The sequence below is a fragment of the Salvia splendens genome, chromosome 5 (assembly GCF_004379255.2).
Source record: "Salvia splendens isolate huo1 chromosome 5, SspV2, whole genome shotgun sequence".
Classification (NCBI taxonomy): Eukaryota; Viridiplantae; Streptophyta; class Magnoliopsida; order Lamiales; family Lamiaceae; genus Salvia; species Salvia splendens.
Genome location: NC_056036.1, coordinates 3,513,544 through 3,768,453, shown reverse-complemented (window position 1 = coordinate 3,768,453; position 254,910 = coordinate 3,513,544). Strand labels below are relative to the sequence as shown.

Below are 254,910 nucleotides of genomic sequence, written 5' to 3'. Positions count from 1 at the left end.
GTTTCCTTAGCCCGTTGATAGGTGCTATATCATGTGTTTTATGATTGTTGTTTGAAATTTTTTCTTTAGGTTGAAATTTTGTTACGAAACCACTACACATCTAAGGTGGATGAGTTTGGTTGATGTCACCAAGACTTTCCTCGTAATTTTGTTGCTTTTCTTATGTAGTAATTATAAATAGTTTTTATCTCTATGTTCAGTTTATTGCTTTTTATTTTTGTTTTTTATTTTAAATTATTTATATACTACTACTACTACTTCATGACTCGCTATTTTTTTTTACTTAGAACATTCCATAACAAAGAAAAGTTCATTATTCCTTCCCAAATAGTAGTTGATTTCATGATGGTTATAACTTATGATATATCGATTCAAATATACTACTATATGTTCCAACATTTTTAATGCCATTCGTATTTCCCTATTAAATTTAATAATATAGTAGTAGTAAATTATAATTCATAGTATATTATTACAAATACATTGAATTCAATTAACCCACACGTAGAGTGAGAATGCCCTACTTGATTGGTTTTCATTCTTCTCCGAGTTCATTGAATCACAATCTCAAGTCTCTTTCATACAAAAGAATACTATATCTATATCTATTTAGATTGTCCAGGGCGTCGACTTTTCAAATAAATGGCCTCTATTTCATTTACAGGGACCCAATTTTGACTTACAATTCATTTAATTGCCGAAAATGGAGTAAGTTCAAAATTATAGTACTTGTATCTAAAAAAATATTAGTACTACAAAAATTATATGGACCATTTACTACAATAGATATTCACATGGAAACCAATTATTAATACCCCCTAGCTACTTCAGTACTAAGATATGTTGACGGTGGACGACCTCCGTAAATAATTATAAATACACCAACGCGCATCTCATGGATATAGAACCTATTTATTGTTAATTATGTTAATCATAAATAAAAAAATTATTAAGCCATATAGTAGTACTCTATATCACTAATTGGAAATAGTGAAAATACTGTGTCAATTGGGCTTAACTGAGACATTGTGGTCACTTATAAAGGTGTTGTCATATCAAAGAAAGTGTTTCTAGACTTTGCATTTCATTTAGATTCACACTAAAAATATATGCATATATATGTGGCTTTGCAATGCACATTCCATATAATCCACGTGTACATAAATAAAATATGCATGTAATGAAACATTTGATGAGAGCTCACAGTCTACAAAAACACACCAAATACTCACTCAAAATTCTACATAATCTCATAGTTTATTAATGATAAGTATTATACACCATTCAATACTACTCCTTACTAACATATGTATAAACATAATATCCACAGCACTAATATTAAAAAAATATTAAGAATAGAGTAATTAAGGGGTTCTAGGTCCCAATTTGAGCATCTAATTTATATTATCTATAATCTCCCTGCCCTACCTTGCAACCTCTTTTTACATCCACAAAAACCCTACTAGGTCCCTCTTTCCCAACAACCTATACTACCATTTTCCATTTTCCAATTACCAATACTCTCTCGTAAAAGCACACTAACACTATCACATTTCATACCATGCTACTCCTACTACAGTTGCTCCCTCCATTTTAGGAAAGTAAATCCCCAACCCAATCCCTTCATTTTTCTTGCAGCCATAAAAGCTAAGTTTTCTAGGATTGAACAAAAACAGCCAAAAAAGGAGTCTTTAAGGTCAATGTTTTTTCCCCACTGTTCAAACAAATTAACAAGAGAAAAATCACCCTCCCCTCCCCTCCCCTTTTTCAGTCTACAACCTCAATTTCCCATACAATTTTCACCTATCCCTTATTTATGGTAAATACCCAAACCCTATTTCCTTCCCTTCATGCTCAATCATTGCCATTTCCACTGTTGGTTAATTTCTCCAACCCTAGCTCAGATCCTCTCTCTTTCTCTCTCTCTCTCTCTCTCTCTCACTAAATCATGGATCCGATCACTCAAGAAATGCTCTCATCAAGCGGAGAAATCAACACCTTCACCATCACCACCACCTCGTCCTCGTCCTCGTCCTCGTCCTCATCCATCGCGGGCGCCATGATGGGCCCCGCAGCCGGCTCCTCCCCCACGACCCTGAGCCGATACGAGAACCAGAAGCGCCGCGACTGGAACACTTTCGGGCAGTACCTCCGCAACCACCGGCCGCCGCTCTCCCTCGCCCTCTGCAGCGGCGCACACGTCCTCGAATTCCTCCGCTACCTCGACCAGTTCGGCAAGACCAAAGTCCACACGCAGCTCTGCCCCTTCTTCGGCCACCCCAACCCCCCCGCCCCCTGCCCCTGCCCCCTCCGCCAGGCCTGGGGCAGCCTCGACGCCCTCATAGGCCGCCTCCGCGCCGCCTATGAGGAAAACGGGGGCAAGCCCGAGGCCAATCCCTTCGCGGCCAGGGCTGTCCGCCTCTACCTCCGTGAGGTCAGAGACTCGCAGTCCAAGGCCAGGGGGATCAGCTACGAGAAGAAGAAGCGGAAGCGGCCCCCTCCCCAGCCCTCCTCGTTGCCTCCCCCTGAGCGAGGGATTTGATTAGCATATTATTGCATGGGATCATCGTATTTTTAAAATCTATCGTTTTAAGACAATGATGCTTCTTCATCTATTTAAGGTACCCTAACTTTTTTCCCCTATCTTTAATTCTTACAAGATTGTTGTTGTTTTTGTTGTATTGTGCTATTTTTAGTATGAACATTCGTTAGCTTTTATGGGGTTTAATTAGTTGGTGATGAAATGGAAGGTTTCTATTTATGGTTACAAAATATTGATTGGTAATTCATGTTGTAATGAAACCTCAAACATGGCAGGTACTAAAATCTATGTGAGAGAGAGAAAGCAATGTGTATGATATACTATGTGAATATTATATATTGTGAAAAAAAGGCAATTTATGACGAGCAAAAATTGGAGATTTTGCATATCATGTTTGGTGTTCCTTTTGAAAGATTTTGAGGGTTTTTTAATAGGTGTTGGCAAATCATCCAGATATGAAAGGGAAAAGGATGAGAATCATATGTCAGCATTGTCTAGCACTAAAACTTGTCATTTGCTCTAGGACGAGTCATTCATCATCCCTTTCTATATATACTTGTTTCCTTTTGCTAATTTGCAAAATATAAATGTCACTTGTTTTGTTCATGTCAAAATTATTTAGATCTACTATTCTTGCCCTTTTTACTCAAGTTGGTGTGTTTTTTTTGGGTCTGAGATATTCTTTTAGTATTTGTGTGTTTTTGTATCATCCATTCGATCATGGGCATGAGTATTACAAGAAAATTGATTAAATATAAGTTTGTGGTTTTGTCCATTTGTGCAAGTTTATCTATAACTCATAAATATGCGAGTGATCTTATCATTTTTTCAAGATTCAAATGTGTCATATCACTCTTACATGTTCCCCAAAGGGAAGATAGCATTTAATAAGCCGAGTAGACTCACATGAACTCTTTCAACGGTTAAATTTAGTTAGGTATTCATTAAATTGTATCTTCATCCATATATGGAAAAAGGAAAAATCAATTCATTTTGTTGGTATGTAGGTTCAATCTCGAAAGTTTAATGGCTTAATTAGAAGCCATCACATAACAAAACAATCACTTAGTACCAAATTACTAAGAACCGAGTTTTCGAACATTTGCTGGTGCTAGGTAAATAAACAAACATTTTCAAACGACAAAATGAAGACAACTTATCGAGTAATAACTTGTGCTTTTTCTAATATACTCCATAAATTATCGAGTACTGCCACGCTTGATAAAAATTTGTGTGTACCATGATTTCATCTGAAGAATAGTTGTAGTATTCATCAGTTGTGGTTTTCAGACAAAATGTTTAAGGTTCTTCGATTTCATTGTTTGCATGATTAAGTAATTGGCTGGACCTTAACTAATTTGGTCCGTTTTACTATGAAATGTGTAAAAATATAAACCTGAAATGCTTTCTGCAGGTTGATGACTTTCATAATGTTGTGGAACTATATATACACTATTTATTAGCAGTGGACTGACTGTATATATCAACAAGTTATGCATCTTTTTTCTGATAATGAAATTCTATTTTATTCAACTCGTGGCTGTTAATTCATCCATATATATGAAAAGCTGTCGGTTCAATTACAATATTAGAGACCAAGATAAATTATGTCCCCTATATAAGAGGTGAGAAAACCTGATTAACTATTTGCTAATTATCAAATTAAAAACAGTAATGATGCTTCAAATTAATGACATAAGGAGTTTTTATTTCAGTTTACCCAACTGTGCTTCGTATAAAAGTCTAAGTTCTACATGTGACAATCTATTATTATTACGTTTAATAGATAAGGTTGAGTATGTTACTTTCTATAATTGAAGTTATGGTATAGTCTAAAATTTTGCCCATGGTATTATTTTACGTCTATTTTAGCTAATTTCAAGGTTCCGTAATAATAATAACATTAATAATTTATATTAAGAAGGCCCTAATACTGTAATTAGCTCATTGTAGATGTTTAAACTGGTTAATAATATACTAACTATGATGATAGAATTATAACATTATGATGAGTATACTACGACGCTACGGTAATTAAGTACGCTTCAATCTTATGATAGTACATAGATTTTGCTGCTGACGTAACAAAACTTTAAACAGTATAATGAATATAATTCAACTCTATAACGAGTAATATGTTGGAATTTGATGATCAACTCAAAATAGTAGTAGTATGATGCTTGCATGCATAAACTCCGACGCGTTACATAAAGTAAACTAATGATAATCGTATTAAAACGATACTTACATTATCAAAGCGTAATATTATGACATTTTTTTATTGTGATTTGGTGGTGGCATGTTTGCTGCCTTAAATTTTGCATTTTATAATATACAATTTGGACAGTATTAATCTTTTGATTAGAATTTTACAGCAATTTTATCCATGCAAATTTTCATCTCATAGATAGAGTATTAAACATCCGCCTCGCTGGGACAGACGGCGTCCGTGCCGCTGGCGCGGCACTTCTGTCGCCGCTGCTGCACTCCCGCCGCTGGCACGGCGCTGCTCGATGCATCGAGCACGTCCGTGCCGCTGAGCAGGCTGACGTGGCGCGTTCTGATTGGCCAACGGCAAAGCCATTGGCATTTCGATTTTTCCTTTTTTTAAAAAATCGAATTTAATTTAAAAAATCAATTTTAAATAAAAAAAATATTTTCCCACTTCCCAATAAATTATATCCGTTTTCTCCCAACTTTTAATTTATTTTTCAATTTTTTCCCCAAAATTCACATTTTCATCTATAAATACCCCCACTTCCACACCACACTACACAATTCTCATCTAAATTCTCTCATCTTCTCTTATCAATTCTCAATCTTTCACTCATACAAAAAAAAATATCTGGCTCCGGCGATCACCCCTCCGACTCCCGCGGTTGGAACTACGAATGGTTCGGCTCACAACCATTCCCTAGTCCGGAAACGCAATTTTCGGCCCCTCCTCAAACGCAAGGTTCTCAAGTTCCGGGTGACTATCGGCCTTACCCGGTGGACGACCAAGATGCCCCCGATGGGCGATACGGGTGGGCACCCGAACCCAGATCGGGAGGGAGCGGTGGCTCTCAAACTCCTCCTCTTCCTACTCCTACTCTTACTCCTCGCGGTGTCCGCACCCAGTACACTCCGGCGGAGATGGATCAATTATTCAAAGCCTATTTGATTATCTCCGAAGATCCGGAGATAGGCATGAACCAAAGCGGGGATAGGTTTTGGTGGCGCATCTCTCGCCGGTACAATGAAAACCGCCCGGCTGGAACCATCAAGCGCAATGAGAGTATGGTGCGCAATGCCATATTCAGAGCCAACGAAGAAATCCAAAAGTTCCAGGGGTATTACCTCCAGGAAGAGCGATCGGCGGGGAGCGGCATGAGCGAGCTCGACATCATCAGTGCTGCCTTGGCTACCTACCAATCCCTAAATTACAAACCGTTCAAGTACCTCAGCACTTGGCAGGAGGTGCGTGTGCATCCGAAGTATAGGGGAGACGTATCATCCTCCTCCAGCTCCTCCAGCAAACGGTCGAGGTCGGTATCCCTATCCGACGCCGGCGAGGATGAGGTGGCTAGCCAGCTTGCCGGAGCTAACTTGGATAGCCCTGATTCCGGCCCGAATAGTTCCCAACGCCGGCCGCAAGGAAGTAAGAAGGCTACGGCCAACCGTCGTCGCACCGCGACTCCATCCACCCCCGCTCCCTTTGTGCCACCTCAACCCCCCACCAACTCGTCGTGGACCCTTTTGGCCCAACTCAATTTGGCTGATAGGTCAAATATGACCATCGAGCAACTTGATTCACATTTGGCAATTATACGGGGTCTCCGAAGAACATTGAGGATATGGCCAGAGGAATAGTCTTCCACGGGGATATTTTTTAACCTTTAATTATGTACTATTTTTTATTTTTTATGATTTTAATTATGTATTTTTATTTTTTAGGATTTTAATTATGTAATTTTTTATTTTTAGGATTTGAATTATGTAATTTTTAATTTTTTATAATTTGTAATAATATTCCGGGTATTTTTAATATATTTAATATTGTGAAAATGTTTTTATTTAAATTGAATAATAGAATGGTGAGACCCTTGAACATGTCCTTACGAAAGAGCATGGACGTAGGTGTTGTGCTCTTGAGGAAGAGCAGGAAGTAAAAAAGTAATAAAAGTTGGCCCGGGTTCACATCCGTACTCTTGGCAAGCACTGATGGAGATGCTGTTATACTCCATTATCTTTATTTTGCATTAGGAATCTAGCTTCATCCTAATATATCCTAATGTACCCTATAAACATTATGAATGTGCATTTGTTCAAGTTTATTTTATCCATGCATAACTAAAATTAGGGTAGCTAGGTAGCTAGCTATCCTAATTGTAAAACTACTACTATAGAAGCTAGCTGGTATTATCAATCTCTAAATACCAATTGGATTAGTTTATAAGTTTTATTCCAAATGATTGGTTCAGCTCAGCTTTAACAAAGTAAAAATGTGTGTATCGTCCGTGAGCCACATCCACCCTTTATTATTTAATTGGTGCCCACAATTTGGGTATAAACAATAAAATAAGATAAGTACTAATGATTTAATTTTGAAATGGAGATTTCATTTCAACTAGGTATGCAATGTGCGTACACAGAGTTGTATATGACACCATGAGTAGTGTCATAAACTTAGTTACATCTATGATAAAATTTAATACCGTTTGTATATTTTTGTTACATGTGAAAATAAAAGTAAAACTTTTTTATATACCACTATATTTTGTCGTATATACAAAAATAATTATCCATCACAAAATGCCATAATTATAAATGTTACGATTCTTCAAAAATTATACTCATTAATTATATCCATTATGTTTGAAATTAATTATATCCATTATGTTTGTGCCATCATAATATGAATTGCGTACTATGATTATATCACAAGTGCATGCATTATGCGAGTTTGAAATACATGATCATGTCACAAGATGAATATGGTTCAAACGGACTTTATTTTCGATTTCCAAAATTACGACTTTATCTCGTGATCACGCAAGCACAAATTTTGATGTGTTTAACTGCATAAAGATGAATTCGTAAATTGTAAAAGGAAAAATAATTAGGGTTTTTAATAAACCCTAATTGTACGAAGAGAAATAATACTTCAATTTCATGAAAGAACTCTCTCAAATCATTTATTTAAGTTCAGTTGCATATTATTGATAAGATAGAAAATAAATGGTTCTTATTATTTCGTTAAATATCTAGTGACTCAATTGAAAAACCTTTTTCCCTGTGATTTTTAAATTTTTATTATTAAGCCAACGAAAATATAATGTCAAATCATAATCTTTTTTTAACATTGTATTCTCTATATTTGTAATAGTAGCTGTCCCACACACTTAGTGTGATTTGATTTGCATTATCAAAAATTTTATTATATATTTGCCTGTTTGTTTGTGTCGTTAATGGTAACCCGATCTATATTCACTTCATGCTTGAATAATTGATTAACTGATTCCAACATCATGATCTTAGTGAAATATTTACATAGTACACATTAAGATTAGCTTATTTAGTCATAACAATGCGAACATGCACATAACACATTTTGATCAAATGGATAATCCAGCAATCTGCAGCATGCCTGATTTTCATTTGTGCTGCGATTTGGATGTAGTATTCCTACTATATACTAACAATGATAGCTAACAAAGCTGAAAAAATCAGTCTCGGAATGGATTGAGTTTCGAATGGGACTTGCGGAACAACTTGGGAATCAAATTCAGGACGTAATTTTGATGCATAAGAGCATCCACTACGCGTCCCGCGCGCGGCCTGTGTTCCGTCCCGGAGGGACGGTTCCGCCGCGGGACGCGTTGCAGCGTATCGCCCGTCCCCAGCCCGTCCCATATCCCGTCGCTACGCGACTCGGGACAAGTAATTTTGATGCATAATACATTTTCACCATCGCACATCATTTGAATGACAAAATTAACATTTTACTACTTTTCAAATTTCATTTCAATTATAGTAATTGTTTCTTTTTCATTAATTAGGCTTCTGGGGAAATACTATTTTTACCATTCGTTTTAATTTGGATAATAAATTAAGTTGTTAAGAAATTAAGATTTCTTTGATTTTAAATTCAACTTTCATAACGAAAAGGATCAGTTACATTTTGTCTATTGCAAGGGTACTTTAACATTTAAGTCATAATTAAAAACATTATTACCAAATTCCTTACAACTTATAGTCTAATCCTAAATAATTTAATCAAATCACTATTTTAGAACCCGAACCCTCGAAATGACTTCACCCCAACAAAAACAAGCTGGACCAAATCTTAAACCAACAACTCTCAATTCCAAATTTTTTTACTATAAAGTAAAGTAGCGTATACATATTTGCTAATCCATATAATGCTAGGTTGTCATTTTCATAAACTTTCCCACCCTCACAATAGTACTCATACCAAAAAAAAGTGAAACATAAAAATCACAAAATAGAGTATGATCAATATAAACGAAAGGGGTACGAGAATCCCTCTGAATTCACTCACCAGTCCAAAAACTCTCAGTTGTGAGCTGACTTGACATAAAGAGCTTTAGTGGGCCCCATGGGCCTGCTCATCGCACGTGGGCCACCGTCACTCTGTCGGCCCAGTTTCAACGTTAGTACCGCTGCCTCGTCAGATTATGCCACGTGGAGAGATCGGCGGTCACAATGCCGTGTTGTCTATGTTGACGTGGACCATACTCCCTCTTGTCCGGTCTTGTCCGCGCCAGAGATCCAAAATTTTCTTGCTTGCTTGGTTTTTCACCATAATTTGCCACGCATTTCAATTCACGCTTTTATGCTATCCACCGTCGTAATAGCCCAGTAATTGCCCAGCCATAGTCTAACCACTATCACATTATCAACACTAAAAATCCTCCTACCACATCATCAAAACAAGCAAATAGCCCAGCAATAGCCCAGCCATAGACTAGCCACATAATATCGAAATCACTATTAACAAAATGAAATAATTAACAATCACACAATATACGAAATTTAATTTACGAGACATATACGGAAAAAATTTAATAATACTATTAAAATTTTAAAAAGTACCATAATTTAAAACAAGTGGTGCGAATGAAAATGACGAGCAAAGCGCGTATATATAGTGTTTCGAAAAAAAAAATTTAAATTTCGCGCTAGGCGGTGCGCTGGGCGATCCGGGCGCTGCAATAGCGCCGAGCGGATCGCCCAGCGCCACGAAACCGCCCAGCGCTGCGCGGTTTCTCTCTCCATTCGTCCGCTGGGCGACTGCAATAGCCGCCCAGCGAACCGCCCAGCGTCGGCGCTCGGCTGGGCGGTCGACTGGGCGCTATTGTGGATGGTCTTATCTCTATTTAAATTATTTGAAAAAGCATGCGTTTTGCTCGTTTTATAACAGGCGGTTAACCCGGAATCGTAACAGGCGATTTCAGTTCTGAACCAGAACCGTGAGATTTAAATCGAACCGAAATCGTCACTTTTGGAATCGTAGTTCGGTTCAGGTTCCAAAATTTCGGAACCGAAACCATGCCGGAACCATTCAATTCCGAGTGATTCCAAACCAAAATCGCCAAAAACCGCCGATTCAGAACCATGAAAAACCTTAAAAGAACAGCCGAAAAACCGGCGGTTCCGGTTCGGAACCGTAACCGCGAAACACCCTCGCGGTTCAGTTCGGGTTCAACAATTTTTAAAACCGGAACCGTGGGCATATCTGTTTATACTTGTTCACGCCAAGATTGTAATTAAAAATTACTCCTACTATAACTTACTACAGTGTTGAATAATTATAAATTTGACAATACACATTAGGGTAACCAAATGAGGAGTTATTGCTTAGATGGTGATGGGAGGACATTTTATTCTTGGTTAAAATAAACAAGAGTATTAAATAAGTGTTTGCTTAGTAAGTCTCATTTCATTCTTTGTCAAAGCTACTCCCAATTCATTCGATGATTTTATTTATGTCTTAGTTGAACAATGACCTATGTTTCTTCATTTATCATTGTCGCTAATTTATCTCTGGTAGACTCGTAGTTTGTGTGGTTTTATACAATTCATTGGATGAGTTTATAGGATTTTGAACAAAAGAGGCCTAAAATAACAATAATTTTCAATCAGTTTTCAATCCTCCTAAGATATATATCTTGCACGTCTTAATGAAGTTCTGTTCTGTAGAAAAGTTATGTCAATTTTACAAAAAGTGAACACTGTTAGAAACAGAACTAAACATGAGGCTAGAGGACTTCATCACGCGAATCCCGCAGCGCATAGAGTTTTGTCGCAGTGGGTCCAAGGAGAAAATTAGTACTAATTTTTTAGAATTTACTTGCCTTCAGACACTCAATCTCCTACGACATAAAATATATGAGCTTATACTTATAGATAATCATCCAATCAACTATTATGTTTCTCTATGATTTATTATTATGATCCATAAGGATAAATTATTCCATCATATTTCATCTCTGATGGGGTACGAACTAAACCCTAATGGCAAGCCCAATAACAGTGACGGCCCATCAGCCCAGAGCCCAAGAAAGAGTATCTGTTCGGCACCAAAGAGTTCGGCACGACCAAAGAGTTCGGACTCAGCCTACAGCTCGGTAAAAGCCGACCAGTCAAGCTCTCCTCTCAGATCGGCAAGAGCTGATCGGTAAAGTCCAGCAGTTCGGTCTCAGCATTCGACCGAACTAGGAGTTAGTGGACTCATGAAAGGCCTCCACGACCTCCGCTATACCCACGATCTATTTAGTGGTACGAAGCAGTTATTGAGCAGTTATTGCTCACCCACGATCTTGTTAGTGGGGCTGCAAACCACGACCTTAGTTCAATGTATAAATAGAACTTAGATCAGATAGAAAAGGGTTAAGCTCTCTAGAGATAAAATACCATATAGCAAGTCTGTGTTGTAAGCTGTAATCCCAGATCAAGCAATACAATCTTGCCCTCCCTTCTTCCCGTGGACGTAGATTTACTTCAGTAAATCGAACCACGTAAATTCTTTGTGTCGTAGTTTTCATTCTCTACCAGCATTTACTAACATCAGAAATTCGCGGATCCATCACTGGCGCCGTCTGTGGGAAGCGAAGAACAAAATTTGTGATAAAGCGAATTTTTGATCCATTTTTTCCACCCAAAAAATGCATACCAGATCGCAGAGTACCCGTATTCCTGCCCGTGAGAACCAGGAGGGAGCCAATCCATCCCATAGGTCTGGAAAACAGCCTAGGGATAAATCCACCACCAGTTCTCATGGCGAAGGAACAAGCCGCTCCAAAAATCGTCCCACTGAGTCTTCCCAGCAGCCCGATTTGAATGAGGCTGTCAAGCAGTTTTTGGCGGCGAAGCAGGAGGAATTCTTAACCTTCCTGCAAAAAAACCAAAAGCGGCCGGAGACGAAAACGGCGGATTCTCCTTCTCCCTCCGCACAAGAAAGTCACTACCGCAGTAGTGTCGCATCTCCCAGGAGAAAGAATCCCCGTCCCCAACATGTTCCAGTTCCTCCTCGGTACCGGAATCACAGGAGAACTCAATCTCCTCCATACCGACGAGATATCGGATTCGCCGTGTACGGAGCACTGAAGACTCCGTTCTCGGACGACATCACCCGAACTCCCCTACCACAGAACTACCGAACTCCGTCGATGACTTACGACGGGCTCGTGGACCCTCACGATTTCTTGGGGCGCTATCAATATAACATGGCGAACCAGGGTCTCAACGAGGTCCACATGTGCAAGCTGTTTCCCGAGCTGCTCATCGGGAACGCGAGAAGGTGGTTCGATAGCCTCCCCCAGGGCAGCATCAGATCTTACCGAGATCTAATGGATGCCTTCCACAGGAGGTTCTTTCAGAAAGCGGAAGCCCGAATCACTTCGGCTCAGCTGCTTTCCATTCGTCAAGGTCGCGACGAAAAAATCAGCGACTTTATGACAAGATTCCACAAGGAATGCCTGCAAGTAGACGATCTCAACGATCTGCTTGTCATCTCGGCATTCCAAAATGGAATCCTGCCCGGAGCTCTCTACAGGAAGCTCGTTGAGTGCGGTCCGCAGACAGCTCAGGAAATGTGGGACATTGCGGACCAGTACTCCCGGGCCGATGAGGCAGACCGTCGCAAACGGTCGTTAGACAGCTCATCGACCCGAGGAGACAGAAGGAAGCCCGATCATAGCGATCAGGGGCATCCTCGCCGGACTCCATTTGAAAGAATTCAAAGGGCTCCGGTGCAAGACAGATTGGGACCTCGTCTCAATCCCGAGAAGCCGCCCGCTCAGTTCGTACCGCTGAACAAGCCGAGAGCGGAAATTTTCGAACTGCACTCTGACCTATTCGAAAAGCCAAAGCGGATGACGAAATCAGCCGCGCGCCGACCACAGGATAGCTACTGCTCCTACCATCAAGACCACGGTCACGATACTGAGGAGTGCAGAAACTTGGCTGCAGGTATCGATGTTCTTGTGAAGGCAGGGACATTGAAAAAATACCGAAGCAAGCAGCCAAAGAAGAATAAAAAGCAGAGTGGTGCGAACTGCGCTCCTCAGGATCCGAAAAGGCAGCCGGATCCCGAAGACGATGACGAGCCGCAATATGATGGAGTAATCCAGACTATTGACGCGCTCCCTGCCGGGAAGACCAAGTCGTCCCTAAAGTCAGAACGCAGAGGCTCCAATCGAGAGGAGCCAACGCATAAAAGGCTGAAGCAGGACGAAGTGATTACGTTCTCGGCTGCTGATCCCGTCCCGGCCATCTCTCCTCACCAAGACGCCATTGTCATCCAAGCCGGAGTGGCAAACAAACTGATCCACAGGGTGTTTGTGGATACAGGAGCGTCGGTTAGCATTCTTTTTAAAGAGTGCTTCGACAAACTAGAAGTGGACCCAGCTCGGCTCAGTCCGGCTCCGCTTCCCCTGAAGAGCTTCACCCAGGAGGACACCCGCCCTGAAGGTATTATCAGCCTTCCGATCACGGTGGGGAAAGCGCCTACTAGCTCCAGTACGATGATTGAGTTTTTCGTGGTGAAAGCTCGGTCCCCGTACAACGTCATCCTGGGAAGAGACTGGCTCAACACAGTTCGGGCCGTTTGCTCCACCTATCACCTCACCATCAAGATCCCTACTAAAGGAGGGATAGCGGTCATCCGAGGTGACCAAAAGAGAGCAAAGGAATGTCTGCAAATTGCGCTTAGAAGTGCCGAGCAGTCAGATCGGCACCACCAAGCATAGCAATCACAGCAGCCGGAGTCAGAGGCGATGACCGAAGTCATACCGGAGCCGAACTCGATGACAGTTCAGCTGTACGAAGACGATCCATCCAGAACGGTTAAGATCGGCTTCGCGGGAACGCCCCTACTTCGGGAAAAAACCATCCAGCTCCTCAAGGAGTATAAAGACGTCTTTGCATGGTCTCCGTTGGACATGACCGGAGTGCCCCCCGAGGTAATCACTCATCGGTTAAATATTGATCCTTCAGTCCGGCCGATAAAACAGAAGCAAAGACTCTTTGCGGCAGAACGAAGTCAAGTCATCCATGACGAAGTCCGTCAATTATTGAAGGCGGATGTGTTATTCGAAGTGAAGTATCCTTCGTGGGTGGCCAATCCTGTCATGATCAAGAAAAAGGAAGGAGGATGGCGGATGTGCATAGATTTCACCGATCTAAATAAGCACTGTCCCAAAGATTGCTATCCCCTTCCGAACATAGATAAAAAAGTAGAAGCTTTGATAGGCTTTGAAATTTTTTGTTTTCTTGATCTGTACAAAGGATACCATCAAGTTTTAATGGATGAGATTGACGCTTCAAAAACGGCCTTCATTACTGATTTCGGCATTTTCGCTTATAAAAAGATGCCATTCGGTTTAAAGAATGCCGGAGCCACTTATCAAAGGATGGTAGACAAGCTTTTTCGGCACCTGATTGGAAAGGAGGTCGAAGTGTATGTTGACGATATAGTCGTCAAAAGCAAAAGCACTTCGGAGTACGAGCACAACCTCAAGTCCACTCTCAACGTGCTCAAGAAAGCCAACCTCAAACTTAATCCCCAAAAGTGTACCTTTTTGGTAGATTCGGGAAAGTTTCTGGGTTGTTGGGTTTCAAAGGACGGACTCAAGGCAAACCCCTCAAAAGTTCAAATCGTTCAGAACATGGCAATGCCGAAGTCCATACATGACGTGCAAAGGCTAACCGGATGTCTAGCCGCACTGAATCGATTCCTTTCCCAAGCAGCCGAAAAGCAACTGCCGTTCTTCAAGGTGTTGAAAAAGGCACCAAAGTTCGAGTGGGGAGCCGAGCAGAAAAAGGCCTTTGACGAGCTCAAAAGTTATCTAGCCGAGCTTCCTATTCTCTCTGCTCCAACCGAAGCCGAAGTAATATTCTTATACTTAGCGGCATCGGATCAAACCATCAGCGCGGTGCTTGTACGAGAAGAAGGCCTAAAGCAGCTTCCCATCTATTTTACAAGCCGAGCATTAAGAGGTCCAGAAACCAGGTATCAACCTCTGGAAAAGATTGCTCTAGCATTAGTAAATGCAGCAAGGAGACTGCGGCCATACTTCTATGCTCACAAGGTATGCGTCTTAACTGATCTGCCACTTCGGCAAGTGTTGACCAAACCAGAAGCATCAGGCAGAATCGCCAAGTGGGCTATAGAGTTGGGAGAGCACACAATTGAATATCTACCTCGGAAAGCCATCAAGGGACAAGCCTTGGCAGATTTTCTTGCAGAAGCAAAGTTCGATCAAGCAATTCCTGTTATTGCCGAACAGAAGAATTCTGCCAATGCCGAACTAGCACAGCCCTTGGAATCCGAAGTAGAGCCGCCGGACTGCTGGAGCGGATTCGTAGATGGAGCTTCAAACAAGATGGGAAGTGGAGCTGGTATTCTACTTGTCGCTCCCGACGGACACGAGGTAACCTACTCACTTCGGTTCCTATTCCCCACTACTAATAATGAAGCCGAGTACGAAGCCCTCCTGGCCGGACTCCAGTTAGCGCAAAGTCTGCTCGTCAAATCTCTCAAAGTCCATTGTGATTCACAAGTCATAGTAAATCACATGTTGGGTACAAGTGAAGCTCGTGACGAGAGAATGAAGAAGTATTTGGACAAAGCGCAAAGCATCAGCCGAAGTTTCTCCTATTTTCGGATAATCCGCATTCCCAGAGCGGAAAATAGCCGAGCAGATACCTTAAGTAAGTTGGCCTCAGATCCGAGCTCAAAGGCGGAAGAATTAATGCATCGAAGCATTGATGAAGCCGAGGTACATTCAGTATCCAGCTCGCCGAACTGGATGACGCCGATCTTGCAGTATCTGGATCAAGGACAATTGCCCGAGGATAAGAGAGAAGCTCGGAAGATCACGTGCCGAGCACTTCGGTACGAACTTCGTGAAGGAGTCCTCTTTAGAAAGTCTTACCTCCAGCCGTTATTGCGGTGCGTAGGACCAGAAGAGACGGACTACATCCTCAGAGAAGTTCATGAAGGATCGTGCGGTAGCCACATCGGAGCCAGAGCTTTAGCTAAAAAAGTGCTGAGATGGGGATATTATTGGCCAACCATGGTACAAGAGGCAGTGCAGCTCGTCAAGAAGTGTACGAAGTGCCAAATTCATGCAAATGTCCCAAGGATGCCGCAGACCGATCTATACACTATGCAAAGCCCTTGGCCTTTCATGCAATGGGGCATAGACATAGTGGGACCACTTCCTCAAGCTCCTCGGCAAATGAAATTCCTTATCGTTGCCGTGGACTACTTCACGAAGTGGGTGGAGGCTGAACCATTAGCTACGATAACGAGCTCAAAGGCATTGGACTTCGTCTGGAAGAACATAGTGTGCCGATTTGGCATACCCCACATCCTCATCTCGGATAATGGGACTCAGTTCACCGACAAGACGTTCAAGAATTGGTGCCAAGAGCTGAACATTCAACAGCGGTTCACTTCGGTCTCCCATCCCCAAGCAAACGGACAAACGGAAGTAACGAACCGGATTCTGGTGAAAGGGTTAAAAGCTCGGTTAGAACAAGCCAAAGGACAATGGGTAGAAAATCTCCCTCAAGTCCTATGGTCCTACCGAACTACACCCAAAACCTCCAACGGTGAAACTCCGTATAGTCTGGTGTACGGCACTGAAGCCGTAATTCCGGTGGAGATCGGCGTACCCAGTCCCCGAACTCTAAATTTCTCCTCAGAAATGAATGACGACGGACTGAGAGCAGAACTAGATCTCGCCGAAGAAAGAAGAGAGTTGGCGTGCATAAAAGCAGCCAAGTATAAGGAGCAAGTAGCCCGGTATTATAACCAAAGGGCGAAAAAGCTTCAATTTCAAGTGGGAGATCTCGTCTTGAGAAACAACGAAGTAAGCCGAGCAGAAAAGCTGGGCAAACTCGAGCCCACATGGGAGGGTCCGTATCGGGTGTCAGAAGTCCTCGGCAAAGGGTCTTATAAATTGACTCACATGTCAGGAGAACAAGTACCCCGAACATGGCACGTCTCCAACCTCAAGAAGTTCCACTTGTAAGAGACAAAGTCCGGTCAGTCTGTCTTGTGTCTAGTTCGGTCATAGGGGTACATGTTTTTATTTGTTTGTTTTTTACTTGTACCTTTTACTTGTCGTTTTATAAAAAGTTTAAAGTTTTTTTCTTTCATCTTTTTCATTTTTTCTCTATGTGTTTTGTCTCTATGTGCTTGTCGTCTCTTACAAATGGTACCAAGGTATATCGTTCTTTAAAGACTGATCCCCTTTTTAGATCGATTATTAAAGACTATTGTGAGTCCAAGCTTCTAAGGAGGATATAAGACCACAATTCAGCTTAACAAGCAGTCCGTCTGAAACGAACTGCAATAAGCCAACGATTGTGAGTCCAAGCTTCCAAGGAGGATACAAGACCGCAATTCAGCTTAACAAGCACTTCGTCTGAAACGAACTGCAATAAGCCAACGATTGTGAGTCCAAGCTTCTCAGGAAGATACAAGACCACAATTCGGCTTAAGAAATAAGCACTTCGTCTGAAACGAACTGCAATAAGGGAAAGTCCGATCCACGCGATAAACCTCGCCGAATTAGGACGACCAAGTTCGGTCAAAGAAGTTTACCTCATAAGACCGGGGACGACCATGTCTAGTCAAAGAGGTTTACTGCATAAGACCACTTCGGTTAACTGGGAAAGTCCGATCCACGCGATAAAACTCGCCGAATTAGGACAAGGGAAAGTTCGATCCCGGCGACAAAAATCGCCAAATTAGAACACAAACCAAGTCCGGTCAAAGATGTTTATTTCATCAGACCAAAGACGAGTCCGGTCAAAGATGTTTATTTCATCAGACCAAAGACGAGTCCGGTCAAAGATGTTTATTTCATCAGACCAAAGACGAGTCCGGTCAAAGATGTTTATTTCATCAGACCAAAGACGAGTCCGGTCAAAGATGTTTATTTCATCAGACCAAAGACGAGTCCGGTCAAAGATGTTTATTTCATCAGACCAAAGACGAGTCCGGTCAAAGAAGTTTACTTCATAAGACCAAGGACCAAGTCCGGTCAAAGAAGTTTACTTCATAAGACCGAGGACAAGTACGATGAAATTTTTTCGCTAAGCTGTAAATACAGTGTTAGAAGCGAAAACAAAATTTCATTTTTCAAATCTTGTTCGGCATACAACTCCGCTACCCTACAAAATGGCGTTACGCTATTACAAAGGACTATTCTACTGTCCAGGGTTGCTGAAGTTAAGCCACCTATCTGCAAAATCCTCTGGAAGCCGAGTTCGGTTGTTCCGAGCAGATGAAGAATAAGCAGGTCGACGAGATGCTATCCTCGACCCAACGCCTCTTCCCCGAGCCCGAGAAGTCCTAACACCTCGGCGATGAAGAGTCTCTGCAATAAGCATCTGCTGATCTTGCTCGCTCATAGTCACAACTCCTCGGCGAATTTCAGTCCGTCCCTGTCTTGACGATTCCGGTTGCTCCTGAGCCCGTTCTCGTCTTGACGTTTCCGGCTGTTCCGGAGTTCGTTGTTGACTGGGAGTAGGATTTTGAACAAGGGAACCAGAGGTTTGATCTGGAGTGCGAGCATCTGTTGCCGCGATATGCCGAAGGAATCTTTCTATTGAGGGACGCCGGGAAAGAATGATGTCGTACCGAGAAGCCCAGCGCCGCAATGATTTCACAACTTGTTGGCAAGCCGAGCTCTCCAGCGCATTGTTCCTCCGGAGTACATGATATTCCTCCCACAGTTCGTCAACTCGACTCTGAACATCTGATATGGTCACTCCCCCGCGCACACGGATGTAATCCTCGTACGCAGTCCTCTCAGCAATGGTCGTATTCAGCTCGGCCTCCAGATCCTTCTTATCGGACTCTAAGTCCTTATTATCGGCCTCCAGCTTCACTAAACGAGCCAGAAGCTCGTCATTCTTCGTCTGATCGGCTATAGCTCTTTTCTCAGCTTCGTCTAAAGCCGAAGAGTACAGCCGTTTCCAGTGAAGTATCTCCATCTCCTTGAGTACAAAGCAGCTATATTAGTTCGGCAGCTGTACCGAGCAGATAGTAAAATACAACAGGAATAAAGGCGAGTACGAAAAGCTATACGAAGACAAGTGTAGAGAATTTTTCATTCACAAGGAAAATTTTTTACACTAGGAGGGCTTCAAGGCCATTTTACAAGGAAGAAACTAGACTAAGAGAAGGGAGACGAAATCATACTCCACCAGCTTCGTCTCCGGCTCCTTGGTCTGGTTCAGCTTCTTTCTCCTGAGCTACCTCAGCCTCGGCCTCGCATCCTGCCGGCCTCGCCTCCGCCTCCTGATCGGCTTCCTTCTCCGGATGCCCGGCCCGCTCGACTTCGGCCTCCAGCTCCAGCGGCTCGGCTTCACCCTCTCCGTTGTAAGTCGAAGCGGGTGAAACGGGTCCCACGGAGGCAAAGATAGCCTCCAGGTTCTCGTCCCGATCAGCTCGACAACTCCGGACTCGGTCTGCAGAAAGCAGGACCGAGGATGAAGCGAGCTCCTCAAGGAGCGGCAGATTCTGAAGCCGAGCTGCTATCTCTCGGCTGTACAGAGGCAGCACGACGTCGGCCCCCTGCTCGCCCTTATCGGTAATTAGCCTTACCAGACTACCGACAAAGGCCGAGAACTGGCTGCTCAAAAAGAGTTTCTCCGTGTAAACACGGAGAGCCTCCCCCTGGGCAGCCACGGCGGCAGCCTCCTTCTGGGCCTCCCGGTGCTTCGTCTGCTCTTGCAGGATGATGAGCTGGTTTTTGGCTGACCGGGCTTCATCCTGAGCCGAAATCCTAGCAGCTCGGGCCCTCTCAAATTTGGCCTCAGCCTGTTCGGCCAGACTACGAGCAAGATGCAACTTCTTCTGCATCTCCTCGTAGTCGTGGGATGCTTTGGAGAGCTCCACGGAGACGAACTTGGCTCTCTGAAGATGAACAAGGAAAAAACTCAACAGAATGGCCATCAAAAAATGTGGAAAAGAAGCCAAGTCAGAAAGCTTACCTCCACAAAATTCGTCGGCCATTGAAAAGGCTCAGGGACGTGTTCCGGGATGTCTGCAACCACCTCGGAGATGACCAGGTCTTTCCCCGGCACTCTTGGGGACTCATGAAATTTCCCCTTCCCTTTAGCCGAACACGACTCCGGCACTTTCGGATCCGAAGAAGAGGTTTTTTGCCTCTTCGGATTCTTCTCGGCTTCAGACGCCGCGCGAGGGGCCCTCTGCCTCTCCGGCTCCACAAGCTCGGGGGACTTTCGGATAGCCTTATTCAGCATGTACACTGCCAAAAAGCAAGAAAGCAAAGTCAGATTTTCTTCGTTAAAGCAGTAGAGCATAAAGATAAAGAGAAATCCTCACCCTCGGCCTCTGCGTCCGAAGACGAGATGTCGAACACGACGTCGCCCTTGACGAGCTCAGACTCCGTGTATTGTTTCCTAACTATGGGAATCTTGTTGAGCTCGCCATCGAGCTCGTCCAACGGTTCAGGCCGAGGATGACGGATAACGGACTTCGGCCCTCTCCAAGGAAAACTAGGAGCCGCGGTCCTATCATAATAGAAGAAGCGGTTTTGCCACTTCGGCCACTTCGTTTTACAAAAGGCCCTAAAGGGCTGTACAGGGATCAAGTAAAACCAAGACCCCTTCCTCTTAAATTGAAAGAATTTAAGGATCGCCTTCAAAGACAAATCCCTTCCTAACCTACGGAGTTCGGCAGCGAAGGCCGACAAGTGCCTCCAAGAGTTCGGAGTCACCTGGCCTAAAGGAAGCTGAAAAAAATCTAGTAAATCTATAAAGGCAGAAGGGAGGGGGAAACGAAGCCCGCATTCTAAGCAGGCCTCGTACACGGTGGCGTAACCCTCCGGCGGGGAGTCAGCCCTATGATCACCGTCAGGTACCACCGCCCTCCCCCCAGGAAAAAAATATTTTTCGGGTAGGGATACCACAGTATCCTTACTCAAAATACTATGGAAATACTCTACGGTCTTCTCCCCGGACTCTTTCCGGCCAGAAGACCCCTTACCGCCTCTCCTACCGCTACCCGACTCCGAAGAAGAAGAAGAAGACATTTTTCTTACTTTGTGAAGGTGAAGAAAGTCTGAAGAAGCTCTTGAAAGCGGAAGAAAATTTCTCGAGAAAGAGAGAGTATAGAAGACGCAACAGCAAAGGTGTTCAAATGAGGAAGAAAGAGCATATTTATCAGATTCGGGAAAGATTTCGAGATCGTTGCGCTGTTTCGAATCCCACCTTTTCAGGATTCAACGGCCGGATTTTACTGTCGCATTTAATGCAGGCACGCGCAAGGCACGTCCCCTGACGTCAGCCTCCCCCTTACCATTATCCAGAATGCCGAAGTGACTCACCTCGCCGAAGTGATTCACTTCGCTTTTCGGGGGGGGTAGTGATGGGGTACGAACTAAACCCTAATGGCAAGCCCAATAACAGTGACGGCCCATCAGCCCAGAGCCCAAGAAAGAGTATCTGTTCGGCACCAAAGAGTTCGGCACGACCAAAGAGTTCGGACTCAGCCTACAGCTCGGTAAAAGCCGACCAGTCAAGCTCTCCTCTCAGATCGGCAAGAGCTGATCAGTAAAGTCCAGCAGTTCGGTCTCAGCATTCGACCGAACTAGGAGTTAGTGGACTCATGAAAGGCCTCCACGACCTCCGCTATACCCACGATCTATTTAGTGGTACGAAGCAGTTATTGAGCAGTTATTGCTCACCCACGATCTTGTTAGTGGGGCTGCAAACCACGACCTTAGTTCAATGTATAAATAGAACTTAGATCAGATAGAAAAGGGTTAAGCTCTCTAGAGATAAAATACCATATAGCAAGTCTGTGTTGTAAGCTGTAATCCCAGATCAAGCAATACAATCTTGCCCTCCCTTCTTCCCGTGGACGTAGATTTACTTCAGTAAATCGAACCACGTAAATTCTTTGTGTCGTAGTTTTCATTCTCTACCAGCATTTACTAACATCAGAAATTCGCGGATCCATCAATCTCCGATCGAGGAGCATTCAAGTAAATGGTTTAAGATAGATTCTTCAAGCAACTATTCTTCTTTTACGGTTTTTATCATGTTATTTCTATTCTTGGTTTAGTTTAATTGTCTACGGATAGAATGAATCGATAACGATGTCTGTTTGATTTCTATATTTTATGTAACTCTATATGTTTTAATGCTTTCAGAGAGTAATAGGTTGTGTAGTAATATGAATAACTGAAATGATTACTTATTATATCGAAGAAACAATCCTATCAATTGGGCTAATACCTATCATCCCATTTAAATTTTGATACAGTAACTTAGAAGAATTTGCTGTCACTGAAGTGATATTGGGCTTAGGGAAGCTAGGTCCAATTAAGATATGAATAAGCCCAATAAGATGTGAATAGGCCCAATAGAAATGTCGGCATCAGTCCAGCTCAAGAGAAGCTACCGACAGCATGATTCTCTTTCTTTCTTTTGTCCAATATCACCGCGTGACGCCCATTATTTCATTTATTTAATTATTATTCATTATAACCAACTAATTAATACCCATTTACCTCATCAAATTTAATTTGTTCGTCTCAAAATAATGGCTTGGCCGATTCATTAGTCATAATTCATTTAATTCTAGTATACTACCACTCAATTTTTTTTTTGTAGGTCAAAGGTAAAAACGAAATTTCCACTTGGAGACTATTGATTTATTATTATGTCCTATTAATATGCACCTAATTAATTGCATATGTTGGCAGATTACAATCATTGTTGTTTGAGATGGATTTAGTTGAACATTTTATTTTCATTTATTTATTCCAGAAGCACATTAATTATGGCGATAGGGTTTTCATTAAATTTCCCTCAAATTGCAAATCGTGTTGAATAGACATGCTGTATTCAATTTACCATTGTGTTTGTCACGTAAAATTAATCTGATAAATTTATATTTGACTCCATATTATCACAAACAAATCAAATTAATGGCAAAAAAGTTTTGCAAATTAGTAATGTTGTTGAATACTCCGTATAGTTATTATGCCAAAAATTATATTGTGAATCTTATTTATATTTTAACGTATTATTAGACCAACAGTAAAAAAAAAAAAGAGACTTTTTTAGGGAAAAAATGACAATTTCACTTTCTATTTTAAGTTTCGACCTAGATATTTATGAAATGTCTAGTACAGTATCTATTAAGAATACTATAAATTGAATTAAGGCCACACAAAAATAAAAGTTTTACTTTTTTCCCCTCCAAATAAAGGAAAAACTCACACAGTAAAAAAATAAAAAAAAAATCACAGAATTTCAGAACAGATCTAACCTATTTCATTAACTCTCTCTCTTTCTATCTCCTGAGATTTACAATTGTTTCCAATCATCATAATATAAAGACGGCACCTTTAGCTCTATCTTCACTCACTCACTCACTCACTCACCTCTATTGAATGGATAAACAATTGATTTGTACTCTAATTATATCTCCAATCTAACTCAGATCCGCCGGCCTCAATATTTTCGATTCGGTAAGCAATTTGCTATCCTGATCCGTTTTCTACTTTTAGCGTATGTTTACAATTAATTGAAAGATTTGGATGATTGATGTATCTGTTCGTTCCAACGGAAAGTTGTTAATGTTTTTTAATTGCAATGTGACTTCTGTTAATGCATCATGTAATTGGATGGAGATTCGAGGTTTCGTTTTCGTAGATCTGTCTCGATTGAGCTGTTATTCTCGGTCATTTTGTAGAGAGAGATTCGATTTTGATGCGTGGATTTAAGAAAAAAGTATGGAAGCTTTGCTTTTTCTAAATGGATTGATTAAGTGTGGTGTCTTCAGAAATCATGTACTACTATCTTGCTTGGGATTATTCATCGAAATAGGCAATGATATGCTACATTTATGGATAACTGAATCTGAATATTTGTTTCTGCAATTTTTCATTCTGCAAGAAAAAGTTTCATTGTAACTGGGAATCTAGTTGCCAGAGAAACTTGGTTCCTGACTTCCTGTAATCGAGATTGGTTGTTCTATGATAATCTTATGATTTTTCATTTTCAAATACTTAGTATAATACTTATGCTGTAATCTCACTTTGTGATTTGAGTCGGTGTTAGTAGTACTTAACCTTCATATCATGTTTGCTTTTTTGGTTGTGGTTACTGTATATTATATAGATGTCTTGCTGTGGCTATAGGGCGGAAGAAGCATTACAATCGAACAGTTCTATCTCTAGACTAGCAACCTATTTTGCTAGATTTGTTATGTGAACTCTGTATTTTAAGACTTGTAGTACCTAATTGAGCTAACTCTATTCTGTTTAGTTAAGCATCCATGGGAGGAACAGTAATCAGTTTCTTCTCAAAAATTATTCTGGACAAACATTGTTATGGTTAAATTTCCTGGCTTATTTTAGATGAATTATTAAGATCCTCCTACTTGTCAGATTTATCTAACTGCGCATTGATGTTACAGGTTTCTTCACAGGCCATATTGTACTGAATAGTTGTGAGTGGTATTTCTTCACAGACTCAAAATCCTCTGTAACACGACTATTTTTGAGGTAGTAGTTTCACCCCAACAAGAAAAAAGGGAAAAAACTTTGGGTGGTTGGAGAGGCGGAGGCCTAAGTATTAGTGAATCAACATAAATGTCGAGGGGACGGCCAGATGGAGCACAAAAGAAGCGGTTGTTGACTATTATATTTGCTGTGGCTCTGTTTCTTGTTTTTCTATATGTCTACCATGGCTCTAAGAATACCGGGGAGTCTGCGTTAGAGTATGGGAGCCGGTCTTTGAGAAAGCTGGGGTCTTCTTACTTGGGTGGAGATGAAGATTCCGATCTTGGTAGTAAGCAAGATGAAGCCAAGTTTGGGCTAGATGACAGTGAGGATGGTATCACTCCCAGGAGCTTCCCTGTAAGTGTTTAGACAGCACATTTCAAGTTAGTCTATCATCATAAAAATGATACATGAATTGTATCTAATTGACTGTGTTTGGTTTCTAAGGTCTGTGATGATCGCCATTCGGAGTTGATTCCCTGTCTGGACAGAAATCTTATTTACCAAATGAGATTGAAACTGGACCTATCATTAATGGAGCACTATGAGAGGCACTGTCCGTTACCTGAGAGGCGGTTCAATTGTTTGATTCCTCCTCCTCCCGGGTACAAGGTGAGGTGTTCGAGCTCTAGGTTTATAGAACTGATTTTGAAGTTTGCTATTTATTAAAGTTGGTGAATTGATTGTTTCGCTTGTTTCTTTAATTCTTTTTACCCTTTCTTGGAGCTACAGGTCCCGATTAAGTGGCCGACTAGCAGAGATGAGGTTTGGAAAGCTAATATACCTCACACTCACCTTGCACACGAGAAGTCGGACCAGAACTGGATGGTTGTTAAAGGCGATAAGATTCGTTTTCCAGGAGGAGGCACCCACTTTCATTACGGAGCAGATAAATATATCGCGCACTTAGCAAATGTAAGTTTCTCGCCATCGCAGTGCCAAGAATTGCATAACTAACCCGATTGAGTAAAAATAATAGTACTGCATTTGCCGATTTATCACACATTTTTACTTGTAATTATGCTTTCATTTGGCAGATGCTCAACTTTTCAAACAATGTATTGAACAATGAAGGAAGATTGCGCACAGTTTTTGACGTTGGATGTGGTGTGGCAAGTTTTGGTGGTTACCTACTTGCATCCGATATCCTTACCATGTCGCTTGCTCCTAACGATGTGCACCAAAATCAAATCCAATTTGCTCTGGAGAGAGGGATACCTGCATATCTAGGTGTTCTTGGGACGAAGAGGCTTCCTTATCCAAGTAGGTCTTTCGAACTCGCTCACTGTTCTCGTTGTAGAATCGATTGGCTACAGAGGGATGGGATCCTTCTCCTTGAATTAGATCGGGTGCTTAGACCAGGAGGCTATTTCGCCTACTCGTCTCCTGAAGCTTATGCTCAGGACGAAGAGGATCTGAGAATATGGAAGGAGATGAGTGCCCTAGTCGAGCGCATGTGTTGGAGAATCGCGGTTAAGAAAAACCAAACTGTCATCTGGCAGAAGCCATTGAGTAATGATTGCTATTTGGAGAGAGAACCCGGTACTCAGCCACCTCTCTGCCGTTCTGATGACGACCCTGATGCTGTCGGGAGTGTGCTGATGGAGGCATGCATTACTCCTTATTCTGACCGTAAGCATCATACTAAGTAAATTCATTCTGCCTTTGGCAAAGTTTATCTTATACTCCCTCCGTCCCATGCTACTCGCACTTTTCATTTTAGGCCGTAAATTTGGGATTGATTTTTTTGTGTAATTAAAAAAGAATTTTAGGTGTAATGAGACATCACTTAATAAAAGAGCTCTTAACTTAAACTAACATATTAATTAAATGCATTAATTCTAACTTAAATTATAAATAGTGTAAGGACTTTGTGACGAGCCGAAAAGCAAACGTGCGAGTAGCACGGGACGGAGGGAGTATAACTTTATGACATTCTGTTTCCCATTATCAGATGATCACAAAACGAAAGGTAGCGGACTGGCACCATGGCCTGCTCGATTAACTACTCCCCCTCCACGCCTTGCTGATTTTGGCTATTCGAGTGATATGTTTGAGAAGGACATGGTAAACAGTCACATTCTTTCTCTATTTTTTGAATCCCTAGAACTCGTTATGCAGGCAAATATATTGATATTACCTTTCTGATTGAAAACAGGAACTATGGAGGCGGAGGGTTGACAACTACTGGAGTCTCTTGAGCCCGAAGATCTCATCTGACACTATCAGGAATGTGATGGACATGAAAGCGAATTTGGGGTCTTTTGCTGCTGCCTTGAAAGACAAGGATGTGTGGGTGATGAATGTGGTAGATGTTGATGGACCCAAAACGCTTAAGATTGTCTATGACAGAGGCTTGATCGGTTCAGTTCATAACTGGTACGCCCGAGGCTTGATCGGCTTGATCTTCTCCTTAGTGATCTAGTAACATTTGATGATTTGAGTACTTGTGTAATAAACTGCAGGTGTGAGGCCTTCTCTACATACCCGAGAACCTATGATTTGCTCCACGCGTGGAATGTACTCTCAGACATCAAGAAGAAGGGTTGCAGTGGCGAGGATCTACTGCTTGAGATGGACCGCATTCTAAGGCCCACCGGATTTGCCATTTTCCGGGACAGGCAGCCAGTCATCGACTTTGTGAAGAAATATCTGGGCGCGTTGCACTGGGAAGCAGTGGCGACTGGAGAGGCCAGTCAGGACGATGGAGACGAGGTCGTTTTTATCATCCAGAAGAAGCTGTGGCTGACAAGTGAGAGCTTCAGAGATGTAGAGTAAGCTGCTGTGGTTGGTTGATGTGCTATTGTTATACTTGTTCAACATATTCTTGGGATTAAAGAAGCATTTCCCCAAGAAGTAAAGGGAAATTCATTTTTCTCTTCCATTTCTTTTTCTTTTTGCCCCTTTTTGTGCTAATTTATGCTTTAGTGGACTATGCATTAAGTAATTTTATTTATAGGCAATATTTATTGTGTTTTTGTAAAATTAAGATTTTGGGGAACCATAGATGCTACTCAGAATAATTTACTAGCCAAATATTTATGTCATGATTTATATTTACGCGTTTCCTCATTTTTATTGTTTTATTTAATTTTCTTCATATTATAGAATCTCCATTTGAGATAATTACACAAACCCTTCATATGTGAAATTATAATTTCAAGTCATTAAGTATATGTAGATTAATTCGTACATAAATAGCATATTTCTGTGAGTTTTTAATTTCTAGCTTATTTTGCAAAATTAATTATTTGAGTCTGTTTTCACTAAGATAATAGTACTGTACTAGTACTATATACGAATAACATGTTTATATACTAATACAAGTGTTGGGATTTACGCACACAAGGCTTTCACACACTCAAGAAGATCACACACACACACTCACTGTTGTATGAGATCACACAATGCAGAAACACACACACTCACACTTTGAGTATTGAAGATGATAAACTTGGAGAGAAACTGGAAAACTCTTTATTGATTAAACTCTACTCTAAACTACATACACGGTGAGCTATTTAAAGCTCTATAATCAAGTAGCAACTGCTACTAACTAACTACAAGAAGAATCAAGAAAGCAAGAAGAATAACCGCTACATCTCAGCTAACTAACTGCTGCTCCAACGGCTAGTTCGGCTAGGTTGCTTCTTCCTTCTCGGTTCAAGACCGAACTCCTTCTCGGCTTACAACCGAACTCCTTCTCGGCTTACAACCGAACTCTTCCTTCTCGGCTCATTCCAGCTCAACGCCGAGCTTCCTTACCGAGCTTCCATACCGAGCTTCCATACCGCTGAGCTTACCGACTTCTGCCTTCTTCTTCTCGGCTAGTTCCAGGCTAGTTCCAGCTCGGTAAGCCGAGCTTACCGAACTCCTTTCTAGCCGAGCTTCTTCCAACTGAAATGAGCACTCCATTATTACAATTCTCCACCTGAGGGCTCATCTCAGTTCTTGCACAAACATTGATCAATTTCTTGCAATGATCAACCTTGTCTCTACCTAGAGACTTTGTTAGCATGTCAGCCGGATTGTGCAAGGTGTTAATCTTAATCACCTTCACTCTCCCCTTTTCAATCTCATTCAGCTTGGATTTGTCCACCAAAATCCATGTTTTGTTCTTGAGTAAAGACTCTATTTCCTCATTCATGGCTTCAATCCATCTTTCTCTATCTTTACTCTGCATAGCTTCTTTATATGTGAGTGGATCTGCACCATCAATACCTTCAGCTGCACACAGAGCATAATACACAACATCAGAGAACTTTGTTGGTGGCCTTGTTTCTCTTCTAACTCTGTCCCTTGCAAGCTGATAGTCTCTGATAGAGTCTGATATAGACTCACCAGCCTGGTTGCCCTGAGTTGGAGCCTCTTCTTTATCTGAATCAGACTCACTCCCTGAGTCAGTAACTCCACCTGCTCCTAGGCCAACCCCCACAGGCTCCACCTTGAAGAAATCACCCTCATCTTCACTGGAGTCCAGCTTATCTTTCAGGTATGGCATCTGATCCTCCAAGAACACCACATCCCTACTCACCAAGACCTTCTGCTTACCGGGCTCAATACACCAGAGCCTATACCCCTTAACACCCCTCTGATACCCCAACATAATACATTTCAGAGCCCTAGCTTCAAGCTTGCTTTGTCTAGCATGAGCATAGGCCACACACCCAAACACCTTGTACTTTGAGTAGTCACTATGAGCTCCATTCCACATGTAATCAGGAGTTTCAGATTTCAGGGCAGTAGATGGGCATTTATTGATGAGATAGGCTGCTGTATACACAGCCTCACCCCAGAATCTGCTGCTCAAACCAGAACCAAGAAGTAGGCACCTCACCCTCTCTAGGATTGTCCTATTCATCCTTTCCACAACACCATTTTGCTGAGGATTACCAGGAACAGTCCGGTGCCTCTTCATACCCTTCTCTTTACAAAACAGATCAAACTCAGCAGACAAGAACTCTAGGCCATTGTCTGTCCTTAAGCATTTAACACTTCTACCCTTCTCTAGCTCAACCTCCTTACACCATATCTTGAACTTTGTGAGTGTTTCAGATTTTTCTTTAAGAATATATACCCACAACTTTCTTGTATAGTCATCAATGATAGCTAGATAATACTTTCCTCCACCAATTGAACACACCGGTGAAGGCCCCCAAAGATCACTATGTATGTAGTCTAAAGGGGTTGTAGAAGAGTGAATACCTGTAGGATAGGGTGCCTTCTTAGCCTTTCCAAGTATACATTGCTCACAGGGGTCCATCTTGTTGAAATCTCCAGAGATCAGACCCTTCTTGATGAGTTCTTTCAAGCTTCCTTCGGCTGGGTGGCCCAATCTCTTGTGCCATAGCATTATGGAATCATCTGACACTGCATTGCTTTCTCCATCAACAGCCTTAGCCTTCAGATAATAGAGAATATGCTCTCTGTCAGCCTCCATCATCACTGCATCTCCAGATTTCACAAACAATTTTCCTTGACTCATCAATATGGTGAACCCTTTCTGTTCCAGCATTCCCAATGAGATGAGGTTCCTCTTTACTTCTGGAATATACCTCACCCCAGTTAGGATCTTTATAGAGCCATCTTGTAGGCTTAGCTTTACCTTCCCTATTCCTTTGATCTGACAAATGTGATTATTACCAAGAACAACCGTACCCGATGCTTCTTGAAGATCATGAAACCAGCTTCTATTTGGGCACATATGGAAGCTGCACCCCGAGTCCATTATCCACCTATGACTGACCCCACTATCACTGATATTCATGAGTTGAGCCGGGGGATCAGCACTCTCCACACAATCAGATTGATTGTGTCCCTCAGAGGCCATCTTTCTCTTCCATGCATGACAATCTTTCTTCAAATGTCCAGGTTTCTTGCACCAATAGCAAGCTCTGGTTTCCTTCTGAGCATCAGAACTTGAGGGTTTAGAGCCCTCAAACTTCTTCTTGAAGTTCTGCTTCTTGAACTTCTTCACATTCAAGGCCTCTGCAGCTTGAACATTGGAGCTTGCAGAGCCTCTGTTGGCTGTCTTCTGGAGTTCTTTGGCCATCAAGGCTGAATAGACTTCTGCATAGGTGATAGGTTTATCTCTTCCATAGATAATTGCATCACTTAGCTGGTCATACGAGCTAGGCAAGGCATTCAATGTGAGAATGGCCTTATCCTCATCTGAAATCTTGACATCAACAGATCCCAGGTCATCAATGATCTTGTTGAACTCCTCTAGCTGCTCAATGATGGACCTATCTCCAGAAAAACTATAGGCATACAGCCTCTTCTTGAGATACAGCCGGTTAGCCAAGGATTTGGCCAAGTAAACTTCATCTAACTTGTCCAAGATCTCCACCGCAGTCTTGGCTTCTTGAACTTCCCTCAAGACCTTATCTCCAAGGCACAGAATCACTGCAGAATGTGCCTTGAGCTGCATCTCCTCCATCTTTGCCTGAGCTTTTTCATCAAGCACTGGAGCCTTTCCTTTCTCCTCTGGTTTTGCAAGAACTGCCGCCAAGCCTTGTTGAATTAAAACCGCCTTCATCTTCATCTTCCACAGGCCATAATCATTCTTGCCTGTGAACTTTTCTGCATCAAGCCTTGCTGCCATCTCTGAAACCGTTTGATCCTCTGCAAATCAGCTTCAATATCCCTTCCCACAGACGGCGCCACTTGTTGGGATTTACGCACACAAGGCTTTCACACACTCAAGAAGATCACACACACACACTCACTGTTGTATGAGATCACACAATGCAGAAACACACACACTCACACTTTGAGTATTGAAGATGATAAACTTGGAGAGAAACTGGAAAACTCTTTATTGATTAAACTCTACTCTAAACTACATACACGGTGAGCTATTTAAAGCTCTATAATCAAGTAGCAACTGCTACTAACTAACTACAAGAAGAATCAAGAAAGCAAGAAGAATAACCGCTACATCTCAGCTAACTAACTGCTGCTCCAACGGCTAGTTCGGCTAGGTTGCTTCTTCCTTCTCGGTTCAAGACCGAACTCCTTCCTCGGTTCAAGACCGAACTCCTTCTCGGCTTACAACCGAACTCCTTCTCGGCTTACAACCGAACTCTTCCTTCTCGGCTCATTCCAGCTCAACGCCGAGCTTCCTTACCGAGCTTCCATACCGAGCTTCCATACCGCTGAGCTTACCGACTTCTGCCTTCTTCTTCTCGGCTAGTTCCAGGCTAGTTCCAGCTCGGTAAGCCGAGCTTACCAAACTCCTTTCTAGCCGAGCTTCTTCCAACTGAAATGAGCACTCCATTATTACAACAAGAACAACCTGTCTAAATGAAATCCAATGGAAGTGATAATGATTTTCTTTGAAGGCACTAATCGATCTAGTTCTAACTTATGATGAGAGAAAAAATAATTTTGTGTTTTGTGTTTAGTCAATTTCTGCAACTTTTTATTTTTACATAAAAATAGGGGACAAGAAAATTGAGAGTACATTATGTGTGGATTAATTATCCGACAATTTTTTCCCTAAAATATTCCAAACCAGACACATAAGGCCTTATAATGGATAGTACTTTGGGCTTCATCACATGTACATCTTCATTTTATTTTATTTTATTTTCTAGATCAAAAATCATTGCACGTTTGAACTATAGAACATTCCATATGAATAGGTTGCCCCATTCATGTTTGATTGATTGATGGGGGACCCATGAATCATTTCATTCATCATATCTATTTTCTCTTTAAATCTCCATGTTCCAAATATAAATTTGCTCTTGTTAAGATTCTAAAAATATACTCCACTATTATTTATCTCTTATAAAGTAGGGAAAATGTACCACCACGATTACTTTCTACAAATTCAAATTAAATTGAATTAGTAAAGTGTTATACCCACGTATAAAAATGAAACAAATATAACTTTTAAATACAAACGTGACGAATCGACTAAATGAAATATTATCGCTTGACGAAGCATTCTAAAAAGTGTGATTAGGACAATCATATTTATATATTATACAAATATTAAATAAAAATATGAAAGTGGGCTTTGATTCTAGTATTTCATTTGTGAATTGATTATATCGATAATTATAAATAGAGATATTAACAACATGTGGAAATGTTCGCGGAAAATGCTTACAAATAGTAAGTGGTATATTTATTTACATGAATGTATATTTGTTCACACGTGTTTTGACAACCTATAAATTCATAAAATTGGCCATATTCGTGTCACCACTTAGACTTATCACAGCTCACTAGCCTTCGTATAATTGTTTTATATTTTTAATTAAAAATTATATGTGTCAACTATATTGTACTAGTAAAGTATTTTAAGTTAGTAGAATTGATAAGGGAAAATAGGAAAGAGGAAGAGAGATTCATAAAATTTTGGGCACATGCGATGCCACTCGAATCCATATGCTAACACTCAATTGAGAATTTGTCCTTAAATATTGAATATTACTAGTAACTTCAAAAATATTGGAAAAATCTAAATTGAATTTATTTTTAAGGTCTCGATTAAATTAGCTAAACTTATGTTCCGTTTAAGAATTAAAAATTGTTGTCTGACCTCTTCCCCCAACAGATTCCACAAACCGTCGAAAGTTGAATTGATTTTAACATTGATGTTTTAGTTGAATCCTATTGTCTATTCTTTTGTAGCTACGTGTTAGTTCTTATACGGGATTTGTTTCATGCATTGTTTCTATTTTAGCTTAGATTTTAGTTTTGGTTTTTTAGTCTTATTGTCCCTTTGATTTTAGTAATAATTTTTCAACCATATAAAGGTTTTTTTTATTTTCAATTAAACTATATAAAAGTATTTGTATACTCTCTTTAACAAATAAAGCATGAATAATAATGCTACTAGCCTACTATTACCTTATATATAATCTGACCAATTAATTATGATGGAGTACGTACTAAACAAGCCCATCAGCCTAAAGCCCAAGAAAGAGTATCAGTTCGGCATGACTAAAGAGTATCAGTCCGGCATGACTAAAGAGTTCAGTTCGGCACAACCAAAGAGTTCGGCCCCAGCCTACAGCTCGGTAAAAGCCAACCAATCAAACTCTGCTCTCAGGTCGGCATCAAGCTCTACTCTCAGATCGGCAAAAGCTGCTCGGCAATAATTCAGCAGTTCGGTCTCAGTATTCGACCGAACTAGGAGATAGTGGACTCATGCAGGATTTCCACCTCCACTACACCCACGATCTATTTAGTGGTGTCAAGCAGTCATTAACTCATGCAGGATAGTGGACCCATGCAAAATCGCCACGATCTCCACGACATCCACTACCTAGTAAATGGTGCTGCATGCCACGATCTTGGTTCAATGTATAAATAGAACCTAGATCAGATAGATAAAGTTAAGCTCTGTTAAGCTCTCTAGAGATAAAAGATCAAATAGCAAGTCTGTATTGTAAGCTGTAGAAAACAGATCAAGCAATACAACTCTGCCCTCTTTTCTTCCCGTGGACGTAGATTTACCTCAGTAAATCGAACCACGTAAATTTCTGTGTCGTGATCTGTATTTTCCTGCATTCATCACCATCAAAAATTCGCGGAACCATCACTGGCGCCGTCTGTGGGAACCAGAGAACCAAATTTGTGATAAAGCGAATTTTTGACCCTTTTTCCACCCCAAAAAAATGCATACCAGATCACATAACACCCATAATACCGTTCGTGATAACCGTGAGGAAGCTAGTCCAGCTCGCAGGTCTGAAAAACGGCCTCGGGAGACATCTACCTCCGGTTCTCACGAAGAAGGAACAAGCCACTCCAGGAGAGATCGCACCGAGTCTTCCCAGCAGCCCGATTTAAATGAAGCTGTCAAGCTGTTCTTGGCCGAGAAGCAGGAGGAGTTCTTAACCTTCCTGCAGAAGAGCCAACAGCCGGAGAAGACAACGGCGGATTCTCCCTCCTCATCCAGACATGAAAGTCACTACCGCAGTAGTGACGTGTCTTCCAGGAGAAAGAATCCTCAACCCCGACATGTTCCTGTTCCTCCTCGGTACCGGAACCACAGGAGAACTCCATCTCCTCCGTACCGAAGAGATGTCGGGTTCGCCATGTACGGAGCATTAAAGACTCCGTTCTCGGACGATATCACCCGAACTCCTTTGCCGCGGAACTACCGGACACCGTCAATGACTTATGACGGGCTAGTGGATCCTCATGACTTCTTGGGATGCTATCAATATAATATGGCGAACCAGGGTCTCAATGAGGTCCATATGTGCAAGCTGTTCCCCGAGCTGCTCATCGGGAACGCCAGAAGGTGGTTCGACAGCCTTCCTCAAGGCAGCATTAGATCCTACCGAGATCTAATGGATGCTTTCCACAGGAGGTTCTTTCAGAAAGCGGAAGCCCGAATTACTTCGGCTCAGCTGCTTTCTATACGTCAAGGTCGCGACGAAAAGATCAGCGACTTCCTGACGAGATTCCATAAGGAATGCCTACAAGTAGATAATCTCAATGATCTACTTGTCATTTCGGCATTCCAAAATGGAATCCTGCCCGGAGCTCTCTACAGAAAGCTCGTGGAGTGCGGTCCGCAAACAGCTCAAGAAATGTGGGACATTGCGGACCAGTTTTCCCGTGCGGATGAGGCAGACCGTCGAAAACGATCTTTAGACAGCTCATCCCGAGAAGAGAAAAAGAAGCCCGATCAAAGCGGCCAGGTGCTTCCTCGCCGAACTCCTTTTGAAAGAATTCAAAGGGTACCGGTACAAGGCAGATTGGGGCCACGTCTCAATCCTGAGAAGCCGCCCGCTCAGTTCGTACCATTAAACAAGTCAAGAGCGGAAATTTTCGAACTACATTCCGATATGTTCGAAAAACCAAAGCGGATGACGAAATCAGCCGCGCGGCGACCTCAGGATCAATATTGCTCCTTCCATCAAGCCCACGGTCACGATACCGAGGAGTGCCGAAATTTGGCTGCAGGTATTGATGTTCTTGTGAAAACAGGAACGTTAAAAAAATACCAAAGCAAGCAGCCGAAAAAGAACAAAAGGCAGAGAGGTGCGAACTGCAATCCTCAGGATCCGAAAAGGCATGAGGATCCCGAAGATGACGACGAGCCGCAATATGATGGAGTAATCCAGACTATTGATGCTCTCCCTGCCGGGAAGACTAAGTCGTCCCTAAAAGCAGAACGCAGAGGTTCCAATCAAGAGGAGCCAACACATAAAAGGCTGAAGAAAGACGAAGTGATTACATTTTCAGATGCCGATCCCGTCCCAGCCATCTCTCCTCACCAAGACGCTATTGTCATTCAAGCCGGAGTGGCAAACAAACTGATCCACAGAGTATTTGTGGATACAGGAGCGTCAGTCAGCATTCTTTTTAAAGAATGTTTCGATAAAATGGAAGTGGATCCAGCTCGGCTTAGTCCGGCTCCACTTCCTCTGAAAAGTTTCGCCCAGGAGGACACCCGCCCTGAAGGTATTATCAGCCTTCCGATCACGGTGGGAAAAGCGCCTACAAGCTCCAATACGATGATCGAGTTCTTTGTGGTGAAAGCTCGGTCCCCGTACAACATCATCCTGGGGAGAGACTGGCTCAACACAGTTCGGGCCGTTTGCTCTACTTATCACCTCACCATCAAGATCCCCACTAAAGGTGGGATAGCGGTCATCCGAGGTGATCAAAAGAGAGCAAAAGAATGTCTGCAGATTGCGCTTAAAAGTGCCGAGCAATCAGTTCGGCACCATCAAGCATAGCAATCACAGCAACCGGAGTCAGAGGCAAGCGAGATGACCGAAGTCACTTCAGAGCCAAACTCAATGACCGTTCAGTTATACGAAGATGATCCATCCAGAACGGTCAAGATCGGCTTCGCAGGAACGCCTCTACTCCGGAAAAAGACCATTCAGCTCCTCAAGGAGTACAAAGATGTCTTTGCATGGTCTCCGTTGGACATGACCGGAGTGCCCCCCGAGGTAATCACTCATCGGTTAAATATTGATCCTTCAATCCGGCCAGTAAAACAGAAGCAAAGACTCTTTGCGGCAGAAAGAAGCCAAGTCATCCATGACGAAGTCCGCCAATTACTAAAAGCGGATGTACTATTCGAGGTGAAATATCCTTCTTGGGTGGCCAATCCTGTGATGATCAAGAAAAAAGAAGGCGGATGGCGGATGTGCATAGATTTTACCGATCTAAACAAGCACTGTCCTAAAGATTGCTATCCCCTTCCGAATATAGATAAAAAAGTAGAAGCTTTGATCGGCTTCGAAATTTTCTGTTTTCTTGATTTATACAAAGGATATCACCAAGTGTTGATGGATGAGAGTGACGCTCCGAAAACAGCTTTCATTACCGATTTCGGCATTTTCGCTTATAAAAAGATGCCATTCGGTTTAAAGAATGCCGGAGCCACTTATCAAAGGATGGTAGACAAGCTTTTTCGGCACCTAATCGGAAAACAGGTTGAAGTGTATGTCGACGACATAGTTGTCAAAAGCAAAAGCACTTCGGAGTACGAAGACAACCTCAAATCCACTCTCGACGTGCTCCGAAAAGCCAACCTCAAACTCAACCCCCAAAAATGTACCTTTTTGGTAGATTCGGGAAAATTTCTGGGTTGTTGGATTTCAAAGGACGGACTCAAGGCAAATCCCTCAAAAGTTCAAGTTATTCAGAACATGGCGATGCCGAAGTCCATACACGATGTGCAAAGACTAACTGGATGTCTAGCCGCATTGAATAGATTCCTTTCCCAAGCAGCCGAAAAGCAACTGCCGTTCTTCAAAGTGTTAAAAAAGGCACCAAAGTTTGAGTGGGGAGCCGAGCAGAAAAAGGCTTTTGACGAGCTCAAAAGTTATTTAGCCGAGCTTCCAATTCTCTCTGCTCCAACAGATGCCGAAGTGATTTTCTTATACTTAGCGGCATCCGATCAAACCATTAGCGCGGTGCTTGTACGAGAAGAAGGCCTAAAGCAGTTTCCCATCTACTTTACAAGCCGAGCATTAAGAGGTCCAGAAACAAGGTATCAACCTCTGGAAAAAATTGCTCTGGCGTTAGTAAATGCAGCAAGGAGACTGCGGCCATACTTCTATGCTCACAAGGTATGCGTCTTAACCGATCTGCCTCTTCGGCAAGTTTTGACCAAGCCAGAAGCATCAGGCAGAATCGCCAAATGGGCCATAGAGCTGGGAGAACACTCAATCGAGTACCTACCTCGGAAAGCCATCAAGGGACAAGCCTTGGCAGATTTTCTTGCAGAGGCCAAGTTCGATCAAGCAATCCCTGTCATTGCCGAACAGAAAAATTCTGCCAATGCCGAACTAGCACAGCCCTTGGAATCCGAAGAAGAGCCGCCGGACTGCTGGAGCGGATTCGTAGATGGAGCTTCGAATAAAACGGGAAGTGGAGCTGGTATTCTGCTTATCGCTCCCGATGGACACGAGGTAACCTATTCACTTCGGTTCTCATTCCCAACCACTAATAACGAAGCCGAATACGAAGCCCTCCTTGCCGGACTCCAGCTAGCGCAAAGTCTATGTATCAAGTCTCTCAAAATCCATTGTGATTCACAAGTCATAGTGAATCACATGTTGGGTACAAGTGAAGCCCGTGATGAGAGGATGAGGAAATATTTAGACAAAGCGCGAAGCATTAGCCGAAGTTTCTCTTATTTTCGGATAATCCGCATTCCCAGAGCAGAAAACAGCCGAGCAGATACTTTAAGTAAGTTAGCCGCATGTCCAAGCTCAAAGGTGGAGGAATTGATGCATCGAAGCATTGATGAAGCTGAGGTACATTCAGTAACCAGCTCGCCAAACTGGATGACGCCGATCTTACAGTATCTAGATCAAGGACAACTGCCCGAGGATAAGAGAGAAGCTCGGAAAATCACATGCCGAGCACTTCGGTACGAACTTCATGGAGGAGTCTTATACAGAAAGTCCTACCTTCAGCCGTTATTACGATGTATAGGGCCAGAAGAGACGGACTACATCCTCAGAGAAGTTCATGAAGGATCGTGCGGCAGCCACATCGGAGCTAGAGCTTTAGCTAAAAAAGTTCTAAGATGGGGATATTATTGGCCAACCTTGGTACAAGAAGCAGTGCAGCTCGTCAAGACATGCCCGAAGTGCCAAATCCATGCAAATATCCCAAGGATGCCGCAGACCGATCTATCCACTATGCAAAGCCCTTGGCCTTTTATGCAATGGGGTATAGGCATAGTAGGACCACTACCACAAGCTCCTCGGCAAATAAAATTCCTAATCGTTGCCGTGGACTACTTTACAAAGTGGGTGGAAGCTGAACCATTAGCTACGATAACGAGCTCGAAGGCATTGGATTTCGTCTGGAAGAACATAGTGTGCCGATTTGGCATACCCCACATCCTCATCTCGGATAACGGGACTCAGTTCACCGACAAGACGTTCAAGAATTGGTGCCAAGAGCTGAATATTCAACAGCGGTTCACTTCGGTCTCTCATCCACAAGCAAACGGACAAACGGAGGTAACAAATCGTATCCTGGTGAAAGGGTTAAAAGCTCGGTTAGAACAAGCCAAAGGACAATGGGTAGAAAATCTCCCTCAAGTCCTATGGTCCTACCGAACTACACCCACAACCTCCAACGGTGAAACTCCGTACAGTCTTGTGTACGGCACTGAAGCCGTGATTCCGGTGGAGATCGGCATACCCAGTCCCCGAACTCTAAATTTCTCAGCAGAAATGAATGACGACGGACTGAGAGCCGAGCTAGATCTTGCCGAAGAAAGAAGAGAATTGGCATGCATAAAAGCAGCCAAGTACAAGGAGCAAGTAGCCCGGTATTACAACCAAAGGGTGAAGAAGCTGCAATTTCAAGTGGGAGATCTCGTCTTGAGAAACAACGAAGTAAGCCGAGCAGAAAAGCTGGGCAAGCTCGAACCCACATGGGAAGGTCCGTATCGGGTGTCAGAAGTCCTCGGCAAAGGGTCTTACAAATTGGCTCACATGTCAGGAGAACAAGTACCCCGAACATGGCACATTTCCAACCTCAAGAAGTTCCATTTGTAAGAGACAGTCCGGTCAGTCAGTCTTGAGTCCTGTTCGGTCAATGTGCTTTCTTTGGTTTGCTTGGTCTTTGTTTGTCTCTGTGCGTTTTGTCTCTGTGCGTTTTGTCTGTGTGTTTTGTCTGTCTCTGTGCGTGTCGTCTCTTACAAATGTTACTGAGGTATCTTGTTCTTCGAAGGCTGATCCCCTTCTTAGAACATATACAAGCCAACGATTGTGAGTCAAAGCTTCTAAAGAGGATACAAGACCACAATTCAGCTTAAACAAGCACTTCGTCTGAAACGAACTGCAATAAGCCAACGATTGTGAAGTCCAAGCTTCTAAAGAGGATACAAGACCACAATTCAGCTTAAGAATCAAGCACTTCGTCTGAAACGAACTGCAACAAAAGTCCGATTCACGCGATAAAACTTGCCTGAATTAGGAGAAGGGAAAGTCCGATCCACGCGATAAAACTCGCCGAATTAGGACAAGGGAAAGTCCGATCCCCAAATTAGGACAACGGAAAGTCCGATCCGAACGATAAAACTCGCCAAATTAGGACACAAACCAAGTCCGGTCAAAGAAGAGTTCACTTCATAAGACCGAGGACAAACATCAACTTACCCCGTACCTTTATCCAGAATGCCGAAGTGATTCACTTCGCTTTTCGGTGGGGGTAGTGATGGAGTACGTACTAAACAAGCCCATCAGCCTAAAGCCCAAGAAAGAGTATCAGTTCGGCATGACTAAAGAGTATCAGTCCGGCATGACTAAAGAGTTCAGTTCGGCACAACCAAAGAGTTCGGCCCCAGCCTACAGCTCGGTAAAAGCCAACCAATCAAACTCTGCTCTCAGGTCGGCATCAAGCTCTACTCTCAGATCGGCAAAAGCTGCTCGGCAATAATTCAGCAGTTCGGTCTCAGTATTCGACCGAACTAGGAGATAGTGGACTCATGCAGGATTTCCACCTCCACTACACCCACGATCTATTTAGTGGTGTCAAGCAGTCATTAACTCATGCAGGATAGTGGACCCATGCAAAATCGCCACGATCTCCACGACATCCACTACCTAGTAAATGGTGCTGCATGCCACGATCTTGGTTCAATGTATAAATAGAACCTAGATCAGATAGATAAAGTTAAGCTCTGTTAAGCTCTCTAGAGATAAAAGATCAAATAGCAAGTCTGTATTGTAAGCTGTAGAAAACAGATCAAGCAATACAACTCTGCCCTCTTTTCTTCCCGTGGACGTAGATTTACCTCAGTAAATCGAACCACGTAAATTTCTGTGTCGTGATCTGTATTTTCCTGCATTCATCACCATCAAAAATTCGCGGAACCATCAAATTACATTTTCTATTGAGAAATTTATTTGACCAGTTGTAATCTCACAGTAATACTATTTCAAAATTGCATAATTTTGTGAATAAAATTTGAAACTCACATTAATATTTTATGAGATTTCACTAACTGAAATTGTAAAAGGTACAATTCGAAATTTCAAAACTCGCATTAATTTTTTTGTGAAACTTTATAAATTATAAACCCAGATAAAAGCTTGGTTGCGTTGATTAGCAATCATATAGTACTAATATATTGGTAAGTTCGTTATTCAGTAAAGTAGCAGTGAACTACATATGAGTGAAGAGCTTTAGCAATAAAGTCTTTTTGAATAACAAGAAATATAATAAATTACAACTTTATAATTAATTATTGAAAGGGTAATTAGAATCAATCGCAATTAGTGGCATGATTTCAAAAGCTAATCTCCGTGGAATGCCTTTTGTTCTTTAATCTGTCTGTTCAAATAAAGGTCAATTAATGGACCCCTCTTATATGCCTTAATTTTGGGTAACGTGCCCTATGTTGTGGGGCAATTTTCTACTACCAAATTTATAGCCACCTTTTTTTACCTTTCTCAATTTAAAAGTTTCATAGTTAAATGTTCTATTTTTTTGTTAGAGTACAATTTATGTTCTTTTAATACTTGTATTTTATTTGTACTAGTATCAACCCCGTGCGTACTTATAGAATTTTCTTCACACAAAATAAAAAATGTTAATTAAATAAATGAAATGATAAAATATAAATATACAGAGTTTATAAGTCACATGTAAAATTATATAGAGTTCATAATATTAATTATATAAAGTTATGATTATGATATGTGCATTTTATTCATAATAATGATGAGAATATGTATCAAATGAAAACGGTAATTTTAATATATTTATAGTACTAGTAATTATATTCACTACTGTATTATTTATTATTGTTACCAATATATTATCAATTAATAACTTATTGAAATTTTTTTGATACACTTACTAATTAAAATTATGAACCATAATAGTAATACAAATATTATATTATTATATTTTTCATTATTAACTTATTAAAAAAATGTTACCGTAGTTTAAAATTTATTGATTATATTATTATTAACATCATACTAATATTTTATTCAATTAAAAAGTTAATTAAAACATTTTATTTCAATTACTATGTCAATTAGATAATTTAGTTATTGTGTCAATTAGTTATTTAAATTTAATTGATTAATAAGTTCAAATTCTAATACTCTTATTTTTATTTGATAGTTTAAACACAAGATAAGTAATTTTAAAGAAACACATCCTCTGTAACATATCCTAAGAAATCATAGGAGTAGTAATTTCTAGAAATAATACTTTTTGATAAACAAATGGCCCAAGAGAAATTTTGGCTAAAAACAATTGAAAATGAATTACCATGATATTATGTCAATTATAAATTTAAAATATTATATCATGTGATGTAGTAATACTTTTGAGAAACACATTTATCTCTAGTTGGTTTATAGTTGTAGTAGTATGTATATAGATAGTGATATCGAATATAAATTAGGAAAATGTTTTGGAGACATAATGTCTAAGACATAATGAGGTTAAAGTAGTCATTTTAGCTTGTTTTATATTTTTATTTAAATAAATATTTTGTATATATACCATACTACCCTTATGCATATAAAAACATTTATTTATATATAACAATTACTTGATTAGGAAAGTTGTGTGTATTTATATGGATGGCTTGATTTAAGCAAATTATACTCAAATTGTATGAAGTGTATTAAATACTCCTATGATGCTAAGTCACGAATTTTATTTTAAAATATAATTTTAAATAATGAATTTAAACTTTATTTAAATAGTACATTATACAATTATATTTTTAAAATTCTAAACTTATATGTACTTAATAGATTTAATACTCAATCTTAATTTTATCATTACAAAACATTATTGAATCTAGAATTTATATGTATAAAATTAATAAATCAATTTAATTGCTTGAGTTCTTAGAGCATCAAAATTAAGATTTGAAATTTATACATGTTTTAATTTATTAATGGACAAAATGTTAGGGAACAACAATTTAAATATGTATACTAGAATTAAATTGTCAGATGGTGTCAAAATAATTTAATTAAGTAATAATTTCTAAAGCTAAAATAATTTAGCTATATAAATTTAATAGTCATATTTCACAATTAAATTTTTTCATTTTTTATACACAACCCTTTCTTTCATGAGATTATAACAAGTAAAAAATTAAGTATATATACATACATCTATTTACTAAAAGTATTTTAAATTTTGAATTTTAAACATTATTAATAACAAAAAAAATTGGACGTGAATAACTATTACTATTTCGTTGGATGATAACACTAAAAAACTAAGTATATATATGCATGTAGTCATTTTTATGATTCAGAATTTAAATAATTATTTAATACTAATAAAATAATTTGATAAGAATGACTAATACTATTTCGTTATACTAGTCTTTTACAATTTAGAACTTTAACGATTATTTAATAACAAAATACTTGGATGCGAATGAATATTCCTATTTCGCTGGGTAATAACACTAAGAATTTAAGTATATATACATGTAGTCATTTTATGACTTCAAATTTTAATAATTATTAATAAAACAATTTGATGCAAATGACTATTATCATTTCACTAGATGATAACAAGTAAAAATTAAGTCTATAACATATTTATACTACTACTATTTTACAATTTAGAATTTTACACATTATTTATAGAAAAAAAATTATTGTATGTGAATGACTATTATTATTTTGTTGGACGACAACACTAACAAATTAAGTATGTATATGCGTGTAATCATTTTTACGATTCATAATTTTAATAATTATTTAATACTAATAAAATAATTTGATGCAAATGACTTACTATTTAGTTGGACGATAATACTAAGAAATTGAGTATCTATATGCATGTAGTCATTTTTATGACTTTGAATTTTAATAATTATTTAATACTACTAATAACATTTGATGTGAATACGTTTACTATTTCGTTGGACGATAACACTTAGAAATTAAGTATATATATACATGTAGCCGTTTGTATGACTTATAATTTAAATAATTTTTTAATACTAATAAATAATTTGATGCTAACTATTACTATTTCGTTGGATGATAACAATTAAAAATTAAATATATATACTTATATGTATATTTTTTACAATCTAGAACCTTAATGATTATTTAATAATAAAATAATTGAATGCGAATGAATATTTTTATTTCGTTGGATGATAGTATTAAGAAATTAAGTACTCCTATATGACTATTAGATGTCAAATGTTTTTATATAATGCAAATTTGTAGAAAGTCAATTTATAATATGAGTTGACTTTTGATAATAATTTGATTGATGTATATTTAGATAAAAGATAGTAATTTGATATGAATTGCCTTTCCTTTTATGATTAATTGATATATATTTATTTATTCAATTATTATTTAATTCAAAATAAGGGTATGTTAGTCTATACAATAATTTGGTTTATGTCAAATTGACATAGGGGTATTATGTCTTGGAGACATTATGTCTCTAAATCATCACCCAACTATAAATTAGTAGCAGAAATTTATGGGACTGCGGTATTAGGTATAACTGTCTAAGTATATCTCATCCTTAAATGGGCAAATAGCGTTATTTTTTAAACAATATGAATAATTATATGACATGTCAAAATTGACATCTGGAAATCGATAGTCTCGGATTCGATATTTCGATAAAATATGGTCGGTTATATTTATTTCATTTTATTTCAAAACGAAATATAGACACTTAAGGAAATAAATTAAAAAAAAAAGAAGAAGTCAACACTCAAATCCCAAATGGAAACATCTGTGCTAATTATTAATAAATCACGTTAATTATTTAATGAACGTCCTGAACAGAAAAATAAGTATATGCACAGGAATCCATATATTGTTATTTGGAAATAAAAAAAAATTATCCAGTCATACTAATAATAATACAATAATAATTTCAATTATTATTACTTAAATATTTACTTACGCTTTCCCACTAATTTTGAATATGGATCATGACTATTAATTTATTTTCCATTTTTGTTCCAAGCAAAACATTTGAAAGGCAAAACCTAAACGACTATTTCATTTTTTATTAAAAAGCCTATCAATAGTTTAAAATCTAAAATTTTATTTTATGAAATTATTTTTTTAAAATAATGAATTATTCTCATTATTTTTTTAAAAGAAATGTGTGGGTAGTCATAATATGACTTGTTTGACACCACTCGGAAAAATAGCAAGATGCCCAGATTTATTATCATGTACTCCCAAAAATTAATTGCATAGTTAAAGATGCAAGATCTTCATCCTGAGTATTATATTTTTCAATTGTGTACCTAATATGTACGTCCCTTTGTACACGAACTTGGTAGTTGTTTTTTAAAAAATACTATAGTATACAGAATGGTCAGAATATTCCAAAATTAACTTCTGTTTTGGATTAATTTGTATATTAGTAATATATTTTGTGAGAACAACATCGATTTTATAATTTGGTGGATGATGATGCATCTATTTAACAATGAACATGGTTTTAATTTGACGAATAATTTGTGAACATGATGAATATTGGTTCATGCACTTAATATATTTGGGTTCAAAACGGGGCTCTGAAATTTGGACACCATATGAAAGTAGTACAAGAATACACACAAAATTAATAAATTGGTGTTCTCGTGTTCGTATCAAAAGGATAATTTCGTATCGGATTCTCTTAAAAGTTATCATTAATATTATTATTGTAACTTTTTGTTTGTAAGTTATCTTTATTTGGGAATTAGTTTTTAAACATTGAAAATTTAGGCCTTATATGACTATTGGGACTTTTGAAATCAAGTTTTTATCGTGTTGTGTTGTTATTGGGCTATGACATCACAAATTAAATTTGTATCATGTTCGCATTTGCCGTGTTGTATGGAGAGTTTTCTTACCGTACTGTGTTCAAATTTGGTTTTATCGTATCCTTTTATTATTATTATTATTATTATTATTATTATTATTATTATTATTATTATTATTATTATTATTATTATTATTATTATATGACATGATAACGACCGAACTCGCATGCCATGTAAGATCCATTTAGATCTATGAGTGTAAAAGATCGAGTCCTCTACTAAAACTCATGCTTGCTTATTAAGATGAATAATTATAACATGCAATGGTCTATGCTAATATGTCAACTAATAAATCCCATTCGTGAAAAAAATGTCTACTATTGTTCAAGGGGCCATTAATATTACCTACTCTTATCAATATTCCAGACATATATGTCAAACAATTCAAACAAAAGTTGTGACTTTGTGCCGTGGTGTTTTTTTCGGTAGTGATATATAGAAGGTATGATCTTCCTTTATTTGTGCATTTTTGTTGTCGTCATTGCTTGTTTCATATGTGTTTCTGTTGTTTTTGGCGAACTTAATGTTTGCATTGTTTTGTTTTTTTAAGAGTTGATTTATTGAATTTTGAGATTTGTCAATTTTGTCTGTGAATATTTCCTTTATAAAAAAAGACTAAATCAAATAAAAATAAAAAGATAAGCTAGAATGTGTGTGTAGGAGAGAGGAGAGTGAATATTGAGGGAGAAAGTTGGCAATAAGCATCTTTTAAAGACAACGCGTTTTTGCCGAAAAACGCGCGACAAATTCCAGTTAAACCCAACCACTGCAATTAGTGTTAAACAGAGGTTTCCACTTTCCCCTAAATAACAAAATTCTGATGAACAAAATAGTTTTATCACAAAATTAAAATTAAACAATGATTTCTCTTTCTCTCTCTCCTCTCTCCATCTTTTAATGGCGAAATGATGCCACCAAAGCATAAAGCTTCCATTATAGACCTCCTCTTCGATTAGCTTCTCTCTCTGCAGATAATTCTAGGGTTTGGAAATTCACTGCTTTTTTATTGGAGTCCGGAGCTTTTAAATTTTTTTGGTGGTATTTATAGCTCATTAATAGATAGCTGCTTTTATGGATTCTTGCTGCTGGTTGGACGGTTGACGCAGTTCCACTAGCTGTCTGATTCAATTTTTTGCAGGTGAGTGATTTTACTACTTCGTCGCTTTTGGTTACGAGATTTTGGGGATAATGCTGTTGATAGATCGCTTCGATACGGTCAATTGTGATGCGAGAGTTTGAATTTTTCTCAAGATTTTTTATTTTTTGTGATTTTCTAGAAGGGTTTACTTCATTTTGAGAATCTTGTTATTGGATGAGCAACAATGTGGCTCATCGAATAGAATACAAGATCATTTCCGTTTTGATTGTATATGGAAAAATGGAAAATTTGTTGTCTCATTTAGTGATTCTATTTTTTTAATGTTATGTAGATATGCGGAGTATTTGATTTTGTAGCTTTTGCTTTCTCTTTTTCTGTTTCTCCATTTGAGGGATGAGTTTATTTCTGGACTTATCATTGATCTCAAAAACAAAAATTCCTGGACTTGTCCTTGTGCGTGTGTGTTTGTTATAAAATTCTATTTTTGGCATTTGGGTTTATGTTTGGAGCAGTCTAAGTAGGAGGTTAGTGCAAAAGTTTGTTATACAATCAAGGAAAATTGTTGAGAATTCAACACGAGATCAGAAAGGATGTATTTTGAATAGTATAAAATTAATTAGTCATGATATGGAAGTTTTGGATTTGCTAACGACCAAAAAGGCGTTTCTTGGCATGAAAGAAGACTGACTACCTTTTTTGATTTATTACATATTATTTCTCTGCTTTACGCAGCATTCCCAATGTACTGGAAGCTTGATGTGGAAGGATGGATATTATTTAGGACACTAAATTTATAGCATCCGAAAATTCGCACCTCACCTGAGTTTTGGCAACAAAAGAGGAGTCGAAGTAGATGGAAGCAGTTAGGCGTTGGTGTTCTAAGCTCCATTCTAAGGAGAAGCACAAGACTTCGAGCAAGAAGACAGAGCCTAGGCCTAATGGAAAAGAAGGTATGAAGGCACATTTGAATGAGGAAACACCTTCAAATGCAACTAAACAGAAGGCAGCTGCAGCCAAGCAGTATATTGAAAAGCATTACAAGGAACAAATGAAGAGCTTGCAGGAAAGGAGAGAGCGGTATGTCATTGTTCTCTCTTTTATTGTAGATTTTACTTGACATATTTCGCCTGCATGCTATATTTACTCATCATGATCCATAGTGGTACAATATAATGGAGTTTAAAGTATTTGCTTCTTGTCCTTCCATTTGGCCAGATCCTTAATTCCACTTTACCATGGGTTCCTGTTTGCAGTTCCCCAAAAGAGCATTTTAATAAACTAATGCCAAAACGGGCATCTCATTTCTAGCAATTTCTCCCTTTCTCTCTTTTTTGGGGGTTGTTTTGAAACAAAGCCATTCCTGTTGATTTGTCTTACTTCAGGTGCAGATACTGAATTAAACTTTTCTGTTTTCTTTTAGACGTGATATGCTTGAGAAAAAACTAGCTGATGCTGATGTCTCCGCGGAAGAGCAAAACAACATTTTGAAGTACTTAGAGAAGAAGGAAACAGAATATATGCGCCTTCAGAGGCATAAAATGGGTGCTGATGATTTTGAGCCATTAACCATGATTGGAAAGGGTGCATTTGGGGAGGTCCTTTCTTTCTCTAGTGGATTTGATACAATTGTTTGTTTTTGGTCCCATTAGCTCCATGATACGATATTTGTTGATACGGCTACGTGTTTTTAGTCTTACCTCTCTTCATGTAAAGCTGAAAATGGCATTTGCAAATATCTCAATTGATTCTAGTACTGAAATTGATAGTTAATGATTGCGACATAGGCTATAAATCATCAATCAAAAGGAGGACTAGCCTCCAGGTTGTGGTTGAGGCCCATGCATTTCATTCATTGAGTGTAGAAGAAGATGTTGTTTAAGACAAGCCAACTTAGATTATATCTTGAATTGGTCAGTTACTAATTGCATTTTATTTTCTTGTTCTTGTACTGATGGAAATATGTAGAATAGAAGTTTGTCATAGCAGTTGATGCTGATTTCCTTTGTTGCATGTTAAGCTATTTCCTTGTATGTGTCAATAACTTTTTCTAAAACAATCATCCACTTCAGGTTAGAATCTGCAGGGAGAAGAAAACTGGCCATGTTTACGCCATGAAAAAGCTCAAGAAGTCAGAGATGCTTCGTAGAGGCCAGGTAAAAAATTAATTTCTCATTCAAAACAAATAACAACTGTGGGAATTTTCTCTATTGTGCTTATTCCTCTCAGTCTCCATCTCTAGGTTGAGCATGTAAAAGCAGAACGGAATTTACTGGCGGAAGTTGACAGCAATTGCATTGTCAAACTCTATTGTTCTTTCCAAGATGAAGAGTATCTATATCTAATAATGGAATACCTTCCTGGTGGAGATATGATGACTCTACTGATGCGTAAAGATACATTAACGGAAAATGAAGCCAGATTCTATGTAGGAGAAACAGTTCTTGCAATTGAATCTATCCACAAACACAATTATATTCATAGGTTTGTCTTACTTACTGCTTGTCCAAGGTGAATGATGTCCTCTACTATTTTAAATTGATATCAGATCTTTCTTCTTTCTTATGTTTTTCAGGGATATCAAGCCTGATAACTTGCTTCTTGATAAATATGGACACATGAAGCTGTCTGATTTTGGATTGTGCAAACCGCTGGATTGCAGTAATATTCAAGAAAAGGATTTTACTGTAGGCAAAAACTATAGTGGAGCTCTTCAAAGTGATGGGCGCCCTGCAGCACCTAAGCGCACTCAACAGGAGCAACTGCAACACTGGCAGCGGAACAGGAGGATGCTTGTATTTTTCCAACTCGTTCCAGTTCTTGATTTTGCACAGCTTCTAATTCTGATATGATGAGAGTTCTTGGACTTCATTTGTTCAGAGTTAATACCGACAACTTTATTATTAAAAAAGAAAAAGGAAGAAAAGATAGGACAATGGGAATCGGGAATCACATTTTGTTTGTTTGTGGCTGCTTTAAGCATACACATAACATTTTCTTACAAGGTGTTGGAACATAAACATGTGGACAAGGATGAATATAAAGACACATATGTGCATGTGTGTGTGTGGCTTAGAGGGACTTATATTCGCCTAGTGCATAATAATATCCTAGTGTATCAACTTGAAATTGTGCCTTGATGATATAGTCAGTACTTTTATATGAGATTACATTCTTTCTTAGAAGAATGTTGGCAGTCGTCAGGACAGCATGTGATGAGTTCAATCTTTTCCTTATTTTTGTTGTAGGCCTATTCAACTGTTGGTACACCTGATTACATTGCTCCAGAAGTTCTGCTGAAAAAAGGATATGCAATGGAGTGTGATTGGTATGTGTTTCTCGATGTTTTTGTTTTCATCTGAGAAGATATAGTGATATTTCAGATTTAGACTGACACACCACATCCCAATATTTTAGGTGGTCTTTGGGGGCAATCATGTATGAGATGCTTGTCGGGTATCCACCATTTTATTCTGATGAGCCCATGTCTACCTGTAGAAAGGTAATGAAGGATTCTTTTTCATTTGCTTTGCTGTTCAACATGCAGCTTCCTTATAGACCCTTTTACTTAATACTATACTTGGTTAAACATCATTACGATTACCAATTTTCATTTGTAAGGTAACAGATTAGCACAACTGAGATCAGCACTTTTATAGATTCTTGCCTTAATCTTTATGTATTGCTCTTTCTGCAGATAGTTAACTGGAGAACGCATTTGAAATTTCCAGAAGAGGCAAAACTGTCGCCAGAAGCTAAAGATCTTATCTGTAAACTCTTGTGTAATGTAGAGCAAAGGCTTGGTACAAGAGGTGCTGATGAAATCAAGGTGATCTTTGTGCTGCTCTAAATGTTCTGAAATGGTGTTAGTAACAAACCATCAATTTATCTGTTTCACCATCTTTTCAGACTCACCCGTGGTTCATAGGCACTGAGTGGGATAAATTATATCAAATGACTGCTGCATTCATTCCTGAAGTTAATGGTGAACTGGATACCCAAAACTTTGAAAAGTTTGAAGAGGTTTTCCCCCTTCCTAGATTAGACTTTGCCTGTTCCTTTCTGCTTTCCGATTATTCTTGCTTACGATTTTGGTTTTTTTGCAGGCTGACAGTCAAGTCCCTTCAGCAGCAAAATCAGGCCCCTGGAGGAAGGTGTGTACATGCTGCTATTAACCTTTTTTTACCACTGTTCTCGTTGAGATCTGCAATCATAAATTATCATTGAAAACCTGGTTTGGTACTCAATAGAGCATGGTATTTTGTTTGTTTGATGCTGTCTTATGATTGTGATATGGATCAAGATCCCTCATGTAGCAATGTGTTCTTGTAGCTATATGAACATATATGAGTGTTTGTTGCAATAAAGCATGTAACACTCACTACTGAAGATATGCCCTTGAATATAATGTGACAAGCTTAATGAAATTGAGCTAGCTTCGGTGAAGTTTCCAACAACAGATGCGAAGGTTGACCTCAGAATGGCTCACATTTTTTGTACCATGACTTGAAAATAACGCAATATCATGAAAAGAGAGAGAAGATATTGTCTGGGAAAGCGATCTAGTGAAGCTTGTCATTTTATTGCTGTACAAGTCTCTGATGCTGCAACAAGATCTGATACGTATTTCTTTATTACACAGATGCTTTCTTCTAAGGACGTGAACTTCATGGGATACACCTACAAGAACTTTGAAATCGTGAATGATCATGAAGTCCCAGGAATGGGTGTGTGTCATATTATCTGTTTCCATATGCTAGTCTATTGTTTGGGAATCCATATTTTCCCGTTTCTTGAACTAAACAATTATCGACTGATTTCAATGTGTCTTTGTGTTTCTACCAGTTGAACTGAAGAAGAACACTAAGCCTAAGAGACCTACAGTGAAGTCCCTTTTCAGTACGATCCTTTTCCATCTCAGCTAGTTTATAGATATTGTTGGTACTTGCCCTTATATTTTCTTGTTACTCGTACAGGCGAGGAGTCAGACTCAGAATCCACTCAGTCTTCATCAAATGGAAGTTTCCTAAACCTGATGCCTCCTAAATCAGATACCTCAAAACAACGCGATTTTTAGAGCTCGATAGCTACCAGAGTGAAGGAGTGGTGTAAAGCATTTTCTGCATAGCTTCATTTGGGTTGTCTTCCTTCTTCATGTGCTTGAACTGTAAGTGGCCATGATGATGGCAGTTTTCCAGCTATATTTAATTGATTCTGCAACAGCTTGTGTAAATCATACCCTCATTGTACATATTCCTCCTCACTGCTTCTCACAAAGGATGATGTAATTCTTTTTGAATTTTCAAGCTGTAGAAACTAATTCATTGTTCATAGGATCAATGTGAACAAACTACAATTTTGAAAAAAAAAATGAAGCTTTGTTTGCTGCTTTGTTGACTGTTGTTCATACTAGTACCTCATGAGTTCTAGAAATTATACTCATATGTGATTGTACTAAGTATAACAAAACTAGGAAATCATAGTGTTCATACTAATTTTGATTATTTGACTATCATATTCTGAAAATATAAAAAAGTTAACATGGACTAAATGTCAGTAGTGCTTTTTATTAGTAAGTGGCATATAGTATTTAATTAGACACATTAACCGATTGTATATCAATGCATGTTGTATTTGTGCAAATTGTGAATTATGTATTTGACATTAATAATAATGTAATAATAATTTAAGTACAAAAATATAATTAAAATACTATCTAGTAAAATAAATCACAACTAACAATTACTAGGGTAACTATTTTTGTAACAACTGTGAAATGACAAAATACCATGATAAAGCTAATAAGTTTTCACGAGTAATTTATCGATATATTGATGTATCTTTAAATTAATAAGTTTCACGATTCCAAAATTATTGATTTATAAGAAAAATTGTAATACTAAATTAATATGCACGAAAAAGAAAATATTAGTACTAATATTCATCTGTTTACATAAAACGCGCGTTTACAAGATTGCTATATCAGTTCTCTCTATAAAGCTATTAACACGGTTTACAATCAAAATCATACCGCTCATTTCTTCTTCAGCTCTCTCAATCTAAGAATCAATATGCAGGTAAACAGTTTAAACCCTTACTGAAAGCCTAGTTCTTTCCTTTATCTATCCTCAATCTTTTTCTTCGAAATTCACCATCTCTGGAGTTATTCAAACTTTGATGGATGCTAATTTGCGTGGCTTTGATCGGTGTAGGCGAGCGACAGGTTTAATATCAACTCGCAGCTCGAGCATTTGCAGGCTAAATATGTCGGCACAGGGCACGCCGACTTGACTCGATTGTAAGTGCCCTAGCCAAAACCTGAGGAAAGATTTTTATTTGACTCGATTGTTTTCGACTAATCAACTCTTATTTTTTTCTTAAATGTTGTGAATGAATTTTGGGGGAAATTGCTTCTCTTGTAGTGAATGGGCGGTGAATATCCACCGAGATAGCTACGCCTCGTACGTCGGGCATTATCCGGTTCTGGCCTACTTTGCGGTCGCTGAAAATGAATCCATTGGGAGAGAGCGCTACAATTTCATGCAGGTATACCTTCTGCTGGATCTTTTTATTTTATTTTGTGGTGTTTGATTTTGTCTTTGGTTGTTAATTTAGTCATCTGGTGAAAGTAAGGTAGTATTTCAATTTTTTGGGCTTGTTGAGTTTTTCAAGTTTTATTTTATAACCCCCTTTAGTTTCTTTATTTCTTGGACTTGGTGGTTGGCTTTTGTAGATTTTGCATGGTGAATGTTTAACTGATTGTCTATGAAAATTATTCAATGAGATGTGAGTCGGTTGGTGCAATCTTTTCTTTATTTGGCCCTTTCAGCTATGAGTTAGGTTTTCTGGTCAAAATTTGCAATGTTTTGTGAGTACTTCTGGGTAGTACTAGTACATATTTGGATTCAGTGTGGAAGGTTTTTTAAGAAGATGAGTGGCATGTGCCACATTTTGTATTGTTTTGGCCTCAATTGGTCATTGTACAATATGCATGAACAGAAATGAATGAATAATGTCATAGATGGTATGTTTGATTGGTTTTATTCTAACAATTAATCAACGGATAGATGAAAATACCACTTATACAAAGTATCTGGGTTACAAGTTGTTGATATGACATGTCTGAGAAATTGGTGTTATAGTAGTACTATGGAGTAGTATTTTTTTTATTTTAACAAAATTATCTATGCTAAATGGTTTCCTGCATCATTCTGGCTGAGTTTCTTTCTTATTCTGCCAGCATATATGAGAGTAGTTTCTTGTAAAGTTGATCATATTTGGCTCCAGCCACTCATCTGCCCAAACCAAAGTAAGTTCAAGTGACTGATTTTTGGTTTGGGTGAGGGTGAGGGTGAGGGGTCAGTGGTACCACCAAAACTATTGATTGGGTGGTTGAGAGAGGCACTCTAAGCCCGGTTGAGGATCTTATAATGCTTTAGATTTAAAGAATGTATATTTGCTCTATAACTGATTGAGGGATCACTTCTTTGAAGAAGTATCTTGCCTCCCTTGAACCCTCAGTTTCTCTTCCCCTCTCCCTTGAGTGCCACATTTCAACACCGAGCCTGCCAATATTGCATCCATCCACAGCCCAAGTGCACCGCATGCACAAACAGAGTTTTGGACTGCCAAAATAACCTCCCTTTGCCCCCCTCCCCCCAACCCACCTTTTTTTTCTCTCTATGCATGTATTGCTCCAAATCTTGATGTGAAGACAATCTAGTCTTAGTGCTTGAGGTGAAGTTTTGTTAGGAACTCTCTTAACTGAACAAGACAACCATAGTCAGTGCCCCATTAAACACCTGTTGCTTCTGGTGAAAATAGTAATCAGGAGGCGGTGCAGCTTTCAGAACATCTAGTACTTCATATGTTTGATATTTTGGAAATTGTTTGTGGCTTGGTTTTTGTATCAAAGCTAATATCTTTCGAATTCCCTACTTCCGTGCAGAAAATGCTTTTGCCATGTGGTCTTCCTCCTGATAGAGAAGATGATTGAAATGCCTCTGGAGAATGTTGTGGCTGGTGAAAGCTGAAAACTGCACTCGAAAGTTCTCAGAGACCCGGCCATGCCTTCCGCCACTATTATCCTATCTTAGCAGTTCTAGATCTGGCACTTAAGCTTAAATCATTCGCGCTGTAGTTGACTGCTATACTTACTATCTCTGAAGACAATGCCTGATTTTGCAAGAAAAGATTGCTACTTTTTCTAGTTGCAATCTCAAGAATTCAATCTTGTTCTCTTCCTTACAGAAATAGATAATCTTCGGTTCGAATTGTAGCACTAGATTTACACAATTCTTTGAATTTTTTTTACTTATGCAGGAGTATTGCAAATGCTATAAAAAAAATACATTACGGTTAATAAAATGACAACAATAATATTCATTTTTACGAAAGTTATATACAGATTTAAATTTGAAAGAAGGAAAAAAAGACATCTTTATTGAAAATCTGAACTCTGAAGCTGAAGTGAGGAATTGCTGCGACAAAAAAATCGATGAAAACCACCGTTGAGGCCATCGCAAACATTTTGGGCAATCCTTCCGTCATCAAAACTAGCTCGCAAGCCAAACAGCTCCACGCCCAAATCGTCAAACGCCAAGGAAATGCCATTCTTTTTGCTAAATCCGCTGCTATCGTTCTCTCAGTTTACGCCAACTTCAACCTCTTACGAGACTGCCTCTCTCTCTTCAACGCTTTCCGCTATCCACCTCCGGGCAAGGCGTGGAAATCAATCATCAGATGCTGCGCTTCCAACGGAAATTTCGAAGAATCCGTAGCTTTCTTCAAGAAAATGAGGGCCGCGGGGAAATTCCCGGATAGGAACGTGTTCCCTTCTTTGCTGAAAACGTGCGCCGATTTGGGCGATTTGAGGTTTGGTGAAGCGGTGCATTGCTGCGTGATCAGGGTCGGGTTGGATTCGGATCTTTTTACGGGTAATGCGCTCATGAATATGTATGTAAAGCTGGAGCCTTTGATCGCACACAACGTGTTTGATGGTTGTTCTGAACCAAAATGGGCGTTTCAATTTGACAATTGTTTGAATAGGACTGTGAGTTCCGCTAGTTATAAGCAGGAGTATAAGGAGAAGTTTGAAGTGGTTGACGAGAAACTCCACTCTTCTGATGAAAATGCTAGTGATGAGTTGATGATTGTTGATGATTATGTGAGTTTGAAAAATTATGTGGGAAGAAGTAATGTTGATTGCTGTGATGGGGAGATTGTAGTTGTTGGTAGTGTTTTAGAGAGGAGGAAGAATAGTGTGGAGAAAGTTTTCAAAACAATGCCGGTTAGAGATGTTGTGTCTTGGAACACGGTGATCGGAGGGCATGTGCAAAATGGGATGCATGAGGAAGCTTTGTTGACGTTGAAGGATATGGGGCAGGGGAACTTGAAGCCTGATTCTTACACTTTATCTACTATCCTTCCGGCCATTGCAAAGCATGTGGATGTGATGAAGGGAAAAGAGATTCATGGGTATGCAGTTAGGCATGGTTATGACAAAGATGTGTTTATTGGTAGTAGTTTGATTGATATGTATGCAAATTGTATGCAGTTGGAGTATTCATACAAGGTATTTGGTTTATCTCCTCGAAAGGACAGAGTTTCTTGGAATTCCATGATAGCAGTGTGTGTTCAGAATGGAAGTTTTGATGATGGATTGAGATATTTGAGGGAGATGTTGAAGGCTGGAGTTGAGCCCGTGGCGTTTTCATTTTCAAGTATCATGCCAGCCTGTGCCCATCTCACGAGGCTATGTTTGGGTAAAGAGCTGCATGGCTACATTATTAGACAGGGCTTTGATGATAACATCTTTGTTGCTAGCTCCCTGATGGACATGTATGCAAAATGTGGTAACATAGAGACTGCGAAGTGGATTTTCGACAAGATGGAGTTTCAGGACACAGTGTCATGGACAGCCATGATCATGGCGTATGCCTTGAACGGGCATGCCCGTGATGCCATTTCTTTCTTCAAGAAGATGGAGATGGAGGGGGTGAAACCAAACTCTGGTTCTTTCCTTGCTGTTTTGACGGCCTGTAGCCATGGCGGATTGGTGGATGAAGCTCGGATGTTTTTTGACAGGATGACTCAGGGTTATGCTATTCCACCAGGGATAGAGCACTATGCAGCAGTCTCGGATCTTCTTGGCCGTGCAGGGAGATTGGATGAAGCTTATGAGTTTATCTGTAAGATGCATATCAAACCAACAGATGCAATTTGGTTGACTTTGTTGTCTGCTTGTCGAGTCCACAAGAACGTGGAACTGGCTGAAAAGGTTGCCAAAGAAGTATTAGCAATTGATCCTGAATCGGTTAATGCTTATGTTCTGTTATCCAATGTGTATGTTGATGTTGGAAGGTGGAAAGAGGCTACAAAGTTGAGAACCACCATGAGAAGGAAAGGGGTGAAGAAGAACGAAGCTTGCAGCTGGATTGAAGTTGTATAATTACTGATTTGTAAGATATTGTGCGATGAATGCAGCTTGAATGGGACGTGCCAGGCACGAACATGGTGCTGCACGGCGTGGATGTGGAGCAGAAGATACATATATATGGTGTCCAAGATCTTACACAGATGGATCGTTGTTGGGATCTCGTTCAATTTCACCATTCAAGGAAGGTGAATAGCTCAGAAGGATTGTAGAGTCGTTTGAGCAAAGGAGTTGAGGTTAAGAAAGCTGTCACAATAGTAAATTTTGCTGCTGTTTATACTTGAAAAGTTTGATTGATGAGGATTATATCTATGTTGAACTAGTTTGAACTGTGAGAGATGTTTTAGAACTATACAAATGCAGCAATCATGTGACACAAATCAATTCTTGAATTCAAGTATTTCCTTTCAAAATGTCATAAATCCATTTGTTGCATATAGAGAATCTCCTCTGGATTAATTCGATGCAAAGCGAAGATCCTTTCGCTTGGCATGCCACGAATCCTCTTGAAAGATAGGGTGTTGGGTTAAATCTCGCAATGAGCATAATCCTCGTTTTTAGTTGCCACCGTTTAATTTGGACCCTTGAACGGACTGTCGGTGATAAGTCGGAGGAAGGTGATCAGGATGATGTCAAGTCATTGTGCAATGGGAGACACGTGTGCTACAATGACCGCGGCAAAGGGTGTCCGTGCCTCGTCATCATCAGTGCACGTCATGTGTATAAAATTCGTCGTAGAATGAAGGTTTTAATGGAATAAGCGCATAGGGAGTTTTTTTTTTCTTTAAATTTTTCTGCAACTTGATTTGTTTTATTTACTTTGTTTTTTTTTTTTTTAAATCTTGACATGATATGTATATAACTGGACAATATTTGGGTCCTGTTACTACTGTTTGTGGTCAGCGTGTACCTATTTTATATTGTTATGGATAATTTATTTATTTAAATTTATATCGTAAGATGGAATTGTCACAATCTTATTTGTTGTTTGCTAATTTTCTCGACCACTGTATCTCAATGGGACTAAAAAAATCTTATAATTCTTTTTTCTTTTATTGATTGACAACGAAATATTTGGTGTTACATTTACATATAAATTATTGTTAAAAGGTCATGCTTTTTTATGTAATCTCGGTAACGAATTGGAGATTAACATGGACTTAGTCATGAAGACTTTAATTTTATATAAAGGGAAAAAAATAGAATTCTCATATATCGACAAGTGCCCACAATTAAAAGAGAGAGATATTAGCAATTCACCAGAAAATTCCGTGCTCACGTTATCTTTACTTTCACATAGAAGTTTCTTCAAAATATTAATTTTAACTAATAATCTTTTTAGGAGTACTACTTTAGGCTACCAAAAACCCTAAAAGGGAAAATTATACCCAAAAACCTTGAAAAAAAAAAGAAAAATACAGTCTATCACAATTTTTTTAATAATAAAAAAAACTTGAATGTTAAATAAATATGTACTCATCTTTTTAAATAAGAATATTCAATGTAATTTGATTTTCATAATGTGATTTATAACTATCCAAAATAACATTATTAGTCAAAACTAGAATATGTTAGTGATAAACAGAGAATGTGAACAGACTGATCAACTGAAAGGCGTGAAGAACACTTTCAGATCAAATATATTTGACGGTTCTATCAAAAATTTGATCGGATGCAATTCAGGTGTAAAACAATTTCGTATGTCTTTTTCTTGTTCTACTTTTCGAACCAGAAATCGATCAATATGTAGAGGTTTAGGATGAAACGTTGCATCCCTTCATTTCACAACCGAAAATAACTGATTGTTGGCGGGTTATAAAATTGCAATTTGGTCCTTCAATTATCGAAAATTCCATTTCCGGATGATTCCATTGTTGGCGGGTTATAAAATTAAATTGCATTATCATAAAATTGCAATTTGGTCCTTCAATTATCGAAAATTCAATTATCGAAAATTCCAATTTGGTCCGCCAGGGGCTGCCGCCCCTTGGACCCCGCTCTCGGGGGCGCTGCCCCCGAACCCCGTCTAATCATAACAAATTCAAATAAGTGTGCACTCCGCACTTCCAACTTATTTGATGTCTCGTTATAATTATATTGATCAATCAAGTTAATCCAATTACACTAAAATATCCAACAGAATATTAAGTAGTACTATGGGAAAAAAATAATGGTGTTTTGGCGTAGAATCCTTGTGCCAAAAAATCATTTTTCTTATTTAAAATATATGATAATGCAATTTAATTTTTCGTCTGTCTACCTGTCATAAATTAAATTTTTAGTAGCAACACTTTATCCTCCCAAAAACCCTGAAATAAAATAAAATTATACACTAAAAAGGAAAACTACAGTCGATAAAAGAATTTATTTTTTGAAGATAAAAAAATTATAAAATGTTAAATATAAATGTACTATCTTTATTCAAAACAACATTAGAATATAGTATTTGTCAAAAGATAAATATAATTAAAGATGAAAAATAAGGGCTCATGACATTATAGTCGTTGTATAAAAAATCACTTTCCTTATATGATATAATCATGCTATTTTATTTAAATTTGTCTACTTGTCATAAACTTAATTAATTTTTAGTTCAATAACATGATTGTATTTTGACTTATATGTAAATGTAATTTATTTGGATAAGATATTTGCGTGATCACACAATTCTTTCTCATTTAGTAATTAGTAGGTGATGGAGTATGTACTAAACAAGCCCAACAGCAGTAAAGCCCATCAGCCTAAAGCCCAAGAAAGAGTATCAGTTCGGCACAACCAAAGAGTATCAGTCCGGCATGACTAAAGAGTTCAGTTCGGCACAACCAAAGAGTTCGGCCCCAGCCTACAGCTCGGTAAAAGCCAACCAATCAAACTCTGCTCTCAGGTCGGCATCAAGCTCTACTCTCAGATCGGCAAAAGCTGCTCGGCAATAATTCAGCAGTTCGGTCTCAGTATTCGACCGAACTAGGAGATAGTGGACTCATGCAGGATTTCCACCTCCACTACACCCACGATCTATTTAGTGGTGTCAAGCAGTCATTAACTCATGCAGGATAGTGGACCCATGCAAGATCGCCACGATCTCCACGACATCCACTACCTAGTAAATGGTGCTGCATGCCACGATCTTGGTCCTTTGTATAAATAGAACCTAGATCAGATAGATAGGGTTAGACTCTCTCGCTCTCTAGAGATCAAATATAAAATAGCAAGTCTGTATTGTAAGCTGTAGAAAACAGATCAAGCAATACAACTCTGCCCTCTTTTCTTCCCGTGGACGTAGATTTACCTCAGTAAATCGAACCACGTAAATTCATTGTGTCGTGATCTTTATTCTCTACCAGCATTCATCACCATCAAAAATTCGCGGATCCATCACTGGCGCCGTCTGTGGGAAACAGAGAACCAAATTTGTGATAAAGCGAATTTTTGACCCTTTTTCCATCCCAAAAAAATGCATACCAGATCACACACTACCCGTAATACCGTTCGTGATAACCGTGAGGAAGCTAGTCCAGCTCGCAGGTCTGAAAAACGGCCTCGGGAGACATCTACCTCCGGTTCTCACGAAGAAGGAACAAGCCACTCCAGGAGAGATCGCACCGAGTCTTCCCAGCAGCCCGATTTAAATGAAGCTGTCAAGCTGTTCTTGGCCGAGAAGCAGGAGGAGTTCTTAACCTTCCTGCAGAAGAGCCAACAGCCGGAGAAGACAACGGCGGATTCTCCCTCCTCATCCAGACATGAAAGTCACTACCGCAGTAGTGACGTGTCTTCCAGGAGAAAGAATCCTCAACCCCGACATGTTCCTGTTCCTCCTCGGTACCGGAACCACAGGAGAACTCCATCTCCTCCGTACCGAAGAGATGTCGGGTTCACCATGTACGGAGCATTAAAGACTCCGTTCTCGGACGATATCACCCGAACTCCTTTACCGCGGAACTACCGGACACCATCAATGACTTATGACGGGCTAGTGGATCCTCATGACTTCCTGGGACGCTATCAGTATAACATGGCGAACCAGGGTCTCAATGAGGTCCATATGTGCAAGCTGTTCCCCGAGCTGCTTATCGGGAACGCCAGAAGGTGGTTCGACAGCCTTCCTCAAGGCAGCATTAGATCCTACCGAGATCTAATGGATGCTTTCCACAGGAGGTTCTTTCAGAAAGCGGAAGCCCGAAGTACTTCGGCTCAGCTGCTTTCTATACGTCAAGGTTGCGACGAAAAGATCAGCGACTTCATGACGAGATTCCACAAGGAATGCCTACAAGTAGATGATCTCAACGATCTACTTGTCATTTCGGCATTCCAAAATGGAATCCTGCCCGGAGCTCTCTACAGAAAGCTCGTGGAATGCAGTCCGCAAACAGCTCAAGAGATGTGGGACATTGCGGACCAGTTCTCCCGTGCCGATGAGGCAGACCGTCGAAAACGGTCTTTAGACAGCTCATCTAGAGGAGACGAAAAGAAGCCCGATCATAGCGATCAGAGGTTTCCTCGCCGAACTCCTTTTGAAAGAATTCAAAGGGCACCGGTACAAGGCAGATTGGGACCACGTCTCAATCCTGAGAAGCCGCCCGCTCAGTTCGTACCATTGAACAAGTCAAGAGCGGAAATTTTCGAACTGCATTCCGATATGTTCGAAAAGCCAAGGCGGATGACGAAATCGGCCGCGCGCCGACCTCAGGATCAATATTGCTCCTTCCATCAAGACTACGGTCACGATACCGAGGAGTGCCGACATTTGGCTGCAGGTATTGATGCCCTTGTGAAAGCAGGGACGTTAAAAAAATACCAAAGCAAGCAGCCGAAAAAGAACAAAAAGCAGGGAGGTGCGAACTGCGCTCCTCAGGATCCGAAAAGTCAACAGGATCCCGAAGACGATAACGAGCCGCAATATGATGGAGTAATCCTAACTATTGACGCTCTCCCTGCCGGGAAGACTAAATCGTCTCTGAAGTCATAGAGCAGAAAAAGGCTTTTTGACGAGCTCAAAAGTTATTTAGCCGAGCTTCCAATTCTCTCTGCTCCAACAGATGCCGAAGTGATTTTCTTATACTTAGCGGCATCCGATCAAACCATTAGCGCGGTGCTTGTACGAGAAGAAGGCCTAAAGCAGTTTCCCATCTACTTTACAAGCCGAGCATTAAGAGGTCCAGAAACAAGGTATCAACCTCTGGAAAAAATTGCTCTGGCGTTAGTAAATGCAGCAAGGAGACTGCGGCCATACTTCTATGCTCACAAGGTATGCGTCTTAACCGATCTGCCTCTTCGGCAAGTTTTGACCAAGCCAGAAGCATCAGGCAGAATCGCCAAATGGGCCATAGAGCTGAGAGAACACTCAATCGAGTACCTACCTCGAAAAGCCATCAAGGGACAAGCCTTGGCAGATTTTCTTGCAGAAGCAAAGTTCGATCAAGCAATTCCTGTTATTGCCGAACAGAAGAATTCTGCCAATGCCGAACTAGCACAGCCCTTGGAATCCGAAGTAGAGCCGCCGGACTGCTGGAGCGGATTCGTAGATGGAGCTTCAAACAAGATGGGAAGCGGAGCTGGTATTTTACTTGTCGCTCCCGACGGACCCGAGGTAACCTACTCACTTCGGTTCCTATTCCCCACTACTAATAATGAAGCCGAGTACGAAGCCCTCCTGGCCGGACTCCAGTTAGCGCAAAGTCTGCTCGTCAAATCTCTCAAAGTCCATTATGATTCACAAGTCATAGTAAATCACATGTTGGGTACAAGTGAAGCTCGTGACGAGAGAATGAAGAAGTATTTGGACAAAGCGCAAAGCATCAGCCGAAGTTTCTCCTATTTTCGGATAATCCGCATTCCCAGAGCGGAAAATAGCCGAGCAGATACCTTAAGTAAGTTGGCCTCAGATCCGAGCTCAAAGGCGGAAGAATTAATGCATCGAAGCATTGATGAAGCCGAGGTACATTCAGTATCCAGCTCGCCGAACTGGATGACGCCGATCTTGCAGTATCTGGATCAAGGACAATTGCCCGAGGATAAGAGAGAAGCTCGGAAGATCACGTGCCGAGCACTTCGGTACGAACTTCATGAAGGAGTCCTCTTTAGAAAGTCTTACCTCCAGCCGTTATTGCGGTGCGTAAGACCAGAAGAGACGGACTACATCCTCAGAGAAGTTCATAAAGGATCGTGCGGTAGCCACATCGGAGCCAGAGCTTTAGCTAAAAAAGTTCTAAGATGGGGATATTATTGGCCAACCTTGGTACAAGAAGCAGTGCAGCTCGTCAAGACATGCCCGAAGTGCCAAATCCATGCAAATATCCCAAGGATGCCGCAGACCGATCTATCCACTATGCAAAGCCCTTGGCCTTTTATGCAATGGGGCATAGACATAGTGGGACCACTTCCTCAAGCTCCTCGGCAAATGAAATTCCTTATCGTTGCCGTGGACTACTTCACGAAGTGGGTGGAGGCTGAACCATTAGCTACGATAACGAGCTCAAAGGCATTGGACTTCGTCTGGAAGAACATAGTGTGCCGATTTGGCATACCCCACATCCTCATCTCGGATAACAGGACTCAGTTCACCGACAAGACGTTCAAGAATTGGTGCCAAGAGCTGAATATTCAACAGCGGTTCACTTCGGTCTCTCATCCACAAGCAAACGGACAAACGGAGGTAACAAATCGTATCTTGGTGAAAGGGTTAAAAGCTCGGTTAGAACAAGCCAAAGGACAATGGGTAGAAAATCTCCCTCAAGTCCTATGGTCCTACCGAACTACACCCACAACCTCCAACGGTGAAACTCCGTACAGTCTTGTGTACGGCACTGAAGCCGTGATTCCGGTGGAGATCGGCATACCCAGTCCCCGAACTCTAAATTTCTCAGCAGAAATGAATGACGACGGACTGAGAGCCGAGCTAGATCTTGCCGAAGAAAGAAGAGAATTGGCATGCATAAAAGCAGCCAAGTACAAGGAGCAAGTAGCCCGGTATTACAACCAAAGGGTGAAGAAGCTGCAATTTCAAGTGGGAGATCTCGTCTTGAGAAACAACGAAGTAAGCCGAGCAGAAAAGCTGGGCAAGCTCGAACCCACATGGGAAGGTCCGTATCGGGTGTCAGAAGTCCTCGGCAAAGGGTCTTACAAATTGGCTTACATGTCAGGAGAACAGGTACCCCGAACATGGCACATTTCCAACCTCAAGAAGTTCCATTTGTAAGAGACAGTCCGGTCAGTCAGTCTTGAGTCCTGTTCGGTCAATGTGCTTTCTTTGGTTTGCTTGGTCTTTGTTTGTCTATGTGCGTTTTGTCTATGTGCGTTTTGTCTATGTGTGTTTTGTCTGTCTCTGTGCGTGTCGTCTCTTACAAATGTTACTGAGGTATCTTGTTCTTCGAAGGCTGATCCCCTTCTTAGAACATATACAAGCCAACGATTGTGAGTCAAAGCTTCTAAAGAGGATACAAGACCACAATTCAGCTTAAACAAGCAGTTCGTCTGAAACGAGCTGCAATAAGCCAACGATTGTGAGTCAAAGCTTCTAAAGAGGATACAAGACCACAATTCAGCTTAAACAAGCAGTTCGTCTGAAACGAGCTGCAATAAGCCAACGATTGTAAAGTCAAAGCTTCTAAAGAAGATACAAGGCCACAATTCAGCTTAAACAAGCAGTTCGTCTGAAACGAACTGCAATAAGCCAACGATTGTGAAGTCCAAGCTTCTAAAGAGGATACAAGACCGCAATTCAGCTTAAGAATCAAGCACTTCGTCTGAAACGAACTGCAACGAAAGTCCGATTCTCGCGATAAAACTTGCCTGAATTAGGACAAGGGAAAGTCCGATCCACGCGATAAAACTCGCCGAATTAGGACAAGGGAAAGTCCGATCCCCAAATTAGGACAACGGAAAGTCCGATCCGAGCGATAAAACTCGCCAAATTAGGACACAAGACGAGTCCGGTCAAAGATGTTTATTTCATCAGACCAAAGACGAGTCCGGTCAAAGATGTTTATTTCATCAGACCAAAGACGAGTCCGGTCAAAGATGTTTATTTCATCAGACCAAAGACGAGTCCGGTCAAAGATGTTTATTTCATCAGACCAAAGACGAGTCCGGTCAAAGAAGAGTTCACTTCGTAAGACCGAGGACAAACATCAACTTACCCCGTACCTTTATCCAGAATGCCGAAGTAATTCACTTCGCTTTCCGGGGGGGTAGTGATGGAGTATGTACTAAACAAGCCCAACAGCAGTAAAGCCCATCAGCCTAAAGCCCAAGAAAGAGTATCAGTTCGGCACAACCAAAGAGTATCAGTCCGGCATGACTAAAGAGTTCAGTTCGGCACAACCAAAGAGTTCGGCCCCAGCCTACAGCTCGGTAAAAGCCAACCAATCAAACTCTGCTCTCAGGTCGGCATCAAGCTCTACTCTCAGATCGGCAAAAGCTGCTCGGCAATAATTCAGCAGTTCGGTCTCAGTATTCGACCGAACTAGGAGATAGTGGACTCATGCAGGATTTCCACCTCCACTACACCCACGATCTATTTAGTGGTGTCAAGCAGTCATTAACTCATGCAGGATAGTGGACCCATGCAAGATCGCCACGATCTCCACGACATCCACTACCTAGTAAATGGTGCTGCATGCCACGATCTTGGTCCTTTGTATAAATAGAACCTAGATCAGATAGATAGGGTTAGACTCTCTCGCTCTCTAGAGATCAAATATAAAATAGCAAGTCTGTATTGTAAGCTGTAGAAAACAGATCAAGCAATACAACTCTGCCCTCTTTTCTTCCCGTGGACGTAGATTTACCTCAGTAAATCGAACCACGTAAATTCATTGTGTCGTGATCTTTATTCTCTACCAGCATTCATCACCATCAAAAATTCGCGGATCCATCAGTAGGCAATGAGTCTAATACTAATGTGTTGCTATAAATGTCACGGTTTAACAAAATTAGATTTTAAATAAAGTCACACAAATTCTTTTTATAAGAATGAGTAAATCTCAATTTTTCACATTCCTCAACTAATAAAAATGGATTATCACATTTCTCGACTAAAAAGAAAAAAAAAAGTTCGCTTTACACGAGTTTATTCATAAGATAATTTATTCATGAGTTTAATTGTGTTATATAATACACTAATTAATAGTAATAAAATTATTTGATTACATAATTAGTAACAACCCTGTCTCAAACTTACACGTTTTATCTGCTTACCTTATAAGGGACAATATGAGAGTTTTTCAAAGACTTCTTTCCATGTGTGTTTACAACTTAATCTCAATTTCCACAATTCAATTGAATTTTTGAAAACACAAAGTATACAATAATAGCAGTGCTAATAGATGTTTCTCTCCTTTTTATCTTAATAATATAATATGTGTAATCCATAGGCACGCTTATTTGGTTGGTTTAGATCACAACCGGTCGAATAATTGACAATTTGGAACCGTCAATTATTGAAATGGAGCCGGAACTATTCAAGGTTCTATATATATGCATACACTAACCGATTGTTTAGTATAAGAATCGAATAACCGACTTTATCTGTGTATGAGTTGATTCTGAAAAAATGTGTTGTGGAGAGTCAAACTCAGCTCTACGGCTAGTGAGACAATACGCTATACCACTAGACAATTCTCATCCGTGTGATTATATTTATATATAAATATTCAAAATTAAAATTAAGTTATAAACATAAAAAATAAACTTAAAAATCAAAATTTGAATTTAATTTTGGTTTTCAGATAGGCAGATACTACCGAGTACCGATGAACCCAAAAATGCAAAACACGGACCAAACTTAAAATCGCTAAATCGATTATCGGTCCCGTGATACCAAGATCCGATTAACTGAATGATCAACTCCAAATCCATGATAACAACAGTAAAAAATCAACCCTTCAAATTAGGTTTTCAAATTCTTCTTTTTTAAATCCAGAAAGGAAAAAAATGGAAAAAAAAAAAGAAAATTACTCACACATAGATATACAACAAATACTATATCTATATGCGTGTATATATACACACACCAATGTATTGCAAAGATATTCAATAGATATCCACAAATGTTATCAATCAGAGCAGTCTGAATTTGCTATTCAATTCTTGTCTCTGTTCTCTCTCACTCGGATCTTTTCCAGAAACTAAACTGAAACTTTCACCGCTACTTTTGTATTCTTCTTTCTCTCTCGCCTTCCACATCCGGCATTTTGCTGTTGAAATACTTGTTCCCCCTAAATTGATTTTTATTTCCGGATAAAAAGAGAAGAAAGTATGGGGTTTTGGTTGCCAAGTCCCGGATGTTGACTTTGCGTCCACAAATTTGTGCAGTATCCCCTTTCCTAGCGGTGTCTTAGTTATTAATTCAGTCCCTGCTGTTCTCCTACTTCAAGTCACGAAGATTTGATTTTTTTTCGTGTATGTATATTTTGTGATGTATCGAATTTGAAGCAGCTCTTGTATTATCGATTAGCGTAATTTTTTTCCTGGGTGCCTTTTTGTATCGATACTTTGATAGGATCTGAAGGGTTCAGCAGGAATTTGGGATTTTTGTTTGTTGATTAGGGATTTATCGATTAGCGTAATTCTTGATACATTGAGCTGTGCGTCCTGAAATAAAAAAGAGATTCATTTTTTTGGATTGATTTTCTGGAGAATTTTGGATTGATTTTTGAAAACCAAGTATGGATAATGTCATCGGAGGGAAGTTTAAGCTGGGGAGAAAGATTGGCAGCGGATCTTTTGGAGAGCTTTACTTGGGTATTTTTTTTATGATATAATTACATGATAATTTTCTGGTGTTTTGGAGTAAATGAGTCAAAAGACTAAATGCATTGTTTTTCATTCATTCAGGAGTAAATATACAAACTGGAGAAGAAGTTGCTGTGAAGCTGGTGAGTTGGATTTCTGCCAGATTTTAAATTTCTTTTGGGCTGAGTTAGTTTTGAGGAAGAATCGATGAAGTTGTGTAGCCTGGCTTATCTTTTTAATCCTATTGATAGACTAGTCGATCTGCATTTTTGCGCCTTGTTTTCAATTGTGTAATGGTTTTAGAGTTCAGTTTTGAGCCAAAAATAGTACTCCATCTTACTATAAGTCATGGTGCACATCAAATTGCAACCTTTGCGTATTATTTAATATATGCAGTATTCTGATCTCGTGAAGGAACACATTTTTCTCATTTTCAGGAATCTGTTAAGACTAAGCATCCCCAGCTTCACTATGAATCAAAGTTGTACATGCTTCTTCAGGGGGGAAGTGAGTATTTGCATTTGCAAAGTCGAGTTTTTTTTTGGTCTCATGTAATGCGTAGATGTAACATGAATTAATGTTCATGTTTCTCTCCTGAAGCTGGGATTCCCCACCTTAAATGGTTTGGAGTTGAAGGAGAATACAATGCCATGGCTATTGACCTTCTTGGCCCAAGCTTGGAGGATTTGTTTAACTACTGCAACAGGAAGTTCTCATTGAAAACAGTTCTTATGCTAGCAGATCAATTAGTAAGTATGCTTTCATTTAAAAAATGAACTACATTGTTCATTTGTTTTCTTATTTTCTCTTTACTGACTGCCATTTGTCATATGTAGATAAATAGAGTTGAATACATGCACTCTAGAGGTTTTCTTCATCGCGATATAAAGCCTGACAACTTCTTAATGGGATTGGGACGCAAAGCCAACCAGGTAACTTTGCTTTTGCTCCCACGTCACATCGTTTATGTCAGAATAGTCTATACTTGCTTCCTTTTTGATGCTCATAGATATAAAATTTATGTAGCATTTGGTACCACTTGCCTGGTAAAAGCTGTTTATAAAATTTGTTGAATTGCTTCTCCTTACATCAGAATCTTAAATCGGCTTTGATAAAATATGCTGGGAAGGTGTGATTTATTGTTCGTTAGAAGTTCAAGTTGAATGCAAGCTTTTAGTTTCTGTCATATCATTATACATCCAATCTACCTATATGGACTCTTCAATTTATGTTGGATGTTTCCTCTGATTCCTGATAATTAGCCTTGGAAATTGGCATTTGGAGCTTTTGGATTGAATTTGTAATGTTGAAACCCTTATGTGAGCCATCATAACTTTGTGGGAAAGTTGGAATTGGTCACCAGTCCAGATTAAAGCACATTATGTGCAAAATAATCTACTTTCTGATAGGTGTTCTGTTTCCAAGCACATTATGAGTACAGGATGGTTGGCTTTCTCTAGTTAGTTGTTGTTCGGAATGATATATCGGTTCATGTAGCTATATAAATGCATTCAATGGATGATTGGAAACCTGAGTGCAATGGTCCTCAGCCAAAGTTGTTGGTTGAAAAACTTGAAATATTTTGTCCAGTAGCATTTCATGCCTGTACCTGAAGCAACTCAACTTTGTTTATCTTTGTGTCAGGTGTACATCATTGACTATGGACTTGCTAAGAAGTACCGAGATCTACAGACTCACAAGCATATACCTTACAGGTATTATCACTAGGTCAACAAAGTTTGCCAACTAACCTTTTTCATACTAGTCCTCTTTCATCCTCGCCACACCCCTGCCCCAAAACAATCATGAATACTATAAAGTAACTTTTACTTATATAATTGCTGATATTGAGTAACAAACTATGGGATTTTGATTTGATTGATTGGTATTTCTCTCCTGTGTGATTTATTTTACAATTTACCTCTAGATGACTCAGAGGTTCTGTTGCATACTATATGACCGAATAGTTATTTTGCACGAATATGTGAATCTTGAGTGTTGTCAAGTATACATACAGATGTATAGTATTTGTTTCACATGTTCAAACAATAAGTATTAAGTACTGATTCTTTTCACCTATAAAATTTCACTCATGTCTTTCTTATATACAGGGAAAACAAGAATCTCACTGGGACTGCTCGTTATGCTAGTGTTAACACTCATCTTGGAGTTGGTGAGTGACCATTGTGCTTGTTACAGTAGACTCAAGATAACTTTTGCTTTCTCATTCTTCTGTCTCAGAAGAATGGATAATTTTTGTCAGGCATCTTCTTTGTTTGGTTAAGTTATGTTTGTGATTTTTTTAATACAGAACAAAGCAGAAGGGATGATTTAGAATCTCTTGGCTATGTCCTTATGTACTTTCTAAGAGGAAGGTTGGGTTTAAAGCTTTTATCTTTATCTTTGTTCGTCAAACTTGTTAATGCTTAATTTGCTTCCCCTAACTGTTCTTTGTTTCAGCCTTCCTTGGCAGGGACTAAAAGCTGGCACAAAAAAGCAGAAATATGACAGGATCAGTGATAAAAAGATGATTACTCCAGTAGAAGTACTGTAACTTGCCCTTTATTAAATTTATTTATTTCATGTTACACTATGATGATCATGGCAACAAGCCAAGTGCAACATGTATATCTTGCATTGTTACAAGTGTAACATGGTGGAGGATATGAAATTATTTTTGCATCTTTACACAGGTGCTTTGTAAATCTTATCCATCAGAGTTCATTTCATATTTTCATTATTGTCGGTCATTGCGATTTGAAGACAAGCCTGATTATTCTTACTTGAAGAGACTCTTCCGAGACCTCTTTATTCGAGAAGGTACATTTGTATAAGGGTGTTCACGGCCATGTCTTTATAAATTTACTTTGCTGTTTTGATATTGTAAAATTAATTTTATATCATTATCGCCAGGTTATCAATTTGATTATGTATTTGATTGGACCATACTGAAGTATCCACAAGTCTGCTCTAGTTCTAAAACAAGGGTTTGTTTCACTTGATCTTTTTTTTAATACTACTATTACTTTAATTTAATGAGTTATATATCTTACCCTTTTCACTATTTTTTTATATTTTCTTTATCAGCAGCCAACAGGAAAAGTCCCTTTAAACCTAGGACAGCCTACAGAAAGAGTTGAGAAGACACCAGGTATTGAGAGATGTTTATGATTACAGATGCTAGAAAGAAAGCAAAACAAGAACGTATTTGAATTTTCTTTTTTGGGTTTGATAATTTGATACCCAAAGATGTGAAGTGATAGTCTTTATTTTCCCTGTGTAATCCTCCTCCCACCGACCTCCCTAAACAAGAATTTTTTTGGGTTAAACTTAGCTGCTGCGGGATAAAAAAAAAAGAACTTGGTACACATATTTGAATTCTCCTTGTGTTGTCAATGGCTAATGAAAGTTGAACCTGTGTGTCATGTAGTGAAGCACGAGATTCGGGACAGATTATCTGGTGCAATGGAGGCATTTGGCAGAAGGAATGGTTCTAGCACAGGCTTGCATGGAGAAAATTCTAGAAACAGATCTGATGATGTACCACCATCTAAAGACGTGGTGCGCTAAAATTGACCGAAGTCTTTTCTTAATCATGCTTTATTTGAGGAACTGACAGACTCTTGCTTGTTTATTTTCTAGAAAATTGATTCGGAAAGAGCTCGGCTTTCTCGGACCGGCAGCAGCTCAAAGAGAGCAGTCGTGTCAAGCAGCAGGCCCAGCTCCTCTGGAGAACCCAACGATAATCGTCATAGCCGGCTCGGCTCAGGCAGTGGTCGAATATCAACCACTCAAAGATTACAACCTGGATTTGAGTCCAAATCCTCTTCTTTCACTCGTGCTGCCGCGAGAGGCGTCCGAGATGAAACTCTCCGTAGCTTTGAGCTGCTGACTATTGGCAGTGGGAAGAAGAAGTAACAGTCTACCACATATAGCTCATTTCTGCTTTTTCTGAGGCCAAACTATGGCAACACTGCAGCTGCTCATCATCTTGTCTCTTATTACCCTTCACTTGCTACGCGTATATCATGGCAGTCTTGGTCAATATGGCGGATACACCAACATCACCGGTCACTGTCAGTTTCCGGTGGCAAAACCTAAATCTCTGTTTCTCGAGTTATCTTGACTTATTCTTGCTCGATACATCGCGCAAGTATAAATCCACGAAGATGAATGTATTGATTTGCTAAGTGGAACTACTACTACTACCTACTACTACTCCTAATGTTTGTGATTCTACTGTAATTCAAATAAATACTGTCTCCACAACTGCATCAAAAATGCTGCCATGTTAGTGCCTCAAGGTGCACGATGCTATATCCTTATGTGAAAAACTTTACATGTTTGTTTAAGCTCATTTTGCTTGAAATTATGGAAGTCACTCCCTGAATCTGGAAAACGGAGCACAGTAATTTGTTTTTATTTTTCGTTATTGATTCTTGAAAATTTTGTACATGTTTGAATGTTTGATCTCTTTCCGGAATATTTGTATTTTGGGCGTTTTAGTTCTCTCCAAATTGAAGAAATATGAAGTTCTACCAATAAAGTTTTGATAACTGGCACTTTTTCTAGTGCAAATTGTTAAAATTAAAAATAGCCGATTTATGTTATAGTAGTAGGAGTAATATTTACAAACCTCTCATTGTCCATGGCCATGAAATCCGATGTCCTATGAGTCTTCCTTTTTTTTAATGTATTTTACCAATTTTTATGTATTCTAATGCAAATTGTTGAAATTGCGTGATAGTAGCACTTAAAAAATGAAGGCATGGATTTGGATTTTTTGACTATGAAAATTGAAAACAAATATTAAACTTATAATATAATTATAGTAATAACTTATGAGATTGATCAGAAAATTAACTAAGATTTAGTGATTCATCCGACAATTTATCTTTTTTATACCGACCACCAATAATATAAATAATCTCTATAAAAGATGATTCGATTAATCCTATGTTGTGAATCCAAGACCAATAGTCTTACACATTCATATGATCTCTTTCATTTTAATCACAGACTTTATGACTTTGTCCAAAAATGTGAGAACTTATTTCCCAAAGCATTCTAAAATGAAAATCCGAATAGCCAAATTTTGCGCCTTTATCAGAACCCTAATATTAAACCCCTATGATTACTGCTTTCTAGTAAAATTCAATCCATTCCAAAGAGGTTTTTGGTGACGTGCGAGCTGCAATGGCGCATATTGCACCACAAGGTACATTCTCCAGCTCATCATGTATATTTTTTTCTATACATTTTGATGAATACAAGCAGATTCACTATGGAATGATATTAGCCTTCTCGTTGTTCGTTTGAATTCTTGAGCGTGCGAATTAGGGCTTGGTAATCTTGTTTTTTTATCTATCTTGATACCATGAACATTACTTTTGGCAATGAATTTCCTCGAAAGCACCATTTAAACAAAGTGATTATATTTGGAGGTTTTCTCCTATGTTTGAGCTAGAAATTCACGAGGATAATTGGAATCTCATTGGTATTGTATGCCCCCTCTTTTTGTCGATGATATGTTGTAAAGTTTCGTTATTTGGTAGCAAAGGGTTATTTCTAGTGAACTCGGGCAATATTTTATACTCCTACCACTTATGGTGGAGACTGTCATGTGCTCTATTTGAGCTCATTTTTTCTCAGTAAGCATTTAAGTTGAGTTTTGTTTCGCTGTTAGCAGCAGATTTTGAACCTTGTGCCAGCTCATATAGTCGTGTATAATAACGGTAGCAGCCATGAGAGTGGGTCGCTACCATAAGCTGATGCTGATTCAATAGTGAATGATATGCTAATCCGTTAAATGTTGACATGTAATTACATATGTAAACCTTCTTGATATAGAAACCACCTATATTAGTTGAATAATTGATCTTTCCAATCACATCTGCTCTGCTGGCTTTCTAAATCAGCTTGCAACATTTTCTATTGAAGTTACAGCAGCTCCTAGTACTCGTGGAAAGCCCTTTTAGCAGTTAAATAGTTCAACCTGAGATATGATTTTGTTGACCTTCATCTTTTTGTTTGATAATACCTACCTCTGGCTGGATCTCTCCTGAAAGGTTGTGTGCATTTCTCGAGTATCTATAGTCCTTCAGACTTTTCTTTTGCACTGCTAGTGTTGATTTTGTATGAAGCTGTGAGATTTTTTGATTTATTGTAGAAAGATATCTCTTGTACTCCAGGCCTGTCACTCTGATTGCTCTGTTGTTGGTGTAAAATACATTTTAATCTACTCCGACCTAGACTGAATTTAGTTGATGGGTAGTAATTGCGGCACTGGAAATATGACTGCTGTAAAAGAGCTGTTGACATATAACTCTTTATGTGGTATTGACCCTATATCTTATCCTCAGAAGTGGAGCGCATGCGTTGTTTGTTTTGACAAGAGAAGCCATGGTTTGTGTATCGTGAGAGGCCAGCAAATTGCGATCATAACCTATAAGTTGCTTTAGGTATGACCACAGACTCATAAATGTGAAGGCATATGTTATAAATTATAATTGTAACATATTGGTTTGTGTTATTATGAATTCGAACTCTTTATTGTCCACTTATCTTTAGTATTATTGTTGAATTTGTTGGATAATCGCCTAACCTAGAAGCTTAGAGGATTACCTTTATAGTTTTTTTAAAATTTGCAACCTCTGCAATTGAGACACCACTTTGTTTTTCAGCACTCCCAAGTTTATAATTTTTTCAGTCGATCAAGTCTGACATGTTGACAGTTTTTTTCTTACATAGACATAGTTTCCAGCAATAAAGTGACACTACTTTTCTAAAATATAATTGTTGGAAAAAATAACTACTTGTGAGAATAGATACAAATTTGAGACTAGTTTTAAGTTTTAAAATCAAAGACATCAATTTATGATTTTGTTGTTTTTCAACCCCCAAAATTTCAGCATAGATTTACATTTTTGGTTTCTTATATAATATAGATAACGTATGTCTTCCACAAGCCTCATTTATGGATATTCGAACATTCAAACTGTAAACTTGTGTTTTTTTTAAATTATTTGAAATACAAGGATCATATTGAATGTGCAACTATTCCCAGAAAATAATGTTTGTTTGTTTTTTTGCCATAATTCTTGTTGGAAATGGAAACTATGTCCAGTAAGGAAAAATCTGATTGATGTGTTAGAATTGAACAATTTGAAAAATTTTCGAATCTTCAAAAACAAACAACCGAAATGTGGTGTCCTAAATTTCTTTATTTTAAAATTAATGCCAAATTAGGAATTTTGTCAAAATATTACAATTTTTTAGCAATCAGCACTGTTGTTAATATCTACTCCAATATAACCCCCTCCCTCTTTTGAGTGTGCACAAGCAAGGAAGAAAATCACTATATAATGTACATTGAAGCAATGCACATGAGCACTCTGCGATAAACAACTGTGATGATATTCGAACTAGGACCTTTTGTTTGACATAACTTTATTACATGATGAATGACCATCATATAATAACCTGTAAGCTTTTGAATGAGCATCATGTAATATTTGAATATCTTGAAAAGCAAGAAATGTTCTTTTCTTTATTATGTTAATTGGCATTGCGATGTTGTGTTGCTTGAAGTTGTAGGTTTAAAGCACAATATAATTAAAGTTCATAATCTGTAGCTAGATATTCCATTTCCTTGTCTAGATTTTGTAATTATGAAATTCAACAAGTTAATGCTCCTTACTAGACATAACATACAAATTGAATATTTTCTTCTTCATATCCTAGTAGTTATGTGTTATATCTATTCTTAGAGAAATCATTTTTGTCTTTCTGTTGTTTAATTGCTCGTTTTCTAAGTTTAATGAGATAAAACTTGATATGTTTGACTAAGGCAGATGCCTTTTTATTCAAGAAGGCAACAATACTTATTATTTGAAGTATATACAATTCGTATTAGATGTGTAACCTACTGTTTGGTTGTGTGTACTAGTCTATGGAATTTCAATTTCCTAATATATCCTAATTTGCAAGAAAGTTTGAGGGTTATAATAATGTCAATGGGTAATTGGGTATTTTAATCGAATAATAGATTGCTATATTATGTAGTCGAGCATATGTCGGTAAGAGGCAATTGCGTAGGGCGGCTAACGGCGGTCGACCAAAAAACCGCCACAAGGTTATGGCGGTCGCCATGGCGGAATATGGTGGTCAGTAAATAAATAAATAAAATATTATTAATCTATTTATAAAAAACAAAATTAGAAAATGATGAAAACATATCATCTCAAAATCTTAGAACAACAATTAAAACATAAAGTCATAAACCATTGTATAATGTCTAATACTTGAAGTCTTAGCTCAGTAACTAAAATGTTAAATCATCATACATCAATACATATTATGTCCAAGTTCAAATCCTCCTCAACCTCAACATAAGCATCCTCTTCCTCGTTGTTATCTTCGACATCCAACGAAACAAATCATTCCCCCTCTTCACCTTCGGATACATCAATATTCCAAACATGTTATCGCTCAAAATTGTCATCTAAGCCCTCTCTAATGATGACATAGGAGATTCTTTTCTTTTCTTAGGCCTAGTACATGTCAAAGGCTCTCCAGCCCCCAAAATCTCACAGACAGCAATCCAATCAAGTGAATCTTCATTAAAAACCAAATAATTGCCAACACCATCAGCACGTCCAAATCTCCAACTAACCACTCGTTACACTCATCAATGTCATTAAGTGTACCTCTATGGTTGTACCTCTCATGCAATATTTTGGCTATATTTAACATAAACCAAATCATGCTTCTTCTTGTGCCCGAGCCTATTTCTCTTTTTTGAATGAATCTGGCACATAAATATAATTATAGGTTTCTTAATTATAATATTATATTAGAATTAAAAATATAAATATATATTGGGCGGCGCCATCAAAGCAGCCACAAATCGTCGTGGCGATGGTGTTTCTATAACATACTGCCACAGAAAAGTGCCATGGCAGATATTTAATGACGCTGGTAAGAAGTGTCACGTCATTTCTTTTTCAAGAGCTTTAATTTTCTAAATAAATTTGATACTATGCTATATCATCTGTATCATGCCACAACAGCTTTATAAACCATCACTATGTTGAGAAAATTTATAAGGTGGCAAGTTGGCAGCTAATTAAATGCAATGTGATAGAAGTGTTGCTTTATGCTAAAATAGCTAGTAGCTTATTAAAACGACCAAAATGAAAAAAAATGGGTTGCACCATTGTTGTGTCTTATGTTAATTGTTAAATAATCATAAAAACAAACAAGCAAACAAAAAACATAATGAAGAGTGGAGAGAAACGAACAAATTTGATTTTCAAAGTTCGAATACGAAACAAAATAAAAATGCTATATAGTATTGATTGGTGAGCTGAAACCAAACTCACTTGTTTAGAAATCAAAACTGACCACAACTTAGTTTCTTTTTTGCATTTTCTACCGAATTGAAAATCGAACCACACTATTGACCTAACTGGACAGACCAAAATCCTAAAACCTAAACCGACCCGACCAAAATCATTCAGTTGGTCCTGTTCTGTTACAGTTTAGGTGAACTAATTAGTAATTACCTAAGAACCACAATTTCCAATAGTAATTAGCTCAATTTAAATTTTGAAAAGATTCGTTGTTAGGCGAGTAACTAATTCGTTCAGCGCCTTCGTTCAACATTGGCTTTTGCAATAGTGACAGCAAATATGAGCATTTATTTCGTGTAATTACAGATATGCATTAGAAAGGCCTCCAGATTTTCTTCTATAAATCCGGTGTTCCTTAGAAAACCTATTGCAGCGCCTTCCTTCTTCCTACCAAATATCCCTTTTCTCTTTTTCCTTGTATTCCTTATCTATCTTCTATCTATTTTTTCTTCCTTCTACACACACAACATGTCTCTAAGTAAGCCAACAGCCAATTATCGATATTCAGAACAATTTGGAAATGGGAGCCACACTGGCCGGCGCAGAATTCCAATTGCATGTCGGGTGTGTGATAGGGTGTTCTTCGACAATGTTAGCCTTGTGCTACACTTTGAGTGCCATTTGACAGACACAGACTTAGAATCTTTGCAAAGTGAGCAGCGTTTATCTTCAGGCAGGTCACCGTGCTCTTATTCTTCTTTTGGTGAAGTGTTTCAGAGGATGGATGACTGCTCAAGGTCTCGTCCTTCAGCTATCCCAGTGTTGAATGTATCACAACCAATCACGTGTCCCCCTTACGCCGCAGCAGCAGTGACGCCGCCTTTGAGAGAGCAGAATGTAAGGCAGACTTGCTTTCCGGGCTATGAGAATCAAGAGATAATTGTCCTAAGTGATGATGACGACGAGGAGGAGGAGGAAAACAAGTGCTCCGTTGAGATAGACTTGACGTTGAAACTTTAAAAAACACATCCATATTGCTTATCTGGTCATGATATGTTGCCATTGTTTTTCCATTAGTAGATCTTGTTATTGTTGTAACTTTGTATCATGTTATGCCTTTAATGAATGAATGTGTTGGGAAAAAAACACAAAAAAAATCATGAAAAAACAATAAAGAACTTGAGAATCGGTTACCCAGATCGTATCTACAAGACTATGTCTAGAGTAGCCGCGAAGCTAGATTCACTTGAGAATTTCTGAAGTTGGGAAAAACTATAATGTCAGAATCCTAATCTGACTAGAATTCCTCCAAGCCTATTGGCTTTAATTCTAATTTTTATCGAACTCCACAACACAGCATAATGTTTTTGTTTCTCTTAAATTGATGTGCAATGAAACTGCATTAGGAAAAGGCAAGATATCTTATCAGTTATCACTGTTTTGGTAATAAGAATTATAGTAAATTTTATGTCATAATAGTACTTATGAAAGCCTTTTGATGATATTGTTTCTCTTTCTCTTCTATGTCAGTAAATCATAGACGGTTTTGGCTTCTTTGTCAAATTCATCATTTTGATAATATTTATCATAAAAAGTTACTAATAAACCCCAATTAAAATTTGAAACTAAAAACTGAAGCTTAAAAAAACTATAAACCTTAACTATTGAATAATCAAAGACTCTTAGAAATGGGAGATATTTCCAGCTTTAATTCTGTCTACCATCATCTCCTTCATCACTTCTGTATAATTTTTGCATTAAGTTACCCACATTCATCTTTTATGGAGTAACAGCTGAATGTATTTAAACCATTCATAGCAACATGTTTGCTGAAGTTGGGTGGCTCTCTGTTACAAGAAACTAGTATGAACATAAGTTTGTGGGACTGAATGGAATGATTTCATTTCATCAAATAATTTTGCTGATATATGAAATATACTCACAAGTCAACTTGTAATGTATTTGGTATTAGTCCATATTATTGTGTGATTCTCCTATTCTCTATGGCACATCAATGTGCATGAATTGAACTCCAATTTGCTCAGCTGGTCTCCTACATTTTCATAATGCATGTTTTTATTCATTTCCCCAACATAAGATGATTTATTTTGAATTTTCTACGATGATTGTAGGTTCTGGACCTAGTAATGTTGTCATGTAATCTTGAACACGAGCTGACTGGATGAGATTAACAGGTAAGTTAGTAGGTTTATGGCCCGGGTCTCTTATATTTTCACTCCTAAAAAGCAGGTGCTGTAAAAGTTTTTGCCCAATCATATGTGCACCTTGATTGTATCTAAGTGCAGAATTTTACATCTCATTTTTCTTCTTTTAGTTATTTTTGGGTTCTTTGTGGAAAGACGAGGAGGGAAAAAGGTTTTCTAAGGGCTCTTTTAGGATGAAGATATATTCTAAGAGGCAACTTTGTTAAAATTTTTAAAAAGGGTGGGTAGTAGGACATAGTTTTAGATAACTTGTATTAATATACACTTAAAAAAAGAATATTGTTTTCAGCATTTTTGGGCCAATTAGTATTTTACTAATAATTTTCAAGTATAACTGATTAAAGGTTGGTAAGAGCTAAACATTCCTAAAATTGGATCATAAAAAATGTAATTTGATGTAGAAATAGTAACATTTTGGATTTCAGAGGATCTCATCTGTATACTGTATTTTGGAACTACTGTGTTTATGTCTACAATTGCAGAATTTATCATCAGCAGGATAAAAGGAGTAGTTGGACTACATTCTATTTTTGGATGGTGTAATTGTTCGAGTTCTCATTTAATAAATACTATAGTGCTGTAAGTATTCATTCATTTTTACTTATCTGTTGAGGGTAATTGGAGTTTTGATTTGAGTTGATTAATCTTCTTATTTCCAAACTACGCTGTATTAATTACAATTAGGACTCAATTAGAGTGGATGGTAGGAGTATGCCTGGTCGTTTAATTTCGATTTTGTTTGCAAATTAAGGTGTGTGAAGTTGCAGTCCCACAACTTTAGAGTGGTAACTATCTACAGGTATTGAATGAATATTTTTGTTGAGGTGAAATTAATGTTCTTTAACTGGCAGAGGTAGAAGGCAATTGTGTTATTTATATGCCTGCCTAATGCAATAATGAAAAGGTGGAGCCTTGCTAACTGTGTTTGCTATACTGTGGTATTGGTAAATATGAGTAATTGTGAATTCCTAAATAAAATAAGGAATCTCAGACAATAGTTTTTTATTTGGGGACACTTGAAAAGGTGTGTGTAGATAAGTTACATGTTTTGTTTTTTATTTTTATAAAAATCCCTTTTTATTCATTGCGCAACAGATAAGTGCTCAGTGATCTTTTTCTACTTTACATTTTCGATACGTGACAACTCACTTGATTTTCTCAACGGATACTTTTGTTTTGGTGAGTTTAGTATGCTATGTTATTATTGTGAAAGTGTAAGATGTGTTATTCCCATTTCACAATGTTGTCACTTATTCTCAAATCTTTATATATTTTTCAATTATAGTCTTCGGTCGAATGGCAATAATTTTGGTAGTGGATGGAGACTAGTTTTGATGCAAAATTAGTAAAATATTAAAGATAAGGAAAAGAGAAAGTGGTTTGAATATTATGAGTGGATAATATTACCCATCTCTATAAATCATTATAGAGATAAAATTATGAAAACCGAAAGGTGATTAATTTTTGTGGACTAACTAAAAATGGAAAAGAGTGATTATTGATGGTGTACGGAAAATCATGATTTATTGATGACTTTAATTTGGAATGTAGGGCTGTCAATGACTCAATATGCCTTCTTTCTGGTAGAAATAACAAAAAAGGGGGCATGAAAAAAATGGTCAAAAAGTATTATGGCAAAATTAATCACGAAAATCATCACAGCCACTGTGATGAGAACGAAATGATTGCATAAGACCAAAAATTATATTTGTTTATACTCACATTCAAAAGAAAGCCTGCATATTAAATAAAACCAACCAAAGTTTAATTGATGACATATAAATTTATAAATGTGTAGTCACATTTAATGGGGATGGGTTCATGAATCCTATGCCACCACAGTGAGACTGGTCAAAATTGGAATTCAAATTCATATTTAATATAATTTGTTTTTAATTGAGATTCAGATTTTACCACATTAAATGCTCATGTATCTGTTAACAATTGGTGCATAGGATAATATTTGTATTCAAATATATTTTAGATGCTATAACTGGAGTATTTTGATAGATAACAGTACAAATATCAGAGTTTATTGAATTTGTTGTCAGGCACTACATAACATGTAGTACTAGTATATTTTTATATAACTGTAAATAATTTTATATTTTATCATCTCCTCACAAGTACTATACTATTTCAATCAGAAATTGACAGTAGTATATACAGAAATTACTATGCGATTTCCAAATAGGAAGAAAAAAAAAGTGCTCAGTTGAATTCTCCTCGAAACAAATACACTATGTTTTCATATTTATCATAATTCATAACACAAGTTTCAATCTTTTAACGAATCTATCCATATTAGATAGTGTAAGTATTAAAGAAAACTAATCAGAGTCCTTAAAATAAAAAAATAATTCAAACTGTTGTCACATTACATATACCCTAAGTTAGCGCACTCGCAACGCAAAGATTGGGCCGGGATGGGATCCGGGCAACGGACCATGGATTAGTCCACTGCAAAGCCCACAAAGAGAAATGGCCTCGGAATCTTGTCCAATTAGGCGGTAGCACTGCCACGTGATAGTGAGCATTGCCAAATTTGAATTCTTTTGTAACATAGTGCGAAACAAGCATTGATGTAGAGGTCTCCAAACCGAACCGAACCGGACGCACCGGCCCGAAATCGTCACCGGCAGTTTCGAACCGGAACAGTCGGCGGCGGTTCGAACCGGGATCGGAACCGCCGGTTCCGACGGGCCGGTTCAGGTTTGCGAATTTTGAAGAACCGGAACCGGCGGTTCCGACCCGGCGGTTCCGAACCGCCGGTCTCGCCGGAACCGGCAGTTCCCGACAACTCCCGACACCTTTTCAGGCCTACTTCCTAGCCTTTTCAGAAACCGCTCCCGCGGCCGCCGGTTTGGGCAGAAACCGTTGACGGAAACCGTCGGTTTCGACCGAAAAACTGGCGGTAAACCGGCGGTTCTGCCGTGGTTTTTAAAAATGTGAAATTGACGAAAAACCGCCGGACCTATACGGCTTCAGCAGCGGAGGAAGGACGGCAAATTCGACAAGTGAGTTAGACTTATATTTTGACTCACACTTTTCATTCAATGAGGAATAAGGAGGTCCCGTTCCCCAACAAATCGACGTCCTAGATTGGTGGGGATCACACGAGAAAGATTTTCCCATCCTTGCATCAATGGCCAAGGAGATCTTTTCGGTTCCGGCTTCCACTGTCGTCGTCGAGTTCGCCTTTAGTGTTGGAGGCAACGTCTTGGACGACAGAAGAAGTAGACTCACCGGGCAAAATATGGAAGCCACCATGTTACTTGATGATTGGTGCTCCGCCGAAATTAGAGACCAAGAACCGGATTGGAACAATCAAGTAGTACAACCCGACCAAGACTACTTCCCCGATGAAGAAGAGTAAGCGCGCCGCCAATTCCTACGATCAAGCCAAATATGTAAGCATGGTAAGAGAACTACGTGGACTTTGATTCCAAAATGCAATTGAGCATTGAGGATACGTAGGCATCTCAACTTAAATTTTAAATTTAAGTTGAGCTCAAGTCCTTTTCCTTTATTTTTCCCCCCTTTGTTTCGAATATGTAATTTGTAAATTGTAATCAAGACTTTAAGTCTTTGTAATTTATAATTTTTAAGTTGTAATTTGTAAATTTTAAGTTGTAATTTGTAGTTTTAAAGTTGTAATTTACAATTTTAAAGTTGTAATTTGTATCAATAAAATTGCATTTGTACATCGCTTTATTCTAATTTTATTTATATAAATATATTTACATTTTTTACTTGAATTACAAATTCACAATGTATAAAAAAAATAAAAAAAATTGAACCGCCGAACAGGACGAGCCGGCCCGGAACCGGACATGCAACGGCGGTTCACGGTTCAGGAACCGGAACCGCCGAACCTTGGCCGAGCCGGTTCAGGTTCACTTATTTTTTGAACCGGAACCGGCGGTTCCGAACCGTGAACCGCCGATTCCTGAACCGTGGTGACGTCTACATTGATGCAAAGCAAAAAAAAACTTCGAGGTAATCCATTACGAGTCTAGGTATTTGAAAGTCTTAAATGAGCGCTATTACACTAAAAATTACAAGATCAACATATAGTTCTATAAACAAAATTTATTTTGTCATTTCTTTAGAGCATCCGCAGCGGTGCTTGTTGGGAAGGACGGCGTTCGTGCCGCTGGCGCGGCAACGCGCTGCTCGATGCATCGAGCTCGTCCGTGCCGCTGAGCAGGCGACGTGGCACGTTTCTATTCGCCAACGGATTATCCGTTGGAATTATTTTTTTAAAAAAATTGAAAATAATATAAAAAATAATACCAAAAATTTTTAAAAATATATTTTCATATTCCCAAAAATTATAGCCGTTTTTTTGGAATTTTTTTATTTTTTATAATTTTTAAAAACCCCAAAATCATCTATAAATACACACATTCATCATCCATTTTTCACATTAAATTATCTCTCATTCATCATTTTTCATACAACTCATCTACATCTTCCTCTATCACTCAAACTCTCTCTAAAAATGGATTTCACCGATATCATGGCTGAAGCGGAGCGCGAAAAACAAGAATACTTTTAGTAAATATAATTATGTAATTTTTTAATTATGTAATTTTAATTCATCCTTTTAATTATGTAATTTTTTATTTTTTAGTAATTTGTAATGGTATCGGATATTTTTAATGCATTTTAATATTATGGAAATGTTTTTAGTAATTGAAGTATTTAAATTAAATAATGGAATGATGGGACCCTTGAGCATGTCCTTGCGGAAGAGCATAGATGTTGGTGTTGTGCTCTTGGGGAATAACACTGAGTAAAAAAGTAATAAAAGTGGGTCCGGGCCTATATCCATACTCTTTGGCAAGAGCACGGATGTGAATGCTATTAGTATGATAGCGTAAGAATGCATCCAAAGGTGTATTTATATAGTAGGAGTACTTAGTTATCAACATTGTGCCTAATTTCTGACATCCTAATGTTACTAGGATGTCAAATCATATTTGACCTGACCAAATTTGTAAAATGTGGTCAAATTACTAAAACCAATAAATTGTTTTTTTTTTGGCATTTTTAAGTTCGTGTTTTAATAAAATGATTTGTACCAAAATTTATTCAAATTTGGTGTGTTATTGCCAATGACCCTAATTATAAATTACTCCATATAGTATGGACACACAATTATGTGCGAGACATCATAATTTTTAGCAGACAGTTGCCATTAAATAATACTCCTAATAAACCAGACACAATGAATATAGCCTATAAACTTCAATACATTGAATAAAAAACTAAAATTCAACTGATAAATGGTTGTTGCAAATGTGTGCAGACCAATTACCATCGTGACTTATCTATCAAAAAAGAAATAATAAATTTAGATTCTAAAAAAAAAAAAAATAGATTGCCCCCTGAATTCATTCAAATAAGATATATATCAATTTATAAAATTCCTAAATTACTCCTAGCTGCATTATTGCTTAGGGAGTACTTAGGGAGGAAAAAGTGTGGTGCGAGTGTGATTGAGATTATTAAATTTCACTCTTTAATTATAAAAGTAATGTAAGAATTAGTATTAAACTGGTATTTAGCTTTCAAAAGGCAGAAGTGGGCATCATATGCTGTTTTCACAGATTCTTAATTGATCATTATAACCTGGCCCCAATTCGACACCCTTTTTAATTTAAGTCCAATTTATTGCTCTCAAATTTAGTTACGAACACGTGAACCTTTATTATTATTTTGATAAGTAATCATATATACATGCTAAATGCTTCTAACAAAATATAATTGCATATTTGTACAAAATATAATGCTCTATAATTATGATTGACTATTGTCATGACATATGGGAGTTAAATTATTCGTACACGTAAATTAATTACTTGGTCTATTGCCATAATAGAAATGCGAAGCTAGTTTTAATTATTCGGCCCATGATTAAATGAGAAACAGATTATGGTACAAACTATTGTTTAGTTGGATGGATTCGGCCCAAAACTGAAATAATGCCAAAACCGATGCATAAGAGTGTCCACAATGGTGGCATTTGAAAGACCACCAAAGTTGGCCCGGCCACCATTTGTGGCTCTCTTGTGGCCCTCTGCAATGGTAAATTAACAAAAATAACAAAAACAAAGAGGGGCACGGAATGTGGCTCTCTAAATAAAAAAATAATTTGATTGCCTTTTTAAATGATATTTTTAATTTAAGTTCAATAAATTTTATTAGACTACAATTTATTATATTTATAATTTTAATTAAAATAAGTTGAATTGAAATAGATTGGAAAGATGGAAAGAGTGGTGTTTGAATTGGGGATTGGAAGTGTAAAATGGAGTGGAAAAAAAATGGAAATGGAAGTAATATTTATAAAATAATTTTCGAAAAAAAAAAATAATTATATCGCGGCCCAGCCGCAAAACGTGGCCCGTTGCAGTGGAGGGCCGCGGCTTTATCTCGGCTCTCGGCCCTCAGCCGCGTCTCTCGGCTCTCTGCAGTAGGGGGCCACGGCTCCCCCACTGTGGACACTCTAATAAACTACCAAACGATGAATTTACTATAGTTGTACAGTATAGTCGTATACATATGATTATGTTATACAATCATTATATTATGAACAATGACCGTTATTGCTCTCATAGTAATATACAGTGTAGTTGTAGAAAATGAATAATATTAATGGGCCGATAAAAAGCACTAAAGTTTATGTGCAAAAATTAATTAGTGGTCCATACTAATTGTGTGATAAAATAAAATTTAACCCATATAAGATAGTAGAACCCAAGCAAGGACCCCTCTACCCAACCCACGCGTACATTAACATTAGTATAAAACTTAGGATTATTATAGAATAAATTTCATATGTCACATATAATTATATTTATATAGTCTAGCAAATATAAATGACACGATTGGATAAGAACATTCCTCGAAGCATCTTTTAGTTTCTGCGCAAATTAGCACCACCAACTCCCAAAGTACCAACTTGAATCCACTAATTGAAGTGCCATTTCGTACTTTCGCACCCTAATTTTGTCAATTTTTCTGTACCAGTATTTCAAAACATGTACTCCCTCCCCTCCGTCCGCAAATATGACTCCCGTTTTTTAATTTTAATCTGTCTGCCAATAGGAGTCCCGGTTCACTTTTACCATAAATAGTAATAGGGTCCTACCTTCCACTAACTCATTACACTCACATTTCATTTAAAACTAATATATACAAGTGGGTTTTACACCCACTTTTCTTAACATTTCTTAAAACTCGTGCCGCTCATAAATGAGACTCCCAATGGCAGATGGAGGGTGTACTCCATGAGCCAACAACAAGGAAGAGATGAATAATTTTTTTTATTTCATTATTTCTGTAATAATGGAGTGCTCATTTCAGTTGGAAGAAGCTCGGCTAGAAAGGAGTTCGGTAAGCTCGGCTTACCGAGCTGGAACTAGCCTGGAACTAGCCGAGAAGAAGAAGAAGAAGGCAGAAGTCGGTAAGCTCAGCGGTAAGGAAGCTCGGTATGGAAGCTCGGCGTTGAGCTGGAATGAGCCGAGAAGGAAGAGTTCGGTTGTAAGCCGAGAAGGAAGAGTTCGGTTGTAAGCCGAGAATGAGTTCGGTATTGAGCCGAGGAAGGAGCTCGGTCTTGAACCGAGAAGGTAGAAGCAACCTAGCCGAACTAGCCGTTGGAGCAGCAGTTAGTTAGCTGAGATGTAGCGGTTATTCTTCTTGCTTTCTTGATTCTTCTTGTAGTTAGTTAGTAGCAGTTGCTACGTGATTATAGAGCTTTAAATAGCTCACCATGTATGTAGTTTAGAATAGAGTTTTATCAATAAAGAGTTTTCCAGTTTTCTCTCCAAGATTATCATCTTCAATACTCAAAGTGTGAGTGTGTGTGTTTCCTGCATTGTGTGATCTCATACAACAGTGAGTGTGTGTGTGATCTTATTAAGGGTGTGAAAGCCTTGTGTGCGTAAATCCCAACAAGTGGCGCCGTCTGTGGGAAAGGGATATTGAAGCTGATTTGCAGAGGATCAAACGGTTTCAGAGATGGCAGCAAGGCTTGATGCAGAGAAGTTCACAGGCAAGAATGATTATGGCCTGTGGAAGATGAAGATGAAGGCGGTTTTAATTCAACAAGGCTTGGCGGCAGTTCTTGCAAAACCAGATGAGAAAGGAAAGGCTCCAGTGCTTGATGAAAAGGCTCAGGCAAAGATGGAGGAGATGCAGCTCAAGGCACATTCTGCAGTGATTCTGTGCCTTGGAGATAAGGTCTTGAGGGAAGTTCAAGAAGCCAAGACTGCGGTGGAGATCTTGGACAAGTTAGATGAAGTTTACTTGGCCAAATCCTTGGCAAACCGGCTGTATCTCAAGAAGAGGCTGTATGCCTATAGTTTTTCTGGAGATAGGTCCATCATTGAGCAGCTAGAGGAGTTCAACAAGATCATTGATGACCTGGGATCTGTTGATGTCAAGATCTCAGATGAGGATAAGGCCATTCTCACATTGAATGCCTTGCCTAGCTCGTATGACCAGCTAAGTGATGCAATTATCTATGGAAGAGATAAACCTATCACCTATGCAGAAGTCTATTCAGCCTTGATGGCCAAAGAACTCCAGAAGACAGCCAACAGAGGCTCTGCAAGCTCCAATGTTCAAGCTGCAGAGGCCTTGAATGTGAAGAAGTTCAAGAAGCAGAACTTCAAGAAGAAGTTTGAGGGCCCTAAACCCTCAAGTTCAGATGCTCAGAAGGAAACCAGAGCTTGCTATTGGTGCAAGAAACCTGGACATTTGAAGAAAGATTGTCATGCATGGAAGAGAAAGATGGCCTCAGAGGGACACAATCAATCTGATTGTGTGGAGAGTGCTGATCCCCCTGCTCAACTCATGAATATCAGTGACAGTGGGGTCAGTCATAGGTGGATAATGGACTCGGGGTGCAGCTTCCATATGTGCCCCAATAGAAGCTGGTTTCATGATCTTCAAGAAGCATCGGGTACGGTTGTTCTTGGTAATAACCACATTTGTCAGATCAAAGGAATAGGGAAGGTAAAGCTAAGCCTACAAGATGGCTCTATAAAGATCCTAACTGGGGTGAGGTATATTCCAGAAGTAAAGAGGAACCCCATCTCATTGGGAATGCTGGAACAGAAAGGGTTCACCATATTGATGAGTCAAGGAAAATTGTTTGTGAAATCTGGAGATGCAGTGATGATGGAGGCTGACAGAGAGCATATTCTCTATTATCTGAAGGCTAAGGCTGTTGATGGAGAAAGCAATGCAGTGTCAGATGATTCCATAATGCTATGGCACAAGAGATTGGGCCACCCAGCCGAAGGAAGCTTGAAAGAACTCATCAGGAAGGGTCTGATCTCTGGAGATTTCAACAAGATGGACCCCTGTGAGCAATGTATACTTGGAAAGGCTAAGAAGGCACCCTATCCTACAGGTATTCACTCTTCTACAGCCACTTTAGACTACATACATAGTGATCTTTGGGGGCCTTCACCGGTGTGTTCAATTGGTGGAGGAAAGTACTATCTAGCTATCATTGATGACTATACAAGAAAGTTGTGGATATATATTCTTAAAGAAAAATCTGAAACACTCACAAAGTTCAAGATATGGTGTAAGGAGGTTGAGCTAGAGAAGGGTAGAAGTGTTAAATGCTTAAGGACAGACAATGGCCTAGAGTTCTTGTCTGCTGAGTTTGATCTGTTCTGTAAAGAGAAGGGTATGAAGAGGCACCGGACTGTTCCTGGTAATCCTCAGCAAAATGGTGTTGTGGAAAGGATGAATAGGACAATCCTAGAGAGGGTGAGGTGCTTACTTCTTGGGTCTGGTTTGAGCAGCAGATTCTGGGGTGAGGCTGTGTATACAGCAGCCTATCTCATCAATAAATGCCCATCTACTGCCCTGAAATCTGAAACTCCTGATTACATGTGGTATGGAGCTCATAGTGACTACTCAAAATACAAGGTGTTTGGGTGTGCAGCCTATGCTCATGCTAGGCAAAGTAAGCTTGAAGCTAGGGCTCTGAAATGTATCTTGCTGGGGTATCAGAGAGGTGTTAAGGGGTATAGGCTCTGGTGCATTGAGCCCGGTAAGCAGAAGGTCTTGGTGAGTAGGGATGTGGTGTTCTTGGAGGATCAGATGCCATTCCTGAAAGATAAGCCGGACTCCAATGAAGATGAGGGTGATTTCTTCAAGGTGGAGCCTGTGGGGGTTGGCCTAGGAGCAGGTGGAGTTATTGACTCAGGGAGTGAGTCTGATTCAGATAAAGAAGAGGCTCCAACTCAGGGCAACCAGGCTGGTGAGTCTATATCAGACTCTATCAGAGACTATCAGCTTGCAAGGGACAGAGTTAGAAGAGAAACAAGGCCACCAACAAAGTTCTCTGATGTTGTGTATTATGCTCTGTGTGCTGCTGAAGGTATTGATGGTGCAGATCCACTCACATATAAAGAAGCTATGCAGAGTAAAGATAGAGAAAGATGGATTGAAGCCATGAATGAGGAAATAGAGTCTTTACTCAAGAACAAAACATGGATTTTGGTGGACAAATCCAAGCTGAATACAGATGGAAAGGAGATGAAGCTGATCAGTTGCAAGTGGTTGTTTAAAAAGAAGGTAGAAACCACTGATAAAGACAGAATCAGGTTCAAGGCAAGGCTGGTGGCTAGAGGCTTTACACAGCAGGAGGGAATCGATTTCAATGAAGTGTTTGCACCTGTTGTGAAGCACACTTCGATTAGGATTCTATTGGCTGTGGTGAATCAGCTTGACTGGGAGCTACAACAGCTTGATGTGAAGACAGCCTTCCTCAATGGAGATCTAGAGGAAACTATCTTCATGGAACAGCCAGAGGGCTATGTGAAGATTGGAGAAGAAGGCAAGGTGTGCCTGTTACAGAAAAGTCTTTATGGACTTAAGCAAAGTCCTAGACAGTGGAATAAGAAGTTTGATGCACAGATGAAGAAGATTGGCTTCTCCAAGTCAGAATATGATGATTGCATCTACATCAAGAAGGCAGGCAAGACTCCCATTGCCTACCTATTACTCTATGTGGATGATATGCTACTTGCAGGGCCTTCTATGACAGAAATTCAGAAAGTTAAACAAGATCTGAAGTCAAGCTTTGAAATGAAGGATCTAGGAGAGTCAAGGAAGATCCTAGGCATACATATTCAGAGAGATAGAGGCTGCAAGAAGCTGTGGATGCTGCAAACTGATTATATTGAGAAAGTGTTGCAGAGATTCAAAATGGAAAATGCAAAAGCTGCATCAACTCCTCTGTCCCAGAGTTTTAAGCTATCAAAGGAACAAGCCCCTAAAACTAAGCAAGAGGCTGATGAGATGGAGGCTATCCCTTATGCTAGTGTGGTTGGAAGTGTTATGTACACTATGATTTGTACAAGACCAGATTTGGCTCATGCTATCTCAGTGACTAGCAGATACATGGCAGACCCAGGAAAGGAGCATTGGAATGCCCTTAAGTGGATATTGAGGTACATGAAGTCAACTAAGGACTGGGGGATTGTGTTCAATGGCTGGGAAGGTGAATTTGAGGAGGTTGTGCAGGGCTATTGTAATGCAGACTATGCTGCAAACCTGGACAACAGAAAGTCCCAAACAGGTTATCTTTTCACCATGTTTGGAACTGTAGTCAGCTGGAAGTCAGGGTTGCAAAGTGTTGTTGCTCTCTCAACAACAGAATCAGAGTATATAGCTCTCACTGCAGCTGTACAGGAGAGTTTTTGGATTCAGGGAGTGATTTCTGACTTTGGTTTTGACCAAAAGACAATGGTGATTCATTGTGACAGCAGCTCAGCTATGTGCTTGGCTAAACATCCGGGTTTTCATGAAAGGAGCAAGCACATAGACATAAAGTTGCATTTCATTAGAGATGAGATTGAAAAGGGGAGAGTGAAGGTGATTAAGATTAACACCTTGCACAATCCGGCTGACATGCTAACAAAGTCTCTAGGTAGAGACAAGTTTGATCATTGCAAGAAATGGATCAATGTTTGTGCAAGAACTGAGATGAGCCCTCAGGTGGAGAACTGTAATAATGGAGTGCTCATTTCAGTTGGAAGAAGCTCGGCTAGAAAGGAGTTCGGTAAGCTCGGCTTACCGAGCTGGAACTAGCCTGGAACTAGCCGAGAAGAAGAAGAAGAAGGCAGAAGTCGGTAAGCTCAGCGGTAAGGAAGCTCGGTATGGAAGCTCGGTATGGAAGCTCGGCGTTGAGCTGGAATGAGCCGAGAAGGAAGAGTTCGGTTGTAAGCCGAGAAGGAAGAGTTCGGTTGTAAGCCGAGAATGAGTTCGGTATTGAGCCGAGGAAGGAGCTCGGTCTTGAACCGAGAAGGTAGAAGCAACCTAGCCGAACTAGCCGTTGGAGCAGCAGTTAGTTAGCTGAGATGTAGCGGTTATTCTTCTTGCTTTCTTGATTCTTCTTGTAGTTAGTTAGTAGCAGTTGCTACGTGATTATAGAGCTTTAAATAGCTCACCATGTATGTAGTTTAGAATAGAGTTTTATCAATAAAGAGTTTTCCAGTTTTCTCTCCAAGATTATCATCTTCAATACTCAAAGTGTGAGTGTGTGTGTTTCCTGCATTGTGTGATCTCATACAACAGTGAGTGTGTGTGTGATCTTATTAAGGGTGTGAAAGCCTTGTGTGCGTAAATCCCAACAATTTCAGTTTTTTAATTGGAAACGATAGACGTTTTATCACTCACTTCGTCACATTGATAAACACTTATATTCACACAACAAAAAACAGCAAAATTTTAAAGTATAACTTAATTTAGAAGGCGTGAAATTGACCAAAATCTGCCCCATTTAATTTTAATTAGATTGGTTCTTCAGCCTCATTCAATAAATTTGCTTTTTTTTGAAAGGAGCTTATTAAATATAAATGCAAAGGTTTAAATCTTAAATTTGAAGTAAATTATATGAATTATTTAATGAACTCCATCAATATTTCAATGACAAAATTTCCAACATGTAAATGCGATTATTTCACCTTTTGATTTTGATTTTTGCAGCATCCAAAGTTACTCTGACACACTTTTCAATATACATACACCTTATTGTCTCTATCGCCGCTCTCTCTCTCTCTCTCGATTTACACGAAATGGGAAAAGTGCGGTAGTGTGCGTCCACTTGTAAATGCAGGTCTGTTGGTGGGGAAAGCCTGTGAGCTCTCACTACGAAAAATTTCCTTTCCATGAGCTATTTTGTTTCGTTCCTTGATTTTTCGTTTGAATGAATGTTGTTTGTGATGTTATGCGTTCTGCTTGATTTTAGGCATTTATTTTGTGGCGAGATCTGAAGCACTAGCGTGGGAAGGTATGAAGCAGAGCACTCGCCTCAGCTCGGCTGTTTTTCAGCTCACTCCAACTCGGACTAGGTTTGCATTTCGCCCTAGCTCTATTTAGTTATCGATTTGTTCGTAGATTTGTGTGAGTGCGAGTGTGTGCACGCGTGTGTATCAGTGTGTGTGTGTGTGTAGGGGTTTTAGGTTGGAATTGTAATTATATGAACGAGCTGATGAAATGGAGCTATTCAAACTTCAGTCAGTTGTGCTTCATCATTGAAGGAAGGCTACTGAGACATTTTGCAAACAATTAAACCAAAGATGTCCTTAGTTTTGTTTAGATTTTATCCGGTCATTTCTCCAAAGTAATGTATTGATAATCCAGGAGGACGAGGCTTGAAGTAGTGCAACCATGATTGCGGTTGAACTATAAATAAAGAGGATCTGGAAACTGCATTTTTAATTGAATGTCGATCTTTTTGTGTTTGTTTGTGTTGGTTGTTTGTTGATTATGAGGTTTGTTTTCTGAAGATTAGATGATTTTTAGGCTTCCTCTACTCAACTTAAAGTAAAGCAGAGGTATTTGAGAAGTATGATGCTAGCATCATTTTCTGAGATCGACTCTTCTACCTGTTCTTAAAAAAACTGGATAGCATGCAGGAGTTTAGTAGCTGTGTGCGATCATCAGAAAAGAGTTGTCATATTAGTATTTTCACAGTTTCACTTCACTTTGCAAGTTGTCTGCCAGACTATCAGGATTCATTTTTTTGACAGCACATATTTCTTCCGTGATGGTGATGCAATTGAGTTGTGTTATGCAATCCTTGTTTTTTCTGCTGGTAGCGTGATGGTTTCCCACTCATCAGGTGTGATTTGATTATCATAGCAAACGACAGGAAAGAGAAAATTGCTTCTGGATTGCTAAATCCATTTCTTGCACACCTAAAGACTGCCCAAGATCAAATTGATAAAGGTGGTTATTCAATTTTGCTTGAACCAGAAACCGGAAGTGATGCATCATGGTTTACAAAGGCCACTCTGAAAAGGTTTGGGTGCCATAGATTCTAGCTAGAGTATAGAATTTACCTCTTTCCACGTGTCTAGTTTAATTGTTTGGGTCATAATCATATACTATTTCTTAGTAATTTGCATATATGTTTCTAAGATATCCAAATTCAGAGATTGCTTTTATAATGAAATGGCATAATGTTGAGTTATAGTGATCATACCAAATGCTGAATCATGAATTGTCAGATAGTATAAACCTGGCATTTATTTGTGTCTTTGGTTTTAACAGCTTCATACAATATCACTTTGTAAGCTCAAAGCTTTTATATTTCTGAGTTAATAGGATGGATGCATGTTGAACTGTTCTACTTTTCCTATTTGGTGCCCCTGTCTTATACATGTCCAAACCAATAGACATGGATGCCCAAAGGACTACCTTTGCAAATATGTCTTTTTTATATATAGATTCATCTCAGAGAAAAATGGAATGTTTTCCAATTCTTTGAATGTTAAAAAATCTATCATATAGTTGCTCTTTAAAATTTTACCTTAAGAAAACTAAATACTCTACTATATAATTTATGTTGCTAACATTTTTGGATTCCTTCTAAAAGATGTGAATGTAGTTTTTGCTTCAGTTCCTTTTATACTTCTATGCTAAAATTTGGTAAAGAAAAAACTATGTTTGCTGCCTTGAACAGGTTTGTTCGTTTTGTGAGCACCCCTGAGATCTTGGAACGTGTCTATACAATAGAAACTGAGATCGTACATATTGGGGAGGCAATTGCATTGCAGAGCTGCAATGATATCGGGCAAAGCAATGTAAACCACTGGCCCATGGAAAAACTCTTTACATACTTAAAATTTTAAATTTCTTTGTTCTTATTGTTTAATTGTACTCACAGGTGGAAAGCCAACGAGGGAAATCCCTGGGAGGCTATGAAGGTATCTGGAAACAAAATATATATTCAGTATTCCTAAATAGATGCTCATACATCTTTTGCTCTCTATCTCTAACAAGTTCTGGTGATATATATCTTAACAACAATGGCTATTATATTATGCCTCCTTTTTTTATCCTTTTCTTTTGTCCTATTATACAATTACAGTTGAGAGAGGAACTTTGACCCTGGATACTAGAGCTCTATATTGATACCTTCCATCCTTACCTATGCTATATTTTGTTTATTTTTTCACTCTTTTCCACATTAGACTGTCACTGATTTTTTTCAGCAAGCGATGCAACACTGATCACCCTAAAATTATTAACAGGTGGCAAATCTGTGGCAAGTGCTAATGATGAGAAAGCTATTGTCCTGTACACGGTGACTAGGCACTCAACTTTCCCTTTCCTCTTATTCATTGTATTACATATTTTCTTACTCTGCTATGTTTTGACAGCCTGGAGCGCTGCCACCTGTAGCTAATGGGCCATGCTCACAGGAGGAGAATCCAAAGTATGTTATGCATTGCCATCACAAATGCCCTGCTATTACAATGTTATAAGGATTTTATTTGGGTGGGGGGGGGGTCATTCAGAAACCATGCAAATAACTTCTCATAGAGTATCATTTTTTTTTCGAGATAAGGGATTCTAATTTTAGTTGTATGGTGTTCGAATGTCTACCAGAGTTCAGCTTCTGAAAGTCCTTGAGACCCGTAAAACAGCTCTTCAAAAAGAGCAAGGAATGGCCTTTGCACGTGCTGTAGCAGCAGGTTTTGATATTGATCATGTGGCAGCTCTTGTTTCCTTTGCTGAGTGTTTTGGAGCTTTACGATTAATGTAAGTTCCACTTCCACCCTGTCGTTGGCCAAAATATAGGTTTTCAAACCAATGCTCCGAATAGAAAGTTCCAATTGATATATGTAAGTTCAACAGGGAGGCATGCTCAAGGTTTATAGATCTCTGGAAGTGTAAGCATGAAACCGGACAGTGGCTTGATATTGAAGCATCAGAAGCATTGTCCCCACAACCAAACTTCTCCACAGTTAAAGCATCTGGCATTGTTCTCTCTAGCCCATGCAAAGATGACTCCAACCATGAGCTGGCCTCTGAGCATATCGGGAAATCAGGGTCACATAATGCTGGTAAGATTAAGCCTGTATAAATACCCTTCAATGATAATGGCCTGTGTTACAACCGTAAGATCAAGTTGTATATACCCTTTAATGATGATTGCATTTGTTATAACCAAAAATATATATTTTGATTCCACTTCCTTTTGTGTGGCATCCAGCAGATAACCTGGCTTCTAATGGTCAACAAGAACACTTTCAAGGACAAGTTCCTCATCTCGTATATCCTCCATGGCCTATGCATGCTTCACCTGGTGGTCAACCAGTATTTCAAGCATACCCTGTGCAAGGAATGCCTTACTATCACCCGTATACTGGTAATGGCCCTTTTGTGCAGCCACATCACTACTCTCTTGAACACTCCCCATCGAATTTAGGTTCTCATTTAGGACAGAACAGACAACGACCTGATGTTAGGGATAGTAATAATGAGTCAGAGATGAAAGAGACTGGTAGAACAAGTTCTTTGGATGACACTGAATCTGATGAAGAAACTTCACAGAGTAGGAGGTCACGGAAAATATCAGGAGGCTCTAGCAAAAAGAAATCTGGCAGGGTTGTAATACGAAATATTAACTTCATCAATTCTAAAGGGAAGAAATCTGGCAGTGACACAAATTCAGAATCACATTCGGACATGGATGCAGAAAGTGAAAATGTGGATGAAGATGTGATTAATAGATCTTCCAAAAGAGGAGGAAGCCAGCTGAGATCTGTTGATAGGTTGAATTTAAACCATGATGATGTCTCTGTTATGGGCAAAAATACTGATGATAGGCACTGGCAGGCATTTCAAGATTGTTTACTGAGAGGCAAAGATGAAGATGCTGATGCTGACAATGAAGGAATGTTTGCGATGGAAAAGGATGTGAAATTGAAGAGACATGCAAATGCTGCCAGTGATGACCCATTGGCTCTGGGTGCACACGATGGGGATGAAATGCAAGATAATAGGATGAAAGACATCCACGGAATCAATGGAAGTGCTTCTCGTAGGCTCAGGGGATGTGGTAACGAAGTTCAATTTGCAAGTGCTGATAGTGACTTCAGGGAAAGCGGTGGTCGAAGAGATATCCAGTGTTCTGAAAGTAATGGAAAAAAGATTCTATATAGTACAACACATGAAGATTATATGATTGGCAATAAATTGAGCCAGACTAATATTAGGAATCCATCAGATCCACTAGCTCTCAATAGGTATGAGAATACTAATAAGAATGATAGAGAATCATCACCTGGATTGGCTGATGAAACCTTGGTTGGACCACTTAGGTCAATGTCATTAGATCAAGATGGAGTAACAGATAGAAATGTTATTGACATGGATTCTGAGCTTCCATCAAAATATCAAAAGTCGGGCCCCAAGGGAAACAAAATCAAAGTAGAGTATGAGCCTAATGATTTGAGCATGATACCTGAAAGGGGAATTGATAAGAGGTCTATTGTATATGACCCTGCTCTAGACTACGAAATGCAGGTATGTGCTGAATTGTCAGGAAAGAAAGGGGGGAAAGATGTTACTAATGTGAAGGGCGGATTAAAGAAATCAGACAAGGATAGGAGGGCAAGGGTTGCATCAGAATCGTTGCAGAAGCAAAGAACTGGGGGCCCTTTGAGAAAGGCCAAACCGTCGAAGATGAACCCCTTGGAGGATGCACGAGCCCGTGCTGATAGTTTAAGAACTTACAAAGCTGATCTTCAAAAAATGAAGAAAGAGCAGGTAATGAAAATTGCCTTATAATAATTGGTAGACTCTTGCTGCATTAAATGTTGTGATAAGTTTTGACACAATAGCTTCTATATGCCTGAGAGCACACAATTCACAGTAACAGATATAGAAAAATTGAAGTGCACACACATACACATTATGTACCATAACATATTGTTGATTTCCGGATCCACAGTGTTAATCATTTTATTGATTCCAAACTCGCTACTTAATCGAAGATACCCATGGATCATAGATGACGCATCTAGTACTTCTTTCTCAATGAACTTTTCTTCTGTGTCTTTAATAATTACAAATTTACAGGAGGAGGCACAAAGAAAGCGACTTGAAACTTTAAAGCTAGAAAGGCAAAAAAGAATTGCTGCTAAGGGTGGTACCAGTGGGGTGAAAGCATTCACACCCTCACCTCAGGCTAAACAATTACACACTAAAACTTCTCCAGCAACTAATAGAGCATCAAAGTTCAGTGATTCAGAGCCTGGATCGTCGTCCCCATTGCAAAGATCCAAAGTCCGAACTTCAGTTGGGTCAGGTGTGTTGAATAAAACCTCTAAGGCTAGTGTATTAAGTGAGGGTAGCCAAAAGGCAGGGAATAGGTTAATCAGGTCTGCAACTTCGTTGTCTGAGACAAAAAGAGAAACCAATGGCATAACACCCGAGCCTAAGGCCTCCATGTCTCGGATTAGAAGGTTATCAGATCCCAAAACAGTCACCAACTCTCCTGTAATCGCAATGAAAGCCCGAAGTGCTGAAGCGGTATTAAAGCGAAAGTTGCCAGATGGCCCTGAGAGGAACAAAGTATCTGCTATTATCAACCTTGACCGAAGGAAGGCTGCAACTCTACCTGAATTGAAGATCAAAACAGGGAAGTTGCCTGTGAATGCTGATGAGACCATATCAAAAGTGAAGGAAGGACAGAAGGTAATTGGAGCAAGGCCTTCTGTAGCTCCAGAAAAGGCTGAACTAAATGCAAAGATCTGCAATCAAACACGTGAACTTGACATAGATGAGAACCCTATAGTTGAGAAGACTGTTGTTGTCCTTGAGTCTGAGAAGCCTTCTGCTCCAACACTAAAATCACTGGAAAGAAAGCTGGAGGTATGTACCCAGCAGCACAATGATCTTGATATAGGAGAGAAAAAGTATTGCAATACATGCTCCCCTTTCATCCATGGATGGAGTTGATAAAGAACTGATAACTTGTCAGCTAAATAAGCAATCTATAATGAGGTCCGATATTATTAACTGAAACTTAATGTGTATTATTAACTGAAAATAAGTTATTTTGAGGTGGTTCTTGACAGATTTTTATAGAGTATTGCTTGTGACATATCTAATACAATACTGCATTGATTCATACATGGTAAACAATGTGACTCACATCCCCACACTTAAATCAAAGTAGACCCTAATCCATAGGTTTCCATCCCCAAATTTTCATAATGGGCGATGAGTTTGCACATCATTCTGATAAAACATATTTTGTGTTGTTCTCAGGTAAAGAGTTCCTACTCGGAGAAGGATGCTCCAAACTTTGCCAGCAATAGTGCTTCTGAACCACCTTATAGGGCCACTCATGCTCGTGCCTCCTCTTTGGAAGACCCTTCCACTCACCGTACAGAGTATGGCAAGGCACCATTAGCAAGTTCAGCAATGCCTCCAAGAGCTGAAGAAACTCTTAAAGCACATGTACTTGATGTGAAAGCCCTCAAGATGGAGATAAATCAAGTACATTCAGAGAAGACGTCCACAAAAGAATCATCTAAAGGTTTGAGGAGGCTGTTGAAATTTGGAAAGAAGAATCACTCATCATCAGTAGATCGAAGTGTTGACTCAGAGTGTACTACTGCAGATGGTTCTGATCATGATAATGCAAAGAAGATGACTTCAACCGGTGAAGGTGATCTCTATTTCCTAACCTGAAAACCTGGTATACTTTGTCTAATCAGATATTGATGCCTTGCATGCATGATAATCTAATTTTATTAGGTATGTAATTTCAAATTCTGAAAGATTTAATATCACATTATCAGCCACTAATCATATCGTGCATAAGAACAATAAATTGGTAAAATTAGAATATGTTTTCTATTCTAGGGCAATTGTTCCTGTTCTTATCTTTTTACAATTTGCTACACTGAGGGCAGCATGAAAAACAATCGACAGCCATTCTGCTAAATAATTTGAAATGCCTGACCTGTTGATACATGTTCTTTTTGTTTTGAATTCAGTTCACACATTAAAGAACCTAATCTCACAAGACGAAAGTTCCCCTGATGGCAGTGCTCCCCAAAAGAGTAAGTTTTTGGTTCCCTAATCTGCATAAAGTTTATATGTTTTTCTGTACTTGTGACAATGATATTAATTCATAATTTATTTCCTACTTTGCCACAGCATCTCGCCATTTCTCTTTACTGTCATCCTTTCGGATCAAATCCAGTGAAAAGAAGCAAGCATCATAGTCTCAAGATGTTGAGGTGAAAGTCCCTGTTTCCCTTGCATCTATTTTTCTACAGGAAATGAGGATCCATCATTGTACAAAACTAAAGTCCATCATGTAGACTACATTTCTTCTACAGCTCCATCATTCCTGCATGACTTTGTTACTTTGGCTCGGTACTAATAGGCCGTGGTATGTTTACTATTAATCAGGTTGAAGTCTATATCTGTGCTGTTGGAACACTCTTCATCTCTTATTCCCGTGGCAAATGAGAGGAGAGTCTCGTTTGAAGAGCAGCCTCTGGTTACTGAAATCCCACTATTTGCAAAGTATCTGGGCTCAGGATAAATTCTGTGCGACAACGGATATGTTTTTTCCATTTATATATAAACTCAAGATCCTCTCCAAGCCTCAGAAAGGCTGACTATATATGTAGATTAGTATCCTAATCTTAAACTGTTTCATGCCCGATTCCTAGTTCTGTCAAATTTTGTCATGAAGAGATAAACAGTCATTATTAATTCAATATCCTACATGCATCCATGAATTTTAATGAATGAATAAATACGTACTCCCTCCGTTCCGCGATAGTTGAGTCATTTCATTTTCTGCACTCATTTTGAAAAAATGATAATAAATAGTTAAAGTGGAGAGAGAGTAAATTAAGTGACATAATAAGGTAGATAAGAGTCTTATCTACATTATTATCTCTCTTACTTTACTTTTTCCATACTTTAACTATTTATTATTATTTTTTTAAAACGAGTGCAGAAAACGAAATGACTCAACTACCGTGGAACGGAGGGAGTATAATATAAGGAAACAGTAATTATTGAGAATCCAACATGTTTTTAGTAAATAAATAAATAAATACGGAGTAATAGGTATTGACATCCCAAAATGGCGAAAACGAGACATTTAATAGATGGAGAATTGTATAAACTTTTGAGAGCTTTTGCGTTTTTGAGAAAATACACATGTCAAGTAAACATTCACAAAATCATTTGCAAATCTGCGTCAGCAGAGGGCCAAAAAAATTCCAACTCGTACCATGAAATGCTCTAAACGAATCATCAGAAAAGTATCAACTCTGAGCTCTTCAGCTAAGCTCCTACTGGCCAACACATGCTTCCTCGAGCTCGACACGGCCAAGCTCTTGCACACGACACGTGCTGCTTGTACGCACCAAAACTGCTCCCAAAGATCACAATACGACTCAACGGGTCCACTTCCCAATTCGCTTCCAAGAGATTGTCATACAATTCCGCCTCACAGTGTGGCATGAAGAATAGCGTAGGCTTCTGATACGAACCTCTATTATTATTATTTAGTTTAGATATTATAGGGATTTAGTATATCTTTTTCTATATCTTTGTTTTCTTGTTCATTAAGTCAGTAGCATTATAAATAGGATAAACTGTTATCTTTTTTATTCATTCAATCAATATATGAAATTATCATTCTTTTTGCTCAATTGAGTAGCAAACAAGAAACATCTCCTAAGGTTGCCGACGAGGCTGATCTCGCGCTCAACCGCCCCTTTTTGCTGTCCAAGTTACGACCCAACGTTGGGCGCTCGACAACGACGACATCTCGTTTCTTGATTTTGTGTGGAAATCGACGTTAAGGATTTAGGTCCTTAACAACTGGTGCTTTCATTGAGAGCTGACCCTCCCACCATCTCGAACCGAAGCTACACCGCTGCCCGACGGAAAACATTCCGCGCACAGCAACGACTTTGGTTGTCGAGTCCCGCCTGTCCGCCGAGCTCTAGCCGCAGGACAACACTACTTCTGCAACGCCGGAAGGGAAGGATTCCCGCGTGCCGCGTCGAAGTCAGACGATCATCATCCACCACAGCCACGCCTCAGTCCGTCAACATGTCATACGACTACGCCGGCTATTGCCGTCGTCAATACGACTTCCCCCAGGCCACACAGCCATTCCGTCCCTACCATCCGGCCCAACCTCGCCGTGTAACCAGTTAGGACCCTCCGAGCATCCGGGTGGAAGTACTCCGCCCGCCGTCGTGGCCTGATCCAGAATCACCCTACGTCTCACACCACTTGGATCCACCTGATCGTCGCCCACGGCCGAGATACCAGCCCATCGGGTACCGCGATCGGGCGCAAGACGCTTGGCCCCGACACCGCGGCGGCTACGTCGAGAGGGGTGGCCACCTATCTGATCGCGGAGAGCATCCGACCCAATTAGGGTTTGATTGCTACCCAACAACCGCAACGCAGCAGCACCGCCCAACGTGTTAGGACCCACCGGCGCAACAGCAGGACCGCGGTTACCCGACCATTGACCGGCCCCGACGCTCGGAGACGTGTTGGGGCCGACCTCGCCCTCGGGAGGAGGTGAGAGCGCGAGTCCAGCCCGCCTCCCACCAGCCCCGCTACTCCACCGAAAAGCCAACGCGGGACCTGTACAGTCAGCCCGCACGTGTGACCAGTCAAACTCCGGAGCAGCCACGCCTGCCGCTAATACGAGTCTCCCAGGCGGAGAAATCAGAACGGTCCAGGTTGGGTCTCTGCTGGCACTGTCCCGAGAAATGGGTGATGGGACATGTGTGTAAACAACGCATTCTCTGTTATGCGGATGATGGGGAGGAGTTTGAGGAGAACATTCAAGATGAGAATTTAGCCGAAGAGAAAACTGATAATACTCCCACGGTAGTATTCGGTGATGATGTTCCCCATGACATTACCGATGTTCACAATGATGACGCTCCTCTTGATGTTCAAAACAACGAGTCCCCTGGAGAGTTCCTCAAGAACAAAGGGATTGTCAAGAACGACAGTGAGCCACCGCAAGTGCTCGTTGGGGTATATGATGAGAAGATTGGTGAAAAGGAGGAGACATTGCTAGAAGATAAAGAGGAGGATGGTTCTATTGGTGAAGTGGAGAAGATAATCGCCTCACTCAATGTTGTTCAAGTGTCATCCAAAAATGTTGTTGGAAATTGTTGGGGCAAGAAAGGAGATGGTGCTTACACCGATTTGCCTGTAATTGCGTGTGTCTATGTGGATTTGAATGTCGGTGATGTTCCAAGTATGAATCATCGATCAACGTCGCTCGACAAAGATGCAAGGTTGATCCCTCCGAGTAATGACATGCCATGCTTGGGCATTCTGGGAGGCGTGGACAAGCTTTTCGATTTGACAAGGAATTTTTCCAACAAAGTTGGGTCTCCTTTGTTGATTTTTTATGGAAGTGAAGAATGGAGACGTTCATCTGTTCGGTATGTGTTTGATCCAGGAGGAGTTGCCTCGCCGAAGCTTCTGCTTTCAACTCTCCTTTTTGCTTCGTGGTTCCCACCTTGAGGACAAGGTGGATTTTAACCGGGGGGAGTTGATACGAACCTCTATTATTATTATTTAGTTTAGATGTTATAGGGATTTATCATATCTTTTTCTATATCTTTGTTTTCTTGTTCATTAAGTCAGTAGCATTATAAATAGGATAGACTGTTATCTTTTTTATTCATTCAATCAATATATGAAATTATCATTCTTTTGGCTCAATTGAGTAGCAAACAAGAAGCATCTCCTAAGGTTGCCGACGAGGCTGATCTCGCGCTCAACCGCCCATTTTTGCTGTCCAAGTCACGACCCAACGTTGGGCGCTCGACAACGACGACATCTCGTTTCTTGATTTTGTATGGAAATCGACGTTAAGGATTTAGGTCCTTAACAGCTTCACAGTTCGTCTCTGGCCTTGCTCGTTGATTGACAGAACAGTGCAACCTAGAGATGTCAGGACCTTTGATTCTGTCAGGGAGATTATCGGATCAAACAGTTCGATTCCTCTGATCCAATCGAAGCTCCTCTTCAACAAAATGGCGAGCCGGGGGGGCTCGACTGATTCAATGCTACCAATCCCATAAACTACCATCTCCATCTTGTCCTCTGATGTTATAAAAAATATCAGGATTACGGATTTCGCTCAGCTGATCTCTGTAAAATACGGAGTTTTCGAATTTCTGAATACAAGTATCCATTTTTTGGTTCAGCTTTGATTCTCTCTCCGGATCAGTTTCAAGATCTATCGGTGCACATAACCAGTGACGTATCTAGGATTTTTAGTTTTGGGGTACGATATTACAATGACACATAACTTTAAAATCGTACTAATTATTTTTCCTTCTTTTTATTCAGTTCTTTAACTAAAATGTCTATTTTAAAAAAATTATTATGCATAAAAAACTTATAAACTTCTTGTATTATTACAGGTTAGATGACTTATCTTAGATTTATACAGTATACTATGAAGAATTTATTTTAGCTTTTGTAAAATGTGCTATCTTTACCAAAAATAGGCTTTTAACTTGGTTGTGCAAAACTTCAATTATTAAAAAATGGACATAATGCATGCTTATATTTTCCAATGAAAAAAATTATTTTAATTCATAAAAGTCTAAAAACAAAGCCATAAAAGAACTAGGGAAGATGTAAAAAATAAAAAATAAGACTAGATAAATTTATCTAAATTATAAAAATGAAAAAACAAAGCCATAGAAGAGAGCGTAAAAAGTTAAAGGTAGGGGCCACTGCCATTAGACCATTAACAGTTCATGTAAGAAAGAGGATTTCAATATGTATTATACGAAGTTTTGGGGTACAATTGTACCTCCTCGTTCCTTACTGGATACGCCAGTGCACATAACTGCTTTTCCATTTGGCGCTTAGGGATCAAAAACTTGTTGGCAGCTGTTCTTCTTTCCACGCCTCGGCAACACAATATTCCAATCTTCCGAGGGAACAGATTTCTCGGGAGGAAGCATCATCCATTGTTGTAGGCACTAGTTTCTTCTGAAGATAAGGTAAGGCACCAGACAGGAGTTATATGCTGAATATTTAGGCAACGTAAACACTTCACATACAGAATCGACTCTCTACCACTGAGGAACATTAAAGGAACAAAGTCTTGGAAGAAAGTTTCAAAATATATTCGCCTCTCCTTCTCTACCATTCATTGGTATACCTCTAAAAACCCAAACCCATGAATCTCTCAAAAAAAACCTTATCAATCGATTCACCCGTTCAAACATATCCCTCTTCAGTTTTCTAAGTTTTTTCCAATCATTAGTTTAGTTCTAAAAACATAATCCAAGAATCTTCACAACAGAAGCCTATCAGTCGATTCACGAGTTCAAAAATACTCCTCTTCAAGACCTTAAAGTCACTCCTATTCCATCTAATTTGCCACAAAGAAAACAATCTTGAAGAAACTTTTAATATATCTGTCTCTACTTTTTTGCTAAGTTTTTTCAATCAGATCGACTCACGAGTCCAAGCACCCCTCCTCTTCAGTTTAACAAGTTTTTCCAATCATTAGTTTATTCTAAAACCAAAATCCTATGCTCTTCAACCAGAGTGCAAGAATCTCTCAAAAACAGAAGCTTATCAACGATTCATGTGTTCACACATCCCTCTTCAAGAACCAAAATTTACTCCTAAGCATCCGCTTCCAAAATCATCATTTTCCTCCATCATAACCACCTACACTTAATCCAATCCGCCAAAACAACATAACACTCTTGAAGAAACTTATATCTCCAGATTCTCTACATGAATAGAATGAATAGCTTTACATAAAAAAACAAAAACCCAGTAGACCAAATCTAACACATTCTCAAACATCATGGCTAATTAGCAAACAAACAAGCCTCATATATGTATTTATAGGATTAGGAACAGATATACATCTAAAACTCATGGCTCATCTAGTAGACCGTTAGCAACATAGTTGGAATATATACACTTATTCTTAACTCAACTCTATGATTACAATCTTCACTCCTTGTATAATTTAAAGAACTCAACTCAGTTGTCACCCATTTTTTTTAATAATACTCGAAAATTCTCCCTTTAAAATGGACGTATTTCAGTATTCCATAAGTAAGATATCAATCCCCAATTATGTATGCAGACATTTGCTCTTATAAAACAATTTAAAGCTAATACAAGTACATGTAGAAAGCAGATATGAGAATGCTGAATTTATAAAATACTAAAAATCTAACAATTACGAAAAAATGTGACTTTTGTTCTTCAGCTAAAGATTCAGTCTCAGAGCTATAATAACATATTATACCACTCCGAATTTCATTTGTTAACCTATTTTTTAAAAAGTGAACGTTTTAGACCAAATTCATATTTTGATCATAGTTTAAGACTAAAATTGAGCTTTATTAAAAAAATTTATTTTACAGATTTTGTAAAATTAAAAGCTTTATTCACCTATGGAGAATTAACATTAACAAGGGCATTCTTGTAATTTGGCTGTGAGAGTTCCTTTCGTATTTTGCTAAAACCTCAGAAAACCCCCCCGAGCAACAGTTGCGCAGTGAGAGCGCGCAAATGGCTCTCTCTCGTCTCCTTCAACCAAATTCAACCATTCGCACCTGCAGATTAGGTCAAACTGAAGAATCCTAACCATTTTTGTTTTAATTATTTAACTAAGATGCTAATTTTCATTTCAAGCATCTCCCATTGTGATGATTATTCAATTTTTTTTTTCACCCAGGGTATTCAGCCGCAACAGCAAAATTCTGCTCTTCAGGGAGTTCTGATGGGGACGGCGGTAGAACGCTGCAATTGAAGGACGAAGCTGATACAAAGATCATGCTACCAGATATAGTAAGCGAGTAAGGATTTTCTTTTTCTCTTTAATTTTGTGTATTTTTAGAAAAGTTGATTCGAGACTGAAAATGTGCAATTACTTTTAGTAATATAGCTACGAAATTTCATTCAGCTGATTTTAAGAGTAGTTTTAGTAGCTCTTGCTTCAATTCTGTTTTGATTTTGAACCTTAGTCTTTGCTACTGTGTAACTTCATGTAAATTAACGTGTTTGTTTTTACCATCGTTCCAAACATTAAGCTGAAATTGGATAGTTTGCATAGAGATGCTAAGTGGCTTAAAAAGTATAGTACTCCCTCCGTCCGCCATTAGGAGTCTCATTTCTTGGCGGCACGGGTTTTAAGAAATGTTAAGAAAAGTGGGTGGCACGGAGTCCCATTTCTTGGCGGCACGGGTTTTAAGAAATGTTAAGAAAAGTGGGTGGCAAAAAGTTAGTGGAATATGGGTCCCACTTGTGTATGATAGTTTTAAATGAAATGTGAGTGGAATGAGTTAGTGGAAGGTATTCGCGGACGGAGGGAGTATTTATTAAGTGTATTAATATCTTGATATATTAAGCTATCGCACCAAACAAGAAAAGCTAATACCTAATCAAGGTCATCTGTCATCTGATTTAGGGGTGTTGCACAATTCACTAAGATCTGAGTACAATCGCTTCATTATCATAGTGTTAATGTGGAAAATGATGTTGTTGATGTAAGGTTTCTTGGTTTGAGCTTCAATATTGTGTATGTAGATCTGTTTCTCTGTATCTTTTAGAGTTGGGAGAGAAGCCATTGTGAAGAAGAGATAATACTTGCTTGCTATGGTTTCCTTGCCTTGTGTTAGTAAGGTTGTTAGATTCTTTTTCTCCTAAACCACGAGTTCTTTACATATTCTCACACCTTGCAATGAACTCTAGGGCTGTGGCAAAGAATCCCCGCCTCTCTGAGGCAGAAGTTCTTGGGAATATAATGGCACAATACGGTGACCACCATAAGACTACAACTCTAAGTGATATTTTCACAGTGCATAAGAGTAATCCCACTGAGACCACGGCTCGGAATGATAGGGCAAAGAATTACGCATCTATTCATTCATCTCATGAACCTTCAAATGAACCCCGTGAAGAGGATGCTGAAAAAAATCCCTTTCAAATGCTTGTTCAAACTTTATCTATCGGAGCACGGCATTCACCATTCAATCCAACTGAGCTTTCTAGTAGCACAGGTCTCACTAAAGGCAACTCATCAAATGCTGACGTGCAAGGATCTGACAAGTATGATAGGTCGAATTTGCTAACTTTTCCAGCTGGGACTTCTACAATTGAGGACATGGAGACAAACAAATCGGGCTTTGATCTTGAGTTGAAAGAGCCAGAAAATTGCGTGAAGGTTTTGCTTCCCACAAGTAATAATGATCAAATGCAAAGACAGACAAAGAATTTGGCCGGAGCAGAATCAGAGGGGCACAGAGTACTAGTAAGGTTCCTGCAGAGTTCTGTTTCCAAGAGTGCATTATCTGAATTTTTTAAGAATTGTGGGGAGATCTTGAAAATTGAATGTCGTAATGCCCCAAGGTCTCAGTTCAAAACTGCTTCCATCGATTTTAAGGTCAGTAATTAGCTGTTCTCTTCCTTGAGCATTTCTATTATTCTACACATTATTAGCTCAAACAGAAAACTGATGCCACAAGAATTTGGAAATTCAAAACTGATTCTCATATGGACGACACATACAAGTCCATGTAATTGTACTTTGAGTTATTCTAAGGACTTCATACTGGAAAAGTTAAATATCATAATGTTTATCATTTATTTGACTGCAGACCAGAGACGGGCTTCTGAAAGCCCTCAGCAGATCTGGAATGTATCTTTCTGGGCAGATAGTTGTGGAACCTGCTGCTCCAGGAAACAGGAGCGCAGTAATTACCGTTCCTGGCTTGCTTGGGGACCCTGATATCCCAGCTGCTTTAGTAAAGAACCCAACTAGGACCATAAGAATAGAACTGTTAACTGAAGAGATGAGTTCACACAATATAGTAGAAGCTCTGGCCTTCTGTCAGAGCAAAGTATCTAGCTATTTTCTGGGGCCTTCACCTTCTGTTGCTTATGTGGAGCTGGAGGTAAAATTTGCTACCTCGAAACTTCTTTGGTTTCCTTATTTCTTGATGAGACATTTCTCTAGCTAAATTCGAATGATTTTTTGCTTTCAGACTTTCGGTTAATGTTCTCCACTGTCTGACTGTGTGTTCTCCACTTAACCTAACATTTGCTTGGAATTTTTTTATCGAAGGTTTTTCTTAGAGTTTCATGTACTGTGCCTATTGAATTTTCTGTTTGCTGTTATTCAGTCACTTAGACCCTGAAATGTTGTTGCAGACAGAAATTGGCAAAGAACGGGCGCTTGCAAAACAGTCCATCAACGTCTTGGGAAGGCATCTGGTCATACTAAGAATTGATTGTCCAAGAACAACAGCAGTAAGGATTACAAGCAGCAGATTTCCCCTTGTAGGAGATGTTGTACAAATATGCAGATCTCTTGGAGATGTTAGCGCATCCTTTTCAAGAGAGGCGAATGTACTAGATGTGCATTTTAAAGTTTCTGAATGGCCAAACATGGTGAAGATCCTGAACAGGTACAAATATACAGCATCAATATCATTTTGAACAATTACAGTGATCATCTCTGCCTAGATTTTGATTCTCTCTTTGATTTGCAGCTTAAATGGATGCGTGGTGAAAGGTAGTCCAGTGCACGCTGAGCCTGCACCGGTCTTCCCTCCCGAGGTGCTGTTAGCTCTCTGGCATCACCCACTGCAACGAAAACATTTGAAAGCCACAGCGCAGGCGTTGCTGCTTAAACTGAAGAGCACATTGGACACATCTGAATTAGATTTCCTAGAAAACAATTTCTTCTCTGCTTAAAGAATTAATGATAGCTTAGATTTTCCTTCTCACAGTCCTTCGAGTAGAAGAGCATCTTTTTTATCTACTGAGAGGTAAGCTTTGGAGGGCTGTTTGTTTGTTTTTCATCTTATTGTGAAATTCAACATTATTGAAATCCAAAGGAAATTCCATTTTTCACAAATTTACAGTTTAAACTTTACTTTCTTTCACCTTTAGTATGAAACAAGAGTTTTCCACTGACAGACCGGACAAAGAAACTGCAGAATTTGTAAAAAGAAAATAAGTAAAAGGCAAAAGAATACAAGTATCTGCAGAAGAAGAAAACATGCTTTAGTAGCCATAGTCAACTTGATGCACCAGGAGTACATAAACTGCGCATACATACCCATTCGTGCAGCTCATTGCGCGGTCTAGGCTTACAACATATGAATACACAACAGCATATAGTAGAACTACAGTAATGAATGGTGTGGAGATGTGGAATCTGGTAAAAAACATTCATAAACCCTCTTTGTGAGATGTGGTGGTATCGCAGTTGTAGCCACCTTGTTTTCCAGCGGGCTAAAGGGCTGACGAGCAGGACACTGAACTGCCTTCACTGGGCGTAAACAAGCCAAGTGGCCGCGTAGCTGGTTCTTGCAAAGAGGGAGCTTGCTCGTCCGTGTAGTCGCCTCCTTATCCTTTGCCACAGGGGCACCAGAAGGATCCTATTTATTCACAAGCGTCAATAGGTTAGGATTATAACAATCATGAATGAGAGAGAGATGATGATGATGATGATGATGAGGGCATAATACCTCAAGAGCAAGAAACGTGAAAGACTGTTGTTGGTCTCCACCAAGATGCTTTTCAATCAACTTCCTCAAGTCAGCAAGAGTCGAGTCTTTCAAAACCTTCATTGTGGTGATGAGCTTCCCGGGATTCTCCTTTGATGCCTCCCACTTCACGTATACTTCAACGTGGTGGTCCTCCAATTTCCCAAGATCCTCCTCTCCCACGGCAAGTATATTCGACAACATAAGATCTTTTGAGATGCTCTTCTCGAGTGGGGAGATTTCATTGATCATGGCTATTGATGTATCATACGAATCATTGCTATCTGATGCCTTTCTAGCTGGCGTAGGAGTGTTACCATGCTGTGAAAGTTCTCTATAATTTCCACACAGAGTGAAAATATTTTTAATCCTCAGCTGGCGAGAGGCAGCTGCTTCCTCAGTGTTTTCAGAGTCGTCATACAATCTGAGTCCCCCGTGCTCTGATGCATCACCGAAACGAGACTTCCCTTGATCCCGGGTAGCAACATCTGGTGTCACTATCATCTGTTTCTCCTCAATCACCTCCTTCTGCACTTCGTCTTCACAATGACTGCTCTTATCGTCATCCTCATCCTCGCATTCTTCTTCCTCGTACACAGTGGTCAAGCATCTGTTGTTTGGGAAACTGTAAATCCCTTCGCTAAGGTACGAGTAGCCTGAAACAGCACTAGCAAGGCCATTTACATCTCCGTTGTAAATCACTTTCGTTTCCAAGTCGAGTGAATTGGCCAAATCCATGGACTTAACCATGTCCGAATCGTCATTGCAGGAATGCAAAAGTTTCTTCATGAAGGTTCCACCTTCCATATCCACCGACGAGCTCCCACCCTTTGAGAGACGAAGTTCGCATTCAATCTCCTCCAGACGCTGGCGCAGCATCTCAACTTCCTGCTGCTGTTGGAGAATCTTTTCTTCCATCTTTCGCCTCTCCATTTCAACAAGTTCGTTGGCCATGTTCTCACATTCTCGTATCTTCCTCTCGAACTCACTCTTAAGCTTCTGTGTACGTTCATTTACTTTCGAATTGATCTCCTCTTCACTTGCTTCAACTCCTCTTTGTTCTGCCAAAGCAAGCGCTGTCTTTAGCAAAGAGACTTCTTCTTCTTTCCTGATGAGCTCCTTTTGGGCTAGGTTTCGCTCTTTTTCCTGTGTTTTGTTCTCAATCTGTAGCTTGCAGATGAACTGGTCCAGAGCAGCTAACCTCGACTCCATAATAACAGCAGATGAAAAATCTTCAGCTCCCTTCACAGGCGTATGGGGGCCTCGAACTATGCACTTTGCCTTCGCCCCATATTCTAAGGTTGCAACCGTTTTATGCAACTCCCTTGGATCCGGGCTGGCACATAGTATCATCAAAATCTTGGACTTATCATCCTCAAACGAATCCTGCTCAAAAAACTCGAGTCAATTCCACAAATCAAGGCATGATTCATAACCAAATTGAGCTTAAAGATCATAAGCAAACCTGAAGAAGCATGGTTAACTTGCTATCACGAAAGGGAACATGAGAGTCGCCATTTGCAATCGATTCAACCACTCTCTTCAGTGCTATGTTGCCTTGGTTGATCTTTGCTGTCTGTGTATGTACGCAAAAAATGTTTTTCATTCACAATCATCACACATAAGTAACATCTAAGCACACGATTTTATAAGAGAGTAAAACTTATATATGCCTGCATCTTTGCTTCCAATCCGGTTTGACCGGCTTGCTCTATATTCTCCGAGCCAGCCATATCTACAAGCATGAGGCGTCCTCCAACAGTCGGAACATCAACAATTATCTGCCACACATGGAAAAAATAAGTTTGCATATCACAAGGCCCTTCAAAATTATCTAAGTTTCCAAGAAAAGTACCATGCAGTGGCTCCTAGAACTTCTCTCATTGCAAAGAGTGCTCTTTACTATTCTTCTCTTCTCCACTTTCTGAATCTCTCTCAGTATCTTCCCAGCCTCATTGCCTGAAATAAAAGTTGCATTCTTCGCCTTCTTCCCCATCACTTCCAGCTTCACCTGCATAACATAGCTAATTAAGAGACTGAACTTGGTAGTTTCTACAACAAAAGGGTACATCTGCTTAAAATTTAAATGCCAAAGTTAGCTAAATCAATTCATCGTCATATCCATATGATCAAAATAAACTTCCCCAAATTATCAACTTCACATACTAAATCAGTGTATCAGCATATCTAACACAATTAAAACCTCAAAATGAATGAAACCATAACCAAAAACAGATCATCACCTTAGAAGCAGAGCCACCCTTGGACCACCCAAGATTAAAGCCTCCACCATTAGTAGCTTGAGACAAAAGATCATAAATTTCTTCATTATAAATCTCCAACACAGTCACTTGAACAAAAGTCCTCAACCCTAATTTCTCCTCTTCCTCCTCATCCTCCCCACCCAAAATCCCCTGCAGCGAATTGTACACGATCCCGGGCTGCTTCAAGCACCCGAACATCGTGTGGCTCTTGCCCGACCCGGTCGGGCCATACATCATGATCGTGCATTTCTGGCCCAATTTCACGCCGTTGATCCTAGACTCCACGAACTTCTTGTAGAAGCCCTCGAGATCGTCCTCCTCCGACATCGAGGCTCCGTCGAGAGTGAAGTCGCGGTACCCAATTTCGGTCTTGACTCTCACCGATTTGCCGTCTCCGGCGATTTGAAGGGCGGAAGGGTTGGCATTGAGCTTGGTTTTGAGATCGGGGTGGTCGCGGATTCGCCCTATGACCTCCACTGGATGCTCCGACGCCGCTTCCTTGGCGAAATTGAGGCGATGCTTTGAATGAGGGGTTTTGGAGTGGTGGTGGGGTGTGTTTGCTTTCGATGACGGTGTCGAAAGACTCGATTTTGATGAAGGTGTGGGAGCCATTTTCTCAGTAGAACTATACAATAGAGAATTCTTCGATATTTTTGGGGAATTTCAACGGGGAAATCGTAGAATGAAGAGAGATTTAGGAATTTCTGAGAAGTGGAGAAATTCTCAGAGAGAATTCTTCAAATTTTTTGTCCACATTTTGGTTTTTAGAGTTTGAAATTAAAAGTAGCCGTTACAATTTGTATTCGTAACGTCTCTCTTTTGCGGGCCGATAAGTTGGGTTCGGGCCCGTCAACTTAATTTTTTTACTATACTACACATGGGAACTAGTTTAAATATTTTGCCCTCCAAAAAAAAGGAAACTAATTGAATTTATTCTCTCCGAACAAATGGATGGATTCATGATTCATCATTGTAGTATCTACCTAGTTTTTGGGGTTTGTGGAATGTCTTCTGTCATTAATATTGTTTAATGGTGTATAATTTTGATTTTCTTCATTTTCATTTATGTATTCTATTATTTTTATGGTTCGAGCTTATGATATGATTTATGCATATCATACTGTTAATATTTCATTTCTTTATTTTTTTATACTTTCTTATGTACTAGTGTATAATTGCAATCGAGATTTTAATATGTAGTTGTAGAGTAATAATTTTTTGCGTGCCACAGATTTTCCCCTGACCTTCAAAGTCTCATGCTCTACCTATTTTGTATTGATGTTGATTAATTGTCCCGTATCAATAGAGGAAATAATGGTTTGAGTTTGTGTGGAATAAGTGTAGGAGTGATTGATGGAATAATATATGGGAAACGTTTGTAGTATAAATGTTGTGTAACATCCGTAATGACCGATATGAATTTTAGCTATTTTTAGTATCTGATTCCTACCCTGATTTTTGCGGGCAGCGGGTGTTCAATATCAGATGGGTATCGGGTCAAAAATTACCTGATACCTGCTATCCATTTTAATAGGAGTACTCTCTTGTTCTATGTTATTATTACAAATTTAGATAATTTTTAAAATTTAACAAGCTTTGGATGATAGAAATTCAGAGATAGGTAAGAAAAAATGTAGTGCTGAGGACTATTATTGAGGCTATTTTCTTACAATTACTCCATATTATAGAGTACTATATGAATAGATTAAAGTTACATTATTTTTTAATATTTTGCTATTATTTTATTTTATTCTCTTAAACCTATCTTTTGTAGCTAAATTTCTTTGTTTTTCTCTTGTTCTTCAACCCTTCTTAATATCAATATCCAGCAATTCAATCTTTAGTAACGCCAACTTCATTAAAATTTAACATAATTTTCAGCAATTTCGACAAATTCGGGCGAATAAGACGATGAAAGAAGTTAAGCCCCTCTTCCATTACACACACGTTGCCATTGCGTGTAAAATTCACATAATCATATGTTAGAATGCACATCATTATATGTTATTGACATTTCCTTCATTTTTTTGAGTTTTCCATGATCGAAAATTGAACTCTCACATTTGATCTTTTATAGTACTATCATTTAGAAATAAGAGAAGGAAAAGTATCATCACATGGAGGTGTGTGTTATTCTTTTACATTCAGCTCACGAACAATGCATATTTCTTTACAACAGATGCACCTAAAACTGCATCAAACAAACTCACCGGAGAAAACAGCAGCAACCCGAGTTCTCAAAACCTCACGCGATGACAAAAACCCTGAGCTCTCCTCTGTCCCCTCGAGTTATACGTGTATCAGAGTCAAGGTATGTAACCTCAAACTCACCACTTCCCGTATTAGATTGAGGTCTGAGCGCATCCGGTATCCGTGGAACATCCAATGCCGGCAACTGAGCCAAGTTTCCCGTAGCCTTCACCGTTGTCTTGTCGAACATGATCTTGATTCCACTACTTCCTATCATCGCATTAATCCACATTGCAGTCACATTTTCACATGATCAAACTCTAATTAAAGGGGTTCTTGAATTTAGTAACACTGACCTATGAGTTCGAACTTGTGGGCTAAGGTGGCGGTCAATTCCACAGGCGGAAGAGGCCACGGAGCCCCCAGTTCGAGCTCAACAATGTTGTCAAAGTCTTTGCTGAAGACATCGATCCTTTGGAACACCTAATTATCGAACACACATGCATGTGATGTGATGTGATGTGATGCAATACATTTCATTAGGATGAATGGAGATGTTACTATTTGTGACCTGGCCGAGGGTTATGGGAAGGAGCCTTCCGGTAGGTGGGCCGGGACGGGAACCTCCAAGGGTTCGAGATGAGAAGGCGCTGCTGTAAATGAGTTTCCACCTGCCTTGAAGCTTATCCATGTCAGCACAAAGATCGACTGGACCTGCAGCTGCTTCAAGCTCTTTCGCGGCCTCATCGGCTTTTCTCAGGTCATCTTCGCTCGCTGCAAGACCTCTGTTCAGCCCAGAAACAGCACTCTGCAACACCACACCATTTTCCAGTAAACCAATGCTCCACTTTTTTGTAACAAATGGAAATCGAATTCCACCATAATCACACTAAGAATTAAGATGCTACTCTGTTATTGCTTCACCATTCACCAAAAAAAACAATCTTTTACGTTCAACAAAGACATGATTTTTCCATTTATATTGAGTGGTTGCTGTCTGACTAATTCATACAACCATAAATAGCAATCTAAAAGTTGAATCTTGATATATGTTTCCCTCCCAAGTAATCAACGATTGAAATTGAGTACTACTTCATATATATAAAGATCTTAGCATTGAATATCATATCATATGAAGATCAACCAAAACACTAACTTCCCCAATTATTTCACACAATTTAATAAAAAGACAAAACATGAAGAGTGGAAATCAGACCAATAATTTGATCTTGAGGGAGGCATCGAGATCAGCTTTGGACGGTGCAGATTTAGGGGGCTGAATGAACGTGACTTCACCGTAAGAGGATTGACAAACGATTTGATTCTTGAAATCACAGCTTCTGCGTTGAAGGGGCGGCAAGTTTCGAAGTATGTGAGGAGCAGTGGGAAAACTAGTGGCAGAAGCGGATGCGTGGTGGGAGAGAGAGAGCGGCGAGCGAAGCACCGACGCCATTGACTGCTGCTGCGGCGGTGACTGTGTGTTGTGCGTCAAGTTTGTAACTGATTGGGTCGTTGGGATTTCCGATTGCTATTTTGCAAGTGTGTTGGATTTCATGAGGTGGACGAAGAGCGTGCCACGTGTCATCAGCCAGGTGATGGAACTGGGATCGAATTGTCATATGAGAGTGATGTGGGATTATATATACCACGAAGAGTTGACTATCTTTTAATTAGAGCTTCCAAGTTAGGGTTGGAACGGTACGGTATACCCGCCGAAATAGTCATACCGCATACCGTATCGTACCGTGCGGTATGACAAAAAACCATACCTTTATCGTACAATTTTTGTCGGTATACCGCAATTGCGGTATACCGAAAAGTCGGTATACCAAAATTTAGATATCGTTACTGTACCGCTTTTGTCGGTATACCGCATATACCGTATTTGCGGTATACCGTGTTATTTGTGGTATATACCGTAAATTTGCAGTATATACCGCAATTGCGGTATGATGCGGTATGACGCAGTATACCGCGGTATATACAAAATGCATACATTTACCGTACCTAAAAGTACGATATACCGAAAATTCGATATTTTCGGTATTTTTTCGGTACGGTAAGTGCGGTATTTTGATATATTTTCCCAGCCCTATTCCGGGTTATACTAAATTTTTACAAATGTGGAATCCATGACATTCACTTTTCTTAAACTTTGCGCTTAGTCAAACGTGAACAAAATTTCTCTACTATTTTACATTTCTATATGTACGCAATGTATAATTAGACTATCTCCAGACTCCAATCATATACTAAAATCTAAATTTATATAGATGGTATTGAAAAATCAATTACATTTTTTATTTATACTCCTTAATTTTAGGTTTACCCTAAGGGCATCCGGGAGTGGATCCCCTGCTGTGGAGAAAACACAGTAGGGGTAGCTGTGCTAATAATACGACGGCGTTTTGTGGGAAGTTTCACAAATTTTATTATTCAAACCAGATTCAGCACTAAGTAATCCATAAATAAATGATTTATATTGAGTAGTCAAATATTCCACCGTCCACCCCTGAACCCTAAATCCACACCTGCCTCTTTCTCCTCATGAAATAAAACAAGTCTTTGCTAAATATGTTTTTCTATATGGAACGTTTATTTTACTAATTAGAATTTCAATTTTTTTAGTTCAGTTGCATCGTGATCATTTAAATTTTACTATTTAACTATTAATATTATGACAAATTAATATAATATTATTTAACATTATAGTTATAGCTAATCTGTTGCAGAGTTATCAATTTCTAGTTATAATTCATTTTAACTAAAAAATCATCAAATTTGGAAAGTTATTTCAAATTTAAATGTATTAACTTTCAATTATCATATAATCATATGATTGGCTATAACTATTATAGCTAAGTTGTAGCTGATCGTATGGTTAAATTTATTTAACTTTCAAATTATAGCTAATCATGATGCAACGTAATTAAAAAAATTGAAATTCTTATTATTAATTCCATATAGAAAAACAATATTTAGTAAATTATTAAAGAATTGTTTTATTTCATGAGGAGAAAGCGGCGGGAGTGGACGATGGAATATTTGAATACTCAATATAAATCACTTATTTATGGATTACTTAGTGCTTAATCTGGTTTGAATAATAAAATTTGTGAAACTTCCCACAAAATGCCGTCGTATTATTAGCACAGCTGCCCCTGCTGTGTCTTCTCCACAGCAGGGGATCCACTCCCCATCCACAATGGGACGGACGTCCCGGCGGACACCCCGACGGACTTCCCAAAAACACCTCCTGCCACGTCATAAGGACATCTCATTGCACTGCCACGTCATAAGAACATCCCACTATACAATGACGGACATACCCAAGGACATCTCGACGGACATCCACAAAAAACAATAAAAAATCGGGACGTCCACCGGAAAGTCCGTCGTGTCAACGCAATGGTGGACGTCCCGGAAAGCCGCGGAACTGCGGTGTCCGCAGCGAATGTCCGTATCCGCATCACATGCACACAATGGCGGATGTCCGACACGCCGATCTGACGTCCGCCGGGAAATTCGCTACTGCGGATGCTCTTATACATATAGATGTTATTGTCATACTGAAATTGAAAAGTTTTTATCTGTAATAAACTAATATTTGCAAATTGAGGTGTTTTTGTAGTGTTTCAATAATTTTATCACCGGAAGACAAAGGGGAAAAATGTGTGTAATTATTAGGAATATATTGTTACAAAAATATACTACTACTATGCATTGAGTTTTAAAATGTTTAATGTTTTTGAGTAGTACCCCATATAAATTATGTACTCCCAACTTATACGGAGTACTATGTATTCGTCAAGCCATTACGTGTCCCAATTTTTTACTTTAGGATGTCTTTTAATAATTATCTTATTTTACTTTTATGATTTTTAGTAATAGATCTTATATTTAATTTAATTTATTTTATTTACATTTTATTATAGATAGGATCTACATTTCATTTTTTCCACTTATTTCTTTTTTTATATTTTCTAAAATTCATGATCAAAGTTGGACACACATTAAGAGGAGAAGAAGAAAGTATTGATTCAAAAGTTTGAACACGCATTTGAGAAAGTAAATTTATTATAGTGACGTTAATCGAATAATTAAGTATTTTTAATGAATGAAAGTTTGAAGAAAATAATTAATTATGTGCTGTATCAATATGGAAAAGGTTTCTATATTTTCACTTGGATTTTGTGTACCACACCTTTCCAAAAATTTCTGTATCAAAATAAATAGAGTACATTTCGTGAATTATTTGATCTGACCATTTAAATTTTACTCCATTTGTGAAGAATACCCAAAATATTTCAAAATCCAAAGATCGCCATTCTCCCGCCTAAACACAATCTGGAGCTTCTTTTCAACCTTATATCCCCAGGAATCAATCGAGATTCGAATCCCTAATTTCACTTTCACTCCAATCTTCATCACCTACACTCCAAAAACACAAAAGAGAAGCTCAATCAAATCTCGCAAAATGTCCACAGCATCGGTGCGCCGGATTAAAGAGCGCGGCGGCGGAGGAGGGAAAATCTCCGCAGCACCCGCCGCCGGAAAACTCTCCCCAGTTTCAGGGCGGTCCGTTTCAACAGGGAAGGAGAATCCCAGGACCACGTCACGGGTTCGGGCGGCGACGCAGAAGCCCACTCTGAAGCCCATGGCGCGGGTAGACAAGTCCGTGGCGCTGCCGCCGCCGCAACAGGCGGAGGAGACACGGCTCAGGCGGTCTAGCTCTTCTGTGCCGAGAGGTAGGAGTACTAGCCCCTTTGAATTTACTAGGGCATTGCCTGATTTAAGGAAAAATGCTTCGAGGGGTTGTGTCGGCTCGGCCAGGGGAAAAGAGAGTGGGGTTAGTTTGAAAGGTTTGAATGTGAAATCTGGTGAAAAATTTGATCTTGAACAAAGTGTTGGAAAGGATTTGACCAAAAAAGGGGTTTTTTTGGGTGACCTAAGCAAAGATAAGGTCAACATTAGGGCTGCCAACGAGGGGAGGTGTAATATGAAGGATGAAAGATCGAATCTTGAGAAATGGGGTTTGAAAGATTTCAACAAAATTGAACCAAGTATGGAGGAGCCAAAAGGGGAATTTCAAGAAAATGGGAAACTAGATGTAACGGTTATAAGTGGGGATGGTGATGAAAAAGGACGAAACTTGAGGCCCGTGGTGAAAAAATCTGATATTGTGGAGGTTAGTTTGAAAACTAGTTCAGAGGCTGGTCTCAAAAGTAGCAAATTTACAGAGGAAGTGAAGATGAAGTCTAGCGCGGTAGGAGTTGTACCGGGGTTGAGTTCAAGGGAGTCGAAGATGGTGAACACAGGTGGTAGTGGTCCGAGTGCTCCCAGAGAGAATGCTGCAAACAAGTATCCAAGCAAGCTTCATGAGAAGCTTGCCTTTTTGGAAGGGAAAGTGAAAAGGATAGCATCCGATATAAAGAGGACGAAAGAGATATTGGACTTGAATAACCCGGATGCCTCCAAGTTGATGTTGTTGGATATTCAAGAGAAGATTACGGGAATCGAAAAGGCCATGGTATGTGTTGCTGGTGGCGATGTGGAAAAGACTCTGGTTGATAAAGAAAAGGAAGTCAGGGATGCTCAGGGCACATCTAAGGGTTTGAATGCTGAAGATTTGGAAGCACGGCTGTTTCCTCATCATAAGTTGATTAGAGATAGGACTTTATCCAAGGCAACAGTTAGAGGTTCTGAGACTTGTGTATCAGAAGTCGGAGAGTCCACAGACACTCTTGTTGTGGATGAGAAGGCAACTATTTTTGAAGATAATTCTGTTGCTGTGGAATTGCTGGTGGCTAAGGAAGAATCACATGTTGGTGAAGAAGTAAGAGAGCTTCAAGAGATGGACGATTCTAAGACGTTTGTTGCAGAAAGTTCTTCTTTAAATGCACTTAATGACAAAGTTAGTATTGATGCTCTCCTTATTGCTGATGAAAAGCTTAATGAATTTGATGACGAAGAGATAGTGCCAGCCATGACATTCGAAGAGGAGGTAGAGGAAGACTCTAGTTATAAACTGAATGGTATCGGGCGGAAGACCTCAACTGGAGGTTGGTTTGTGTCCGAGGGAGAGTCTGTTCTTCTGGCTCATGATGATGGATATTGTTCTTTTTATGACATTTCTAATTCTGAGGTATGATCATAATTATTTCTTGTATGCTTGTTATTTTGTACTGTTACATCATAGTGAATGGCTAAACATTGCAAAAATATTGTCTCTTCACAGGAGAAGGCAGAATACAAGCCCCCATCTGGAGTTGTCCCAAATATATGGCAAGATTGCTGGATGGTACGAGCCCCTAGTGCAGATGGATGTTCTGGAAGATATGTTGTGGCGGCATCTGCTGGAAATTCTGCGAATTCAGGCTTCTGCTCGTGGGATTTCTACACCAAAAAGATATGTTCTTATCATTTTGAAGATGAAACCACTCGTGTTAGAACAGCCCTTGCTCCTCTGCCGAACAACACAATGCATGGAAGATTCACTCTGTCAAATGCTATGGCTGCTGAAAACCAACAATGGTGGTATAAACCATGTGGACCTCTCATTATGTCGGGTTGTAGCTATCAGAGGATGGTCCAACTCTATGATATCCGTGATGGGGAGCAAGTGATGAAATGGGAGTTGCATAGGCCTCTCTCCGCAATGGACTATTCAAGTCCTTTGCAGTGGAGAACTAGAGGAAAAGTGGCAGTTGCAGAATCGGACAGTATTTCTGTTTGGGATGTCAGCTCTCTTAGTTCTCAGGCACTGCTGTCAGTATCTTCTTCTGGTCGTAGAATCTCCGCTCTTCATGTGAATAACACTGATGCGGAACTAGGTGGAGGAGTTAGACAAAGGTAAGAGAATGTGGTTTGTCTTTATAAATACTCTTTATATTATGTTTGTGTCTGTCAACATATAGCTCTTTATTGCTTTTAATTTTGATTTTGATTTTTGAGTATGTTGTGGATTTCCTTCGATGCAGAGTCATTAGCAGCTACTGATTTATGCATTTTATACAGGGTTAGTTCCGCAGAAGCAGAAGGAAATGATGGCGTATTCTGCACTTCAGATTCCATCAATGTTCTAGATTTCCGTCAACCTTCAGGCATTGCTCTAAAGATACCTAAAGTTGGAGTGGACGTGCAGTCAGCTTTCTCTCGTGGGGATTCCATCTACATTGGATGTTCTACTTTAACATCAGCTGCGAAAAAGCAGTACTCCTCCCAAATCCAGCAGTTCTCTTTGCGCAAACAGAGGCTCTTTAGCACATATATGTTACCTGAGTCAAATGCTCACAGCCACTTCACAGCATTGACCCAAGTTTGGGGAAGTTCAAACTACGTCATGGGAGTTAGTGGGCTTGGTTTATTTGTTTTCGACTCCTTGAAGGATGATGGACTACCTTCCTACGCAATGGATTATAACAGCTCCCAAAATGTCAAAGAAATCATTGGACAAGATGACATGTACTATCCCTCTTTCGATTACTTGTCTTCAAGGGTCCTGCTCATATCCAAAGATCGTCCTGCGCAGTGGAGGTACTTATTCTAGGTTAAATTTGTATCTGCTTGGATTGAGCAATTACTTATTGCCTCTCGGTTTGCCATGTTAGTTTATGTATTAGTGAAAACTTGTTTCTTCGAGTGATTGTGAGGTGGTTTTTTTAATGAAGCAGCTTTGTTTGTAATTACTGCATTGTATATCCGGTTTTCTTCCGTTTTGCTTATGGCAAGTATGATAACGCAATGCTTTTGGATTGAAATAATATAAAGTGATGCTACTGTGTGATCCATCCTCCATATATGGCAACAATATAGCAAGTATTGCAGCATTTGAAGCACTTTGTGTAAATGCAGGTAGACGATAGTGCCTTTTGAATCCGACTCTTTGGCAGTCTGTATGAATCTATTTCTTTACTTTGATGAAGCACAGAGCCTTTAAAATCTGAAGTAGGACTCAGAAGTTTTATTTACTCGAATTTGAAAAGGGTGTAATTCAATTTCTTTCTTTGCGTTTTTTTGATAGACAAATTGTCTATATACATAGTTATAGCTCACACATCAAATCAAGATACAATTGTCTAGATTAGTAAGGTAAGAGTAGATTGCTAGACGTGAAAGTATAGAACACAGCTTGTGCTTTCGTGATTATCTGCAATCAACCAATGCATTCTTGCCAGAAGCCTTTTCCATCATTGTAGAGTAGAACTTGTGATTGCTCGAGTGCCTGTCTCGTTGAGAGCTACGTGGGGGATCATGGTTAGTTGAAACGTTGTGTGCTCCTTCTCCTTGATAGTGATTCGGATGCATCACAAGATCTCAGTCCGAATCCATTTCTTTAAATGGTAAGGGCACTGTCTTGACTGCTCTAAACTTGCCAGTATTGTGCAAGTGCTCATTTTCCAACCTGTGATTTTTGGCCATTTAGTGTTAGTGAAACAGGTTTGAATAATGCTATCTTGGGCTATTAATTTTGTAGTATCTTTTACCTGTAGTAGTTCCAGTGTCCACGCCTTATCACCTCCATCGAAGCCAGGAAGAAGTCGAGCATGTGCATCTCCAATGCCCCTGCGTTGAACTTGATCACCGCCTCCACCCATAGTATTCTCAGGACAAAGTTCAATGCCTGAAAATTCACACACAAACACAGGTCAGAGAGAGAGAGAAAGAGAGACGAATTAATCGAGAGAGACAGGGACTCACAATGGACACATAGTAAATGGTTGTGTTCTTGAGCACGAGATGATCTCTGAGCCATGGATTCTTGGACTTTCTATTGAGAAGCCCCCAATCCTTGACAAAATCCCAATACATCTGGTAAACTGTGGCCACAACTGAAGTCACCAAAACTGCGAACAGCCATAGCTTCGATGGCTGTCTGGCGTAGGTTAGCCTTACCCCCGCTGCCACCATGGCCGATACATACTTCCCCAGATTAGCCAGGTGATCTGGATTGCTCTCGTCGAACCATCTCCTTGCACACTAACACAAACACACACAAACGTTAGTCGAAGCTAGATATCTACATAATCATATGCCAATCAATGCTTCACACCTGCATTGCTCGCCAGTAGTATGGCGCGAAGGAGATGACATATGCCAGCTCCCTATACATCTTCCCTGACTTGCAGGTCTCATAACGGTGTGTTTTGAACCCTCCCGCGACAAGATAGCACGACGCGGCTTCCATGTGCCTCAGCAATGGGATCTGGCTAGTCAGCTGATCAGCCATGAAGAAGTCCACCAGCAAAACCTGCAACGAAAGTAGATATCAAAATCTTCAATCTTGAAGCTGACAATACTCAATATGCAATCGAAATCTTATAGTACCTTGTAAAAAGGGGAGCAGATGATGTTCCGGACGACTCTAAGGAAACAGTAGCGCGTTGGCCGGTAAAACACGTTCAACGGGCATATCAGCAGCAGGAGAGCACACTACCAAAAACACAAACTTTATCAAACTTTGTGCATGAATTCAAGGCGTGGTAACACAAAACATCGAAATCAACTAACCAGCAGCAAGACCCCGGGGATGAAGTCGACCTTGTGAGGAAAGAAGCCCGTTGAGAGCAAGACGAGGTGCAGCACCAGAGCAGCAACGACAGCAGTCATCAAAGAGGTGCAGATAAGGAAGGCGTCTCTGTACTTGAGGGCGTTGCTAGGCTGGAACTCAAAGATGAAGTTGTAGTTTATCCGGCTGTTTTTCCACATAAGCAGATTGCAACCATACATGAACAAATGCAGGCTCAGCAATGCAAACATGCTGCAAATTGCCCCCAAAATCAACAGAGTTAACAATAGCATATGTGATACTATATAATCTGATTCTGTAAATGAAAAAAGTGGCAAATTTCACCTAAAAATCGGATGGACCATTTCCATATACGCCGTCTGTGTTGCTGGTGAGAACATGCCACTTATATGTGCCAAGATTGCATAGACACAAAACAGTGTCACAAAACTACCTGTGAATAAACCTGTGACCACAGTAACACAAATTTGATTCATGCCTTAATCTAGATTAGTTTGAATATCTTAAAATTTAACAGACATGATCATCGTACCGACAAAAAAGGTGACAACATGTGAGTCTTTGTGATGCAGTGGCCTCAAGAACTTCATGGCTTTCTTCCTGTCATTGTTGGTGTAGTGCTCTGTGAATAAGGACTCTACTTCATCCATTAATCTTACCACCTTAATTTCCACAACACCTTATGTTAATTATTATTACATTCAACACTTATTTTCTAGATAATTGAATGTTACTACACCTTATCTGAACTGATGAAATCGGATCTCTTCACTCTTTTCAGGTAATCTACTGATGCATGCTGATTCGATACCTGTTCATGCATTGAAAACGCGAATCAAACCGGAGAACTCACCCCAAAATACTATAAATCCCGTGTTATACACATACCTTATCGAATTTCTTGAGTATCTTTGTGAAGGCAACCATATTCAAGGAGCTGCCAAAACACATCAAACAAACTCTCATTACAACACTCACTCACTTTATACTATATTAAATCATGATTGGCGAAGTGAAAATGTGGAAAACCTGTAAGTTTTAAGCAAACCAAGGCCTCTGTAAAGTTCCACAAATGCCCCTCGTATCATCTTATCAGCAGACTGAATCTTGCTTCGGTTGATGCATTCGCCTCCTCCTTTTTTGGGGTGGTTGGAGGAATCCTCACGCAGCATTGATGTGACGGCGGAGATGGTCCGCGCCGGCGTCGTGGCCGGAATGTCTAGTCTCATCGTGATCTTGGGCTTCATCCCTTTCTTTGGCTTTGATGAATAGTCGAATTTCACCCCATTTTTTTCTAGTGCAGCTATCACATCGTCGGTTGTTTCTTCCGTCGTCGGACTTTCACACTCTTTTTTTTTTATAAATAAAATACACATGAATTAGTAATGTATAATTTGATTTAGTGCCTTAATATACACATCTTCTTACCAAAAAAAATAAGGTGGCTATTTCGCATTTTAAAGCTAAAAACTTTTTAAAATTATTTTTAGTGTATTTGTGAATTATCACTTGTTTTTTTGTCATGTTAGTTTTTGGTTATTGGACCTATTTACATATTCAAATTTCAACCTTAAGATTATGTCATTATTGAAATTGTTATTCACTTTTTATCTTAAAAAATAGTATGAGCTAGTGAAGATTTTATATGAATTACTTACATTTCTTTTCTAGTCCATGTAAAATCACGTGAAGATTATTCCATCAGTCCCATAAAAATAAAACATTTTTACCATTTTAGTCTGTCCAATAAAAATAGATCAATTTTATTATTTAATTTGGTACGTCCTATAAAAATAGAAAAATAATATTTGTTATATTACCGCGAGAGGGGAAAAGAAACTAACCGGAGAAGTCCGAGCTCTGTTGCCACGACGGCGAGTCATGCGCCGAGTCGCCGGTGGCGGTCTTAGGCGGCGGGGTTTTCCAGTGGCGGCGATGGCTTAGAACACGCTTGAGGTTTAGCAGTATCTCCAGCTGCTTATTTAGTAATTCTCCTCTTTCAAGAAATTCACTTTCTTTTTCCGTATAGAATTCATTTACTTTTTTCAGCTCATCGTCTAAAATCTCAAAAAATAGCCTAACCTGTTTCATTTATAAAAGTTTAAACAAAAAATACATTAGATGCAAATTAAAAGAATATTATAGTACTCCCTATATACCCATGTTCAAGTTTAGTAGTTAACTAGCGATTTGTCGCTATCCTTACTTCATCTAGTGTACTCATTTAAATTATTCTTAGCACTAATTTGGTTTTATTTAATACTCAAAATGAAGAATTCGAGATGTATATTTTTGCCATGACTCGTAGGTGTAGTGCAACAATAGCTAGATAATATAAATATATGATAGTATTGAATTAAAGAATTAATGCATTAATTGGAATTAATTCCGATAATTCCTACACAACATCAGAAAAAAGAATAAATGATAATAACCTCATATTCTTCAGAAAAGAGCTGAGTATGCTCTGTTTCATCAATTTCTTCTTCATCCTCGCCAATTTTACTCCTCATCTGCAAAAATAATTAATACTATCATTTAAAAAACACCGACTTTTATTGGTTTATATCATTTTCAGGTTGTTAAAATTAGTTTGCCTTTCTCATGATTTCTTCATGATCCAAAGGCAACGAAAATCTGTTTCCTGCTTTAACGCATTGATAAAGACAATATAAACATAAATCAAGCAACTTTGTAATAACATTCGTTATTACTGTTCATCAAATGAATTTAACTGAAATACATTAATTACGTAATTTTATTGTCAGTCTAGTGTAACTACACTCGCCTTTATTTTATAAAGTGCACTAAATTTTGCTCGAAAACGACGTATCGTGATTGTATTCTCTTCTATTTTTTCATGAACAAGAAAAAGAAAAATCGAATACCGTTTTTGGTGCAAAATTCTTCAAGCTTTCACATTTTATGCCATCTTTCATGATTGCGTTACAATGAAAACCTACAATATTTCCCATTAACTAATGTTCCCTTCCTAGATCTCAATATAATTTTGACATTTCTTTTCTACAAAATTCATGAAAATTAATTAGAAGAATAAAATTAAATAGTGCAAAAACGAATAAAACGTGAGAGCGACCAAAATAAGAAATATTAAAAAGATCTAATTTTACCAAAAAAGGAAATGATCCATTTTAACTTGTGACATCTCGTAAAAGAAATACATTTTTTCACCTGGTTATTGTCGGACAATTTATGGGCGGTGGCGGAGCCGGAGATTTTTCCAGCGAGACGGCGAATGGGGTCGAAAATGGAGCGACCGAAATCAGAGTCGGAGTGTTTGGATTTTCTTGCCAACTTAATCTTTTTGATGTGTTTCTTGAGCTGCCAATAGTCAAGAAATGCGTCTTTCCATTCCGGGATGAGCTGCGCTTCCAGCTCTTTCGAGAACTTCACCATCTCGTCGACGGCAGAGAAGAAGAAGAGGAAGAAGAAGAGGTAGTGTTTAAAAGCATGAGACTCATGGTGAGAGGAGAGAAGGTATTTATAAGGAAGGAGGGACAACGTGGAACAAACATATATTTATATGGTTTAATTATAGAATTAATTTTTGGTGAAGAAACGAGTTATATAGGGGGGAGGATAGTTGGTCACGTAGCGTCTAAGTATTGTATATTCAAGGATGAAAATGTGGAGAGTGTGAATAGCTAGAGTATTATATGTACTCATTTTGTTAGTGATGTTAAATGTCTTAATTTAATTCGTTCAAACGAATATTGTACGTTAAAGTTGAGAAGATTATCATTTATTGAGCTTTTGCATTTATGGGCCTTTCTTTCTCATAACAATTAAGAGTAAAGATAAACTTACAAAAATTGTATAAATAAATGTCCTTCAAATTCAAATTTGAATAGGATAGGTTAATTTGTTTTGATTTGGTAGCATCATTGATTACATATTACTATGACTAATCTTACCCTATTTACAATTGTAGGAGAAAAATTATATTATTACAATTTTTTTTCTTATTCATTTATATTGTTTAGACCATCACAAAGGAAAACAAATAAATTGTTCCTTTTTCTAAAAGTAAAAATTGGGCAATATACTCTTTCATTTAGAAATGATCTCGTATTACGTTATATTCCCCCCTTTTTTTCTAAAAATAGGATATGTCACATGTTGGATGCCACAAATATTCTTATAATATAATTTATTAATTTATATATTTTTTAAAATTTAAATTTGATTTAATAAATTTTGATTTAATTTTTAGTATTTTCATTGTCTTTTTTTTAAAATTGTTCTTTTTTAACTTATTTTAACTTGTTATCACATTTTTTGTTAAAACTAGAAAAATATGATGTCAAATAGTAAGTAGTACTTACTATCTGTTTAAATTTCTGAAAATAAAACATTTTTGTTGTAAAACAATATAAAAATATTTGCCTTTTGAATTTGAATTGAAAGTAGTGTTGTTCATTCTTTAATTAACATGAGGGGTTATAATGAAAAATTAAAGTTCAATTAAAATCGGTGTATTCCTTAATTTTTGCATATGATCCAAAATGGCAAAAATGCCCAAATTTTGTGTTCTAGGAGTCTTACGTTAAGATATGACATGTTTCCTAATCGGCTATGCCTACGTTTAAAATTTATCTAACAGTAATGCTTTGCAGCTATAATGTTGGCTAGCTACACAATGATATTTCCATAAATAATTATAATGATTAATGCAATAAATTAATAGGAATAGATTACACAACTCTTTTCTCACCAATATTAAAGAGATTATACTTTTAATTTAACGTGAAAATAAAAATAATTTTCTAACAAGTGTTACATACTTACACGAATGCAAACACATTGACATTCGTAGATTCCAATAACATGATCAGTATATGTTCCTTTTTGCTATTTCATAATAATTTATTTCTTTGTGCTTTTATATTATATCAGCATGGGATAATGATTCCTCGAGCTAGTAACCGAAGCTATACCTAATTGTAGTACTCCATTTGAGTACGTTTTTCGTAGTCCAAATATTATGCATACGAATGCACAATGGTAGTCCTTTCTAGAATGGATTAGGCTAAATATGAAGCCGTTATCTTGGAATGCCAATAATAATAGTATAATACATAGGCTGGCATAAGCATAATAGTCGTTGGGATGTCGATTAAACAATAATTCATGCATTTATAATGTTAAAATTAAAAATAAATTATAATTAGTTGTTATTGTTTTTCTTTATTAGATAGTGTTTAGCATTTTATTAGTTAGTGTTAGCCTTCTCCAAGCTTATATATTAGGCCTTTATTGTATTTTGCTGTGTAACTTTGACAAAAAAATTGTAGTCCATTAATGAATTTTTTGCCTTCTCTCCCGCTCGACAGTTTTCCACAATTTTATAATTTCTTCATCCTCCATTGATGGAGGTTTCTTCATCCAATTTCTTCTATATTTTCAACATATAATTTGATCTTTTGTCAATTATTTTTTCTATATATTCCTATTTTATAATGCCTTTAATTTTAAATTTCTTGTACATCAATTCTACCACCACTAAGTTTGAGATTTTTCAAAAGTACTCGATTCATAAGGCCAAACAATCTAAAGTACCTTTATATACATATATATTTACATAAAGTAAAGAAGTGGAATCAAGAATGATGGTGCCATTAGCTAGCATTAACAAAAGAAAGAAATTAAGAGTGTACGTGTTAAGTTAAACCGTCAAATGGTAAATTCCAAAATTAAAAAATAAAAAAGTAGGAAAATAACTAGTGGTAGAAAAAAGACAATTAATGATACGTATGACAACGTGGTGGTTTAAGTTTAAGAGATCCATTTTCAGAATCCTACGCGGCGGAGTTGGTGGCGCAACTGAATATTCCGGCCATCATGTCAGTGCCTCGAATCCCACTGCGATTAAAATACTAATAATAGTACTATATGTTATCTCTTCTTCTAATAGAATGAATTTAGATCTACAATATTCCAAAATATATACTCTCTCGTCTCATTAAATACGAAATGCTTTGTTTTTTACACGAGATTTTATGTAATGTTATTTTGTGAATAAATGAAAGAGAATAAAATATGAGAGAGTAAAAAAAGTAAAAATAAGGTATTTCCATTTTATGAAGCATTTTATATTTAGTGGGACAACCCCAAAAGAAAAATATTTTATTTTTATTGGACAGATGAAATATTTATATACTCCATGTTAGTACGTATGGGTTTTAGCTGAGAATTTGTGTATGTATATATAGGCACGATTCATGATGTGACATACACATAATCCCTTTGTCTAATTCAACGAATATTTTTTTGTTTCATGATATTTCAATTTTTAAAAATGCATAATTTTGATAGGAAATTGCAAAAAAAAATTGTATCAATTTAAACGAGATGGATAATTATGAAATGGTATTTGATTAAAATAAATTCTAACTTTACTACTACGGAGTACTATAAAACTTGTGTTAATTGGTTCACAATGAAGAGGTGTTGGGTCCAAGACCGACCCGACCCGACCCGGAAAATCCGATGTCTAAGTAATTCTATTATGTTGAAATAAAAACTGCCCAAGATCATGGGAGAAATCCTTGCAAACTGCATGAATTTCAAATTAATATTTTTAAAATGAAGTAAAATTAAATTATTGGGATTCCTTAAGTTAGATTTCATAAATTAGTTTTGTGACTACAAGTTTGGAATTTAGCCCACTTTAGATTTTGATAAAATTTACTTGATGTTGGTATAGTATGGGGTTGCATAAAACTATTGTAAATCTGTTTTAAATGTTCAACTGTAGATTGAGGGGCTCTTGATAATTCGAGAACATCTAATTAAATTAATTAGATGTTCTTTAATTAGATGTTCTCGAATTATCAAGAGCCCCTGAATCTACAGTTGAACATTTAAAACATATTTAAATTAATAGTTGACATAATTAAGTTTCCTCTAATAAATAAAAATGTTTTATAAAAGATAAACATGGTGCTTAGTTAGTGGGTAGAAAATGGATTTTGACCGAACCGTTTCATTATATCAACCAAGTAATTTTCTTACTTAGTCATTATGTCACATCATTCAATTTGTTTTTGATACACATTTGGACAATTCCGTTAACATTACATCCTTTTTTTAGCTGTAAAATTATAAGATGAACAACTTCATTGGCAAGACGTACCCTTCCTATCCATTAAATCGAGAAGATGAGTCATTATAAAATTAAATAAAAAATACTTATATTTTTTTAAAAAAATCGATTTTGTTGGAGCAGCACTTATGTGATGGAGTAATTTGGTTATTCATATTTCAAATCATAATATTTTAACTATGTCCCGACATGCGACAAGGTTGTTTAATTGTTTTCATCAAAATTTGACACGGTGTTTGGTGGAGTACTATTTTGTGGCATGTTTTTTTTTTTAAATTCAAAATACCTATATATTATCAAAATGTTAAAGAACTTGTAAATTATTTAGACGTGTTTAAATAAATTAAGGGATCGCACATTATTAATTACTCTTAATTAAAATTTCTCCACAGTAAAAAAATCATTATTTTATTTTATGCTTCCTTTTGAGCAATTTATTTATAAGAAATTGACAAAAAAAACATTGGATTTTTTTTTTCATGACCACTAAATTAGTGAAATTGTGCAAGATTTGGGATGTGGCAGACTGGCTTAAAAAATCGTATTTAATATATTACTCATCTAATTATATATAGAAGATGAAATCCGATATGAATTTTTTTAAATGTCGTTTTAATGAGTTACACACCGAATTTGTGAATAGGACGATTGTGTTTTGTGAGTAAGAATAGTTAATGATGGAATCAATTTTGCCAAAAGAGGATCAATGAAAACGACACGAAGTGGGAAAATAAAGAGGTAGCAATATGTAGTTGATGACGAGGAGATGCATCAAAGTTCTGGTTAACGTAAAAGTACTATTTACTTTATTAATTTCGTAGTTTGGTGGCGACTCCTCTTAAGATAGGATTATTTTTATTTACTTAATTAGTAAGATAAAAATGTTGGAACATTGCCCTTTTTTAGTTGTGTTGGAAACGTTGTGTGTGTGTGGTGCTAAGATGATTTGAACGAAAAATTATTATAAATCTAGTTAGGGTCTATTCTCTAATTCGGTTGTAAATTTATATGAAAATATCATGAGCAATGTTATCTGGATGCGGGTTTCTATGGAAAACAAAACAATGAAAGTTTTTGATAAAGATAAATGACGACACAACCAAAAATAAGCAGGGTCCAATTGAGAATAAAATGAAAAATTATTTGATGTTATGAATGGTATCTATATACATTAGTTTGCCCAAGACAATAAAATGCCAAAAGGAAAGGAGGTTATCAAGAGAGTTTCAAAATGATTATTGTTCAATAATAATGAGAAAAAATTATGCCAGAGAAAATAAGACTAAATAAATTATTAGCAATGTTATCTTGCCTTTCTAATATATACACACTGCATTTCCTTTTCGAAGTTCTAATTGTATAGTACAGTACTGTATTTTGCTACTATACGTCTATACCATACTTCAAAAGTTCACATAATATACAAAATAATGTAATAACATAAGAAATAAAGAAATTAAAAGACTTTTTACAAAAAGATATCGAATCCAATATGAATTATTAAAATATTTAATGGGTCCAACACATGCTATGCATATGCTTGAACTAATTATGAGGTGTGTGAAATGAAGGGAAAATGGGAAACTATAGTGAAGTCATAAGTGGGTGTCCAAACTTCTCCCACGACAGAGTTGTCGATTAATCAAGTGAACGATATCAGATTTTGGTTGAAGATTTATACCAGGTTTGTGTCCTCGAGTCCCAACCTTACGCTTTGGCTTTTGCTCGTGATTTGTTGTTGCGCGTGTTTCTTTGGCAATGAAGTTGACTAACTTTGATTCAACTTTTGTTTTTTTTTTGTTATGTTGTAATGTTGTCGTGTTGCTGAATTTGTCTATTTTGGTTTTTGCGTTGGGCTTTTGACCGCTTATCTCGAACTTTTGCTCGCTGCGTGCCAACTCGAGCCTTTTTCGATTAATTAAAAAAAACTTTTAGATAATCCAACTGTAGTATCCATTACAAGCCCATGCAATAGTGTACAACACATACAATTCAACCAAAAAAAAAGAATATAGTACAAGAGCACTAATTAGTGAGAATTCAATACCATGCATCTTTTTTATTTTTAAATTTTTAAAACAAGGTCATCGATACCAAACTGGATTGTGCAGTGCCAAACTCCCAATCAAGATAAGCATTATGACTATTTTTCTCAAGAGAAAGAGAAAAGCATTAACATGACTATAACCACAAAATACTTTTAGTTATTTAGTTTGCACTTGTATTTGTGTTATCTACAACTAGATTGATATTAGGAGAAAAAGGTATAGAATGGGATCGAAAGTTGAACTTGCTTCTTGGAATTTAGAATGTAAGTAATGTTATCATGACTAGGCTCAAGTACAAGATTTTATCACTACGGTATTTTTTGTTAAAGTGAAATACAAGTTGTTAAATTTTGTAAAGTATTCTTATAAGCATTTGGTTTACTTATCGATGCCAATCTATGCGACCTCATATATAATAGATTCAAATATCGTTGGTGCATATCTCAAAAAAATTTAAAATGGTCTAATTATTAAATATGCTTCAATATGTAAATTTAGCTTGGCTTTTGAAAGATTATTTGTTTATTGATTCATTTTATTACAAATTAGACCATTCAAAATTCAAATAACATTACACATTTACCACCAAGTGGTGGTGCATCTATTATGAGTTTTAATAAATGTCCTACTTTGACTCGGCATGAGTTTTAATAGTTGTAAAAAAAATGGGTTGAAAAAATTAGTGGAATATGAGTCATACTATTTTTGTATGGAGTATAAGTATAATACTCCTTCCGTCCCATAAAAATAAGGACATTTTTTTATTTTGGGATGTCTCATAAAAAGATTACCTTCTATTTTTGATAACTTCTTTTTCTCTAATAGGGTGGACCACATTTTCCACTGACCATACTATAATTACTTTTTCTTTCTATCACTTTCTTACTTTACCAATTGTATTAATTCCCGTGCCACCCCAAATGTCTATATTTTTGTGGGACAGAGGGAGTAATAAAATGTGAATGAGAATGAATAAGTGGAATGTAAGACCCACTATCAAAAGTAATAAAAATGAAGTGAAAAAATTAATAAATGAGCGACTAAAATGAAAAATCGGGACACATAATGGGGACATAGGAGTAGTATTTGTTGCCAAAATTTGTACCTGAAAAATAAAATCGCTGGCGTTTAATTTGGTATCGCTTGAAAGGTATATACATTATTTAAATGTCTTAAAATAGAGTTTCAACGGTAATATTTTAGTGACCGAACTATATTTTACCCATTCATTGGTTGTAGATATTTTAATATTGGGCTGAGCTCCGCTACTAAGTGAAGGCCCAATTTTAAGGAAGAATATCTTACACCAATTTTTTGTTTTCAGTTTTGCTATTATTCATGAAGTTTGTATTATTGGTCTTTAGCATATTCGATCTTTTTACAGTTTACCCCTTTAGTATTTATTAGGTCATTAGCAATGGGGCGCTCTAAAGGGTGCGCCACGTCAGCAGTTTTATCCTCCTACCCCCACCTGCAATGTGACGCCCTATGGCGCGCCCTATGCATTTTCATTTTATTTGAATATTTAATTAACTACAAAAATTGGGGAAAAACTTCATTTCATTTATAGAAATTAATACATTACAATACGAATTTAAAAAATACGCAACTAGTGGCGTCATCGTCGTGGTTCATTTTGGCATTTGAGAGAGGTAGAAATGTGAGAGATGAGCGAAATGAGAGAGGTGAGATGTTCGTACGAACAAGTGAATGGGAAACGAGGTTTAAATAACTATAAAAAACGCGTGCCATCGTCCGCCGATCCCGCAATGGGGCGCCCTATGTCGCGGACGATGGCCTACCGTCCGCGCCATCGTCCGCCGAGCCCACAATGGTGCGGACGTAGGGCGCAGACGATGGCGGCCACCCACAATGTGGGCATCATCCGCGCCCAAGGACGATGGACGCCATCGGGCACCCCATTGCGGGTGCCCTTACTGGGTTGCTTACCACCACAATTCCCACTTGTACATCCAAAGGGCAATGTTGGATAAAGTATTTTTAATAACGTCTACTCATGTAGGCTAGTAATTAATCGTGTATTTAATTTGATAGCTGCTGTCAAAGCTGTCAATTCGTACTAGTCACAACTCTTAGTCATGTCTAATATCAATTAGTCATTATTAAAGCCGTCAGTTTGAGGTAGCAGGCCGAGTCGGACAGAAGCCTACCAAAAATCAACCCTGCCCGTTCCACTTTCGGGTCAGTCAGCCGGCCCGGCCCATCCAATGACCATTGTTTCTGAGTTTGAGTCATGACGGATTTCTACGCTCTTTCTTGGAACGTAACAAGACACTTGAGCATGGTTTCGATTATGTCAAGGTTCTTGGCTAAGGTTTCTATACTCCAGGAGTGACCGAATTCTGAATGCTCGATCTAGTGTAACTATTGTCTAAATCTTATTATACGTCTGGTTCTTGGATCATCACATCTAATGAGTCCGTCTCCTTTCCAGTATGTATCTCATCACATCTAAAGAGTCCCATAAGCCGTACCGTACCCAACACTTAGCTGCTATATGTGTGATACTGCTACAACATACATATATCTAACTTGTAATTTCATAAAATCAACATGATATGTATTATACAACTGTATCTGTGTTCACTCATAATAGGAGTATAAGATTGATAACTTAGTGGATAATAAAAATTGTATATATCCTCAGCGAATAAAATCGACACCAGTTTTGAAACCCATAGAGACAAAAGGGGAGTAGTTTTTCTTGTAGTCAAATTCCAAATCATGTCATCAAATAAACAAGAAATACAAACATCACTAACAAATTTTCTTCCATAAAAGATACTAGGAGGAGTACTATATTTTCTTTCATAATTCAGGCGGCAGCAACAAAACAAGTGAATATTGCTAGAAGTATATGTTCTAACAGATCAAACTAATAAGTTGAAAATGTGGGAATACATAAAAGCATTGATAGATTTAAAGTCGAATTGAGAGTCACATAGTTTGCATTGAATCTGAAACTACATCTGCATGCAAAATCAAGCACGTGCTCGGCAATTCAAAATAACTGCATCATTCGCTCATGACTAAATGCATGCAGATTCAACTTTTAACACCACAAATTCAACCAAGCAAAACACCAAAATCAAAGAGGGACAAACACAGTATTCGAAATGAAAAGAGGAGATGCGTTTGATATAATATTGCAGTAGGAAAAGAGAGAATTCAAGCTCTGCGTACATACATACGTCGCCGTTTCATACGGCATAGCAGGGAATTCTACAAGAGATCACGTGGACAGCGCAGCGAGATGCTTCCACGTGTCCGTGAAAATCTACATTTGAATCCACCGAGCTAATTGCGTGGGGTTGACTACTCCCTGTATGTGGACCGCATCGCTTCTAATTATATTTGCCACCTCAGCATAACTCTCCGGCTTCGGCTTCACCATCGGCCCGGCTTCCTTACCATGCCTGTTCCTCTTCGGCTCCGCCACGTTAACCGGCATCGCCTCGGCCCGCCCCGGGTCGAACTTCTGCCCGAAAAGAGTTCCTTTGGTCAGGAACTCGTAGGCCATGTACCCGGCTAAGAGCCGGTTCGATGCGACCGGCTGCGGCTCGGCTCCCTTAGACGACGTCGTAGCCCCACTAACGGCGCGGGTGACCGACGTCAGTGGAACTAACGGCGCTTCCGTCTCTTTCCGCTTGCGTGTGGCCCCAGGTGTCAATATTCTTCGCGCGGGGTAACTACTCATCCTGACCGTCTATTTGTAATAGAGTGCCACGTCAGCTAAATCCCTCAAAGGGTAGAACCGTCAGATTGAGGTGAAAACTACAAAGACAATTTAATTGGATTGAATTTAAACGGCAAAAACGGTTTAACAGAGAGTGAAAAAGCAGAAAAGGTTAAAAATCACAAGTAAATTAGACGGAGGGAGACAGAGAGGGCTATAAAAAAAAATTGTGCATTTTGACTTTGAGAAAAATATTGAAAGGGCAAAAATAAAAGGAGTTTGATTTTATTAATAATGAGGCGGAGAATTTATGAATTTCCGAGAAAAATGCAAATGAACAGTAGAGAGAGGGGGATTGGAAAATCGGAAAATTTTTAAATCTGGGGCGTGGACGGCGGATCTGGATTTAAGATTCGCCGGAGCGATGCTTGTCTCCACCGATTGCGGCGGTTTAGAGGAGAGAGAAAGAGAGAGGAGGGCGCCGGGGAGAGTGAGAGACAGAGAAAAGGGACGAGGAGGTATGCGGGCACCGTGCTTGTGGGTATATATAGCGAGTAGGGGTTTTTATTGCCCTCGAGTTTATGTGTTATTCACTAAAATGCCATCGAATGATGTGTCATCCACAATATTCGGCTATGTCTGTAATACCCCTCCATGGGGCACGCAACTAGGACTTTTTGGGCATTTAGTAGGGATGTTTTGGTACATTTGTGGTTACATTATTTTAGTTTTGTTTTCAGCGCTTCCCTCATAGTATTATATGCTTTTTAATTAGTGATTTCTAAAGGAATAAATGGCCAAATATATCATGATATCAAATTCAGGTGCGTCACAGATTTTCCAAAATCTTAAAATTTAATTTCAAAGAGTGACAATTTCTCAACTACACTATTACCTTTTTGGCAAATTACGTGTTGATGTGTGAATCAATTTAAGAGGAGTGGACAAACGTCGTTTTAAACTTAATTGATATCATCTTGCCAAGTAAATGTTATCCGAATATTTTAAATAGATACCACATCAACAAGTAATTAGCTGATAATGAAATAATGAGATAATTTCATCTTTTATAATTAACTTTTTAGATAATTTCATCTTTTATAATTAACTTTTTAGATTTAGAAAAGTGGGATAGAGCAAAATTTGATCATCTATAATATTTATTTAGTGATTTGCCCATTCTATTTAGTGGAAAATATTTTCTGAGACAAAGTAATTAAAATTTATGAAACGGATTATAATTTAGATGTAAACTATATTTGACTATATATTCAAAATTTTGTAATTACAAATATTTAGTTGTATAATTGTGAGGCAGGTTTCCATAAGACCGCGATAAACCATACTCGACTACTCATAGTATAACCATTAGTGTAATTATAATTAATAGAAAAATATTGTAATTTATTGTGTTTTTAAATGAGTTTGAATGCTTTCAAACCAATAAATACATGTTGCCCAAAGTGAGTATATTTTAAAGCTTTGTTATCAATGAATGGTGGGCTATGTGCGCTTGTATTTACTCCCTCTATTCAAAATAAAATAATTTGAATAATATGGATTTTAATAAAAAATTAATAAAATAAAAGAAATGATCATTTCTATTTTTAGAAATAGGACTAATTTTTGTGGACATCCTAAAATAACAAAATGAGATATTTTCGTGGATGAAAAAAGTACTAATAAATAAAGAATACGTTATTTTTATACTACATCTCATCATTAACTCAATAGTTATATTTTTTTATTTTGAAAATTATAATTAATTTTTAGTAAAGATTTGTTCTAACATAGTAAATCTCACTCTTTATTTAAAAATATTTCAATCTCTTTTTATCTTAATTTCTCTTATACTTTATTAGTTTTGCATTAGACTATTGTTAATAAACTTAAACTCAAATGAAATTTCGTCCTCAACAAATATAGTTGTTATAAATTCAGACATTTTATTGCCAATTTAGTGAAACGCACTCCTATAAAAGAATATCACTTCAGATTTTAAAAATTATAATGGAGGTTTGTGTCTTTAAGGCAAAACTATTCCACAAAAAACAATTTTATTTTCTATTTTAATAGCCTTTAGGAGTATTTATTTATGTAAGTTTTCTCTCTATCTGTCACTTATTTTATCAATTTTATAATATTAAAATACTACTATCCTCTACCAATTGTTTTTCGTGAATGGCATGAGTCGTGACAATTGTAGAGCTTATTCCTTTTTACAATTGGACCACCCAGGTTAACAGTATTAGTTTATACTTTCAAAATAAAGTTATCTAAAATAGAGTAATCACTGTATTATGAATATAACTACCGGAGTAAAATTTTCAGAATGAGTTATTACTATTACGACTTTGACCATGATCAATTATTCTCAATTTATTGAAAGAAAAAGTTAAATCATACCTTATTTTCTTTTTAGGAAAAGAAAAACAATATATATAGATATCAGGACATTCTTCCATAGTACCATGGTTTGAACCAAATTTTCCAATTTGAGGTATTTTCTAAAATCTTTTATTGATTTTCAGTATTTCAGTTTTCAAAATTCATATGTAATTTAATTATTATATAATTCTAAGAGCATCCGCAACGCGTGCCGTTGCGGTGCCTTATTTCGTTCCGGAGGAACGGAACCGCGGCGGCACGCGTTGCAGCCGCCCGTGTCGTCGCCATTCCGTGCCGGTGCCGTGCCGGGTGTCGTTCCCGCGAGACGCGGCACGACACGTTCCGCCACGCGCCGAGGCGACGTGGCGGCCTCCCATTCGACGCGTGACGCCCACTCGCTGCCCCGCGAGTGGGCGTCGTCACGGTGACGCAATAATTCGATTTTTTTATTAAAAATCGAATTTAATAAAAAAATATTTTTATTTATAAAAATTGTTTTTTATATTTAAAAACAATTTTTACAAATAAATGAATAATAGAAATTCTTATTAGCCCATATATATTTGATGGGCTTGCGAATTTATGAAACTCATTCTTGGTTGTCTCTCTTTTATAGAGACATCCTTGAATGTTTTTTGTTCCACTTTCGATGTGGGACAAACTCATCTTGGTTGTCTCTATTTTATAGAGACATCCTTGAATATTTTTTGTTCCACTTTCGATGTGGGACAAACTCATTCTTGATTATCTCTATTTTATAGAGACATCCATGAATGTTTTATGTTCCACTTTCGATGTGGGAAAAACTCATTCTTGGTTGTCTCTCTTTTATAAAGACATCCTTGAATGTTTCATGTTCCACTTTCGATGTGGGACAAACTCATTCTTGGTTATCTCTATTTTATAGAGACATCCTTGAATGTTTTTTGTTTCACTTTCGATGTGGGACAAACTCATCTTGGTTGTCTCTATTTTATAGAGACATCCTTGAATATTTTATGTTCCACTTTCGATGTGGGACAAACTCATTCTTGATTATCTCTATTTTATAGAGACATCCTTGAATGTTTATGTTCCACTTTCGATGTGGGAAAAACTCTTTCTTGGTTGTCTCTCTTTTATAGAGACATCCTTGAATGTTTCATGTTCCACTTTCGATGTGGGACAAACTCATTCTTGGTTATCTCTATTTTATAGAGACAACCTTGAATGTTTTATGTTCCACTTTCAATGTGGGACAAACTCATTCTTGGTTGTCTCTATTTTATAGAGACATTCTTGAATGTTTTATGTTCCACTTTCGATGTGGGACAAACTTATTCTTGGTTGTCTCTATAAAATTGTATTTTAAATTATGTCAATTTTTATTTTTTTAGGATTTTAATTATGTCTTTTTCTATTTTTTTGAATTTTAAGTTGTAATGTTATTTTAATTTTATTAAAGTGTGTTTGTTTTAATTGAATTGAGTTGGAAATAAAAATAAAAAATGAAATTGAATGAATAGTAATTTAAGGAACGGTTAAGGAACGGTTAAGGAACGGAGGGTTGCAGGTTCCGTTCCTTAGTTAAGGAATGGAGTAAAAAAGTACAGTGGGGCCCGCAAATAGTAGTTTAAGGAACGGTTTAGGAACGGTATAGGAACAGCGTTGTGGATGGCCTAATGAATGTACTCCATGTTTGGATCTTGAATTCTCTACTTTTTTTGATGTGCCAGAACCTGGTTTTCAATCCTTCTGTGTGTATATGACATTTTCTACAAGGCCATCTGCAATGGGGCGGACGATGGCACGCCCGATGGCGCGCATCGTCCGCGCCCGCCATCGTCCGCGCCATTGCGGGTGCGTGACATAGGCCGCGGACGATCGTCGCGCCCTATACTAAGAGCGCGGAGTATAGCGCGGACGATGCCCATCGTCCGCGCCATTGTCCACCCCATTGCGGCCTATGCGGACGATGGTCGCGGACGATAGGTGATAAACTCGTATTTTAAATATTTTATTGGGCGTTAAACGTGATGATAATTGGTGTTTAAATGCATATTACTTGAGTTTACGTCTATATTTCACTATAAAGGTGCTTTGATGAGTTTATCCAGGGTTTGAAGTTAAAATAGGTAAAAAAGGGTCAAAATGAGCCAAGCCGTGACTGGGGTCTGCTTCAAACGTTAATCTGCCTATCAATATGGGGTCCAAATCCTATTTTGAGAGTACCATTGTCTTCATCATCGAAAGAGCTTCGCGTGGGTACCTCACACGCCTCAATCGGAGTTCGGATGAGAGATATATGACCGATCTACGAAAGCCGCGCGGACTGCCGGGAGCTACCCAGCCGGGTGAATTTTATGTGCAATAATTCCACCCGGCTGGGTGGCCAATTTTGTTCATAAAGAGTCCAGAGACTTCTGCTCGACCGGGTGGCCAATTTTGTTCATAAAGAGTCCAGAGACTTCTGCCCGACCGGGTGGATTTTATGTGCAATAATTCCAACCGGCCGGGTCCGTCTGACTGACGATTTTTAGCCCAGACGTGATTTTTCTGAAGGGAAATAAAAAAGAGAAAAGCTAGGGCAACGAGGGGGGATTCGGAACCAGCCGCAAAACACACACTCTCTCTCTAGGAAGCACTCTTGGAAGAAGATTGAAGATTCAAGCTTCAATTCCTCCTTCATTTGTAATCCGTATCATGAATTCCGTTGTTTGCCTTAGTTTTTATTTGTTTTCTACCATGAACATGAGTAACTAAACACTTTATGTAGAATTCTTGGTGAAGATGCATTGATTCATAGTTTTAATCCAATTAATTTCATTTTTATCTTGCTATTGTAATTGTTTGAATTATTCTCGTGCTTTTTCCTATCAATTGCTTGATCACCAATTGGGAGTGTAGGGTTTCTTAGAGTAATCGGGAGATGAAATAAATAATCTTGAAAGAGGAATAATTCACGCATTAATTCAATAAAACTCGGGAGAGTTGAGATTATGAGTGGGATCTTTAATCTAATCAAACCTTTGGGAGTTAGGTCTAAGATTTAGAAGGGGACTTCACTTATTACACATAATCTACAGATTTCTCACCCCGGGAGGGGGTTTAATCTACCTTTGTGATTGATTCAACAATTCTAGAGACTTTAAATGGTAAATTGGTTTTAATTGGGTTAGGCTATGAGTCGTGCATCGGATCCTTGAATTCTGCATATTTCTCCATCATCTTACACAGCTTTCTTAATTGCTTTCTTGTTAAGTGTTCTACTTTAATCTCTGCATTTACATGTTTTCAGTAGTTGTTAGTTTTAAAACCAAAATTTCTGATCGTCTGGATATTAGTTGAAATTAGTTCGTGGTACTTAAGTTGACACTTAATTGTCTATATGGGATACGATATACTCTTGCTTGCTATTTACTACGATAACCCCGTACACTTGCGGGTATTATTTGGGGTAAAATAAAGTTGAGTCAATAGGCCATCGTCCGCGCCATCGTCCGGCCCACTGTGGGCTACGCGGACGATGGCACGCGGTTTCGTTTTTTTATAAATAGAGTTCATTTGTAATTTCATTTCACGATTTCACTTTCGAAACTTATTACAATTACATAATTACTACGAAATAGATTCAAGTCCCAATAGTCCTATGTTTAGCGGAGAGGCGCGTTGGTCAGGTACAGAACCCGGCGAATATCGTTCGTTCGACGCCGACACCCAGTACGATCCCGATTTCAGTACGGAATCGTACGGGTTGTCTGACATAGAGCCGTCTCCAAACCGACCAAGCGCTCCCTCCCCCCGTGACGCCGCAGCGGCCGATCCCAAACCCGCCGCGACCGCTTCCGCTCCAGCCAAAAAGAAGCGGAACCGGCAGAGGGCGCAGAAGTTGCCGCCTCCCGGAAATTGCGATGAGTACGCCCCCGGCCGTAAACTACACCGACGACGAAACCCTCATTTTGGCCCGGTGTTGGGTAGATATATCGGAAGACCCGATTTTCGCGAACAACCAGAGGCAGGTCGCGTACTGGGAGCGCATCGCCGGCCTCTACAATGAGGCCAAGCCGCCGACCGCGTACAAGCGCAAACGTGAGCAACTCTGCAAGCACTGGGATCAAGTGAAGAAGCAAGTGAACTTGTACGCGGCAGAGTTCGAGAAGTTCACGCGGGCACATGGGAGCGGAGAGAGCTTAATCGACGTGCGTGCTAAAGCGCTGTTGTCGTACCGGTCGATGTACGGCGACTTCAAGCACGAGGCCATCTGGGCGCTCTTGAGGGACAAGCAGAAGTTCCAAGGTGGAATTCTGCACACTGGTGCGCTGAAGAGGACGAAGACCACCGAAGCTGGTGATTACACGAGCAGCGGCAGCGGCAATCACCCGGTTGACCTCAACTGGACGTACGTGGATGAAGGGAGTTCCGGCACACCGGTGTCCTCCCGACGTCCTCCCGGCGTCAAGGCTGCGAAGGCCAAGGGGAAGGGGGCCGCGACCTCATCCTCGACCGTTGCAAACCCATCTCTGTTCCCGGAAACGCTCCCGACCCAGACGGCCACCGCGTTTGAGTCGTTGGCAACAGCGTCGATGGCGAGGACGTTATTGCAGACGCACAAGGCCCTCAAGAAGTGTACCGACCCCGACGAAGCCGAATATCTCCGGGCGTTAATCGATGAGCTGCGTCAGAAGTTGGGAATTGCACCAACTTAGTTGTTTTTTTTGTAAGTTGAATGGTGTAACTTTTTTATTAATGCGTCGCCATTTGTTATTTAGACGTTTTTTATTTACTCGTTACTTGTTATTTGAAAACATTTAAATTAATTAAACAAAACAATAAAATGATGATGTGGCGTGCCTTAGGGTGCCCCACTGCAGGTGGGGGTGAAGGAGGATAAAACTGATGACGTGGCGCGCCATAGGGCGCTCCACTGCTGATGCCCTAAGTCTGATTTAGTAAATATATTACGCCGTGCACATATAATTACAATAGTCTTATTGCTTCGTCACTGCAAAAAATATTCTTTAAAGACATTTTTAATACAATTAAGAATGCTAATTTGTGTTTCTAAATGTACTACAATGGGGCGTCCTATAGTCTGCCCTATAGGGCACCCTATCCTCCGTCACATCAGCATTTTATTCTCCTACCCTTCCACCTGCAGTGAGATGCTCTATAGTCCGCCCTATAGCATTTTATGTAAATGTAGGATTTGCTTTTATACTTCTATTTTGTATTTAATTTTTATGTATGCTAACATGTCAAACAAAATAAATAAAAAGCACCACAATTTAAAGGCAAATCCTACATTTACTTAATTAAAAAAAAGTTACAAAAGTGGAAATAAAAAATAAGTGCACTACAAATAACGAGGCTAGTCTAAAGCATTCCCAACTAGCGCTGGAGATTCTCGATCATTTTCTTGAGGTATTGGGCTTCCTCCGGGTCGTCCGTCTGCCTAAGGGCGTTGTGTGTGTCCAACAACGTCCTCTGGTTGGCAGCCCTCACCAATCCCCGTATGCATGTGCCGCACCCGAAGTCGGGGCTGGGGCCGGGATCAGAATTGGGGTCGGGGCCGGGTTCTGTGAGGTCGTCACCTCCGTCTTGCCCTTGTTCTTGGCAGCCTTATTGCCAATGGGACGTCGGGAGGACACCGGTATGCCGGAGCTCTCATTCTCGTACATCGGCTGGTTGAGGTCCATCGGAGGTGCGCCGCTGTCGCTGCTCGTATAATCACCGGTAGCGGTGTTCTTCGTCCTCTTCCTCGCAGACGATATGGGCAGAATCCCTCCTTGAAACTTCTGCTTCTCCTTCACGATGAGCCAGGAGGAGTAGTGCTTGAACTCGACGTACAGTGAAATGTACGACGTGAGCACTTTATCGTGTACATCATTCAAATTCTCGCCGCTGCCCTGCCCCCTCAAGCACTTTGTATACTCCGCCGAGGATAAATTGAGCTGCTTCTTGATTTGATCCCAGTGCTTACGCAGCTGCTCCCTCTGATGCTTTACGAGGCCGCCGCCTTGGCTTCGTTGTAGCGATCGGTGATGCGCTCCCAGTTCGCGATTTGCTTTTGATTGTTGGCAAACACTGGATCCTCTAAAATATCAACCTAACACTTCGTCAAAAGAATGCTTTCTTCGGGGCTGTAGTTCGTCCTCCCTGGGACGAATTCTTCATTCACCTCTGGAGGCGGCAACTTCTAGGCTCGGTGTCTGTTCCTCTTCTTTCGCTGCTTTGGCGCGGATGCCGAGGCAATGACAGGGGAGGCGGGGCCGGCGGCATAGGCGCGATCGCGAGCGGAGGGACGGGTGGGGGACGGCTCCATGTCAGAGAGCCCGTACGAATCCGTGCTGAAATTCGGATCGTACTGGGTGTTGGAGTTGAGGGGGCTGCATTGGTCAGGGTTCGTACTCGGCCACCGTGCACTACCGCTGAACATCGGCAATCTGTCGGGACTATTTGGATTTGGGAAATCACCCGAATTCATTATGAATTGATGAAAATAGAGGAAGAGAGAATAGAGGAGTGTAGTAGAGTGAATGAAAGAGTGATTTATTTATAGAATTATGAAGGGAAAAAAACGCATGCTATCGTCTGCGTCGCCCGCAGTGGGGCGGACGATACCGCAGACGATGCGTGTTCGAAGGCTCATCGTCCGCCTTGCTACAGTGGCGGACGATAGCACATCCGATGCATTGGGCAGACTATCATCCGCCCCACTGTTGATGCTCTAATAAGCGTTTTATATATTGTTGGTGTCTTAACTAAAATAATTAGAGCTATGACGCAAATGAAAGCGTCCTAAAAGAGCAAAAACTTAAGTTAATTTGTCCTTAATTTAGGGACACTTTCTTTTGCCTCCTAAATTATTGTTATTTTTTAAAATTTACCAACACAACTAATTATATCTCGATTTTTGTATCCATACATTTTTTTTCTTTTTAGTAATGCTTCACATTGTCGAACTAAAGTGCAAATTAAAAGGATTATTTCACATTGCGTAGAAACTTAAAAGTATAGTAGCTCTTCATAAGTTTGCACATTCCTTTGAGGATAATGTGATTTGTAGTAGAGGGAGAGGGAGAGGGAGAGGGAGAGGGAGGTGACAAAAAGAAAAGGAAAATAAGAGTCGACACTTACAGTATTGTTGGTTGTGTTGCTACCTTCAAGGAACGATTGCCACCGACTGATGCAATATTTCGTTATATACTTTAATTATTTGTCGTGCACTAAATACAAAATCTTAGATACATCGTTGCTTCCTAGGAGTCACCCATCTTACAATGGTAAGGTCTCCTCGAAAATGCAATCCAATACCTCCATTCTATTAGAATCTCTCTTTTGGTCCATTTCAATTGCAACAAGATCTGTCCCTCCGTTGCCAACTGCGCTATGTCCCTGCAGACAAATTTGGACCATTTCTCGATTTATGCGTTTGCACAGGGACCATGCTAATCCATGCTCCCTGTGTGTGTTTTTAGAAATATGAGTCGCTATTTATTCATGCTTATGCACCTACAATTACTCTCTACTTTTGCATCGAATGTTACAACTAACTTATATAGATGTGCTATATTCGCATCACTTGATCCATTTTAGTTAGATATCCACTGGAACCCATTTTATTTTCATTTTATACAAATTGCACTGTGGCTAGTTGTGTCATTGTCTTCCAGCAGTGATTCATGGCCAATTAAGATTCATTGTGAAATTCACGCTGTCTTTTTGGGATTACCCGTCTTAAAATCTATTAATCTCTTCTGGCCAATTAAAATCGTACTAATAGAATTGGGATAGCTTATATATATATATATGTTTGTCACTCTAGTTCGCTCTCTGATATGGGATATGATTTGCTCCCATGGCATCACTTAATCCTTTTTTTAATAGATACTATCAATCAGAACCTAATTTATTTTAATTTCATAAAATTATCATTGCACTAATATATAATAAACAACTACCAAGTATAATTTGTTACGTGAGTTAATTTGGGAAACTTTATAGTTATCCATCTTATTCAGAGGTCCCATGCCAGAGATACCTTGTCATTATATGGTACCAATAGCCAGCCAGCTAACAATATTGTATAAATGCATTAGCCACAGGGACGGACCCAGGCATGGGCCAAGCCGCCGCTCCAGCGGAGGCTTAGCCGGTGCCGGTAATCCCATCAATGGCTGCTTGTGTCTACATTTCTTGACAGGAAGGAGGAAGGTGAGGAGAGAGGGAGAAAGAGGTGAAAGTGAAAAAATAGGGTAGATTTAGAGAGTAATTATGACAAATTAATTTTTACAGCTGTGTGGGTCCTACGTTTAACATCTTTTGTTTATTTTGGGAATACAGTATATACTACTGCTATAATTCTTAACTTCTTTATTTTTTAGACTATATATTTTTATCTTTTACTTCTTACCTTCTTTATTTATTTAAAATTTTTATAAAATGACGAAAACACAATTACAAATTGAATTTCAAATACAAATTTCATATATTTTTATATGGTATAATATTCATTTAAATTAAAAAACTTAGTAAAATTTAGGTCACAGTTTGATAATGTTTGAAATCAGAATATTGAATTGTAAACTTTCAATTTTTGGTAATCATCACCTTCGATTACAAAATTTTGTTGTTTTATAGTACTCCCTCCGTCCTGTTTTAGGAGTTCCGGTTGATCAATTTCCCGCTGTAGGAGTCCCTGTTGGGATAAACTAATAAAAAATGCCTTCAAAGTAAGTAAAAAAGTGTTGAAAGTGGGTCTCAACATCCAGTACAACATTTATTTATTACACACTCAAACACTTTCTTAAAACATGTGTACGACTCAACCGAGACTCCTAAAGTGGGACGGATGAAGTAGTAAGTTTAGCACCGGCTTATTCAGAATTCTGGTTCCGTGCCTGATTAGCCATATAAATTTTCAATAGTAAATTATATATATGTTGGTGGGATATCACTTTAGGTTGTCAATTGGGTCATTTTAAAATACATCTATACATCGATATACAAAAATTTATAAGAAAGTCGACCTTAGTACTCTTGATCACTGATTTGATCATGAATTATTATTTATTCAATATTTTGGTTTTCTTGGAAGGTCCAAAGAAATTGGATTATATTATGTTAACTCAACTTAATAATGCTACTATTTTAGTCTTAGACACGTTTAATTAGACGGATGGGATCCCCTGCTGTGGTGGGAGCAGGGGCTGCTGTGCCTCTCCCATACAAATATTTTAATATTTAATTCAAATTATTAAAAAAAAAAAAAATTTAAAATATTTTTTGTGAGGAGCAGCAGCCCCTGCTGTGCTCCCACCACAGCAGGGGATCCCATCCCTTAATTAGAGGTCTATGGATTTGTTAGAGCATCTCCAATAGGTTAGGACGTCAAATAGCCCTCAAATAGCCTTCACACTGCCACATCATCAGCACTACAATTCTCCTGCCACATCAGCTTGCCACATCAACTGGACATCAAATAGCCCTCACATAGCCTTCACACTACCTATCCACATCACTAATAACAATTATATAATTTAATTTACACTTGTATCAACATACGGAATTTAATTTACGAGACAAATACGGAAAATTCGAATAATAATATTAAAATTTAAAAAGTACATTAATTTTAAAAAAAAGTACAATAATATAAAAAAAGTACAAAAATTAAAAAGTACTGTAATTTAAAAAAGTAAAACAAAATCACTCATCGCCGCCGTCCTCGTCTCCGTCGTCGCCCAGCGCTTCTTCACCGTCGTCGCCGCCGCCTCCGTCGCGGCTATTCCCGCCGGTGTCCCTCCTCATCGCCTCCAATTCTTCACGCTGGCTCTGGAGCAATACACGAAGAAAATCCTTCACCTCGGGGTCCACCGCCGCTTGGAAGTCGGCTAAGGTCTTCACCATTTGAGCGCGCGTTTGTTGGCGCGCGAAGAATTTGAGCTCCTCGGTAGACCTGCCGAGGGGGGATGCCGAATGGACGTCCTGGGAACTCGGGGTGCCCCCCCTCGCAACCTGCTGCACCCGCCTTTGCCCAACCGGGCGAGGTCGGCGACCGAACGACCGAGGAGTCGGGACCTCCTGGGCCGTCTCAGGGAGGTCTGACGAACCACCGCTGCTGCCGCTATAATCTCCGGTATAGTTCAGTCTCTGCCTCTTCGGCCAGCCAGCGTCGACGCCTGCCCGGAATTTCTCCGACTCGTTGAGCACAACGTAGCAGTTCCAGTAGGTGAACTCATAGTACTTCTTATCCGGATCGGGGTAGGCTCTCTCCGCAATCCTCCTGCAGTCTTCCTCTGTTTGGCCACTGGTCTGCATGCGGAGGGCGTTGGCGTACAAACCCGAAAATCGAGAGACGCCAGCCCTGATTCGGTCCCAGCACTTCCGGACCTCCTCCCCGGTGCACGGTCTCCCTTCAGGGCAAAATGCCCTGTAGGCTGCGGCTATCTTGGCCCACAAGTTGACGATCCTCTGGTTGTTCGAAACCAGAGGATCGTCGCAGACACTCACCCACGCCTTGGCAATCGCAACGTTCTCCGCGTCTGTCCACTTCCTCCGGCCCCGGATTTCGGCTTGGGGCTGCGACGACTCGCCGACCTTCTTCGCCTTGCCCTTCTTCTTACCCCGCCCTACTCCCTGGCTTTGAATGAGAGTTTCCGAAACCTCGTTAATATCAAAACCCAAGTCCGCTAAGGAGAAGGTCTCCGTAAACTGTGCATTCGTTGGGGTCGATGTGTGCGAAGAACCGGTGGAAAAATAAAAAATCGGCCGATAGGCGTTGTCCCCCCCGTGCGTCCCCTGCGCCGGGGGAATCATCTGTTGCGCCGGTGGCTGCATGCCGGGTGCCCACCCCGGCATCATCTGCATAGGGGGCTGCATGCCGGGTGCCCACCCCAGAATCATATGCTGCCACGGGTACATGGTGTAGTACCCGCTCATCGGAGGCCAACCACCTCCCCCAGGAGCCGGGGAAGTATGAGACCCTGCCCCGGGAGTCGGGGGCGTCTGAGACCCTACACCGGGAGGCGGGGGAGTCTGAGACCATCCCCCGGGATTAACTGGAGTACCTTCGTAGTTGTTCTCCATTGCTCGTTATTGATCTTGTACAGAAAGTAAGGTAGAGAGAGAGTACTCGTTAAAACAAGTGGTGCGAATGAAAATGAGGTTCAACGCGCGTATATATAGTGTTTTCGAAAAAAAAAAAAAAATTTAAATCCGACGCCGGTTTGGCGCCGATCCGGGACGCACAATGGCGCCCGTGAGGATCGGCGTCGGAACCGGCGTCAGCGCGGAAATCGGCATGGCGACGCCGATTTCGCCCACGCCGGTTCCAATGGTTCGGCGTCAAACCGGCGTGGGCGAAAAATCGGCGTCGCGGTGGTGACGCCGGTTATTGGAGATGCTCTTAGGGCTTGAACAAGTGCACCCATTGTTTGGTCATAAATTTGGGTAGGCTCAGAGTATTTATATTATGTTCATGTAGATTCTGTATTGTTTTAATCGCTTTTGCTAAAAAGTATTCCCTCCGTTCCATGTCCATTCCATGTTAATAGAGTCATTTTTCTATTTTGAAAGTTTCAAGTTAATTGAGTCATTTCTATTTTTAACAAAAAGTAATTCTTTTTTTTTTACTTTATTCTCTCTTATTTTTTTCACCATCCATTTAATATACTATTCTTAAACTTTATACTAAAAAAATGACTCTATCAATAAGGAAGGGAGGGAGCACTGGTACAAGTGTGGTAGCTATATTTCGACCTATAATAAACATTTGTTTTATAACGAGTTTTAAACATTAATGTCGAAAATATCACTATACACGTGAGTCCGAATTGGAATATATAAGCAATTATTGCAAAAAATATGTGTCAGTATTAATTGGATTCCAATTATCAAAACAATATGATGACTTTTGCAGAAGAAAATTACTTTTATAATGACATCTTAACTAGTTGATTTGTTCTTTCTATAATTAACTGAACTTTTTAATAATTAATTGAGTATTAAAAATTTATAGTGTAATTAACCGAAACATTTTTATTCCATGTATAAAAATCCTAGTATTTGTTAACTCACTAAAATGAAATTAATAGTGTGAGCCTTGAGGCCAAACAAATGAACACGCAAACCAAAAAGTAGGGTATATCCCGATTGTAATCCATAATAGCATGGATTAAAAACCTAATAATTGAAAACTAAACATGTCTAAACTTACAATATTCCATATGCTAATTAGTAATTTCACGGTTGAAACTTGAAAATGACTATATATACAAATCTATATATCGATCTGAAAGGTTGATAACCTTAAAATAGTAATTGAATTTTAAAAGCTTTTTCTTAAATAAAAGGAATAAAAAGAAAAAGAAAACGAAAAGGAAAAAAAAGAAGACAAGGTGATAAGGAATTTTAGGCTGTGGTGAACAGGTTGAGAAAATATGTGTGGCCGCAGTTTGAGAATCTTCTGTCCTGACTAGATTTCTAGAAAAAAAAGTGTATTTTTAAAGAAAAAGTTACTCCATCCGTCCCCGAATAAGAGTCGTTAATTTCCTTTTTGGGCCGTCCCCCATTAAGAGTCACTCTTCATTTTTACCATAAATGGTAGTAGGTCCCACATTCCACTAACTCACTCCACTCACATTTTATTATAAAATCAATATAAAAAAATGGGTCTCACATTCCACTAACTTTTTCAACCAACTTTTCTTTACATTTCTTAAAACTCGTGCCCGGTCAAACAACGACTCCTATTAGGGGACGGAGGGAGTAATATTTAAAAGAGTAAATATTTCTCGATAAAGGAAAAGTGAAACTTATCAATTCACTATTCTGGCTAGGGCTGGCAAAATATACCGAAATACCGCACTTACCGTACCGAAAATACCGCATTTTTGGTATACCGCATTTTTCGGTACGGTATGATACCTTACCGTTAGATTAAGGTACGGCAAAGGTATGAATTTTGCATATACCGCATCATACCGCATTATACCGCAATTACTGTATATACTGCAAAATTGCGGTATATACCGTAATTTTGCGGTATATACCGTTAATAATTATATATATTTAATATATTTATTATTTATAAAATTATAATATTTAATATATTTATTATTTATAAATCAAACAAGTATGATTTGCGGTATACCGCGGTATACCGCAATACGGTACGGTATACCGCAATGTCGGTAAGGTAAAGGTTTTCAAATATTGACATACCGAATTTTTCGGTATACCGCGGCATACCGAAAAATTCGGTAAGGTATAGGTATGACATTTTCTCATACCTCAATTTTCGGTGCGGTATACCGTACCGTGCCACCCCTAATTCTGGCAAAAGCTAATAATCTCTGCAAATACTGATTTTCTAAAGCCAAAAAGTTAATACTCCTTAAAAGAGTAAATATTTCTCAATAAAAAAGGTACTAATATTGATTAATTAATAATTCTGGCAAAAGCTAATAAATAAATTTTCCAAAATATCTACTTTTAGGCTGTTATTAGGCATTCATTTTTGGGGTAGGTATACATTATTTGGGGTGCAGCTACTCCTAGCGAATTGAATACGGAGCATTTGAAAACGTTATTTACTTGTTTATTATTAAATCAAATAAAATAAATACTCCCCCCATCCCATAGTAGATTCACATTTGGGGATTGACACGAGATTTTAGGAGGTGTTGTTTTGTATTTTAAGTTAAAATAGAAAATAATATGTTTATATTAATGTGAGAAAGAACTTTTTCTAAAAAAGGAAATGTGACATCTTTTGTGGGACAAACTAAAAAGGAAAGTGCAACATCTACTATGAGACGGAGAGAATATTATTTTTATATATAGGTTTGGAATTTATTTGAGTCAATAATCTTAAACAAGCTTTATGAATGCTCTTTCCGTCCATAATTAAAAATCTCTTTTTTGCTGTGAGTTTTAAGAAATACTATAAAAAAAGGTTAAGTTGAAAAAATTAGTAAAATGTGAATATCATATTTATACATTAGTTTTATAATAAAATATGAATAAAATAAGCGAATGAAATATGTGACATACTTACCATTTATAGTAGAATAGAAACGAGACTCCTATTGATCGACATACCAAAATGACATAAAGGATTCATATTACACATAACATTTACTCTTCATTTATATGAGAACTTAGAAATTGTTATTTAATGTGTTGAGTGAAGAGATAAAATCAGATTGAATATATTAATAGAGAGGAAAAATAGTTCAACGTACTAATGAATGTTTGTTGATTAAAATAATGAAGATCTAACCAATTTTATTTGGGCATATTACCCTTATATTGAATTTAATCAAAAAATCAATTTTGTAGGAAAATGACTACTAGTACATGCTAAAAAGTCTCCTTCCGTCCTAAGGAAGAGTACCCCTTCCTTGGACGGCATGAGATTTTATACAACTTTATTTTGTGTGTTGAGTGGAGAGAGTAAAATAAGAAAGAGGAAATAAAGTAGATATAAAGATGTTTCTGTTTTAAATAATGGGTCATCTTGGTTCGAACAAACTAAAAAGGAAAGTGAGTCATCTTTAGACTTTAATGAGACGAGAGCTACTATTTTATACCACATTTAAAGTTGGTGGTAACAATCTGAACTAATTTATAGTTGTACTGTTCTATTAGTCCCTTTTATAAACAAAAGATCAGAAATATAGGTTAACTTTCAAGTTGAAACTCGAAAAATCAATTCAGTCGATTCTAAAATTGGAATGAGTTAGAGGAGCTATCAATTTAGGTTTGCATTTTTGCTGGCATTAAAAGATTATCCATTACGCCATTGACAATGGGGTCCAATGGTCAACTGAGAATTTCTGAAATAAAAGAGATTAAAAATTAAAATCCCTCTAATATAATCATAATTATATTTTCTTCAGAATTAAGTTTGGAAAATTTATCAAGCAATATACCAAAATTGACACTAGCATACCAAACATATCATTTATCTTCAAATTTACCCAACAAAATCTTTTCAGTTCACCAAAATTATAGTACTACTTCAATATTATGTTCACTCTCTGATAATTCGAGGAACGAAGCAAGATTTTACAGCAAGGAAATGGTATCAAAATATGGCGAAGAGAGAAGCTACATAACATGAAACAATAGGAAGTTAGGAACATAAAGAGATCAGAAACTTCTGTCACCTCTTCTTCCTCTGTTAAGATCACATTTTGCTGAGATCAATTCCGGCCTTCTTAGCCACTGCATCGAGTCCATTCTTCTCGATGGTCTTTATAGCTTTGATTGACAATCGCAACTTCACAAAGCGCTTCCCGGCTTCCCACCAAATCTTCTTATACTGGAGATTCACAAATTGCCTCCTTATGGTCCTGTGGTTCGAGTGGGAAACCCTGTTCGCCTTGTTTGGTTTTTTCCCGGTGAAGGGACAGATTCTCCCTGTAATACAAACCCAAACAAATTGATTAACATGAAATCATTCCATAACAAATTCAATGAATTACTTTTACACGCATAAGTTTCCCCTCTTAAGCCAGATAAAACATTTCATATACTTCCAGTTCGTCTGCTTCGGTTCATCAGTTCTGATAAACGTATCCATGACAAACCACTAGCTAACTGACCATCCTAGTCCATAGATAAGTTCTACTTCCAAGAACAGAAATACCTCTAGTTTCATTGCAATGCTAGGTGCTGCAACCATCTATGTGTCTTAGCCACTCGAGATTAACTTATTCCGACAACTCTAATCACTCATACCCGACCGTGCTGACACAAACATGGATATGAGCTAAACATGACAACAGGTAGCTGAGATCAACATGAAATCATTCTATAGCAAATTTAATGAATTAGTTTTACAAGGATAAGTTTCCCCTATTAATCCAGATAAAACATTTCTGATAATTCCAGTTGTCATCAGCGTTTGAGCAAGCTTTACAAATGAACCTCTCATTTTCATAAACATAATTCAAAGGAAAAATCAACTACAAGACCAGACCAGTCAGTACCTTCAATCACATTAAAACAGAATAATTCACAAAATTCTTCACATTAAAACCCTAAGCTATCCAAAAAAGGCGTAATAGAAGAACTAGAACATCAACCTCTCTCAAATTCATAAACACAATTCAAAGGAAAAATCAGCAACAAGACCAGACCAATCAGTACCTTTATTCACTTTAAAACAGAACAATTCACAAAATTCTCCACATTAAAGCCCTAAGCTATCCAAAAAAGGCGATATAGAATAACTAGAACATCAAATTTAACAACACAAAAGCGCGCAGAAAGAGAATCGAAGAAAAATTACTAGCAACGGGCTGAAGAGAAGGCCTGAAAGGTGCCGAAATTGTGCAAGGGGTAGTTTCGAAGGCTGTGGTTGAAATTTTGATGCCGCTCAGCTGGGATGAAATGAAGCCAATGTCTGAACTCAATCTCGAACTCTTCAGAGAAATTCTGGAAACGTGTTGGGACTTCGCCGCAGGCACACTCATCATTACCGGTCGTAGCGTAGCTGTTACCGTCGCCATTGTGGAAGATTTGAGCTTTTTGAGTTGTTTTGTTGCGCTTTGTTTTTGCCAGAAAGTGTTTGAAGGAAGGATTTGCCAGAAAGTGTTTGAAGGAAGGATAAGATAACAGAGAGTTATATTTGTAAGTTGGACCCTCAATTTTGGATTTTATCACATTGACCCCTATGTTTATCGTTTGGGTGCGAAATTAATTAAAGAGAGTTTGGTTTGATAATACATGGAGTAATTAATTATGATAAAATGATGGCTATGGCAATGTAGTACAAGACTGTTAAAAATTCTCAGTATAACATAGTAATTGATAAAACAATCCACTGTAATAAAAAATTAAAGTTTGATGAATAATGATAAGATGGCAATGACCCTCCAGAAGATCAAATATTTTACTGAAAATGAATGGATGCTCCCCACCAAGAATAATAAATGGACCAGCATTTACTAGACTCAGCCGCTACCGGTGCAATCAAACTATTAATTCAAATCTTATAAATCATATACTAGTAAATTTCTTCATCGTTTTTAATGACTACATTATATAAATCATGATATTATAGACCTTATGCGCCAAGTTTCTTCATTATGAATAAAATAAACTTTGAAGAAGGCAAAAATTCTATCATGATGGAAACAACTTTCATTCACTTCACTTATTCAGATGTGATATTACTACAATTTTATGCATATTTATTTCTACTCTCAGCCAATGCATCAACCAATTTGTCAACTGATGCAGAAGCTCTTCTTGCCTTCAAATCAAGAATCACTTCAGACCCTCTTGACAAAATCACAAGAAATTGGTCCGCCTCCGCCTCCGCCTCCGCCTCCGCCTCTGCCTCTGTCTGCAGCTGGTATGGCGTTTCCTGCGGCGCCAGAAGGCGAGTCACGGCCTTAAGTCTCTACAATGCGAGCCTAGGAGGCACCGTGGCTCCACATCTTGGGAACCTTTCTTTCCTGAGATCCTTGGACCTCGGCCTCAACAGATTCACGGGCCACCTGCCCCGTGAACTGTCTAACCTAGGTCTCCTACAAAACATATACCTCGACTTCAACAACTTCACCGGAGATTTACCTCCATGGCTTGGCGCGTTGACGCAACTAAAAGAAGCCACCCTGCAGAACAACAGTCTTGGCGGTGTCATTCCAAATCTGCTCAACCTTTCGAACCTCGAGAAACTTGATGCTTCTTACAACGCGATCACCGGCAATATTCCAAAAGAGATCGGTAACCTTTCCCGCTTCAAATCGTTGGACTTGAAGTATAACCAGCTGACGGGATCAATACCGTCCACCATTTTCAACATGTCATCTTTGGAAATGCTTGACCTTTCAGCAAACAACCTGTCGGGGAAGATTGTGATACATGATCTTCCCCGACTGGAAGGCCTTTTTCTCTCTCTTAATCAACTTTTTGGTTTGATCCCGTCGAGACTCTTCAAGTGCACATCGCTGCAGCGCTTATCCCTTTCGCGTAACCAATTCAATGGAAGCATACCGGCGGGGATTGCTAGTTTGACCCTTCTGAAGAACTTGTATCTTGGGACAAATAACTTGCAAGGTACACCATCACCATCCCGTCCGCGATAAACCGTCTCATTTTGCCAAAAAAATAGATATTCACAATAAAATCTTTCATTTCGCTTTACTATTTTTGATAATGATCTATTACATTTCTTAAAACACGTATGTATGTTGCAGGAGGTATACCACCAGAGATAGGCAATCTATCAAGATTGGAAATATTGAGCATGGCACAAAGCTCACTCATTGGGGAGATTCCTTCATTCATCTTCAACATGTCTTCTCTCAAAGAGATAGACCTTGGTTACAATAGCCTCTCAGGAAGAGTTCCACCAACGCTTAATCTTCCTAATCTTGAGGTGATTTTTCTTAATAGTAACAATCTCACCGGTGAAAGCTTGTTCGGCCTACTTGACTGCCGTAAGGTTCGGCTTCTCCAGCTCTCGGAAAACCTACTCACAGGCCCCATGCCTAAAAGAGTTGGAAACATGAGCCAGCTCAGGTTTCTCTTTCTAAATGAGAACAAGTTGACTGGTATGTTGTCCTAAATGTACTACTATTTTATCACATTAACCTCGAGAGGCTTACAATGTCCTACAATGGATTCAACGGTTCCGTCCCTCCTTCCATTTTCAATATCTCTACACTAGTCGAGCTGAACCTCGCGTTCAATAAGCTGAGCGGAGAGCTCCCACCAGCCATGGGATCTTCCTTGGTTAATCTCGAGTTGTTGTATCTAAACAGCAACGGCTTCACTGGGCCGTTCCCGAGCTACATAGGAAATGCTTCTAAACTATCTCTTATAGAGATAGGCAACAATTCCTTCACAGGTGTTGTACCCGATTTTGGCAACCTTCGCCTCCTCAATACACTCATATTGGCAGGAAACCATCTAACAGGGGAATCTCCGGGTCAGGACCTCAGTTTCGTCTCGTCTCTCCAGAACTGCCAGTATCTGGGGAGGCTAGACTTCTCATTGAACAAACTCAACGGAATCATCCCACGTTCAGTCGGGAATCTATCTGCCTCCCTGCAGTACTTCAGAGCATCTGGTTGCGGCATCAAGGGCTCGATCCCACCTGGATTCGGAAACCTTAGCAGCCTAACAGCAATAGAGTTGGATAGTAATGAGTTAAGAGGGTATCTACCAATAGAAATAGGGAAATTACAGAATCTAGAAGCATTATATCTTGAAATAAACAAATTGGAAGGGAGGATACCATCTCATCTTTGCCATATGACTAGATTGGGAGACTTGTACTTGAGCAACAACATGCTTAGTGGTGAAGTACCTTCATGCTTGGGGGAGATGACGTCGCTTCGAAGAATCTTCTTAGATTCCAACAGATTCATTCGTTCATTGCCAAATTTGTGGAAACTCATTGATCTCTGGAGTTTGAACTTCTCGAACAACATGCTAACCGGACAGATACCACCGGAGATACAGAACATTAAAGTCCTCGTAGATCTCGATCTTTCCTCGAATCAATTCTCAGGCGATATCCCAAGCTCGCTCGGAGAGGCAGAGTCTTTAGAGACTCTGTCCCTGGCTCACAACAACCTTCAAGGAAGCATTCCTCCGTCGCTTCAGAATCTACGAGGCTTGCTGTCTCTAAACCTTTCGAATAATAATCTGTCAGGATCGATCCCGAGTTCACTAGAGACACTCAGATATCTGAAACAGTTTGATGTATCGCGTAACAGACTGGAAGGGGAGATTCCGACGGGAGGTTGCTTTTCTAACATGTCAGCATCATCATTCATGCAGAACTCCGCACTCTGCGGCGTGTCTCGATTTGAAGTGCCTCCATGCAGAGGAGTCCGACGTGGTAAACAGATCAAATATGTTTTGGTGGCTGTGGTGTTTGCAGCAGCGGCTGTCGCTATCTGGTTTGTGTTGAGGCGGCGGGGAAACAGAGTGAATGAACATAATCATGAGATGTCAGTAGTTTTGGCTTGGAGAAGAGTATCATACCGGGAGCTTCTGGAGGCGACAGACGGCTTCAGTCAGGTTAATCTGCTGGGGAGAGGAAGCTTCGGGTCGGTGTTCAAAGGGATTCTTCCTCCTGATGGCCTAACCGTGGCAGTTAAGGTTTTCAATGAAGAGTTGGAGAAGAGCTTCAGCAGTTTTGAAGTGGAATGTGAGATACTGAGCAGTGTCCGTCACAGGAATCTGGTTCGTGTCGTTAGCTGCTGCAGCAACGTAGATTTTAAGGGGCTGGTTCTTGAATTTATGCCTAATGGGAGTTTGGAGAAATGGTTGTATTCGCATAACTACTGCTTGGATTTGCAGCAGAGATTGAATATAGCAATTGATGTTGCGGTCGCGCTTGAGTATCTTCACCATGGCGGTTTGAACCCTGTTGTTCACTGTGATCTGAAGCCGAGCAATGTCATGCTAGACCAAGATATGACGGCTCGTGTATCTGATTTTGGAATTTCTAAGCTTTTCGAACAAGGAGAAGCTGTGAGGCACACGGTCACGTTGGCTACGGTTGGATATATGGCACCAGGTGGTGATATTATTTTCAAATATTTAGGTTTTAACATTGAGTGAACTACAAAAAAAATCTTTGTTGTAGTTCAGTCTTTTAGGAGTAACATTTTGTTTGACTCTGTGACGAACGTGCAACAGAATATGGATCAGAGGGGAAAGTGTCGACGAAGGGGGATGTGTACAGCTATGGCATTCTGGTACTGGAGATGTTTACGAGGAAGAAGCCGACAGATGATATGTTCAACGAGGAAATGAGGTTGAAAGAGTGGGTAAGTAAGGCAATGGAAGAAAATGCAGAGATTGAAGCGGTGGCGGCGACTGGTTTGTTATCTAGAGAAGATGAACATTTAGGTGCAAAGGTGCAATGCATCTTGTCCATTTTTGAGGTGGCCTTGGGGTGTCTTGCCATGTCACCAAGTGAGAGAAGTAACATGAAAGAGGTTGTGATTTCTCTCAACAAGGTAAGACACCACTTTCTAGAAGCTACTACAAGGCTTCCTCGGGCGGGAAGAGCTAGAACAACTTAAGGCACTCACAACGCAGGCCACAAATCCGGGCTAGGCCTATACCACAGATTGGTCGATTCCATGTTGCTTGGACCAGTCCGCGCATGTGGCACAATCCTCACTCCCACGCAATGTACGATCCGTGCCCATGCCTACGCCTCTGGCCTTGCCAAATGTTGTAAGTGGTTGCGACTGCCCTTTAATTACTACTATAAGCCTATATCGATACTTGCTAAGATTTCCTATTTGCAAAATTTACATAATGCTTCCACAAATTTTGAGAATGTTTACATGATATGTAGTTGAAATAGCATAGATTAATGATTTTCATGATTAAGAGCATCCGCAATGGCGGACTTCCGCGCGGAATTCTCACGGACGTCTGCCATTAGGCGTGCCCGCCACAGATACGGAATTGGGCTGAGGACGTCGCAAGTCCGCGGCGTTAAGCGGAATTCCGCAGGGACTTCCGCCATTGCGTCGATTCCCGCGGAATTCCGCGCGGAATTCTGCTTTATTTCGTTTTTTTTATTGCGTCGAGTCCGTGCATTTGCCGACATGCGCCAAAAAAAGCCCACGTTCGACTCCAGAACGATATTATTGAAGAAGTGTGGCAGCGTAGGGGTCGTCGTTGATGTAGTTTTTAATTATTGAAATGTATTTTTTATTTGGTGAAATGTACTTTTCTTATTTTAATAGAATTTTTTTCTTATTTTCGTTGAAATTTTAATTACGTAAATTGTTTACTTTCGGAACTTGTTTAATTTGTGAAGTTGTGATTTTTTTAATGTGGGAATTCCGTCGGGAATTCTGCGGGGGAATTCCGCCACTGTGCAGTGGGAAGTCCGTATGACGTGGCAGTACAATGAGAAGTCCGTATGACGTGGCAGGAGGTGTTTTTGGTAATTCCGCGGGGAATTCCGTCGGGACATCCGCACCACTGCGGATGCCCTAATAGAATAGTTTTTTTTGGCCAAACAGTAACTTACTAGTTTTTTTTTATTTTTTATAAGAAGGCACAGCACAATAGTCAATAGTTATGGAGTTTGCACTTTGCAATCAAGTGATAGAAGATTTTTTGTTCAAGAAATATCATATTCTATTTAATAATATCTGGCCAAATCGTTATCGATCTTTTTCTTTATTGGAAAAAAATTGACCATCTTTTCTACGAAAAGGGGTGGCTGGCTTTACATTATCTAGTAGTTTGATATTTGAATGCCCAAACTTCTTCAAGCAATAGGTCAATATATATATGCTAAATATTTATCAATTATAATTAAATTGCTCCAATAGTTTCCTTTTCGTTTTTTTTTCGACTTTCAGTCAACTCGACCTTTGGAGGTTTCCTTAACTTTCTTATTTATTAATTTAATTATATATAAATTGATTAAAAAATTTATATGTATATATATGTAGCTAGGTTGAAAAAGTACTAACAAGTGAGACCCACAAAATAGTATGGTTAAGATTGTACTACTATGGCATGGAAAAAAAGGTTTTTCAAAATTGTTTTTTTGCTAGCGTGACACAAGTGGTGAGTTTTTTCTTTCCACTAGTAGGTGCCCAATATATCTAGTCCTAATCGATATTTTGTGGTTGTGATTTTTTTTATTGAATTGTGAAATGTGGTGAAATATGATAATTGAGATACGTAACAATAACAATGTGTGTACATCCTTACTTTTATAGAATCAACACTCTTACATTTGGAGTGATTGAGATTGGCAATTTGGCACCGCCTAAGCCGGACTTTAATCGTATAATCATATCAAACTTTATTTCAATTTGTTAAAAAAATTAAAACTCTACATATATAGGTCGTTGACCTATGGTATATACATATTTAATTAGAATATCCAGTATATACATAATTGTGAATTATTAATGGATAACCAAAGAATGAGAAAAGGACGCAAGTTTTTAAAAGTGGATGGATATGGGATGGTAAACTAATGCCCTAATTTCCAATTAAATTTTGTTTTTTTGCAGCTATATATGAAAAAGTGAAATAAATGAAGATAATGATTAAAATTGTGCAGTAAGTAGTAACCCCGAAGACGATAGATCCTTCTTTCTTGGTAAATACAATTTGGTATTATTTGGATAAGGATTGACTTCTAATTTGTATAGAAATTATTTAATATATAGCACTATAATATTTTTCAAATCTCGTAATAGTAGATCGACACGAGTTTAAATACAAAAAAAATAATTAAACCTGCAAAAAAAAAGAAGAAGATGGTTAATTTTAGGTGGTGTCCTAGTCGATTAAGTCAAATTTCGATCCATTACTCACACTAACCAAATTATAAGATGCTTTTGTCGAAAAATAAAATTGAAAAGTAAGATGCAAATTATTTCCACGTCGTTACTCGGAAAAGTCAGACAAAATATTTGGCTTCAATTTTAAAAATAAGATACTTACTATTTTAATTTTTAAAAGAAGATTCTCATCCAAAAAACACTAAAAATAAAGGGACAGCAGGTTGCAGCACATATTTTTGATAATAATATAAGTAAAAAATATCTAGGATGGAAAATGACTAATATCAGTCTGATAGTCAAAGACATGGATGGCATGGAACGCAACTAAGTCTTAATTGAAATATATATATAAATTTGTTTTGCCCCCACAAGTCCAATATCCTAATTTTCAAAGTATTTATTTTATTTTCAATTTTGAGAAAGTCTCAATTTTTATTCAATAAAAGCTGCTTTAGCTCCAATAAAATTGTTGTCTTATAGTAGTACTAACTAACGTAGAAAATAGATATATTGTCAGTTGTCAGTAGGAGTAGTAGAAGCCAATAAAAGGGTCATAGCCACGAAGGTTTCATACACATTTGTGAAGAAGGAAAATAGAGAGCAAAAGTGAGGTTGAAAAATGGAGGAAGAAAAGGGCAATGGATACACAGAAGATGGAACAGTTGATCTTAAAGGAAATCCTGTTCTTAGATCAAAGAGGGGTGGATGGACTGCTTGTTTCTTCGTCGTCGGTAATCCTTGCGTATATTCTATCTCGTTTCTTACTCCCGTATGAAGTTGTTAAAGATATTCACATGTGAGTTTGAGTTGTCTCTTGTTGAAAACACGTAGTAAAAGCGCTTAGTGAGTCAGTTTGGAGATGGAACTTCACTATAATTTGGCTAATCTCCAATTTATAAATGGAATATACTTAAATGGATGAGACTATACATATTTTCGTGAAATTTAAATGGATTATGGTTATTTCCACCATTTTAAGATGTGTCAAAAGGTTTCATCTTTTTGATAGAACTCCTTTCCTCGACCATTTATTTCTACTAAGTTTTGGATTCTTTTAATAGACCACTAATTTCCCTATTCTGGACCATTGTTTGATTTTTTAAGTGTTTCGGTATTAATTTTAATTAGTAGTTCGTGCAAAAATAGAATTCTCTTTTTTCTATTCTGATTTGTTCACTGATATGAATCTCGTTTCACTGTTACCTAATAAATATTGAGGTTTAATAATATGCTTAAAAGTTTCATATATATCCTAGTTATGGAGTAACCAATTACCAAGACATTTGAAAAATAAATAAATAGTAGTACTAAAATATATAAAAATAAATCATACTTGCTTAAAATAAATCCTAATCAATAATGTTTAAACAAAAGGAAGATGAAATTGATAGTGATATATGGGAAGACACTAAAAGGTGATATAGTAGTACTATTAACTTAAAGATCGTGTGTGCTGAAGTATCGTCAATTTTTCAGCTATTTTATTTGACTTGTGCCCACCATGAATATTTAAATATTTATACATATATATAACTTGAAGTTCCACAAGTTAAGTTAGACATGTCATTGCATTTTTATTGCTAAATGAAATCGACAAGAAACTAAATCATGTTTTGCTTTATCAATAAAAGGTTATAAGATACGTCTAAATCAGACCCTTTGATCGGTCAATTAATTGGCACAAGGTGTGCATCTTTACATGAGCTTTTTTTGTGATAATTAATTGACCAATAATAAGTTGTACTACAAATCGGCCTATGATTTATAACTATTTATAAGCCTCCTAACCAACAGGCAATTATATAGAAAAACAGATCCTTTGATAGGTCAATTAATTGGCAGTAAGATCTACTCCATCTTTACATGATCTCTTTTATGATCATTAATTGGATAATAATAAGTGGTATAAACCTACCTACCAATAATTAATAACTATTTATAAGTCTCCCAACCAACAGGGAATAGGCAATTATGAATAAAACAGATACACACCAAATGGACATAATATATATATATTTAAGGGTTAATAATATCTATAAAAATTGATCAAAATGCATATTTTAAAATTAAAATAAAATTTAAATAAAGGGTTATTTGCTGAGATGCAGTATACGAAGTGTTTGAGCGTATGGCCTACTATGGTATATCCACAAATATGTTCATATACTTGACCAAGAAATTGCATCAAGACACAGTTGAGTCAGCCAACAATGTGACCAATTGGGTCGGAACCATTTGGATGACTCCGGTCTTGGGTGCATACATTGCCGACGCACTCTTGGGTCGTTACTCGACTTTCCTCATTGCATCTGGAATTTACCTTTCGGTATGTTTACTTGCTACAATTACACATTTTGTGTCATTTTGCTAATTCATTACTACTATCTTATTGTATTGTCAAGTGTGAAGGACTTCATTTTTCCAAGTCAAGTGCAGTTTTCGAGTATGATATTTAATTAGAAAAATAAGCAAGTTGGTTTTGGAGTCAAGTCAACAATTAGGTATCTCGAATTTATTTTTCAATGTGAGTTGCTGAAAAATTAATAGATTCAATTTTTGGTGCAATAATTTGCTCTACCAATCATATTTATGCAGCAGCTGTAATAGTCACATAAATTTAATACTACTAGTTAGATATCTCATCTGTCCTCAGTCTTCATTTAGTTAAAGATAGTCACTCACAAATTGTGGTGCTTATATGAAAACTAGTATTTCTCTCATGCAATCCACACAGTCTAATTAATTAACCATATTATTGTATATTAATCTTTAAAAAAATCACTCTATTGATAAAAAAAAATAGGGCGAATGAATGAAAATACTTTTAGATTTAACAATCTAAACCTAACAAAAATAGTAGTAATAGATTTAACAAATGAGGTTTCTTTAACCTAATTATGAAATACTTTTAGGTATAAAAAAATGGTCAAACTGTTTTTTATTATCAATGTATATAATCATCAGCAATAAATGAATTACTTTTAGGCTAATTGAACAATAATATCATTATGCATTTTACCAAAACAATAGCATTTTCAACTAGATCCGTCCACAAATTCATGGCCATAATACTTCACAAAACTTTTCAGTATTTATAGAGTAGTGCTATTTGGTCATAATATATTATGGTCGACATTAAATTTCTAGTCTTTCAATTAAGTTTTTTTTTGTCTAGCATTTAACATCATCTAATTATTTTATCATTAAGTTACGAATATGTTCCTATCATGACAGCCAAGTAGCTTTAATCTTTCTTCAAATAGTTTTTAATAGTACATATTAGGTAAAGAGTTAAGATTCCTTAAAAAGGAACTAAGATTCGTTTCCCTTTTTCTTTGGTTGGTTTGTTATTAGATCTTATGGTCTCAGAATTCATTAGTCTTTCAAAACAGTAATTATTAGTGCTAATTATCAATTGTACAAATCAATTCATTTTGTAATATGATTGTTTGAATTAATCAAATCTAATTACCCTTAATAACAGGGGATGTCCCTCCTAACTCTATCAGTATCAATCAATCCACTAAAGCCCAGCCCATGTTCGGATCCAAGTGGGCTGAACTGCAAAAAGCCCACTACACTCCAACTAGGCGTTTTCTTTGGGGCCCTATACACACTGGCGCTGGGCACCGGCGGCACGAAGCCCAACATATCGACGATCGGCGCTGACCAGTTCGACGAGTTCGAGCCGAAGGAGAAGGCCCAGAAGTTGTCCTTCTTCAACTGGTGGATGTTTAGCATATTTTTTGGGACACTGTTTGCTAACACGGTGCTGGTTTACATCCAAGACAACGTGGGCTGGACTCTCGGTTATGGGCTCCCCACTATTGGGCTTACTATTTCGATTCTCATATTTTTGGCGGGAACGCCCTTCTATAGGCACAAAGTACCCGCGGGCAGCCCTTTCACGAGGATGGCAAGGGTCATTGTGGCTGCCCTTAGAAACTGGAGCCTGCCCGTCCCGGCCGATCCTAAGGAGTTGTTTGAGCTTGATTTGGAGGTTTATGCTAAGAAAGGAAAATACAGGATTGATTCCACCCCCACTTTGAGGTTAGTGTTTATAAAGGACAAATATTCGGAAAAATCATAAATTTTGGTCAAGTCTCGGTCCGTCCTGCAACTTTACGATATCAAACTTAAACTATGAATTTTAACATTTTTTCCAAATTTTCAATGAAGAAATATTCTAATTTCTTATTTGTAATACGTTAATGACTTGTCGCATTCAAATTGATGACATTATTAAGTTATTTGTGATGTGTTTTGAGAAAAATGATGAAATTCATAGGCGGTCTTATCTTAGAAAATTTTTCGAATGCCACATTAAATACAATTTCAATCGAATTAGATCCCGTGAAAAAATTAAGAAACCATTAAAATTCATGATTTTACGGTTTATTTTTTAGAGTTGTGGGCGAATTTGACCAAATTTGGTTTGTGTAAAGGACTAGATTTAAAAGAAATCACTTATAGTACTTATTAGGCGCAATTCACCAATTTGCTTTTGTGTACACTTTGTAACAAAATAGTCATATGTATGGTGGCATAATTCTTTTCTCCACCACTCATAATTTTCTTTGGTGAATTGATGCAGATTTCTTAACAAAGCATGTGTCAAAAGCAACTCAACCAGCCCCTGGCTGCTATGCCCCGTGACTCAAGTAGAAGAAACCAAACAAATGCTAAGAATGATTCCAATCTTGATAGCCACAATAGTGCCAAGCACAATGATAGCTCAAATAGGCACCCTCTTCATCAAGCAGGGCACAACCCTCGAGCGAAACATCGGCACCTTCGTCATCCCTCCGGCCAGCCTAGCCGGATTCGTGACCCTCTCGATGCTCATCTCCGTCGTCCTCTATGACCGTTTCTTCATGAAGCTCATCCGGAAATGGACCAACAACCCTAGAGGCATCACCCTCCTCCAGCGGATGGGCATCGGCATGGTCTTCCACATCGTCATCATGGTCGTTGCCTCCTTGACCGAAAGGCACAGGCTACAGGTTGCCAGGGCGAACGGCCTGGTCGAGAATGGGAATCAGGTCCCGTTGTCGATCTTTGTGTTGCTACCGCAGTTCGTGCTGATGGGAACTGCGGACGCGTTTTTGGAGGTTGCCAAGATTGAGTTCTTCTATGACCAGGCGCCAGAGAGCATGAAGAGCCTCGGGACTTCATACTCCACTACCAGCCTGGGAGCAGGAAACTTTCTCAGCAGTTTCCTGCTCTCGACTGTCACCAGGATCACTGGAGGTGATAACCATCAAGGGTGGATAAGGAATAACCTCAATGCGTCGCATCTTGATTACTACTACGCGTTTTTCGCCATCTTGAACCTCGTCAACTTTGGTTTCTTCCTCCTTGTCGTCAGGTATTACGTATACAAGGCAGAGGTCTCGGATTCCATGAGCGTGCTTACGCAAGAACTCGAGGGATCAAGACAACATGTTTCAGATTAGTGTTGTTACACTTTATAATTGAGACAAATAAAAAAGTAAACAAAGAAACAAAATTCTACCAACCTCTATCTTTTTTCTCGACATACAACTACAAAAGTACATGAAAAGTATAGAATAAAGCAAATTTATTTACATTCGGCACTCTAACTAGATTTGTGGTGTTTATGAATTGAAGAAAAAAAAAGTGAAAAGAAATATTTCAAATAATCCCAATGCCAGTCCCTCTCTTAGCTAAGTGAAATGTTTTCTTGAGGAAATGAGTAGCAGCTCGATCTTTCCTAGCACAAAGCACCCTCAATATGGTGTTGGGATCCGAGTGGTTCCACTTTCTAGTGGTAGGCGGCATGGGGATCTTCTACCCAACGCCGCCTAGTCCACAGGTTTCAGTAGCAACGCTACTGAAATCCTCGACTAACTGCTCTGTCGGATGCCCCATGAGGGCAACCACCCCCTGCACCACCTCAGACTCCTTCTCGACAACGTCCTCCACGATCAGACCCTCTCCGATCGTGCAGAATAACGACTTGAGGAGGTCAAAGTCCTCCTCAATTGCAGGGTGATCTAGCCGGCAGAACATCCTGTTGTTTCCGCCGGCTAGAAGCACCATGAGAAATGACTCGAAGCAGGCCTTCATCACTTCCTTGAGCGCCGTAGGCTGAGCTCTTTCGGTGACTATGGCGCAAAGGAGGGTGAGGTTCTGCTTGAGGACTCTCAGGGCCGGGTTGATGCGTGTGTTGCCTACGCCCCCGATGTAGAGGCTGCCATAGAGGACAGAGTTCGAGGAATATGAGGCGGTACGCGGCCACCTCCGAGACGTGCCGGCAGGCGAGCTGTAATGTGGATAGACTGGTTTGGAAGTGGGATGAGGTGGATGGGGATTTTCTCTTGGAGAGGCTTTTGTTTGGGAGAACTTTGGGTGACATGGAGACTGATTTGTCCAATGTTTGCAGCTGGGCGACGAGGTAGTGCAATGTGTTTAGCCTTATGTAGAGACGTTGTGTTCCGCGGCTCGTCGTTGGCTGGAGATGGTTGCCGCCGTCGCCAGAGAGGATCTGGTTGAGATCCTCTACTCCGACGCTGCATGCAGCCCTTTTCCAGAGCTTCACAAACTTCGAGTCGCAGCTACACCGTGTTAACGGAGGAAGTGTGGGTATGTAGTTTTGCTTCGTTCCTGCAGAGTTCCGTGTTATAGACCAAATATGAGAATTCGTCACAAAAGACTAATATATTAGCAAAGAAAACTAAGAAGATTCATTCCAAAAGGCTAACTTATTAACATACTAGAAAATATAAAAATTCATCTAAAAACTCTATTATCAGTAGAGGAAACATGAGATTCCATAAAAAAGATGAACACAAGTAGTTTGGCGTAGTTCATTTTAGGTCTTGAGATGTTTCTTACCGCACGAGGCAACGAAAGTGATGTATTCACGGAAGATGTTCTGCACCCCGTCGATGAGATAATGGAACGAGCTCTCAGTTATGGGGATGGGAATGTCGAAGAAATTCTCAATGGCTTCCTTCGCGAACGAGATCACCTCTACAGCTGAATAAGCGTGGGGTTCGTGTTTTGACTTGGGATTCCATGTCTGCAAATATCCCATCAATGAAAATTAACATTCAACTACTCCAAGATAGTAGTATATACTAGATTATGATCTTGATCGGTTTAATTACTTCAGTTTGCTTCGCTCTCAAGAGATTCTCCTTCCCTTTCGACAATCTATCTTGGCTCCATTGCTTCAGCTGTTTGTGCATAATGGTCTCGACTTCGTAAGGAACCATCTCCCTTACAATGGCCTTTCCGCCGTCCTCGCACTCTGACGGAATCCTCCACCACCAGCTGCACCAGGCTCTTCTCAAGCTTCCCGGCCATCTGCAGAACAATCACGATATCATTCAACATCGGCGATTTTCCCGCCAAAAATTGCTTCAACAAACCTCCGTAGCAGTTGTGCAGCGTCACGGCTGCAACTCCGGCGGCGATGGGGTGCCATCTCTTTCATTGCCAGCTCTTCCGTTTTCCGAGCTAGCTTCATTAGCAGCTCGCTTGCTGAAAATGTCCTTCTCCTTCATTGCCAGCTCTTCCGTTTTCCGAGCTAGCTTCATTAGCAGCTCGCTTGCCTCCTGCACTTGCCGTCCCTTATCAACCCCGACGCGTCTTTATCTTAAAAGATATGAACTAGATTAGAATATTAGGCTTGGATTTTAACTAATTAATAGAAAAATTAATAGCCATGAGTCCTACTTCTATATATTAATTTTATAATAAAATATAAGTGCTTCTATATATTAATTTTATAATAAAATATAAGTGAAACAAGTTAATATCATAAATTTACCAAAACTAGTAAAAGTAAAAATAAGATACCATTTAATAAGGGACATGGAATATTATGGTATAGAAGGAGTATAGAAGGAGTATAGAAGTGAGACACATATTATGGTATAGAAGGAGTATTCATGCAAACCTTATTAAATGTGATCTAGAGGGACGATCGGATGTAATAATGGACTCGATTTCCAGACGATTCATCGCCATTATCACCCCTTTCCTGGCTAGAAGCGACGTAGGCCGGCACATCCTCTTCCAAGATCTTGGTAACGGAGAAGAGCAAAGGAAGTATATTCTCCATTAATCCAACAGTTTCTCTATTAAAATTGTGGTGATAATTAAGCAACCTTGCCTCAGTCCACGTCTTCATCGAATTCAGACCTCGCGCCAGCATCTTGAGATAGTAAGAATCTCGATCAGATTTCTTAGCATCGCTAGCAACCTCGGTGAGCATGGCGAAGGATGTGGCAAGGAGGTCCGGCTCGACTTGCCCAGTCGCCACGAATTGCTCGAAAAGAACCCAAGTGAAGCAGAGGTTGTGGATGGATCTGTTGATTCCCAAAGTGGACCATGTTTTCTTCATCAGCTAGATCAACTCATCGACTTGATCAAGCACCATGGTCTCCTCCTTGGAGTCGAAGATGGAGGCGAGGAGGGCTGCGTAGATGTGGACGTTGAGAGGGTAGCCGTTGGCCCAGTGGCAGACATCTGTGCTGCCACCGTTGGGGCTGCGCCAGTGGCAGAAATCTGTGCTGCCACCGTCGGGGCTGTGCCAGGCCAGCGACACCACGCAGTTGCAGAGGGCTCGCATGGTGGCAGAGTTTTTTCCGGTGTCGATGGCTTTCTGGTCGGAGGAGTCGAGAATCTCTTTGAACTTGATGGCGAATGCGTCCATTTTGTCTAGAGGGATGGATGGGTGGAGAAGTAGTCCGGCCTCTAGGATTTTCAGCTGCCGTTGTTGCCACATGTGGTACTCGGACTGTGTCGCTAAATTCCGATGGCTTTAGGTGGCGGAGCAGCTCCAACGGGAGGATGATCGTCTCTGCCCGCCGCCCCATCTGAATACATACGTAGACGTCACCGTTAATGAATTAAGTGACATTGTCTATTAATAAACAAAACGGTCTTGCTTCGTTGAAATACATCATCAATGTATTACATTGACACTAGCGTTGTTTGATATGAGATCAATTTTATAGTTTTACTGATGAATTTTGAAGTTACAGAATGAACAAAATTTCACCAAATTTTATGGATGTTTTTAAAGTTGCAGCACCAAATTTTATATTTTTCCATGCAATTTGCTTTGACCAATATTAACCAGAGTTGGTGATTTTAAACGGTTATGGTCAAATACCTACTTGGCCAACTAAAGTCCTCATGAGAGTTTTCCGGAGTCGATTGTCGCTCTGCTCCGTCACCTTTATCTGTTGCCGCATGATCTCTGCGGACGTGAGTGGCCGGCACGACCTCGATGCGTTTGGCACCGTGAATCCGAACCTGGGGCTCGACGGCCCTGGCGCCGTCGAGTTCGGGGATCTGGGCATCAGCACCGCCCTGCATGAGTTGGTCCGCCCGTCGACGGCGTCTTCTTCATCATCTTGAGGCCCAAGGCCCGCTTGACATGGCTAGTGACCGCCATTCCGACGCCGTTGTGCTTCCCCGGAGACCCGGGGGCAGGAGCCGTATGGGTCGGCGGTGTCGACGGATGAGGAGTTGTAGTACGTGAGGGCGCTCCGGCCGCCGAAGCCCGGCAACGACCGGCATGCCGTGAAGAAGACCTCGTAGGCCGCCTCGTGGAGCTCATCGCGATCGAGGCCTTCGATCTCGCTGGATGGAGACGGGAGATCAGTGGGGGTGGGCGGTCGGTGGGTGGTGGCAGTTGGCGAGGAGGGGGCGCTGTGGTGGTTAACGTTAATGCGGAAATCACGACCCATTGACGGCGGGGTCGAATTTCCGGCTAGGGAAATCTGCGTCGTCAAGAATCCGGCAGAGAAAGGGGGACAGAGAAACTGATTTACATAATGATATTGTTAGTCATACGTTAAAAGAGAGAGAGAATGGCCGGAGACAAATAAAGTTGGTTTTAGAATGAGAGAGAAACTGGTGGCTGGTTTTGCTATAATCTAAGATAATGATCCAACATTAACTATTTCAGGAATATCTCCATTTTATATAAAGCATGTAATGTAAGTGTATATAGTTTAGAGAAAAATAATTTTTTTACTTAATACGTGATTTTTACCAGATTTTATTATTAAATGCATATATATTTTCATAACTTTATATTTAGATCATACTAAAATAATTATCATTCCACAAATATATATTGCTTAAAGACATCAGTCTGATACACAAAACTGTCAATTTGTACAAGAGGAAACAAGGAAGCAAATGGATGCTCCTACAACTTTACTACTCCTAGTATATAACAATCACAAGCAGTCACATGATTTTAGAATACAATGCACACACTATGCTAATATTTATATGCTGAGAAGACTCACATGATACACAGACAGATAGTCATGAGAATCCCGAAACCATGAACCCGGTGCGTTCCTTTGGTTAGCGATATACTTCAAGAAAGCTGTGCCATTTTAGTTATAACAAAACTGGAGTCTCACAAGTCCACCAGAAAGATACTGGCGGACAATCTAAGGAAATCCGATCTACATTATCCTACAGTTGCAAGAATCTGATTCGTCCTCCTCTGAGTCGCTCACATCACTGCAAAGCAAAAGAACTCAACATTATATGAGGCAAACGACGAGCAATTAGATATCCATCTGTAGCACCAATACAGAGCCTACTGCTAATGATCTGACTACTGTGTGAAACTACAACCAATAGCAGACTATACATCACCAATTGAATAGCAAAGGAAAGGTTACTCGAATTCTCTGTACATTCGGCCAAAAAATCGGTGTATTGATCACCTTATCACATATTGGCAACCTCCATATGGTGTGTACTTGAATATTCAGTTAACTGAAACAATATAATGATGATTAAAGGTTGAACACCAACAAGATCATCACTTCATCCTACTTCATGTATCTATATATTTATAACAACATTGCTGTTCTGATTCTAAGCCAGTAGATATGCATCAGTTTCTAGTCATAAATTGAAAAAACTCAAGCAGAATCAAACAAACCTTAACCAAAATCCAGCAGCATCAACAACACAAAACATGAAGAAAAAAGATCCTAATTACCTAGGTTGAAACTCCAAGATTTCTGCAAGCTTATCTCCATTCTTATCCATCCACTGAACTTTCCTCTTAGGTTTATCCGACTTGTTCGCCAATCCACCGTTGTTGGAAGGCGATAATAATGCTTTCGTCTCATCAATCTCCTCAATCATAACTACCTTTGGAGACTCCACAACGCCATTCTTCAAACAATTATTACTCATATCCATCTATCTCTACACCCCCAAAAGACTTCAATCTATAGCCATCGATACTGAGAAAAACCCCAAATTCTTCAGGAGCAATCAATTGAAATCCGTATAACTAAACCTTACCGAATTCCTCTGAAAAGTCAACGAGGAGAGTGATCGGATTGCATAATCAGAAAACCAAAGAATAAGTGGATTGGAGAGATCCTTGAGATGAAAGAGTAGACCCTGATTTGGGGCAAATCGTCAATAGCGACAAATAAGTTTACCATGAATCGGTTCTTCGACGAATCAGAATTTCGCTACCCATACACAAACCCTCAGAATGAAAAAGAAACTGCACGTGCTATCCAGCACCAAAGAAGAAGAGATGTGTGAGAGAGAAATGTGTGTAGTGTAGGGGCGACCAAAATGTCCTAAATCTAGCGACCAAAATGTCCTAAATCTAAATCTAAATCTAAATCTAAATCTAAATCAAAATCCAAATCCAAAAATTTGATTCAAACTAAATCGAAATAAAATACTACTACTACTTATTTGTTCATATTCTGGTATTGGATTTTCGAATTCTGATTAGATTTTCATATTTTTATGCAATTTCAGAATTTCTTAATTGAATTGAACCAAATTTTACAGTGCAGATTTCAGATTTTCCAATTAGGAACTTCACAGTTTAGATCGAATTGAATTCATTTTTTTATAAAATTTAGATTTTCGAATTTGATTGGATTGGATAGGATAAAATTCAGATCCAAAAATTGAATCCAAAGGCTTATTGAATGAAATTTGATAGTACTAACATTTACATCCAAAAATGGCTGCTTTAAGATTCAACAATTCAGATTTAACCGTCACTGTGCTTCTTGTTAGTTAATTTCGTTATCATTAAATGAAGAGCCTTCCAATTTCATTCACAAATAGACTTGCTTACACAAATATAACTACTCATCAATCATCATGTAGATTTTGTTTCCTATATTTCACTCTACTTGTGCCAATTTTAGCATACACATATATATTCCAACCACGCGATAATCGTTGCACTGTTTTAGGATTAGGGTTCATTTCCATTCTTCACTCTATAGTGACAAACACCATACTATTTTAGCCTTCCAACACCGATAACAACCTTTTTTATTGTGTCCAATCCCATGTATTCCATTTTTAATATACCACTGAATATATTGGCTAATGATATTAGGGTCCGTTTGGTTATCATGACGGGTTGTTAATATATTTGGGCCCAAATGTGGTTTATAATCATGATCTGCACTTGAGTCTTGATAATCCAGTTGTTTGGTTCACCTATTCAATCATGAATAACAATCCCATCCCATTGTTTGGTTAACTTTGAGCATGTAGATATTGGTCTTGTGCTGACCCTTTTGCCCCTAAGATTTTCCACTTATTTTGGGATTACATCGCCTCCCTTTGGGTTGTCCTCATTCGCGGTTGATTTCCTCCTGAGAGTAACTTTCCACACGACGGCGGCAGCTTAAGGTCGTCGACGGTTTCGAGATTTCAGCTTCCCAGGTTAGACTAACATACTTCGTTCCCAGTTACCCGTTGATGTGCCGAGAGCTCCTAGATCTAAGCTTCTTTTGATATAATGTTGAGTATTAGTTTTCTTGATGGCCCCTGTATTCTGTTTTAATCATGAAGCTCTGAACTTTTATTACCTGATGTGTATGTCGCTTTTGCTTGTCTGCTAAATCGATTTCACTGTGAGAAGCTTTGTCTGAACTTTTATTACCTGGGTGTTTAAATTATTGTTTTCATTCTATCTTCATGTCATATCTGGAGCTCTCTTCTTCATTATTTCTTGTCTCCGTATACACCGGCAATTGTATGTAACACTTGTCTCTGTTTTTAATTGTTCATAGCAATGTCTGAGGCACGGACTAATGCACCTAGTGCCGGTGGCAGCCAATGCACCCAAGGTTTGGGGGTTAAGAGCACTCAGTTTTCACCTAATTTATGCACATCCAGTAGGCAACGACATTAACCAAATTTGATTTGCCTCTATGCTGATTCTCTGTTATAGGCCGCAGTCAGTATCGCCGCTCAAGCTTCCGCCCGTGCGACCGCCCTCGCAGATCTTGGTCTGACCGTGAAGAGCTGATACTAATCTCCGCTTTGAAGGAACTTGTTGCCACAGGATGGAAGTCAGACAATGGCTTCCGAGGTGGATATGCACAAAAGATAGAGGAATGGTTGAAAAATGAGTTCCCAACTACTGATTTGAAGGCAACGCCACACATTCAATCCAAGATTACTACATGGAAAAGGAACTACTACTCGCTGTCCAAAATACTCGACCGTAGTGGGGTTGGCTTCAACGTACACAATGATTTCAAAATTGATTGCTCGGATGACCAATGGGATCAAATCGTGAGGGTATGTGATAGTTGTATATTCTTCACTCTTTCATGGTTTAAAATTTGTTGATCTGCCATGTCTTCACTTGTGCGCCCGCACACTCATTTTTCCATTGCAGCAAGATCCCAATGCCCGCACCATGCGCCACAAAGCTTGGCCTCTCTGGGATGATTGGAAGATGATATTTGGGAACGATAGGGCCACTGGAGGGACTGCTGAGGGTATTGGCGAGGCAGTGGCTAACAATACCACGGATGAGGCATTTACATCTATCGGGGAAAGTGCTGATTACTACCCAAGCTTTGAAGACTTTCTAGGGTCTGATCAAGTCCAACCCGGCTACACAAATGAAGTTGTTGATGACAACAGCGCTCAAAGTGGGCAGAACGTGGCTGCAAACACTAATGCGCCTCCTGCTCCTGCTCCAAAAAAAATGACTCGTAAACGCAAGAGCTGTGATGATGATTCTGCTTTGCTCAACCTCCTTAGCAACTTGCATGCTGAAACGAATGCACGTTTGGATAAGTTGACCGCTCGTATTGGTTATGAGATCGACTTGGGCCAAGCTAGGAAAGAGATCTTCCGTCATTTGGGAAACATCCCGGAGCTGACAGAGTCTCAGCGCTACGACCTCTGCGACATCATCGGTAAGGAGAACTCGAGGCTGGAAATCTTCACCGGCCTCCCTGACGCCTCAAAGCCGGGATATGTGAGGCGCATCATTGAGAAAGAAGGTCTTAATTAGGAGTCGCTTCATGCAATGGGTGGAACGTACATTTGCCGGTTGATTTGGGTAATCAAAAACTATGTTCTTTTGGACCTAATTAAGCTAGTTTTTATATATTATCTACTATGAAGACATTTCTGTAATTTAAACGTCAGTTGGTGGTTTTTGGCGTAGCTTTTTTGTAGCTGACCTTTTTTGGCATGTCAAGAACTATGTTATATTATCTATTGGATGAAGTGAAATGTTGTGTGCTTAATTCTTAATTACTTATACAATATCAAAGTTATATATATCTCAATTGCTGCTGCGTCCCTCAATTCTTCGTGTAGACTCTCCAACCTCATTTTCCATTCATTTTCACAAACCTCATTTTCATAGATTTTATCATATTTATATCACTATACAAATATTCAATCATCAATGCATTGATGATCACGACTTGATAAAATTATTGACTGAATCTAGATGTTACAGCTCTGCGTCGAGCACTACATCAGCAAAGAGAAATAGATGATTTTAATAGATCAAAATATGATAACACATGGACTTCCATTAATATTGTTCCATTTGCATCAAAAGGAAACAGCTCCGGCTGATCTTGCTAATCAAGATCTGTGATAACCGAGCCTAACACCAATCCCATGCTTACTACGACATTCTACTAAAATATTCCTAACCAGCCGACCAAGTAAACTCAAAACACAGCCGAGATTAGTGATAATGACAAAAAAGCTACACAGTCGCACACGACTAGATATCGGGCTTCCGTGGCATCCTATACCAAGTCACAGGCTTGGATGATCCACACGAATAGGTGAGTGTTGGACTCCTTGATGGGGTCTCTCGAGGTAAAACACGGCCGGTGACATTCTTGTTTGTTGACTCAAGGTCTTGTGGTCCTCCGTCATCGAACATGAGCTTGCGTCGTGCAAGAGAAAATGGGTTCCCACTGTTGACCTCGCCCGGCTCTACGGGTTGTGCATTCTTCTTTGGAGCATCACACAAATGGCCCGCTGCCTCCACAGAATCCGACAGGACGATCAACGTTCTCTCTATCCCTTGCATGCTTTCATTCACCGCAAACAGCTCCCGTAACTCTTTGTATGCAGGGTCACCACTACTGTGGTATGCCCCGAAGAGATGGTTTCTCTACATCGATTACAAGGTCATACATCATCTTAAAATATTCACATAATGTTAACTTTTCTACAAATAGCGCATAGAACTTACAGGGAGATGGCTTGCCCACGTGTTCGCCGAGACGATGATCTTGTTGCTCGGTTGATCCCAGTAAGTACCTGCGATTCCTAGGAGCTCTTTGAAGGTCCTATAGCGCTGTTCCAAGAAGTGAAGGCGATCCACAATTTCCCACCATTCAAACGTCACCCCAAAATGATACTCCACCACGGACTGAGCCTCGAAAATAAAGTGGCTGGGGAATACCGAACCCTCACAGCCATAGTCCTTTTTTAGGCGAGCCATGGTGGACAGAATGATGGTGTCAATTTCATGCTTCCATGTTCCACGGTAAAGAAATGAGCTTTGGAGGGGTGAGTCCATTGCCATTTGACGCTATCTAAGTTGAAAGAGAGAAAATATATAACTGTGTAGTTGCTCCACCAATGAGGTTCATATTTATAGAATCCTTTCTTCTTCCTCATTTATGAGCAGAATTCTTACACTCCATCACTCTGATCTACCCCTCATTCATTTCTATACGGCTATTGATGTAGTTGAATCAAATCAAATCCCCCATTTGTAGGATTGGAGATGATTCATTGAAGTGAGTTTGCATATCCCGCAAAAGAAGCTACAACATAAAAGCTACAACACCTACCCCATAAATATTAGTCAATAAGTCACTTTTCGTCCAAGACATAATATACAAATTACAAACAACTTAATTCAAAATATAAGTGCATGTAGGTGATTCACCAAATGTCATAGCAACAGCATAATTCATGAATAGAAAACTACATAATAAGTTGGAGTCTTTGTTGCACATTTTGCATAAACAAACTACACCATTTTCCCTAGCACAAATCCAACCAATAATAAAACTAAACCCAAGCCAGCCAACAAGAGGTTCACCCGAGCTTCAACGCGACAGCGGCCACAGACCCCACAATCACTACCCTGCTTGATGATGTTTTTATTTTTCGCTTCCTCCCTGTACTTCATATGTTTATTAGGCCGATAAAGTTGACTCTTTACATATGTCGGTTGCTTGCCATCCCCTATCCGAGAATGGTAGTCATCGCACCACAAGAAAGACCCGGAATGTTTATCATCGGCTGGGCATTTATAAAAGTAACGACCGGCGTGTGTGGCCGCTTTCCCAGCACATAACAACTTCATCCTGCCACCGCCGCAAAGACACTCGGGTATCATGTCCAATTCTTCAGTTACCGTCGACATTGGCTCGCTACAAAACAAAAAACATTGAGAAAATATGTAATTATTTATAATAACCTCACAATAAGATACTGCTTATATAACAGATGTAATCTGACAATTCTAGGCAAAATTAACCAAATTAAATTTGGAAAAGTCACATAAAAACACACATTACTCCACATGGAGTTAGCCAAGTCATCCCGCATTTGGTTCCATTCTGAAGTTGGCTCTACTTGATCTACGAATTCTAGGTCACCATGAATCTCCTCATCGACCAGAGGTTGTGTATCTCCGTCAACGTGTTGCTCAATTGGATCATTGTGCATCTCACCCCGTACGAAATTGTGTAGCAGGAAGCATGCCATGATTAACCGGATCTGGATCTTAATCGGATAGAAAGTAGCACTCCGTAAGATACCCCATCTCATCTTTAGCACTGCAAAGGCCCTCTCAATTATGTTACGAGCTCTAGTATGCCTTAGATTAAACAATTCTCGTGCATTTTGCGGACGCTGGGTCCCGACTCCCCATTCCTTCAAATGATAGCGCACGTTTTTATACGGAGTAAGGAATCCTTCACTGTTTGCGTATCCATTATCACATAGATAATAAGTTCCTATAAAAGTGCCAACATACGATGGGGTATTTAGCTAGTGTAAATAATGGGAAAAAGATAAAAATGAATACTACAAGGATTAAATAATCACAGTATCCTGTTCTTACACCTTTGTTTACTCTCAATCCACCTTCTCTAGTGACAGCATCCCTAAGCACTCGAGAGTCACCCGCCGATCCCTCCCACCCGGGTAAAAAGTATAAGAACTTCATATTGCGGTCACACGCAGCAAGAGTATTGGTCGCGATTTGGCCCTTTCGCGTGCGATATCGTGGCTTGTCTAAGGTCCTTACGAGCACATTTATGTAAGTGCCGTCCAAAGCGCCAATACAACCCTATTTGCAATTCGGTACCAGCATTATGAAAACAATATATTACTACCAACAAACTGCAAGAATTGAATGCAAATCGTGCAAATTAAAGTTAGATTACCTTGAAGTGTTGCCATCGTGGATCAACACAATTGTTTGTCACCGGATCAGGCCGAGGCAATAAAATTGTATGCAACTTGAGTACCGCTTTAAGTACAAGATGCACATAGTGAGAAATGGTTTCACCCGAACGACGAAATTCAAATCCAGAAGGTCTATTTTTCTTATGATGGGCTAAAATGCCTAGGAAAATTGCTACTTGCTCCTCTAGTAACACAAATCGACCATTCCGTAGTCCACCACGGTCTCTTAAAAGAATACACAATCGTCCAAATGCATTCCTATCCATACGGAGGTTCGAAAAACAGTCGACATCACTAACTGCAGTGAGCCTGTTCATATGCCTCACTTGTGGAGGGATTCGCTCAATTAGTGAATACCTAACTTGGTGATTTCTTACACGACGTGTAAAACGCCTTGTTCTTTTCAAGTATAAGTACAGAATGATGATTTGTTGAATACGCAACAAAAAAAGTATATCTTCCACCATCAGGTTAACGGAAGGGGGTACACGAACAATACGGGCCATCACGAGCAATTCAATTACAACTACCAAGGAAATGTTACAAAATCAGAATGAAATTCATGAATATTGGGCACAAAAACATAAAATTGCCTTTAGAGAACTCTAGATTCAGTAAAGACTCACTTTACTAACGAATACACAGTCATGTGATGCACATACACGTACTCAAATTTGGCTGCAAACTCAAGTTATGAACAGATACAACTTGTCAATACAAACTCTGTGTGCATACTAACGAGAACTATTTACTCTGCAGAGAAACTGGTCTTCCATTTCTATAAACCAATATACTACTAATAGAGATTAAAATTCTTAGCAATAATAAAGCTCAACACCTAAAAATAAAGAACAAGAGGAGATCTGGAAAATCAAGCACATAAAAAATAAAGCACAAAAGGAGATCTGGAAAATCAAGCACGTAAAAAATAAAAACACAAATGGAAAGAGTCGATTGTTTATGAACTGGAGCATCAATAACTAACCGTCTGAAATTTGGGCGAAAACTTGCTGATGTTTATGTCGACCGATTCCGGTGGACGAATCGGATCCCTAACGCCGACCCCCTGGATGTGGACGCAAAATTCAGACGGCATTTGTGACCATATACAAACACCGATCCAAATTGTTATAGAGGGGAATAATACAACAATTTTGGCCTACCTTTTGTGCGTGGGGGTATGGAGTCCTCAAGTGTTGTAACAATCTCTGGCTTCAATTGTAGGGTGTGTCTGCAGTGGTTTCACACAAGGTTTGGGGATGAATTATTGGAGGAGGTGTTTCCAAAATTCAAATCACGTATAGAGGGCAAAATGGAAATGTTGATGCTGTATCGGGCACGGGAGTCGAGGCATGATTATAATCGGTGCCTCAAATGCTGATACGAAACACATGTTATTTGGATGAACAGTTCGGGCTTTGACGGGCCGACATCGGGCCTCATGTTATCAAACAAAGCAACCAAACAGCAGGTTAACTCATGATAATAACATTTAACATGATTTGTCATGCTAACCAAACGACTCATAAGTGTTATCCAGTAATAATTTAAATGACAATACTTTGAAGCTTTCAATTATCATCCAATGTATACATAGATTTAAACTTAAGTCAGACTTCCTCTCATGATTTTGATTTTCAATCACCAAACAAACTGTTTTATGCCATTATCTTTCACCTCACTCCAAATTCCAAGTGTGTGATTTCCATTACATTGCTTCACATGCTTCTAACCATAATTGCACATCACACTACTTGCATTCTACTCAACCAACATTTTTCACTTCTCACCAACAATAAGTTGTAATCTACCCTCCCCAAACAACACACACTCAAACAACAAGAAGAAATGGCATGCTTTGAAAGGGTCTCACCAGCATTGAGGGAAATCCTCACCAGGATACACAGGTATCACAAATCTTCGTGTTTTTATCGCGTCGACCATCTATAAGCTAACACAAGGAACATCACCCATTCTTGACCACAGAGCAGAAAGGCCACTCGAGGTAGATCACCACGTGCACGAATTCGGCTCTGTACACTACCATGTCAAGGTATTATTGATTCATACATCTCAAAAGGTGCAGTCCAAACATAACCAAAATTTGGCCTAACTGTTTCCCATCAGCTTTCAGTGACAGATCCAGTTTACACCTATTTATCAGTGTCAACACCTCTTCTATCATCTCAAGGGCTCCCAATCTCATCACAGCTTCTTCCTCAGCACACTCTTGAGATGGTTAATGGGATTTTCCCCGGGGTTATGGAGGCCCTCGTCCCTCCCAACGAGGGCTATCAGCTGACTCTGAAGCTCGACATTTCAAGAATCCCACATGACAATAATAAAGGTTAGTCTTGATATGCAGATTCTTGGACAGAATGGTAGTACAAGATTAGATTCTTATACACATTATTCCACAGCCTCCACAAAGATGATTTCTGACATAGCCTCAGTTCAATCAGTGCTAGTGAGCAATCAGTTAAAGGAAATTTTAAGGAGTGTTGATTCTCAAGAAGTTGGCCATGGGATTTACAAACCAATCAAACTCATTTATCATCCAAGGGAGCCATTCTTTGTCATCAAACAGCCAGCAAAGATGAGTGCAATATTTCCAATGCGATTCAAGGAGAAGGAAGACGTGATCATTGCAACGGCCTTCTTTCAGGTACTTGTTCGACATAGGAAGAAACGAGCAGTGAGTTTCACGCTAACCTGATTAACATAGTGCAGGAACTCATGGATGTGGGAAGCACAGAAGCATTCCGAAAGGCCCCTCACTGCATATGGTCGCCTATTCCACCAGCAGAGCTTAGAGGCGAGCCGATTGAAGACCTCAGCACGAACGGAGGCTTCCTCTCTTTTGGTTATAGCTAAATTGAACTAACCTTTTTTAGACAAGTTCATTTTGAGACATGACTCAACAAGTGCATTTTCAGACATAACGGCGCGACATGTGCAAGGGAAGAAGCTGGAGAAGACAGTGTGGAACCTTCTAAACGTGTATACATTTGTGAAGTGGCATGTGAAGGTAAGGAATATTGAGAATCTGTCATAAATAGTAAAGAGATTCATAAAACTTTTGAAGCTAAACCAAGCATGAAACAGAGCAGTAGAGGCTTCGTGCAAAGAAGAATGAGAATGCGGCTTGATAAGTTAGTTCAGGTTAGCTGAAAATCATTTATTGTAACTGCAAATGATTGCATTTATGGGAGTGTTGATTGTGTTTGTGTTGCAGCCGCTGCGTGATGTGGAGAATGAGGAAGATGATGATCACCAAGAGACGAGGAAGAAGAAGAAGAAGAAGGTTGATGGAGGATGTACGAATGTGAGGAAATGGATAAGGGTGTCGAAGAAGAAGATTCTAGAAAGGAATGAGGAGTTGGGTAATAAAATGAAGCGGATTCGGTCGAGAATCAAGATTCATTGCTTCAGCCGTTTGCGTAGGAAATGGCTCAGAATGCCCAAATTCTCTCCAGTTACGAGGTATATGAAGCTCGAATGAGCATCGCGATCACATATTTGTTCAGCTATGGAAGGAAGGAAACATCTTCGTAGCAGTGGCGGATCCAGAAATGTTTTTCGGAGGGGGCGGAATTGTGTTCTTTTATGTACGTCGTTTGGCATCTTCTCGTACATGCAAACCACAACTTCGCTCATAATTATCATCATAGTATTTTCTTACTATTTGATATATCTGATTGAAATCTAAAATTAATCCCATACATTTTGCTCAATTTTTTTTTTCTCAGTCAGATAAATCAAGTGTCTTAACTTTTGGTCCAAATATTTATAATTCTGTCAAAATTCACGGTGAACAATACAATTGCTAAAGCTTTCTTTCAAAAACTCGACTTGATTATGAAACTAGTTTATATAAAATGGTTACAAAAGTATAGATTATAATTTAAATTTTTATAAATTTGTTAAAAATGAAATCAATAAAATATAACCAACTAATATATATTTAATACATGCTCATAGTAATATTTATTTATTGTGTAAATTTCATTCATTGTTTAAGACTTGAAGTAGAAAATCTCTAGGAATAAGTCTAGTACTCCCTCCGTCCCACATAATTTGGGACACTTTGACCGGGCACGAGTTTAAGATATGTAATGAAAAGTGAGTTGAAAAAGTTAGCGGAATGTGGGTCCTACTTTTATATATTAGTTTTATAATTAAATGTGAGTAGGAATCAGTTAGTGGAATGTGAGGTCCACTACCAAAAATGGTAAAAGTGAAATGAGTCAAATTATGTGGGACGGCCCAAAATGGAAAACTGGGTCAAATTATGTGGGACGGAGGGAGTAATTATTTTAGTGAAATAACTGTATTGAAAAGTGGAGAAATAAATCTGTTAAATCTGTTCTATTTAATCAAAATTCCTAATAGGCCGAATAAATTATATTCTAGTTTTTTATTTTTGTCTATTAATGTAGTAGGGCCAACATATGCAGCCCACTCATATGTCATCTTCTTCCCTTAGTCTCTGTGCGCAGACCCTCAAATCTCCAAATCCGGTGACAATTCCATTGTCGTCATATTCCAATAGCATTCTCATCTCAACTCACCTTCTGATCTTGGACCATTCTCCACTGTTCGGTCAGTTCACGAGTCTTCTTCTCTCTTAATTTTTTTCGACGGAGGGGGCGACCATGGCGTTTTCCGGCCAATCCTTAGGACAAATTCGACCCTCTTGGATCCGCCACCGCTTCGTAGGAGGATTATTAGTCTCCATGTATTATAAGCAATAAAAATCCTACTCCTTTTTTTGTAATTTTCTAGATTTATGAAAATACATGTGAAATTGGATTGCTTTCATTTTACTTCGTAAACTTGGGATAAGAACTTGGATTGATTATTTGATTCAAATTTATTTGAAAATTTAATCGAATTAATCATTTTGATTTTTTACATAAAAAGGCCATAGATACAAGAATATTGCATTAGCAATAAATGCAAGAATGTTTACTTTCGGGATCTCATAAGGTGTTTTACTTTGCAATAACTCTGGTTTTATCTCTTATCGCATGTAATTATATATCCCTCAATGATCTTGAACTGAATCACTATCATGAATAACAATATCTGATCTATCAAATCAACCCGCCGTCAAGACTTGAATAGTATAACATAGGAAGTTCTTTTATCCATACCGAATCAAAATTGGGATTCCTAACTCAATTACTCCAAAATGATATTTATCATCCGTTTCCTTGTTTTTTTTCATCTTGTTCATCCGTTTCCTTGATTTTTTCATTTGGAAAAATCGAATCTTGCTACTGGAGGTTGAATGTTTTAAGAATTCTTGAAAATATACATTTATTTCTAAAAAAAATAGTAGTCAAATTTTTTTTACTGTATGGAGTGTAACCTAAAATATTTGCAGTTTACGGCCAAAATATTGCCACCTCAAACTCAAATCATACGTGTCAAATAATCGATAGGTGGGACCACTGAATGGAAACAGCCAGTAAAATCGAAGACAAAGATCTCCAGTTGGCTGGGAACCATACAGAAAAATCCACATTCAACTGAAAAATAGAAATTCCAACGAATATATAAAAAAAAAAAGAGAGAGAGAAGAAAATCCAAGCCCACCAGATTTCTGTGGCTCTCAAATCGCCTCCTCACCTCAAGTCTTTCTGAATCATTCAAAAAAGCAAAAACCCTCCAACACAAACTTCAGAATCCACAGCAAAATACTCAAGAATTTGCTTCTCCTCCAGCACTAGTCGGCTGGAAGTAGTAGCTCACCTTTCATCAATGGCTTCCACCTCAGTTTCTGCTTCTGCTTTTCTTGGGAGCTGGGGCTCAGGTGAAGACCACGCCATGCTGCAGGCCAAGGTGGCCGCGCCTCCTCCTCTCAGGGTGGCGGTACGGCCACAACCGATGATGGGGAGTGGAAAGGGCGGCATCTTCGCTCCCGCTGTTGTTGTCACAAGAAACATCATCGGAAAGAAGAGGTTCAACCAGCTCCGAGGCAAGGCCATTGCCCTTCACTCACAGGTAACAAAATCTTAAGATTTTATTTTTACCCGAAAGCCCTAAACCATAAACAAATGATCAGGTGATAACGGAGTTCTGCAAATCGATAGGAGCGGACAGCAAGCAACGGCAGGGGCTGATTCGGCTGGCCAAGAAGAACGGAGAGTGGCTAGGTTTTCTTGCTTGATGAGATAATGTTTCTTTCCATTTATGTATTCAGGTTGATATACAGAAGGTGTTACTGTGTATTGTATTCATAAACATCCAAGATACAACTCTCTTAATGTCAGATGAATACCTCTGTTTCATGTTAGATTGGATAATAGATGAATGAGCTGTTACATTTTGCAAATATTCAAAACTTTGTAGTAGTAAATGGTGTTGTAACAATTTTCTAATAAAAAAAGACATGTAGAATGAGAATAAAGTTATCTTCACAGGTGATTCAATAAGGTTCAAAATATAGCTAGATAGACTGAAACAGAACACAAATTCAATAGGAAGAAAAGAGTGCCGCTCTCAATGAAGTTAGGGAACTCAATCAGAAGCATGCTCTGACAAAATCGCTGGCCTGTTGCTTCACACCTGATACCGACTTCTTGGTGCTCTACTTTCGCTGGCCTGTTGCTTCACACCTGATACCGACTTCTTGGTGCTCTACTTTCTCTTCTCGAATCATCCTGTAGTAACCCACAAAAGATTAAAACGTTAAGAAAATGAGGCATCAAAATGAAGAATACATACATAGGTGATAGTAGAACATACATGAAAGCTGTAGGAGATTTTGTCAGTGATGTCAATCACCTCCTTCCACTTCCTTCCAATGCCCATCTGCATGGGAAAGATGAAAAGAATTATCAGTAAATGTCAAATAGCTTGCGGTTGTATAATTGTATGTGCTTGATATATTGATACTCCTACTATTCTTCTATAATATTACAGTTTTAAATCATAATTAATGGCCAGAAAAGTTCAACTGTCCTTATGTCCAACCATATGGACATAAAGGATACTGAAACGACTTAGCCAAATCGATTCTACAGAGATGTAATTTCTTGCTTCAAGCAATGGTGGACATGCTGACATTTGCTATTTCAGAATAATTTGTAAAGCCTACGTTAAATTGCCCCCAGATTGAAGGGTTATCATTTGAAGCGCATGATCTCCACAAACTTATTACCTAGGCTTAAAATCCCTTATATCATACTCCCTCCGTCCCACTTTAGGAGTCCTGGTTGAAATATTCCATAAATGGTATTAGGCTCCACATTCCACTAACCTTTTTCCACTCACATTTTATTATAAAACTAATATTAAAAAATAGGACACACATTCCACTATTTTTTTTCACCAACTTTCCTTTACATTTCTTAAAACCCGTGCCGAACTCAACCGGGACTCCTAAAGTGGGACGGAGGGAGTAGTAACCTCCTATTCTGTCTCAACAGAATACTGCTCACATGATGCAACAAACAGTTAATATGAACAGATGGGATATTTCTCACCCTAACATAACGAACTCTGTTCTCATTGTTATCTAAGATTCTAAACTAACAAGAATAAAAGTATAGATATGATTAGCTATCTAAGGGAAATACCTGAGCTGCTTCATTGGCTGCCGTCTTGGTCCATAATGAGAGTTTATCTTGCTTTTGGCGCACACTGGAAACCACTCCACATATCTCATCAGTTTCGTCAAACTGCTCTCCAATAAGAGCGATTAACTAACAAACAAGACCACAGAAGACAATGTCAAATTGGAAATCCCACCCATTCATTGATCATAACATCAGTCTTTAGATCTTATTCATATAATCATATCTAGTCAGGATACAAGACCTCTACCCACTAATGTTGTGTAAGGTTTTCCAAGGGAAAACACACCCAAGCTTCAGTTTGCAAGGCCAAAACACACCCAGCCCTCAGAGAGAGCTTTGGAACCATTAGTGTTTTCTCAATAGATACTCTAGGAAAATATTTATGGTTTGGACATTGTGAGGGTTGGGTGTGAGAGTGACACAAGTTGTAGTACTTTCAACATAGTAAATTCACTGTCCTTACATGCTAAGCCAAACAAATTTGTCCTTCTGATTTTCTTGTTAATCAATCTCTCAGTTTGTATCATTTAGTTAGGTCCATTTGTAACACACAACATAAGAGTAACCAGAAGTGAAGGGCAAGGATTTCTTACAGTTTCAAGCCACATGTTGTCCAGATCAGACTTTTTGCTGCTAGGCACTGTCCACTTGCCCCCATTAGCACACTCAGGGTCTTCCCATTTGGGTTCCACTCCAGCTTTGAACAAGTGAAAATCAGCATTTGCAGAGAAGTTGCTGGGTTTAAATATCTGGTTATATAAACTGCAAAGAAATCACCACATTTATTCAGTAAGTCGTATTAAAATGGAAAGTATTTTTGCAAATGACAAGAGAATACCCATTGCCTTCCCACCCCCACCCAAAAAAATGAAACAACAACAACAAAAAACAGCAAACTTCACAGTAATCCATCCATTACCTCTTCCACACTTCCATTCAGTGGCTTAAATCTAGTTATCGGTATGGATATTTCCACAAGTTTCAGCTATTTTGTAATTATATATAGCAAAAATATGTAGGCCTTTTGAAGACAGTTGCATAAGATGGAAAGAGTGCAAAATACAGCAGTAAGGTAAACCAAACTACAAAATCCAATTATAATTGATACTTGTTCAAGCATTACACCCTAACTAAATTACCCTGCTTAGCCACAATATCAGGTAAGGTAAACCAGAATTTCAGGTACTTAATCATAAGAACCATGATAAGGAGGTCACAGTCAAGATTAAATCTTTTTCAAAGCAAACACTCGCAACTCTAAAACTCAAGAATCGCAGTAACAGCCAAACCCACTGTAATAGCAATCAATTTCCAACACACAAATAGAAAATAAACAAATAACAGACGTACAAACAGGCGTGCAAAAAGTACAACGGAGAGAACATTAAAATACAGAAGCAACCTCAATAATCTAGGTCAAAATACCGAAAAACAAAATCAAAGCAACAACCCTCTCTATCAAATCGAAAAAAATTACCAAACCAACAGTTAAACAATTGGAGCTCTGAATCGATACGTACATCCAGAATTCTTCGACGGTGTCGAAGGTATAACCCTTGCGAAGAGAGGAGCCCCAGGCAGCGCCCTGCTTGGGCTTGGACTGGTTGTCGAACCAAAAGGTCCACTGCCTCTCGAGCTTGTGCGGCTGCTTCTCCGCCTCGACCGGGATTTCTGGTATAGCAGCCGCCACCTCAGAGGCCATTCGACCAAAATCAAATCACCGAAGAAAAAGGGTAGGGAAAGTAGTGTTGGGCGATATTTTTCTCTGGGTTTTCAAGGGTACGCGGTTAGATTCGAGTTAGCTGCTAACCGGAGTTGGGTTTATAAACCTAGTCTTTAGAGCATCACAGTAAGAATAGTCCAGCCATAGCCTAGCCACAAACTTCTCCTGTCACATCATCAGTACAAAAAATCTTCCTGCCACATCATCAAAACAAGCAAATAGCCCAACAATAGTCGAGCCACATCACTCAAAATTATATAAAACAAATAATTAACAATCACACAAAATACGGAATTAAATTTACGACACAAATACGGGAAAATTCAATTATATTCTTAAAATTTAAAAAGTACATTAATTAAAAAAATTACATTAATTAAAAAAAACCCCGCCTCCGTCTTACTCCTCGTCGCCTGCGTCGCCGCCGCCTGCGTCGCCCAACCGTGCCGCGGCGGCATTCAAATCTGCCCGCATGCTCACGAGCATTGCGTGAATAAAACTCTTCTCCTCGGGGTCAGTTGCCGCCTTCCAATCGGCTAAGGTCTCGGCCATCTGAGCCCGCATTTGTTGACGCACGAAGAAGGCGAGATAGGCTGTCGACTGGCCAACAGGGGGATGCTGACTGGACCTCCTGGGACCCCCGGGGACCCCCTCGATTCCCGTTGCGCCCGCCTATGACCAATCGGGCGAGTTCGGCGAGCGAACGATGGAGGAGGCGGGAGCTCCTGAGCACCCTCGGGGAGGTCGTGGGAACCGCTGCTGCTGCCGCTGTAATTACCGGTATAGTTCAGTCGCTGCTTCTTCGGCCAACCAGCGTCGACACCTGCCCGGGACTTCTCGGAGTCTGTCAACACCTCATAACAGTTCCAGTAGGTGAACTCCTTATAGAGCTCGGGCACGTGAAGGATTCCTCCGCTATCCTCCTGCAGTTCTCGTCAGTTTGGCCACTGCTTTGCATGCGGAGGGCGTTGGCGTACAAGCCCGAAAATCGGCAGACCCCAGCCCTGATTCGGTCTCACGCCTTCCGGCACTCCTCCCGGTTGCGTGGCCTCCCCTCCGGGCAAAATGCCTTGTAGGCTGCTGCTATTTTGGCCCACAAGTTGACGATTCTCTGATTGTTCGAAGTGAGGGAATCATCGCAAACACTCACCCACGCCTTGGACAACGCGACGTTCTCCGCATCTGTCCACTTCCTCTGTACCTGGCTGTCGTCATCAGCCGGATGCGACGACTCGCCGACCCTTTTGCCCTTCCCCTTCTTCTTTGGGCCGCCCCGACCCCACCCTACTCCCCCCGTTTGAACAAGAGTTTCTGGAACCCCAAGAAGATCAAACCCGAACTCCTCTAAGGAGAAAGTATCAAATTGCGTGAATTGCGTCTCTGATGGGGTCGATGTGTGCGAAGAAGCAGTCGAAAAATCAAAACTGGGGCGGTAGACGTTCCCCCCCGGCGTCCCTTGCGTCACGGGCTGCATCGCCGGTACCCCCGGCATCATCTGCATCCCGGGTGCCCACCCCGACATCATCTGCATACAGGGATGCATTCCCGGTACTCCCTGCCATCCCGGCATACTAACCCCGCCTGCCATCCCGGGCATCATCTGCTGCCACGGGTACATGTTGTAGTACCCGGGCATCGGACCCCATCCACCTTCCACGGGTACCGAGGGAGTTTGAGGACCGCTCGTCACTAGAGTACCTTCGTTGTTATCCATTTCGCGTTGTTGCTCTTGTACAGAAATTAAGATAGAGAGAAAACTCGTTAAAACAAGTGGTGCGAATGAAAATGACGTGCAAAGCGCGTATATATAGTGTTTCGAAAATTAGATAAATAAAAAAAAATTCCGCTGGCAGATCGCTCGCCGATCCGAAGCCTACAATGGCGGTCAGCGGATCAGCGAGCGCATCGGCCAGCGCTCGGAAATCGGCGTGCTCGCCAATTTTTTCACCGAAATTCGGCTAGCCGGTTACAATGGTTCGGCGAGCGGACCGGCTAGCGCGCATCTCCGATGGGGTTGATGTGTGCGAAGAAGCAGTCGAAAAATAAAAACTGGGGCGGTAGACGCCCCCCCAGCGTCCCCTGCGTCACGGGCTGCATCGTCGGTACCCCCGGCATCATCTGCATCCCGAGTGCCCACCCCGACATCATCTGCATACCGGGATGCATTCCCGGTACTCCTTGCCATCCCGGCATACTAACCCCGCCTGCCATCCCGGGCATACTACCCCCGCCTGCCATCCCGGGCATCATCTGCTGCCACGGGTACATGTTGTAGTACCCGGGCATCGGACCCCATCCACCTCCCACGGGTACCGAGGGAGTTTGAGGCCCGCTCGTCACTGGAGTACCTTCGTTGTTATCCATTTCGCGTTGTTGCTCTTGTACAGAAATTAAGATAGAGAGAAAAATCGTTAAAACAAGTGGTGCGAATGAAAATGACGTGCAAAACGCGTATATATAGTGTTTCGAAAATTAGATAAATAAAAAAAATTTCCGCTGGCCGATCGCTGGCCGATCCGGAGCCTGCAATGGCGGCCAGCGCATCGGCCAGCGCATCGGCCAGCGATCAGAAATCGGCGTGCGCTCGCTGATTTTTTCACCGAAATTCGGCTAGCCGGTTACAATGGTTCGGCGAGCGGACCGGCTAGCGCGCATCTCCAATGGGGTTGATGTGTGCGAAGAAGCAGTCGAAAAATCAAAACTGGGGCGGTAGACGCCCCCCCGGCGTCCCCTGCATCACGGGCTGCATCGCCGGTACCCCCAGCATCATCTGCATCCCGGGTGCCCACCCCGACATCATCTGCATACCGGGATGCATTCCCGATACTCCCTGCCATCCTGGCATACTAACCCCGCCTGCCATCTCGGGCATACTACCCCCGCCTGCCATCCCGGGCATCATCTGCTGCCACGGGTACATGTTGTAGTACCCGTGCATTGGACCTCATCCACCTCCCACGGGTACCGAGGGAGTTTGAGGCCCGTTCGTCACTGGAGTACCTTCGTTGTTATCCATTTCGCGTTGTTGCTCTTGTACAGAAATTAAGATAGAGAGAAAACTCGTTAAAACAAGTGGTGCGAATGAAAATGACGTGCAAAACGCGTATATATAGTGTTTCAAAAATTATATAAATAAAAAAAAAATCCGTTGGCCGATCGCTCGCCGATCCGGAGCCTGCAATGGCGGCCAGCGGATCAACGAGCGCATCGGCCAGCTGACTCAACTTTATTTTACCCAAATAATACCCGCAAGTGTACGGGGTTATCATAGCAAATAGCAAGCAAGAGTATATCGTATCCCACAGAGACAAGTAAGTGTAAACCTAAGTACCACGAACAAACTTCAACTACTATCCAGACAATCAGGAATTTTGGTTTTGAAACTAACAACTACTGAAAACATGTAAATGCAGAGATTAAATTAGAACAAATAAACAAGAGAGCGATAAAGCAAGTTGTGTAGATGATGGAGAAATATACAGAATTCGAGGATCCGATGCACAACTCATAACCTAACCCAATTGAAACCGATTTACCATTTAAAGTCTTCAGAATTGTTGAATCAATCACAATTGTAGATTAAACCCCCTCCCGAGGTGAGAAATCCGTAGATTAGGTGTAATAAGTGAAGTCCCCTTCTAAATCTTAGACCTAACTCCCAAATGTTTGATTATATTAAAGATCTCACTCATAATCTCAACTCACCCGAGTTTTATTGAATTAAGGTGTGAATTATTCTTCTTTCAAGATTAAATATTTCATCTCCCGATTACTCTAAGAAATCCTAACACTCCCAATTGGTGATCAAGCAATTGATAGGAAAAAGCACAAGAATAATTCAAACAATTACAAGAGCAAGATAAAAACGAAATCAATTGAATTAAAACTATGAATCAATGCATCTTCACCAAGAATTCCACATAAAGGGTTTAGTTACTCATATTCATGGCGAAATCAGACAAAAACTAAGAAAAACAAGAAAAACCATGATACGAATTACAATTGGCGGAGGAATCGAAGCTTGAATCTTCAATCTTCTTCCAAGAGTTCTTCAGAGAGAGAGAGTGTGTGTTTTGCGGCTGGTTGAGAATCCCCTTTCGTTGCCCTAGCTTTTCTCTTTTTTTTTTCTTTAGAAAAATCACGTCTGGACTAAAAATCGTCAGTCAGACGGACCCGGCGGGGTGAAATTATTGCACATAAAATCCACCCGGTCGGGTAGAAGTCTCTGGACTCTTTATGAACAAAATTGGCCACCCGCCCGGGTGGAATTATTGCACATAAAATTCACCCGGCCGGGTAGCACCCGGCAGTCGCGCAGATCGGCCATATCTCTCTCATCCAAACTCCGATTGGGGCGTGTGAGGTACCCACGCGAAGCTCTTTCGATGATGAAGACAATGGTACTCTCAAAATAAGATTTGGACCCCATATTTATAGGCAGATTAACGTTTGAAGCAGACCCCAGTCGCGGCTTGGCTCATTTTGACCCTTTTTTACCTATTTTAACTTCAAACACTGGATAAACTTATCAAAACACCTTTATAGTGAAATGTGGACGTAAACTCGAGTAATATGCATTTAAACACCAATTATCATCACGTTTAACGCCTAATAAAACAGTTAAAATACGAGTTTATCACCAGCGCTCGGAAATCGGCGTTCGCTAGTCGATTTTTTCGCCAAAATTCGGCTAGCCGGTTACAATGGTTCGGTGAGCGGACCGGCTAGCGCCGGGGATCGGCTAGCCGGTCCGCTCGCCGCCATTGTGGATGCTCTTACAACAGCTTTTATTTATAAATAAAAATTTCAAATTTTGATATTTTTAGAAAATAATATTTATATAAAATGCTTAAATGATAAGGTCTAGACTTTATGTATATTTATTTACATTAATTGATTCGTGTATCGATGTTAATGAGAAATTTTATATTTATCCCCCAAGTTAACGCTACTCAATATCCAATTTAGAGCTGAAATTCTCAAAATACTACTCCTAGTTTATTTGCTGCAAAATCGACGTGTTACGCATGCATTGCGCCACGCCATATAGGCTATGCTGCTACCAACCGTCTCATCGCTTCCTCAACATTTTAGAGCATCAGCAATGGTGCCCGTCCCGGCTGACGTCCGATCGGCGTACCGGACGTCCGCCATTGTGCAAGGTCGCGACGGATACGGACGTCCGCTGCAGACACCGGAGTTCCGCGGCGTTCCGTGGACGTCCGTAGCGACGTCCGTGCGGACGTCCGCCATTGCAGAGACACGACGGACGTCCGTGCGAACATCCAGATTTTTAAATTTTTAATTTTTTTGTTTAAAAGTTTATACGGCTCGTTGAACTTCATTTTATTCGCACCATAATATGAGCTATTATTTGGCGGATAAGATATACCCTACGTGACCTGTCTTTGTGAAGACGATCAGATGCCCAACAGATGAAAAAAAGATATATTTTGCGGGTCGTCAGGAGGCAGCGCGCAAGGATGTGGAGCGGACATTTGGTGTGCTCCAGGCTCGATGGGCAGCAGTGAAGAGTCCAGCACGGCTGTGGTATGTTGACAGCATCGCCGACATCATGTACGCATGTATTATCATGCACAACATGATTGTCAAAGATGAAGGTCCAGCACTGACTGATTGGACCAATGATGATGCTGATGCTGCGGGTCCAAGCCACGGTGTGGCCACTAGCAATGTACGCATGGGGATACCCCACGACGAAGTCGATCGATTCCGTGCATTTGCCGACATGCGCAAAAAACAAGCCCATGTTCGACTCCAGAACGATATTATTGAAGAAGCCCATGTTCGATTCCGTGCATTTGCCGACATGCATCGTTGATGTAGTTTTTAATTATTGAAATGTATTTTTTTTTATTTGATGAAATGTATTTTTTTTTATTTGATGAAATGTACTTTTCTTTTTTTTATTTAATGCAATTTTTTTCTATTTGTGTCGAAATTGTAATTCCGTAAATTGTTTAATATGTCATTGGGGATGTCCGTCATTGTGCAGTGGGATGTCCGCATGAGGTGGCATCCGCAGTGGGATGTCCGTATGACGTGACAGGAGGTGTTTTTGGGATGTCCGCAGGATGTCCCGACTGTCCGCCGGGGCATCCGCACCATTGCTAATGCTCTTATATAGCTGAAAGAAGCTTCATTGAATCAATTACTAGTTCGTTTTTTGATTTTGCATACATATTTGTGCAAGGTGTTTGAAGGAGAGTGATGGCAGCCATTGAAGCTCCGGTGACCATCGATCGTCCCGTGCGTACCGACCTCGAAACTTCAATCCCTAAGCCCTGTGAGTTCAGTTATACGTTATATATGTATGTATGTTAATTATTGAATTTTCGATTTTGTATGTGCTGAATGAGCTAGTATGTGATTTTCCCCCAAATATGCTTGTGATTTTCTGTTTTAGGTTTCAATTAATAATTGAGTAACTTAATTTAGAGCTGCAACTATTCTAATTTTGTTACTATGTTGGTCGACTATATCCACACCACTATATCCACACCATTAATTTCTAATTTCCTCTTCTCTTCTTCTTCCTCTCTTCTTTCTATCCAATCTCTGTCCAAGTCGTCCCCAGGAGTCCTCCCCCTTTCTGCCCTGATTTTTCTCGTTTTTAATCCTCAAAACTGCCGCCAGAACTGCCATTTTGCAGTTGAAACTCCAAAATAACTAAGGTTAACATTTTTTTATAAAGGTCACATATTGTACCTTACAAATTAAAAACAAAAATAATTCCATGTGGGCAAAGGAGAATTGTATTATTAACAGTAAGTGCTATAAGTTTAAACCATGGGAAGGCCACCAATCAAAATCTAATACAAAATGCATCAAGAAAACATCTCATATTCAAAACATAATCCTCAATAAAAAAACATCAGTTGATTGGTTGCTTAAACAATAGCGTTTGCTGCACTAGCAATCCTTGGCCACAAATCAGCACATTCCTTTCCAATTGGACCAGTAATAGCAGAACCTGCACCCCATGAAGCAAGATATCAATACCAAATAACTCTTCAAAGTTAAAACCACTTCTTTATAAAGAGACATCCATATGTATTGAATTTGAACATATCAAATGCTAGATTTACCTTTCATTTCTCCCTTTGGGTTTACAATAACACCAGCATTATCTGCAAACAATATAATATGAAGATCAGCATCACATAACAATTCCATACTATGCATTCCTTAAAAATCTCCAACATTGGACGTAAAAAATTCCATTTCAAGAAACATTATTACTTAGACCGAGATACCATATCAAGATTAACCAAAACTAAGTAGCAATAAGTAATGCAAAATGTAGGTTCCTAATGGAGCGGGTGTAAGCTTAGAGCATAAGCACACCTGTAACGAAGGAAATACTTATTTTTACAGACACGTAACGGTATCAGCACCATTTAACAAAGATGGATACATGACTGGTCTGGAATCAAAAAGAGATTGAAGATACTAATGGTTCATGAATTGGCAAGGAGAACGATGATAAACTAACGCATGAGGTCAAAAGCAAAATTCACGCATAATAATATCACAAAAGGTGGTTAAAGCAATAAACCCTAATTTAAAAGTTACACTCACTAACAACAAAATTGGGAAAAAGTCGCACCTTCAAAATACATGAACACGCCGTCCTTTCGCCTCCAAGGCTTCCTCTGCCTCACGATGACGGCAGGCATGACCTTTTTCCTCAAATCAGGCTTCCCTTTCTTCACAGTGGCCATGACCATATCTCCGACGCAAGCCGACGGCAACCTGTTCAGCCTTCCCTTGATACCTTTGACGGAAATAATGTAGAGATTCTTGGCTCCGGTATTGTCAGCACAGTTGACCGTCGCCGCCACCGGCAGACCCAGCGACATCCGGAACTTGTTTCCGGCCGATCCTCCACGCCCTGAAACAATAATTTCAAGCAAAGTTAAGCAAGTTTCTATGGAAATTTTGTAACAGGACTAAGAGAGTGAAGAAACGCAGATCTGAACTCACCCCGCTTCGACATTTTGAGCTATGGTCTGTGAAAATGGGGTGTTTGTGAGTAATTTAAAGGGAGGATTTTTAGGGTTTAGTAGTGAGTTAGGGTTTGCCTGAGATCTTGGGCCTAATACTTAGGAATTTGGGCCAAGGGAATATTTGAAAGGTTGGAGTTGGGCTTTTTATGCTTCTTTTTGCAAATTTAATTATAAACAACAAATTGTTTCAGAGTCGGAGTAATAGTACTCCTACTATATTTTTTAACAAACGAAAATAGGGAGTAGTAATTACTAAGTATTTTAATTTTCCACTGTCATAAATTTACAAACCCACATTATTTGTCTAGTTTTCAGGTTTATACTTAAAGAAAATACTAAATACATACTCCCTCCGTCCCACACTACTCGCACTTATTTCCTTTTTGGGCGTCCCAAGTTACTTGCACTCTTTCCATTTTTAGTAAAAAATTTCACCTACAGCCGTCATTTTTTACTTTCCTATACACTCATTCCTTAATCTCCGTGCCGAAAAGGAAAGGAGCGAATAGCCCGGGACGGAGGGAGTACAACACTTTTGAAAACCTAAATTAAGTGTTGCAGAGAATATGTTTCGTGTTCAAGAATCAAGATTTTTGGGCCTTAAAACATGGAATTTTCTTATTTTGTTTTGCAGTCAAAATAAAATTATCAATTTTAAAACATGGGCTTTAATAAGCACTAGTATCACGCCCGTGCGATGCACGGGTCATTTTAATTTCTTCATATTTATTTCATTATGCGAAATAAAATTTGTGAAATGATAAACAAAAGAATATTCGACGCCCTCTTACTTTGGATTATACTTTTTCAATCACATTAACCCCACATGGCCACAAGAGTGCGTTTAAATACTAACTTTTCTTTAAAATGTCAATACGATCACATTAAAATTTCAACACATATTTGTGTCGACGTTTTAATAAACTGTCTTGACATTTCATTATCAGACTTAAAATTAAATCACTTTTTATTTCTGTGAAAATATGAATTAATCGTTGAGTTATAACTGCAGGAGCAAGTTTACGTTGTAATAATTTAAGATTGCACTTGTGAGACACTTCTTAGTCGAGCTTCATTTCATTGCAATATAGTGACCCTATACACTAAAAACACAAACCTTGAAACCTAAATCCTAAACCCTTAACTTTAAAATATACTCATCGTAACCAACAAATGAGCCAAATATCAAATAAATTCTCCCTCCGTCTCAGTTCAATTTTACTTTGTTGATCACTTATTCTATTTTGGGGGTTTTAGATCTGTATTTGATATCTTACATTGGGTCGGCCTACTTGATAATCCTTACTGATAGTACAAGTTTTTTTACCTGAATCTTGGCTATAAATCGAATTATATGCGCATATCAAGAAAGTGCAATTTTAATTAAAAACATGATGACATTCTGTTTTTTTTTTAAAAATTTGTGCAAATCTATACATATATAAAAGAGAGTTTTGAATCAATAAGAGTGGCTCGATCGACACATTTGAATCCTAAACAATAAACACTAAACTTTAAACTTTAAACTTTAAACCATACATACTAAACCCTGAACCCTATTAGCTTCTATATTTGAGATCAATTAGAATGGCTCGCTACACTTGAACACTAAACCATTAATCATAAACCCTAAACGCTAAACATTGAACCCTGGATCTAAACCGTTACCTTCATCTCAATTATATGGAGATATGTATTAGTATTAATTTTCATAAACTTTCTCACTTCCGCTTGGCCTAATTATCATAAAAACAAAAAAAAATATTATTATGCATATTGAAATATGCATTTGCTGGACCGTCTCTGTGAAACCTGAAACGATAGCACGTCTGAGGCAGCAACACATGAGAATCACCTCACTTTTTTTTCCACCACCGGCATTAAAATTTTAATTAACAGAATTGGTATTTATAGAAAATTTAGTAGCTTTTGGCATTCTAATTCCTTTTATATTCTTCTCTATTGACTCTTTGTGATTCCAATTTAATTTATTATAAATTAAAGTAGTAATAAAATGGCATAGAAATTTTCTCAATGATTTTTTTTTAATCTGAACCAAATGTATGTAGAAGTTCAACCACTACTCATGTTATTAGGTTTTATTGAATTAAATTTAATTCCACGGTCATTGTCTTCCATTTATTAAAGAAATACGTTATTAGTTACTATTAGAATTCTCCTAATGACACATTTTACATTTAATCATATGTTTAATCAGTCATTTTATCTTTAATCGTATTAATTTTTAACTAAAATGGTATTTCCATAAATATACAAAGGTGGAATGAAATACAATAATAAGTAAATAACTTTCCTTGGTAACTTAATACCATTTAGCCGGTAACGAATTTTTCATAAGCCACTTGTCGTGTAATTTACAATTATACACTACACTGTTGAAGTTATTGATATAGATATAATTATACGCTAATATTTTATTTATTTCTACACTCCCGTGCTATGCACGGACTAAAATATTTTTAAAACAATAATTAAAATTATAAATTAATTAAATAAAATAAAAACAATGCTATACATGACACATTGTATTTATTCCAAAATGCAGTACTCCATATGACATCAAAAATAATTATGCACAGAAAAAAAATCACTTATTAAATAAACTCATGAATATTAATTAAAATATTTTGGATACCTAAAACAAATTGTAAACACCTCAAAAATATATTATTTTGCTTTTAATTAATCGATAACTAAATATGTCTTTACTTTTAAGTTAATCACTAATCCATCAATAATATACTCCTACAATTTTGTACCTAAAATACATAATATAAAAAAACTATCATTAACACAATTTTTTTATCATCTACCGTACAAGATAAAACTCATTATGATGTTGGACTTGAAAACAAAAATATTTAAGCTCCAAGAATCTTATTTGTTCATTTCTCCTCTAACAATCAACAACCTAATGATATAAATACAATCTCTAGGGTTAGAATAATAAGAAATCAACGCCCCTACATTCTCCCCGCTTTTCTCTCTTCCTCCTTCATCTATCCTTCCTTCACATTGCTTTTGTAGCACTCAAATAAACAAAGCTTGGTGTATGTGCTGATCTTCTCGGCCTGCTGAATGTGGTAATTCTCACAATTACATTGGAATTTATAGAAGATCTTTATATCTTTTGGTATTCTTCCCAGACTGACTTTTAGTAAGTCCACTATTAAAACTTAAATCAATAGTAGTAATTGTTTAGACCTTTCAAATAATGTCGATTGATTAAATTGACCTTTTAAATAATGTAACGTTAGCTTAATTAAGATTATGATAATTTTCTGAAACGGCCAATGAAGATGGACAAATTTATTAACAAAAACTAATTCTATTAAATTTTATTTTTTAAATTAAAATGACAGTTGTGTAAATAATGTCAAAACTCCCCCTTTATATATGTATAGATTTCATGTGATAGACGTTAATTTTCCAAACATCAACATATGTAGCGGGACATTTATTAAATCGACGAATCTTCGTTGAAAGTTTGGTAGATTTATTATGATAAAAAAAATATCTAGCCGCAAATATCAATTTTATTTTGTGTCCGTTCCTACTGCTCTAGTATACAGTCGACTTGTGTACGACTTGTCAAATTCAAGAAATGATTCAGGGTTTGAATTTAGCCGAATAGTAGTATGAAAATAAGAGATTTTGTATAAAAAGGAAATCTATTTTCCCATTTGATTTGCAATTCTCTTGTGCCCAGTTGAACCCACTGGTGATATTATCATTATGAGAACATATATTATGACAATTGACAAAAACACTAGAAAAAGACTTTTCTCTTGCCTCACACGCATTAAAAGACTTCAATGACGATATTGAAACATGTGACGTTGTATATTTTTTTGCAACCCTTTTAACATAATGCAAAATTGTACTTGATCTCAAATAGTAGTGATAGATCAATGAGAAAAATCGATCTCATATTTATGAAGGGGCCACTAAATAAGCAATATTGATAATGAATTCACATTCAAGCAAAGTGTCTATAGGTACTATACTAGGGCTGGGTAAAACGGTTCCCGGTTATTCGATTACCCGAGAACCGAATCGAAAAAGTCATGTTCTTGGGTAACCTTATTCGGTGTCGGTTCAAGTTCTTGGTTTTGTCAATTTTGGGCGTTGATTAACCAACCAATCTATTTGATTAGGAACCGAACCGATCGGATTCCCACCCTAATGTAAGCAAATAGGTTCTTAATTAAACATCCATATTTGTTCACAATTATCATATTTTGAATTAAAAAATGGTGTAGTTGGTCTTTGAAATTTATGTTGCGTTATAAAGACTTTTTTTGGTTCAAAGTATATTATAAAGATTGATATAGTAGTACAATATAATATAAAGATTTCTATACCCCAATCCCAATATCTTAACATTAAAGTTCATTCTTTGGGCCCATTATCTATGGTCATGGGAAGACAAGGAATAAGAAAAATTTATCCCTTTAAATTCTCCAATTTTTTCCCATCTTTTTAATATATAAAAAATCAATATTCATCCTTTTCACTTCAGTGAAGGATAAAAGTAATGAATTTAACGATACTAAAAAAACTACTTAATTCGCATAACATCTTAGGATTTTTGGTATTTTGAGTGGATCATTATGCAAATGCAACTGTCATTATAATAAAATATAAAAAAATTTATTATCCTGAATATATAATCTCTACCAGGACAAATTTTTGCACACTAACGTTACTATTGAAAAAAAAAAAAAGAGTTTAATTAGCTATTTACCAAATAATGCTTAATTTTCGCACATGGTACGTGGAACGTGTTTCGTGTGGGGCTAAACATTTTGGTCCCATTCTTGACTTGAAAATTTGATGGGTTATTAAAATGTGTAAATACACCAAAGAAACTAAATTGAGTTATGCATCACATGGAAGCTAAGAATTACTGTATATATGTTGGAAAATCAAGAGAATAATTTGACATTCTGACTTTGGATTTTGATGTAATTTTCTGTTTTCTTATAATTAAGCTAATTAGTTCTTTTTTATTTTTATTTTGAGTAGCTAATTAGTTCATGGTTAAAAAATAACTATCCAAAATAGGTGTGGTACTTAAATTTGTCCTTTTCATCGTATAAATTTGACAATTACTAACTTTTACTTCACATAATTGGATTAATTACTGCAATTTGTAAGCATATAAATTGTGCTTTCAAAGATTAATAACCACAAGGCCCCAACTATAATTCCCCAGAGTTATTTATGAGCCATTTATCATCATTCTAATCTCAACACATGAATTTGTTAATTGAAGAATATAAATCAAGAAAAGAGTGCAGAAGCAATTTTATTTAATTTGATCGCTTATAAATGATGAAGAGGGAGAAAACCTTTTCAAACTATAAAGAATAAAATTGTAATTGGGTAAATCAAATTGAAAAATTGAGTCTTCATCCCTAGTTTATCGTACACTTCTGAATCAATTCTCTGATGCATATATTGTTCAATAGTCAATTAATTAATAACAGCCATAGAAACATCATATAATTGAATCATATTGATGACTTGTGTTTCTCACTCTTTAATGTGTGCAACATGTTTCAGCATTGTTAATAAGTGTTAACCATTGACTTACTATATAGGGTAATTAGCGAATACTCCTTTATTGGGTTTTGATTTCACTTTCTTCGTTTTAAAAAAACAATAACTTTGTTTTTCTCACTTCGTCTCATCCTAATTAGCGCATTTCTTTTTCGGTATGAATTTTATCTAGTGGTTTCATTTGGGTTGGGACATCCGAAAAAAAATGTATCATTTAGGTTGGGACGGAGATAGTCGTAAATTTTAATAAAACTTTAAACTAATAGTATGATTAGTAGAGAAAATGACTCAAAATGAACATAATTAATAGTGAATGAAAATGATGGAATGGATCATATATATTTTTTTTAAAATTGCATTGGATACTTGAAGTCAATTATTGCAAACGCTTGATAAATGGATGAATAATATATAGGGAGTACTACTTAATTAGCTTGAGAAGTGACAAACGAGTAATATCTAAGTTAATCACATTATCCTACGCACTACGATAAATTATTGTAAACACCATATTTCAGATTAAGAGGGCTTCTATTGTAGACTTATAACACTCCCTCCGTCCAATAGTAATAGGGTTATTTTTCCATTTTGAACGTTCCATAGTAATAGATCGTTTCATTTTTATTAGTAAAAAGTAACACATTCCATTATTACTTTTCCCTCTCTCTTATTTTATTATCTCTACTTTTTCCTCTTTCCTACATTATTATTTTTTATTTAATATATTACATACACTTTTCTTAATCTCCGTGCAAAAAAATGTCTTCACTGCATGGAGTAGTAATTAGTTTAAGGTGTAGTCATGATTCAACTTATGAAATTTTCAATGAATTTACTGTAGTATATCACGAAAATGCTAAAAAATAGTAGTAGCTATACTACTAGAAAAATTGCTTCTCACTACACTTTTTTTATCACACTTTATAAAAAGTGCCAGCATAGATGTACTATCTACACACTAGATTTTCACTGCACTTTATAATATATTGTTACTGCACTTCAACATAAAAAGTGTCATCATAGATGTACTATCTACACACTACCTCTTACTACAGGTACCCGGTGCTGCACTTGCATAAGTGCCATTATAGATGAAGTGTCAGCACAGTAATTTTCTAGTGACAATTTTAAGTGTCATTACAAGCCAATTTTCTAGTAGTATAGTATCAATTTTGAAACATTCAAACAAACATTCTCCCAATAAGACCATCCACAATAGAATAGCCCAGCAATAGTCCAGCCATAGCCTAGCCACTGCCACATCATCAGCACTCAAAATCCTCCTGCCACATCATCAAAACAAGCAAATAGCCCAGCAATAGCCCAGTCATAGCCTAGCCACATAATATCCACATCACTATTAACAAATATATACAAAATGAAATAATTAACAATCACACAATATACGAAATTTAATTTACGAGACATATACGGGAAAAGTTTAATAATAATATTAAAATTTAAAAAAGTACAATAATTTAAAAAAATACATTAATTTTTTAAAAAAATACAATAATAAAAAGGAGTGCCAATTCACTCCTCGTCTCCGTCGTCGCCGCCTCCGTCGCTGTCGCCACCATCGCCGCCGCCACCACCGCCGCCGGTCTCCCTCCGTGCCGCCTCCAACTCGTCCTGCAGGCTCATGAGCAAGGTTTGAAGCACGCTCTTCTCCACGGGATCCGTCGCCACCCGCCATTCGGCCATCGTCTTGATCAACTGAGCGCGCGTTTGGGCGCGAGCGAAGAATTTGAGATCCTCGGTGGATTGGCCAAGGGGGGATGCCGACTGGACCTCCTGGGAAGCCCCGGTGTTCCCCCTTGCCTCCCGCTGAGCGCGCTTGCGCCCCATCGGGCGAGGTCGGCCACCGACCGAACGCGGCGTGGGGAACTCCTGCGTCGTCTCGGGGAGGTCGTGGGAACCACCGCTGCTGCCGCTGAAATTGCCGGTGTAGTTCAGTCGTTGCTTCTTCGGCCAGCCAGAGTCGACACCTACTCGGAACTTCTCGGACTCGTTCAGCACAAGATAGCAGTTCCAGTAGGTGAAGTCCTTGTATACCCCCTTCAGTGGGAAGGCTTTCTTAGCTATTCTCCTGCAGTCCTCCTCCGTTTGGCCACTGCTCATCATGCGGAGTGCGTTGGTGTACAAACCCGAAAATCGGGAGACCGCACCCCTGATTCGGTTCCAGGCCTTCCGGCAATCCTCCTCGTTGCGTGGCCTCCCCTCCGGGCAAAATCTCTTGTAGGCTGCTGCTATCTTGCCCCACATATTGACGATCCTCTGCTCGTTCCAACCAAAAGTATCGTCTGCCTCACCCACGCAAACACTCACCCACGCCTTGCAGAGCGCGACGTTCTCCTTGTCCGTCCACCTCCTCCGTACCTCCTCCTCACCCGGCTGCGACGACTCGCCGACCTTCTTCTTGCCTTTCTTCGCGGGGGCGCCACGCCCCCGCTCTGCCCCCCCTTCAACGAGAGTTTCCGGAGCTCCGGGAGTATCAAACACCAAGTCATCTAAGGAGAAACTATCAAACCCCAAGGGCGTTTGGGTCGATGTGTGCGATGAACCAGTCGAAAAATCTAAACTGGGGCGATAGACATCCCCCGCCATCGCCGGGGACCCCCCAGAAGTCCACTATGTAGCCGGTACGACCCCCGGAGTCCCCTGTGTCGCCGGTACCCCCCCCCCCCCCCCGGGCATCATCTGCATCCCGGGTGCCCATCCCGTTGGTGCCCACCCCGGTATCGCCGGATACCCCCTCGGCGGACTCCCCCCCGTTGGTATCCCGGAATACATCTGCTGCCACTGGTACATGTTGTAGTACCCGGGCATCTGACCCCATCCACTTCCCACGGGGATCGACGGAGTTTGTGACCCGCTACTCCCGGAACTAGGCTCGTTGTTGAGATCCATTTCCCTTGTTGATCTTGTACAGAAATTAAGATAGAGAGAGTACTCGTTAAAACAAGTGGTGCGAATGAAAATGACGAGCAAAGCGCGTATATATAGTGTTTCGGAAAAAAAAATTTTAAATTTCGCGCTACGCGGTGCTCTGGGCGATCCGGGCGATGCAATAGCGCCGAGCGGACCGCCCAGCGTCACGCGACCGCCCAGCGCTGCGCGGTTTCTCTCTCCATTCGCCCGCTGGGCGACTGCAATAGACCGCCCAGCGAACCGCCCAGCGCCGACGCTCGGCTTGGCGGTCGGCTGGGCGGCATTGTGGATGGTCTAAATGCACACATGCATCCGAATTTGTATTTAAAACAAATCATTAAACTACATATACAAACAGAAAAATAACACATACACATATTTCCCGTTCATGAATTGTTTCGGTACTGAATTAATACATACGTGTTGACAGTTTCAATGATTTTGAAAAGAGAAGCTTCATTGTTAGTACTTTTCATGTAGTTTTTAGGCACATGAACCACAATGCAACATAATATAGTATACGCTAAATCATTAATTTTCTGTCTCTTGCTCCTAATAAGTTCACACACTTTTGTCACTATTCATAAATATCTCTGTGTGTTTCTCTAGGTGTCTCTATATCACTGTCTTTGACTTTTTATATAGGTGTGTGAATATGTGATCATTACAAGAGTGAGATTGTAAGTGTATATATATCATTGCATCTTGAATCAGGGATACTCCAATGAAGGGAAGAAAATGAGGAAATCGAGCGTTGACAAAAATGGAGTGAAGAAAGGAGCGTGGAGTGAAGAAGAAGACAGCAAGCTAAGATCTTATGTTCTCAGATATGGCCACTGGAACTGGAGATTGCTGCCTAAGTTTGCTGGTAACAAATTATAGTACTCCATTAAATCCATTAATTACTACTCCTAGTAGTTTTGTGTTGTGTTGTGTGAGATTTATTTCTGATCATATAGATTTATTACAGGTCTAGCTAGATGTGGCAAGAGTTGCAGATTGCGATGGGTCAACTACCTTAAACCAGGTCTTAAACGAGGTCGTTTCACCCAGGAAGAAGAAATCCTTATCGCTAAACTTCACCGTCAGCTCGGCAACAAGTACGCATTTCGATTCTGGACTCCAATGTCCCAGATCGGTTGTGTAAGACAATTGGTGTGGGGCAGTGTTTTAAAACTCGGATCAGACTGGCCCGGTTCGACCAGTTCAGTCGCGAATCGACTAAATACATCATCCACTAAAGAGCACCCTCATTTTTGTGACCTAATAAATTAAGGGGCGCAAATGAAAAACATTCATAAGAGCAAAAGATCAAGGCTGCAGTGGGTAATTGGGTCTTAAGGATGTTTTTCTTTGCGCCTTAAAATTGGGTCATTTAATGAAACTTTTTCAATCTAAGTAATTGCATTTTGTTATAATGGTTATGCATCTCACCATTATGAACCGGAGAAATCAACGGATCCGGGAAGAGTTCTTCTATTAATTCTAGGGTTTCACCGTCTTTGGTTTTACGAAGAGTTCTTCTGTTTAGTTTGTAACGAGCCTTTATTACATTTCATCATGTTTTATTTAAGATGAAACACATGATTTTCTAATGCAGGTGGTCGGCGATGGCGGCAAAGATTCCAGGAAGAACAGACAATGAGATAAAAAACTACTGTCACACACATTTCAAGAAACACAGCAAAAAGGCCCCATCTCCTTCTCAATTAAGTCCATGCAAGAATCTAGAATCTTCGGAGGATCTTCAGACATCTGGTAAGCTGATTCTGGAATCATCGGAGAGGTTGAATTCGCCGAATCCGATGGCTGTGACGTGTGACTCGGAAGACTGTGCTTCGTCTTCACAGTCTGCTGGAGCAGAAGAAGTTGAGGAGGAGGTGGTTATAGGAGAAAAGTGCGAAAGTCGAATCGGAATGAATTTCAATGATGGATTTCTGGAGAATTTTTGGAGTCAGCCATTTGTGGTCGACACTTCTTACAGTTATAATCACACCTACACGCCATCGATGGAGGAAGAAGCTTCAATTTACCCTTTTCACATAGTTCTCTAGTGATGCATGCTATATTGTTATTGTATGTACTTACTAATTAAGCTACCAATTACTATGTCAAGATGAATGCGTCAAGATTATTTTTGTGCTATATATCTTTATGAAATTATTGTTTTATTAGTAAGAAACTCCAGAATCAAACTTCAAAACTGTTTTTAATTATATATTTGATCAGCAAACTCAAGTAGTGCTAATTTCATGAGTAGGTGGAAAATAAGATGCATATACTAATTTCACCTCTAACTGCAAAATGAATAAGCAAAGTAGTGCATTTTTCACAAATCCTTCCATAAGCTTGAATTGATGTTAAGAATGATGTTTTGATATATTGTTCTCTTGAAGAGATTCAAGGTTTCAAGTTTAAATTCACATCAAAGAAGAAAAATGGAGACTAATTGGGGTAATTGCGCCAAAATACACGAAATTTCACACGATTTTTGTTTAGCACATGAGCTATGTATAATCGTTGCTGATAAATACATGAACTTTCGATTTTTCTCCTTTTTCAGATGACAAAATTTTCCGACAAGATTTAAGCTAAAGAACCAATGATACTATACGAGTGATAGTAGTATAATTTTGAACCTATATTGTGCATTTTTATGTTATTATAGATTGTAAAATCAATCGTATAAGATAATAAGTTATAAAATATAAAACAATTTCACGGAAAGTGCATAAATAACAGTGAAAATATCATTTAATAATGATTTTGAACAACATAAAATGTTAAAATGTGAATATGAGGAAGAAGCTGGCTGGAAAAGAAACTCATTGCAGCATTCATCACAAGCAACCTCGTACTAACTATGAGGAAGTGGAATCATCTTACAACCATAGTTTTGAATATGTGGCTGAGCACAGGGTGAAAGCTGAATCTGCCCCTCTGCTGAGAGCTATCTTCAAGAAATACGGCGACATAACTAGTGGCAACTATGTCAAATCATCCAATCTTCTGTCCATCTTCCTTGAGCGAATCTGCCATGTCTACCAAAGGCTAGAGCAGGCTGAGTGCCTTGATCCGAGCTCCGCCTTTTCAAGAGGCATAAACTGAATGTGGGATGGATTCTTGAGAGAGTGGAGTATGTACTTATTGAGTTGATGGAGAGGGAGTTGGAAGCTTATGAAAAACAAGTTTGCTCTTTAAGAGGGAAATTTCATCAATCAGAGCAGAATTATTAGTGATGAAGCAAGAGGTTGCTGCTATTGATATCAAAGCTGGTGTGATTACTCTTGATGAGGAGAAGAAGCTCGCGGTGAGGTTAGATCTGCTGTGAGATGATCCACGAGACTAAGGAAGCAGCCGGGCTGGCATGAGGCGTTTTGCTTGTTAATTTGAACTGAATATGCAGATACTTTGTACGTTCAATCAATGCAAGTGTTCTCGCGTTTTTATGTACGAAATATTGTTATTCTATCCATTTCCAAGCAATTAATTTGAATTAGGTTTCAAAATTAAGCATGTGTGAAGCAAATTAACTTGTTCACATGGTAAATCTCAAGCATTTCTAGAAAATTCCAGACTTCATTTTGTACCTTTTTCATGATCATTTAGTTGTAACTCATTGCTTCATGCTGTGTGTGTGTTGCTGTGTGATAACAAACAGAGAGAAATCAAAATCACCCAATCTCTCCACAAAATGAAGTAGCAATGGCAGGAGGAGATCGAGGGCGAGGGCGAGGAAGAGGAAGAGGAAGAGGAAGAGGAAGAGGAAGAAAGAGAAGTAGAGAATGTGAATATGGAGAAGCTGCAGAAGCAAAGTTCCAAAATTATCATCATCAATCTCAGGTCTAAGTTTATTCATTTTCTCAAAGATTACATCTTAATAATTGTGTTTAATTACTACTGGTTAATAATAATTACAATCTCCTTCACCATTTAGGACTATCCATTTTCTCCTGCATTTTCTTTAAGAGGAGCAGTCCTCACTTCGCCTCGTTACCCCAACAAACCTTTTGGAAACCGTACAATGAAGACTCCGGGCCAATCTTCCACCTTGACACCAAAATTAATCATAATTATCGATGATGATGAAGATGACGACAAGCCAAAGCTGCACCATCATGGCAAAGAGAAGGAAATGGACGAACCTAGTGTGGAACTCATCTCAGATATCCAAGGACCTCAACAGATGGGATCATCATCATCCAATCATGTCTATGATTACATACACGGATACAGGGTGAAGACAGAATTTGCCCCTCTGCTCAGAGCCATCTTCGACAAATATGGCAACATCACTAGTGGTGCAGATGTCAATTCACCGGACTTTGTCTCCACCAGCCTGGAACGAATCTGCCAGATCTACCAAAGGCTAGAGCAGACCAAGTTCATTGATCTTACGCCTGCAGAGCTTCAAGGCATGATCTCTGAACTCCGCCTTTTGGAGAGCCATAAGCTGAGCGTGGGATGGATTCTTGATAGGGTGGAGTATATAGCTCAGACAAAGAACAGTTTCAAAGATTGCCAGCCTGATGAGGCTAGATCTGATGCATTGATCAGGCGATTAAAGAAGGATTTGGAAGCGTACGAAAGAGAAGTTTGTTTGCTGCAGCAGAAAATCTTATCAACCAAAGCAGAATTGTTGATGCACAAGGCCAAATATAATCAAACAAAAGGTGGTGTTGACATGAGGCTAAAGTGATTGGTTTCCAGAAACAATCTTTGATTCATGGCTTTCTTTAGCAGCTTTTTGCAAATCTATCTGATTTCTGCCATTGACAATTTGGTTATATTTTAATCTTTAGCATGAACAATTCTTCATATATTGTTATATTTTCATCTTTAACATAACTAGTTACCAAACATGAACTGAGGATTTCAAAAGCTATATTCATAATGATATTCATATGCAGACTAATGGGGATTAAAAACCCAGAGGCTGATAGCAGAAAGATAATCGGTTACAACTGCAATAACTAACCTTCCATATAGTAACTAATTCTACAACACAAATGGAAATAACTATCATACCATGTATGTATGGTTTAACCTTTGCTTGCTAATGGTAGCCGTATTTATACACACTAATTCCTTGATACCTCGCCTCAAGCCCTATACACTGGATCGAAGAACAGAACTTCGCGAATGAATCAACGCAGCAGCAATAGCAAAAGACTGCAAAGTTGACAGAGTCGACTGGAAATTGATATAATACAAGCCCTTGTGAATGTTCACCATTTTCATGCTTGGTAGACTTTGATTTGAACCCTGTATATTTGCATATGGCTAAGTAATGGATGAAGATAACAAGAAGATTATTCAGATAGTGAGAAGGGTATATGTGTGCGAACCTGCATAAAGAGATCAAATGACTTGCATTCCTGGGACGAATAATCTGTGCTTCCCAGCCCAGTGTTAAAAATTGTTAGTGGGCAGCCAACATCCCAGCCTCCACAGTCGCAGTGGCCACCAGATTTCCACCTCTCAATAATACTCGCAGGGCCACCCACTCTCGTTCTTGGTCCACCATGAATACCTGCGGGTATCAAAATGTCTGTGCTAGTTGAGCATTCGCCTCTGTTTCTGGAGTGTTTGGGAGGTGTTGTGGCATCTGGAGATTTTTTGTTTCCGGATTTTTTAAGAAACTTCAATCCCCAACCTCCAGCCTCGACCTCAGCCTCGACATGGCGGTGGTAAGTATCTTTCACAACAATGGCGGCCAACTCAAGATTTGGTGCGTATTTATATTCTGCACACCTCTCAACTACGTCGGGAAAATTAGCACGAACATCTTCAGATGGTTCCAATGGAGTGTCTTCAAGAATGGCGCCTGATATGCCTACTTTAGAAGAGGATCTCTGCTTATACGAGTGACTTGGCCTGAAAACATCCACCATTTTCTTTGTCAATCTCTTGTTCTTCTTGTGGGCTTGATTTGAGGTCTGCATCCCCCCTGAGCGGTTGTCAATGTTGATAGATAGAACAAACTGGGTCTCCCTAACTTCCATGGTATTGGAAGAAAATCCGACTGAAGAAGACACTCGCATCTGAGCAATATTTTGTGACTCAAGTTCACGCTCTTTCTTGCCATTTCTCCGCGCATGGAATGTGTATAAGTAGTCCAAACCTTTGTCGTCTGAACACTCAACCTTTGACAAATCAGCAGAATAGACCTCCCTCTTATCATCCACAGTGAAAACATGGTGAGGGAGTCCATCCTTCCATGTACACTGTAGCATTCCTTGGAATGAGATACCCGAAGATGATGACTGATCAGAGCTCGAGCTTGTGCTCGATATAGAAGCATCCCTTCTGTGCAGAGGTGCAGATGCATATCTATGATCAAGAACTTTTACCTCCTTTTCCAAGTTAGGGGATATGGTACTGGTTGCTTTTACAGAGCCCGCAAAATCCGAGTAGAATTGCTCACTCGCGCCAAGAAAATTTGTTTTCATAAACGTGGCATCTAAGGAGCCAAATTGTTGGAGCAAGGGGCTCTTCAAGATGTTGATCATGGTCTGGCTACCGGAGACGGTGCCAATAGTCCAGTCACCAGTTGAGTCCACGATGACCTCAGTGCCACCAACCAATGGATATTCAATTTTCATATTACTTGAACTTCTATCCCTGATATATGCTAAACTACTAGTATGATCCGTCAAAATATCAACTTTTGAGCTAAAATTCCTAGCTGCTGCCCTTACTGCAAAATTACGTATTGACTGAAGGCAACGAATAGCATACTTTTCATCAAAGGTGATAATATGCTTAGGAATACTATTCCGTGAGGCGTGGATGTTCTGAAGGAACACCTCCCTGCAAGTTGCACTAGCTCTCGACCTCCTTTTGCTTAGTATCAGGGTCTTGCTGGGCACTAAGTTTCTTTTGGGAACGAGAGTTTCTTGACTGGATTCTAGACATCCAGTAGCACACCGTACTGCATTTTCCTCCTCACTACCATCTTTCCCCAAGTTCGTACTTGGGCTTTCCATACTCCAGCTCCAAGGAAACACAATACATTAATGGCAGAATACGAGCAAGTTAACACTTTCAATTTCTGCTGTGCTCATTAACTATGGTGGAAACTTAGCCTTAGGTTACGCAATACTTACTCTGAGCAATCTGGAGAATGAAACATAAACAGTTAGTACAATCTGATCCACAAGGTATCCAAAAGAGGAGGGATAATCAAGAAGCAAACCACAAACAAATTGGATAATCATAACCCACAAAATCTAAAGGGCAAATAGTGTTTATCCTTTCGAGTAGTTGAAGTCAGTAAAGTTACAACGCCCAGCTAAAAACTTCTCATATGAAACATCAGGCATATGATCATCTACCTCAGTAAGGAAAGAATCAAGAAAAAAAGGGCATTTCAGACTTCATCAAGATATAATAGTAAACAAACTCAAATTGCAGAACTTTCGACTTGCATAATGAAAAAAATCATTTAATCAAAGGTGTTGAAGAAAAAACAGAAATTACCAAAATGAGAGATCACAGATAAGATCTTCACAGGGAGGAGATTCATCACCACATTAATTATAATAACAGTATTCAAACTAATTCTTGTTCTACACAACTAGAATAAATACTTCCTTTATATCAACAACTAAAAACACTAGCTGATCTCTGAGTAACAAAATCACAGAAGAAAACATACCCACATCAGTCAAAACAGAGGCTTCACTGAATCCTAACTCACTGAGGCTCTTGACAATAAAAAAACTGAATATTTGAAGTAAATTATTGTAGTAGAATTACACCAACCCATCCAATCCAACAAAATGCCAATCAGGTCTATTTTGTTCAATTAAATAAGATCATGAATATGACTAATGACTAATAACCATAAAGAACATCAAAAATCAAATCAGAGCAACCATCCTAAAACCACATAAATCCATAAATACTCCAAAACTTTATAACAAAGCAATTCGACAAATTACATACATCCAAATATAAACCATTATCTTCACGTAAAGAATTGAATTGAATCTTTTAAAGAAAAATCACTCCAAACTTGGGCCAAACTCACCCGAATCCCTTTTCAAGAAGAGCAAAGTCTTTCAATAAGCAAGTTATCATTTCCAAGCAATACCCAGACAGTAAAAAACTACCAATCTAAAGCACAAAGTGGATATTCCAGAAAGCAGAAAATATAAACAACAGTAAAGGAAGAAACTTTACCAAAATTCGACAATGAAGAAGAAGAATAAGAAGCTCCGCCACTCCAAAAAAGCTTTTCCTATCCACAAATACACAAATGTCTAGACGTGTGCTTTGAAATCAAACCACACAGAAGCTTCAACTGTATAAGTAATTGTCAAACGGCTCAAGTAATTGACAAAAAAAGAGAATTTTTTTTTTTATTTATGGTGGGATCTACACGTATCTAAAATTCTTGAAATTTCATGGCCCAGCCCAACCAATCCTCTAATTTTTAATGCTTCGGAAACGGAAATGGCGAGAGAGAGAGAGAGAGGAGAGAGAGTGAGAAGGTGTGAGTGAGCTGGTACGCACGAAGAGGGGAGAAGTCATACGCCCACTAGGTGAGTGGATACGCAAACACGGAAACCGACACGGCCACGAAAAAACAAACGAGAGCCCAAAAAGGAAGAAACGGTGGACCCTTTTCTGGTTTCTCTTACATGTGAAAAAATATGTCATTTAATTATAAATTTTAATAGGATTGTGCTGGATGAAGATGCAAGGGCCATCGACATTAATTCTTTTGAGGTGTGGAGTTTCAGTTGAGGCGTGAAAACTTTCAACTGATGGGATTTGGAGGTGATATTTATTGCACTCATGTTTGTATTGGAAATTTGTTCATATAAAATTGAGACAATATGTTTTAATTTATGCTAAATAAATAAGGTGATTTTTAAAATTATATGCTAATTACATGTTGATGTTGCAGCCGTGTTTAAAATACGTGGACTAAACGTGTTTATCCACGTGATTATTACACTGTTATTTTATCCGGTGCTATTTTGAAATCGGTTGTCATGTCATTAATATGCGATAAAATGAAAGATGGGTTTGATAATTGCTAAAATATCAAACTTTATGATTTGTATAGTACTAGTATTTTAACTTTGAGTGGTATTTCTAATTGTATAAATAGAATCATAACTAATGAATATACAGAAAATATGTGGTCTAGTTGAATATGTGAGATCAACCTTATCTAACAAATATTTATAGTTTAATTATACTACAAAAATAAATAAAATCTTGTTAAGAGTGTCCACAATGGGGGAGCCGCGGCCCGCGGCTCGGTGTGCGGCCCCCCATTGCAGAGAGCCGAGGGCGAGCCGCGGCCCCGGCCTTCACGCGGCTGAGCCGCGGCCCTCCACTGCAGCGGGCCGCCATTCGCGGCTGGGCCGCGGAATTTATTATTTTTTTAAAAATTTTCGAAAATTATTTATAAAATACTACACTTCCATTCCATTTTTTCAACTCCATTTTACTTTCATTTTCCTCCAATCTTTCCAATATTTCCTTCCAATTTCGATTCAACCTTGCAACTATGAATTCCGACGATGAACAATTCCAACAAGCGGTAGATCTGGAGTTCCAAAACCTTGTTGCAGCGGTGCTAGGAAGGATGTTGAGCGAGCTTTTGGTGTACTCCAAGCGCGATGGGCCATTATACAGTGCCCGGCTCGACAATGACACGAAAATGATGTCGCAAACATCATGACTGCATGTATCATATTGCACAATATGATAATAGATGACGAAGGAGTTGCTGCAGAGCGATGGACACCGGAAGATGGTGCTAGTTCGAGCTCGGGTATTGCCATGGAGCCCCTGCAGATGGGTGTACCACGTAGTAATGAATACTTGATCCAGCGGTACACCGATATGCGGAGCTAAATATCGCATACATCACTGCAGGCTGATATGGTTGAAGAGGTCTGGAACCGTAGAAGGGGCGCCGCAGATTGATATGGGTTTTCGGGTTGTTGTTTTTAAATTAGAAAACTTTCGTTGTATAATTTTTCTATTTTAATATAATACAACGAAGTTCTTGTTACATTTTGGTTTTAGGTTGTGAATTTTTTTATTTACAATCCAAATTATTTTATTTTAATTAAATTTATAAATATCATAAATTTAAAGTCTAATAAAATTTAATATAGTTAAATTAAAAATAACATTAAAAAAAGAAAACAAATTAATTTTTTTTATAGAGGGCCACATTTGGTGCCCTTGTTTATTTTGTTAATTTTATTATTTTACCATTGCGAAGGACCACATGAGAGCCACGAATGGTGGCCGGGCCACATTTGGTGGCCTTCAGGGGCCACCATCGTGGACACTCTTAGCAGACATTGAACTTGGTGTCTAGTCATTTCTTTTAATCTTCTTCTTTTGTCGAGAGCAGCCATGTGGTGACTTTAATATAGTAATGGCGATTAATTTAAGTGGTACAGTAGATATTTGTTATATGTCCACAATAATTAAGTTCAATTATAATACAGTAATCAAATTTATAAGTAGTACTCGTACAATTTAATTTGGGATCCAAATGTTCCAAACTGCGACTTAGTTGTACTTCAATAGTTATTTAAATTATAAATTTTTGGAGTGTAAAATTCTGGTCAGTCTTAATACAAGATTAAAAATTATACTCCGTATTATTCAATTATAAAATAACATTGTTTCAATGAAATATTTTTTCATTTTATTTTTATCAAACAAAGCTGTTTTAAACATCACCAAATACGTCATTTATGTCTATAATAAAAACTAAAGCTTTGTTAGTATTCAATTTTCAAATACTCCCTCCGTACCACAAAGATTGTCTCACTTTGACCGGGCACGGGTTTTAAAAAATATAATGAAAAGTGAATTGAAAAAGTTAGTGGAATGTAAGTTCTACTTTTATATATTAGTTTTATAATAAAATGTGAGTAGAATAAGTTAGTAGAATATGTGGTCCACTACAAAAAATGGTAAAAAGTGAAATAGGATAAATTTTGTGGAACGAACGGAAATGGAAAAATGAGACAATCTTTGTGGGACGAAGGGAGTATTTATTAGGGTTGGAACGGTACGGTATACCATGCCGAAATTGTTATACCGCATACCGTACCGAAAAGTGTGGTATGACCAAAAACCTTACCTTTACCGTACCGCTTTTTTCGGTATACCGCATACCGGTATACCGAAAAGTCGGTATACCAAAATTTAGATATCGTTACTTTACCGACATTTCGGTATACCGTACCGTGATTTCGGTATATCGCAATATGCGGTATACCGAAATCACGGTATGCGGTATACCGAATACCGCATGTCAAAACCTAACATTCATGCATTAAATAGCAAAAATATCATTTTAAACATCTAGGAAATATCCAAAGTGATAAAAATCCATCACAAAGCAAACATAGTTCATAACATTCAAAATCCATTCAATTATGTTTAATAAAATTATATAATAATATATTTTTTAAATAATAAATATGGTATATCTGCGGTATATACCGCCAATTACGGTATATATCGTATTTACGGTATACCATGTTATACCAGTATATACCGTAAATTTGCGGTATATACCGCAATTGCGGTATGATGCGGTATACCGCGGTATATACAAAATGCATACCTTTACCGTACCTAAAATTGTCGGTACGGTATGATACCGTATCAAAAAGTACGGTATACCAAAAATTCGGTATTTACGGTATTTTTTCGGTACGGTAAGTGCGATATTTCAGTATATTTTTCCAGCCCTAGTATTTATAAATTTTAAATAAATAATATTATAATTTATTAGCGGTCTTATTTAATGCTCAAATCACTTTGTAAGGGTATCGAAACGGGTACCCGGAGAACCGGGTACTCGTACCCGTTTGTAGCCAAAATCTTTGTCCCGTTACCCGACCCGCACAGTGACGGGTACCCGCCTTGTCGGGTATCCCGTACCCGACAGGCGGGTACCCGTACCCGACCCCGTTTAAAATATATTCATCACGTTGAGCTCGAGAAGCATATGATGGATAAGTTCTACGGCGTCGGGTTCTGGCGGAGTCCGTCGCAGAAGAGCGATACCTTCGCGCTTACAACCGTCACGATCTAGTAAAATCATAGTATCTCAAATTTAATTATACTAATTTAAAATGTGTAGTGCCTATCAACATTTGATTTGATTCTGGTTGTTAAAATATTGATTTTTTTTAAAGATGTGTTGGTTTTGTATAGGAAGTCTATATCTGGTGTTTTGTTATGCTGGATTAATGTCTTTTTTTGTTGATATTTAATTTTTGACGTGTTTTGCAATCATTATAAACTATATTCGAGTTTGTATTGGATATTTATATTTAAACGGGTATATAAGCGGGTATCGGGTATACCCGATACCCGCAAAAACCTGAAACTCAATACCCGTACCCGAACCCGTTCCCGCTTATGTCGGGTAGCGGGTACCCGAAACCCGACGGGTAACGGGTCGGGTGTGCGGGTACCCAATACCCGCTACCCGTTTCGACACCCCTATCACTTTGCATCACTCTAAATTATATTTGGCCTATAACTCTTATCTATATTTATTAGAGTATACTCATTCCGGAAGGGCAGGCCTTTTCACGTAAAGTGGTGCTAATTTTTTTTATATATTTAAGCAAGGAAATATCCGCCAAATAGGTAGACTTTTAAGTTTTGAACAAAAAAAAGTGTATCGAATCCGCCAAATATTGTATTTGTTGAATACATACAAAATATTAGTACTATGTTTTTTATAAAGTTTCTTATGGTTTCTTCTTTAGTACTAGTTCATTATACCTCCCATTTAAGAATAACTTACAAGTTACAACAGTTGTCTTGAAATATACTCGTACCCACTTTTGGATTCATTAGGGAGAAAATAATTTGAATGCGACATTAATATACACTATACAACTTATCTTTCTTAAAGATAAATAATAATTTATCACTATGACGGCCATTAAAGCTCAAACCGTCAATAAATTGGAGTATTATATAATTACAACTCACTAAGAGCATCCACAATGGCGACGAGCGGACCGGCTAGCCGATCCCTGGCGCTAGCCGGTCCACTCGCCGAACCATTGTAACCGGCTAACCGAATTTCGGCGAAAAATCGGCGAGCGCACGCCGATTTCCGAGCGTTGGCCGCCATTGCAAGCTCCGAATCGGCGAGCGATCGACGAGTAGATTTTTTTATTTAATTTTCGAAACACTATATATACGCGATTTGCACGTCATTTTCATTTGCACCGCTTGTTTTAACGAGTATTCTCTCTATCTTAGTCGATTGGAAGACGACAATTGACCCCGAGGAGATGAGTTTTCTTCATGCAATGTGAGCATGCGAGTCGATTTGAATGCCGCCGCGGCACGGTTGGGGGGCGGCGGCGACGAGGAGTGAGACGGAGGCGGTTTTTTTTAATTAATGTATTTTTTTAATTAATGTACTTTTTTAATTTTAATAATATAATTGAATTTTCCCGTATCTGTGTCGTAAATTTAATTCCGTATTTTGTGTGATTGTTAATTATTTGTTTTATATAATTTTGAGTGATGTGGCTAGGCTATTGCTGGGCTATTTGGTTTTGATGATGTGGCAGGAGGATTTTTAGTGCTGATGATGTGGCAGAAGGAGTTTATGACTAAGCTATGGCTGGGCTATTCTTATTATGGGGACTCTAACAATATTTTTCGTTAGTTACTAACTAACCTCAAAAACTTATTAAATAGTATAACCCATTTTTATTATTTTATTTTAAAATTTAAAGCCCTCACAAATTTCCACATTAAAAAAGAAGTATAAAATCAAAACTAATGAATTTCACAATTAGTTATACAAAATCATTCAATCATACATTTTACATGAGAAATACTAATCACTAAAAATTGTTGGTTTGACGAAGTTAAATCGATATGCATAAGAAAATGTCATCATATTACACATTTATAATTGGATAATATTTTTTACAATTGGACCAAAAATAATCCTCACCATAAATGACAAGTAACATTATTGTAGAGCATCTATCGAAAAACATTGTGTAGGGCATATATGTCTCTCAATCTTAATATTTATTTCAAAATAGTACTCCTACTACTGAATTTCAACTTTTCAATAAGTCGAAATAGAATTATTTAATTTTACGAGGACAACGACTAAGACAGAGGCATAATTTAATTTTGCGGAATCCGTTGCACCAACTACCCAATTGGAAAATACGAACAACCAGTAACAATCAATGACAAAATTATAGAGGTAAAATGGAAAATATTTTTCTTAGGAAAAGAAAGATGCCATCTATTAAGAGCATCTCCAGTGGTTCTGGACATGCAATAGCTCTCTCATAGCCTTGCCACTGCCACATCATCAGCACTAAAATCCTCCTGCCACATCATCTGGACATGCAACTGGACAAACAACTGGACATGCAATAGCCCTCCCATAGTCTATCCACATCACTAATAACAATTATATAATTTAATTTACAATCGTAGCAACATACGGAATTTAATTTACGAGACAAATACAGAAAAATTGAATAATACTATTAAAATTTTAAAAAGTACAATAATTAAAAAAAAGCACATTAATTTTAAAAAAAAGTACAAAAATTAAAAAGTACAATAAAAAATTAAATAAAAATCACTCCTCGCCGCCGTCCTCGCCCCCGTCGCCGCCGCCGCCTCCGTCGCCACCAACGCCGCGGCTACTCCCGCCGGTATCCCTCTGCAACCCCTCCAATTCTTCACGCATGCTCCGGAGCAATACGCGAAGATAAGCCTTCTCCTCGGGGTCCACCGTCGTCCGGAAGTCGGCTAACGTCTTCACCATTTGAGCGCGCGTTTGTTGGCGCGCGAAGAATTGGAAAATGACGTCCAAAGCGCGTATGTATAGTGTTTCAAAAAACAAGTGGTATGTATAGTACTCGTTAAAACAAGTGGTGCGAATGAAAATGACGTCCAAAGCGCGTGTGTATAGTGTTTCGAAAAATTAAAAAAAATTTAAAAATCTGACGCCGATCCGGGGCCTTCAATGGCGCCGTGAGGATCGGCGTCAGCCCAAGAATCGGCGTGGGCACGCCGATTTCGCCGACGCCGCTCGCAATGGTTCGGCGTCAGCACCGGCGTCCGCGAAAAATCAGCGTGCCGGTGACGACGCCGCCATTGGAGATGCTCTAATAATAGGAGTATAAAAATAGCATTCATTCCCACAGTGTTTTACTCGATCCGTCCACAATAAATTGAAAAACTCGAAGCATTTATGGAAATACTCATCGTGCCCTATCAACATGTTAGAAATGCGTAAGAACAACAATCTACACATACGAAAACCGAAGGCTAAACAATGGTGGTGACTCGTCGGCAAAATAATCATGCACAAGACATTCAACGCAACATTTTGATGTTTGTGTGTATGCAGTAGGAGATGGACTAGGATTAGTCATAGGTGATCACATTCGCCTATAGGCACGTTGGTCCTTACTAGACGAGGCCCCAAGAAGCGACCTTCTACGTAGCTCTTTTTCCCATGGGGTTCAGCCTCCAATATTAACTGAATATTTAGTACTAGCATCTTCTTTCTTAATTGGAATTAATTGTCATTTCCTTCATAAGGATCTATTTTATTTTGAGAGTTTATGCAGATAAAGAGAAATTCATAAATCAAGATTAGTGAATTTATGAATGATTTGTGTGGTATTTATAAAAGGAGAAAATGTATATTTTTTAAAAATTTTTAAAAATTCAGTTGCGGCCTCAAACGTGGCCTATGACACCGCCGATCGAACTCACGGGTTGCATCGGTGGTCCATCTCGGCTGTGCCCCATCAACGTCCTGTACAATTCCGATTTCCGGAAATTCAGCAGTGTTGTGAATGGCCTTTTGATTATGAAAAGTTACAATATTATAGTATAACCTAGGGTTATAATTTATTTTGATTACTGACATATAATTAGAATATCATTAGAACTCTGTCGTTGACTCTGGCTTCTTGTTTTCAACCCATTCATGTACTCTGCTTATTATATGAAAGCTCCTGACTTTTAGGCTTAATTGGATACTGTCATACCAAATTTTGACATTTTTTCTTTTGTTTTGTTTTGCAAATTGATTCTTTTTGGGTGATTGTTTTTGTTAACTGTTCTTACTTTTGTTTTGTCATTTGCATTTGCCATTTTGAGGCAGCATTCTTAAGATTGCAACAATTAATCTACTCGAACTGTTTTCTTGATCAGCTAGGGATTGATCATATATGAAATTTAGCTAATTTCAAGACGATTCTTCTCAATTTTTTATACCTGCATCTGCTATATATTTTCAATGCATCTCCTAAATGATTGCATTATACCTTTATACTACCATATATCAACTTTAATTCAAAATTGGAAAATAATTATTAAAAAATGGATTATGTATTGTACTACTATTAGTTTTAAAATTCATCAAATATATTGTTATACTGTTTTACACAATATATAATTTTTTTTATCATATATACTATATTTATTCAGTTGTATACTTGTATGAAAATAGGTTTAATGAAATCTTTACCAATAGATTTAGTACCGTTGTGTTGTGTTGTAATCCGAAGCTTAAAATAGTTGGCTATGAACTCAACCAAACACATGCATTTCGACTGCTAGATGCTTCAAAAGCTCAAATAAGACTACTTAAAAAAAGGATAAATATGTGTATGATCATTCAAGAACTAGAGCATGTATATGTGACAAACAGAAACAGCACAAATACGTACAAAGGTAAAATAAAAGTTACAAATATATACTACATGATGTTAAGGTGGTAGAAAATTAGTGATATACTTTTGGTTAGTTAGATCCAAGATTGGATTGGGTAGTTGCATTTGAATGAATTCACTTCACTCATGTGTGCAAATAACTCCGATGGGTCGATACACTCTTCTTCTTTTGCAGTCTGAAATCAGCATACAACGATTTCAATATCGATCGAAGAAAATTTAAGCTTACTATATATATATATATATATATATTAAGTAAACAGATAATAAAGTAGAGAGACGGACAGACGTTTTCATTGTCAGAATTGTGTCACTTTGAATAGTAGGCATGGCCATACCTTGTGGTGGTAATCAGGCATGGAGTTTCGGAACATCTGGTTAACATCTTCATCTACGTCGTCGTCTTGGTTGTTGCCGGAATTTCTTGCAAGGTCCGCCTCCCCAAGTTCATCATTTTTCGCAAATCTTCCCCTCACCCTCGGCCGGCTGTCTGCCAGCGTTTTCCGGCATGCATACTGCATTTTACACGTGCAATAATAAACATCACTAATTCTAATTGATTTTGCAGATTATGTTTGATAATGAAATACGATGTCTTAATCTAAATCCACAAACATCCATCTCTTATCTGCATCTGTTCCTGTTTGACCCAATTTCTCTTTTATGAAAAAATAGGATCTGTTCCTTTCCTTTTTCCTTTTTCATTTTCAATCTTGATGTAATTCTTCCATATTCTATGCTTTTTGTACGTGTTAGACATGCAAGGGATCGATCATATATAATTAAAAAAAAACCTTGATTTTCTTGCTAAAATTCCTTTGATTTCTTTTGTAGAGATATCGATGGATCTTCCTCTTCCTTTCCTCAGCCGATATTTTCCCCACTTTAAACGTTGGATCTTCCAAACTTGAAATCTCAGATGCCAGAGTCCTACTTGGACTTCCGTTGACCATATGTTGACTCTCACTACTACTCAGGGTCTTCACATGCAAATAAATTAAATTAGTAAAAATTCGCGATTGAATTGGTCAAAAGTTGACCAAGTTAACTACTAAACCATAACTTAGACTCAATTTTATCTAATCCATTGAACTGACCTGAAGGTCGTCGGCGGAGCAATGGAAAGCCGCGGCGGCAGCGCCCTGGGATTCCATCTCGTGGTGCCAGAAATCGGACCCGAGAACCCCAGAGAGAAATAGCCACGACCTGTCCAAGGGGTTCACGTGACCTGAGGACAGGTACTGGCTGATCACGGGATCCGCGAGCGCGCAGGGGGGCTGGAGGTAGTCCCCCGGCTGCTGCTCGGGGTTGTACAAATGCGGCGGATAGAGCGATCCCTCCGCCACCGCGGCCTCGCCTAGTAACTGATCGTGAGTGGCTGTGAAGGAGGGAGAGAGGCTGAAGTCGATGGAGGCGGAGATGTCGTCTTCCACCGCCATGGCCGCCTTGTTGCCTCCTTCACCATTATTATACCACCAATTTGAACTCGAGCAAACCTCTGAGTTTTGAAGGAAATATTCCGATTCGAAAATCTGTGGGCTTGTAATTTCATCCTGCAAAATTAGTGACTATAATTAATCGACAATTTAACACAACAAAATTCAAAATGAACAAATTTTGATTGAGCTAGCAATCATACACTCATAATAATTGGAAGAAGAATGTGTAGTTTTTTTGTGAGATGAATTTATGAGAAAATTTGTAGAGATTTATGTACCTAAATGGCATCAAATGAAGGCACACAAGATGGACCTTGTGGGTGATCTGATATAGATATTTTTGCAGAAAATAGAAAAAAGGTGGGTGCATATGTGCTCCATGTGGGGTGTGGAAATGAAATGTGAATACCACTATTCCTAAACAAGGAAATATTTTGGTATTTTTGAATTTGCAGAGATAAGACTGATGTCCATTTTTGGACAAACTTTGGGAACTTAGAACCATATATAATGACATGCTATGCTAATGCTATCCTACCATGTGAAGTGCTTCTATCCTTATTCAGCCTAGCTCAATAAAAGAATCAATATTAGGTAACTTATTGTATAAGCTCAAAAGGCTAAATATTCCATCTATTGTGTATGGTCTTGGAAGAAAATGGAGTGGCCACACATCATATACTATCATTTTTTATTATTAGTATTTTTTTGTTGGCATATCCACGATTGGATTCATATGCATTCCTAACATAAAATTGTGATTGAATAAATGAATAGAAAAAGAAAGAAAGAAAAGGGTTTTGGAATTGAGGGAATTACAATAGGAGGATGGTGTTGTTGTTGAGGAGGAACCATGTTTTGCATCATTGTTTTCTGTCCCAGCCTTCATTGATGGGAAGATTAGAAGCACTAATTGGCATACCAACATATATATATATTTTTTCAAGAGGATGGATAATTAAGAGTGAAGAAACCTAGGTATGGATGGATTGAGATGAATTAAACATACAGAATTAAGCATGGGATATGGTGATGGTAGATTACAACATCCAGAAATAAGAGTTAGTTTATATAGATGTCCGAATGTAGAAGGCGAATCCGAAAATGTTGGTGGGCCACATATTTCACAATTTAAACCATTTTATTTTGGGGGAATATGCTCCGACGTGGCATATTTATTCCATATATATATTAGATGTAAAAATACAAAATGACTTACCAGCTTTATAAATCACTGGGTGTTAGTTTATTGAAACAATAAATTACTATTATAGGGAGTATAATTTGTTATCGATATTCTTAAAGTATACCCTCTTCGTCTCACAAAAGATGTCACAAGACTAGCTAGTTCATATTTATAAGATAAATTCTTGAAAATGTACAAATAAATATGAAATTTTTTTACTACTTTGAGCCAAATTCTAACACAAGGCTCGCTCATGTTTCTAAAATAAATATTTTATATCCACAAAATTAAAACTACAGGCATTTAAACCCATTTGTAAATAGCTTAAGGACTAACACACAGAGTATAATAAAATTTTCAATTAAATAGATTAATCCATATATATATCTCATATGACTAGATAACACCGGTCACGTGGCTTCACGGTCAAAGGATTTATTAGGAAGATTTTAATAACCTAGGACCTTGGATTCTAAACATATTTCCTTGTCGCGCGATGAGAATATATATTATTTCTAGGATGATCAAAATATTCTGTATTAAAAGTGGCGAATTGGATGTTTGATTAGCTCCCATAATGTTAAAGTCGTGTCGCTTGAGACCACTTCATCCACAAGAATTTTTCCAATAATCAATATAGTCTTTAGGAGGAGTGTGTGTGGTGTAAGTCTACTTATAAGTTTGTATCCAAAATTTTGATTCATACTAATGTTTTAAAATTGGTGTTTGATCCGATCTGATTCACACTCTATTTGATCTCTTCATTGTAAAACAATTTAATTATTACTACGTACGAAGCCATGTGTTTTGGGTAAACACTTGCCTGAGGCCTGACCTCTTTGTGAGGAGGCACATTCTCTCCCGAAATTATTAAATTAAAAAGTGAACTATGGATTTAATTTTGGTAAACATCAACAAGAAGTGTGATAAGGAATCAATCACGATTGATGTAATTCATCCATCAAACTGTGTCAATAGATATATTAGAATTGATATAAAAAATAAAATAAAATAAAAAGCATTATAAAGATGTGAGTAAAGCACCAAATTCTTTGTTAAAAGAGCATTTCATAGCACGTTTGTGTGACTTTGAGACATATGATAAGAATCTTGTAACCCTCACTTTTCCTTTTGATTTACTAGTATTATTTATTTTGGTACCCTACGTAATTAGAGAGCTCCTTTATTGTCAAAAGGCCCTTTCTCTTGTACTATTATGTATTGTTTTGATATTATACTATAAATTCCAAAATTCTATAATTAAAGCAATATTCAAGACCAAATTGAGATTCAAAACGTTATTTAAATTAGAATCACACCAACCACTCAATATATATAAACCATTGTACGGAATTACATCAAACAACAAGATAAAAAAAATATTAATTTAAATATAACTATTTGTATTCATTTCATGAATTGCACTTGAATTCAAAAACCGAAAGTATAAACAACACACCAATATTTGAATTTGTTTTGATTTTACTATGTCAATGTTTTCCTAACCACCTTTTTAATCTGATATGTACTAACTTTGATTGATCTTATACTACAGAAAAATATATTCACATGTCAAATGTTGGGCCATATGGATGAAATCTTGATTAAAATTAAGGATATTAGCCTAAAAATTAGCAGCTTTACGTGTGAGAAAATATAGGTTGGAACAGCACCTTAATGCAAATCATGTCATTTAAGGAATATGTTTCTTCTATATTTCCAAAGTAAGTGTAACAAAAAAAATCTTAGATCCTTATATTCATCAAATCAAATAGTGTCTTTTATTGTCTGAAGAATCACAAATTTATAAGAGAATTGATGGAGGGAAATGGAAGAATAAATTTTGCCTATATCCTTGACAAATTGGGAATGGAGGAAGTTGTTAAGAATAGAGGAGAATCTTACACTAAACATAGTATACGCAAACAAAATCAAAGAGTAAATCTCACACTAGGGTAATGCCGTAATAGTCTCCGTGATACTTGCACAGTTATAAAATGTAACGAAAGAGAAAAATCAAAGCATAAAATTTCAAGAATCAAATTTAAATCGCCCTAGGTACATTCAATTCAACCATGAATTATCCTCAACCGGACATAACAACAAATTCCATCATCCCTCTCAGAGCCAAGCTTCATATTCACACCCAAATTTGATTAGAGCATCCACAATGGCGGCGAGCGGACAGGTTAGCCGATCACCGGTGCTCGCCGGTTCGCTCGCCGAACCATTGTAACCGTCGAGCGCCATTTCGGCGAAAAAATCGGCGAGCGCACGCCGATTCGAGAGCGCTGGGCGATGCGCTCGCCACCATTGCAGGCTCCGGACCGGCGAGCGATCGGCGAGCGAAATTTTCTTTTATTTATTTATTTTCGAAACACTATATATACACGTTTTGCACGTTATTTTCATTCGCACCATTTGTTTTAACGAGTACTCTCTCTATCTTAATTTCTGTACAAGATCAACAACGTGAATTGGAGAACAACGAAGGTACTCCAATGACGAGCGGGTCTCAAACTCCTCCGGTACCCGTGGGAGGTGTATGGGGTCCGATGCCGGGGTACTACAACATGTACCCGTGGCAGCAGATGATGCCCGGGATGGCAGCCGGGGGGAGCTCGCCGGGGGTACCGGATGCCAATGTTATCAAATAGCGGATATGGCGGCGCCATGGCGCTATGGCATGGCGTTCAGTGGTGGAAACGCCATAGCACCATGTCGCTGCCATAGCACCGCCATATCCGACATTTGACAACATTGCGTGTGTATTGTATTTAGGAATGGGGCATTATGCAAGAAACATGGAGGTTAGAGTTGCATTTTATACTTTATTAATTGTTTAAAGTGTTTTAGATGTTATATTTTAATTATTTTCTAATTTCTGAATTATATATAAATATATAAGTATTATTTTATTTATTTAATTATTGACAGCCATATCCGCCATACTAATACGCCATATCCCTGTGGCGGTTTTTAGGCGAACCGCCATAAGCCGCCATACGAGATTGATAACATTGCCGGCGGCGACGGGGGCGACGGAGACGAGGAGTGAGGCGGAGGTCGGTTTTTTTTTAAATAATGTAATTTTTTAATTAATGTATTTTTTTAATGTACTTTTTAAAATTAATGTATTTTTTTAATGTACTTTTTTTTAATTTAAATAATATTATTGAATTTTCGCGTATCTGTGTCGTAAATTTAATTCCGTATTTTGTGTGATTGTCAATTATTTGTTTTATATAATTAGGAGTGATGTGGCTAGACTATTGTTGGGCTATTTGTTTGTCCTGATGATGTGGCAGGAGGATTTTTAGTGCTGATGATGTGGTAGGAGGAGTTTGTGGCTGAGCTATAACTGGGCTATTGCTGGGCGAAAGCCATTGTAAATGCTCTTACTTTCCCATAGAATTCATACAGTAGTACTCCTGTGTTTGGGCTGGCCTGGCCCAAAGAGAAGCAGATGGAGTAATCTATAGCCACCCCACACTAACATGTGATTCAGTAGACATCATATACACTAAAGAATTACTCATTATCTACTAACTATTTAGTATATTTATTCAATTGTCTCCATAGATTTGTTACACAGATGCAAATAATTGACAGAGCATCTCCAGTAAGACTGGACGTCAAATAGCCCTCACATAGCCTTCACACTGCCACATCATCAGCACTACAATTCTCCTGCCACATCAGCTTGCCACATCAACTGGACATCAAATAGCCCTCACATAGCCTTCACACTACCTATCCACATCACTAATAACAATTATATAATTTAATTTACACTCGTATCAACATACGGAATTTAATTTACGAGACAAATACGGAAAATTCGAATAATAATATTAAAACTTAAAAAGTACATTAATTTTAAAAAAAAGTACAATAATTTTAAAAAAATTACAAAAATTAAAAAGTACATTAATTTAAAAAAGTAAAACAAAATCACTCCTCGCCGCCGTCCTCGTCTCCGTCGTCGCCCAGCGCTTCTTCACCGTCGCCGCCGCCGCCTCCGTCGCCACCTACGCCGCGGCTATTCCCGCCAGTGTCCCTCCTCATCGCCTCCAATTCTTCACGCTGGCTCTGGAGCAATACCCTACACCGGGAGGCGGGGGAGTCTGAGACCATCCCCCGGGAGTCACTGGAGTACCTTCGTAGTTGTTCTCCATTGCTCGTTATTGATCTTGAACAGAAAGTAAGGTAGAGAGAGTACTCGTTAAAACAAGTGGTGCGAATGAAAATGACGTTCAAAGCGCGTATATATGGTGTTTTCAAAAGAAATAAAAAATAAAAAATAAAATCTGACGCCGGTTTGACGCCGATCCGGGACCCACAATGGCGCCGTGAGGATCGGCGTCGGAACCGGCGTCATCGCGCGAATCGGCATGGCCACGCCGATTTTGACGCCGATTTCGCCGACGCCGGTTCCAATGGTTCGGCGTCAGAACCGGCGTCGGCGAAAAATCGGCGTCGCGATTTTGACGCCGTTACTGGAGATGCTCTAAGAAGCGGTAATCTTGCACGTGTTCGCATTGATCACATGAGACAATGCACTAAATTACTCTAATTAATTCAATTAAGTAATACATAATCAACACAATTTATACCTTAACGCATATTCTGTGTTTGTCTAAGAAAAATAGTTAACCATTTATAATGACAACTTGTTTCTTAAAAGAGGAACGCAGAGATACAAATAAGTGCCACAATAAATATAGTTTACCTTGCTCCTCTTGCAATACGTAACAAGTGACATGAATATGAATCTCAATAGATTACCGTAGAGCCACAAAATAGTGTAGACTACATTTAAGTGTGATGAAAAAATTGTAGTCTATGATTAGTGATTCCACATATTGGAATATATACACGTGAGTTAACTTTTTGTTGATTTTTAAGAAAGAGTTTCATGTTAAAATATAATTTTATATCAATTACTTATTTTTATCCAAAAAAATTAAAATTAAAATTAAAATAAAATATTATAGTACTAAAAAATAGAAGAAAAATCACAGCAAAGTGGCAACTAAAAATATAGTACTGTTTGCATATCTCTAAGTGAGATATTCGTTTTATTCTAAACAATTCAATGTATATACAGCTAAGTTTCGAGATAATTTTAGTAGTAATTCACAATATACTACTACCTACTCTTCTTCTTTGGCTTTGGTTTTTGTCACTAAATAAATGCACTATTCTTGCTAAGGTTGTCATGACATATACACCCAAACTTGCATTAAGTCCCACACGCTCCTTTTGTATGCCAATCGACAAAAGATAAGATTGAAATACACATTTTATATTCAAATTCAAACTCAGTTACAACTATTCACAAACAAAATTAAATACTCCTTAAACTAGCACTCCCCCAAAACTAAGATTCTTTTCTTCAATTCCTCTTCCTTTTTGCAAGTATAAAGAGCCAGATATATATCAGTGAAGCAGAAGTCTTCTGATAAATATAAAGTGAACCCTATTTCTACACTAGAAAAAACCTAACCTACAAGATTTGTTACCAAGAATCCAGCCAATTAAACTTTCCTCATTCTTCATTGAAAACCCACATTCCCAACCTTCCCAAAATCCAATCTTTAAACCTCCAGCACAACAAACCAAACATTTCAAGGTGAAGGAGCCTAAAAAAGAGAAAAGGAAAAGAAAAAAGAGCATGATTTGATCCATCAAGATTCAGCCAATGAGTCTCATCCCACTTCTTCTCCTCATTTTAGCCTCTCTTAGCCTCATCCCTCCCTCCAAATCTGCACCTGATTTCACCAACATAGTGTACAAGGGCTGTGCGAAGCAGTCTCTATCAGATCCAACAGGAGTGTATTCTCAAGCACTCTCCTCCTTGTATGGCACCCTTCTCTCACAATCCTCAAAGTCCAAGTTCTACAAGACTTCAACTGGCAGTGGGCAGTCTTCAATCTCTGGCCTTTTCCAATGCAGGGGCGATTTATCAAATGTTGACTGCTACAGCTGTGTGAGCAGGCTGCCCATACTCATAGACAAGCTCTGTGGCAAGCCTATTGCAGCAAGAATGCAGCTTTATGGCTGCTACATGCTCTATGAGGTTGCAGGTTTTGCCCAGATTTCTGGGATGGAAATGCTGTTTAAAAGCTGCAGTGGGACTAATGTTGGTGGGGCTGGGTTTGAGGAGAAGAGGGATACTGCTTTGAATTCACTTGAGAATGGGATGAGTGGTGGAAATGGTGGGTTTTTCACCACCAGTTATCAGGATGTGTATGTGTTGGGGCAATGTGAAGGTGATGTGGGGGCTTCTGACTGTGTGGAGTGTGTTAAAAATGCTGTCCAGAAATCTCAGGTTGAGTGTGGGAGCTCCATCTCTGGTCAAATCTATCTTCACAAGTGTTTCATAAGCTATAGCTTTTACCCTAATGGGATCCCCAAGAAATCTTCTTCTGCTTCCTACTCATCTCCTTCTTCATCTTCAGGTACTAGTCTTGTTTATTGATTTTCTTCAATGTTTTCTTGACTTTATTTATTTAATGCTGAGTAGGGGTGGGTATAAATGTTGTTGATACTAATTTAAGGCTTTTCCATCATTGATTTGTGAGCTTGTTTCCTTTCTTTAAACTAGTAGTATTTATTAGTAAATTATTTCATGAGATATGTGCTTATGAGTATTAATAATGGAGGTGTTCACATGTGGGCTTTAATGATTTGCCAGTATGAAGTAGATGTTTGTTGAGCTTAGATTTCATTAATGCAAGTTGGACTTTCATTGTTTATTTTAGGGGGAGAGCCTAATACAGGAAAGACAGTGGCTATCATAGTAGGAGGGGCAGCAGGAGTGGGGTTTTTGGTCATTTGCTTGCTCTTTGCAAGAGGTTTATTGAAGAAAAAAGATGGTAAAGTATTCAAATAGCTACAACATGTTTTCTTGATTCTTAAATCTTGTTTGTGATGATCATATGCTCTTTTCCCCCTTGTGTTAATGCATTGATGTTTCACTCTGCAGATTACTAAGGGCCTAAGGACTCTTTAAACACCGACAAGTATTCGAACGTGGAGCAGTTTTGTCTTTGATACTACACAAACTAGAAAACCACTGCTGGTTTTTTCCTTCTGTTAAGGAATGTGTGTTAAGTTTAAAATCAAACTTAACTGTTGTTGTATCTACATTGTAGATTTCATTAGTCTAAGTCGGTTTTTTAGCTTGTGTAGATTTGTTGATTTCATTTTGTGGCTGGTAAAAGTTGGGGATATTATTGTAACTTTTGTTGAAGAACTTACTTATGGTCAGCAACGGAGGGAGATATGATATGATAATGTTTTGGTTGTGGAAGGGAATGGCACCATCAACTTGCTATTGAGTTGTACCAAACAGATTTTGGCCTATTATTCCATTTACCATGTGATTTTCTTGTCTCTTTTCTTCAATAATTCTTCAATGATTTTATGCTTTTAAGAAAAAGCACACTCCTCTATGTGTATTGTGTTGTGTGTTTGTCTAGGTCAAATGTTGACAAAGATCCAACCCATAGATAGTCATAGAAGGGCCAAAATTGTGAATCTGTTTCCAGCTTGTGAAAAATTCAGTCTTCCTGAGCAGCTTTATTCCTAGTCAAATGGCATCAGACAGAGCACCTCTCTCAACTCCCAATGCAAACCAATAAGATTTTGAATCCAAATACTTAGAAACTGACTTTGCATTTGGATCCCAACAGGAAAGATATAATCTTCCCAACTGAAGAAGATGATAACAGATGGTACCAAGAATGTTGTATAAAATTAGCACATTAAAATGGCAAAGACAATCATAGCAACAAAGCCAAGAAAATTTTTGCGTTGTGTTTAACTATATTCTTGCATGTTTGCATCTCCAAGATTTGTGACCCTGAAAACAAAATTCTATCTTTACTCAAGCAAGACGTAGTAATCTCCTGATCTGCAAAACTCATGGTTCTAGATGCTCTTCTTGTTCACAAATCTGTTTGAATACATAATCCAAGCTGTTTATATTTGGGTGTTCAAAATGCATTGCTGGTCTCCTCTCATGTAGCCTGCTTTGAAGCCTCTGACTTCTGATAAATCGTTCTCACATTCGACTCTTCATATTTGTGCTCTTCTAAACAAAACTAAAGAATGAAACACCATGACAGTTTCAATTGATCCTATGTTTTCCTATTCAGGCAGTTTCAATGCTGAGTTTTGCTAGTTTTCACTTTTATCACTAGTTTTCATTTCCTTGCTGTTGAAATATCAACTTTGGATTCATAACTCTCAGACAGAAATGGAGTCATCACTATGAGCAATACACTATCTAGGAGAGAACTACTCTCACCTCTAAAGAGCCACAATTCATGCTAGATAGATCACAGATGTAAGATTATCACAAGATCGGGAGATGCAGAATGTGCGACTTCACACGCACCTAACTGTCCAAGAAGCCTGTACGCGTAAAAGAAAGACCAACTCCAACGGACGACAAAAGAGAAAGGGGCAACATACCGCGAAGATTCCATCGGAAAACCAACCTGTGTGCTAGCTAATGTAGAAAGTAGTAAAAAGACATGTTAATCGCTAATGTCTTTGAACAATAGCCATAACCTTCTTTTATTTCATTCTTTTCAGTAATGTACGCTTGGATTTAGCATAAATGCTTACTATTTACTATTGGTGTGACACAGTGCCTAAGAATGGTTCATGCACCTTGATGATTCCGCGAATTTTTGATGATGATAAATGCTCGTAAAAATAAATTACGACACAGAGAATTTTACGTGGTTCGATTTACTGAGGTAAATCTACGTCCACGGGGAGAAATGGGGGCAGGTTTGTATTGCTTGATCTGCGAATTACAGCTTACAACACAGACTTGCTATATGATTATTTCTCTAGAGAGATTCTAACCCTTTTCTACCAGATCTAAGTTCTATTTATACATTGAACTAAGATCGTGGCTTACATCATCACTCTAGGTCGTGGAGGTCGTGTAGGTCATGGCCTAAGATCGTGGCCTGAGTTGACGCCACGTGGTAGTGGGTGTGTTGGAAGTTGTGGAAATCCTGCATGGGTCCACTAACTCCTTGTTCGGTCGAATACTGAGACCGAACTGCTTTGGTTGCCGATCTGAGAGTAGAGCTTGATGCCGACCTGAGAGCAGAGCTTGATTGGTTGGCTTTTACCGAGCTGTAGGCTGAGGCCGAACTCTTTGGTAATGCCGAACTCCTCCGAACTCTTTGGTAATGCCGAACTCATACTCTTCCTTGGGCTTGTTTAGTTCGTACCCCGTCACTACCCCCCCCGAAAGACGAAGTGAATCACTTCGGCGAAGCGAGTCACTTCGGCATTCTGGATAAAGGTACGGGGGAGGCTGACGTCAGGGGACGTGCCTTGCATGTGACTGCATTAAATGCGACAGTAAAATCCGGCCGTTGAATCCTGAAAAGGTGGGATTCGAAACGGTGCGACGATTTTGAAATCTTCGCCGAATCTGATAAATATGCTCTTTCTTCCTCATTTGAACACCTTTGCTGTTGCGTCTTCTATACTCTCTCTTTCTCGAGAAATTTTCTTCCGCTTTCAAGAGCTTCTTCAGACTTTCTTCACTTTCAAAAAGTAAGAAAAATGTCTTCTTCTTCTTCTTCGGTGTCGGGTAGCGGTAGGAAAGGGGATAAGGGGTCTTCTAGCCGGAAAGAATCCGGGGAGAAGACCGTAGAGTATTTTCACAGTATCTTGAGTAAGGATACTGTGATATCCCTTCACGAGAAATATTTTTTACCTGGGGGGAAGGCGGTGGTTCCCGACGATGATCATAGGGCTAACGACCCGCCGGAGGGTTATGCCACCGTTTACGAAGCCTGCTTAGAATGCGGGCTTCGTTTTCCTCTTCCCCCACCTTTTGTAGAGCTTCTTGATTTTTTTCAACTCCCTTTAGGTCAGGTGACTCCGAACTCTTGGAGGCACTTATCGGCTTTTGCTGCCGAACTGCGTAGGCTAGATAAGGATCTGTCTCTGAGGGCAATCCTTAATTTTTTCCAGTTTAAAAGGAAGGGATCTTGGTTTTACTTGATCCCCTTACAGCCTTTTAGGGCCTTCTGCAAAACCAAGTGGCCGAAATGGCAAAACCGTTTCTTTTTTTATAATAGGACTTCGGCTCCGGGCTTTCCTTGGAGAAGGCCGAAGTCCGTGATTCCCCATCCTCGGTTAGAACCGTTGGCCGAGCTCGAGGGCGAGCTCAATAAGATTCCTATGATTAGGAAACAGTATTCGGAAACTGAGCTCGTCAAGGGCGACCTCGTGTTCAATATCTCGTCTTCGGACGAAGAGGCCGAGGGTGAGGATTTCTCTTTATCTTTATGCTCTACTGCTTTAACGAAGAAAACTAACCTTGTTTTCTTGCTTTTTGGCAGTGTTCATGCTGAATAAGGCTATCCGAAAGTCCTCCGAGCTTGAGGAGCCGGAGAAAGAGAAGGCTACCAGCTCGGCGCCTGATGCCGAGAAGAATCCGAAGAGGCAAAAGACCTCTTCGGGTCCAAAGAAGCCGGAGTCGACTTCGGCAAGTAGGAAGGGGAGGACCCAGAAGCCCCCGAGAGCGCCAGAGAAAGACGTGGTCTTGGCGCCTCCTTCGGAGCATATCTGTGAGCCATTTTTATGGCCCACGGACTTCGCCGAGGTGAATTGTCTTCTTGATTCTTTGGCTTGGCTTCTGTCCTGTATTTTTGGTGCCCTCTGTTGACTTTTTTCCTTGTCCATTTTCAGAGGAACGATATGCTCTCCAAGCTCGTCGCCGTCGAACTCTCCAAAGCGTCCAACGACTATGCTGAGATGCAGAGGAAATTGGCGGCTGCTTGTCACCGGGCCGAGCAGGCCGAGGCAAACTTTGAGAAAGCCAGAGCTGCTAGGATTTCGGCCCAGGATGAAGCTCAGTTTGCCAAAAACCAGCTCGTCATCCAGCGAGAGCAGACGAAACGGAGTGATGCTGCCGCCGTGGTTGCCCAGGGGGAGGCTCTCCGTGTTTACACGGAGAAACTCTTTTTGAGTAGCCAGTTCTCGGCTTTTGTCGGTAGTCTGGTAAGGCTAATTGCCGATAAGGGCGAGCAGGGGGCCGATGTCGTACTGCCTCTGTACAGCCGAGAGATAGCAGCTCGGCTTCAGAATCTGCCGCTCCTTGAGGAGCTCGCTTCATCTTCGGTCCTGCTTTCTGCAGACCGAGTCCGGAGTTGTCGAGCTGATCGGGACGAGAACCTGGAGGCTATCTTTGCCTCCGTGGGACCCGTTTCACCCGCTTCGACTTACAACGGAGAGGGTGAGGCCGAGCCGCTGGAGCGGGAGGCCGAAGTCGAGCGAGCCGGGCATCCGGAGAAGGAAGCCGATCAGGAGACGCAGCAGATCGGCTACGGTGGCGCCGAGCAGGCTGAGGAGAGCAAGGAGGCAGAGGCTGAAGCTGAAGCAGATGAGAAGGAAGCTGAACCTCACCGAGAAGGTGGAGACGAAGCTAGCGAAGTATGATTTCGTCTCCCTTCTCTTAGTTTAGTTTCTTCCTTTATGTAAAATGGCCTTGAAGCCCTCCTTGTATAGAAAAATTTTTTCTTATGAATGAAAAAATTCTTCTTTCTGCTCTTGTGTCTTCGTATAGCCTTTCGTACTCTCTTACTCCTGTTGTGGTTTACTACCTGCTCGGTAAGCTGAAATGCCGAACTGACGTAGCTGCTTTGTATTCTTAACTCTCCAGGAGCTGGAGGTACTTCACTGGAAGCGGCTGTACTCCTCGGCTTTAGACGAAGCTGAGAAAAGAGCTATAGCCGATCAGACGAAGAATGACGAGCTTCTGGCTCGTTTGGTGAAGCTGGATGCCGATAATAAGGACTTAGAGTCCGATAAGAATGATCTGGAGGCCGAGCTGAATACGACCATTGCTGAGAGGACTGCGTACGAGGATTACATCCGTGTGCGCGGGGGAATGACCATATCAGATGTTCAGAGTCGAGTTGACGAACTGTGGGAGGAATATAATGTACTCCGGAGGAACAATGCGCTGGAGAGCTCGGCTTGCCAACAAGTCGTGACATCATTGCGGCGCTGGGCTTCTCGGTACAACATTGTTCTTTCTCGGCGCCCCTCCATAGAAAGATTCCTTCGGCATATCGTGCCAACAGATGCTCGCACTCCAGATCAAACCTTTGATTCACTTGCTCAAAACCGTACTCCAAGTCAGCAACGAACTCTGGAACAGCCGGAAACGTCAAGACGAGAACAGGCTGAAGTTCGTAGAGGAGCTGTGATTATGAGTGAGCAAGACCAACAACTGCTTCGTGAAGAGACTCTTCGCCGCCGAGGTGCTAGGGCTTCCCGGGCTCAGAGAAGAGGTGGCAGGTCGATTAGAGCATCTCGTCGACCTGCTTATTCTGCAGCTGCCTGGAACGCCCGAACTCAGCTTCACGAGGATTTTGTGAATAGATGGCTCAACTTTAGCAACCCTGGACAGTAGAACAGTCCTTTGTAATAGCGTAACGCCATCTTGTAGGGTAGCGGAGTTGTGTGCCGAACAAGATTTGAAAATGAAATTTTGTTTTTGTTTTCGCTTCTAACACTGTGTATTTACAGCTTAGCGAAAAAATTTCATCGTACTTGTCCTCGGTCTTATGAAGTAAACTTCTTTGACCGGGCTTGTCTTTGGTCTGATGAAATAAACATCTTTGACCGGACTCGTCTTTGGTCTGATGAAATAAACATCTTTGACCGGACTCGTCTTTGGTCTGATGAAATAAACATCTTTGACCGGACTCGTCTTTGGTCTGATGAAATAAACATCTTTGACCGGACTCGTCTTTGGTCTGATGAAATAAACATCTTTGACCGGACTCGTCTTTGGTCTGATGAAATAAACATCTTTGACCGGACTCGTCTTTGGTCTGATGAAATAAACATCTTTGACCGGACTCGTCTTTGGTCTGATGAAATAAACATCTTTGACCGGACTCGTCTTTGGTCTGATGAAATAAACATCTTTGACCGGACTCGTCTTTGGTCTGATGAAATAAACATCTTTGACCGGACTCGTCTTTGGTCTGATGAAATAAACATCTTTGACCGGACTCGTCTTTGGTCTGATGAAATAAACATCTTTGACCGGACTCGTCTTTGGTCTGATGAAATAAACATCTTTGACCGGACTCGTCTTTGGTCTGATGAAATAAACATCTTTGACCGGACTCGTCTTTGTGTTCTAATTTGGCGATTTTCGTCGCCGGGATCGAACTTTCCCTTGTCCTAATTCGGCGAGTTTTATCGCGTGGATCGGACTTTCCCAGTTAACCGAAGTGGTCTTATGCAGTAAACCTCTTTGACTAGACATGGTCGTCCTCGGTCTTATGAGGTAAACTGCTTTGACCGAACTTGGTCGTCCTAATTCGGCGAGTTTTATCGCGTGGATTGGACTTTCCCTTGTCCTAATTCAGGCAAGTTTTATCGCGAGAATCGGACTTTTGTTGCAGTTCGTTTCAGACGAAGTGCTTGATTCTTAAGCAGAATTGTGGTCTTGTATCCTCTTTAGAAGCTTTGACACACAATCGTGGGCTTGTTGCAGCTCGTTTCAGACGAACTGCTTGTTTAAGCTGAATTGTGGTCTTGTATCCTCTTTAGAAGCTTTGACACACAATCGTGGGCTTGTTGCAGCTCGTTTCAGACGAACTGCTTGTTTAAGCTGAATTGTGGTCTTGTATCCTCTTTAGAAGCTTTGACGCACAATCGTGGGCTTGTTGCAGCTCGTTTCAGACGAACTGCTTGTTTAAGCTGAATTGTGGTCTTGTATCCTCTTTAGAAGCTTTGACGCACAATCGTTGGCTTGTATGTTCTAAAAAGGGGATCAGCCTTTGAAGAACGAGATACCTCAGTTTTATTTGTAAGAGACGACACTCACATAGACAGACACAACGCACGTAGAGACAAGAACAAGTAAAAAACAAAGAAAACACATAAGACTGACTGACCGGACTGTCTCTTACAAATGGAACTTCTTGAGGTTGGAAACGTACCATGTTCGGGGTACTTGTGCTCCTGACGCGTGAGTCAATTTTTAAGACCCTTTGCCGAGGACTTCTGACACCCGATATGGACCTTCCTATGTGGGCTCGAGTTCGCCCAGCTTTTCTGCTCGGCTTACTTCGTTGTTTCTCAAGACGAGATCTCCCACTTGAAATTGCAGCTTCTTCACCCTTTGGTTGTAATACCGGGCTACTTGCTCCTTGTACTTGGCTGCTTTTAGGCAGGCCAATTCTCTTCTTTCTTCGGCAAGATCTAGTTCGGCTCTCAGTCCATCACCATTCATTTCTGAGGAGAAATTGAGTTCGGGGACTGGATATGCCGATCTCAACCGAATCACGGCTTCAGTGCCGTACTCCATCGAGTTCGGCTCCGGTGTGACTTCGGCCATTTCGCCGGCCTCTGATTCCGGCTGCTGTGATTGCTATGCTTGATGGTGCCGAACTGATTGCTCGGCACTTTTAAGCGCAATCTGCGAACACACTTGCTCTTTTTCGATCACCTCGGATGACCGCTATCTCTCCTTTAGTGGAGAAGGTGTTCGGCGAGGATGCCTCTGATCGCTATGACCGGGCTTCTTTTTGTCTTCTCTGGATGAGCTGTCTAAAGACCGTTTTCGACGGTCTGCCTCATCGGCACGAGAAAACTTGTCCGCAAGGTCCCACATCTCTTGAGCTGTTTGCGGACCGCACTCCACGAGCTTTCTGTAGAGAGCTCCGGGCAGGATTCCATTTTGGAATGCCGAAATGACAAGTAGATCATTGAGATTATCTACCTGTAGGCATTCCTTATGGAATCTCGTCAGGAAGTCGCTGATCTTTTCGTCGCGACCTTGACGTATAGAAAGCAGCTGAGCCGAAGTATTTCGGGCTTCCGCTTTCTGAAAGAACCTCCTGTGGAAAGCATCCATCAGATCTCGGTAGGATCTAATGCTGCCTTGAGGAAGGCTGTCGAAACACCTTCTGGCGTTCCCGATGAGCAGCTCGGGGAACAGCTTGCACATATGGACCTCATTGAGACCTTGGTTCGCCATATTATACTGATAGCGTCCCAGGAAGTCATGAGGATCCACGAGTCCGTCATAGGTTATCGACGGAGTTCGGTAGTTCTGTGGAAGGGGAGTTCGGGTAATATCGTCCGAGAACGGAGTCCTCAATACTCCGTACATGGCGAACCCGACATTTCTTCGGTATGGAGGAGATGGAGTTCTCCTGTGATTCCGGTACCGAGGATTCTTTCTTCTGGAAGACATGACACTACTGCGGTAGTGACTGTCTCGTATGGAGGGAGAGGGAGAATCCGCCGTTTTTGTCCCCGGCTGCTTTTGGCTTTTTTGCAGGAAGGTTAAGAATTCCTCCTGCTTTTCCGCCAAAAACAGCTTGACAGCCTCGTTCAAATCGGGCTGCTGGGAAGACTCGGTGTGACGGCTTTTGGAGCGGCTTGTTCCTCCACCATGAGAACTGGTGGTGGATTTATCCCTAGGCTGTTTTCCCGACCTATGGGATGGATTGGCTTCCTCCTGGTTCTCACGGGCAGGAATACGGGTACTCTGCGATCTGGTATGCATTTTTTGGGTGGAAAAAATGGATCAAAAATTCGCTTTATCACAAATTTTGTTCTCTGGTTCCCACAGACGGCGCCAGTGATGATTCCGCGAATTTTTGATGATGATAAATGCTCGTAAAAATAAATTACGACACAGAGAATTTTACGTGGTTCGATTTACTGAGGTAAATCTACGTCCACGGGGAGAAATGGGGGCAGGTTTGTATTGCTTGATCTGCGAATTACAGCTTACAACACAGACTTGCTATATGATTATTTCTCTAGAGAGATTCTAACCCTTTTCTACCAGATCTAAGTTCTATTTATACATTGAACTAAGATCGTGGCTTACATCATCACTCTAGGTCGTGGAGGTCGTGTAGGTCATGGCCTAAGATCGTGGCCTGAGTTGACGCCACGTGGTAGTGGGTGTGTTGGAAGTTGTGGAAATCCTGCATGGGTCCACTAACTCCTTGTTCGGTCGAATACTGAGACCGAACTGCTTTGGTTGCCGATCTGAGAGTAGAGCTTGATGCCGACCTGAGAGCAGAGCTTGATTGGTTGGCTTTTACCGAGCTGTAGGCTGAGGCCGAACTCTTTGGTAATGCCGAACTCCTCCGAACTCTTTGGTAATGCCGAACTCATACTCTTCCTTGGGCTTGTTTAGTTCGTACCCCGTCACACCTATATTCTCAAAACATTTCCATAATTTCAAGGCTTGTTCTTTGAAATGAGATGTGGAATGTTTATGCATTTTTAGAACGCTGGGAAAATATGCTGAAGCACAATTAATGGGTATTTTTTTATGATCTTTTACTAAATATAGTAGCTTACAAAATTTCAAGATTTTGGATAAAAATAAAAGTGCATTTCTTAATAGTATAAATGTAAACATTACTACGAAAAAGAAATAATGGAAGGTGAAAAAGATGCGAATAAATAAAAACAATACAAAAAAGTTGTAGTCTTTTTTTTTGGTAACACAGCATATACCAAAAGGCAGCAGCGCAAGAGTCAAATCCAACCCCTACAACACACACACAGAGATCACACTCATCAGTAGCAGCACCACAACTGAGAGCAACTGTCTGCGTGTGAGTGTGTTTCATGGTCGAATTGACGAAGGGGGCTAATGTGAATTCCCGAAACTGGATGTGCCTTGGTTGGGATTGAATTTTTTTTTTATCAATTATAGATCTTGGTGATTGGGGTTTCTAGATCTGGGGTTTCTCGTTTGAATCTGGGGTTTTTATCTCGCGATGGCCACGGCTTATCCTCTGCCCGTCACTGCTGCCCAGGTCTTATTCCTCTCTCTCTAAACCCTTAGGCCTATTGGTTATACGTTTCTGTCTGTTTTTGGCGCTGTACAACTGGAGGAGCAATACCAGATTGCACCGTCTGAATTTTAGTGAATAGATGTTTTTAAATGTATGTACAAAAGTGGCTCTAGCTTCTGTTTATGTTTCAGAAGTTGGTATATTGTTTTCTGTGTAGACTATTTGGGGCCATAATTTTGGTTGTGTTTATCTATTTTGTGGATTTGTAATCGGTTATTATGCATTTAAGGCCCTGTTGCACAAATGAAGACAACTCTTGCATTAGGTCTCTTTTTTTTTATGGGAATGGGGTGGTTTCAGTATCATGCAGTATACTAATAAAGTTCCTGCTCTCAACCCAGGAAAAAAAAGATTCTAATAAAGGGATAGAGACATAGACTAATGCGATTATTTTTCAATTGTAACTCAATTGTAATGCAGATGTATAATTATGTCATATGTTGCATTGTATCTTTTTGATTCTTCAAGTCTGGTTTTTCAACCGTGTCCATCGATTGGGTGGTGGGACTGTAGAAGAAATGTCCCCTAAATAATACTATAGAAAAAGGTTCTATAGATTATATATATGTGATCGAATCATTGACGGATATTATTGAATTTTTTTCTAGGTGGGTACATACTTTGTTGGACAGTACTATCAGATGTTACAGAATCAACCGGATTTTGTGCATCAGTTTTACAGTGATTCCAGCACCATGCTTCGAATCGAAGGAAACACACGAGAAACTGCTAGTGCTATGCTGGTAACTTTTGTGAATCTTTTATCATGTGTATACCACAGATTGGAGTAGTTAATTTATTCTTTGCATTTATTCATAACTCAATATTATGATGCGTGTAATCCATTTTTGTATGATTCTGCTCTAATAATGTTAAGATTCAGTCTTGCTTCTTACCTATCATCATAAGTGGATTTACCATATAGCTCTTTCTAAAACAACACCGTGCTGTTAAAATCCATTATACATGAGATTGTATTCTGCAGGCTTGGCATGGTTAAGGGCATTCCAAGCATAATATGCTTACATAATCTACATGACTTATAGTATTTCTGATATTTCATGATGGATTCTAAATATTACTACTACAATTTTTTTGATATCTTATGGTAAGTATTAGTTCAATTTTTAAATTGTGTAAATAGATTGGAACTCTGTCCCTATCTCTATCTGTTTGTGGTTACTGGATGAACATCTCTGCTAAACACTCTATTCTAATGCTCGAACCCAACTTGTCACATGATGTATAACAGTTCTATAGAATGACAGGTGTAAAATGTAATATACTTGCAGATTTAATTTGTAGTTAGAAACTGAATACATGTTAAGCCCTCCCTTCTCTTAAATTGTTGCAGCAAATCCATCAACTTGTCATGTCATTGAGCTATACGGCTATAGAAGTCAAGACTGCACATTCTTTAGAATCTTGGAATGGTGGTGTTCTAGTGATGGTTTCGGGTTCAGTTCATTTAAAGGGTTACAATGTGAGGAAAAAGTTTGTGGAAACCTTTTTCCTAGCACCTCAAGAGAAAGGATATTTTGTTTTGAATGATATCTTCCACTATGTTGATGACGAGCTAGCTCTGCACCATCCAATTGCCTATTTACCTCGGGGCAATCTCGATCAAAAGATCCATTCTCCAACTATAGTTCGAGAACAAGGTCCATTTATTGAAATCTGTCATTTTTAAGGGGCAATCACATTTGTGTCCCCAATCTTTTGCATTTTCTTGAAAATGTCCTCAATTAATGTTCACTTAAAAAACCCTGAACTTTGATTTACGCCCTTACTTGACATAATTTGGCAATGGAACTATGAGTCAACTTGCCCATTTTAGGGTGGATTGTTTCTGATTGAGGTGGATCTTTTTTTGTACGTCACCCACTAAATGGCTTTCCCAGGAAAAAAAACTTAAATTAGAGTGACTAGGGTGGGTTTCTTTTTCTGCAAAACGCTACCAATTAGTGGGTGAGGTGGAATAAAAACCCACGGTATCCACCTAAGAATTCAGTGAGCTCACTCATCATTCCATTGCCGGATTAAGTCAAGCAGGACAACATTTAAACTTTTTCCGAAGTTAAGAGTTTTTGAAGTGAATGCATTAGTTGGGGACATTTTCAAGAAAATGCTGAAAGTCGGTGACACAATATGATTAACTATTTCGTCATTCTGATACAACCAATAATTTACCTGATGTTAAATAGTTGCATACTTTTGCAGTGTTGTATGTGATGGGTGGGAATATCCAGCCTAGGGAGTTCACAGTGCCTGCAAAGCTTGAAGAGGACGGCCCTATCAATGGCAATAACTATCAAGAGGAACATATACAGCAAGTCCCTGAAACAGAGAAGATCCTTGAGGAGAACTTTGCAGTTCACTCGAATGGTTCACTGCAGGGAACAATGAACTCTGTACCTGACCATTTTTCGCCTCCTGTCGAAGAGCCTGCAATAGAGCCACAAAAGCATACATATGCTTCTATAGTATGTTATCACATCTATGTCTCACAATTCTTGCATTTGCTCAAATAAGTGTGAACTCATTATATCTCTATTATTTTTTTGTGATTTCTGTAGTTACAGGTTAAGGGGCAGCCTGTTCCAGCAGTGACTTGTCAACCTTCGTTTAACAAGCCTACTACTCCAGATTGGCAACACGGGCCTGAAATCCCTAGCCAGCTACCAGCTGCATCATCAAACCAAATCGAAAGGTCTGGAACTGAAACCTTCGAAGACACAATAGCTATGGAAGATGAAGGTGATTCTAAAATTCAAATTCACGTTTCACAGTTTGTGAAAGCAAGCCTTTGATGGTGGTAGTAAGTAAGTATATATTCACGTTCTATCTTCCTATTTCTTCTACAGTGGAAGTCAAGTCGGTGTACGTAAGAAATGTGCCTACTACAATGTCTGCTTCTGAAATTGGGGAGGAATTCAAAAAGTTCGGAAAGCTGAGGCCAGATGGTGTTGCCATTAGAACCCGAAAGGTCTGTTTCTGCCTTGCCAGTTCCTCCATACTTTTCAAGTTGATATCTAAATTCTATTTCATCTTTGCAGGATATAGATGTATGCTATGCTTTTGTTGAATTTGAAGACATCTCCGGGGTGCAGAATGCTGTCAAGGTCCGAATATTTGCTGTTATTTATCTCCCTCAGTTTTATGCATCGTTTGGAACGACACTTTTAAATGTTATTAACCGGTGCACTCCGTCTTTTCAGGCATCCATGGTTAATATTGGTGGATACGAACTCTACATTGAAGGACGGAGACCTAACAGAAACAACCCCATTCGAGGCGGAAGTATGTATTATACCATCAAACGCTTATCAAATTATCCTTTGAAACAACTCAAGTTCATAGCAGCAAGCTATTATATCTGATGTTCTTGATCATGGATGAATTGTTTTGAACAGGAACACGGGGTAGAGGCAGGGTTAGCTACCAGATACAGGGAACGAGAGGGCGTGGTTTCAGCAGCAGGGTGAGCAATGAAGACGGGTTTGAGCGTCCTTACAGCAGACCGAGGGGGAACGGTTTCTATAGGCAAGCTCCGCGCCAAGAAAGGCCCTACCAACAAGGATCGTCGAACGGGCAGCACTATTCGGAATGAGTTGCCATTTTGCATCTTAGAGCAAGTAATTTTGGAGTATTTCGCTTACTGTCATAGTTTTCCACCTTTTTCTTCTTAATTTACACAATTTAAGAAAGCAAATTAATTAGATATGCTGGAACATACTCGTTCTATATATACTGATTTGAGGCTATCCATTTATTATTATTATTATTATTATTATTATTATTAATTTTTTTTGCTATTTAGGATTTCTGTTTCTTGTTTATTACTCCCAAAAAATGTACTACTTACTAATTAGCCACTCAAAAACATCCTACCAAATACCAATAAATGAAGAAATGACGAAAATTTGACAAACTCTGCTTATTTATTTACATAGAAAAAACATGAAATTGCAGAAAACACAAATTTGAACCAAATCCAAATGATAAAATCTCACAAAGGTGAAAGAATTTACAAGGAAGCACAAACCATCCTCCACCACAAATCTTCATCATCAATCCTTAATTTCAGCAGCAATGGCGGCATTTGCAGCAGCGAGATCTTCATCCAGGAACAAGTCCCAATGCCCATCCCACTTGATGAAGAACTCAGTATCCTCGAAATACTTCACCCTGTGCACATCTCCCGCCGGCGTGAACAGAAAATCCCCATCCACCAAATCATACTTCTCCTTCTTCGTCAGATTCCACACGCACTTCTTCCCCTTCATCACCACCAAATCATGCCCGAACGTATGGTGATGCGCCGGCTCCACGCTGCCGGCCGTAAACCTAACGATCGCCGATGTCGGCGTCTCCCTCAGAATTATCATCGATCCACCAGGCATCACATCAACAGGCGTAAAATCCTTCTCCTGCCGCGATCTCGCCAGAGAGCACACGAAGCACGGCGGATCGACGGCTGGAGCGTTTCCACCGCCGATTTTGGACATCTCCGCGACGGATCCGTCGAAGAACGACTGGATCTCGGCTGGCCACGGCTCGGATCCGGAGGCTGGGCAGGGCGATTTGAACGATGTGTTGAGGAAAGCGGTTAGGATATCGGCGGCGACTTCCGGCGCGGTGGAATTGCCGGAGACGGCGAGGACGTTGCAGTTGTTGATGGATCGGGCGTTCATGGCTTCGGCGGGGGTGAGGCAGGTGGCGGCGTAGACTCCAGGGAATTTGTTGGCGAATATGGCGACGCCGACGCCGGTGCCGCAGGCGACCAAGCCACGGGTTTCGGTGGCGGAGTTGGATTTGGCGGCTTCACTGACGCGGCGGCCGATTTCCTCGCCGATGGAGTAGTATTTGGAGGTGCCGAGGTCTTCGACTTCGATATTGAGGGAGCGGAGCTGAGCGATCAGCGCGTCCTTGAGTTTGCTGCCGAAGTCGTCTGCTCCGGCTATGATTTTCAAAGGGTGGTTGTTGGCCGTCGAATTGATCTGCGCCATGGCTGGAGGATGGAGCAGTAACACTACTAAGCTCTTGCGAGTGTAATATGGATTCGTGATTTTTGTTTTCAATTATTTGTATCTAGGTATGATTTTTTAAATTTTTTATCTGAATAATATTACTACCTCCGTCCCCCAAATATTGTCTCACTTTGATCCGGCACGGGTTTTAAGAAATGTAATAAAAAGTGAGGTGAAAAAGTTAGTGGAATGTGAGTCCTACTTTTATATATATTAGTTTTATAATAAAATGTGAGTAGGAATGAGTTAGTAGAATATGTGGTCCACTATCAAAAATGATAAAAGTGAAATGAAACAAATTTTCAGGGACAAATGGAAATGGAAAAATGGGACAAACTTTCAGGGACAAAGGTAGTAATAAGTAATACTCTCTCTGTCTACCTTAGGTAGAATACTCGCTCTGTCCATGAAAAATAGATAAGATTGTGAATGACACTGATTTTAATTTGAATGTATTATTGATAAAGTAAGAGAGAGGAAGGAAAAATGTAGTGAAATGAGTGTTAGTGGATTATGGGGTCCACATTTAGAATGATGTGTATAGTTAATATTGGTTGAAAAGTTTTCATTTTTAGACATATTCTAATTTTGGTGGACACTCTAAAATAGTAAAACTAGTCTATTTTTTATGGAATGAGGTAGTATTTCTTTTTTGACATGAGATTTATGTATTTTAGTTTTGTGAGTTAAATGGAGATATAATAAAGTAATGTGAAAAAATAGAGAGCGTAATATTTCTATTTTAAAAAATGTACTCCTTCGTTCGCGAATAGGGGTCTCATTTCTTTCTTGTGGTTTTAAGAAATGTAAAAAAAAAGTGAGTGAAAAAAATTAATGATATATTAGTCTTACTTGTATTTATTAATTTTAAATGAGGTGTGAATGAAATGAGTTAGTAAAATATATGTGGAACCTATTATTATTTATAGTATAATAAATCGAGATTTCTATTATGAATGGACTAAAATAAAAAAAAATGAGATTCCTATTTACCGATAGAGAGAATATTATTTAAAAATTAGAATGAAACGTCCAAAAAAATGTGATCATATGATTGCCAGGCAGATAAGCGTCCACGTTCGATGAATATAGTAACCCTCGTATATATCAATAATTCAATAATTGTTTTTATCTGATACCCCGTACAGTTTTTAAGAATGTTTTCGACATTAAATATTATTACATCATATACTTTATATCTTTAATTTTAATATATATTTATATTTTATTATTAGAATCTGTAAGAGTATAAAATTCAATGGACTAGCCCAAATATTTCAATGTTTTGGTTCGACTGACATCCCTATATCTTTTTTGATCCTTGACATCAACAACCAAAAGTACAAGTATAGCTTTACTTCACTTAAATATTTCATGAATTTTATCTCTTATTTTTTAATACTTTATTAATTCATAACAATTGCAATTGTAGTTAAATTTATATGCGAATAATTTAAAAACAATAATTTAGTTAATATGAACAATGTATGCAATTTGCAATTATGTAGGAGTATATTTGTACACTCTTAATTACACAGATATAGTGCTGTACGTAATTTTAGAAAATTTGTAATAGCACACATAAAAGCTTTTTAGAAGAAGCTATGTAAAAGGAAATGTATCTATTCACAAACATGGATATCTATAATATGTTATGCTATTTATATGGAACCAAAAGATAAGTATCACAAGTTCATTCACATACATGCAACAAGCAGATGGGTTCATATTAAAGCAATTTAATTTGCCTCAGCTAGAAGCAATATCATAAAGTGACACGCTTTAATTCTAGATATTTTAGAAATAATTTACTGCAAAAATTGTCTAGGATCAGTGACAAAGCCAGTTAGTGCAGATGCTGCAGCTGTATAAGGGGAAGCTAGGTAAACCTGCCCTTCTTTATGCCCCATTCGACCCGGGAAATTCCTATTCGTCGTTGAAACGCAGACCTGAATACAAAGTAGTATCATCAATAGGTATCTCAGACAATGTTGCATTCACAACTATGGATCATACGACATTCATAACAATGTCTATTCATTAGAAAGGAAAATAGTGCAACTTGCCAGAGGCTCGTTGATGCGTGCATAGGTGTCTCTAGGTCCTCCCATGCAAGCACCACAGGTGGGGCTTGCCGGAGTATCACAACCAGCTTCTTCGAATATCTGCGAACAAGTTTTTCCACCGGATTCTGGGAGTGGAAGGCTATATATGTCCATCCAGACCTGAAAAATATACAGTTTTAAGATGCATAGATGAAAGCTTAGATTTAGTTTCAAAATTGCTTGAAACATACATTACCTTCTGTGTTGCAGGAACAAGAAATGTTGGGACTTTGACCTTTTTTCCCTATATCAAAACATGTTTGTAAATAATACTATATCCAACTAAATAGAAAAAGAAAAATATTCTTACAGAAGCAAGAAAAACTTTGGCAGCTGCCATGAAATCCTCTGTCTTCCCACCGGTACAAGATCCTATATATACTCTGTCGATTTTCACGTCTTTGCACTCTCTTGCTAATGCCCGGTTGTCGGGTGAGTGAGGCTGAGTAAGGAAATACACAAAATAAGTCGATGAGGTGAAATGTAAAAGAGAGACGTATCATACTTTCTCTACACATCTATAGCTCTAAAACTATATCATAGTATTTTCTTACAATGAGAAAACTGTGTCATAAACTTCTCAAAGATTTAATTGCTCACCTTGGCCACCAAGGGCTCCAACTTTGAGATGTCAAAGCTGTATTCTGAGAGAAATCTATTCAAAACTCAAAAGAGAGAGAGAGCTATTAGCATACATTTATCTCAAACAAAAGCAGGTAAGAAGCTATAGTTTTGACAAACTTGCATACAAATGTGATCAAGTTCTACCTTGCTTGTCCATCACTATAAACTGGTTCATAAGGTACCGATGTCTTGTCCTAAGAAAAAAGCGCAAAATATAAGTATTTGTGGTGATGACTGAAGAAATGTGTTTTGAGAGTATGGTGTATATCAAAGTCACGCCACACTACCTGAAGATACTTGAAGGTTGTAGCATCAGCAGGGACGATGCCGTTCTTTCCCCCAGCTTCAATGACCATGTTGCACAATGTCATTCTGTCTTCCATCTTTAGAGAAACACAGTCAATCAAACACACATTGGTGACTAAATTACAAATCGTGAGAGATAAACTTACAGTCAAGCTTTCAACAGTAGACCCAACAAATTCCATGGATTTGTATCTTGCACCAGCCACAGATATCTCACCAATAATCTACACAACAGTAGCAAGTCCACAAACTCAAGGCGTTGCAAGTTGTAACTATACATATGATAATATACATATACTCTTACTTGCAGAATCAAGTCTTTCGCAAGCACATAATCAGGCATTTCACCATCCAATACGAATCTCAGAGACGGGGGCACCTGCAAAGGAATTGATGAGGAAAAAAACACACTAATGACTTGTGAAGTTAGGATTATGATATCAGCTACCTTAAGCAAAAGCTTTCCAGTACCAAGCACAAAACCTGCATCAGTAATTCCAATTCCCGTAGCGAACTGACCAAATGCTCCAGCAGTACATGTGTGGGAGTCTGTACCCAGCAACATCTATACAAACAACAATGCAAATGGTGGGAAAGATTGTAGGCACCAAAAAGAAACTGAAATAGTAAGAGAGATACTATCCTAACCTCTCCCGGTCTGCAGTGGCCTTCTTGGGCAAGAGCAACGTGGCACACGCCTTTGTAATCTGGATTTGCCTGTATGTTAAGAAGCAAAACAAGATTCAGTCCTTTTTTATACAGAAACTGGAATTTCAGTATCCAGTTACCAACCTTGAAATCTGCAACATCCTTAATATCATAGAAGTACTTGATATCTTGTTCGGTACAAAATTCCCTCAAGGTGTTGACATTACGGTTGGCTAGCTCATCCGTTGTGAATATGTAATGATCTGGAATGACTATAACTTTCTCGCGATCCCACACCTGCACATGTAGAAAAGGAGCAAAACAACTACTCAGTATGTTACCAATAATCATCCACATATCCATGCTCTACAAAACTGACCTTTGCATTTTCTCCAAACTCTCTCTTGAAAATTCCAAAGGCGCCCGGGCCACATACGTCATGAGTCATCAGAACATCCACATTGGCCCATACATTGTCACCCGGGCTCAACTGACTTTTTTCTGAAGCTCTTGCCACTATCTTTTCTGTCATTGTCATTCCACTCTTCACCTAAAAAATTGAAAAAATTCCAAAATATTCTCCAATACTTATAGTAGTATTTATTATCAAAAACCTTCAGATTGACTACTTACCGCGCCTGTTGTGGAAGGCTCACGCGTGAATTTTTGAGGTGTGATCGCAGAAACTATAATTGTGGAGGCATGTTTCTTGGGAACATAAAAGCCAACATATTTCTACCAAAAATAGTTAAGAAACAAACAAACTAGAGTTTAAAGACATGTGATGGTTGGTACTAGAGCCCAGCTGAAGAATTAAACATAAATTCATAATCATAGATGAATACTAAAACACACATACAAATACTAAAATACATATAAAAAATTTGAGTTGATTGAGATGAATACCTTTTGGAGGAGTAAAGATGAAGTTGGGGCGACAGAAAAACAAGCCATGCTTAAGAGTTTAAGGTGATCTGTGTTTTGATGATTAAAACAGGAAACAACCTAATTCATTTTGATAACATCTCTTGAGACAAATTTGATTTGTCTACGTCTCTTGTTTCCATTTTCTTTATTCTTTATGTTGAGGTGAATCCGCCTCAATCAGTGTGGATGTCCCACACAAGCCACCATTAGTTGACCAAGCATACATGTGGAAAAAAATTGAGAGTAATAGTAAAGGAAAAGGATAGAAAAACCACATCTATTTATTAGTCTGTCAAAGTAAACACTTGTAGAAGACAAATCTCTACAAAAACTATCAAACATTTACAACTGCAAATTTATTTCAAACAAATTGGAATGCATCATGAATGTGTAAACCACACAACACTAAGTCACTAAGTAATACATGTAGAAAATCAAATACACCACATCACAGACTTTATTATGCATGAATACATATGCCTACAAATATCTTAGACGAGAACTCGTCACAAGTTGCTGAAAATATCGACCGCCAATCCAAACGTATTGACCGCGACATCCATTCGTGCCTGAAAAACACACTCGTAGTACTAGTTAGCAACGTATAACGTTGGAGCATTCAGCTATCGAACTAGACCAAATTTGAAGTCTAGATAAAATTTTATGGATTTTCATTTTTAAATTAATTAATAATACGTCAGTAGTCCATTATACTTATACAGTGATTTCAGTTCTCTTTTGACACATACCAGACCATTAGAGGAAGCCTGTTGATTGTGGAGCAAGGTGTAGTTGTCCAAGAACTTGGGGCCGGCGGCGTGGGCATCGTGTTGGAAGGCGTTGGACTGATAGCAACGTAGGCATAAATCGAAGGTCTTTTTTCCGGCCTTGAAGCAGTGGACGCACGAGAAGAAAGTTTCGGGGATGAAGTCGCCGCAGCAGTCGCAGAAGGGTCGGCCGCTTTGGATGATGTAATTGAGCGTCATCACCTCCCAGAAATCCAGGCTTCCATTGCCGTCCATGTCCAGTTTCTTAAAGAAATCCGGATTGCCTGTTAGCTTGTAGCCTTTCTTGGACATGAACGATGAAAACTCCGACATCTCGACTTTCCCGTCTCTGTCGCTGTCCATTGCCGTGAAGGACTGTTTTGCCTTCGACTGGGTTTTCTCCGAGCTTGCTTTGAAATATGCTTCTGCTATTGCCCGCAGTTACTCCATCACACTCTGTAAAAAAATTTCATCCGTTCTTGAAAATTTGTCGCTTATTTCCATTTTTGTCTATTTCTAAAAATTTGAAAATTTCACTAATTTTCATTTTCGTCTGTATTATTCTCTTTTTTACTTTACTCTCTCAACTTATTTATTATCATCTTCGCAAAATAATGAACAAAAAGAAATCAATCACTTGAGTTGGGACGAAGGGAGAGAGTATATGAACGTAGAAGTCACTAACTTTTTCAACTCACTTTCTATTATATCATGCCGGGTCATATGGTGACAAATTATTAGGGATGGAGGGAGTAGATAAACTTGTAAACGGTACTAGTTTTAAGATAAATTGGAAGTAAGAGAGATGAAAAAAGTAAGAAAAAGAGAGGGGAGAAGTAGTATTAGTGGATCCGAACAGAACTGAAAAAACGAAATTAGCCAAAAGTTTAAACCGAACTGACTCGAAAAACTAAAAAAAATCGAAATAAATTTTAAATTTCTATTTGATTCGGATCGGATATACGGTTTTCGGTTATTTGCTTACCCCTAACTGAAAAATAAACCAATCACATAATTAAAAACTAAAAAAAGCATTTAAAAAAAAGTGAAAAAGGTGTTGTTATATCTAAACTTAGCCGGCTGAGTTTTTGTCTGAATGAAACTGACAAGAGCTGCTTGATCATGCAACATGAATATCATTTCTGTAACGACGCGGCCCAATATAATTGCTAAAAGGTAAGGCCCTATTAGTTGTAACGGGCTAAATGGCACATGTATCTTTTAAATTACTTGATTTGACTAATATTTTATTGATAAAACATTAATTATAGATGACTGATTTTTAATTTTGAAATATTAAAAGCTAAGTATAGACTATGACTTAATTGTAATATAAAACAAATTATTAATTGTGGTAAAGTAATTATACAGTTATACTTGTGGATGGAGAGAAGTCAGAAGATAAGGGAAGTCAGC

The 254,910-nt window shown here is 39.1% G+C and overlaps 33 protein-coding genes, 1 long non-coding RNA gene and 2 pseudogenes across 45 annotated transcripts; 20 read left to right on the top strand and 16 right to left on the bottom strand.

Moving 5' to 3' along the window:
- Positions 1 to 1,514: 1,514 nt before the first annotated feature.
- LOC121803687 (protein LIGHT-DEPENDENT SHORT HYPOCOTYLS 4-like) lies at positions 1,515 to 4,075 on the top strand. Of its 2 annotated transcripts, none has more exons than XM_042203323.1 (2): positions 1,515 to 2,621; positions 2,977 to 4,075. In XM_042203323.1, exon 1 carries the CDS (start codon positions 1,949 to 1,951, stop codon positions 2,540 to 2,542), a length of 594 nt encoding a protein of 197 aa, XP_042059257.1. In that variant the 5' UTR covers positions 1,515 to 1,948; the 3' UTR covers positions 2,543 to 2,621; positions 2,977 to 4,075. The 2 variants fall into 2 exon arrangements, with proteins under 2 accessions (XP_042059257.1, XP_042059256.1); XM_042203322.1 differs by having other exon boundaries at positions 2,818 to 4,075.
- A 19,309-nt stretch (positions 4,076 to 23,384) lies between these two features.
- Positions 23,385 to 27,681, top strand: LOC121803685 (probable methyltransferase PMT3). The gene is made up of 8 exons (XM_042203320.1): positions 23,385 to 23,574; positions 24,525 to 24,966; positions 25,057 to 25,221; positions 25,342 to 25,524; positions 25,647 to 26,241; positions 26,564 to 26,676; positions 26,768 to 26,988; positions 27,075 to 27,681. Exons 2-8 carry the CDS (start codon positions 24,700 to 24,702, stop codon positions 27,385 to 27,387), a joined length of 1,857 nt encoding a protein of 618 aa, XP_042059254.1. The 5' UTR covers positions 23,385 to 23,574; positions 24,525 to 24,699; the 3' UTR covers positions 27,388 to 27,681.
- A 19,011-nt stretch (positions 27,682 to 46,692) lies between these two features.
- Positions 46,693 to 52,397, top strand: LOC121803682 (serine/threonine-protein kinase tricornered-like). Its single transcript, XM_042203318.1, has 14 exons — positions 46,693 to 47,048; positions 47,742 to 48,086; positions 48,430 to 48,604; positions 49,079 to 49,162; positions 49,249 to 49,490; positions 49,582 to 49,801; positions 50,255 to 50,334; positions 50,424 to 50,508; positions 50,704 to 50,835; positions 50,916 to 51,029; positions 51,113 to 51,160; positions 51,649 to 51,733; positions 51,852 to 51,905; positions 51,983 to 52,397. Exons 2-14 carry the CDS (start codon positions 47,863 to 47,865, stop codon positions 52,081 to 52,083), a joined length of 1,644 nt encoding a protein of 547 aa, XP_042059252.1. The 5' UTR covers positions 46,693 to 47,048; positions 47,742 to 47,862; the 3' UTR covers positions 52,084 to 52,397.
- A 568-nt stretch (positions 52,398 to 52,965) lies between these two features.
- LOC121803683 (uncharacterized protein At4g14342-like) lies at positions 52,966 to 55,284 on the top strand. The gene is made up of 4 exons (XM_042203319.1): positions 52,966 to 53,083; positions 53,219 to 53,304; positions 53,429 to 53,552; positions 54,955 to 55,284. Exons 1-4 carry the CDS (start codon positions 53,078 to 53,080, stop codon positions 55,000 to 55,002), a joined length of 264 nt encoding a protein of 87 aa, XP_042059253.1. The 5' UTR covers positions 52,966 to 53,077; the 3' UTR covers positions 55,003 to 55,284.
- A 120-nt stretch (positions 55,285 to 55,404) lies between these two features.
- Positions 55,405 to 57,863, top strand: LOC121803681 (putative pentatricopeptide repeat-containing protein At3g23330). The gene has a single exon (XM_042203317.1). It carries the CDS (start codon positions 55,504 to 55,506, stop codon positions 57,454 to 57,456), a length of 1,953 nt encoding a protein of 650 aa, XP_042059251.1. The 5' UTR covers positions 55,405 to 55,503; the 3' UTR covers positions 57,457 to 57,863.
- A 9,595-nt stretch (positions 57,864 to 67,458) lies between these two features.
- LOC121804455 (casein kinase 1-like protein 10) lies at positions 67,459 to 72,571 on the top strand. 2 transcript variants are annotated; one of them, XM_042204007.1, is made up of 14 exons: positions 67,459 to 68,181; positions 68,275 to 68,315; positions 68,610 to 68,679; positions 68,773 to 68,921; positions 69,009 to 69,104; positions 69,817 to 69,887; positions 70,284 to 70,345; positions 70,484 to 70,547; positions 70,633 to 70,717; positions 70,866 to 70,992; positions 71,086 to 71,159; positions 71,263 to 71,323; positions 71,603 to 71,733; positions 71,815 to 72,571. In XM_042204007.1, the coding sequence occupies exons 1-14, from the start codon at positions 68,106 to 68,108 to the stop codon at positions 72,088 to 72,090; spliced, it is 1,383 nt and encodes a 460-aa protein (XP_042059941.1). In that variant the 5' UTR covers positions 67,459 to 68,105; the 3' UTR covers positions 72,091 to 72,571. The 2 variants fall into 2 exon arrangements, with proteins under 2 accessions (XP_042059941.1, XP_042059940.1); XM_042204006.1 differs by having other exon boundaries at positions 67,460 to 68,181; positions 71,260 to 71,323.
- A 574-nt stretch (positions 72,572 to 73,145) lies between these two features.
- On the top strand, positions 73,146 to 80,834 carry LOC121803229. 2 transcript variants are annotated; one of them, XR_006050939.1, is made up of 4 exons: positions 73,146 to 73,390; positions 74,535 to 74,633; positions 79,658 to 80,329; positions 80,502 to 80,834. It is a non-coding gene; the product is annotated as an uncharacterized LOC121803229 (long non-coding RNA). The 2 variants fall into 2 exon arrangements; XR_006050938.1 differs by having other exon boundaries at positions 79,658 to 80,580.
- An 11,914-nt stretch (positions 80,835 to 92,748) lies between these two features.
- On the top strand, positions 92,749 to 100,824 carry LOC121804434 (COP1-interacting protein 7-like). Of its 4 annotated transcripts, none has more exons than XM_042203977.1 (15): positions 92,749 to 92,903; positions 93,036 to 93,138; positions 93,942 to 94,091; positions 94,755 to 94,875; positions 94,959 to 94,998; positions 95,326 to 95,378; positions 95,455 to 95,510; positions 95,684 to 95,836; positions 95,933 to 96,141; positions 96,291 to 97,849; positions 98,162 to 98,956; positions 99,356 to 99,758; positions 100,090 to 100,155; positions 100,253 to 100,335; positions 100,511 to 100,824. In XM_042203977.1, the coding sequence occupies exons 2-14, from the start codon at positions 93,080 to 93,082 to the stop codon at positions 100,318 to 100,320; spliced, it is 3,732 nt and encodes a 1,243-aa protein (XP_042059911.1). In that variant the 5' UTR covers positions 92,749 to 92,903; positions 93,036 to 93,079; the 3' UTR covers positions 100,321 to 100,335; positions 100,511 to 100,824. The 4 variants fall into 4 exon arrangements, with proteins under 4 accessions (XP_042059911.1, XP_042059910.1, XP_042059908.1 ...); XM_042203976.1 differs by having other exon boundaries at positions 93,912 to 94,091; positions 96,294 to 97,849; XM_042203974.1 differs by having other exon boundaries at positions 93,912 to 94,091.
- A 474-nt stretch (positions 100,825 to 101,298) lies between these two features.
- On the bottom strand, positions 101,299 to 104,981 carry LOC121802868 (annotated as a pseudogene).
- A 1,672-nt stretch (positions 104,982 to 106,653) lies between these two features.
- Positions 106,654 to 110,015, top strand: LOC121805227. The gene is made up of 6 exons (XM_042205023.1): positions 106,654 to 106,721; positions 106,833 to 106,953; positions 107,849 to 108,539; positions 108,754 to 109,050; positions 109,307 to 109,563; positions 109,648 to 110,015. The coding sequence occupies exons 1-6, from the start codon at positions 106,667 to 106,669 to the stop codon at positions 109,850 to 109,852; spliced, it is 1,626 nt and encodes a 541-aa protein (XP_042060957.1). The 5' UTR covers positions 106,654 to 106,666; the 3' UTR covers positions 109,853 to 110,015.
- Positions 110,016 to 110,143: 128 nt separating this feature from the next.
- Positions 110,144 to 113,655, bottom strand: LOC121805226 (kinesin-like protein KIN-10A). The gene is made up of 6 exons (XM_042205022.1): positions 112,893 to 113,655; positions 112,505 to 112,660; positions 112,323 to 112,430; positions 112,115 to 112,225; positions 110,632 to 112,035; positions 110,144 to 110,541 (listed from the first exon to the last, which is right to left on the bottom strand). Exons 1-6 carry the CDS (start codon positions 113,523 to 113,525, stop codon positions 110,287 to 110,289), a joined length of 2,667 nt encoding a protein of 888 aa, XP_042060956.1. The 5' UTR covers positions 113,526 to 113,655; the 3' UTR covers positions 110,144 to 110,286.
- Positions 113,656 to 114,975: 1,320 nt separating this feature from the next.
- On the bottom strand, positions 114,976 to 116,699 carry LOC121802450 (plastid-lipid-associated protein 6, chloroplastic-like). The gene is made up of 4 exons (XM_042202126.1): positions 116,320 to 116,699; positions 115,675 to 115,911; positions 115,460 to 115,586; positions 114,976 to 115,373 (listed from the first exon to the last, which is right to left on the bottom strand). Exons 1-4 carry the CDS (start codon positions 116,554 to 116,556, stop codon positions 115,159 to 115,161), a joined length of 816 nt encoding a protein of 271 aa, XP_042058060.1. The 5' UTR covers positions 116,557 to 116,699; the 3' UTR covers positions 114,976 to 115,158.
- Positions 116,700 to 119,376: 2,677 nt separating this feature from the next.
- Positions 119,377 to 122,791, top strand: LOC121803221 (KIN14B-interacting protein At4g14310-like). The gene is made up of 3 exons (XM_042202915.1): positions 119,377 to 121,248; positions 121,342 to 121,955; positions 122,121 to 122,791. Exons 1-3 carry the CDS (start codon positions 119,581 to 119,583, stop codon positions 122,650 to 122,652), a joined length of 2,814 nt encoding a protein of 937 aa, XP_042058849.1. The 5' UTR covers positions 119,377 to 119,580; the 3' UTR covers positions 122,653 to 122,791.
- A 273-nt stretch (positions 122,792 to 123,064) lies between these two features.
- Positions 123,065 to 128,212, bottom strand: LOC121805357 (phosphate transporter PHO1-like). The gene is made up of 14 exons (XM_042205172.1): positions 127,825 to 128,212; positions 127,068 to 127,145; positions 126,477 to 126,714; positions 125,662 to 125,980; positions 125,521 to 125,569; positions 125,372 to 125,443; positions 125,165 to 125,294; positions 124,957 to 125,077; positions 124,614 to 124,863; positions 124,431 to 124,535; positions 124,156 to 124,353; positions 123,804 to 124,082; positions 123,590 to 123,726; positions 123,065 to 123,507 (listed from the first exon to the last, which is right to left on the bottom strand). Exons 1-14 carry the CDS (start codon positions 128,047 to 128,049, stop codon positions 123,420 to 123,422), a joined length of 2,289 nt encoding a protein of 762 aa, XP_042061106.1. The 5' UTR covers positions 128,050 to 128,212; the 3' UTR covers positions 123,065 to 123,419.
- An 8,892-nt stretch (positions 128,213 to 137,104) lies between these two features.
- LOC121802861 lies at positions 137,105 to 137,524 on the bottom strand. Its single transcript, XM_042202555.1, has one exon. It carries the CDS (start codon positions 137,522 to 137,524, stop codon positions 137,105 to 137,107), a length of 420 nt encoding a protein of 139 aa, XP_042058489.1.
- Positions 137,525 to 154,811: 17,287 nt separating this feature from the next.
- LOC121803678 (50S ribosomal protein L28, chloroplastic-like) lies at positions 154,812 to 156,481 on the bottom strand. The gene is made up of 2 exons (XM_042203315.1): positions 156,171 to 156,481; positions 154,812 to 155,296 (listed from the first exon to the last, which is right to left on the bottom strand). The coding sequence occupies exons 1-2, from the start codon at positions 156,388 to 156,390 to the stop codon at positions 155,064 to 155,066; spliced, it is 453 nt and encodes a 150-aa protein (XP_042059249.1). The 5' UTR covers positions 156,391 to 156,481; the 3' UTR covers positions 154,812 to 155,063.
- Positions 156,482 to 157,011: 530 nt separating this feature from the next.
- LOC121802858 (probable LRR receptor-like serine/threonine-protein kinase At4g36180) lies at positions 157,012 to 158,456 on the top strand. Its single transcript, XM_042202553.1, has 2 exons — positions 157,012 to 157,945; positions 158,086 to 158,456. The coding sequence occupies exons 1-2, from the start codon at positions 157,012 to 157,014 to the stop codon at positions 158,454 to 158,456; spliced, it is 1,305 nt and encodes a 434-aa protein (XP_042058487.1).
- A 40-nt stretch (positions 158,457 to 158,496) lies between these two features.
- Positions 158,497 to 161,511, top strand: LOC121803676 (receptor kinase-like protein Xa21). The gene is made up of 2 exons (XM_042203311.1): positions 158,497 to 160,421; positions 160,544 to 161,511. Exons 1-2 carry the CDS (start codon positions 158,498 to 158,500, stop codon positions 160,930 to 160,932), a joined length of 2,313 nt encoding a protein of 770 aa, XP_042059245.1. The 5' UTR covers position 158,497; the 3' UTR covers positions 160,933 to 161,511.
- A 2,085-nt stretch (positions 161,512 to 163,596) lies between these two features.
- On the top strand, positions 163,597 to 168,697 carry LOC121803677 (protein NRT1/ PTR FAMILY 5.2-like). Its single transcript, XM_042203314.1, has 4 exons — positions 163,597 to 163,910; positions 165,288 to 165,505; positions 166,664 to 167,229; positions 167,774 to 168,697. The coding sequence occupies exons 1-4, from the start codon at positions 163,799 to 163,801 to the stop codon at positions 168,633 to 168,635; spliced, it is 1,758 nt and encodes a 585-aa protein (XP_042059248.1). The 5' UTR covers positions 163,597 to 163,798; the 3' UTR covers positions 168,636 to 168,697.
- A 132-nt stretch (positions 168,698 to 168,829) lies between these two features.
- LOC121803680 lies at positions 168,830 to 173,605 on the bottom strand (annotated as a pseudogene).
- On the bottom strand, positions 173,279 to 174,863 carry LOC121803679. Its single transcript, XM_042203316.1, has 2 exons — positions 174,191 to 174,863; positions 173,279 to 173,700 (listed from the first exon to the last, which is right to left on the bottom strand). The coding sequence occupies exons 1-2, from the start codon at positions 174,394 to 174,396 to the stop codon at positions 173,643 to 173,645; spliced, it is 264 nt and encodes an 87-aa protein (XP_042059250.1). The 5' UTR covers positions 174,397 to 174,863; the 3' UTR covers positions 173,279 to 173,642.
- A 717-nt stretch (positions 174,864 to 175,580) lies between these two features.
- Positions 175,581 to 177,744, top strand: LOC121802094. Its single transcript, XM_042201661.1, has 4 exons — positions 175,581 to 175,908; positions 176,259 to 176,315; positions 176,420 to 176,772; positions 176,873 to 177,744. The coding sequence occupies exons 2-4, from the start codon at positions 176,261 to 176,263 to the stop codon at positions 177,497 to 177,499; spliced, it is 1,035 nt and encodes a 344-aa protein (XP_042057595.1). The 5' UTR covers positions 175,581 to 175,908; positions 176,259 to 176,260; the 3' UTR covers positions 177,500 to 177,744.
- A 1,601-nt stretch (positions 177,745 to 179,345) lies between these two features.
- LOC121802092 lies at positions 179,346 to 182,478 on the bottom strand. 2 transcript variants are annotated; one of them, XM_042201660.1, is made up of 6 exons: positions 182,112 to 182,478; positions 181,934 to 182,014; positions 180,927 to 181,474; positions 180,604 to 180,829; positions 180,049 to 180,494; positions 179,346 to 179,906 (listed from the first exon to the last, which is right to left on the bottom strand). In XM_042201660.1, exons 3-6 carry the CDS (start codon positions 181,452 to 181,454, stop codon positions 179,883 to 179,885), a joined length of 1,224 nt encoding a protein of 407 aa, XP_042057594.1. In that variant the 5' UTR covers positions 181,455 to 181,474; positions 181,934 to 182,014; positions 182,112 to 182,478; the 3' UTR covers positions 179,346 to 179,882. The 2 variants fall into 2 exon arrangements, with proteins under 2 accessions (XP_042057594.1, XP_042057593.1); XM_042201659.1 differs by having other exon boundaries at positions 179,346 to 180,494.
- Positions 182,479 to 182,707: 229 nt separating this feature from the next.
- Positions 182,708 to 184,682, top strand: LOC121806023 (actin-related protein 2/3 complex subunit 2B-like). Of its 3 annotated transcripts, none has more exons than XM_042206092.1 (8): positions 182,708 to 182,855; positions 182,935 to 183,001; positions 183,076 to 183,295; positions 183,411 to 183,613; positions 183,679 to 183,811; positions 183,885 to 183,976; positions 184,054 to 184,110; positions 184,184 to 184,682. In XM_042206092.1, the coding sequence occupies exons 1-8, from the start codon at positions 182,797 to 182,799 to the stop codon at positions 184,448 to 184,450; spliced, it is 1,098 nt and encodes a 365-aa protein (XP_042062026.1). In that variant the 5' UTR covers positions 182,708 to 182,796; the 3' UTR covers positions 184,451 to 184,682. The 3 variants fall into 3 exon arrangements, with proteins under 3 accessions (XP_042062026.1, XP_042062025.1, XP_042062023.1); XM_042206091.1 differs by having other exon boundaries at positions 183,402 to 183,613; XM_042206089.1 differs by having other exon boundaries at positions 183,369 to 183,613.
- Positions 184,683 to 186,530: 1,848 nt separating this feature from the next.
- LOC121803043 (protein PROTON GRADIENT REGULATION 5, chloroplastic-like) lies at positions 186,531 to 187,249 on the top strand. The gene is made up of 2 exons (XM_042202755.1): positions 186,531 to 186,957; positions 187,019 to 187,249. The coding sequence occupies exons 1-2, from the start codon at positions 186,715 to 186,717 to the stop codon at positions 187,121 to 187,123; spliced, it is 348 nt and encodes a 115-aa protein (XP_042058689.1). The 5' UTR covers positions 186,531 to 186,714; the 3' UTR covers positions 187,124 to 187,249.
- An 82-nt stretch (positions 187,250 to 187,331) lies between these two features.
- Positions 187,332 to 190,323, bottom strand: LOC121803042 (eukaryotic translation initiation factor-like). The gene is made up of 5 exons (XM_042202754.1): positions 190,055 to 190,323; positions 189,128 to 189,296; positions 188,535 to 188,660; positions 187,702 to 187,767; positions 187,332 to 187,616 (listed from the first exon to the last, which is right to left on the bottom strand). Exons 1-5 carry the CDS (start codon positions 190,234 to 190,236, stop codon positions 187,566 to 187,568), a joined length of 594 nt encoding a protein of 197 aa, XP_042058688.1. The 5' UTR covers positions 190,237 to 190,323; the 3' UTR covers positions 187,332 to 187,565.
- Positions 190,324 to 197,017: 6,694 nt separating this feature from the next.
- On the bottom strand, positions 197,018 to 198,334 carry LOC121802908 (60S ribosomal protein L23). Its single transcript, XM_042202600.1, has 4 exons — positions 198,265 to 198,334; positions 197,888 to 198,172; positions 197,367 to 197,408; positions 197,018 to 197,251 (listed from the first exon to the last, which is right to left on the bottom strand). The coding sequence occupies exons 1-4, from the start codon at positions 198,275 to 198,277 to the stop codon at positions 197,169 to 197,171; spliced, it is 423 nt and encodes a 140-aa protein (XP_042058534.1). The 5' UTR covers positions 198,278 to 198,334; the 3' UTR covers positions 197,018 to 197,168.
- Positions 198,335 to 207,494: 9,160 nt separating this feature from the next.
- On the top strand, positions 207,495 to 208,951 carry LOC121802893 (transcription factor MYB8-like). The gene is made up of 3 exons (XM_042202580.1): positions 207,495 to 207,672; positions 207,775 to 207,904; positions 208,405 to 208,951. The coding sequence occupies exons 1-3, from the start codon at positions 207,543 to 207,545 to the stop codon at positions 208,856 to 208,858; spliced, it is 714 nt and encodes a 237-aa protein (XP_042058514.1). The 5' UTR covers positions 207,495 to 207,542; the 3' UTR covers positions 208,859 to 208,951.
- Positions 208,952 to 210,551: 1,600 nt separating this feature from the next.
- On the top strand, positions 210,552 to 211,540 carry LOC121804745. Its single transcript, XM_042204390.1, has 2 exons — positions 210,552 to 210,647; positions 210,742 to 211,540. Exon 2 carries the CDS (start codon positions 210,829 to 210,831, stop codon positions 211,501 to 211,503), a length of 675 nt encoding a protein of 224 aa, XP_042060324.1. The 5' UTR covers positions 210,552 to 210,647; positions 210,742 to 210,828; the 3' UTR covers positions 211,504 to 211,540.
- A 137-nt stretch (positions 211,541 to 211,677) lies between these two features.
- Positions 211,678 to 215,633, bottom strand: LOC121804744. 2 transcript variants are annotated; one of them, XM_042204388.1, is made up of 3 exons: positions 214,992 to 215,633; positions 212,153 to 213,923; positions 211,678 to 212,069 (listed from the first exon to the last, which is right to left on the bottom strand). In XM_042204388.1, exons 2-3 carry the CDS (start codon positions 213,791 to 213,793, stop codon positions 211,914 to 211,916), a joined length of 1,797 nt encoding a protein of 598 aa, XP_042060322.1. In that variant the 5' UTR covers positions 213,794 to 213,923; positions 214,992 to 215,633; the 3' UTR covers positions 211,678 to 211,913. The 2 variants fall into 2 exon arrangements, with proteins under 2 accessions (XP_042060322.1, XP_042060323.1); XM_042204389.1 differs by lacking the exon at positions 214,992 to 215,633 and adding an exon at positions 214,840 to 214,976.
- Positions 215,634 to 223,475: 7,842 nt separating this feature from the next.
- On the bottom strand, positions 223,476 to 226,022 carry LOC121802946 (zinc finger protein CONSTANS-LIKE 4-like). 2 transcript variants are annotated; one of them, XM_042202640.1, is made up of 5 exons: positions 225,820 to 226,022; positions 224,659 to 225,114; positions 224,356 to 224,541; positions 223,900 to 224,076; positions 223,476 to 223,737 (listed from the first exon to the last, which is right to left on the bottom strand). In XM_042202640.1, the coding sequence occupies exons 1-5, from the start codon at positions 225,865 to 225,867 to the stop codon at positions 223,636 to 223,638; spliced, it is 969 nt and encodes a 322-aa protein (XP_042058574.1). In that variant the 5' UTR covers positions 225,868 to 226,022; the 3' UTR covers positions 223,476 to 223,635. The 2 variants fall into 2 exon arrangements, with proteins under 2 accessions (XP_042058574.1, XP_042058575.1); XM_042202641.1 differs by lacking the exon at positions 225,820 to 226,022 and adding an exon at positions 225,201 to 225,266.
- A 5,462-nt stretch (positions 226,023 to 231,484) lies between these two features.
- On the top strand, positions 231,485 to 233,599 carry LOC121805559 (plasmodesmata-located protein 2-like). The gene is made up of 3 exons (XM_042205460.1): positions 231,485 to 232,650; positions 232,954 to 233,067; positions 233,178 to 233,599. The coding sequence occupies exons 1-3, from the start codon at positions 231,891 to 231,893 to the stop codon at positions 233,183 to 233,185; spliced, it is 882 nt and encodes a 293-aa protein (XP_042061394.1). The 5' UTR covers positions 231,485 to 231,890; the 3' UTR covers positions 233,186 to 233,599.
- A 9,119-nt stretch (positions 233,600 to 242,718) lies between these two features.
- LOC121802904 (nuclear transport factor 2-like) lies at positions 242,719 to 246,890 on the top strand. The gene is made up of 9 exons (XM_042202597.1): positions 242,719 to 243,048; positions 243,696 to 243,830; positions 244,442 to 244,748; positions 245,308 to 245,570; positions 245,664 to 245,844; positions 245,952 to 246,073; positions 246,144 to 246,209; positions 246,306 to 246,387; positions 246,501 to 246,890. The coding sequence occupies exons 1-9, from the start codon at positions 243,010 to 243,012 to the stop codon at positions 246,695 to 246,697; spliced, it is 1,392 nt and encodes a 463-aa protein (XP_042058531.1). The 5' UTR covers positions 242,719 to 243,009; the 3' UTR covers positions 246,698 to 246,890.
- Positions 246,891 to 247,009: 119 nt separating this feature from the next.
- Positions 247,010 to 248,181, bottom strand: LOC121805568 (DNA damage-repair/toleration protein DRT102-like). The gene has a single exon (XM_042205475.1). It carries the CDS (start codon positions 248,094 to 248,096, stop codon positions 247,158 to 247,160), a length of 939 nt encoding a protein of 312 aa, XP_042061409.1. The 5' UTR covers positions 248,097 to 248,181; the 3' UTR covers positions 247,010 to 247,157.
- A 1,575-nt stretch (positions 248,182 to 249,756) lies between these two features.
- Positions 249,757 to 252,847, bottom strand: LOC121805629 (3-isopropylmalate dehydratase large subunit, chloroplastic-like). The gene is made up of 15 exons (XM_042205561.1): positions 252,707 to 252,847; positions 252,434 to 252,535; positions 252,180 to 252,350; positions 251,945 to 252,097; positions 251,801 to 251,869; positions 251,601 to 251,717; positions 251,457 to 251,531; positions 251,299 to 251,376; positions 251,134 to 251,229; positions 250,991 to 251,040; positions 250,823 to 250,877; positions 250,533 to 250,664; positions 250,419 to 250,466; positions 250,184 to 250,342; positions 249,757 to 250,066 (listed from the first exon to the last, which is right to left on the bottom strand). The coding sequence occupies exons 1-15, from the start codon at positions 252,752 to 252,754 to the stop codon at positions 249,926 to 249,928; spliced, it is 1,494 nt and encodes a 497-aa protein (XP_042061495.1). The 5' UTR covers positions 252,755 to 252,847; the 3' UTR covers positions 249,757 to 249,925.
- A 205-nt stretch (positions 252,848 to 253,052) lies between these two features.
- Positions 253,053 to 253,978, bottom strand: LOC121805630. The gene is made up of 2 exons (XM_042205562.1): positions 253,477 to 253,978; positions 253,053 to 253,296 (listed from the first exon to the last, which is right to left on the bottom strand). Exons 1-2 carry the CDS (start codon positions 253,855 to 253,857, stop codon positions 253,234 to 253,236), a joined length of 444 nt encoding a protein of 147 aa, XP_042061496.1. The 5' UTR covers positions 253,858 to 253,978; the 3' UTR covers positions 253,053 to 253,233.
- Positions 253,979 to 254,910: the final 932 nt, after the last annotated feature.

Coding starts and splice junctions, on each gene's coding strand:
- LOC121803687 (XM_042203323.1), top strand. CDS start 1,949: ATGGATCCGATCACTCAAGAAATGCTCTCATCAAGCGGAGAAATCAAC.
- LOC121803685 (XM_042203320.1), top strand. CDS start 24,700: ATGTCGAGGGGACGGCCAGATGGAGCACAAAAGAAGCGGTTGTTGACT. Junction 25,222..25,341: donor CTCCTCCTCCCGGGTACAAG/GTGAGGTGTTCG, acceptor TTGGAGCTACAG/GTCCCGATTAAGTGGCCGAC. Junction 26,677..26,767: donor ATATGTTTGAGAAGGACATG/GTAAACAGTCAC, acceptor GATTGAAAACAG/GAACTATGGAGGCGGAGGGT.
- LOC121803682 (XM_042203318.1), top strand. CDS start 47,863: ATGGAAGCAGTTAGGCGTTGGTGTTCTAAGCTCCATTCTAAGGAGAAG. Junction 49,163..49,248: donor AGATGCTTCGTAGAGGCCAG/GTAAAAAATTAA, acceptor CTCCATCTCTAG/GTTGAGCATGTAAAAGCAGA. Junction 50,836..50,915: donor GAGGTGCTGATGAAATCAAG/GTGATCTTTGTG, acceptor CCATCTTTTCAG/ACTCACCCGTGGTTCATAGG.
- LOC121803683 (XM_042203319.1), top strand. Junction 53,305..53,428: donor CACGCCGACTTGACTCGATT/GTAAGTGCCCTA, acceptor CTTCTCTTGTAG/TGAATGGGCGGTGAATATCC. Junction 53,553..54,954: donor AGCGCTACAATTTCATGCAG/GTATACCTTCTG, acceptor ACTTCCGTGCAG/AAAATGCTTTTGCCATGTGG.
- LOC121803681 (XM_042203317.1), top strand. CDS start 55,504: ATGAAAACCACCGTTGAGGCCATCGCAAACATTTTGGGCAATCCTTCC.
- LOC121804455 (XM_042204006.1), top strand. CDS start 68,106: ATGGATAATGTCATCGGAGGGAAGTTTAAGCTGGGGAGAAAGATTGGC. Junction 68,316..68,609: donor AAGAAGTTGCTGTGAAGCTG/GTGAGTTGGATT, acceptor TCTCATTTTCAG/GAATCTGTTAAGACTAAGCA. Junction 70,993..71,085: donor AGACCTCTTTATTCGAGAAG/GTACATTTGTAT, acceptor CATTATCGCCAG/GTTATCAATTTGATTATGTA.
- LOC121804434 (XM_042203974.1), top strand. CDS start 93,080: ATGAAGCAGAGCACTCGCCTCAGCTCGGCTGTTTTTCAGCTCACTCCA. Junction 96,142..96,290: donor ATCAGGGTCACATAATGCTG/GTAAGATTAAGC, acceptor TGTGGCATCCAG/CAGATAACCTGGCTTCTAAT. Junction 100,156..100,252: donor TGGCAGTGCTCCCCAAAAGA/GTAAGTTTTTGG, acceptor ACTTTGCCACAG/CATCTCGCCATTTCTCTTTA.
- LOC121805227 (XM_042205023.1), top strand. CDS start 106,667: ATGGCTCTCTCTCGTCTCCTTCAACCAAATTCAACCATTCGCACCTGC. Junction 106,722..106,832: donor CATTCGCACCTGCAGATTAG/GTCAAACTGAAG, acceptor TTTTTCACCCAG/GGTATTCAGCCGCAACAGCA. Junction 106,954..107,848: donor CTACCAGATATAGTAAGCGA/GTAAGGATTTTC, acceptor AATGAACTCTAG/GGCTGTGGCAAAGAATCCCC.
- LOC121805226 (XM_042205022.1), bottom strand. CDS start 113,525: ATGGCTCCCACACCTTCATCAAAATCGAGTCTTTCGACACCGTCATCG. Junction 112,431..112,504: donor GTTCTAGGAGCCACTGCATG/GTACTTTTCTTG, acceptor CATGTGTGGCAG/ATAATTGTTGATGTTCCGAC. Junction 112,226..112,322: donor GATTGGAAGCAAAGATGCAG/GCATATATAAGT, acceptor GTACATACACAG/ACAGCAAAGATCAACCAAGG.
- LOC121802450 (XM_042202126.1), bottom strand. CDS start 116,556: ATGGCGTCGGTGCTTCGCTCGCCGCTCTCTCTCTCCCACCACGCATCC. Junction 115,587..115,674: donor TTCCCATAACCCTCGGCCAG/GTCACAAATAGT, acceptor TTCGATAATTAG/GTGTTCCAAAGGATCGATGT. Junction 115,374..115,459: donor CCACAAGTTCGAACTCATAG/GTCAGTGTTACT, acceptor ATGCGATGATAG/GAAGTAGTGGAATCAAGATC.
- LOC121803221 (XM_042202915.1), top strand. CDS start 119,581: ATGTCCACAGCATCGGTGCGCCGGATTAAAGAGCGCGGCGGCGGAGGA. Junction 121,249..121,341: donor ATGACATTTCTAATTCTGAG/GTATGATCATAA, acceptor GTCTCTTCACAG/GAGAAGGCAGAATACAAGCC. Junction 121,956..122,120: donor GGTGGAGGAGTTAGACAAAG/GTAAGAGAATGT, acceptor CATTTTATACAG/GGTTAGTTCCGCAGAAGCAG.
- LOC121805357 (XM_042205172.1), bottom strand. CDS start 128,049: ATGGTGAAGTTCTCGAAAGAGCTGGAAGCGCAGCTCATCCCGGAATGG. Junction 126,715..127,067: donor TCTTTTCTGAAGAATATGAG/GTTATTATCATT, acceptor TAAATGAAACAG/GTTAGGCTATTTTTTGAGAT. Junction 124,083..124,155: donor ACTACTGGCGAGCAATGCAG/GTGTGAAGCATT, acceptor TGTTTGTGTTAG/TGTGCAAGGAGATGGTTCGA.
- LOC121802861 (XM_042202555.1), bottom strand. CDS start 137,524: ATGAGTAGTTACCCCGCGCGAAGAATATTGACACCTGGGGCCACACGC.
- LOC121803678 (XM_042203315.1), bottom strand. CDS start 156,390: ATGGCGACGGTAACAGCTACGCTACGACCGGTAATGATGAGTGTGCCT. Junction 155,297..156,170: donor TTCTCTTCAGCCCGTTGCTA/GTAATTTTTCTT, acceptor TTTGTATTACAG/GGAGAATCTGTCCCTTCACC.
- LOC121802858 (XM_042202553.1), top strand. CDS start 157,012: ATGGAAACAACTTTCATTCACTTCACTTATTCAGATGTGATATTACTA. Junction 157,946..158,085: donor TGGGACAAATAACTTGCAAG/GTACACCATCAC, acceptor TGTATGTTGCAG/GAGGTATACCACCAGAGATA.
- LOC121803676 (XM_042203311.1), top strand. CDS start 158,498: ATGTCCTACAATGGATTCAACGGTTCCGTCCCTCCTTCCATTTTCAAT. Junction 160,422..160,543: donor GGTTGGATATATGGCACCAG/GTGGTGATATTA, acceptor AACGTGCAACAG/AATATGGATCAGAGGGGAAA.
- LOC121803677 (XM_042203314.1), top strand. CDS start 163,799: ATGGAGGAAGAAAAGGGCAATGGATACACAGAAGATGGAACAGTTGAT. Junction 163,911..165,287: donor TGCTTGTTTCTTCGTCGTCG/GTAATCCTTGCG, acceptor GCTGAGATGCAG/TATACGAAGTGTTTGAGCGT. Junction 167,230..167,773: donor GATTCCACCCCCACTTTGAG/GTTAGTGTTTAT, acceptor GAATTGATGCAG/ATTTCTTAACAAAGCATGTG.
- LOC121803679 (XM_042203316.1), bottom strand. CDS start 174,396: ATGGATATGAGTAATAATTGTTTGAAGAATGGCGTTGTGGAGTCTCCA. Junction 173,701..174,190: donor ATCTTGGAGTTTCAACCTAG/GTAATTAGGATC, acceptor TTTGCTTTGCAG/TGATGTGAGCGACTCAGAGG.
- LOC121802094 (XM_042201661.1), top strand. CDS start 176,261: ATGTCTGAGGCACGGACTAATGCACCTAGTGCCGGTGGCAGCCAATGC. Junction 176,316..176,419: donor TGGCAGCCAATGCACCCAAG/GTTTGGGGGTTA, acceptor TCTCTGTTATAG/GCCGCAGTCAGTATCGCCGC. Junction 176,773..176,872: donor AATGGGATCAAATCGTGAGG/GTATGTGATAGT, acceptor TTTCCATTGCAG/CAAGATCCCAATGCCCGCAC.
- LOC121802092 (XM_042201659.1), bottom strand. CDS start 181,454: ATGGCCCGTATTGTTCGTGTACCCCCTTCCGTTAACCTGATGGTGGAA. Junction 180,830..180,926: donor CACGATGGCAACACTTCAAG/GTAATCTAACTT, acceptor AATTGCAAATAG/GGTTGTATTGGCGCTTTGGA. Junction 180,495..180,603: donor TGGATTGAGAGTAAACAAAG/GTGTAAGAACAG, acceptor GCACTTTTATAG/GAACTTATTATCTATGTGAT.
- LOC121806023 (XM_042206089.1), top strand. CDS start 182,797: ATGGCATGCTTTGAAAGGGTCTCACCAGCATTGAGGGAAATCCTCACC. Junction 183,002..183,075: donor CTGTACACTACCATGTCAAG/GTATTATTGATT, acceptor GTTTCCCATCAG/CTTTCAGTGACAGATCCAGT. Junction 183,296..183,368: donor CCCACATGACAATAATAAAG/GTTAGTCTTGAT, acceptor ATTATTCCACAG/CCTCCACAAAGATGATTTCT.
- LOC121803043 (XM_042202755.1), top strand. CDS start 186,715: ATGGCTTCCACCTCAGTTTCTGCTTCTGCTTTTCTTGGGAGCTGGGGC. Junction 186,958..187,018: donor CCATTGCCCTTCACTCACAG/GTAACAAAATCT, acceptor ACAAATGATCAG/GTGATAACGGAGTTCTGCAA.
- LOC121803042 (XM_042202754.1), bottom strand. CDS start 190,236: ATGGCCTCTGAGGTGGCGGCTGCTATACCAGAAATCCCGGTCGAGGCG. Junction 189,297..190,054: donor ACCGTCGAAGAATTCTGGAT/GTACGTATCGAT, acceptor ATTTCTTTGCAG/TTTATATAACCAGATATTTA. Junction 187,768..188,534: donor CAGCCAATGAAGCAGCTCAG/GTATTTCCCTTA, acceptor TTTCCCATGCAG/ATGGGCATTGGAAGGAAGTG.
- LOC121802908 (XM_042202600.1), bottom strand. Junction 197,409..197,887: donor CGTGTTCATGTATTTTGAAG/GTGCGACTTTTT, acceptor TATTGTTTGCAG/ATAATGCTGGTGTTATTGTA. Junction 197,252..197,366: donor CCCAAAGGGAGAAATGAAAG/GTAAATCTAGCA, acceptor CATGGGGTGCAG/GTTCTGCTATTACTGGTCCA.
- LOC121802893 (XM_042202580.1), top strand. CDS start 207,543: ATGAGGAAATCGAGCGTTGACAAAAATGGAGTGAAGAAAGGAGCGTGG. Junction 207,673..207,774: donor ATTGCTGCCTAAGTTTGCTG/GTAACAAATTAT, acceptor GATTTATTACAG/GTCTAGCTAGATGTGGCAAG. Junction 207,905..208,404: donor CACCGTCAGCTCGGCAACAA/GTACGCATTTCG, acceptor TTTCTAATGCAG/GTGGTCGGCGATGGCGGCAA.
- LOC121804745 (XM_042204390.1), top strand. CDS start 210,829: ATGAAGACTCCGGGCCAATCTTCCACCTTGACACCAAAATTAATCATA.
- LOC121804744 (XM_042204388.1), bottom strand. CDS start 213,793: ATGGAAAGCCCAAGTACGAACTTGGGGAAAGATGGTAGTGAGGAGGAA. Junction 212,070..212,152: donor CATTTGATCTCTTTATGCAG/GTTCGCACACAT, acceptor GCAAATATACAG/GGTTCAAATCAAAGTCTACC.
- LOC121802946 (XM_042202640.1), bottom strand. CDS start 225,867: ATGATGCAAAACATGGTTCCTCCTCAACAACAACACCATCCTCCTATT. Junction 224,542..224,658: donor GCTCCGCCGACGACCTTCAG/GTCAGTTCAATG, acceptor TTGCATGTGAAG/ACCCTGAGTAGTAGTGAGAG. Junction 224,077..224,355: donor ATTTTAGCAAGAAAATCAAG/GTTTTTTTTTAA, acceptor TGTAAAATGCAG/TATGCATGCCGGAAAACGCT.
- LOC121805559 (XM_042205460.1), top strand. CDS start 231,891: ATGAGTCTCATCCCACTTCTTCTCCTCATTTTAGCCTCTCTTAGCCTC. Junction 232,651..232,953: donor ATCTCCTTCTTCATCTTCAG/GTACTAGTCTTG, acceptor TGTTTATTTTAG/GGGGAGAGCCTAATACAGGA.
- LOC121802904 (XM_042202597.1), top strand. CDS start 243,010: ATGGCCACGGCTTATCCTCTGCCCGTCACTGCTGCCCAG. Junction 244,749..245,307: donor AACTATAGTTCGAGAACAAG/GTCCATTTATTG, acceptor ATACTTTTGCAG/TGTTGTATGTGATGGGTGGG. Junction 246,388..246,500: donor CAACCCCATTCGAGGCGGAA/GTATGTATTATA, acceptor TGTTTTGAACAG/GAACACGGGGTAGAGGCAGG.
- LOC121805568 (XM_042205475.1), bottom strand. CDS start 248,096: ATGGCGCAGATCAATTCGACGGCCAACAACCACCCTTTGAAAATCATA.
- LOC121805629 (XM_042205561.1), bottom strand. CDS start 252,754: ATGGCTTGTTTTTCTGTCGCCCCAACTTCATCTTTACTCCTCCAAAAG. Junction 251,718..251,800: donor GCCACTGCAGACCGGGAGAG/GTTAGGATAGTA, acceptor TTGTTTGTATAG/ATGTTGCTGGGTACAGACTC. Junction 250,467..250,532: donor CCAAAGTTTTTCTTGCTTCT/GTAAGAATATTT, acceptor GTTTTGATATAG/GGAAAAAAGGTCAAAGTCCC.
- LOC121805630 (XM_042205562.1), bottom strand. CDS start 253,857: ATGGACAGCGACAGAGACGGGAAAGTCGAGATGTCGGAGTTTTCATCG. Junction 253,297..253,476: donor AGGCTTCCTCTAATGGTCTG/GTATGTGTCAAA, acceptor TGTGTTTTTCAG/GCACGAATGGATGTCGCGGT.